General features: G+C 40.4%; 8 protein-coding genes and 2 long non-coding RNA genes across 34 annotated transcripts; 5 read left to right on the top strand and 5 right to left on the bottom strand.

Moving 5' to 3' along the window:
* The first annotated feature begins 7,604 nt into the window (after positions 1-7,604).
* ZNF131 (zinc finger protein 131) lies at positions 7,605-27,347 on the top strand. 9 transcript variants are annotated; one of them, XM_072031221.1, is made up of 8 exons: positions 8,398-9,297; positions 9,670-9,754; positions 11,052-11,190; positions 12,627-12,728; positions 13,317-13,461; positions 17,641-18,329; positions 22,510-22,640; positions 25,128-27,347. In XM_072031221.1, exons 2-8 carry the CDS (start codon positions 9,731-9,733, stop codon positions 25,776-25,778), a joined length of 1,881 nt encoding a protein of 626 aa, XP_071887322.1. In that variant the 5' UTR covers positions 8,398-9,297; positions 9,670-9,730; the 3' UTR covers positions 25,779-27,347. The 9 variants fall into 9 exon arrangements, with proteins under 9 accessions (XP_038026079.1, XP_038026081.1, XP_071887322.1 ...); XM_038170154.2 differs by lacking the exon at positions 8,398-9,297 and having other exon boundaries at positions 9,330-9,754; positions 17,641-18,004; positions 18,107-18,329; XM_038170151.2 differs by lacking the exons at positions 8,398-9,297; positions 9,670-9,754 and adding an exon at positions 7,605-7,743.
* Positions 27,348-27,502: 155 nt separating this feature from the next.
* On the top strand, positions 27,503-58,264 carry NIM1K (NIM1 serine/threonine protein kinase). 8 transcript variants are annotated; one of them, XM_072031229.1, is made up of 5 exons: positions 27,503-29,303; positions 47,227-47,602; positions 53,512-53,596; positions 54,433-54,701; positions 57,404-58,264. In XM_072031229.1, exons 3-5 carry the CDS (start codon positions 53,527-53,529, stop codon positions 58,151-58,153), a joined length of 1,089 nt encoding a protein of 362 aa, XP_071887330.1. In that variant the 5' UTR covers positions 27,503-29,303; positions 47,227-47,602; positions 53,512-53,526; the 3' UTR covers positions 58,154-58,264. The 8 variants fall into 8 exon arrangements, with proteins under 8 accessions (XP_071887330.1, XP_071887324.1, XP_071887327.1 ...); XM_072031224.1 differs by lacking the exons at positions 27,503-29,303; positions 53,512-53,596 and adding exons at positions 39,591-40,391; positions 41,537-41,632 and having other exon boundaries at positions 47,227-48,425; XM_072031223.1 differs by lacking the exon at positions 53,512-53,596 and having other exon boundaries at positions 47,227-48,425.
* Positions 58,265-59,827: 1,563 nt separating this feature from the next.
* HMGCS1 (3-hydroxy-3-methylglutaryl-CoA synthase 1) lies at positions 59,828-69,589 on the bottom strand. Of its 2 annotated transcripts, none has more exons than XM_038170156.2 (10): positions 69,438-69,589; positions 66,262-66,719; positions 65,806-65,931; positions 65,139-65,303; positions 64,280-64,448; positions 63,979-64,149; positions 63,158-63,264; positions 62,689-62,814; positions 62,003-62,166; positions 59,828-61,599 (listed from the first exon to the last, which is right to left on the bottom strand). In XM_038170156.2, the coding sequence occupies exons 2-10, from the start codon at positions 66,707-66,709 to the stop codon at positions 61,507-61,509; spliced, it is 1,569 nt and encodes a 522-aa protein (XP_038026084.1). In that variant the 5' UTR covers positions 66,710-66,719; positions 69,438-69,589; the 3' UTR covers positions 59,828-61,506. The 2 variants fall into 2 exon arrangements, with proteins under 2 accessions (XP_038026084.1, XP_027302819.3); XM_027447018.3 differs by lacking the exon at positions 69,438-69,589 and adding an exon at positions 67,530-67,578.
* A 142-nt stretch (positions 69,590-69,731) lies between these two features.
* On the top strand, positions 69,732-95,098 carry LOC119714512 (uncharacterized). Its single transcript, XR_011805817.1, has 5 exons — positions 69,732-71,737; positions 72,651-73,039; positions 77,378-77,541; positions 82,852-82,971; positions 84,432-95,098. It is a non-coding gene; the product is annotated as an uncharacterized lncRNA (long non-coding RNA).
* On the bottom strand, positions 74,062-84,498 carry CCL28 (C-C motif chemokine ligand 28). Its single transcript, XM_038171096.2, has 3 exons — positions 84,359-84,498; positions 76,661-76,787; positions 74,062-75,846 (listed from the first exon to the last, which is right to left on the bottom strand). Exons 1-3 carry the CDS (start codon positions 84,420-84,422, stop codon positions 75,690-75,692), a joined length of 348 nt encoding a protein of 115 aa, XP_038027024.1. The 5' UTR covers positions 84,423-84,498; the 3' UTR covers positions 74,062-75,689.
* Positions 95,099-97,711: 2,613 nt separating the features above from the next.
* TMEM267 (transmembrane protein 267) lies at positions 97,712-108,864 on the bottom strand. Its single transcript, XM_027447022.3, has 4 exons — positions 108,712-108,864; positions 106,904-107,049; positions 104,396-104,783; positions 97,712-98,919 (listed from the first exon to the last, which is right to left on the bottom strand). Exons 3-4 carry the CDS (start codon positions 104,705-104,707, stop codon positions 98,584-98,586), a joined length of 648 nt encoding a protein of 215 aa, XP_027302823.3. The 5' UTR covers positions 104,708-104,783; positions 106,904-107,049; positions 108,712-108,864; the 3' UTR covers positions 97,712-98,583.
* A 1,936-nt stretch (positions 108,865-110,800) lies between these two features.
* CZH5orf34 (chromosome Z C5orf34 homolog) lies at positions 110,801-126,320 on the bottom strand. 3 transcript variants are annotated; one of them, XM_038171104.2, is made up of 15 exons: positions 126,030-126,320; positions 125,363-125,492; positions 123,897-123,965; positions 123,401-123,515; positions 122,485-122,574; positions 118,681-119,327; positions 117,955-118,056; positions 116,472-116,595; positions 115,775-115,866; positions 115,487-115,556; positions 115,038-115,208; positions 113,917-114,005; positions 113,074-113,166; positions 112,246-112,286; positions 110,801-111,470 (listed from the first exon to the last, which is right to left on the bottom strand). In XM_038171104.2, the coding sequence occupies exons 6-15, from the start codon at positions 119,259-119,261 to the stop codon at positions 111,277-111,279; spliced, it is 1,557 nt and encodes a 518-aa protein (XP_038027032.2). In that variant the 5' UTR covers positions 119,262-119,327; positions 122,485-122,574; positions 123,401-123,515; positions 123,897-123,965; positions 125,363-125,492; positions 126,030-126,320; the 3' UTR covers positions 110,801-111,276. The 3 variants fall into 3 exon arrangements, with proteins under 3 accessions (XP_038027032.2, XP_038027030.2, XP_027302755.3); XM_038171102.2 differs by having other exon boundaries at positions 123,897-123,968; XM_027446954.3 differs by lacking the exons at positions 123,401-123,515; positions 123,897-123,965; positions 125,363-125,492; positions 126,030-126,320 and adding an exon at positions 122,733-123,368.
* Positions 126,321-126,445: 125 nt separating this feature from the next.
* PAIP1 (poly(A) binding protein interacting protein 1) lies at positions 126,446-150,708 on the bottom strand. Of its 3 annotated transcripts, XM_072031231.1 has the most exons (12): positions 150,692-150,708; positions 149,526-149,630; positions 146,390-146,571; positions 141,403-141,591; positions 139,065-139,177; positions 137,197-137,308; positions 135,796-135,921; positions 132,111-132,217; positions 131,021-131,138; positions 130,777-130,831; positions 129,973-130,066; positions 126,446-127,855 (listed from the first exon to the last, which is right to left on the bottom strand). In XM_072031231.1, the coding sequence occupies exons 2-12, from the start codon at positions 149,554-149,556 to the stop codon at positions 127,762-127,764; spliced, it is 1,221 nt and encodes a 406-aa protein (XP_071887332.1). In that variant the 5' UTR covers positions 149,557-149,630; positions 150,692-150,708; the 3' UTR covers positions 126,446-127,761. The 3 variants fall into 3 exon arrangements, with proteins under 3 accessions (XP_071887332.1, XP_027302756.3, XP_027302758.3); XM_027446955.3 differs by lacking the exons at positions 149,526-149,630; positions 150,692-150,708 and adding an exon at positions 147,512-147,849; XM_027446957.3 differs by lacking the exons at positions 149,526-149,630; positions 150,692-150,708 and adding an exon at positions 147,521-147,846.
* Positions 128,464-129,692, top strand: LOC140000682 (uncharacterized). Its single transcript, XR_011805818.1, has 3 exons — positions 128,464-128,672; positions 128,752-128,844; positions 128,948-129,692. It is a non-coding gene; the product is annotated as an uncharacterized lncRNA (long non-coding RNA).
* Positions 150,709-150,760: 52 nt separating the features above from the next.
* Positions 150,761-193,401, top strand: NNT (nicotinamide nucleotide transhydrogenase). Of its 5 annotated transcripts, none has more exons than XM_038171099.2 (22): positions 150,761-150,926; positions 151,712-151,909; positions 158,745-158,974; positions 160,171-160,388; positions 161,087-161,174; positions 161,905-161,993; positions 163,546-163,733; positions 163,950-164,083; positions 166,295-166,486; positions 167,639-167,792; positions 168,229-168,390; positions 169,172-169,282; positions 170,067-170,212; positions 171,224-171,419; positions 172,818-173,051; positions 174,964-175,124; positions 175,643-175,822; positions 179,626-179,785; positions 180,797-180,878; positions 189,649-189,767; positions 190,720-190,835; positions 191,187-193,401. In XM_038171099.2, exons 1-22 carry the CDS (start codon positions 150,776-150,778, stop codon positions 191,334-191,336), a joined length of 3,459 nt encoding a protein of 1,152 aa, XP_038027027.2. In that variant the 5' UTR covers positions 150,761-150,775; the 3' UTR covers positions 191,337-193,401. The 5 variants fall into 5 exon arrangements, with proteins under 5 accessions (XP_038027027.2, XP_038027028.1, XP_038027026.2 ...); XM_038171100.2 differs by having other exon boundaries at positions 150,812-150,926; positions 151,715-151,909; XM_038171098.2 differs by having other exon boundaries at positions 150,857-150,883; positions 151,715-151,909.
* Positions 193,402-267,951: the final 74,550 nt, after the last annotated feature.

Below are 267,951 nucleotides of genomic sequence, written 5' to 3' on the forward strand. Positions count from 1 at the left end.
TTTGCATCCCACACTCAGAATGTAATGAGAATGCTGCATAGAAGTGTTAAATGCCAATTCATTTAATAGACTGGAATAGCTTCATAAATTCATATAAAATGGTGAGAGAAAAAAAAAAAAATCAGATAGTAATACTACCACCGGCTTTAGATTTGCATGTATTTCCTATTATCATAGAATCACAGAATGGTTTCCAGTTCCAACCCCCTGCCATGGGCAGGGACACCTCCCACCAGACCAGGTTGCCCAAAGCCCCATCCAGCCTGGCCTTGAACACCTCCAGGGATGTGGCATCCACAACTATTCTCTTGAAGATTTCACATTTGTTCTGAAAATTATAAGTGCCATACACTTATCTGTGCATATTTTGGATGAAACTTGTATATAACTAAAGTCCCCAAATTTGTGACATTACGGTCCTATAATTTACTTCTCACAGGTTTAGTTCTTGAATCTAACCATGAAGGCAAAGTAAAATTCTGCCTACAGAATGTTATTTCTGTAGTATATTGGCAATGGGTCTCCTGCAAATATTGGGGGCTATTACACCTTACAAACATTTTATCCCTACATTGACAGTCTTACTATTTTTCCTATGGCTTTGGTTTCCTACGTTTTGGGCTGTTGTGGGAAGAGTTAGAAAAAGAGAACTGCAATGGCATTCCAGCATAAAGGCCACAGTATGCAGCACAGCACAGAGGAAATAACATGGTGTTTGAAAGGAAGAGAAGGGAGAGTATCAAAGAAGATACAATGACATCTTGCCTGAGGACACCACCTTTGGAAGTACCTGCACAAGCAATCAGACTATGCCACACCACTCAGAATCAAAAAGACATAAAAAAAATCTGCCTTGCAAAATTCACTAGCAGCCCCTCTGGGTTGCTTCAGTGGAATTGTCTCTATTTCAAATGTTCACACGCGCTTGGATTAACTTTTTGACTTGTCTAAGAATTCACACTGAACAGGCTTCATATCGTACATCTAACTACAGGCAGCAACAACATTACTCACTTTTGAGTCTCCTCACTATCCAGTTCCAAAATCATTGGCTCAACTTGTGGAACTTGAAAAGTAACCGAGTCCTTGATCTGACTAGAAGTAGTCATCGCAGCATGCCTCAACATCTCTCCAGTCAGTAGAGGTTTGCATGGCTGTTCGTTTGTGGCCCCAGATCTGTAAGGACTCTTGCAGCACTACAAGGAGAGATGTGTCCCAATTTTATTTTGTTAAATCCTCATCTCTAGCTGCCCTTAGCTGATGTTCAGGTTTTCGGATTGCTTTCTCCTTTTTCTGGCTGTCTCTTGGCAGCAAGACTTGTTCAGAAATACTAATCTCATACCCCTGATATTATTTACTAGCTATTATTTAAATATGAGGCACATAACAGTCTCAAAGGTAGTTTTACAGGGATTAAAGTTAAAGAGGTGATTGTATTCCCAGTAGAGCCCAGAATCAGTGTTTCTTGGTGTAACAGTTTAGCAGCTCCCACACCCATCTTTGACCAATGGTTTAATCCAGCCTTCTAGACTGTAAGCTGCATTTCTCTGAACATTTGCTTGTCAGCAACAAAAAAAAAAAAAAAAAAAAAAAAAAAGGCAGAAAAACAAAGCAGGGTTTTGTGCTGATCCTGCATCACAGTCTTTGCCAGACTTCCTGTAAGAACTCATGAAGAGGAAACAAAATAAGAATGTGAAGTGAAAAACACTTGCTGCACTTTAAAAATCCTGTAGATTTTTAATGTAGACCATTCTCTCCAACACAGCTAGAAGGCATTCAGAAGGAGAGGCAGACCAGAAAGCTAAATGCATAAGTGATCCTATGACTGCAATAATAGTAATAATTAACAATAAATGATTTTTAGTTGCATTCCCTTTTTCATTGCAACGAGTTCGTGATGTCTTGCTTGCAAATGCTTTAGGTTAATGATGAAATTTCTGTTGATTGTTTAACACAGATCTGTGCTTGAGGTAAGTTACAAAATACCTGCTTAAGGGATCAGGCAGGATTTCAGACATCTAGTTCTCCTGAAACTGAATATAGGGCTTCAGTCTCCACCATTCAGGCAAATCATTGTGGCACTGCTCAAGGCTTGCAGTGTGGATCGTACATGAAGCTGATATTAGGAACTAAAATGACAGAATGGGTGCTTTTTCAGCAGCACATGTAGTTTGGTGTCTGCTCCATCTGTGCGCCTGCAAATGGAGTACTTAAGCTGCTGTTGTAGATGGCACAGTTACAGTCAACGTGACACGTAGCACACATGGTCTCGCATGGATGGGTGGAATGCTGTGCTAGAAAGAAAAACGTTATTGAAGATTCTCCCCTCGATACCAGGAAGAATTATTTCTAGGTTGTCTGCTTTCTCATTTTTTACTGCACTGAGTATTATCCATCTTAATTGCATGTGGGATGTTGCCCTGATTGCCTTCAAGTTCCACAGTAAATTCTCATCTATGGTTAACAATTGATGAACATATCAGTCAGACTTTATTTCTCCTCAGCAATAACATGGTCCAGAGGTCTACAGTTTTATAGGAAGATGATGTGGCCTGAAAGGAGAAGTAAACTAAAACTGTTAATATTCCTGCATGTATAATACAGGGAAGAGCAGAACTGAAAGTGGACTAGGTCAGAAAATTTTCTGCCAGTTTAGCTTTTATCCTTTGCAAACTCTTTAGATTTCCATGGATCATTAAATAGTACGAGATGTTTCACTTCCTGATGTTCACTGTTGCTTAACAAATAAACACAAAACAAAACCACTTTTTGCAATTCAGGTTATGGAAGATTTCCTTGTGAAAATCTGGGTTACACGTGAAGACGTAGTATATACAAAATATCCTTATAAACAATGTGTTTGTATGTTATTTCTACTCATGGTGCACTTACACAAAAATGGATTACATTTTCTTAAAGAACAAACACAGGTAACACTTTAAATTTTTTTTAAAAAAACATTTTTCTATAGAGGTTTCCCAGCCAAACACTGACAGCCAACGCTGTTGAATTTATATGCTGTGATGAAAGGAAAAAATCAGAAAGTACTTAACATCTACTGTTACTTAAGCATTAAACCACTATACAATCCTTGTAGGAATGCTTCTCATAATTCTGCAAAAGTCAAGTCACCATGGTTTATGGATCTGATAAACCCCATTCTTAGATTTGTTCTTTCTTCCAGAAATTCAAAATAATTTAAAAGAAAATATTAAGATTAAAAGAACTCAATGATCCTCTCTCGCAGCATTCACCAGACACTGTTCTCCCTGATTTCACTAGTCCGCTAACTTTCCTGAGGTTACAAAAGTATGAAACTTACAGGCAGTAGACCAGATTTGGCATGGAGCTTGTAAGGCGGCAGACATAAATGCACATCCTGTCCTAGCTGTGCATTTCCTCTGAAAACATAAAGATAACAAAGGAACAAGCCAATATCCTTGTGTCACAGATGCACGGCTTAAGGATTTTTAGTATCAGTTCACAATTCAGCATGTTACGGTTTTTAAGTATTACATTTTACAATTATCGCTATAATTTTGACTTTCATTAGTTCCTTACATCTTCCCTTTGCTCTTGAGACACTAATGGAGTGAGAAGAATTATCAGAAGAGCCCTTTATCATTCTGTCTGAGGCACAGCCCATATTTATTTTCCTTTACAATATTCAGTCGCTGGTATTGTCTCACTATGCATACTTATCAGAGAGGTTCTACAGACATGTTTTTCTCTTGCGTAACAGCATACATCTGCCTTGCTCTAGGCATGACATTAAAGCCCCTTTATGCACAGAACAAGACATTGTGCAATGGAAACATGCTGAGTCTTCTAACGTAGAAAAGATTTCTTACACGTGATTGCTATCATTACAGGACTAAGCAGTTATTTCATAAGGCTTTTTAAATATAAGAGAACAGAAAAGGCCACATTAGAGCTATCTGAACTCCTTCTCTCCCTGGATGAATCATTTGGTCATGATCAGGACATTGTGGTAATATATCTGGGTGTGTATGAATGCACTAAGCAATTTTCACAAACATTTGAGGAGCCAGACAGGGCTCTCCGGCATGCTGAGTATAGGTCAGGCTGCTGGGTAGACAGCTTTGGACTAGATAATCTAATGGTCCCTTCTGGCCTTTATTTATAATCTGAATCAACTGCTGCTGGAAAATAGTTATTTACTTAATCTGGCACATCAGCACACCTTCTGAATTCTTGGTCTCACCATCTGCAGTTTATTAATTCCTTTATTTCTTCAGACAAGAGGGTTTTTTAATTAAATAATGAAAGTACATGATTCAGACTTCTACCTTAAAAAAGGAAAATGTATGATTCACATTTTTCTATAATTAGTTTAGTATTCATTTTTCTCTGTTTGCTACTTTACAGATCTCCCTGGGAAAGGCTGCCAACACTCAGTCTGGCTGAATGTCCTCTGCCTTCTTCAAGACTGCTGTTAAAAGTCCTGAGCTGGAGAACATCTGTGCTTCAGTATGATGCCCAAACTCAGTGGAAAGTTGTGTCCAGAAGGCTTATCAGGCTATCTTAATGAACACAGATTTTTCCAGAGTGTCAATGAGTCAAGGAAGAAAAAAAAAAAAAAAGAGAGATTTTTTAGTCATAGAAATGGCTAATACAGATTGAACTAGGCACATGGATAAAGATCATTCTCATGTTTGTTTAACACGCTATAAACCTTTATTTTATTTTGTTTTATTTTTTGAGATTTACAACTTGTCACCCAACACTATGGAGGACAGACAGATTCTTTACAGATCCTTGGCAGAATGAGAACAGGCCACACAGTTCTGGTTATAATTAGAGATTTACATTACAGAAGAAATAAATTGACAATCAGCATAGCTTGTTGTCTACATTTTCTAGCACTTAGCAAAGCCTGCAGTTGCACAGAGTTTCTAGAACTCTCAGTTACGGAGTCACCTTTTTTCTCAGTCACCTGGCCAGACCCTCTGCAGACCGGGTCAAATCCTTTCTTTTCTGTTCACAGTACAGTCATAACCTAGACTTGGGGCTTTACCTAAAAGAACGTGTCACTCACTCAGTCCTGGGAGAAAGAAGACGATGGTGGAGACATCCCTGGCCACTAGGGGATCACGGGTTGTGCCATGCAGCTGTGGTTCCAGTCAAAGTTCCACTTAGGGCTTGCTGCTGCCTGAATTTTACAGGTGGTGCTCCCCGTGCTGTTACACTTCCCTGTGCCAGGACGGGTGTCACCATCTCCAGGCAACCCTGCAGCTGCATACTGATGTGCTTAGCCACGCTGACAGAGGGTGTCCCCACACAGACAGGAGAGAGAAGGCGGCAAGAGCACACATTAACATACATAGCTCTCCAAAATCCTAGAGGTATGCTAGGCAAGCACCACACACACCTCTAAGAGAGAAAAATGAGAATCTGGAAAGTTACAGCTTGGTCAGTCTAATTTCATATTTGAAAAGATATTAGATATATATATATATAAATTGATCATTCAAAAGCTTCCATGTAATCTGACAGAACAATTAAAAGGGTGAAGCCATAGGAAAAAAGTAGGAAAGAAACACTGCAGAACATGCTTTGGAAAAAAAAGCAAATGGTCAAGAAAAAAAAAAAAAAAAAAAAAAAAAAAAAAAAAAAAAAGCATCAACCTTGTCTGGACAGGCAGAAGGTACTGAAAAAATAAATGATTTTTAATTACTGTGTAGTGGTTTGGTCCTATAGTAGTAATTTCAGCAATATTTTAAGTTCAAACTATTGAAGATACAGTACTTCAATCAAAATTAGTTTTAAAGTTGTTCAAAGTGAAGGTGTAAATGCATGAGGCATCAGCTTTCCTAACGTACTCCCATATACCAGAAAAGAATGGCTGTGTCATTCTTCTAGAAATGAAATTTCTTCTAGACTGAAAACAATAGTCCGAACAGACCTAACAACACAAGAAAAAATATATATTATTATATTAGCAAATCCATTGGGCAATAGCATGAGGAAATAAAAGGAACATAAATTTTACTTCAAAGTTATTTGTATTGCATTACAAACCACCAGTATCGATAAAACTCAAACTTGTTCTGTATAATTGCATTATAAAACACTGCACAGGCACCTAGGAGTTTATATATTTAAAAAAAAAGAGAGAGAGAGAGAGAGACTATAAAACTAAATTTGAACTTGACAGAATGGCTATTACTTACACTTTGTTTGATGTGGTAAGATTTCTATGCTGAACAGATGTGGTAACTTCATAAGCATTTACCCTTTTAGTGGAGGATGAATATGGTGAAGCAAATTGCATAGATTTGGCACTAGGGAAAAGTGCAGGAGAAGGTCATAAAACAAATTCATTCACGGGAATAACGTGGGCAAGCCCATAAGAACATTCAGCCATTACAGCTATGATTGACATAAAGGCTTTCATAGGGATGTCAAAGTGTCTGTTTGGACATCCTAAATGCGAGTGGTGTTTTATGTGGAGGAATACATTTTCACCTGCTGGCAGCACACAAAATCTGGCTGGTTTCAGATGCCGCTGGTGATGACGTCCTACAGGAGAACTCGGGGCCTCACGGTGCCCACATTCAGCTGTGGCAGCAGAGGGGATGCTCGCTGCCAGCAACACTCCCTTGCCTTCCCTCCCAGGGCGCAGTCCAGAGCCTGTGCATGAACGTAGGGATAACAAGGGCATGCAGCAGCTCTGCTGGCTGTGCGGGATGCTGCTCAGCCACTTCCCCTGTGCTCAGGGTAGCGGCATTGTGGCGGCCACACGGTGTTACAGTGTTGGAGCTGGCACCAGCAAAAGCATGGCTTAGACCTGCTTTCCATGCTGCCTTCACCACTCAGTTTAAATGACACAGGAAAACCTGTGTGCTGCTCCTGCCCTCGGTGTGGCAGTGGGCTCAGTGAGACTCGTGCCAGTGGGGATGGAGGTGAGACGGCCCCGTCCCTGGCTTGTGGGATGCTATGGTGGGCAGCACGGGGTCACCTACACCGTGACATGAAGTGCTGTGTGCCAGGGAGTGTGTTGGCAGTGCTGTGGCACCCCAGGGTGCTCCATGGCAGAGGACAGCGCTGCAGCCCCTCTGCTGGGGTGGCAGCGTGGGGGGCTCATTGTGGGGCTGATGGCACTTGGGGGGGGACGGATGGCTGCCTCGTCACCCAATTTAATTGCGCTTTCCCTTCATGAGGAGCAGCTGAGGGAGCTGGGGGTGTTCAGTCTGGGGAAGAGGAGGCTCAGGGCAGCCCCCATTGCTCTCTGCAGTGGGCTGAGGGGCAGGTGCGGGGAGCTGGGGGCCGGCCTCTTTTTGCAGAGAACTAGTGGTGGGAGCAGAGGGAAGGGGCTCAAGCTGCACTGGGGAGGTTCAGGTTGGAAACAGGAGACATTTATTCTCAGAAGGAGCAGCCAGGCGTTGGGACGGGCTGCACAGGGCAGCGGTGGCGTCCCCGTCCCTGGGGGTGCTGAGGGAGGGGCGCGTGAGGCAGGCGGTGCGTGATGGCGGCTCCCCGCCCCGGAACTACATCTCCCAGCATGCACCGCGCCGCGCCCCGCCCAGCCTCCCCTCCCCCTCCCGCCGCCCAGCCGCGCGCCCCGCTGTGTGAAAGGTGACGGTGGCGTCACTTCCGCCGCGCAGTGCAGGCCGGGAATGCGAGTCGCGATTGGCCGGCGCCCGCCCCGCTTAGCAGCGTGCCGGGCAGCAGGAAGCGGCGGCGGCGGCGCGGGCGCGGCGGGGCGGAGCGCTGCAGGCGGTGAGTACCGGCCCGCGCCGCCTCCCCACCCCGCGGGGCCCCCGCCGCCGCCGGGCCGCGACCCGGCCGGCCGGCCGTTAAAAGGGGATCGATTTAATGCGCGCTTTGATGACGTAACGACGGGTAACCAGGCGGCGGCGCCCACACCGCGCCGCCCGGCCCCGCGCCGGCCCCGCTCCCCTCCCGGGGCCGCCCCGCGCCGTGCCCGTGCCCGCGGGCGGCCGCCCGGGGCTGTGGCGGGGCCGGCGGGCGCGGCGGGCGGCGGGCGCTGGGTAGGCCTTCCGGCTTCTCCCGCTCCTGGGACTCGGCGCGCGCTGATTGGCTCTCCTCGGCGGGGGGCGGGCCGTGCCGCCGCGCCGCTATTGGCTGGGGTGGCTTTGAGTGGCGGCGGTGCCCGCCAATGGGAGGGAGGCGGTCTGGGCGGGGAAGGGGCCGCGATGGCGGCGGTGCCTGAGAAGGCGGGGGGGAAGGGGGAAGGGGGGAGGGGCCGCGCCTGAGGGAGCCGCCCGAGGCGGGGGGCGGGGGTGGGGGCAGGCCGCGGCATGTGGGGAAAATGGGGAAAAATGGGGAAAAAAAGGGGGAAAAAGGGGACGGGGGGAGCGGGAGTGCGGTGATAAAAGCGGGGCGGGGGTGTGAGGGCTGCGGGGGTGTGAGGCGTGAGCGGGGAACGGGGTTAGCTCGGTACCGAGCCCTACAGCAACAACAAAAAAGGGAAAAAAACTGTCGTAAAAAATGTGTAGGAAACAGAAGCAGCCGGGTTTCCGCCACCTGGTGCATAAGCATCGCGTGGGGCCACTGCTGCCTGCCTCCTCTGACTTGTTTTGCCTGGGGGTAGGGTCGTCAGGGTTGGGAAGCCCTCACAGGTCACCCTGCCACCAACAGCACCCACCGAGCCGTGTCCCCAGGCACCGCGCCCAGCCTCTCCTGAGCACCCCCAGGGACGGGGACTCCACCACCTCCCTGGGCAACCCGTCCCAGTGCCTGACTGCTCTTTCTGAGCAGAAATGTCTCCTCATTTCCAACCTGAACCTCCCCTGGTGCAGCTAGAGGCCGTTCCCTCTAGTCCTATTTATCCACTAGTTATCTGTGAGAAGAGGCCGACCCCCAGCTCCCCACACCTTTCTTTCAGGGAGCTGTACCTCCTGTACCTCCCACCTCTTGCTCCATGGTATTTGTCACCTCAGTGAACGTATACAGGGCTTTGAACACACAGAGTTACAATCGTCTTTTTTTGCAATATATTGCTGAGGTCTGTGGTAGTTCAGGACAACAGATTTACATAAGTCGTATGTTTTTCGTGTTTGTTTGTTTTAGTGTTCTGAGAAAGACTCAATTTTTTAAAACAAACTTTTAGGTTTGGTAGGAGGGTATGATATCATGATATTTGAGGGTCAAAAGTTGGTTTGCCTTAACTTTTAAGGAATTACGTCTTTAACTGCAAGTCATCCATCCTTGAATGATTTCTCAAAAACAAGCAAGAAGAATTCAACAGTGACGTAATGGCTGTCAGCTTCCCATGTGGGGCTTTACATTGAATACCAGATGACAGGAAAGGTGGGAGCTGCTTGTCATCCGTCTTAGGCTCATTACAGATGAAGTGAGGTGGAGGCAGCACCTTCCACTTTGCTTTCTCGGCAGGCTGACCTTCTCTGTTCCCTTCAAGAGCCTGATACGAGTTTCAGTGTCCCCTTTAAAAAGCACTGCTAGCAAGCAGAACTAGACTTCCATAAGCATTCACTTTTGTCCCTCTTTCTCTTTCACTTTCTGTCATCTTTTTGGTATGGTTTCTGAGATGCAAGGAAGAGTGTCCTTTGCTTAAAATACAAATGTGACAAATTTATTTGCTTGATATGTTAGTCATAACAAAATAACGCCTGCTTTCATCATAACTGGGTAATTAATTTCCTCTCTCCTGTTGAACCCCAGAATACCAGAATGCACTGTTGGAAGGAAAGCCGACCCTAGGGAGCCACACGGTGGCGTTCGCATGCCTGGCGGCATCCGATCAGAGGTAGCTGGTGCACACAAGGATAGGTTTGCAGTCTGGACTTAACAATTCCAATCAACCAAATCTGCACTGGAAGTCAGGGAGCACCTCCTGTTTAGTTTCTTCCAGCACTCTAAAGATACCTGCTTCCTTGTCACACCAAAAATTTCCACCTCTGTATTCAGAGATCCTAACTGCTCTTCTAACTTTCTTCCTTCTGTCCCTGCTGAGCATAACAATACAGTGAAAGGTATTTCCCAAATTCCTTTGAAGCTCATTCAAGTCTAACCACTGTCTTCTCTCAGATACCACGGGTATTTCAAAGTGAGTTAGACTGTGAAATTGAACTTTCTGTGCTAACATTGCTTTGAAATGTCTTTACTTTTTTCTGAGGCATTCTCAGCATGAGAGCCATGTGAACGTGGGAGTTGAAGAGGAGGGCTGCTGCACAGACCTGAAGTCGTTTTGCCTAGAGATAATTCGTGATATGCTTTCATTGAAGCGCTTGGACTCTCTCCAGTGGTTCTTTTGCATAAGAAGCAGACTAGCATCTGCTGCCTCGTCTCCACAGGCACAGTGTTTTGCTTAACCTCTTCAGGTCTGATAACCTCCTCAACTCCCACTCACGGCTACATTTATTGTATCAGTAGGGGAGGAAGGGCCATTATATTACAAGCCCACGTGTCTCATTGGAAAGGCTGGCAGCGGATATTTCGCCATGCAGGGGGAGAAGTGTAAGTAGGCTGGGTGAATAAGAAGCTTCTTGTGCTTGGGTGTGGCAACACTTTAAATACAAGGCAGCTCTGTGTACACAGAAGCTGTAAAGCGCTGCCTTACTGCATCCTTTCTTAAAGGAAGTAAACATCTTGTGTTCAGTAGATACCAACTGTGCCTTACTTAAATAAGGATTTTTTGAGAACGGTTCTTCCACCAAGTGGATCGGTAGAACTGCAGGAAGTGGCTGTGTAAAGATTCTGGTGTTATGCCAAGGAGATGCTGTTAACTAGTTAGCCGTACAGATGTTACGTCCCTGCATTATTTGCTTTGAGGGAGGTGGGTCCTCGTTAAATATGTAGAATAAAGAGATACACTGTTCAGTTGTACTTTGTTAAACATAAATAAGGCCATACTCTACTTCATTAACCCTATTGTTTTCTACCTTTTAGCTAAAATCAGACAAACATGTTACCAGTTTGGTGTTTCTGTTGGCTTTGTAATCCCTGAATATGTGCCAATTAGTTCACATTTGTGTACTAACCTGACTGTGCGTAGCATTTACTGAGCGGTGCAGTGTTATTATTCTGCTACACATCTCTTGCAGACTAGTCCTTCTGCCATGGAAGCCGAAGAAACGATGGAATGTATCCAGGAATTCCCAGAGCACTATAAAGTTATTTTGGACAGACTGAACGAACAACGTGAGCAGGACCAGTTCACAGACATCACTCTGATTGTGGATGGTATGTATAGGCCTATGGACCAGATAGTATACAAAAAATTATGAAAGCTGTGCTGGGAAGCTCTTGGGTTGGTCTTGGCTCAGCTGTCAAAGGGGCCTGTTTACAAATTCTCGGTTCAGTACTGGTCTGTGAGTTGCACGCAGACTTTCTTTTAAAGTCTTGGGGTGAACAGCATCTCCAGCAGTGATTAGTAATCATGCTTCTGTTTTTCCAAACAAGTGGCTAAATATTTTCAGATATTATCCTACTCTGCAACTGCTGTGCTATATTTAATGTCACCCAAAATATTTCCAAAACATTTTAAAGATGCTTTTTTGACTAAATCCGACTGTTTTGACTAAATCCGACTGCAGAGAACTTGTACAAATATGGTTTAAAAAAAAAAGCTTGAAATAAGATTGCCTCCTTGCTTCTCTAGTATCTGCATATTATTTTTAATATATTCTTAAAATAGGGAAGAATAATTCGCTTTTCTTTTCCTCTGTGTCTTAGAGTTGTAAATATTAGTCTAAAAGGAAGATGGAGATATAAGTGCTTAGAAAAGATGGTGTCTGGTAGATACCCAAGATTGCTTCTAATCTGAAACATGTCTTAGAATGGATGAGCACTTTGGAGAAGATAGGCAGTGTCCAGTAGAATGGACTCGACTAAAGGAGTGCTGCTTGACCCTTAAAAAGATAGCCAGAACTCACTCGAAGAAAAGGGATTGTGTAGAGCCTGGATTAGAAAAAAGGAATGGAGAAGAGATTACTGTTGTGGAATCACTGTTATTTCACTGGCACTTCTTGCACAGAACTTAGCCTGAATGTTTGCTCCTGCTCTAGTATTACCATATCTATTTGTATTACCAAGTGTTATTGTTGGGCTCCAAGCTTTTTGGTGCAGCTGCATAGTTCTAATCTACATTGCTTCTCTTATCCTGATCTCATGGGGCCTTATAAATGTGTATATGCCTGCACCAAGGAGAAGACAACACAGTGATGGGGACTACAGAGTCTGGAAAAGAGAATGATCACATCAGAACTGCGTCTGTTCTGCAGGGGTGTTTAAGCTAGCTGAAATGGTGATAAAATAGATCCGTACATAGGAATGCCAAAAAGCACAGAGAATTTGGATGAAATCTGAGAGCTGCGCCTAAGACATTCATGAAAAAAGTTTGCACAAGGACTTGCCACAAATTAAGTATCTGAAAAGAGAAACAAGCTGAAGTGAGCAAGTTCTCTGACTTTGATTTGCCTTCAGCAAGGGTCGCATTAGATGTGGAAGGCTAGCTGCAGCAGCATCTCATGTTACATGGAGACACGTTAAGTGACTGTATTCTGCTAGAGTAGATTTGTAGACTAGGTTTTACCGCTGTTCTCTCTTGTGCATCTGCTCTCATTCTGCAGTAAGTAAGGAAGGTGTCATCCTAAACTAAAATTTATCTATTTTCACAGGTCACCATTTCAAAGCTCATAAGGCTGTTCTTGCTGCCTGTAGCCAGTTCTTCTACAAATTCTTCCAAGATTTCACTCAGGAGCCCTTGGTGGAGATTGAAGGTAATCTGGTTCATGCAGATAAAAACTTTCAGAGCTGTGTGCTGGAACTGGAAATGGATGTGGTGTCCTTGGTGCAGGCTGAATCGTAGAATCATTAAGGTTGGAAAAGACCTCCAAGATCACCTGGTCCAACCATCACACTCCTACCTTAGCTGGGATGCAAGAACAGATAGACACAGAGTAATACTTGCCTGTAAGCCAGGAGCAATTTCCTGGAACAATCATCTGCTGGTCAGAGGTCTTTTGAGAAAGAGAGATGCTCTAAATATGCTTTAAATATGTACTTTTTTATTGTACTTTAAATGCTAAATAAATATATAAATTGTACTTTAAATATGTACTTTTTACTATTCCACACAAACAGCTTTTAGTCCCTCTTATCTTTCCTTTACTTTTACCTTTGTTATGGCATGATTCCGTAGTTGTTTCCATGTTTCTATAGCAGACTTGTTATTCCGACATGAGCTTTTCAAGGGTGTTGTCTTCATGAAACTGGCAGCTAAAGTATCGTGAGCAGGCCAAGTGTGCAAGATTCATCAGATTGAGGCACTAAGGCATTGTTAACTTGCTTTTCTTGCTTCCAAACAGGTGTAAGTAACATGGCATTTCGTCACCTAATAGAATTCACCTATACAGCAAAACTAATGGTGCAAGGTGAGGAAGAAGCAAATGATGTTTGGAAAGCAGCTGAGTATCTACAGATGCTAGAAGCAATCAAAGCACTTGAAATCAGGTAAACACATAAGCCTCTTTTTCTTCCCAACACTGAAATGTAGTCTTAAGAATCATTTTAGTAGAGCTGTCTGCTGGTATTTTGCAGTGCTGCTCTTATCCTGGAACTTTGGAAACTTGTTTGGGGCAATATACTTTTCAATTACATGATAGGGGTCAGAGTAACAAAGGCTGCAAAAGGAATGTCTCATTCTTTGGGCTGGAGCTCAGTAGCATTGTAGGGCTGTGTCTTTGTGGAACTAGTACCAGGTCTTCGGGCTATTTGACCCCATCTGATTGAGAGTCATGTGTGCAGTGATTTAGGTAATTAGATCATGCTATAAGTTTGTGTTAGTATTTTGATTTCACTCAGCTTCCTGCTGTTTCTGAGAGAATGGGTAGCGATCTTAAAGCTCCCTGATGCAAAACTAACCTATCAAAATTCTTGAGTAAATATAGTTGGTGTAATCAGTTTTATGCTGGATAAATACTTAATTGAATGTTGCTGTGGCACATCTTAACCAGTCTGATAACTGTGCTTCATTACAAAACTACAACCTGAGAAAAGCAGGTGATGTTCCCACCCTGCTGTTTTCTTCCCTGTCATTCCCTTTCACAAAGTGCTGTCATGTTATCATTCCTTCCGGATGCTCAGCTGTTTCAGCATGAAGCAGGGGGAGGGGTCTCATTGTTATCATGGCTTTCTCTTCTAAACTGACTGAAAGGTCCTTGCATCAGGGATAAGGTTCCTCTTTATCTTCCCATAAACAGTGTTGTCCAAGGGGAATGCATCAGCCCAGAGTTCCCCTAGAAGCCAGCTAGCATTTTTTTTTTTTTTAAAAAAAAAAAAAAAAAGAAAAGCTGGGGGGACACACAAAAAACTCCATGGTACACTAGAAACTTGGTTTCCAATATCAACATTGATTTTTTCAAAAGAACTTACCCAATTCTTATTCTGGGGATTGGCAGCAGAGCAAAAAAAAACACAATTTTTTAAAAGAAGAGATAAGAGGTTGCATTTCTGGTCCTGTTCTTCAACCCCACCAACACTTTTGGTTTGACATTTTTGAGGTTAGCATAATACCATCAGGATAACTTTTCTTCTGTCCAGGAAAAAAAAGCAGACCTTTTTGTCTGCCTGACAAAGTTGAAAAGGAACTTGAAATTGAAGAAGTTTGTTCTAAATGGTATCTGTTTCAGTCAGTGTACACCAGTGGAACTGCTGAACCAGGATTTGGATCAGCCCATCAAAGTAAACTGCCCAGCATGCACGCATTTCCCAGTGTTGCATTATGTTGTGCAGTTTTTTGGTTATCCAACGCCAGTAAACTAATTCTTATGATACAAAGAAAAAAATGTTTAACATATGCAAGCTAGTCTATTCTTAGTTGTTTCCATTGTTAATATATTGAAAGGCTGTTTTTATTACTGATTTTTTGTTTGTTTACATTGCCTTTTTTTTTTTTGTTTTCTTGACAAAAACAAACAAGCTTAAGTACCACTATTAGTCTGTTCTCCTCAACGGTAGGAGTGGGAGGAATTATAATACAGTGCCACAGTTTAAGCTTTAACTTAATCTTTCAGGTTAAGCTTCAGAAACTTCAGCCAAAGTAGAAATAAACGGTAATCGAGCAAGCCCCTTGCCCGATCGATATTTATTAATATCACAGAGATGGACATCACATAACCATCTAGACTAGAAAGAAAACAACCAGCTGTTATTCATTAAAGTACAGTTGTGTTTAAAGTGCTGTAAGTGTGTATTCAAGTTCAGACTTTCACACCAGCTGCTCAAGGATGATAGTCTCCTCTTTGCTGAGCATATTATTCTTTTGCTACGTGATCCTGGAGCTCTTTGCAGTAATGTGCAAAGTAACTTAACAACTTCTAAATTTCAGAAATCTAGAGTAAATGAAGCTATAAGTTTAGCTGTTCTGTCTTCCTGTATCTGAACATTGTAAGATGTAATTTGATAAGCTCTATCCTGCATTGTCATTAGCTGCATATTTCTGACATATGACATGCGGATGCTGAAGGAAACCTCACCTCACCTATTACTAAAAAATCCATGTTATAAATGAAGTCTCAACTCAATCTGAATTTAGTAATATTTATACAAGGCAGGTAAACAGTGCTGGGTGCGCAGGGAGTCTACACTCTACCAACACACACACACAAGCATCAAACTTTCTAAATATACAAAACATTGCTTTTACATACTAAACCTGAGTACACCTATACATGTGTATGCCTCTACATATGTACAATCAGAACAAACAATCTTTTAAGTCTACCACTATTAATGTCCACGTCTGGGGGAGCATAGTTGGAGTTGGTAATGCTGGTTGAAGTGCTCCCATATCTTCCATGACTTATAACCGTCCCCATTTTGCGTTCCTATTCTTGATTACAAGCACGACAGAATTTCAGGGCTAGTCGTGGGAGCAATATGTCTTGCTTTAAGTTGTTAAGCAACTCGGCCTTCAGGCCATATGTATCCTGTTCTTCCCGGATCGAAGGAAAACATTTCCGTCTCCTTTGCAAGGCCCATAGGGCCTGGGTCAAAAGACACGTCCAGGTCACCAGGGGGCGGAACAGCAAAGGCCTTCGATGGCTGCAGCAGCAGAGGGGCTGCTGGTGCAGCAGCAGGATCGGTGGCTGAACCCGCAGCTCTCTCACTGCCTGGCAACCCACACGTGTCTGACTGTGGCCCCACAGGGCTCTGTAAGGCCCCAGAGACTGCTCCCAGGTGCTGAGCAATCCCACTGCAACCTTGTCGTTTTTAGTTGCAGAGTCCCACACCTTGACCTCAATTTGGTCCCATGTTTCAGGATCATAATCTGTCCGATTGTTAATAAAGGGAATAAGCTGCAAGGTTACCAGGACAGTCCTTGTTCCTAAGGACGTGTGATTCCCCATAATGCGCAACTGCTTACCAGCGAGGGGCAGTTGTTTGCACAGGTCTGCTTCTCTCAGCTCGAGCTTCGTCCCATCTCCGGTGCAACTTTCTGTGCGAGCTTCTCTGAGCGGTTAGCTGAGTCTGGCCGAACCTATCTTCATGAGGCAATCAATGTGCCTGTTCCTGTCCTGGTCCCTGTTCTGCTAGCCTGTTCCTTTTCATTCCTTCTTTCTGCTTCTTTATTGATGACATAACTTCATTGTATCATGTTGCCTTTTTCATCTCAAGGACAGGCTCCCCTCTTACACCCGTCTCCCCACAGCAGTCCTTTTCCAACAACTTTCCATTGGTCAAACAACCTTGCATATAACAGCAACAGCAAACCCCCAGCAACTTCCATGCCTTAAGGGCTGCAGAACATGCAACCCCAGACTGCATGGCTCCTGAATCACCCTTCTTTTTGCCCTCTAAACTATTTTACATTCCTGATGGCCTCATCGTTTAGTCTGATGTTATCACCAACCATGGGCCTTGCCAACCCCCATGGCCACACTCCCTCATCTCCCCCTTCTTTATTAATATCAACCATCTTCTTGACACGAATTACTACTCCATGGATCACAATGGGATGCTATCCCTGACATCTCAGAGGAAGGAGGTTGTGTGTGTGTAGTGCAGGGGTAAGAGAAACCGAGCTGGGAGGGGGGGTTGTGTAAGACCAGAAAATTAAATTAGAGTACTCTTTCCACATCCAAGTGAGTATTTGTTGTAATTGTTGTTGTTTGTTGTTTTTTTTAGCCTGTGTGCTTTCCTGAAGTACTAGCTGTTATGATAATCATTGCGTAAGGTCACACCTACAGTGGTTTCTAGGAACCTAAGTCAGTCACCAGAGCTTAAGCAGTGAATAGCATAGGAAGGACTTGAATATTATTTCTGAGTAGGCAGGCAGAAGAACTCTGCCCTTTGTGAAAGTTCTCAAGTGCAGAATTTCAAAAGTTGCTCAGATAAACCTGTGCCATTAGGCTAACTGGTCATTTTATTGATGCGTTGTGTATTGCTCAAAGCAGAGCTATTTAAAACATTTTAGTTGCCCGATGTGAAAGTCTCCATAGCTCCAAACTTGCGGTTTTACAGGACTAATGAGTATAGAGTAAGGACAAATTATCTTCTAAAATGCACGCAGGTTATATGCATTGAGTTTCTTAAAAACAGCTAGAACGTGTTTAATGCAGAAGCTCAGTATCAGGCAGGATTTGTTACGTGTTTGTGAATCTTAACCTTGTTTATGCAAATGCTTTACAGGAACAAAGAAAACTCATCACCCTTAGAATCAAATCAAACCCAAGCTAAAAATAAACCAAAAAAGTGGAAGATAGCTGAAACTTCGAATGTTATCACAGAAACACTGCCATCTGCAGAATCAGATCCAGTTGAAATTGAGGTTGAGATTACTGAAGGGACAATTGAAATGGAAGATGATAGCGTCGAGACGCTTGAAGAAGTAGCTTCTGCAGAGCAATCCATAAAGTACATACAGACAACGGCTACAACAGATGAATCTGCTTTGGCTCTTTTGGCAGATATCACCAGCAAGTATCGTCAGGGAGAGCAAAAATGCCAGATCAAAGACGAAGATGACAGTGCAACTGATCCCTCATGCAAACAGGTAGAAGGTATTGAAATTGTGGAACTTCAGCTGTCACACGTGAACAATTTATTCCACTGTGAGAAATGTAACCGTTCGTTTAAATTGTTTTACCATTTTAAGGAACACATGAAAACACACTCTACTGAGAGTTACAAGTGTGACATATGCAATAAAAGGTACCTACGAGAGAGTGCTTTGAAACAGCACGTCACCTGTTACCACCTCGATGAAGGTGGTGCCAGCAAGAAGCAAAGACCTGGCAAAAAAATACATATATGCCAGTACTGTGATAAACAATTTGACCACTTTGGACATTTTAAAGAGCATCTCCGGAAGCACACAGGTAAGAGCGCCGCTATAGTCACGTACTTGTGTCTTTGGCCATTTTGGGGTTTTGAATGTTTGTGGGAAGTAGAGGTTATGCTGAAGAGAACACACAAGTGCTAGAAATACTTAGCTTCTAGTTACAGCTAAAATCAAAGAATCATAGAATTGTGTTGATGATTCTATACTGATTTTTTTTCCTATTGGTATAAACTGTGAGGTATTGAGTTGTTTGGTTTTTTTTAAGTGGTTAAAAATATGCTCCCAGGACTGGAAAACCTTAATGAAGCTTCTCTTGAGTGTATTAAACATTGTTCTAAGAATTATTTCATAAGGCATGCTTACTTCAAATGTACCAAACTGAGTAGCTACTTTTATTTTCACAATTCTCCTGGTTAAAATTTTCTGTTGTAATAAGATCTGAACTGTGAGCTTGTCAGTGTGAAATAGCCTCTTATGACAGTTTCATCCTTGGTCTTGACATCTGTGATTCAGTTTTGTTTGCATGTTAAGTAACACAGCAAAACATTTCTACTGGCTATAGTAGACTTCCATTACTGTAAAATCTGCCTTTTTGACATCTGGATAGCATCTTTTGAGTACAAAATTGCTTGTGCCTCCTTCGGTCTTCCTTTATAATATGAGAAGTCTGTACTATCTGTACAGATACTGAGCATTTTGTAGATGACTTTATATATAAACTATATATGAATAATTATATTAATTATCATACCTACAAAGTATTTATATGTAAGGACCATATAAAATATGGTCTGATATCCAAGTGGTTTTGTTTAATATGTCAGTCATGAGGCATCAGTAAGATTTAATGCAGAGGAGCAGCCCCTGTCTTTTTATCTTGTTAAAGCCTTTTAATTGGAACCTCTCTGTACCAGGGACAGGTGTGTATTGATGTATGAATGACACTACCCAGCCTACTCCAAATAGCCCCTTCAGAGTTGCATTTGTAAAAAGCCTTTATCAAATCCTTATTGGATTAAAGTAGGGAGTGTTTGCTTTGGCATAGCTAAGACAGCTACAAACTACGTCAGGAAAGTATTTTCAGAGAGAAGTTTTTGGTAGATTATTTTGTTTACTCTGCTATCTTCATGTGGGAGTTGCTGTTGTGACAGAATTTGGGACACAAAGTAACAGCATATCACAGGAGACCCAGAGGACCGTATCAATATGTATTGATACAAGCAGTACTCGTGGAATTTAATTACTTCTGGTTTCCCATTTTGAAAGTCTGAAGCTTAAAATCAAACATGATACTACCAGATAACTGTGCTTTCCTAAGGTCAGTGGAAAAACTCCCACTGAGCCAAAGACTTTCTAAATTCTTAATTCTAAACATTAGATGAATACTAAAATAAAATTAAGAGCCCATGGAGAAAATGTACGACAAACGATCTCGTCCTGCTGCTGTTTAATTACAACACCAGCAATAACATTAAAGTAGCAAGTGCAAAAGAAATTCATGTCATGCATCTCTGAAAATATTAACAAAGTCGTCTCTAGAATTTATAAAAAGGGAGATTTTTTGATGTGATGTAATGATTCTGTTTTTTTGTTTTTCTTGCATGATAATGAGATTTTAATTACTAGTTGGAAGTAACTCACAGGACAAATTCTGCAAGACTGTAATTAATATATGCCCACTGAATTTAATACATGTAACTCTAGTCTTGCACAGGAAGAGCCGCTTCCTCATACTGCAGTCAATCTTAAAAGGAAGCTACTGCTCTCGATATTCTTGTCTAACCTTGGTTTTTTGTTTTGTTTGTTTTTGCCAAGTTTATATTGCCTACCAGAAAGAGATGCTGAACAGCTTTGATTTCCCACGATTTCCCTGGGAATTTTGACTGCTAAATATTTCTCAAAGATAGGCTTTTTATGGAGGCTGCATGTGCTCACATGAGTGAAGATGGAAATTAAGGAGTTTTGTGCTCCAAGCAGCCATGATGTCTGGAAATCCTGTAATTAACATAATTTGTATACAGATTATACAGACTTCTTAAGAAAAAATTAATCATGGTCTTTGACATTCTGTGGTAAATTTAAAATATGCTTTACAGGAGGCTCACTTTAAACTACAAATAACATCTTCCATAGAAGTTAACAAATGGACTCCGTTTGCATACCTTGAATATATAATTGTGGAGTTCATTTGATAAATACCTGTTTTTGGTGCACTTGTGGGTGGGGGGGAACTACTGTTTCTCTCTAAACATATTTTAATAATGATGTGGTAGCTTTATGTTCAGGGATGAATTTCTTACAGATATATATGTATTATGTGTATGTATTTCTTATATACAGGGATGGGATTTCTTATATATTAGGCAAATAGAAATCACAGTGTTAGTTGTTAGAAATTCCTTTGGGTTAAAAATGTTTATTTGGGGCCTTTGAGTTAAAAACATTTATTTTGGGCCGTCTCTTTCCCGACAGTTCCTGTCCTGAGTTACTTAAGATTGGCAAAGGAAATTTCATTCTTTCTAATACACTGAAAAAAGACGATGATCAGATCCAGAGGAGAAAAAAAAAAAACTCTTCATAAAATCACAGTTAGACGGGGCTAAGCTCACAGCTGGATGGCAGCAGGCTGTCATCTCTCACAGAGGAGCTCCTGTGTCTCTGGGGGTAGCTGGGCTGGCAGGATGGTGCATGTGCTTTCTTTCCATCTCCCCTGAGCTGTGCAGCCTGGGTCACTGTGCTGATTTGTGCAGTGCACGGAGTCACACTTCTTTTGGCTCTTGGATATTGCCACCACTGTCATTGAATTGTCACTGTCAGATGCTTTTGTCACTATGTGTGGAAGATTACTGAAGAATTTGAGTAAGAGAAGAATAAATCTGTCCTTGACTGGGGGGGTGGCTGACACCAAGTAACTATTTAAATGTGGCCGTATGGCAGGGCTGGTGAAGTTTTGTGCTGTGAGTTCTGTGCTCCTTTATCTTCTTTGCTATACAATAGTCTCCAAAAACATAGCCTTTGGTAATCATTAAGGGGAATATTCACACTTTTTTTTTTTTTCTTGTAGACTTTGAGTGTGGAAGCAAGAATTATAGGCTACTTGTGGATTTCTGTTGAAAACCGAGTTAGGCGCTTCTGAATATCTTTATTTCTGAAAACATGGGTTTATTGACTTTCCATCCTAGTCAGTAACTACTGCTTCCTGAAAATGTAGGCTTTAAATCTTAATCCAGATAGAAAAAACTCTTACATTATTCACTGAAACATCTCAGCCTCTTTTGGTGTTCATTAAGCAGTTTGTTTCAATAGTTAGGTTGTTGCCAGTACCTTCACAGATTAATTATCAGACAGTCAGAAGAAACATGCTGTTCTGAGGTTTTTTTTTTTGTATTTTCATTTCCTTGAATTTCATTGTGTTTATGCATGATGAAATTAGTAAACAGACACCAGTTTTTCTTTGTTCTGCTTGATGTCAGTAATAGCAGTATACTACTTCGGATAAAAAGAGAAAACAGAGCCTGTTTTCATCCTCCCCTGCTTGCTGTCCTTAGCTGGCTTCCCAGTGGAAAGCGCTCCTCTTTTTGGTACCAGGTTTGAAATGAAGTGACCGAACAGAAAGGAATTTTTGTCTTGCTTGTGCCCATCTATGCCATGTCCCTCTTTGCTTTCTCTTCACTGTTTTTCATTTTCGGTTTGATTTGGTTTCTGCTTTTTGTTAAATGCTGATACACTGTTACTTCATAGTTAATCTGTGCCATCTTTTTTCTGGAGCTTAGTTTTAGCTCTTCAGCATAAGCTGTTACTGTTCTTGAAAATAAAACGTATTTTTTTAAATACTTCCTTTATTGTGTGACTTCGTATAATTTCTGATGTTGAGTCTTTGAATATTACCAGGTGAAAAGACAGGAATAGCTGCTATTTCATTAAGATATTTTGACAGGTTAGTGATCTAACTTGCATAAAAACCTAAACAGACTTTAATTAGCACCAGCAGTTATGTCAGATTGTCTCTTTCTGAATGAGAATTATGATTCCACGTTAAGACTTTGCCCTTTTATTTACATAAATGAAGTGTACACAGAGTGTCTTTCTCTTCTTCTGTAGAATAATCAAGTTGGCCAAGCCTTTACAGCGTGTCTATCAGCAAGAGGGGAAGAAGGGAGAGCTGACAGAAAACTGTTTGATTTTATGCTGTTATAAATCCCTGTCTGTCTTAATAGGTGAAAAACCCTTCGAATGTCCAAACTGCCATGAACGTTTTGCTAGGAATAGCACGCTCAAATGTCACTTGGCGGCCTGTCAGTCTGGAGCTGGAGCTAAAAAGGGAAGAAAGAAGCTGTATGAATGTCAGGTGGGTAATGGAAGTCGCAGAGTCGGAGGCCAGGTGCCTCCTTCCCGTGCTGCGGGAGTCTGGGAGTACTAAGCAGGAAAGGCAGCAAGAGTGGGCTCACGCCTCCAAGAACCACTTAAACAAATATGAGGATCGCATTCAACCACAGCACTCAGTTAAATTTTTATATTTCAGTAGTTCCATTTAAAATGTGGAATTACTGGTATGGATTTTCATAATACTTTGTTAATCTTTCTGCTTCCTTTTCAAGGTTCTTGATGCACTGACCTAGGCCTATCCTGCTTGTGAACATGCTTCACTAAAGTCCAAAATACAAAGTACTATTTTATTTCCTATTTTATTATTCTGCTGTTTGGTACCCAGTATGTTGACTTTGTCTGTAAAGTCATTCCATATTATGATGACAATCTGTAATGTCTTTTAAGCAAATATAAATGCTGTAAATAGATAATATATGTAACTGGGATTCAAAAAGGTTTTCAGAATTTTACATGACTCTTAAAAGTCAGCTTTTAAAGGCTAGAAACATGAAAACTGAGGTTGGCTGTAGCAGTTTATTTGTTGTTTTGCTGCTCCAGTCTCAATTAAGAACACATTTCTTCCCCCTACCACACCCACTACCCTTAAGACTCTCACCCTATTTAATTTACTCTGGTTTTAAGTTAATTTGGGTTGTATAGTAAAGAAAACTTCTGGACGTGGGCTTTATTTCTTCTGAAAGAGAGAGATCTCATTCATAGAAAGCAGCGAATGCTGCAGGAGATGAATAGATGAATTTTGTGTGTCACATCATTGAATTGGAAGTTTGACTGTTGCCATTGTATTATTCAGCTTTTATCCTAGTCTGAAATTAACTCTTGTGAGTGTACCTATAAATTAAAGATAAGACAGCTTTGATCATGAGAGTTACTGGGTAACGCAGTCGTACCTAGTAGCCTCAGGCTGAACATGCTGTTTTGTTGTGACCCTTTGGTTTAACCAATTTTGACCAATTTCACTGTGTTGTAGCTTTCTGTTTATTAATTGATACCATGTCCTCTCACAGATGTTGTGAATATGGATTAGTAGCTGAATGTGGGTTCAGCCCACAGCAATTACAGTAATTCCTGGAGAAGTTTTTCTTGAATTCTTCCCTGTTTAGAATTAAGTTTGAATAGTGTTCAGTGCATAAAATCTCGGCTCCCTGAAGAAAGGGAAAAAAAAAATTTGCACTTGCTTGATGACTGTTTTTGTTACTTTTGAGTGTATGTCTAGAGGACTAAATTAGGCTGTCAGTAATTATGTGCCTGGACATTACTAATCGTTATTATCTTTATATATCACAAAGTAAGTTTAAGTGCTTATTTATAAGGTTAGTATTTTGAATGTGTGCTGTCCAACTTTCTCTCTTACTAAAGCATGAGCCTGGTGAGAAGAAAGCCTGGTAATAACAACACAAACCCATTTTTAACAGACTTCAACAGCTGTTTTTTCAGGTCCATTTTACAGACCTGTTCCTTGAGTTAATCCCTGTCAGATAATCCATTATCCTTCTGTGCTGTTGCCAAAAAATAAAGAGATGGAATGTTTTCTTTCTAAAATACTTGCCAGCAGTGAAGGAGTGTTGAAACATGTTCTTTGTTTCTTTTTGCCAGTGTGAACACTTGCATGGCCAAAGACTCCAGACCCTGTTTCTGTAGTCCAAGTGTGACTCTGCCCTACTTTCCCCCGCAGGCACATTTCTACACGCAATTTCTACAGTGTCCTTGTGTATTGCTCTCGGGCTACACACCTCAGTACCAGCTGAAGGGAATAAAGTGTGTTCTAGTATTCTGTGAATATATTGTGTCTGCAGTCTTCGCAGTACTTTTAGCTGGACAAGTCTAACAGAGATGGAGCTCTAAGACATTTTCATACACTGATATTTATTTATTTATTTATTTATTTATTTATTTTGAAAAGGCACAATGGCAGAGTTTAGTCTTGCCAGTGAAACCTCATAATTCTAATGAATTATGAGGTTTATGAATTATGAATTATGAATTATGATGAATTATGAAAGGTGATGAGGAAAAGTAGGCTAGTAGTGCTGCATCTAGAACTTCAGTAACAGAACAGTTTGTATTACACTTTCATCATGCTGTATTATTACACAAATAGCTTCCCACCCCAAATTCTAGCAACAGACACAGAACTACTGGTGCCTGCTTCTGAATGTGAATTTCACGTAAGTTTGAAATGAGAAATCTTTCAAATGTTGTACTGGCTCATAAATTCAGTAGCTATGCTGTATATGCACAACTCAAACTGTCACACTTTCTCAAGTAATATTAGGTGCTCTGTTCATCTGGAACTGACTTCTCAGCTTTTACCTCTAACATATATGTGTGTGTGTTTTAAATCTACATAGCAAGAAGCTACGCTGTGTGAAGCCATGGACTGGAATAGGCAGCATGCTCTGTCATATTTCTGTTGGCACTGTTTAACATGCTCTGTCTTTTGTTTCAGGTTTGTAACAGCGTGTTTAACAGCTGGGATCAATTTAAAGATCACTTGGTGATACACACTGGTGAAAAACCCAACCACTGTACCCTGTGTGATTTGTGGTTTATGCAAGGTGGTGAGCTGAGAAGGCATCTCAAAGAGATGCACAATATTTCAGAACTAATGACAGAAGAGGTTCTTCCAGTGGAAGCTGAACCGGTAACATCAATGACTATAATAGAACAAGTGGAACAAGTCCATGTCCTACCAGTAATTCAGGTCCAAGTGGATCCTGCACAGGTGACTGTGGAACAGATGCACCAGGATCTCATACAGGATAATCAAGTGAAAGGCGCACAGTTGGATGAACTACAAGAACAGGTGCAAATTAGTTACTTGGAGGTTGAGCACATTCAGACTGACCATGGTGCTGAAGTTCATGTGGAGCAGTTGCACGTTGAGCATGTAAATCAAATACAGATGGAAGAAGTACAAGCAGAACTTATAGATGGAACAGACCTTGAACAAGTAGAATACGAAAGTGTTGATCAAGGAGAAGCAGAAGAAAAAGAACCTAGTCACGTAGATGATGCAGATAAGGGGGATCATGAACAAGCTGAAGACTTAAAAGCTCAACAATTAGTGGACATGAAGACTGAAAAGGTGGATGATTAGGTCAATTAACCGCGTGCAGGTTTAAGAGTGAAATACCAAATTATTTTTGTTAACTTTTACATTGTTTTTTGAACTGTCAGTGGTCATCTTTCCAATATGCTGTCCTTGGCAAGCTGGACAAGTGGACCAAAGTTAGCTTTCTTCATATACAACTACACTTCTGTCATATGTGAAGAATAACTGTCATTCATCTAATACCATGGAACAGGAACTACCGCAGAAATGGACAGCTTTGTGATGATTTTAATAATGAATAGCTTGTCTTGCTGTTATACCATCCCTGGGTATATGTAAGAGTAACTTCACCTCTTTTCCTCTTCAGTAGAAGCAAACTCTTGTTACAGATTTGCAGGGTGTCTGTGGCAGAAGAGTTAGTAAAATCTGGTGGGTTCTAGTATAAGTGACCACTCGGATACCTGTGAATTTTCTGGGCAGACTGCCATCCAAACGCAGTACTGTATCCAACAGCAGTCCCTGCATTTCTTTAATGCGAGAAGCTTTACATCAAGCTGGAACTTCTGAACGTTCAGTCTGGGGGAAAGCTGTTTTTGCTGGAGGTCTGAGAGCACAAAAATCCTGTGCCTTTTCAACAGTGACTGGTTAAATTTCCACAAAGCTTCTAAAGTGTTCAAGAACCTAGTTCAGTAAAAAGGCAATGTAGGTAATGTTATAGTGCTTTATATTTTTGCTTAAAATTGTCAGCTACTGATTTTTTTGCATTAAATTTAGAATGGGGGGGGTGCTGAGGGAGGAAACAGATTCCACTTAGTGGCAATAAGACGCTCTAAAATGAACATCTTAAAATGGAAAAGCTTGATAGAATCTGTGGTAAACATGAGCTGGAAGAAAGCTACCAGCAGATTCTTCTTTTATAAATCTTCATTTTTGAAAATGAATTTGTTTAAACAAGTATAGAAAAGAGTTGTCTATATGGTATCAGGTTCCTGGTTATGGGGATTTTTTTGAAATGGAATTCTGACACTTGACACAAAGATGTTGTGCTAAAAATAAAAGTAAAAGCCATAGGTATGAGTGCTAAGCTGCGGATTGAAAAGTAGGAGTGTAAACATTTTAATCAATATTAGACAATAAAATAATACCAACCATGAAATGTTGCATTATTTGCTTCACCCAGTAAACAAGAAACAATTTAGTGACTGGCAATTACAGTGCCAGATCCCGGTGATAAGAATCAATCCCATTTTAATAAGTTTAATAGCTCATTACTATGAAGTCAAGTTTGTTTAGAAAATACTGGTCTGGCTCTGTGTTCAGCCATACTAAGGACTTCTGATTCCCAGTTATTGCCTTGTTCCATGCTTCTGAAAAACTTTTTAAAGCCTTAACTGAATGGAGGAATTATTGCAAGGAAGTTCCCTAATGCACTTAGTAATCCCGTAGATCTTAGTTAAAACCAAGTTTTCTATTCAGTCGTCTCCAAAGGCGGAATTATTTCCTCAAGCTTGTGCTTTTCAGTCTCATTCAAAATTATTCATGTGTTTCATCGTACTTCTTGAGAAACTGTTGCAAAACAAACACAAATTTCAATTAAAATTTCAAACAATTTGATTAATGTAACTTGCATTCTTTTTTAATGATGTGTTTTGTTTCCTGAGTTGCAAATAGTATCTTCTGTGCTAAGGGAAGGATGTGGCACAATGCTAATCATGCAAGTGGAAATCGGCTATTGTATTTATACTTGGCTTTTTGATAACATGCAGGGGACAGGCCTGCTTGCTTTGCTGCATATCTGTTTGTTTTAGGTATCTGTAAAGTTGTGCATATGGACACAATACCTGTATCTGTGGAATTAAAGGAACTGTCTGTCTGCATGTCTTAACAAAACTAAAGATATTAGGTGGTACTGGCAACAGGGCTGTAGCTTAGCAAGCACTTTTGTTTGGTTGTTTGGTTGGTTTTTTGTTTGGTTGTTTTTTAATTTGTTTTGTTTTATCTCCCATTTTCAACAATGGCTTGTGAGTTAGTAGAGCAAGGATGCTCAGTTGTGCCCAGTGCTGCCTTCATCCAGAGTGCTGCTGAGCCCAGGTGGGAGCGTGGCAGGGGTAGGAGCAATCCTGCAGGTCCACCTTCAGGGGAGGAAGGAGAGGGATGCTGTTTTACTCTTTCTCTATGCAGGACAAAACCAGTCATAGATCCTAACTGGTATTTGTAGCTATGGAGTTCCTCTCCCAGGTGTTTGGCAAGGCAAAGGTTGCCTTGCAATGCCTAAGGGTGTGAGCTGAGGCCATGCTGCATCAAGGGCATGGATTTGAGGCTGAGGACAGCCTCAGGAGCAGAGTGAAAGTTTTTTTTTCAGTAACTCCATTGGAAAGCATTCCCCCTTGTAGACCTATAGTTGTTAGAGGGAAGATTTGGGGAGCCGGAAGTTCTGGCTGCTCTCTGTAATGGCCACTTTGCTACAGTCTATCTACAGAACTGTGGAACTTGCTGCCTGCAGTCTGCAGCCTGTCTTGGCTTGCAGAGTGAACAGCTGAGTTTCTGTAGAATTAAATTAATGGAATAAACCAATGGGGGGGTCTAGGCAGTGAGAAATGGAAAAGGAAATGAACAGGAATGTGTGTGGTGTGTTTGGACAGACTGTGAACTTTAAATGCAGACTCAGGTTAGAGGTAATCTTCCAGATTTATATGTAATATGCATGAAAAGCCAAAAACTGTTTCTGAAATTAGGGTGGGGAGAGGAAAAGGGGGCTGATTGATATTTTGAGAGCTGCTGAATTATTATCTGGAAGAAAGGATTAGTTGTTTAGGACAACCACTTTCCTTGAGCTGAAGAAAGCTCATCACTAATACTGTGCTCCAGGAGAAGCGCAGCTGTAACTGGGTGATAAATAGTTGCCTGCAACATGGAGTTAATTTGTTGTTGTTTCTAACAAGTTTGTCCTTAAACTAGTGCTTTGCTGAAAATAGTTTTAAAAATTAAAGCAACCTGTTAAATGAAGTGCAAATATTTTGTACCTACGGAGGTACCATTTCTCTTGTAGTGGTTATTTTCTCAAGCGGTCGCCAGTTCAGGCAGCTCTAACAGAAGACGGAGCCTTTTTTTCCGATTCACCAGCTCAACCCAACGCAGTTTAGTGGCTTGGGGACAACGCTGGGACTCTGCCTGTGCTCACACCGTGACGGGGCTTTTACACGCGGCGAGGAATGCCTGTGCAGCTCCGCGTTACGTTTTGCCAGCCAGGTTTTCTCATTTGTTAAAGGCTCCTTGTCATCCATAAAACGCTTGAGCCCGTTTCCACGTCCTTCAAATGAAGGCTGGCCGCCTCCTGTGAGGAAGAAATCTGTCCCACCGGGAGACCCGAAGCCGCCCCCTCCACCTCCGGGGGTGCCCCTCACGCACCGGGGGCTGCCAGCCGGACACCCAGCCCCCGCCGCCCCTCCTCTCGCCGAGGTGAAGCTGTCACCCGACGGAGGCACCGGACAGAGCCTGCCCGTCCCCCCCGGACCGGCGGGGTGCCGAGGGAGCAGCCCCTGCCCGCCCCGAGGCCCGGAGCTGTCCAAGGTTTGGGCCGCCCGAGGGAGGCGGGTAAATGGCGGGCCGCCTGACGGCAGAAAATGGCGGGCGCGCTGAGGCGGGCAGCGGGGATGGCCCCGACCCCCTCAGGCGGGGAGGCTCGGGGAGCCTCTCCCGGCCGCTGGAGCCGCCTGAGGGGAAACCTGGTCCCTGCTGGGGCTGCGGGAGGAGCCGGGCGGCGGAAAGGGGTTGTTCCTGCCGGGGAAGCTAGGGGCTGCCCGGCAGGGCGTGCGGCGGGGTCTGCGGCTGGGGGCGTTGTTTGGTGGAGGGGCCGGCACAAGGGGTGACGGACATCAATCAGCATGTGTCACGGGAAGTTTGTGCCTTCAGGGCTCTCCCCATTCAGGTCTTGCACCTTTCAGGACGTAGGCTGGTGTTGAAGCTGGCTCCTGACGAGCAGAGTTCCTGAAATCAGAGGTGTCTGTGTGTTAGAGCATGTTTAGATTGACCCCTCCCCTCTGCCCTCCCCCCCCCCCGGTAAGAAGGAAAATACAATAAAATGAAAAAGAATACTCATTTTCAGGGAGAGAAAAGAGTGTGTGTATGTAAAGTAATAATAATAAAGTAAATTAAAAGCAAGATTAGACTTCTGTTGCAAAGTGTCCTATGCTAAATACATGTACATAATCGTGTATTGTCGGTCCCTGTTACACCCCTGCTTCTAACATTACCAGAGAGAAGGAAAATTAGTTTTCTATTTTCTTCTTCTCGCCATTTTTGTGAAGCATTTTCTCTTGCTCTGGGTAACTTCTTTTCAAATGTTTTCTCAGTCTAAAATAGTTCCACAGGCTGAGCAATCCTATTGCTGTAAGTGAGAGAGAATAATTTTCTTCAGTTTATTTGTTTCTGACCACTTAAATATTATCATCCTTCTTCTGGAGCCTTTATTCAACTGATATCTCCTTTCTTATCTGTGGTATCGCATGCTACAAATATACCTGAATGTGCTCATTTTTGCTATTCTTACAGTTGCTTTTGGGGGATCTTTTGAGACTGTTGTTTTAAAAAGTGCAAGTTCTAGGGTGTTTTTAAAAACATTCTCTGGTTGTGAGGTCCTTAGCTTAGTCTTATGAAAATGTTCCAAGTGATGTTGTAAATTAACACAGCTGATCTCCACACAAGTCCTGCACTCCTGCAAGTACAAATCATTTATTGTAACACATTTTGATATAGTCATCCTGTTTTGAAGAAAAAAAAAAAAAAAAGCACTGGAAAATAACTGGTTCATAGTGCAGCAGCATTACAATGAACTCATAAACTAGCACTTTGCTGAAAAGGACTTTTCTCTGCATCCTGTAGGTCAAACTTCTCAGGAGGATGCTCTTTGCAGTGCGTGCATTGTGAGTTCCCACTCTGTGAGGTTCAGGGCACTGACCTGAGCAGATACTGCATTGTGTCAGCTGTGGTGCTTTGTTTATGGAAAGTATGAATGACAGATGGTTGTAAGATATATGTTCAAAATGTGCTCTTTGGCATGGATTTGGATTTTTTTGTTTGTTTGTTTGCTTGCTTTTTTTGGAGACAAACTTACACTGGGGTGGGGAAGATGACAAAAGAGAGCACATGAATCTGAACTGTACTGACAAGCAATGGGATTAGCTGTGTGGAAACACACACACAACTTTTGCATGGGCAGTCCTGGCCCCAGGCACTATTCCAGAGCCCCAGGAATTGGGAGTGCTTGCTTCTCTTCCTAATTTTTACTGTGTGGCAGGCAAGAAACTCCATCCTTTGAACCTCTCAGCTGGCAATGGCAAAATCTCCATGCTGGCTCCTCTGTGTGTTTGGGAAAAGCTAGTCCTTTGTGAGTAGGTAGCACTCTGCACTGTGTTGCTTTAGGACACTAACTGCAGATGTTAATCAGCTCAGCCTCTGACTGCTCCTTTAAAATAGGTAAATGGCTTTTATTTTCCTTTTTTTTTTTTTTTTTTCCTTGTATTTTATTATGATTACACAGAAAAAATAATTCTGCAAGCAGGCAGTTCACCTCCTGACTTTCTTTCCTGAAGCATAATACCAAAGACTTTTCTCTCCGCAGCAGGGAAGGTATTGAGAAAGATAACTTTGAAATAGGCATCTTTGAGTTTCTTGCTACGCTTTAAGCATGAGAGGAACTCTACCTGAGGTGGGAAGCATGGGATAATAGTCACTTTATTATGTTGATAACATAAATACATACTTGTGTACTCAGTACCCTTACAAATTAATTGAAAAACACTAATCTGTTTTAAGATATTATACATTCCAGATAACATCTGAGGACATTTCACTGCTTCCAGAAGTCATTCATAATCTGAGCCTCTCTTTCCTTGTGGTTGTGAATTGGTATTTTAAGCTGCAGAGAGAGTTAGAGATTATACCTATCTAGATCTCTGCAATAAAATAACTGTAAGTATGTCTGTGCTCGTGATAAATCTTGTTAATGCTGCATGGAGACAGATCTGCTCAGAGAGGATTAGGGGGATACATTTTCTACTGGTTGTCGTGACAACCTTTAAATCCATGCAGCTGTACAGTGGTGTGCTAATCCATGCAGTTTAATCCAGTTTCCAAATTAGATCATCAATACTGAGCTGCTAGATAACAGCTGGTTTAAATGCTCTTCATTACCTTCTAGCGTAATGTCCGGAGTCAAGGTGATGCACATCCAGTCTTCTAGGAAAGACACAGAGTTAAACCATGGAACAATTTGTTGCTGTAATAGAAGTATCTGCTTGGCTTAGCTTCCCAAACTCAGGATCTGTCAGAGATTTCTAATAAATTATCGTTCTAAATTACGATGTCGTTCATGATTTAGCAAGCAGATGAATAGTTTAAGGACTCTTTAATCCCTCTTTAAGATAAATCAGTTATTATGCTCTGCAACAATAAGAGGCAATGCTGTCACAAATCTTAAAACATTTGTTGTGAAATGAGAAAGTATTTAATCTGGAAGGAAGTGAAAAAATGTGAGTATTGCCTGCAAAGCAGGACGTGCTTGGAAACTGAGCTGGCGCTAAAGAATTCAGAACTACTCCTTGTTTGGGCTGATTCTCGGTTACATATGCCTCTTTTTTATTTTTGAAGTTATTGCATTATTACTGCCATGGTTTTTCCAACAGTTCACTGTGATGTGCTTGTGACCTTCAGTGTCTGTGACAGCTTTCACAAAGTCAAGGTACCCAGGCCCAGTTTTACGTGCAGGGTGGCTTCTTAGAGACACTGCATGTATGTAAAATGCCAGCCCTCTCTTCCAAAATAGGGCCATATTTAGTACAGTTGTCTGTACGGCGTAGTTGAAAGAATGTTTTTATTTTTTCTGAATCTGGCAGAAGTTAATGCTCTGGTGCTTATCCTATCACCCCACCTCCCATCAAAAAGTCCCTCCCCAGCTTTCCTATAGGCCCCTGTAGGCACTGGAAGGCCACTGTGAGGTCTCCCCAGAGCCTCCTCTTCTCCAGGCTGAACAACCCCAGCTCTCTCAGCTTTTCTTCACAGGAGAGGTGCTCCAGCCTTCTGATCATCCTCGTGGCTTCCTCTGTGTTCTAGGTGGGTCTCACAAGAACGGAGCAGAGGGGGAGAATCACCTCCCTTGCCCTGCTGGCCGTGATGCTTTTGGTGCAGTGCCAAGCCCCCGAGGATCTCCACCCGGACACTGAGCCATAACCACAACCCTTTGAGGGCATAATCTAGCTTCAGCTTTCTACTTCTTTGCAAGTTAGAAAACATAAGGTTATTTCTTATGTATTAGTGTTATTTCTACCCTTCTGGATGATGGTAGGCTGCTAAATGTCACAGCAGACCTGGAGGTCTGAGTTTATAATCACAGGTCAGCTTTATTGTAACATATTTGGAAATACCTATTCTTCAGGCAACTATCTATCACCCAGTTACAGCTGAGCCTCTCTTGGAGCACTGTATTAGCTGATGATTGAGGTAATTTCAGTATTTCAGAAGTGATCGCATTCTTTGTTTACATGTGTGCACAAACACATTTTTCTTCTTTATAATTTGTATTTGACGTTTGGAAATATAGAAACATACACTAGTGGCAGTGATTGCCCCTGCCCCAACTTACAGCACAGAGGCAAGCGGTGGGTGTGAATTAGGGAAGAGCACTGATTAGAGCTTTTTCTTAAATTCTGGACGTAGGTGCAGTGGGGATGATCAGCCACGCCACGTGTCCGGCCTTCTGTGCAGGGGAGAGTTCCCAGGACTGATGGTAAAGCAGCGAGGGGTTCACCAACAGCTTGCCATTTATTTCCTGGTCCATAGCGTGTTTGTGCGTAGGTGCACTGCATGTCTGCACCACACCGAACGCAGGCATTGCCGACCCCTGCGGCTGTATGTTTGGCATCCTCCTGCTTGGCAGGAGCCACCTGCAGCACAGGCTCCCTTTATCTGTGCCACTGCACGCAGCAAGGGGAGAGCACAGCTGCCCTCCTGTCCTTAAGGACTGTGTTATCTTATCACCAGAGCTGTATTTAGGCAGGTGTCATCCAGAGGCTGGGGATGCACACGGAGAGCTCCCCTTAGGCTGGCACAGTAGTGATGTCCTGAAAAACGCTCGGATTCTGGCAGGATCAGATTTGAAAGGAAATCAAAGGACAGCATTTCAGAAGCAGCGCTAATAAGTGTCTGCTCTTCTGCAGTATATAAATGACTGCTTTTTATCTTAATTTGAAGTGTAATCAGCTCCATTTGGTGGAGGTTGCTCCTGAAAGCAGTTTAGTTGTAATTAATGCTGGCAGATCCTTGCATCAGTAATGAAGATTTTGCAAAAGTATTTTATTTCAAGGCCCTTCTTGTATATTTTTCTTTGATTCCCCCTCCCTCCCCTCCATGTTCTCTGCTGTCCCAGACCCCTTTTGGCTGGTTGATGCTGCTTGAAGCAGCTGATGTCTTGCTAAGTGTAAAAAAAGAGCTGCAGGATCCCCATCACAATCAAAGAGCCGGAGCATCAGTAAGAGCCGGGCTTGGCTGGTTTCCCAGACGCAGCTTATATCGTCCATCCTCTTTGGTGTTCTTGGTCTCTTGTGACCCAGGATTTGATGACCTCCTGAGGACGTGTTTGGCAGAAAAATGAAAGGTCTGGAGTTCAAACCTAGCCCTACGCTTCACATGAAAGCACAGCCACCAAGTGATACGTGCTGAATACACGTGGGAATGTGGACTGGAGTTTACCAAAACTTTCCAGTCTCAGAGGTCAAAAGAAACACATGGTAACTGAGGTTTAATTCTTACTAAATATCACATTTTCTCATCTGGGTGTCTTGCAGAGAGCTATTCCCATAAACCTGATGCTGAGAAACCTTTTTGTGACTCTCCTTCACGTGAGGGGGTGTTAGTCTGGTGCATGCACGATATCGCAGAAACACCATACAGGACTGCATTGCAATGAGTGAATTGTCCTGACCCATCCCCACAGCTACTTGCTTTAATTGCAGTTGTGGTTTTCAGGGCACGCCTGTGGGATAGCCGTGTAGTTACAGTGCTCTGCTGTGCGATGGCAAGGCTGGACCTGAGACCCTTCCTCAGGGCTCACCACGGGGTTTTGAACACGCGCAGCCAAAGTCTGAGCAGGTGCTCCAGGAGCAGAGCTTCCTCACAGTAGTTCTTTCAATCTGCTTTCTGTAGGTTTTGTTCATCTAAAAGCATACGAAAGCTGTTTTTGTCCTGATGTGGATTACCTTCTCTAAAGAAAAGGAATTGTTTTTGTCAGCTCCACCTAACAGACGTCTGAGGAGGTACGGGACATTTGCAAAGAAGCGCCTGTCATGGGACATTGCCTCTTCCACCACTCATAGGGAAAAATATTGCTATCAGCAAAGGCTAAAAGGGGAGCAAGTGCATCACTAACTCACAAGAAGAATGTGGCTTCCTTGATAATGTGTTGTTTCAGAAATTGCTTCCTTTAGAGGAAGGGATTCAAGGCTATAGAACAGGGAAAAGAAAAGCGAGTGAGAGCCCCTGAAGTCACACGCTGGTGTCTGACCTGAACAGCTTTTGTTTCACTGGTGCCCATTACTGAGCCTGCGTTTTTCTGATGTGTGTGTACACCCACTGAAAGTGGCTTTCTTCTGTCTCTTTTACTGTTACCCTTCAGGATACCTTAGAGACAAGCAAAACTATCAGAAAATGTAAGGAGGAACACTGAGAAAGCCAGAACTACTTCTGGAGGAAGTACTCAGCGCGTGTGTCCATGCTCTGAAGGCTGGCAGACTCAGCGGCTGCCGTGATGTTGTGACTGGCAGTCTGTCTGCACACCATGCACACGGAATGGCATCTGACTGCTACAGCCTGAGAAAGGAAACCAGTCCCTTGCTCGTATCAGAGTCATTTTCTACCAGAGACCTGAGCTTTACCTGGTAAATACATACACAACACTTAGTTGCAATGCAGTTCTGCGTACATCTAATCCTTCAGAAGTCCTGTTTGAAGACTCCCTAAATTTGGCAGCTTTTGCACTGAGAGCTTGTTTTTTGTTTTGCTGCCTGCTGGTCCTCTCAGCAGTATATGCAACATGGTGTATCTATGGGATGTCAGTGCTTTGAACATAGGACGTCTGCCAAGGCCTCCTGAATTTTAAATCTGATTTGTACTCTGACCCTGTTTGTATTTGTAGGTAAGCTTTATGTCTGCCAGCGTATGTTTCCTATGTGTTAAATAAGAGTGTGTTGTGCTACGTTGGGGATTGATAAATACATTTCAGTACAGAATGGATATGGAGATGCTCAAAGGGAGTCTATGTTTTATCTGAACCCTGGAATGCAACCACTAGGTGACCTGGAGAAACTGTTCAAGGAAGGATGAAAACATATCTCTGTTTCCATTATTTTTCTCTCTTCATTTGGTATTTCAGAAATTGGAAGTAAAATCTAAGCTACTATGAAACAATAATCGAAATAAAACCTTCCTGGAATTGGAAATCTCATATGGGCTGAAGGAAAAGAACTCAGCTTCATTTGGCCATGTTAGAAGACCTGGCATAAAGGTTTCGAGTCAGTATTAGTAGTATTATAGGACTTCTCAAATAACACTCAGAATTATTTCTTAAATTTAGGAGTGTAACTGAAGAAGTTCAGAATTAGCAAATGTATTGCCAGACCTCCTTTAATTGACGAAGAACTGTATGTTTATATTAAAATGGAAAAAGTGAACAAATCCCACTTTCATCAGAAATGAGACTCGATCCTCTGCATCTCAGCTGTAATGTTTCAGGTCCATTTCCCACAGCTTATGAAACTTTTCAGTCTTCTCTCTGTGTGTCTTGGGCACATGCTAACTCACTAAAGCCACAGGCTCAACCTGTTTACTTCTCCAGAGTGAACTTTACATGCCAACAGCAACTTAATGCCATTTTTTTGGTTGTTTGTTTGTTCTGTTGTAATGGAAAAATACGAAAAGCACCAAGCTTTGAAGGAATGTCAGGAGCAGTAAGCAGAAATGTGACATTGCCTAGAGTGAATAGTGGGTTAGGTCTATGTGCACATCTAATTAGTTTATGAGCAAGAGTTGAGCACGATGTGGTAGGACAGGTTGTCTTTTTGCTTTGGTTTTAATTTAACTGTGCCTGGAAAGTATGTATGCGTCTAATTCTGTAGCATGTTTAAGCAAAATCTGGGAGCTCTGGAGAGTGCAGGGCGGCAGGATATGGGCCTGAAGCTGGCTTTGAGATGGGAGCAGCCTTTCAGAATAATGGTCCTCTCACTTTTGGTGCTAGTACTGTCGTGATCAGTGTGGTGAATGATGTGTTTTGGTGTTCTGAGAGGCCAGAGGTACTGCCAGGTTTAAAAAATGAGAAACAAAAATGGACAGAATTATTTCTGGAGCCAGTAAATGGTGATGGGAAGCTGTTTGCTCATGCCAGGCCCATGACTGAGAGGTTATGAGAACAATCTCTTTGCATTTCTGTTTTGTGCCATCAGAAAAGGCCGTTCTGTCTCAAGGTGGTGTTGACTGTTCACGTGCGATGTGTTACCAGGCAAAATTAAATGCCGTGTTACGTCTACCCTGAGCAGCTCACTGCAGGAGTGCTTCCAACACACCCCCTTCAAGGTTCAGTCAAGCACTGGCTGTGACTTTGCCCTTCTTCACCACACATTTTTGCAATGATCCAGGTGGCGGAAGGGTGAGAGCTGTCCAGGGCTGGTGTGTCCATCAGGTGAGGCCCTGACCAGGCCCGGGCCACTGTCCTGACCAGCGCCAAGCCACGAGGCCCAATATAAGGGGTGATGGCCTTCTGGGCTGCCCACTGCCAGGCTTTGGGGTGACGCTGAGCATTTCTCATCCTGTTTTGCCTGGCTGGCCTCGCCTCATCGGCTGGCTGGGTCAGTGGAGGCTGGATGGACTGAGCTCTCCTATCTCTTGTTTACGCTTCCCTCCATCTGCAAAGCAGTTTCAGAAAGCCTAATGGGTTTGTTTGACTCCGTATGGTTTAATGAGAGGTCATCTGAACTGCAGGCGATGCTCTGAGTGCTGCCTTTAGCACTGGGGAAAAGTATCATTATAAATTTAAGGTCAGCTTTTTTTACTCAGTATGTTTTCCTGTGAGCATGCAGTTCCATGCGCATCTCATTTAAACGGCAGTCTCATTCCTAAGTGCCTTGACAAAAATCCCATCCCATAGATTTTATTTACTTCCTGGTTTAGTTATGATAAATTGCAGAAGCAATTATCACCACTGAAGTAGTAGACTCTTACAATATTCTGACTTCGTACATTTTCTTTTCCTTTTTTTTTTTTTTTTTAAAGCAGTTATTAGCAGCTAGTTCCACTAGCTTTTCTGTTGTTGTTTTTCCCCCCCTTACAGTGTAAAATGAAACTAGAGGTTTTTCCACTTCCATTGAGTTGTGCTACTCTCAAGCAGCTGACTTTTTTCTGTGTTGGTAGAAGGTTGCTCTGAAGGGACAGAGCATTAAGCAAATCCAGGACAGTGGGCAGTGAATGAAATGCTGGAGGCGCGATATTATGGTCTATATAAAAACAGATTGCTCTCTCGTAATTTCAGTAAAATAGGAATAGTTTATAAATTCCTTGGAATCTATATGATTGTGCCCCTACTGCCGGATTCATTTCTGGATACTTACCTGCAATTTTCCTGTGAATTTCTGCAGGGAGGAAATTGAAGTAAGGTAAGGAATTGGAGTGTCTTACCTGTAGTTTTTTTCGTAAATCTGGTATTTAGGATCATGCATTGTGAATGGTGGTTTTGAATCTGTAAATGTCAGGTAAGAGTCTGCACTGGGGGAATGAGTGTTTGCAGGGAAGAATATGGTTTAAAGCTGTTCTAAAGTTAGTTGTGTTCTACTTTTGCATATCTTGGCTTTTGTTTGTTTGTTTATTTATCAGTGACCCTCTGCTTCTTGAAACCATGGAGCATAATTTGTATCTGTGTAATACCTCAGAATTGGAATTATTCCTAATTTTTATTTTTGCAAGCTTGTCAAAATCTTGTCCCCAAACTTGCATGTAGAATATGTTTTTTGTTTGTTTGTTTGTTTGTTTGTTTAATGCGTCATCTTTTGTAACTTTTGGAGATGTTTTATAGTCCTCTGTGTGGTAAATTTTATGATCTTTTGTATGGTAGTTCAAACGCCACATGGTATATATTTAGCAATTCCAGAAATCTTTGGAACAACAGTTTCTTTGCCAGTGCATCTAATTAGAAAAAAAAAAAAAAAAATGGTTTCCTAATTGGAAAAGTAAAATAAATAAATAAATAAATAAATAAATAAATAAATAAATAAATAAATAAATTGGAAATTTGAAAGAACTGTTTTCCTAATGCTGCTGACCAGTCGGATTTGAGCTACTCTTTCTTATGGGACCAAGTTGACACAAGTCTTCAGTTTGACAAATACAGTAATAATCTGTGTTCCAACACAGATATGCAGCAAATCTCAATGAGGTTAGCTAATTAAATTAAATATAGCAAAATGTATAATGTTAATGTTGTCTCTTTCAAGTCAGGAAAGCTTTTGCTATTGAAATGTATTATGAAAGGCAGGACGGTGTTAGGTATTCAGGAGGTAGCAACTTTTTTGCATGTCTCTGACTGGATCAGTGGCGAGCTGTGAATTCCTTGGGCATCTGAGGTGTTCCCCTTCTGCGGAACCCCTCCCAGTCAGAGGGGTTTTGGTCTGTGCCTGCCCGTGTACCTCTGCTGTCCTGGCAGCAGGACAGGGCAGCTGCTGCAAGGTGTCGGGTACAGGCTGCTCTGCCCATGTTGCTGCGTTTGGAAATGTTGCTGTAAGAGGCAATGTTATAAACTTCTCAGGGCTCCAAAACCAGGGAAACTTAAATGCAAAACTAAACCAAAGCTTATTTTAGCCAGATGTGGGGATGCAAGTCTAAGCATTTAGTTGCAACACTGCAACAAGAAGGATAAAAATTTTATTCTTGCAAAAGAATAAAATGTAGAGCCATGTTCCATCTTGCTTGGATTAACGTCCCTTGCTTAGGATCCTTAATGTGCGTCACAGCAGAAAGAACAGTTCACTTGGCAGTAGGATGTTCTTAAGATGCTGCTGACTGTAACAAGACTGTTTTCTGACGATCCCAGTTTCAGAAACACCTATGCTGATTTCACTTCTAATTGTACTTCAGTGCAGGGCATTCACTAGCAGGAGACACCTCTTTGATACTGAGAGGCTAGCACCTTAAACCTGTAAGGTGTCAGGTAAGATCAAAACAGTTCCTGCTAAGCTTCTTGCTGGGTTGTGAATGCTTATGCTGCACTGGGCACTTTCCAGAAGTTAGCTGCAGCTTCAGCATGGTAGAGTCTAGTGAGCCTGTGGCTGTACCCCTCATGGCTGTGCTCCTGCAGGGTTCAGGGAGGGCATACAGAAGGCAATAGAGTACATAAAAATTAGATAAAAAGTACAGATATGTGTCTTCCTATGTAGATTTTTTTTTTTCTCACCAAATGTTCTGAAAGTCCTCAGCACTGCTGTCACTTGGAGACCTTTCAAACTGGCAAGGACAGAGCAGTTGCAAAGATGCTTTCAGGGAACCTTCTCCAGCATTGGTAACACCAAGCAGACAGTCTTCATGGCAGTGCCCCATTTCTCCTCGACATCTGCCACTGACTGCTACGTGAGTACTGTGCATGTACATCTACACCTTCCTTTAGTCAAGTTCAGTCATACAATTACTGCAACGCACCAGCTTGTTAATGCTGATTCAGGGTGCATCCCCTCAGTGTCTCAGACTTTGAAAAAATGGAAATGTCAGATAGTACGGAATTTGTCTTTCCATGTAGCTCCTTGGAAAACGAGCCACTGCTTATCTTCTGCCCAGATTCATTTAAAATTTACTTTCTGCATACTCAATCTTTTACTAATAAGTACTTTTGGGGAGTACATATATAGAGATGTAACTAAACTTGATGATTTTAAAAGAGGTAATGAGTTATTTGCAGTTGTTAGGGCCCATCTAATGTATACCTGGTGAATAATGAAAGAAAACTGTGGTAGACAATATAAAATAGAGCACTGTCTATTTTCACCCATATGGAAACGCATTCCGTGTTTCTCTTTCCTGCAAGTAGCTGCAGTACCACTTTATTGCAGGCCATCTGCTTAGCAGTGCGTATCTGCATAAAGATGCCACCATTTTCTTGCAGTAAGACTGCTTTCTTTTGTGATTTCAGTGGCACACAAAGAATTGTCTGCTTCTTACTTCTGTTTGCCATAGCTTTCTTTTACCAGAGAATTAATTTTCTTCACTGCAAGCATACAAGTCAAATTCATTTTTAGTGATGTAATTGAAATAGATTTAAATTTTGTCCTGCTGTTTAAAAGGCCGATAAAGACTTCTGTTGCATTTGTTGCCTCACAAACACGTTGGAAGCCTTTTTTATTTTGGAAGAACATTTCCATGAGCAATTTACATTGTACCTCAGGGAAGGAAGTGAAAGAGACTGGCCAGGTTAAATTTTATTTCAAAATACAGTCAGACTTCAAATTAATTCCTCCCATGTATTTCAAAGGTCTGGGAAATCAATGGGTTCTACTAATAATTTCCTTTTTTGTCTTTGTTTTTAATGCAAGTTTATTTGCAACTCAAAGATTAATTAATTCTGTCTCTAGCTGTTTATCATGCAATGCAGCAGAAGGATAAAAGGGTTTTTTTCCTTTTTTCCCCATGTTTTAGCTTCTACTTCACAGGCCTTCATGTATTAGCTTAGTACAGTTCTTGTTGCGTTGACCATGGTGCATTTATTCTCGTTTTGCTGGCAGCCACACACCAGCTCCACAGGAACCAGGGGGCTGCCTCCCAGCCTGGGGGCTCCGTGCCCAAATCTTGCTTGCTGCCCTGCTCAGGGAAGCAGACAGGTGAGTTGGCAATACCCATCATGATGCTGGTGGACACCCCTCAGCTGCCCGTGTGGATGTTACGGGGCACAGCGTCTGTCTGATGCTCCCCTTAGTGAGACACAGCATCTGTGTCTCACTTTAAGGGTCTGTCCTATAAGGAGCATGGTTTCAACCCAAAGATGAGATTTTCAGCCTTTCTGAGGAGCTTGGCAGGCACTCAATCAAGCATAAGGTGCCTACAACATTTTGGGGGAATGGGGAGAGCAGGGGAGGGTGGAGAGAGGCTGGTTGCAGAGGTTGCAGGGGCCTGCAGACGTATCTCTGCCTGCAGGATTGAGCACGCCTGTGGAAACAGATGGGTTTTAAAGCAATTGTGTAACAAATGCTTATGTTGTCCTTAAACTGGCTTATTTCATAAAATGAATCCTCGTGTGAACCAGGAGAAGATTGTTCTGTTCCATTTTCATCACCACAGGTTTTCCTTTTTCCCAGTGGGAAATAAAACTAGGATCCTGTCTTCGGCTGCTCTTTTACTGAAATGCTGGCTGTCCTCTGATGGACGCCTTCCCCCACGTGGCGCAGCATTAGCCTCCCTTCTCAGGGCTGTGAGCCCCTCAGGGAGGCTTTGCCCGCTGTGGTCCTCTCACAGCTCATTTCTGCTTGTTTGTGACAAGGGCCAGAGAGGCTGGATTTGCTGCTCAGGCACTCAGTGTCTCTCACACCGGGTGGTCTGAATCCTGGCCAGGCGGGGGGACTCAGCACCACGTGTGGGCCCCCTGGCTCTGGCTGCAGGGGCAGTGTTAGTCTGAGGCCTGGTTTTGGTAGTGGTAACTGGAGAAGTAAATAAAATTTCAAAGTCTCTTCCAATTTGTTCTGGCAGTGAGCTGCTGTGTCTGAGGGATCATTTCCGTGCTGTACTTTCTGTTCTTACCTTGGCTTTTTTCTCGCTTTAGACAAAGGTGTTCTGAAGTGTCTGTACCTGCTGCAGCAATGCCAGATCAGAGCACAGCAACGTCAGCTGAACTAGATTTCACTACTCTGGCCTTTTGGCAGGAACATTGAGTAATGCCCTTGCTCCCCTGTCTGTAGCACAGGCAGATGGTGGCTCCACATCCCTCCAGCCCCTCAAACCCTGCTTTGGGCATGCAGGGCTCAGGCTGGTTAAACTTATAACAGGTTGCAAAGTGCATTGTCTTCTGCTCTTTGTCACAATTAAAGGGGAAGGTGTGGGTAGAGTTGCTGTGTTCCTAGGTGTTTGTTTTATTTTATTCTTTTTATAGCAGGATTTCTGGTTTGCTTGGCTTAGCATAAACACACGGAACAGACAGGCACTTTGTTGAGGTGAAGGAGTCAGTTGCAGGACAAGCATTTATCATCTTTTCTGCTTCCTCTGTCAGTGCTGCAGCCGTCAAGCTGGGTTTTACAGAGAAGGCACTGAAGATGCCTGTGTTCTGTTTCATCAATTACTCTGCAGTAGGATAAATAATAGTCCTTGTTCTTTAATTTTGTTGTTAGCCTTCCCTTTCACTTTGCCATCTTCAAGGCATTTTTGTGTCTGGTGCCCCTAAGACATGCAGAGATAGACATGCAGATTGCTTTGCCTTTGTGCTGGTGCAGCCTGCCAGGGTGGCTGGGAGTTGCCCGGTGTATGCAGATTGTAGCAGCGCTGCCCGGCTGAAGGAGCTGCAGGTGCCTGCTCGCCGTGTGCTGCTTCAGACTGCTGGAGGCTCTGCTTAAAAGTAGTCACTCATATCGTGGTACCCCAGTGCTCTGTCACAACCTAAACCACACTGAAAGAGGTCATGGAGCGCTGTGCCTCACTGCAATGCACCTCACGGTCATTGTCTTAAAATGTGGAGGTGTTTATCTCACATTAGAGAAATAGGCTTTCAATTAAGTGAAAAAGAAAATGAAGCTTATGCACATTCTGCTGTGAATGTTTATATTTTATATTGCCTGCCTATTGGCTGCTGTGTGTGGTAATCTTCCATGAGAGGAAAAACAAGGTCATGCTTTAGGTAAGGGTACTTGTAAGGTTAAAAGATATGTTGTTGTTCATGTCTATTTTTTCATGGAACAATAATTGCCAAGCTGAGTGCTTCGCTAAAAAACAGTAGTGCCTGTAATTCTAGTATGCACTGAAATCAGTGGCACGTGGACCTGGACAGAAAGAGAGCTGTTTTCTGGAGGCTCTCCACAGTCAGTATTGAGCACTGTTAGCACTTCTTCCTGCCTCAGCTGGGACTGTACGAATCCGAGTTCAGTCTGTAGCCGTGCTATGTTGTGTGTCCTGAGTATTTTTTGCTACCCATACACAGCTCCGAGGTGTGCATTTCATATGGTCACTCTGTTTGCTGGTGTTCACAGAAATAACACTGACGGTGCTGCTTATTCAACTCCCCCAAAAATGTGCTTAGGACAAACCTTGAACAAACACTGATTTCCTCTGGCCACAGCAGCCCTGCGCTGAACCAATATGAGTTGAGCTGAGGTACAGAAGTGGAGCTGCAGCTTCCCCTGTATAAATGAACACGCTGTGTGGCTGCACAGGAGGGCTTTTGTGTTGTGTTTGGTCTGTAACACAGGTCTTGTCAACCTTCCTGCAGGGCTCTCTCGTCTTTTACGGAAGGTAGGTCTTCTGAACATACGAGTGTCTCAGATTGCTGGTATTTTCTTGCAGTAACTGAACTCTCAAAGATATAGTAAAAGAGAAGGATCAGTATTTTCTTACTTAAAAAAAAGCCCTGCTACTTTAAATTCAGTTCAGTTCCAGGGTTGGCTTGCAGTATGTAGAATGTGCAAAGGAGACGAGCTGTGCTTCAGGGGAAGTCGAACAAATCGAGCTAATCCCCTGCCCTAAGAAAATACCTCCAAAATCTCGCTGTCCTCAAAGCAGTAAGCAGAGGGGCTGAAAAGGGAACTCTAGTGAATGTATTACAATCTCCAGTGGCATCCTCGTATAAAAATCAAACTGTTACTCTCAGGACTCGAGCAGTAGGAGACCATCCTATGTGCCTTCTTTCACATTCATTGAAATAGGAGCTGCAGCTGTTTAAGTATACAAATCTGGATTTTTATTGCTTTTGCAAAAGACAGGCGTAATAAAAGAGAGCAAGTTGCAAAGTGCGGTGCTGGTAGCTCTGTTCTAGCTGCTGGTACTCTTCCATGTGTCCCATTCAAAGCTCCTTAAAAACAGGTCACTTTTATTTGCCTGGTGAGGTAGGACTTCAGGATCTGTATCTCCACGGATCTTTTTTGTTTTATTCTTTTCCCTTTCATTCCAAATTTCCTTATGTCTGTGATGCAGGATTTAAAGTGAGCCTTCAGCTGAAGTCTGAGGGCATTTAGCACGTCTTAGAATAGCACCAGAACATCAGTACCTGGAAATATTTGAGTTACAAGGTCAAACAAGCAGTGTTGGGACATGTTTTAAAGGCTTGATAAGTCTTATTCACTATTCACTTATTCACTTATTGTGTTGCTTTTCCTAGAGTGTTGTTCACTTTGGTTGTTTGTTTTCTTTTTGCTTGTTTTACTTTTTGAGTAATGAATAATTTGGGCAGATATATAATGAGGTTTTACAGCCATACTGGAGACAAAAAAGTTGAATAATTGTCCTTAATTTTATTTGAGTGACTTCTGATTTCCTAGTTTATTTCTCCTTACCAGGAACTGCTGTTTTCTTTTACAGACAGTGTCCTTTTCTATGGTGTCAGGGTGGATTTTTACTGGTTTGGGTCACAGGAAGGAACCTAGGCCAGAAATAGATGGCATATATTCTGCCAACTCGAGGAATACCGAAATAGCTCATCTTAAAAGACGGGGGAAACCCAGCCAGTTGGCTACGTGCCAGGAGATTGCCAGGCTGATAGTGGGACGCCTGGAAGGGAGATCGATGATGGGCAGTGCTCTAAAATGGAGCACGCTGGGCCCCGGCAAGAATTTGGCAGGGGCAGGTTCTGGAAGAACCACGTGATAATGCCTTAATGCAGTTTGCCCTTCTCTTAACACCCCGTCTCACAAGGTCCTGGCATTCCCTGGCGGTGTTTCTGCTGCTCTGGTACTGAACTTTCACGTAGGCCGTGCTGGCTGCCTTCTCTTTGCCCTTGCTAAGTGCATTTGGGAGGGATGGTGTGGGCCTGAAATCCTTCCTGAGCACTCAGCCCTTGCCATACAGCCAGTTAGTTGCAAAGGCCCTGACGATTTTTGCAGAACGCGGTCTTTAGTGGCGTGACTTCTAATGCTGAATAGGCTGACATTCATGAGACTCAGCTCTCCAGAGTATCCTTCTTCAGACTTCCTAAAATTTCAGTCACTGTGGTATGCATTCGACTAGTTGTTTCCAGAAGCCTTGCTCTGACAGAGTACTGTCCACAATTACAACAGTGAAACGTGGTTGAGGTTCAACAAACAAGTTTTTTGTTACCTAAAATTGTCTCAAATTGTGAAACGGAACAGGTTGGAACAGAAAACAGCTGTAGGCCGGAATTCAGGTGATCTGACAAGAAGCTGTCCTTTCCCCAGATGGAAAAGGAGAACAAATACATACTGTGTTTCTTCCCTGGTGCCAGATAACAAAGTCCGAGGCCAGCTGTGGTGATACAGGAGGCTGGGTGGATGGGAGATCCCCGGTGCTTCGTTCAGTTTCCTCTGTCTCTGCTTTACTGCAGAGACACTTTTACTTTTTATCTTTGAAAAAGAGTAAGAGGAGTCCGAAGGCACATCACAAAACACACACTTCTTGCTCTGCTGCAGTTGTGAGCTCTGCCAGGGGTAAGCGTGTTGCGGGGCCAGGCAGGCAGCAAGCAGCAGCCTGTGCCTCGGGGAGGAGAGGGACAGAGATGTGGAGCCCTCGGGTGCTCTGAAGGCGAGGAGCAGCCCGGAGGCTCTTTGTCCGTGCAGCCAGAGCACGGGAAGGTGAGGGGACACGACGTGCATGCATTTCAGGGCGGCAAGCTCGAAGCAGAGACACTCTTTCCAGTCTTCGCCGCAGAGTGCTGCGTAACAGGAGCAGGTGAATGCTTTCTTGCTGCTCTAGGTCCCATTTAATGACAGATGTTGTCAGCTTCCTTTTTCTCTTCCTTTCCCTTCTGTGGTGCCTTGGGCCTCTCCTCCTCCTGTTGGGGTTTGGAGACCAGCTCCACCTGGCACTGTCGCAGATCCTCTTTCATCGTGGTGCCGTAGGTGCTCCACACGTGGAATTACTGGTGCAATGCTCCCTCCGAGCCCCATCAATCCTTGTACGACAGCAGTGGGGTGTCTCCTGTGCCCATCGCTCATGCTATGCTGCAGGCTGGGAGCAGGAGAGGCGAGCTTTGCCACTGCTGGCAGTGCTGCAGAGCCGTCAGGCCCAGCTCCCCACCCCAGAAGGACGTGTTTGCATGATTAGCAATTGCTGATCAACTCCTATTTTTCAAGGGTAAAGGAGAAAAAAATGCTGTACCGTTTTAAAGATAAGTGGTGGCTTGTGCATTCAGGGTAAGGGCATCTTTACGTGTGCTGCCAAACAAATTGAGTTAAACTGGTAAAATGATGCACGGTGTGCTGTCGTTCAGTGAGGTGCATGGCTGTTATGTAAAGGTTTTAATGACTTTCTTCATCTGTCTGCTTAGGAACACCATGCGTCTGGCAAAAATTTGAGAAGGCTCAAGGCGTTAAAGAAAGCTCATCTAAATAAAGGCGGGTTAAAGTGACATTGCAGTTACCTAATCCTGTATTGTCCTGCCATGTGACTCCGGTGATACTGAGGCGCAGCGTTTCTTTTGCCTGGTGCACAGATTATGCTTCTCCTGTCATCTTCCAAGATCAGTTGCTTTGTTAAACCAGCGATGGGAAGGAAACAGAGGAGCAACAGACTATTTACAGCAAGGCTTCGAGGCAGTCATTTCCAAGGCACAGTGACAAGCTCGCAGGCTGAAGAATGAATCAAAATAAAACCCTGCGTTCAGCTTTTGGACTGGTACCAGAGTCAAGAGCTACGCTCTTAAGGTCAGCTATTCAAAATGAACTGGAAGCATCTGGGTTTATTCAGGGCAGTTAAACAGCTATTTGTTTGACCTTTTTCTATCAAGTTAGTTTTCAAAACAGTGAGCTAAAGCCTGAAAATTTGTGTCAAATATTTTGCATTTGTGTCAAAGGTACTATATAGAACGTGAGCAACTCACCACTGTTGTGCACAAAGCTTACAGTTTTAATTGCAAAGCCTCTTTTACCTTGTAGATGGAGATCCTGACACGGTAAATCTGTTAGTGGGAGATGGACATAAATAGCTTCAATTTTTGTCCACAGTTTTGGACAAAATTGCAACATGTAAATACAGATGATTTGTTTTTAAGGTAATTTCCAGACTCGCCTTTGGACTTCTGATAAGCAGCTTTTTTTTTTTTTTTTTTTTTTTTTCCTTCTGTTTGTCACTGTGTCTACTACATGTTGGATTGTATATTCATGAGAATTATTTCACTTCATTAAACTGCTTATTGGGGCGTTTTGTTAAATGGGGAAGTGATCACCCTACAGACTATGACAACAGGATATGTGAATGGAGGAGGTCTTGGGAAACACCGCTATGCCAGGTGGAATCGTGAGGACAGCGGAGAGGACTACGGGCGTGAGGGGTGCTGTGGAGGAGACGAAGAGGGCAGCCAGCAGAGGCTGACCCCATTTGAGAAACTGATGCAGGATATGTCCCAGAATGAAAAAGTGGTGAAAGAATTAACCTTGGGAAAGAGAATTGGCTTCTATCGAGTCAGAGGAGAAATAGGAAGTGGGAATTTCTCGCAGGTGAAACTTGGAATTCATTCCCTGACCAAAGGTAGGCACCGCTGTGTGGGTCGTGGTTTCGGTGCGCCCTAGTTCTGTGTGTACACAGATGGGCCTTTTCGGGAAGAAGATGCTGCCTGAACCTTAAATACACATGCAGGTTGTACGTGCCTTTTTGGTTGTGTGGCTGTGTAAGCAGGCACAGGGGTGAACGCTTAGCTTGGAGCAGCCTTTATCCATGACAGGCAGCCAGAAACATTTTATCAGGGTGGCAAAGTTGTCTGTGCACTCGGGGGAGTTATCCTCAGTGTTGCACCTCCTTCCTGCAAACACTCCTCCTGCTGTCAGCCCGGCCCAGCTCAGGGCTGCCCACAGCCCCACTGAGCAAGGCTTCCTTTGTTTCACAGCAAATTTTACTGGCATGGCTGAGGCTTTCACTCAGTAACAGTAGTTTTGGTGAGAAGTGTTGTTTCTGCTGACTTTTGCAGGTAGTGCATTCATATAGGAAGCTGGGACAGGGTATGTAGGTGTGGGCTGAGCAGACGCAGGAGGACAAGTTTTGCTACAGCCAAACCTGGATAGAAAGCTGTGTTGAACTGCCAATTATTTTTCTTTTTATAAGTACAGAAATGCACTGCATAAGCTGCTTCTTGGGGGAGCTAGAAAAGGTAGGTAGCTGCAGCAAACATTTCAGTTACAGGTATAACTCAGAACTTGTCTTCAGCTACCTGGCTTATTCTGCAGTCTGTGACAATATTAGAAACTGTTCTTGTTTTCCCCATGTACATTAATATCTTCTGTTCTGTCTTTCCTTTTCAATTCAATTGTTTCTCCTTCCCTGCATCACCTTAAGGCTGAGAGATCTAGGTATTCCCCAAAGCCCTCATTCCTTGTTATCAGTTGCTATTTTTGCTGACCACCTCCTTCAGGCAAGATGCAGAGGTCTGGAAGCTCACGTTTAGCCCAGTTACAATGCTGTTGTTGCACTGGGAGCAAAGTGGACAACTGGTGGTATTTTTTCCCCAAAATTCAAGCCTGCTTAAGGCTAAGGGTTGGTTTATCTGGGTGTGGCTTTTTTTGGTTTGCTTTTTTCAGGGAGGCATCACCGCTGTACTTGGCCCATAGCGAGTTGTTTGGTTTATGCTCAGTGATTTTTTTCCTTCCTGAGAAAGCTGCTTCTGCCTGCTGCTGATGGAAATGCTGCTCCTGTACCATGCACAGGAGGAACACTGATGGAAAGATAAATTGGAGCTGGATAAACCTTTCACCTGTTGAACTTAGGTTGCTTTAGAATGTGTGTAGGGCTGACTGGAAATTTCTGAACTTCAGTGAGCAGAGTGATATTGAGCAAACTAAATATCAAAACTGAAGACATTTCTTTTTTCTCCCTTGAGAAACTTGCTTTTCACCAGAAATCTCTAAAATTATTTTTCTTTTGTTGTTAGTAGCTTTTTGGGTTATAATGTTCACTGGGCAAAGATTTAACTTTTTGATACTAAGTCTGCAATGCTCTTGAGGAAGAAGGGATGATGGGGAAATACCCTTCTTGCTCATCTCTGCCTGCGAGCTCATCTGTCACAGAATCACAGAATTTCTAGGTTGCAAGAGACCTCAAGATCATCGAGTCCAACCTCTGACCTAACGCTAACAGTCCCCACTAAACCATATCCCTAAGCTCTACATCTAAACGTCTTTTAAAGACCTCCAGGGATGGTGACTCCACCACTTCCCTGGGCAGCCTGTTCCAGTGTCTAACAACCCTTTCGGTAAAGAAGTTCTTCCTAACATCCAACCTAAAACTCCCCTTGCGCAACTTAAGCCCATTCCCCCTCGTCCTATCACAAGGGAGACTGCACGTCGGAGAACAGGCCAACCCCCACCTCGCTACAGGCTCCTTTGAGGTACCTGTAGAGAGCAATAAGGTCGCCCCTGAGCCTCCTTTTCTCCAGGCTGAACAAGCCCAGCTCCCTCAGCCGCTCCTCGTAGGACTTGCTCTCCAGGCCCCTCACCAGCTTCGTTGCCCTTCTCTGGACCTGCTCAAGCACCTCGATGTCCTTCTTGTAGTGAGGGGCCCAAAACTGAACACAGTACTCGAGGTGCAGCCTCACCAGAGCCAAGTACAGGGGGACGATCACCTCCCTAGCCCTGCTGGTCACAGTGTTTCTGATACAAGCCAGGATGCCGTTGGCCTTCTTGGCCACCTGAGCACACTGCTGGCTCATATTCAGCCGACTGTCCACCATCACTCCCAGGTCCTTCTCTGCCTGGCAGCTCTCCAACCACTCCTCTCCCAGCCTGTAGCTCTGCTTGGGGTTATTGTGCCCCAGGTGCAGGACCCGGCACTTGGCCTTGTTGAACTTCATACAGTTGACCTCAGCCCATCGGTGCAGCCTATCCAGATCCTCCTGCAGAGCCTTCCTACCCTCAAGCAGATTGACACACGCACCTAACTTGGTGTCATCTGCAAACTTACTGAGGGTGCACTCAATCCTCTCATCCAGATCATTGATGAAGATATTAAAGAGGACCGGCCCCAGCACCGAGCCCTGGGGAACGCCACTAGTGACTGGCCTCCAACTGGACTTGACTCCATTTACCACAACTCTTTAGGCCCGGCTATCCAGCCAGTTTCTAACCCAACGAAGCGTGCGCCAGTCCAAGTCCAGAGCAGCCAGTTTCTTGAGGAGAATGCTGTGGGAAATGACGACAAAAGCCTTGCTGAAGTCAAGGTAGACCACATCCACAGCCTTTCCCTCGTCCACCCAGCGCGTCACTTTGTCATAGAAGGAGATCAGGTTCGTCAAGCAGGATCTGCCTTCCATAAACCCATGCTGACTGGGCCTGATCGCCTGCTTGCCCTTCAAGTGCCGCATGATGACTCCCAAGAGGATCTGCTCCATGAGCTTCCCTGGTACTGAGGTCAAACTGACAGGCCTGTAGTTCCCCGGGTCAGCCCTCCGGCCCTTCTTGTAGATGGGTGTCACATTTGCTAGCCGCCAGTCAGCTGGGACCTTCCCCGATAGCCAGGACTGCTGATAAATGATGGATAGGGGCTTGGCCAGCTCCTCTGCCAGTTCTCTCAGTACCCTTGGGTGGATCCCATCCGGCCCCATCGACTTGCACACATCCAAGTGTCCTCACAGAATACACTGTAGGGATGGGAGACCAGGAACGTGTGCACGCACACACCCGTGCACAGGCACGCACACATGCACACCCTTTGGAAGAGGAGTTATTTTTTTCCAACAGCTGTGCACTGTTGTGTTGTTAATGAGCTGATGTGTCCGCACAGTGCTAATGAGTACAAGTCTTTTTCTTGGCTGAGATGTAAATTAAACAGGCTTCATTATTAAGCCTGCTGTTTGGGTTCCTGTGGTAGGGACAGGCATGTGTATCTGGCGGGGGAACATTCAGGTGTTCAGAAATTGTTGCAGTGGCAGGTTCCAAGCATCTTCCTCCTCCTAACAGTTCACCCCATATTGGGAAAGGAAACCATTTTGTTCTTTACTAAGATAAGCTTTTGTAGCAAGTAATTACACGTGTGCTGTTCTGTAGCCTGTGAGTTCTGTTCCAGCAGGATACCTGGAAAAGTTTCCAAGACAGGAAAAAACTGCAGGACTGTACTTGACGAAGAACCTTGTTTCTCTCACAAGGGTTGTCTTGCTTGCTTAGCAGATGTAGGAAAATCTTTTGTGCTTTTTTTTCTTTTTTTTTTGGGAGTCTTGCCCATGTTATTAACCTGAATTTTGGCAGGGATTTTCTCCAGATGCCTGCTGAGTTGCTTGTTGAGGACAGTTAGATTCCTAATCACTCTGTGATCCTTATTTCACATGTATGAGAGCACAGCTGAATGTATACAACTGAGAACACCCCAAACTTACAGCTGTTAAAAAGTTTGTCTGCTGTGAAGCAGCAATTGCAAGGGCAGGACTGGCCAGTCACCTATTTGTTTTTAAGCTATTTCAGGTCAGTTCTGTTTTTGTTTTCTTTTGCCAGCATACCATACACCACTTCTTCCTGAAATATTTTCTCAACCTTCGTTTAATCTCTGTTCTTCACTGAGATTTCAGATAGGTCTTTTCAAAACCTCAACATACCCTGCATATGATCAATCAAAATCTTTTGCTAATTAATTTCAGTATTTATTTTTTTTTATTTAAATAGTATAAGTATTTATTTTTTTTATTATTTAATTTTGGTAAATAAATTGCCTACAGAAAATGCCCTTCTGTTTGAACTGCTACCATGCAAGGGTAATAGAGGATTTGTAAACCAAGTTTGTTTTTTTGTTCTGTTTTGTTTTTCTTGTTTTTTTTTTGTTTTTTTTTGCTTGTTTGTTTTTGAGGCAGTTTAAGAAGGAAAATAAGGGGTGTTTTTTTTTTTTGGTTTTTTTTTTTTTTTACAATTGAGGCCATCTGGTTTTCTTAAATATCACGCATACCCAAATGCAATGATGTAGATTTAAATGACCTTGGTCCTGATACGTGGTGGTGTAAGAAGAGGATTCTGAAACATTTTTTGTCTTCCTTGTCACTCTTCTCTTAAAGGAACAAATAAGCAATACTGATTTATTTTTTTTCAATTTGCCCCTGTGTGCTAGAAAGCAAGGTGAAGTTCTTTTCTAAAAGATTCGATAAAAGTTACTAGTCTAAATCTGTGAATGGTCGGCTAGAAGTGCTTCTTTCCAAGAACAGACAGTTGTTTTACCTGCCCTGCTCCAGTTTAATTTTGCTGTCTTGATAAGTTACACAAAGGCACTGTAAACCTGTCCTAACCAGAGTAATCCTTCAGGTACCAACTGTGAGAGGCATGGCCCACCAGTTTAAGACAGAAACCTAAGCACAATTCTGATTGATCTGTTGGAGCTTCCCTGTTGGTACAGTGCAGCTGCGTGTGTGTATGAGTGTTTTGTGACCCTGGCTTCACTGCAGATAAGCTCCAGAAACACACAGAACTTAACCATGGCTTTGCATTACCAGGACAGCACAAGACACGTTTGCTGTCTTACAGGATCCCTGCAACTCACTCTACTTCACTGTTTTGTTTACTTTCTTAGTGTAAAGTCTATCTGTGGTGTGAATTCATGGCCCACTGTGGTATACAGACATAAAATTGTACTTTTCCTGTATTCTGTGCAGTACCAAGAACTACTCATGCATGAACACGTTGGAAAAACTGGCTCAGCTATCCTGAGAAAGACAAACCTCTGCAACACTGATTTTGGTAACTGAGAATTTGTGGGGATATGGGATAAGACATTAGGCCACCGTTCTGTAAGTCACACCAACTTAAACACATCTTTCTGTTACAAGCTTGCAGGGCTATATTCAAAGTCCTTAAATTACCTCTGAGTATTGTGTCAGCTCCGAAACAAACCACCTAAATTCAACACCTCCATTAGTCTGGAAGAATCAGGCTCTTGTGCATAACACACCTAATTCATCTGAACAGCACTGAGCTAATATCGAAAAGCGAGAGCACAGACTTTAACAACTTAGTGAGCAGCAAGCTGAGGAGGGAGACGCATCTTCCACCCAGTCTTAGGGGCTTTGCAGGATCAGTCTGTGTCGCAGGAAGGCAGCATATCCACTGGTCACTGTAACACCCAGATGAGACTTGCAGCTGCCCACTTCTTTCTAGGCAGCAGAGAGCAGCAATACCAGCTTCCCATCTCTCTGACTTGGGGCCAGACTTCTGTTCTGAAAGCTGCAATGCCTAGCTTAGGCACCTGACATAGATGATGTAATTGTGGTTATCAGACACATATTAGCTTGATAGCCATGGAACACAGCAGATGATTTGATTAGCACTTGCAGTACTCTCCCAGCCTCTAGCTATACCAGCTGTGAGTAGGATGCTGGAGAAACTTTTCCTTTCCTGTTCAGAAAGGAACATGGATGTGTGTGAAGGATGACAGGGCTTAGGAGGCTGCTGTAGCTTATCTTGTATTCATCATAGGCGAAATTTCATTGCAGTTACATAACCAAGCACTCTTGTACACAAAGAGTGTTACCATTTGCACCTGTTGGGTTAACATGGAAAAGCATTTTTCTTTTCAGAGAAAGTAGCTATCAAGATTTTGGACAAGACAAAACTAGACCAGAAGACTCAACGTTTGCTGTCTCGTGAGATATCCAACATGGAAAAACTGCACCACCCAAATATCATCAGACTGTATGAAGTGGTGGAGACGCTCTCAAAACTGCACCTGGTGATGGAGTATGCAGGAGGTGGTGAGCTTTTCACTAAAATCACTACAGAAGGGAAGCTATTAGAAACAGAGTGTAAAATAATCTTCTCCCAGATCGTCTCTGCTGTGAAGCACATGGTAAGTTGCTCTTCCACAGGCACGTTGTTCCTTACTACTTGGCAGAATTTGTGGATATACCTTTTGTTTTTCCAAGTAGTAGGTTTACTGTTACCAAGATTTCAGGCCTGTATCTCTGAACAGCAAAAAAAACAAACAAACTAGAGAAGAGCTGTCTTAAAGTTCTGTATACCCTGGAAGCCAGGAGGGACAGCTGTACCCTGAGGGACATCAGGCATGTCACTGCTAGCTGGTTAAGGGAAGGGATTGTCCTGCTGTGCTCTGTGCTGCCTCCAGAACTGCATGTGGTTTGGGACACCACAATGTAAGAAGGACAGAAAACTATTAGAAAGCGTCCAAACAAGGCCTATGGAGAAGGTGAAGGATCTGAAGGACAAGATGCTTGAGGAGTGGCTGAGGTCCCTTGGTTCGCTCAGCTCCGAGCAGAGCAGGCTGAGGAGAGGCCTCATGGCGGCCTGCAGCTCCCTCACGAGGGGAGCGGAGGGGCAGGCGCTGAGCTCTGCTCTCTGGGGACAGTGACAGGACCTGAGGGAACGGCATGGAGCTGGGACAGGGGAGGGTCAGGCTGGGGGTTAGGGAAAGGTTCGGCACCCAGAGAGTGGCGGGGCACTGGGACATGCTCCCCGGGGCAGTGGGCACGGCACCCAGCTGCTGGAGGTCAAGAAGCGTCTGGACAAAACTCTCAGGCACGTGGTCTGATTCCTGGGTAGTTCTGTGTGGAGCCAGGAGTGGGGTTTGATGATCCTTTTGGGTCCCTTCCAACTCAGGATATTCTGTGATTCTATGGAACATACCCAAGAGAACTTTCACATCCACTCCAAGTTATTGCCCCTCTTTTGACAGCTTTTGGGAGGAAAATGAAATAAGAGCATTTGGTGGGTAGAACCATGTATTAGTAACAGCATTCTCCTATGTTGCTGTAGGTACCATGTAACACAGCTCAGTTTCTTCCCTCCAGATATTTCAAAACTTAGCATCACTCTTCAGCTAGCAGAAAGCATTCCAGAGAAAGTGTGCTAGGTATTGCAAACACCCAACTTACTTATTAATGAATGTGGGAGACTGGCAATTAAGACAGTTAATTCCTGGTCCCCACTTAGGTGCAAACTGTGATCTTAAACCCCTAGGCAAGTCACTTCCTCTTGCCTAGTCTTCATTACTGCAACTGGATTTAGAATGATGCAATTTGTAGAACACAAAGCATCCTACAAGGGCAGAAGAGGGTAACGACTCCCAGTACAACCTCCTCTGAACCTTACTTAGTAACTACAGCACAAAAACACTAGAAAACTCTTCTGTATTTGAGAAGTAAACCTAAGACTTGTTAAGGTTGGCACAGGGTGCCCTCTGGTGCCTCCTCTCCTGCCACGTAATTCACTTGGGCTTTGAAAGCCAGGTCATCACAGGCAAGGGTATTTATTTCCAGGTCAGGCATCTAAAAACACGCTGCAAACTGCTTACAGAATATATAAAGAATATGTCTTTTTTTTTTTTAATGTATTTTGACAGAATTATGAGATGTTCTTTAAATGATGGATTAGCTTCAACACCTTATCCAAAGACACTGGACCTTACTTTAAAGATCACATCTATTTCTTAGCATTAAACCCAGACTACCAACTTGGCCAACCTCTTCACTCATGCACACTATCTTCTACTAAAAACATGTTAATTTTTGTTAATCCATTAAATTCAGGATACCCGTATCCCATCTCATCCCTCATAGATGAGGACTGAGGATCCCCTGGTTGTTACTAATGACAGTTTTAGAAGTGTGGGACACAGAAGGGGATATTGAAGGATTTCCCTATTGCCCCCAGATCCATGTGCACCTTCTCACCTCTAAGGGTAAAGAGCAGAAAGTGCTCAAACACTTCCATTCTTCCTAGTTATTTCAGCAATGAAGTTAAGCCCTTACCTAATCAAGACAGGTCTGTGTCCGCTCAGCAGAGCAAATTCGATTTGAGTGTTTGGCAGCTACTGGCATTTCTGAGGAAAAAAGGTACAAGTTGCAGCCTATTTACTACAGATTTCTAAAACTAGCAGACACCACTGAACTCAGTGTCCTGTAAGGGTGTGAAATATTAGAAGGCACAAGTTTGTGATCCTTTTCTCTTGCCATGACCAGTTATTCACAGGATATTGGATCACACAACAGAATTATAGCAGCTTTCTTATTTTGTCTGTTCACATTCCCCTTATGATCTTCATGAACTACAAGCTTTCTGTTCACAAGTCCGTGTGCTCAGAACAGATGCAAAAATGGCATCGTTTAAAAATAAATAGTTTTTGTTACTTACATCATTACAGAAATGTAGTAATTTCAAAAGTGTTCTGAACCCTGAAAAAAATAAAACATTTTGCTCATGAAGGTATCTATACATGCAGGGATAGCCACGATGCCATCACAAATCTACTTAATAAAAATATTTTTAAGGACAGCAATCTCTTGTTAACAAATTTCCTAAAATGACATCCTTCTTTCTATTTCCTCCAGGTACTGTGCTGCTTCCTTAGCAGTAGAGAATTGTTAGACTTAGTTAACAATTTTAGCTTTTCAATTTGCTAGTACTGCATACTTCTCACTTTGTCTGAAATAGGCAATTCTTTACCCTGTGTGGCAATTAATCAATGATAGGGGGTAGTCACTTGGGAACTTCCCTATGAACAAACTAATATTTTATTTTCTTCTTGTTCTATAGCATGAGAATAATATCATTCACCGGGACTTAAAAGCAGAAAACATTTTCTACACCAGTAACACCTGTGTTAAGGTGGGAGACTTTGGATTCAGCACCATCAGTAAAAGAGATGAAACTTTAAATACTTTCTGCGGTTCCCCTCCTTATGCTGCCCCTGAACTCTTCCGAGATGAAAACTACGTCGGTGTTTATGTCGACATCTGGGCGCTAGGAATCCTGTTGTACTTCATGATGACAGGTATCATGCCATTTCGAGCAGATACAGTGGCCAAACTGAAAAAGTGCATTCTTGAAGGGACATACAGCTTGCCTGCCTCCCTCTCAGAGCCTTGCCAGAAACTGATAAAAGGAGTCCTTCAGCCAGTACCAACAGAACGATACTCTGTCAAACTTATTATGAACAGTGAATGGATGCAGGGGATACAATACCCTAAGCCTTTACAGCCATTTAAACTGGATCCAAAGTATTTGTCTGAGATCAGTACGCTCAAAGAGGAAGAAATTGAAGTGAAAAACACTCTTAAAGATCTGGGAATCACAGAAGAACACATTCAAAATAACCGGGGAAGAGATGCGCGCAGCTCAATAACAGGTGTCTACAGAATTGTTTTACACAAAGTACAGAAGAAAAGGGCGCTTGAATGCGTCCCTATAATGTCCTGTCCGGATCCCAAAGAACAAGACTTCAAGAAAGGAATCAACTCTTACAGTGGGATAAAGTACACATCGAAGCTGTGTTCTATTTTGTAAACTGAACTGCAGGCTTTATACTCTGCACACTTAACAAAGGGTTTTATTCACTTTTCACAAGATTTGGTGTTAACATTTTTTGTAACTTTTAAGTAAACCAAATATGCCTCATCTCCTTTGTATTTCTCAGTTCAAACTTCAAGTGCTCAAATGCAGAGCTCTAATGCGCTTGGTTTTCCCTTTGCTGCAGAGACATGGTCTAGCCAGTGCAAGAACTCAGGTAAAACAGGTATGAGATAAATAGCAGGAGTGATCTTTTAATAAAGATCAAATAGTACTGCCCTTAGCATGCCTGGGAGATCTCTAAGCACACACGTTACAATTGACTTCTCAAAAAATTACCTTAGCTTGACACAACTCTACCACTGCAGACCAGAACAGTTTTCACAGAGAACAGTCAATCTGCAAACAACTATAAATTCTTAAAAAAAAAAAAAAAAAATCATCTTCTTAAAAATTATTCAGCAAATTAAACATAAAATGTAATTAGAGCTTTAAAAAAGAAAAAAATAATTATAGAAAGGACGAGGCTGTTATTGACGATGGTTCTTGATTTGTCAAATTCAGAAAGGCAAATTCAGATATGCTACTCTAACACTGCACATGTGGCTGCAATTTTCAGTGCATAACTGGTTGGGCTGCCATCTAACCTTCTGACATGTTCCAGTATTTGTATTTGTTCCAGTATTCCAGTATTTGTATGGTTCTCACAGTCTACAGCTGTTTAGAACCCAGTTGTGCTCCAATAAAGAAACAAACATAAGCATACTCCAAAACTCAAGTACTTTTAAATTCTCACTTTAGCACTGGGCATCCCAGGGTAAGCTGAGCACTGTGGATACTAAGGCGTGTTTTCACTAACTTCTACCATAGTAGTTTGGCAACAGAGGCTGGTGAAAAAATGATTTTGATATTCATGAAGTTGGAAACCTGACAATTCCTTTTTTTTTTTTTTTGAGTGTCACCACGACGTAGGTATTTCTACCTTCAGCTTTAATCAGGCATTTTAATCAGCAACATCAGCACCTCCAATGTAAATAGGTACTAGCTGCCCTCTTGAACAGGCACAACTGAAGTGCCCGTGCTGACAGGCAGAGCCTGTATGATTTTAGTTAAGACAGGTAAACCAATGCAAGGTTTGGAGAGGTACAGTTGGTGTCCTCAAATTAAAAGGCAGGATGCCTTATCTATTATTAGGACCAATGAGATGATCCGTTGACCTTGAAAAGAGTAATTAATGTAAATGAGCAACAGAATGACTCTGAAAAGCCACCCATGGAAAACTGTGCTCAACACGACCCAGGTAAGCAAAAAGCAAGAACTGATCCCCTTTCACTGTGTATGTGAGGAGGAGATAAAGCGATACCGTTGTTCCTAAGACAGTAATAATATTGGTTGTATTATATAAGCTGGGAATGAATTCCTCCACTACAAAAAGTTTCCATACAAAAGCATTTTAAGTTATCTTGAAACACAGCCCTAAAATAGTGATTTCCCACCAGCCTCGACAACCCTTTCTTTCCATTTGTGTAATGGAATGATATCAAGGAGAAAGATCCAGGAGGCCCACGCAGCTTGTGACCCCCACACTCTGGGTTTTCACAAGGTCAGCTTCCCCTTTCCTGTTAAAGATAAAACGCATCCTGAAAACCCAACAAGTCAGCACTACTCCAGCAGGTTTCAAATATCTCAAACTTTATTTTAATAAAGGATCAGCCACACAGACAGTGAGGGTCTGTGGTTAACTTTTTGCGCCAGTAGCTCAATTCTTGGCTTGTCCACTGCCAGCAATGGACTTTGTTCCATGGCAATTTTTTTTCTGGTGCCAATACAAGTTTCATGAGGGCAACCTAAACCAAAATGCTTGCAAACACTATCTTCATGCATCATTGCTCCGTAACTTTCAGCAGAACAAACAGATTAGTATCCATCAATTTATAATAAACATCTATTTCACCAAGGCTTGACTGTACAAATACAGCAAGTTACCAAATCCTACTGAGTGACAGATAATACAAACACTTTGTTACACAAAAAAAGATCATGATTTAAACAGATGAATCATTTCTTGCTACTTTATATGAGATAATGTAGCTTTGCAGAATTAGCAAAGAAATAAAATTCAACAAAACCTCATTCTGTACATTAGCTCAATTAAATATATAATACAAGCTTACAAGGCTCATGTCATAGTTCATTACCAATCTGGGCTTTAAAAAGCTACCAGAATGGAATCCCCATTAGAACTGTGTATCTACCACTTGCAAAAATGGATAGCTTGCATACTGGGGGGGAAAAAAAAAAAGAAAGAAAAGACCCCACTCCTAGGACATCACCAATAGTGAGAAGGACTTCAAAGTACAAAGCCAAATCCAAAGTTAGAAATAGTCTCTTAGAAATGTATTATATAAAGAATAGTGAGAGGCCAGAGTTCCAGACAAAATTATCCTCCTCCCTTTCTTAGTTTGCCAATTAAAACAGCTCCATAATGTCTAAAAGTTTTATTTGAAAATTCTGCTGCTTTAAATACTTGTTATAGTTAAATAATCCTGAAAAGTGCCAAATCAGTAAGTCCAAGAAATATACCTCTTTTTGTTCTTTAGAAGAACAACAGTCTACCTCCCTTGTCATTCCTCTTTCCTCCCAGGCTGATGTGATTTATAAGGCAGGTAAAAAAAAAAAAATGCACAAAGTGGGTTTTAGGTGGAACCTCATGGTAACTAACATTGTTAGTTACTGTCAGCCTTGTGGTCCTTGATCCACTATTTTGATAGGGGAGAGTGATTTTATTCCAGTGATGAACATTACTTGGTTCTGTATCTTTTCCAAAGCAATGGGGTGAGGAGGTAGACTGGGAGAAGAAAGGGAAGGTGATAAAGGGCAAGAGAAGTGCAGAATTCAGAAGACTGACTGCTTACTGTCAAGGCACTGAGAACCCTAACATTAAAAGCTTGGACTATTTTGCCACACACTTTTGCATACAAGTAGAATTTAAGTGTAGGTTTCAAGCCATTTTACATGGAAGAAGCAAGCAGAAGATTCACTTTTTTTTCCTATGTATAAAGACCTTGTAATAGACTGCAGCTACTACTCAGCAATTAAAAAAATTCAGACATGTTAAAGAATCCACAAAGCCCCTAGCAAGTCCTATTATCTCCAGTATATTAATGATTTTAGTGTCCTGAAAATACTATAAATATCAGCACACTGCATTAAGACAAATCCTTTCAAGGAGTTTGAAGGTTTTTCATCCCCAAGTAAGTACTACTGTACAATGCAACTTCAGTACTACTGTAATCCTTTCTTTCACCCTACCCTCACACCTTTTCCATTCCCCACCTCACAGAGGTATCTTAATGCTCCCCATTGGAAATGGCAACAGTAACGCCTTCAGATTCTGTTGTTGCAGGGATTCTTGGCACTTTCTTAGCAGGGCTTGGGATGTGCTAAGAAGAAGGGAAAAAAGACATTAAATACAGTTTTCTAGTTCACGTACATTCAATACTTCATGGCTAGTCCAACTCTCAAACAACATTCATGCTACACTGGACGGCTTGGTTTAAAGTCATTCATATCCGTCATGCTTCATGCAAAGAGATCATGTGAAAACAGCCAGTTTCTTCTTGTTTCATTCTTGTGCAGTTTCATTCTTGTTATGATGAAATGTACTTTTAAAAAAATCCATTACTATTTTTTTAAACTTCTGGCTTGTATGTTACATATTTTAACAAAGCACTTAAAATAATTTGTAAAATCCCTTCATCTTTTACCATACATGCACATGCTAAGACAACCACATAAACCGTTCCACCATTTACATCAAACTTTAAAAGAGCGCACAGTGTTCACCTCATGAACAATGCCTGGGTGGACAACTTCAACTCCTGCCTCCAGAGGTCCATCACCCATGATTGGGCGTCGTGCATAAGTTCTTCTGTGTTTTTCATCCACACGCACAAGGTACCATGTTCCCTCAAAGAGATCTTCTACAGAACACTGTGGAATATAGTTGGCTGCAAAAATAAAAATAAACAAACACATCCTGTTAGTTGGTTCCTGGTGAGAGTTTCATTCAACACTGGCCTTTACGTGTTGTAGTTTATAAGTACTAAGACAGGAAAACTTGCATCATTTGGTTTCATTTCATTTCAATGAATACGAGCTACAGGAAAGCACTTTACAAGCTATAAGGAAGTAGAAAGAGTTGGACATCCTCTTCATTACATAACCAAATCATTACAGCTGTGCAAATTAAGTATTTTGCTGTAGGATTAGGAATACTGGAATACCAGAGTACTGTGTTCAGCTCTAGGGCCCCCAACATACAAAGGACATGGACCAACATGGACCTATCAGAGCAAGTCCAGAGGAGGGCCGTGAAGATGATCAGGGCACAGGGCAATCTGACCTAGTGGAGGTGTCCCTGCCCATGGCAGGGGAGCTGGAATCAGATGACCTTTAAGATCCCTTCCAACCCAAACCGTTCTGCAATTCTATGATTATGGTTCTGTGATACACGCTTATGAAGCTCTTACCCAAGTGATGAGTTTCCTGTCTAATCTTCATGTTTTCAACAAAGACATCAGGTGCAATACATTTTCTTGAGTCAAGTCTTGTTTTAAGGTCAGAAAGGCTGGCAGTTATTTTGTCCAGTGCAGAACCTACAACAGAAACCCATCATGTACCATTTGCACCAGTGCCAAAAGCTGCACACTAGCATGTTAGCATAGCAAGACTATTCAAAATATTCTGCATTATAGAAGTAAAGTTTCTAGTTAGGTATGAATACTCCCATTTACTTGAGAAAAACACTTGTAGCATTTGAAAAATATTATCTATTTGCCTAAAGAGTCACTTAAAACATACCCTGGAGGTGGAACATCTTTAATGTTACTGTCATTAAGCACTGTTCTACAGATTTACTTAGGCTGATGGGTAATGTAGCAAAGCTTTTAGAGGTGAGCTGTGCAAGGGAGTTAATTAGCGTCTCTTCGTTTCACTCACCAGGAGTGGCATCCTGTGTAACTCTGATGGAATACAGAGTAGCAGCAAAACCAGAGCCATATGAGAACACACTAATTCTCTGTCCTGCAAGATGCTCTGGGGAGTACCTGCAAACCAAACAACAATCTTTTATGCTGAGAATTAAGTCAAGATGCCAGTTTTAAATAACCAGAAAGTGCAGCTAGCTTAGAAAAAGCAGACATAAGATTGTATTAACTACAACAGCACATTTAGCATGCTATGCGCATAAATTAGGGCTTTTTAAAGCAAGATTTCAAACACTGCTGTTATGAGATGATTTTCAAGGCTGCCTACGCAAAAACAAAGAGCAAAGAAATGCCCAGAATATGATCATCTAGAAGGTGGCCAATTTTCATTCCTAAGTATCCTAAAGCCTAAAATGAAACATCACATCTTGGAATGCAAAGTAACAATACAAGAGACCCAAGATGAGTGGTTTAATTTATGTTTAGCATGCTTTTTTAAGTCTCAGTGATGGGAAAAAAAAAAAAAGTTCAGTAAATACATGTATTACTTTCCTTTTATTATTATAGGGAAACAGAGAAAGCATTCTGGTTCTGTTTCCTACTATGGCAGTGTCTTTTGGGGAGGTTACGGGAGAGAAGGTTGGGAAAAGGTACACCACCTTACAAGTAAGATCCTACTTAGAAAGGCAGTAAGCAGTGTTTTAGATTAGCTTCTGACACAAACTTTGAATCCACTTGTCACTTGAACTAGCTGTGTATGCGGAATAGTTTTGTAACGTTTTATGTGCTTACATATAAAAGGCTATGAGGTTGGTTTTCCAATTTTATACTTACTGGGCTAGAAGAGAGGCAAGGCAACCGTAGACTGAAGGGGTATACATATTTCCATTCTGATTGGACACAAGTAATGAAGCTTTGGTTTTCTGATTGAAGAGCTCTGCACTAGCTTTCATAAAAGCTTTTTCTACATCTCTGTCAAAATATGTATCTTCAAGTTTTATATCCCTATTACAAAAAATAAGTAAATGCAAGAAAAAAAAAAAGTGGTCAGTAATAGGTAGAGGAAAACGAAGAATATCTTGCTTGTTTACCAAATTAAGACTATCTGAACAAGTAAGGCAGCAACTGTTCTCACCTGAAAGCTTCCAGCCCACTGAAAATGCCACTTGCTGTCTCTGGGTTCTGGTCACTGAGAAAGTCATTCAGCAGCAGTCTAGCCACACTCTTCTGCACCAGTTTACAGTAGGGAGAATGAAAGATCATGAATCCAAAGTCATTCAAGGTGAAACGTCTGTCTGTTCCTTCTGGAATTGGCAGAAAAGTTGTAACACAACTTATTACTTGTACTCACTTCAGCTATTAAAATAAAACAGGGGGATGGCAGTACTTAGTCATCATAACATGTCAGCATACAAAAGACATCTCAAGACTAACTCTTCCTGGCAAACTCATTTAAAACGCTGATAAAACTTCTGTTTAAAAATTAATTTCTTCCTGATCTTGTGCACCATCGAGCAATGTTTATTCTTCTGGCAGAAAAAGCTGTAAGCTTAACAGAAACTCAGTATTTCTACCGAGCGTTTTGAAATAAGAAATACTCTGCTTCATCTATTTAATCTTCAGATCTATCCTTCTTAATAGGGGTGAAGCAACTACTAAACATGGGAGGATAAAATATCATCACTTTGTATTTAAATATTAACCTCAATATTTTTTAAGAGCCTTGGGGGAGGGAAAAACAACACACTCTGAAGCAAGGTATTTATATTGCCGCAACAAAAGCCTGAAGAGACTACTCCTTACTGATCATCAGATATTCAGTTATAACAGTACAGAAATAACGTGTTTCTTTAGGGGGAAGAGCAAACATTTCAACCACCTCAGAAAACACAAGCACAAAAAGAGAAGCAGTACGCTAGTCTTTAGATTGGATGCTAAAACCTGAAAACACGCTGTTTGTGTAATTATACGTTCCAGTATTTGTGGCTACATACCCTTTTGCCACTGGGCGTGGATTTTGTTGCGATAGACAGTATAGCAGCGATCTAACGCACTGAGGTAGCACTGTATAGACAGCTTGCCATCAACAACTGGGTATTCGGAGACCATGTCTGGCTTATAGAAGTCATAGGCATGCTGCATGTGGGTTCCACGCAGTCCTGATGGAGAGAATTTGACAACATTGAAAATTATTTTATTCAGCTTCTGTGAATCAGTTTGAATACATCACTTCACAAATGTGGAAAGCAGCTAATATTTGGTCCCAGACAGACAGGTTTTCTTAGCACTTCAAGCCCTTCTAGGTAATGTTTCGCACAGTTCTCAACTGCCTGCAACTCAAGTACAGTAGGCTTGAGCATCACAAACACATTAACAAGTCATTTCTTCTTGAAAATAGAGTGCAGTGCTTTGTTATTCAGTTCTAGCCCACACTTTGTCAACTTTACAGGAGAATCTCCTAGTACAAAACAGATGGAAGCACCTCTAATTGGTTCTTGCTGTGTACTATAGGGGGACTTGGCCAAGGTAGCCAAAAGGAGACAACCTTCTGACATTAGTGGGGGTTAATCCAGCCCTCCAGCAACCCAGAGAAACAGGGGGCAGGCTTCAGAATGGATCGAGTATCTGGCTGAATGGTATTTGTTTTCTCACAGGACTCACCTCTCTCAAAAATCAAAGGAGCATTTGGGCCAATGAGCATAGCAACAGCACCAGCTCCCCCTGTTGGCCTGGCGTTTCCAGCGGCATACACAGCAATGTCTCCAGCGACAACAAGTGCGTAACGCCCTGTAAAAACACCAAAGTAACAATGTGAATTAGCCAAGAATCTAGATTTTGCTACACATCAGCAACTTTTGGCATTTGGTTATTCCAAACTATTTCACTTTTCTGTCAGCTACCAAATTTCGCAGGAAAAGACCAGTGATGATAATTACATGCAGAAGATGACAGCATGGATAAACTAGTGGCAAATGCCCAGCGTGTTTAAGACTTCAGAAAGAATTAATATAGTTTATCCTCTGGATTTTATACAGTTAGGCATAGACACTGTAATTATAAGAGATTAGCCAACAACAGAGAATGACGTAAATTTGCAGGAAAATACCCTGAACTTACCATCCCAAGAACTGGATTCAATCCAATTAACCGCATTAAAAAGAGCAGCAGTGCCTCCATAGCATGCATTCGTGGTGTCAATTCCTTCTACATCTGTATTACCAGATTCTTCAAAAAGTTGCATCAGGACAGTCTTTACAGATTTGGATTTATCAATTATTGTCTCCGTTCCAACTTCTAATCTCCCAATACAATCATAGGAGAGGTTGTTCCTCTCCATAAGCTTCTGAACCACAGTCAAGCTGAGGGAATTGATATCCTCACGGTCAGAGCAGAACCCCATCTTCGACTGGCCTAACCCAATGGTGTACTTGCCGGCATCCACACCATCATACTTCTCCAGCTCTGTCTGGTCAACATACTGAGAGGGAAAATATATTTCTAGTGCAACAATTCCCACATCTTTGGGCCAACAGGATTCAACGTTCACTGGAAGAGACCCAGGCATTGTGGCAGATCTTTAAGGAAAGAAAAGAAAAAAAAAAGAAAACATAAAAACAACTTGTTTATACACATCTGTTTCTAGAGACCTACTTTGTATATACTTTAGATTTATGCAGGTATACAGAAAAGGATAATTTTTAGGTATTTTATGGGTTCATTTGTAAAAGGCAAGCCTTGGAGATTTTGGTCTGAGAATACCGAGAACATCATTATCAATTGTATAACATTTTGTATTAAGTTCTTTTAACTGAAAATTCATTTTCAGCACTGGAGACAGGTACATTTAGCTTAAGCCTCAATTACTAGGTATCACTTATTTCAGCGCAGCAAAACCCATGGCAGTGCTGAGCGTTTGAGAAACGAGCCTGCCCATTACCCTATTTCCACGTGCCAGCAGAGCCGCAACCCTACACAAGCAGGCTGGGCACACCGGACCGCTTTTCAGACCGCAGCTGACCACGAACCACCCAACTCAGGAATAAACCCGGCCGACACACAGGCCAGAGCCTTCCCAACCCGCTTCTATCTTGGCGCTCCACAAGTGCCACAGCGACGCCGGGCTCCGACCTCCCCCCCCCCCACCCTGCGCCCTGCCCGCCCCAGGGGCACCCCGGGCCCTGCGCTCCTCCCCCGGGCAGCGGGGCGGGCCCTCAGCCGCCGCCGGCCGCCCCCCCGTACCCGCCTCAAGGTTACCGGGACCCCTCCCCGGTGCCGCAGAGCTGGGCAGCCGCTGCCCTCCCCTCCTTTATTTCCCCTTCTCCTCCCGTCCCGTCCCCCCCCCTCCGCTCCCGCCCCGTCCCCGCCGCCCCGCTCCCGTCCCTCACACGCAGCGGAATCCCATGGCCAGCGGCTGACGGCCAAGGCGCATGCGCAGGAGTTGGGGGGGGGGGGGGAGCGCCGTGCGCGCACCCGCTCCCGTCCCCAGCGCCGCGGGAGCGCGCACGGCGTGACCCCGGGCGGCCCCGTGCCCCGGCTGCGGGCAGCGCCACGCGTCCCGCCCGCATCCCTGCTTTATTTGTTATTTATTTGTTTTTTAATAAGAGACAGGACGCCCAGAGCGGCACCCAGGCATGCTGTGGGCTTCGTGGCTTTCTGGGGGTGCTGCTCCCAGACCCCCGAGCTGCATTTTATCCTCACGTCGGGGAGGAGAGGAGGGTGAATGAACGCCAGCAGCGCCAGCTTCCCAGGGACAAAAAGCTGCTCGGGGAGCGGCATGCCATGGCACAGGCACCCCTTCCTCCCTCTGCATGGCACAGCCAGCTGTGGGGGTGCTGACATGGTCGTGGTGACACCCCAGAGCCTGCAATGGTTAAGTTTAGGACAGAGCATCTCAGTTGGAAGGGACCTAGGAAGATGACCCAGTGCCCGGCCACGCCACAGCTAGCCAAAAGTTAGAGTGCATGCTGAGGGTGTTATCCAGGTGTCCCTGACGGGCACCGGTCACCTCCCTAGGAAGCCCATCCTAGTGCTCGGCCATCCTCATGGCAAAGAAATTGTTCCTCACGCCCATCCCGAGCCTCCCCGGCACAGCTCCGTGCCATCGCCACGCATCCCATTGCTCGTTACCAGGCAGCAGAGATTGCAGTTTTAATTAAGTTACATATGAGCACAGAAGATGAGATGATGGCATATCATGGGCTTGGCATGCCACAGCCCCAGAACAATGGCTTTTAATTGGGTGTTTATCCTGAGGACAGCTCAGTATGCCAGAGGGACTCGCATCATTGGTGAGCTCTGAGGAAAGCACTCTGCTTCAGTGCTGGCCAGTTACAGGACCTGCGGATCAGCACCAGCATTTAATTACACGCTGCTTGCCACAGTTCCCTCGCCCAAGAGCTTTTCGTGGAAGACAACTAAAGGGAGGTAATTTCTGATGTATTCTCACCAAATACGTCCGGTGTAGCAGCAGCCAGGGCTGTCAGGTTACACCGCAGTGTACAGTGCTGCTTTACACGCCCACTCTGGTCACTTAAGAAAATGGGATGTGTAGCACCTTCGGAAAGTCACTTGTTACGATGGAAATTGTCTGCCCTGAGACAAGCAGCCTTTTGTTCCCCTGGTCCAATAGTTACAGAGTGAAACGCTACCCAAAAGCACTACTTCTTTTAAAAACCGAGAGGCGGAGATGCTTCGCTGTAAGGCAACGAGGAACCTGCTTTGTTTCGCACCCCCTTGGGGGCTCCGCAGGGAATGAATGAGCAGCACCAGCCAGACACAACTTTCCCCTTGGCGTTGCCAGACGCAGAGACGCATTCTCCCACAACACCCGGCAGCGTTCACCATCCTGTACGCACAGTGCCACAGCAGCGCTGGGGTCGGAAGGGAGCCGAGACCACCTGCTGCAACCACCCCCTGCCACCACCAGCACCCACCGAGCCGTGTCCCCAGGCACCGCGTCCAGCACCCCCAGGGACGGTGACCCCGCCACCTCCCTGGGCAACCCATTTTGATGCCCGACTGCTCTTTCTGAGGATAAATGTCTCCTATTTCCAACCTGAACCTCCCCAGTGCAGCTTGAGCCCCTTCCCTCTGCTCCCATCACCGGTTACCTGTGAGAAGCGGCCGGCCCCCATCTCCCCGCGCCTTCCCCTCAGGTCCCCTCGGGCACGGCCGCTCCTGAGGTGAGTCCTGAGGTGAGGCCGTTACCGGCCGCGCGCTCCCGGTACCGGCGCCTCGCCCCGTGGCCGCGCACGGCCGCCCCCCAGCCCCACGGCCGCCCCACGGCCGCTCACCTGCGCGAGGCGATGGCTGTGGCTGTGGCTGCCGCTGCCCGGTACCCGCTGCCCGGTGCCCGCTGCCGCCCGCCCGGCCAGAGGAAACGGCGGCAGCCGGCGCGCGGCCCCTTTAAACGGCCCCGCGGCCCGGGCTCCGTCCCGCGCGCTGAGTGGCAGCTGCCGCCGGCCAATCACGAGCGCCGCCACCTCCCCGGGGCCCGCCCACCGAGAGCGCCGGGGCCGGCGGAGGAGGCGGGGGGGAATGGTGTGAGAAAGTGACGCGGCGTGGCCAGAGGGCGGCGCGCCAATGAGGACGCGGCACGGGCGGCGGCGGAGCAATGGGAGCCGAGCGCCGCGCGGGGGCAGCCAATGGGAGCGCGCGGCCGACCGCGGGTGAGAGTAGGGCGGCCGCCGGGGCCCGGCGAGGCGAGGAGGCCGCCGGTTGCCTAGCAACGGGCGGCACGGCCCGGCCCGGCCCGGCCCCGCCGCCATTTTGCGGCGTGTGGCCGGGGTCGCCTCAGGGACCCGCGCACCTCACCCGGACCCCACACACCTCACACGGGCACAGCCCCGGGGGACAGGAGGGCTCGGTGGTCCGGTCCCGGGGCTGGTTTTACAGCCAGGAGAGCCGCAGGGGTGCCCTCCCTGGGCAGCTCCTGTGGCACCTGGTGGCTGCAGCTGGCAGGGACAACGCCCCCCTCACCTCACACAGCATCAGGGCAACACGAACAGGTTATTTACGGGCTTGGGAGCTGGTGAAAGCAGTGCAAAAGGAAGGGGGAAGCTCCCATGGAAAGCCTTAGCTCCTGCCCTGCTCACTCTGATTTGAGCCTGTCATCACGCAGCGCCGTGTGTAGTCACGGGTTTGTCACGGAACTCTTCATGAAATTGGGAAATGCTACTGAGATGTTGGGAGTTTTGTTTGCAGTTGTTAACTCTGCACGCTGCTGATAAGCTTACGTCAGGCACTGTGCTAGCCAGTTCCCTGTGTAATCCTGAAACAACACAGTGACAAAATGCAAACTGAACAAGCCATGGCATGGTTACATCCTACGGGCACACCGCATCTTCCATGCCTGCAGACCAAACAGACTTCCTGATGGAAAATTTATTTTTTTTTCTGCTCCATTGGAAGAGTTGAACAACTGCCCCGGGTCTCTAAAACTTCAGTTCCTCCTTCTTTTTCACAGAATCACAGAATCACAGAACCATCTAGGTTGGAAGAGACCTCAAGATCATCGAGTCCAACCTCTGACCTAACGCTAACAGTCCCCACTAAACCATATCCCTAAGCTCTACATCTAAACGTCTTTTAAAGACTTCCAGGGATGGTGACTCCACCACCTCCCTGGGCAGCCTGTTCCAGTGCCTAACAACCCTTTCAGTAAAGAAGTTCTTCCTAACATCTAACCTAAAACTCCCCTGGCACTTTAGCCCATTCCCCCTTGTCCTGTCACCAGGCACGTGGGAGAACAGACCAACCCCCACCTCTCTACAGCCTCCTTTAAGGTATCTGTAAAGAGCAATAAGGTCGCCCCTGAGCCTCCTTTTCTCCAGGCTGAACAAGCCCAGCTCCCTCAGCCACTCCTCATAGGACTTGTTCTCCAGGCCCTTCCTACCAGAGGAAAAAATAAAGTCTCCTTCTTCCAGACTTTGAAATGGGCTCCTAATGCCAGCCCTCACCATGTGCCAGAATGGCTCCTCACGGTGTGGTACTTTGTGCTGGCGTGGAGAGCCGCACCTGCTCAGGAAGAGAGGAAGTAAGCCGTCTGGTCCTCAATTTGTTGGGGTGGAAGCGCAGGACATGGGGCTTTTACAGCCCCTTCCCTACAAGCTGGGGTCCCTGGTGTCTCCATGTGGCCAGCTGCCATGCAGCGTGTCCTCCTCAGCCAGGTAGGATGCAGCGGGGAGGGCTGTGAGGCAGGGAGCAGCAGGAAGCCTCCCCAAAACTGCAGAGCTGCCTCACAACTCGGGAGCTCTGTGGGTGCACATGACCACCTCCCTCCTGGGATGCTTCTGGCCATGGGCATGACGCCCAGCTTCGCCTTGGACCTGCCTCACTGCGGCAGCTTTCCCTGCTGACCCCAGCTGCTGACCCTGGACCTGCTTTGCTTTCCTGTTCGGGTGCCGTGAGAGTGTGCCCTTGTCAGCAAGGCCACTGCCCGGCCGGCCTTGGTGTCACGTTTGGCTGCTGGCTCGCCTGCCCTCGCCCGGCAGCCTGCCCTTGCCGCTCCCTGACAGCTCGACTGTGCTCACCTGTCTGCCTGCAGTCACATCACGCTTTCTTTTTGATAAACGTCCTATCTGCTTCCAGAATGGTAAAAGCAGATTTTATTTTTTTAATGTACCCAACAATCTATGCAAATGTAAATAGCAATCTTCTGAGTTTTTTTACATCTTCACATATCTGACCAAGGGATGATCCACATTTACTGCCTCATTTCCAGTCTTTCCACAGTCTTTCTCATTAACTTTCTATGTTGTTGAAGACAGTATGGCATAGGCATGCACGAAATCATTGCTATTAATCTGAAATAATGTGTGTGCAAAATAGTAAAATTTAAAAATACTACAAATGAATGAACCACCTGTAGCCAACAGAATTATAGCCATGTTCTCCTACTGTGCCCATATCAAAGCACATTTACAGATTACACCCTGCAGCTGATGAAGGAAAGCTAAAAGGTGAAATGTAACAGCCAGTTGCTGGATTTTCTGAATTTTAAAACAGTCTAAAGACACAATGCAGTCCTGTTTTTTTTTTCATAATCATTTGGAGTTAAGTTCAGGGACCAGGTATCTAACCTATGCTGAAAAAAGTGATGTATTTGTCTTCTAAGGATGCTCCAGATACTAATTTAAATCTACATCAACTTCAGATTACCTCCTCTTGCTGACTGTTTCAATAACTAATTTAGTAGCCCTAGTAAGGGTTTTTGAAGCCCTAGGAAGCATTTTGTAGCCTAAGATTTACTATTTCTTCTAATTAGTAGCTACAATTTCTTCTGTCATTGTTATCAAGAGCATTAGTCTTTTTCTTCAGCTTCAAGAGGCTTCAGATCCAATTTTCTTGTCACTGAGTGTAATGTCAGGGAATACTTATAGATACTGTTTGCAAGAAAGGTCTGCCTATACAGCTGTTGCAATGGAATTGACAACAATTGGTTTATGTTGATTTCTCAGAAAGATTGCAGTAAATAACAATAAATTTATTGATGGATCTTGTTCCAGATCTTAGGTAACTAAGATTATAGTCCTTTAACCGAGTCATGCTCCAGACATGGGATTGCCACCGTTTGCACCACGTCTTATGAGAGTGCATGTTGTTCCCCTTCCACGGCTGAAGAACTTAACAAATCTGCCCAGTGATATTTTCAGTGGACAGCATAACAGAGACGGCGTTTGGTGTATTTGTGTGCCAGAAGGACTGCTGCACCTCTGTAACCATGGAACTTGTAACCTGAGGAAGGGAAAAAAGGTCCACTCGCTAAAGATGCAATTACCGAAGAAACCCAGAATAATTCAGAACGACCTTGAAGCTCAGACGTTGGCGGTGAGAGGACAAACATCCTTTTCCTCCCATAAAACCCATGCATCATTTGAGCCCGTTTTGACAGAAGGTGAGTTTGAATTTGAGTCTCTCTTACCATTTCTCACTTATGCAGAAGTGAGTGGAATCTCCTAAACCAAGTGCTTTGAGAGAAACGTGTTTGCTGTCTGATGATTCTCCTTTACTTCTGGTTTCAAGTCACGGTAACAACTTTAGGACTCTGGTTTTGTCTAAATAGACCTGACAAATTCTTTGTTTCTGTTTCATAGTTCTTAGGCAATCCTATCTGTGACTGTTTTTTCTAAAGCCTCCTGGAGAGATAGAGATGATCATATTAGGCTAATATTTTAAGAGTTGATGACTCTTACAATAAATCAAACAACCAAATATTAAAGCTGTTTCTTGAAACGGAGTAAATTTATTGGAATTTTCAAGAACGTGAAATGAATCATGGGCCAAATTGGGATGGAATTCAATGGAAACTAGGCTTCTAAGTCACTAAAACACTCAGTGAGGTTTTCAGAAGCAGCTGACTGCATCTTTGGTTGCCTAAACCCATTGCTATCACTTTTTTTTTTTTTTTGAAAACAAAGTCATGTGCTGTAATAATCCCTTCTGCAAAACAAGATGTTGAGATAACAGAAAAAAAGTATTGATTTCATTTTGTTGCCAAGTACAAAATAGTAAAGGTCAAAAATAATGCTCAGGTACAGAGTGTGTGAGGTCACCTAAGTGAAGGTTTGGAAACTGGAAGAATTTTCTTTTTTATATTCAGTGTTTGTGTGTCAGAGTTCAGGGATAAATGAAGCTGTACCACAGAGGAGGTCTTCAAAGTGCTGTTTTGATACTTGATATACCAATACTGGGGAAGACATTTTTTCAGATCGACTGCTAGACTCTGGTCCTAATTCAGTTCCCAAAAGAATGCACAGGAACACAAAATCAAAACACATTTGGCAGCTGGAGATAGATGGCCTCTATCTTCTCCTAATCTTTCAATTTAATCTACTGGATCCAGGAGAAACTAATAGGAGACAACATACAGTATGAAGAGCTGGAAGACGTAAACAAAAATATCACACTCTTTTAAAGTAGGTTCAGTAAAGGCAAATATTTTAATAGCATTTGAGTTGCAGATCCGTCTGGGTCTTACAACATTGTAGTAATTCCAGTTATTAAAAACTACAAAAATACACTTTGCTGCTTTTCTGAATATGTTGAATATCCCCGATAAAATAGGCATGGAAGTTAGGGTACAGTCAGTATTGTATCAGTCTCAATATTTAGGGTACACTCCATAGGCTCAAAAGCCGCTGGCTGCATCAGTGAGAAAGCTATGAGGAGCTGAGATGCCATCACAAACCCACCTGGATGTCTGTGACTCAAGAGGGAGGCATGAAGATAAAATCCGGAATCAATAGCAGAGCACAAGGAAGAAAGTGAACAGAGCTGCTGGGAGCTAATAGCACAGTGTAATGTGTTTCAGTGTTCTTGGTGCTCTGCTAGCCTGGGCCCATGAGGTTTGGACCCTGTCTAACACACCAGACACTAATGCACTGCTGTACAAGGCAGTCAGGAGGAAGAGCTCCTGTGCATGCCCAGCCAGAATAACTGCGACTCCTGCTTGTGGCAGCCTGCTTCCGACATGGCATCGCAGCAGGCAGAGGATGGAGCTGTGCCAGTGTAAGCAGCGCACGCAGTATTCCCTAGAACCTAGAAGAAGTGTTGCCTCATCCCTGTTAGGGCACCGTTGGCTTATCAGAGATGACAATTATGTTTCTTGTTTTCCTTTATCTGCTTTGGAAGGAGTTTCTTTCATCAGCTATGTGTCTGTGGGAGTGCGCTACCTGTTCTCTAGTGGCCTTGCTACAGATGTTCCTCTTTTTCTTTAGGGAACTCAGAAGCAGCTGCTTCTACCTACTGTCATCTGCCTTGCATCCTCCCATGTCTGCGGTATAGTTAGACATAAGAATTACAAAACAAATACAGGAGATAACTCTGAGGAGCTAATTGATCAAATGCCGTGAAGAAGGGAGAAAGAAATGCAAAACATCAATCAAGACTCTTTTCTGCACGGCTTTGGACACCACATGCTGAGTCTGATGACCAGGCTTGGTTCAATGGTATTTCAGTATTTCCAGCGATAATAATCACTGACAGCAGAGAGTGTTTAGAGTAGGCAAAAGATCCATGGTTTTGGCCAACACTAACTAAACTAGGATCTGGAAAGGCATCTGTAAAATTACGTAGGAAAAAAAGAAAAAAGTCCATATTTGTGACTAGAATAGTAGAAACAAAAGAGGCAGCAGCACAAAGGTATTGTACAAAAATGATTGCAAACTGGGAAGAAACGGAGCAAAGATTGGAAGTGGGATAAATAAAACAATGAGAAGGATTGTTGGCATATTAAATAAAAATCACAGGGAGGTAGCTGTGAAAGCAGTGTTAAAAGGAGGGGGATTTAAGTATACCTATAAATCAAGGAGGTACAGCACAGCACGTGCTGCAAGACATTGTCAGGAACATCAAGTCATTTTGTTGGGAATTGGCCCAGCATCATTGTTGTATACATGTGATGATTTTTGCCACTGCTGTCTCTAGAACATAGATATTTGGAAGGCTATTTTAATACGATAATCATCCTTCATTGATGTAGTTTGGTGTCTGTTCAGAGTGCTGTATGCCACAGGTATCTTCATCATGGGACTTGCTTCATCATGTTACTGCTGCTTCTCGCTTTTTTTATTATTTTTGCTTCTTCTCTGTTTTCTCCCATGAGTTTTTTTCCCAGCAATCTTGTGCTTCTTCTTCTTCATCCATTTTTTAACTCTTTTAATCTGTGGGCTCACACAGAACTTTCTGTCTCCTATGTAGAGACTGCCAGAGCAGAAATCAGTCATCAAAGAAAAAAATTAAGAATAAATAAATAAATATCATACTTATCATTCACCTACAAAAGCATCATGAAACATGCTTAATCTTATATTCTATAGTATGTCCATTTCCTTTTGTCTGTTTTCAGATATGGTAACTTCTAGTACCAAAGGTTTACATGATTACACTGTCTTCCAAAGTCTGAAAAAACTTTCCTGCTTCAGTCACTCTGAACAGAACCACTGTACAAAACCCTACATTTCTACTGAAAAAAAAAGAAGTATGTAGATCACTTTATTATTACTATTGTGATCATCATGGAAATGGTCTAGAAATGAAAAATTTCCAGTATTACATACAAAACTTTCAGTTTAACCCAAACATTGTAATATTGTACCAGCCAAAATAATAATAATAAAAAAGTAAAATAATTGAAATTGCTTATGTGCAAAAGTAAAGCCAACTATTGAGTTTAGGCAGGGTTTGTAGGGGATCAGGAATAGTAATACAAAAATAATAAAAATAAATAAATCAGAGAACCTATGGTGCCTAAGTCCTTTTTCAATGCTGAAAATGAAGCACGTGTCAAAGTTAGTGCAGGCTGAATAAAGATCAATATTTTTATTGAAAAGGAAATTCAATTTTAGCAGCCTTAAGTTCAAACAGCACAACAATGGACGATTCTTAGATCACACACAATCTTATGTTTCAATGAATTTCTGTAAGCAAACTAAGATTCTACTTGTTAAAATGATGCCTAACACGTTTCAATTTGACAGTACCCCTCTCACAGTGAAGCACCCAAAACATTTCTTACATAACAGCTTCTAGGTGACACAGGCCATCAGCTTTCTGGATCTCAAACCTCTCCACTCTGGGGAGAATTCCTTTGGGAATTTCATCTGAAATTTTCGTGCAACAGTTAAAGGCCCCAGGAAACAAAGCTAAAAAGAGTAATAACAAAGTTAGAAATGGCTTAGACATGAAGGGACAACCCACAGCTTAACTTCACAGAGTCACATGCTGGTTGAGGTTGAGAGTGTCTTCCTGAGACCATCTGGCCCAGCTTTCCTGCTGAAGGAGCATCAGCTGGAGCAGATAGCCCAGGGCTGTGCCTAACTGAGCTCTGAGCATCTCCACAAATGGACACTCCACAACCTCTCTGGAAAACCTCTTCCAGCGTCTGACCACCCTCACAGCAAAAAATGTTTTATTGCATTCTTCCTTTTTACCCTCCTCTTTCATCCTGAGATCTTGACTATCTTGACTCAGCCTCATTATCGTTTGTCTTTGAAATTATTAATGCTATTGCTGAATTTTGTGTTGTCTTTTTCCCCTGGGGCTTGTGGGTTCATGACTGAATGTGTCTCTGCTAGGGAATGATCTGCAGATTTTTTTCTGCTTGATAAATACCATCTTTAAAAAAAAAAAAAAAAAAAAAAAGAGTAGAGGTTAAAAATCAGATGCTAACTCAAGATTTTTTTGTAACAAATAGTCACACATTGCTGTTTGTTTTTCTTCATTGCTAACACAGGTGTACACCTTCTAAAAGGGATTCCCTCCGAGAGTTCAAGTACAAGCCGAGCTATGTGGTTGAGGGATTTTTCTTGAATGTGAGAGTCTTGGGATCAAACCCATGCTTCAAAGTGAGCAGAACAAGGACTTCTCTGTCCCAGCCAATGAATCAATCTGTGTAAGGTAAGGAAGGAATCTTCCTATTTGATTTTATTTTTTTCCTGGCCATGAAAAGAGTCATGCTGTTTCTTAAGTAACCATTCAGCCTTGGAGTGAATAGATAAGAATAAGCAAGAGAATCTATTTTCAATGGTTGCTGTAAACAAGAAAATAGAAGTCTCTTTACAAAATTTCCCCTATGAAGACTGTGTGACCTGCTTCTCACAAGAATTCTCTCTGAGAGCTAGAATAACAGGGAAGGCTGGCAGAGCTGCAGCAGGGAGCTAAAGCAGCTAGCAATATAGTAAAATTCACTGAAGGCCAGTCACGCTACCTGCTGCAGCTTGCAGGAGGTTTTAGTACCCAGTGGGGTAGCTGACAGAGACCTAGGACTGCACAGTCAGAAAGGAGGGTGAAAGGCACCAGCTGCTCTGATAGTCACCTCCTTGGCAACCCAGAGAGGAGGCTATAAATAATTGTATGGTGCAGAAGGATTAATTAAGTATTGTATGTTACATGTATTATTTCCCGGATGTCCTTTTCTTTTCTCTCTTGAGAAGAGAGAAAACAGCATACTATTCATGAAGCCAATTAATTCATGTTTGCAAATGGGAATTCAACTCACAGAGCACCACTAAGTTTATTTTTTTCTAAGGGTTTATGACTGTTAGTGACTGAAGTATGAGCGTTCATTGTTGCCAGTTGGTTCCTTGCAGAAAAATTACATAGGAAAAAAAGCTCAGGGAAGGGCAATCGTATCTTGAATGTTATCTGAGGTCCAGTCCTGTGCTTCTCTGAGGTCTAGTAAACTAAAAGCATTGCAAGGCTAGCACCACCAGCCTTGGGCAGAATCACCAGATACTACAGAAGGTTTTAGGGTGAGGCAGCTGTCCTCCCTGCTTCATGGCTACCATTGTTTGCCCACATTCACTTCATGGACTTACCAGCATCATTTGCTTTGTTCCCTTGATCCGGATTGTATTGAACTGTCCTTCGCACACTTTATAACCGAAAATTAATAAATTATTTTTGATGTACTTTTATAGCTGTATAAGCTGTATAAGCATATGAGGAAAATAAATAAAAATTAACAAAATTAATTGCTAATTAAAATTTAGCAATTTTAGAATGAATTCAGTTACCTGATGCTCAGTCAGTCTTTGGACTGGAGCATTAATCCTCTCTAAATCGTGCAGCTATGCAAGAAAATATGCCTCAACATGTGAGAACACACAACAGACTCCAATGAAACTGGTGAATACACGGACAGAAAACAGACTGAAATTTTGTAGTAGAGCGTGAATGAGGTGGTGCTTATTTCCCTGTCTTACAGAAACTGAGAACCTGCTAGTAACTTTTTGTTGGAGACGTGTGCTTAGGGCGGCAGTCTTGCTTTCGTAGGCTTGTATGGCTATTGACCCTGAGGAACTCCAGTCTGCACCAACTTCACTGCTCTTCAACAAAAAAATAAGCTATCACTTTTAAATACAATGTGATTTTTTATGTTATTGTTGTTCTGTACATGAGTGTACAGTTACAATATGGCAAATAGAAATTAATTAGAATTTAATAGAAATTAAGTTTAATAGAAATTAAAGAACAGTCAGGGCAGTGAGTCAAGGAACTCCTGTATCTCCCCCAAGCCCCAGGAAAGGGACCTGTTGTTCTGGAGCACTGGGATGAGTTATCAACATAACTGTGCTCTGATCCCATAAGTGGGAAGGCACTAGGTGGTAATAAGCAAAGCTAATGAATTCAGCCCAACCCAATACCAGAAATATGTTTGGGCTTCAGCAATTAGGTCAGGCTTGTTAGTTGTTAATCAATGGTCAGCACAGTGGTTAAAAGAAAAGAACTGTGTTTCCACACAGATGTTGGCCAGGTCTTTTATTGCCCTTTGTCACTGTAAGAGATTTTTTCAGTGCTGCCCATTTCACTTGTCTCAGTGGCCCAGTGACACAATGAGAAATCCACGGCTGCTTACCAAAAACTGTTTAGACCTGTTGTGTGACACTGAGCCTCTTTAATGAGGACACTGAAGGAGCAGCTGACAGGATCAACAAGCTTAGCAATCATCTTGAGACAGGTCCACTCAGGGATCACTCTGCTGTTATTTCAGCTCTGCTGTTATTTCAGCAGGGGATATTACTCGCTTTGGTGTTTATTCCTTGGTAACACTCACCTAGGAAAGATCCACTGCTATTTAAATGTTTTGTGTCCTACTTTGGGGTAGCCTCTAATACTTCAAATCTTGTGGAAAATTCCACTGGAGCAAGTTAAGCACCCTTGCACCAGGCAAACGAGTAACTGGAAAACACCCTCACTCACCCAGCCTTCTCTCTCAAGGACGCCTAGGAAGGACCTCCTTTATGGATACATACTTTGCCACTGTGGCTTGTGGAATACACTATTACTAATCTTTTCATTATGCTGGATTTATTTAACATGCTATGGATAGCTTTACCGACTTCAGAAGTACTGGAGAGAAAGGACAGCCTTGTCTTAGCTTCCATTTCTTATTCACTACCCAGCCAAACTCAGTATGTAGAAACTTTTTTCATCATTTCTGCTTTACTTTCTTTGGTCATCATTCTCAAACCCAAGAGCCATATGACAGCAGTTTAGGAAAGCCATGCTGTCTAGAGTTCAGGCAAGAAATCTTAAAAGCAGTTACTGCTTCCTGCTCACTTTCTGGAGCAGCCATGAACATTTCTCCAGTTTTGGGCTGATTACCCTAGATCTTTCCCACTTACAAGAAATTGTAGTACCTGGTGAAGGGACCTCCTGCGGAATACAGCATCAGTAGCAGATTCTGCTACTGGTTATTCTGCTGGTCTCTGGCTGCAGTTTTTAGGCAGGCAGGGCTACATAAATGTTCCCCTGTGGGTAGACACCGGGGAGGAGAAACACAGCAGCCATTGGCTCAGCCAGGCTCTTCTGTAGGAAATTTATCACAGCAGGACAGGTCATTGTCTCATATTTTAGCTGAAGGGGACCAGGTGGAGAAAAAAAGAGGAATTACAGAATCACAGAACTGTAGGGGTTGGAAGGGACCTCAAGAGATTATCGGGTCCAACCCCCCTGCCAAAGCAGATTCCCTAGAGCAGGCTGCCCAGGTAGGCGTCCAGACGGGCCTTGAATATCTCCAGAGAAGGAGACTCCACAACCTCCCTGGGCAGCCTGTTAAGGAGATGAAGCCACACAGAAATAGGTAGTGAGTGATGGAGCCATGGCATTCCCTACCCCTGCGCCTTTTTGCTTCGTTTAACCAAGCACAACAGAAATGCTGGGCTGTAGGTGGGAACAGTGGGAAACACATTTCTGGTCCCCACCTCAAATACCTGATAGGAAGGTGTTGCACTTGCACAGACCAAGGGAGTCCTGCAAAGGTGCACACAGTTATTAACCAGAACAGGTTCTCCCAACATGCCCTGTGTTCAGACAGGCAGCTTATCTTGCATGGTGAAATCTGGGAACCTGGGGCTCTTTCCATGTCTAAACCGAAATGTGAGATCTGCTGCTAAAGTGTCTCAAATTCATCATGCGTTGATGCAGCCCTGCGCTGATTGCACAGCTTCGGCACTGCTGGGATTATCAGCAGCAGTCATTAGTGTTTCCTAATGGAATTCTTCTGTGGTTACAAAGTAGGCTTTGTACATATGCACAAAAAGCCCTTGCATTGATTAACTGGATTAATGTCTTGATTAGTCAGGCCATGATAAGTATTAAAATGCTCTAGTCTCAATACAGCCGTTCCTGTAGATAAATTTCCCACCTTAATCCAGTGCTGTTGTTTTATGACCATAAAATCCAGGCTCTGCCCTCAGAAGGAAGATTTCTCTCAGAACACCTACACTTTATACTAACTTCTGTAAGGCAGATCATTTAGTACTCGTTTGCTAATGAAGCTGCCAGAAAACGTTTCTTTCATCTAAAACAAACTTGGGGCTGATTTAAGAGTTCAGTACCTTAAAGCATGTCTTCCTAGCTTAACACAAAGCAGGTCAGTAACTATTTCATTATGAAGAAGGCTCTGATCCTGCTTGGCAAGTGAACAAAGCAGGTTGCTAGAATCCTTGGCAAACACAGTGTAGTTGTACTCTGTTAAAACACGGAGGTTGCTCAACAGCTGGCACTGAGAGGGGAACTCGGATGCTGAACTGTGCCTCATTAAACCCTTCCTTCTATTCTGATTGTAAGAGAATACACAAACCTGAAGTACAGAACTGAAAAAGAGACAAAGAAAAGATTTAGAAGGGATTCTAAGCTATATCTGCTGAAGTGGTGAAAATAATATTTAATAAAATATAAACCATAACATACAATTTTCTGGCCTAGAATAAATATTAATGAAGTCATTTAGTGATGCCTTGTCTGCTCTGCTGTGAGGACTGTTGTTAATATGGCCAGTTTCAAGCCAGGAGGGCTGACTGGAGACAGACAAATGGGTGTGCCACGCAGGCCATGATTTGTAAATATGTCTTGGTCCATCAAATCACCATCAGTTTGCAAGCTTTCTATTCCCACGCAGCATCCTTGATGCAGGATGAAAATTGGCAAGCACTATGTTTCTGGCCACATACTGGTGTGGTCAAAGAAACACTATTATCCAGTGCCTTACCAGAAGGTGAAATTCCTACTTTTCTTAGCAAATAAAAAAAACATTTAATGCCTTGCACATTGCAATGCAACAAGAAGTTGTCATATTAACATATATCTCTTACTTTTCTATGAAGAAATGCAGTTTAATGAGAAGAAACCCATCTCCCACACTGCACAGATGACCCTCATGCTGACCAGACTGGCGTTACTAGAATGACTTGACTGGACTAACTCCAGCTAACTGCATCAGGAATACCCAGACAATCTTATTTACTTGTTATTCCAACCCTGCAGCATTTAGCACTCACTTTGGATGCTTTCATTATGTAAGAATTATCAAGTTTCTGTCTAAATATCTTCGAAATTGAATATATGTGGGAGTTTTCAAAAGAGAAATGTCTTCTCAATCTGAAATTCAGATCAACCACCTTTGAAATAAGTTCCGTGTCCAACCTGCTGCTTAGCCTCTCATGACTGCCACAGCAGGTGTGACAGTGTTTGGCACTGTAAAGCCATGATGCTGAAAGCAATGAGTGGGTAGGAGAATATAGTGGTTTTTTTTGTTGTTGTTGTTTATGTGTGTGTTTTTTTTCCAAAACAAAATTGACCTTTTTTTTTTTAAATGATGTTAAGGGGAAAAAAAAAACAAACAAACAAACAAAAAAAACCACCTTCCAGCAAACCCTTCCTGCCACACTTCAAAACAGTCTTGCTCTGCTCATTTTCTGGCAGTGCCTGGCAGACACGTTCCTGCCTGCGGCTGGGTATAATTTGGCCACCAGATGGCTTACCTGGCGTCCGTTCAACAGCGACCAATCCACAGCCACGAGCAAAGGAAACTTCTGCAAATCGGTATGTAGCAGCCCAAAACTTATTCATGGCTCTGTACCGTGCCACTGAAGTGAACAGATGCATAATGGCCAGCGGAAGCCGAGTGCTGGTTCAGATGAGGGTAGGGCGTGCCCATACCCGTACAACCAGATGCAGTTCTGCCTTTTTTATTGCGGGCTCTGCTGTTTGAATGTTGTTGGTAAACGTGGAACATGTTTGTGTAAGGTAAATTAGATGATGAAGGTATTTCCCCTGCGCCAGGTAGTTCAGAGTGACAGAATGAGCGCTAAGAAAACCTTTACTTTGACCTGTGTGCGTGTGTGTACATGCCATTGCTGTTGTGCAAGACCTTGCTGACTGGCCAGATCATAAATCTAATGGAAAGGAACTCACACAGTCTTCTCAGGCCAGCAGGTGCAGTGGCCATTTTAATGGGACAAAACGTTAAGGCACATTTTGTCCATGTGTTCTCTAAATCACCAGGGAACTCAGCATTTCCCACTCCTACTGTAACCAGTGGAAAATTAGGAAAGTGCAAGTGATATTTGCAAGAAATTGCAAAGGATGAAGTTCTCCAGAATTTGAGTCATCTTCTCTGAGAACACAGCTTATTTTACAGTAGCAAATTACAAAGGAAAAGTATGAATTCAAGCACAGCACTGGCTAATCTGTTTGGAAAGTTATTTTGATGGAAATACAGGAAGAAAAGAGCAAGCATTAGGAGATCTCATGGATCTTTGAGATGCGCAGTGAATGCAAAGCAAAGCTGTGAAAACCTCTTCTCTGCGTATGAGAAATTGGTTATGTGAAGTAAGTCTTAACAAGCATTTTGAAATCTTTGCCACCAAGGACATGTGAACATAAAAGGAAAAAGAAAAAGTGATTTTCTAGCATATTGCCTCTCCAGAAGCTCAGAAAGTAGGAAATCACAGCTGAACTGGAGAGATCCCTTTAAACAAACAGTAAAATTTTATTATGTGTTCTGTCGGAAATTACTGCTTTAACGGTCTTACACCTTCAGCAATGAAAATTTCTCAGCTGCAGTGTTCCTGACAGTATTTGCTATGACAGATTACCCACACGGCTTTTCCTCGTTTAAGCCATTTTGCAGAATGACAAAGTCCCCACATCTGTTAAGGGAACACGAAGGAATGCTCAGGTGAAACTTATTCCAGGGAAACAAACTCCAGTTGTTCTACGCGGGTTAGGAGAGCCAGCTTTCAGTTTTAAAACTTTCCCATGCTACAGCACAGACCTTTAAGCTATCATCTTTGATCCCTTGCAGAGCTGCAGAGACTTAAGGAGACACAATTCTAGGTAGACACACCTTGGGATTTTTTTTTTTTCTTTTTCCTTTTACTTTTAGGCAATTAAAACATAGAAACAGATAGAGCACAGTTGTACTTACTCTCAGACGTCCGACTAACCGCGACTGTTAGGAGAGCAAGAACGGTGACTAAGTTCACATCCATTCCTCCCAGGAGCCGGGGTGCGCTGAGGGAGCCAGCAGCGAGTTACAGGAAATATCGTGTGGCCCGACCTCCCGGCTGCTGGGGAAGAACGTGATCGCAAGCCCCACCCTGGGCAGCAGCTCGAAGTCGGCTCAGTCCTGTGCAGCACAGCGGGCTTCAGCTGGCCTCCTCTTCTTACCCCTTCTTCCCTGCTTACACGGGGAAGCCTTGGACAGGTGGGAGAGGAGGCTCTGCGTATGTGGCAGCACTGAGGCCGCTCTGCCTCACCGCTGCATCCCCCGAGCCCTCCTCGCTGAGGAGGCTTTTCAAAAGTAGAAGTGCTGCTTATAGAAATGCCTCGGAAACAAACATTTGCAGGATTAAATCAGGAGGACAAAAAAAAAAACAAACACCTTTGTTATTAGATATTGCCTTTGTGTGAAAGCTAAACACGCGACCACACAGGCCAAACCCACTGCACTGTAAACAGGCTCAGCCCCACAGAGCCGCTTGCCATGCACCAGCTTTGTGTTCGAGTCTCGTGTTTTCAGCTGGTGAGAGACCCTAAACAAGGGCCGTGCTGTTCAGCATGCCTTAGCCCCCTTCCAACCTGCTGGTAGGGCAGCAGCCATGCTGTTTGTGAAAGAGACAGGAACGTTTTTTTGGCAAAAGACAGCTGGGAATGGTATACCTGGTGTATCGCCCTCCATTTTCTCATAACTCTCATTTTTGCAGCCATGTCAATAATTCTCTGTGACATTAGAGGAACACTCAATCTGAACAAATGTATGGCTCTCCATGGGAAAAAAAAAAGTAAAGTTTTGTATTTGGAGGCTGATAATATCTGTAATTCTGTGAGTGGCATCAAAGAAGGTTTTCCTGATTCATGCAGGGGAAAAACTCTGGGGAAAATAACAACTGAAATTTCCTGCTACAGATGACATAGGTCACAGGTTCACATTTTCTAATGCCTGGAAAGATTACCGTGTGGTGTCTCCCTGAGCTGAGAGAGTGCACCAGCAGCAGGTGGTTTCCATATTTTGCTACCCTCCACCACTGCCAGTGCCACGCAGGCTGTCTGCTGGGACTTTTTCTAAGACCGAACTAGAAGAATCAGCTCAAGAAGTCCATGGACTCTTCAGCCAGGCTCACCTTTGCTCTGGCTCATTACAACAGTTCTTACCATTCCTAAATTTCCAGAGCACAAGATATAAGAAATTGCTAGCCTCAGTGACTTTAATCTATGCTTGCACTGTCCCGACACCAGTTTTACAGTTCAGCCTCATAATAAATTACTATCGTGCGATCAAACTGACCGGCTGTTACAGCTTTACTTCATAGCTCTTGGTTCCTGCTTGACACTGTTATCTACCAGGATAAGAGAATAAGGCACCTGCAGAGTACTACACATTCAAATGAGGCTCTACTGTGTTAAGAGGAGAAGATAATGTGTGCCACTTCACGTATGATTTCGGGGAAGTCGTTTGTGTTGAAATCAACAAGCTGACTCATTACTGGCATTTAATTACAGTGAAAAATCTGTTAAAAAGTCTAAACTGCCACTAGCAAAGCTAAGACAGCTCGCAGCACCTTAATTAATATGAACCTAGGTAAGGACAAGACTATTAGCAGTGTTAATGTACTTTGACGTAGCACAAAGAGGAATAGGCTGAATAAAACAGGTGTTACTGAAGAACTAAAGAAATGGCTTCCGTCAGTACTAATGGGGTTTTGTCTCCTCAAAACTGGGTGCTTTGTGTCCATGAGGGTACTGACACCAAGTATTTTGCTCTGACAAAAGCTTCACACAGGCTCTCCAGATACAGTTTTAAACACCTGGTGCAGACCGCAAAATTTTCAGTCCAGCAAGAGTGTAGAGCATGCCGAGCTGGAGCAGCGATGGGGTGGGAGAAAAACCAAAGCACCCCGTGCGAGAAATGCAGAGTGTTCCCAGGTGGCTGCTCAGACACACACACATGTCCTGTGTCACACAAACTGAACAAACGCGAATACCTGCAGGCATTCATTTCCCTGCTGCTGACAAAATGCTATGGCATGCTGAATGCAACTCACTTCTGCAGTCAGATTACTCAATTTTAGCTCAAGTTTTACATCTTCTGTGCCTTCAGAGTTCACAGTGACATTTACAGCTCCAGAACAAAATGAATGCATGTTCAGTTCAATGGGAAAGTACAGCAAGGAAACGATGATTATGGCAGACCCGGAACATGATTTCCACTTTATAGAGGCTGTGTAATGTGCCAACAATTTAGAATGTTACACCTATTAGAATAGGGCAAAATGTAAACTGAGAAAATAACTCCATTTTATGACATTGAGAAATTCAAAATAAAAATAAAGCCAGGAAACAATGGCAAATATTGTGCTATGACTCCACTTAAACACACAGGCAGCCATCCAGCATACAGAGAAAGAACAAGGTAGCCAGAAATTCTTTTCCCAGAATTGCACTGACATAGTTGACAATGGCATTAGTTGCAATTACGGCTGGAGGAACGTGAAGGCTTTTATTGACATATTCACCTGGACTGAATTCAAACCTCAAATGAAAGCTCTAACCTACAGGCAGAAGAATTGCAAATGAGAAGGCAGTCATTCCTCTGCCCTGGGAAACAAAGCAAATTCTTGCTCTACTCATTTTTAAACTTCTGTCTTGAACTTGTTCTACTTTGAATACTGGAAAAGCTACGTCTGAGAGCAAAGCCTTGAATTTTTGGAGCAGAGGACTGCAACTTTCTCCATGCTAAAATGCACTGTAAGGTGTCTCACACCTTTCTTCAATTACAGAGGCACAGGCAGGAGTAGACTGCCCTTCTTTAACCCCCTGCTTGCCCTTGAACAGCTTTCTGCAGTGAAAGGTACGGCACAGGGAACAGCAGACACATGCTTCTGCCCTGCCCGTGTACCTGCACCCCAATCCGAGAAGTCCTGTGCAGCGTGCACCAGGGCACCGAGGCCTGACAGCCTCCAGTCTCTGAAGCCGGACTTCCAACAGAAGTGCTGATTACTGGCAAAGAACAAAACCTCCAATTCCGTTTGTTAAATCAGGATAAATCATGTTAAAACAACTTTGGACCATTGCTGTCTTCAGCAAGATTTAACTTGAGCCTTTGCTCTCGGCTTACTGGTAGAAGTAATGGACTTAGACTCTGTTACTTCAGTGCTTCCTATTACTCTGATGAGGCTCACAATAATCAACTTGCAGTAACTATTTTTTTTTCCTAGAAGGGCTTAAATTGTGAATGAACAGAGAACATAATTTACAATCATACTTTGGACTTCCTAGAGAGATCTCCAATTGCTTGTGTAGGTAACAAAATCCCAAACCACGATCTCTTCAGACAGCCCCTATTCTAGACCATGCCTCACACAGACAGAAGGAAAAGAGAAGCACCTCGAGGAGGCACTGGAGCACCCAGTCCCTCCCCGCAGGCCGATGTCCCTGCATGCTGCCGTGGCTCCTTCTCACTGCCCTGCTGGGGCTCAGGACCCCATGCAGGAGTTGCAGCCCCGGTGGGGGGAGATGAGGGCACTTGTCCCAGCCTCTGCCACTGCCTGGCACCTAGGGGTGAGGGCCTGAGCCTGGATCCCCTGCTCTCTTAGCGGCCTCCTGAGCAGTAGTTTATTGTAGACTGGGGTGGAAGCAGAGCTCAGTGGAATAATGCAGGCTTTTGTGCTGGGGAGCAGGCTTCAGGCTCTCCACACCAGGAAGACGAAGGTGTGGTGCCAGCTCTGTTTCCAGTGCCAAAAGTGCAGAGAAACGCCTCCTTTTTTCTACTGTCTGTTTCAATAAAATGTCCTTTACAGCTATTGCATCTGAAGCAGCTGACCCCACAGATACTCTGCAACAGCCAGGCATTTACCTGCAGGTGCCTTTACTGGATTTTAGCTCTTACTGTGGTAGCATCTCTCTTCTCCAATGGAAACAGCACGGAAAAAGCATGAGCAGAGCCCAGGATTCACCTCACAAACTTTCTTTAGGTCTGCCAGAGTCCTAAATTCAGTCCATCGTTGTCAGTGGACTGGCTTGGCTGCCAGCAGAGTGTTTACATCGCCTGGGATGTCCAAATTAAAGCCTTTCCATATCTCCAATGTGACTTTAGAAGTTGACATCCTGTTATGGTGGTTGAGACAAATGACCTATTTCACTGGAAAAATGGACAGAGGGAGAAACAGAGGATATTATTAATCTCCCAGGTCAGGGGAAAAACAAACAAAAAAAAGTGCAAAGTAAGTCCTTAGGAAGGTGTGGAAGTTGTGAAGTCCCTGTTGTAGCTAGCAGCTACAACACTTCCCCTCTCAACCTCTCTGCCCGTTACAAGCCAGTCTTACTGCAGAGGAAGACCATGTGAGAGAGGCTCTGAGAGGCCCCGCATGCACTAAGAAGAACAGACAGCGGAGGTTTTCCATGGCTGGCTGCTGCTTTATTCAGGTGACAACCTGATGCTGAGATATAAAGTGGGAAATAAGAATATTGGTATTTGTGTTTCTTGATAGAACCAATAATTCTGTGTGCTTTCCTATAAAGGTTCTTTTTTTAAAAGATTTTATTGGCTACATAGCTTAGTCATTCTCCCAAACCAAGCCCAAAATGCGAAGTTTACATCTGTTGTCCACACGCTTTTCCCAACTCTGTTTCCCAAAGGGCTTCTCATGACAAGGCTGAGTACCAAAGACCAGGTGTTCCTAAGTTTTGTTGGCATGTTTTTCATTGTAGGCCTTAACTGGCTTTTTGATGAGACAATTAGCCTGTTAATTTGGATTCCGAAATGCAAAAAACAGACTGTGGGAGGGACTGCTTGCAAACACACCATCGGTGAAAATGCTTGCTTGTAGAGACAATATCTGACCAGCGGTCTGGTTCAGCATGATGCTTTTTTTCTAACCTACTTCTCCTGAGCCTGAAGGAGCTTGAGACTGGTTTTCAGTCTACCTGGATTTCCCTAATCTACCTGCATGCCCCTATCTTTTAAACCCCAACGTTGTATGTGTAGGGGCATAACACAAATGACAAATGTTCAATGGAAAATAATCAAATCAAGTTTTAAAGAAAAGGTTGTTGCTCTTTTCCACAAACATAAATAAATACAGGTGTTCTGGTCTTACTTGTTGGCTAAAAACATGTTTATGGTCACAGGAGACTTACGCAGGGGCAAATGCAAACACAGCCACGGCACGAGGTTATACTAACAGGGGCTGAGAGGAGTGCACGACAGACGTTGCATCAAAGCGTGAGGATCAACAGACTTGCAACAATTTTACGGGGAATAAACGTGATTTTCCCTCTTTCCTAACCCAAATTCACTGACTGTTAGCATGGCTTGTGAAGTCACTATCAACCCTGAACTATGATCTCTTGCAGCCACTGGTTGTACCGGGAAATTAAATTTTGCCTTGTAAGCCATCACGCCCACGTTACATCTTCGTTACTGAGCTGGCACCAAGGATTTCGGGCTGCCTCTCGTGGTCTCCTGCCTGCCAGGTAACAGAGTCCCTCGCAGCTCTGAGGCCGTGGCGTGGTGTGCTTGGTTATGCATCCACAGGATCAAATGCACACTTTACCTATGCTCAGCGTAAGTATGGAAGCTGGAGAAGAGGAAAAAGAGCTTCACGACTTCGTTTATGCTTCTCACAGCCAGAGCTCAGACAGGAGAGGGTTGCTTTGGTGAAGGACCTTCCCTTTCTGAAGGGTGCCGGGGCCCTGATCGTGGCTCTGTGCAGAGCACGAGACAGAGTGCTGTGTTTTTACCCCAGGTCCGTGCATGAATTTCCTCACAATGCTTATCCTGCATCAGAGCTGCCAGGCAGCTTGGTGGAGATGGGGAAAACCCAGCGAGTGAGGAGCCTTCATCCAAAACACCGGCTTGCCCTGCATTTTTTGATTTGAAGTTCCCCTTCTTATAAAGGGCACAAAAAACTTTGGTGCAAAACTCTACTTAAGATTTTTATTTCTTTTTAAGAGAAATTAAGAAAAAAAATCAATTGTGTGGGGCAGGTTTGGCAGCTCTCTTTCTGGATGACCAGGTGCATGAGTTTCACAAATCCAAGAGAAATGGAAAATGCCAACATTTTGAAAAAAATATATAATTTATAATTTGCAAGTCTATTACCTGAAGCAAAACAAGACCAGGACCATTTCCTCTCTTTTCATTTACATTTTTATAGTTAAATATTACCTACAAGATGTAAAACAGACTATTTAGATTGGAGACTCCTTGGTAAGGGATTAGTTACACAACAGACGAGTGATTGAAACCTTCCTGCACTACCCAGAACAAATACATTATTAATAAGGATGTTGTTAATGATACACCTGCTTCTGCAGTTCTTACTCACTAATACCAGGAAGAGTTTTGTGTCTTGTTTGCTGGATTTGTTTTTTTTTTTTTTTTTTTTTTTTTTTTGCATTTCACTTAAAGAAACGTGGCCACCACCACCACATATTCCTCACTTACAACAAAGGTGATGCTGTTAAATGGGCACAGCGAAGCAAACCCATCTCCCAGATAACTACTTGGGGCTGCACAGGGCTGGCAGAATACAATTTGACCCCCGAATTGGAAAGACACACCATCAACTTTGCACTGAAACCTCTCCCAGGTTATGCTGACCACTGGAAGTCGGGCAAGCAAACACTGCCCCGCACTGCGTCTCTGCCCTCAGGCACCCCTGGCCGCGGGCTCCAGCCCACCCCTGGCGTAACGCCAGGGCAAGGACGGGGCCGTGCAGCGGGTACGGGCTGTGGGCTCTGCCGGGAGCCCTGCTCACCACCACAGTCCTTTTGCTCCCTCTTCTCCAATTACCCGATGGTTTCCAGCCCCTCAGACACTTGGATGGAACAACGCCGTTGTACGTTTGCACTTGGGGCAGGAAGGAGGTTTACTTTGGCAAGTGAATTTATCGCCTTAGTTCCTCATCGCTATTCCAAAGCCTGTTTGCTGGCTTTGGAAAGTGGTTTGCAATAACCTGCTCTCTTTCTGTAGTTCTAAAACCCAAACTGCTTCATCATTTCAGGCCAGCTAGCTGGACATGACTGCTATGTCTTTTTTATGAAATTCTCTGCTAGAAATTGCCAGGTTTGAAACAAGCTCCTCTGTGAGCTGTCTTTTTCTTGAAAAACTACATTTCATCCCAGCATTCCCCAATCAGCTCTACTTCTTCAGCTTTGAAGAATTTCTCTTTGAACACACTTATCTGGCCCAGCTTCCCTGTTTGGGTTTTGTTTTGTTTTGTTTCTTGTTGTTTTATATATATACATATATATATATATATATATATATATATATACACAGGCTTAATTAAGGATGTAGTGAGATTAAGCAACACTTACAAAGAGTTACACTTACTTACTTGTGAGATAAAGGTATCTGTGCTAAATGTTACCAGCAGGTGACTTGTGGAGATAGGAATAGTAGAGGGAACAAAACAAGTGTCAGGCAAGAAGTTTTGCTTTGATAAGTTGCGAAGGAATGTAACACCTAATAGCATTAAAATGTATTTCGTGCATGTCACGGGACACTTCTGTTCCCTGTTTTGATTCTGAAAGCCTAGCAGCTACCTCCTCCAGAAGGCCTGAGTAACACAACAAACCTCACAGCCACTCTCATGGCACAACAGAAAACCAGGCCAAGCAGGTGATAAACAAAGAGCTTGGTAAAACACTTTCTCCTCTGTGTACCTCTGCAAGTCATCTCCTTCTCCTTTAAGTAGGCCATTAATTTATTCCCCAAATGCCAGCAAGTATGGGTTTCTTTGGGACAGAAGGAAGCAGAAATACCAAATTCCCTTTGCAAACATGATAGGAGAGTGTTTCCAAACAACGTCTTACATACAAATTATTCTGCCACATTTTTTCAAGTCTGGATATATTTCAGAGATTTTAGTAGAAGCTGTTCTCATTACCCAAAGTAAATCTGTGCTCGTTACCTCTCTAGAAGTAATGATGGCAGTTTGCCATACTGGCTGGAATCTGAGCTGAAAACTAAAGCTTTTATCTCCATCAATAAAGTAACTTCTGCCAGGGAAACTGGCATGATATCCTTGCCTAAGGAAACGTCATTGGTGCCAGGGAAATAGCCTGTTCTCTACCTCGATCAATACTGCTGCTTTTGAGATGCTTCCCCCGCACCGTCGGTGTCAGGTGCCATCAGCAGCTCAGCAGCAGAGCGTTCAGCTGTGATCATGTAACTCACCCTCATCTCTGCACTTGAAACCTCTCACCCGTTCGTTGCTCAGGGACATGGTGTAGCACTGGGCTGCTCAGTGCTAGGGTAAAGGTCAGGTGAGGTGGTCCTGGAGGTCTTTTCCAACCCGAGTGTTTCTGCGATCCTTCACGGAGGCCCAGGGCACGTGCACTCCGTGTGGCAATGCAAGCAGGCTGACTGGAAGGGCAGTGCTTCTGCAAGCTGGAGGGGTAGAACAACTGGATGGAGAAAAAAACAGTGCAAAGCAACTCTGCCTTTGGTGTTTTGTGTTCTGGCTTTTCATCAGTGTTTTCCTGTTCAAACCACAAACAAATAAATTTCTGGCCTTTATCCTCCTCCACCGTCCTCACTTCTCACTCTCAAGTGTTGAACATAACTTTCTGGACAAGCACGCACCTGCCCTTCTGCCCACTGCTGAGACGAACGGTCACCAGGCCTACTGCAGCTTCTGTGCTGGCATCGTAGAAGAGTTAGAAGGTACCTAAAGGGGAACGTGGGATTCATCTCACCTTGCCTGCAGCAGAGCTACCTGCCTCTGCTCCCATTTCAGTCAGCTGCCACCGGGTTAGGGCAAACCGTGGCATGAGAAGTGCAACCCTGTACGGCAGTAGAAGTCTCTTGTGGGAAGAGCTCCACGGTGATCTGCGCACCACTGCACAGCCTGGCTGGCCCCACGCGGATATAAGGGCAGTCTGTGGTGGTTTGCTGTGAGATGGATCTACGTTATTGCCCAACAGATAGCTAGGATGTAAGAGCATGTTGAATTGTTCTTACTGTGGGGAAGTAATGTACAAATTATGTGCATACATTTTTATGGTATGAAGTTGTAGCAAGCATTTAGTTGCTTATTCGCATTTGATGCACAAGACATACAAAACCTCCACCCAAACATACTTGCAAATCATTCAAACTTTCACCTCAACGTGTGTCTAGAAGTAGAAAGAGACCTGTCTCTCTGAGGACTAATGAAACAAAAACAGCTAATGCTGAAAGGTTTTGCTAGCTAGAGTATTCTGTACCAGAACCCCCCAAGCCCTACCCATGAATCCACAGTAAGACCCAGGGTACAACTGAATGCTTGGTTCTATCCATTATAAAGAGTTAAACGAACAAATAGGTTATTTATTGAGGTTACACTGATGGAGCCTTATTACTTGAATCTTATGGTACTCCTTTGTCCCAGAACATTTGCATTTTTAGAGGGGTCCTGACAAGATTTCCTTCTAAGTTGTTGGCAGGAATACATGAAAAGAAGCTGGTTTTGGCTGTCAGCAATTTAAACTGAAATGTGAACGTGAAACCAGCAGCATTACAAACTTTCAGTGTCCTTGGTGGACTGAACAGTCTGCTGACGTTAATGACAAAGTGACCCTGAACATTGTGGATGCTGGAAATTCCTTATGCCATCATTATGTCTGACATCTTTGGCTTTGTTTCTGTACCACAGCTCCTGCACTAAAACTCACAGCTGCCAACTTAGGCTATCGAAAAACTTGTTACGAATGAGCAGCGAGCAGATTAAGGAAACTACCCCACGCCTCTTCAGGACTCCTTACCGAATGCTGTGCATTCTGGAGGTGAAGAATGTCTAAGATCAAAGTAAGATCAGGTTTACTTGGAAGCATGAGGAAGGCTCCAAGGAGAATGCTAACACTCCTTGGGCGAAGGAGTTGTTTCTGTATTGGATATGGCAACACAGCATAAAGCCCGACGTGGGGAGATACCCCTGCCGTAGCTGCGGTGTATAAATTCACTTCCACAGATTGCTCAATGCAAATGTTTTCAGTCATCAGTGTTTTGATTAAACACATGTTTTTACAAAATGAAATCTATTTAACACTTCTGTCAAAAGGAATATAGTAAAATTTCTTTTAATTGCTTCTCAATATTCTGAAGATTTCCTTAACATTGCTTAACATAAAAGCTTTTTTTGCTAAGTAGCAGGATGTCTGGATCTCCTATACATTCAAACACTCCTCCTTCCCTCAGGAAAATTAAATACAAATTCAGGTTACAGAAATAGAAAGTGATTATATAAGCATCAAAAGAAAGATGTGTGATACACATAAATACCAGTACAATTTACCTTTAATGTTACTCTTCTGTTATAAACAACAGAAAGCCGTTCTACAGTGCAACATTCAAATTTCAAAAAATTCAATGTAGAAAACACAGAACTGGGGGTACCAATTTAGTGTTTTGAGGAAAATCTTACTACTATTTCTCTAATGAATGCAAAGGGTACTTCACCCCGACAGCACTTCTTTGCTTCAAAGCAAGGTCTGCCTGCAGCAGGGAAACAAATCCTAACTTGTGGACTCAAATTGCCAGTTGATCAAAGCCCACACTATGCAGTGCTTACAGTACAAATTTCTACTGCTGTGAATAAATTTGCATAAGTGACAGAACTTAGATTGGCTCAAATAGTTAAACTGAAATGTACTCTTCTGCTGCATTTCATCACTTTGCTTCATTGTGAGAGGGGCTGATGGAGCAGATATATATATATGTATCTGTATTCAAAATTAACATTGTACTAACAATTCCTTAGATTAAATTTTAACCCCTTCCCTCTAAGTCTCTTTCTGGAACTTTATTTCCATTAGCAGAGGTAATGTCCATCCAATAATAAGCCACTACCAATAGGCTGACCACAAAAAATAAAATTATTTCAATTTAATTCAAACTCACCAACATTTTCTTTGGATAATGGCATCAATTATGAATAATTCACTTATCAATATTTGGTTAAAGGCAGACGATCATTAATACAATGTACTTCACTGCAGAAAAAACGGCACCTGTAGTTATGTCAAAATACAGATTACATTCTGAACTAGAATATAAATTGATAGAAAATGCATTCTTTCCTTCTGTTAAGGCCAACATGCAATTAAAATAAATTTTATCTTACTTTTTTTTTTTTTTTTTTTGGGGGGGGGGGAAGGGGGAGGCTGCGGATTCAAACATTTTTAACTTGGCAATTATGAGAACCTACTTTTTAAGACCGCAATCCATTAAAATCAGCACAACCACTTCCTTCGACTTTAAGTTGTAAGACTTGAAAATATGTGGAAATAGTTTCAATTGGTGTATGAAATGTATGAATTAACAGTAGTATTTTAGTGATATGTATTGCACATTGTGCATGAAGTTACCACCTTGAGTAAACAGTTTTTTTGTGTGTAATTCACATACTTTTATATTTCATATTAATTCAAGTGTGATGCTGCGGTAAAGCACAAATTCATTAAGACACATTTTTAGGGTTGTTTTATTTTTGCTATGCTTTTTCTACACATGGCAAATATTACTGCATAGCTGGAAAAATCAATGCAGTTGAAATGCACTGGTAAGAAAATGTTAGGAAGTTTGTTTGTAATAGGGAGGTGCATCTCCTAGGTGACGTGGGCTGAAACAAATATTTGACTTCTTTTTTTCTTTAACCTGGCTACCCACAAACTGGGCGTCACTTTACGTTAAAAAGCTGTCCACGGCCTGAGATAAAGTTGTCTAAATGTCAGGAAGAGGCACAAGATTAACGTGCCTGTCTGGAGAGGGACTGACAGAAGTCACACGTGACAGGTGCTTGCTGCTTTCCTCAATATATTCATTTCTTTGGTAGAACTGCTAGAAATGCAGAAGAGGAGTATGTGCATTTTTAAAGTACTGAAGGAGTACCCCATTATCCGATCTTTAAACACAGCTAGAAAGAGAAATGAATTCAAGTAAGAATCAAGCATCTTATGGTACAGTACCAGTCTGAAGGACTGATGGGGGATATAGTTACCAAAAATGTTAAATGAGAATCTTAAAATGAGAAAGTGTTATTTTTCCACGTTATTCCTATGCACATTTAACTCTGAAACAAATCTGGATAAAGCCCAAAACTCTATGCGTATATTATGAAACAAGAATATATAACTTTTTACAGTGACTTGTACCCACTCTTGCACAAAAGATTTTTATTACTGGCATTTCACAACCTGTAGTTTAAAACACAGAACAAACAGGCAGACTATTCTTGTTGAGGGAAGGCACAGTTTGAGATGGTGTAACATTTTCCATGCATTGCTGAGTGTGCTGCAGAGAACCTTTACAACTTTGCACAGAAGGTCCCTGGTACCCATTAAGCCAGTCAGCACAGGTCATATTTTCTTATTTTTAGTACTTTTTACTAATATGTATTTACTAACGTAAATGTAGTATAATTTAAGTAATGCTAAACATAAACACATCACCTGATCTTTGCACCCTTTGATAAAGTTCAGCACCTGATAGCCTATCTATGCTTTTCCATGGAATTACTCCCTTTTGTCAGCTATTCATCAACTGGGGAAATTAATACCCCATCTCCTTAGCAGGCAACGGAGCTCAGTGAAACAAAACCAAAAGCAACCCCTCGCCCCTCAGCCTGTACTCACAGAAGTGCTCCAGCCCCTGCTCATGCTCCTGGCCCTCCTCTGGACTAGCTCCAACAGCTCCGTGTCCTTCTTGTGCTGGGGGCCCCAGAGCTGGGTGCAGGACTCCAGGTGGGGCCTCATGAGGACAGTGAGATGGTGAATCACCTTGCTCAGCCTTCTGTCCTTACTGCTCTTGGTGCAGCCCAGGACAGGGTTGGCTTTCTGGGCTGCAAGCACACATTGCCAGCTCACGCTGAGCTTTTCTTCAACCAACACCCCCAGGTCCTTCTCCTCAGGGCTGCCCTCAATCCATCCTCTGCCCAGCCTGTATTGGTGCTTGGGATTGCCCTGGCCCAGGTGCAGGACCTTGCACTTGGCCTTATTGAACCTCATAAAGTTCCCACAACCCCACCTCTCAAGCCTGCCCAGGTCCCTCTGGATGGCATCCCTGCCCTCCAGCTTGTCGACCACACCACACAGCTTGGTGCCACCAGCAAACTCGCTGAGGTTGTACACCAAAAACTAGACAAGAACTAAACTTTTACTTTGTGACTTTTTCTGAAACTTTTTTTTTTTTCCTGAAATTTCTATTTCAGTGTAATAATAATGCATTTTATTTTGCAGTAAGGATGATGTTGCACTTCAGGAAAAATGCTATGTATGTACGGTAGTAAGACCAAACTCACATTTTAAGCAATTTTTATTTTCTTATACCTTCCAGAATCTTCTGTAAAGCTTACACATCATTGTAATTAGCAAGTTTGCCTTTAAACAGTCCTTAAATATTTACTAGAATTCCTTAGTTCCAAATTAAATATTCATAATTAATGTATTTTAAATCAAGCACTCTTGTTGACTCACATAACATTGTAATCAAACTGTCTTCTTTCCGTTGTCTAATTGTCTGCAAACTGAGTATCCAGCAACTACAGAAGAACAGAATTTAGTGTAAACACTGTATTATGGCAGTTCGTATTGAATGAGGTGCAGATTCACAGCTTCACTTTTTGAAGTAAAAAAAAGCATTTAAAAAAACAAACAAACAAACAAAAACTACTGAATACAAGAGTCCAGCAGAAAAACAAATAAATCACCTCAAAAGGCTAACTGATGTTTTTCAGAAGTGGCACACACTGCTATGCTATAATACTTAGCATCTATATAGTACTTTGTGTTTTTAAAGTGCTATACAAATGCTGTCCAGACAAAATGTAGCCAGAATACAAATCTGGAGTGAATGGTGATCAGGTGAATGGCATGATGACAGCAAAGTGTAACATAGTTACTACAGAGAGACCAAGTGCTTCATAAATTAGTTAGCTATACATGAATGATAATGACCACATATTTTTCAAGGGGAATGTATAAATATGAAATTATTAGCATTTATAGAGTAGGTTTCTGTGACCACAGCAAATCGACATGGGAGCTGTAACTGGCTCCACAGGCTTCAAATGCCTAACTTGGAATTAACAGGGAACATAAGGAAACCATATTAGTGACAAACACAGCTCATTTCAACTGCTAATACGAAAAACTTCAGACCTATCATCCTTACACATCAATGTGAATCCCGTGTTTTATAGACATTAATTCTCTAGTGCCCGTCAAATACATAATAAATGAACACAGATGAGGTAAAGATGCTGTTATTGCCACATACAGCCAATATGGCAAAGGAGGAGTTTTTCCAAATGGGCAGATCCAGAGGCCATGACGAATCCCATCACGAACATGATGAGAAGTCCAGGATATGAACAACATCCAAGGAAGAAAGCACCATGAGTCTTTAAGCCTGAAAAGGTGCATAATAAACTTTAATGTCAGAGCCACAACAGGAATCACAGTAGAACAGTGGAGAAGTGGTCTCTGGGGAAGATTCAGAGCAGCCTGCAGAAAAGAAAAATATAATTGGCAATGGCTACAATCACGACAAGCAAAAAAAAGGTTTCATGGATGTTTACAGGTGTATTACCAAGGGGCTGAGTGGAAGTGCAAAGATAAACATACCATTCCTTCCCGCTGTGGCTATTCAAAGCCAACCATACGAACACCCAGATGTGTCAGAGCTCTGTGCTGTCCTGTCAGCAGCAGGGCTGAGGGTGCTGGGACAGGCTTTTCTCTATTTTGTGACATGAATCATGCACCCTACTGAGCAGTACTAGCAGCAGGAGAGGAAGCGAGAGGGATGAGGTATGCTGTTTGTCATCTAGTCACACAGCAAACAGGAACCTGCACAGTGTGCTGCACCGATTATATATATTTAATTTCACAACAATGGGAAGGAGACCAACCATACGATACACTTGGAACATCTAATGTGCTTCATTGGCATTTACTCTCAAAAATTATACTTTTGTTAATACCTGTGAAGTCGTACTCTTCTCTGTTAAATGCTGTCAAGCCAGAAATTTCCAATTCAACAAAAAATACTGAAGTTACATATATTTCACTTGCCTAAGCTTTGCTCCATTAGATTCCCACATGCTTGTTTGTGACACTCTTAGGTCACAATGTAGTGACTAAGCTTAGTCCTGTTTAGGTGACAGGACTAAAAAGCTCACAAATAAAAAAACAACAATGATGAAATTGCAACAACTTTAGAGATATAGACCCAACTTCTTTAAGTTGCTGCAATGGGTACATTTTCAGCAAATCTGTTTTTGTTTCATACGAGCTTATTGTTCAGGGATTAAAGGTAGAAGATCTTGTGATGGTGAAACTGTCTATCACCTACCCTACAAAGACAATCAGATTTGTGTTACTGTCAGCAAGAAGCTAAAACATATATATTTTTGTAATTGCAGTACTGTCATCAGGCTTCCAAAATGCTGTTGCCCAAGTTCTGAGAGGATGTCCTGTTTTCTCTTTTACATTCTGTAACTAGATCAACATTCACATCCTTAAGTTGCCAAGCCCAAGAGAGGGAGATGTAGATCTGTTTGGCAATATAAGCTGTTACATTCTTTCTCCTACCAAATTACTCGCCCTTTAGAAATCACAATGAGATCTTAATAAATAAATAAATAAATAGTATATTCCTTTCCTGCCTTACAACATCCAAACACCCCACAAAAAGTACAACATCCCCAGGTGGATGGACTACAGGCCTGGGGGACTCTTGTCATTGAAGACACGCCTGTACCACATCCAACCCTTCACGCCACTCTTGTTTATCAGCCAAGCTGAAAGCAACGGCAGGCTGCAGAAACTTCCTCACTTAGAGCTAGTCAGTGAGACTGAGCACTGGTTCATAGACTTTATACATTTGTGTGCAAATCTGGAATACACAGAGGTACAAATTCCAACCAGCAAATTCTTTGTAGACTTCATATTTATTGCCAAAAATAATGTGGGCAAAAGGTTAGATCACATGCTGCTCGGTACACAAGTATTTGTCAGAGTAAACGTAAGGACTGCAGGTGACTATTTACCCTGAATACTCCAGAAAAAATAATGATGAAATTGTGAAAAGCGGCCCACTAGCCAAATAGTCCAAGCAACAAGCAGTGTCAGCAGGAACAAGCGGAGGAGTCTGTAGGTAGCAACCTGCAGTAATGGCAATACTGCCTTGTGCTGCACTGAAGAGCTACTTCAGTAAAGTAACCTATCATCAGATTTAATAGTTGTGATTAAGAGCATGATAATTAATTGTGTATAGCAATGTAAAAAGTACTACTGTTATAAATTAGTAACAGTGGAGTGGTTAGTTAATTAGATTTCTTAATTTATTAGTTTCTCAGCAATATGTTGCATAAGCAACAAATGCTGTAGTCTCGTAAAACAGTTACTCTCAGTCCTGCAATCTGGTAAGGGAAAATGAGACTGGGACTAACAAATAAGCAGTAAAAAGGTAGTAAGTAATAAATCATACAGGCAACAGTCTGAAATTACGACACAAAACCAAAAGTCGCATCATATTAAGCTGAGGAAAGAAAAAAATCACACATTAAAATCAGGTCTAGCTAGCCAGGCAACAACACAGCAGAAAAGTTTATGGGGATTAGGTTAGATCACAAACTAAAAAGACTGCTGGCATTGCAAGAAGACACAAAACCCATAGCAGGATTTTTATGCTGTTTAAAAAAAGACAAAATTGTATGTATTTGTAAGCAAAAAGAATTAAACAAACAACTTAGCTCAAATTTAGGCTATTTTTGTTAAAATACTGTATGTGGTTTGGGACAGGGCCCTTTAAAGACAATTTAAGCAAGAGGCAATTCAGAGGAGACCAGAAAAGTGGCAGGACATTTAGAAATCATAAATCCAGGTCCTCCAGCCTTTACTCAGTGAGTTACTTAGTTAAGAGACTTATTGTAAAGCAGAATGTCTATTCAAGTTGCAAAAATCACACTGTTACAGATCTACACCCCTGATTTAGAAACCTAAACAGGACACAGTTTACAGGTAAATATCCTTTATTAACCCAATTAACATACAGAGGAGAGTGGAGTTAGGTAGGCAAGGGACTTTGACAGGGCCTTTGGGCATCTTGCCTTCTCCTTATTTCAGCTATGTAAGTGTGGCTACTCAAGGGCTACTCTTCTGCATGCTGTGCTTGTATTCCTAATTAAAAAAAAATTAAAAAAAAAATAAAAAAAATGGAGAGAGCACAGCAACCAGACATCTTTTCCAGACAGGCATTAAAGAAAACGAGATCTAACCATCAACATCAGTAATTTAGGTTCAATACTAGAAAAATAAACATATATATATATATATATATACAGCTGCTTGGAAACTGAAAAAACACAGGAAGAAATTAACTGATATAATTCTAACAATTACCTTTGTTTGGGACACAAGGGGCAGCCTACACAAACATTCTCCATCACGGATAGTGTAAGCACATTTAACCTTGCCTCGCTGGGGGCAGCAGGGAGGCAGGTCACCTCCCAGTCCCACAACACAACGCCCGACTTTCTCAACTCGCACTGATGAAGGGCGCCATCTAGTCGTCATTGAGAAAAAATACCCATGATGAGTACCGGAAAAAGTTGCAAGAACATTTTAATGTTTTCTATAACTTTTTAGTCCCTCATTACTTGTGCTTACGATTTTAAAATAAAGAATAAATGTGAGAATAATTATGTTTAAATGCTGTACTAAAACGTCAGCATTACAGGACTCATTAAAAAAAAAAAAAAAAGGAAAGTTTGCTTATCTAGTTCTCTAATTGTATGGCATTTCCACCTGCAAAAAGTACAGGAGAGGGGAGAAGCGGGGGTACCTAGGGAAGCAACACCCCAGGCACCAGCACCTGCTGGGTGGGTACAGCTGGTGCAGAAAGCAGCTCTGCAGGGCAGGCCCCGGGTGTCCTTGTGGAAGGGAGCTGAGCAGCAGCCAGCAGCGTGCCCGTGCTGCAGAGAAGCCCAGAGGTGTCCTGGGCTGCACCAAGGAGCGCTGCCAGCAGGCAGAGTGAAGCGATTCACCCCCTCTCCTCAGCACTCATAAGGCCACCTCTGGGTATCGTGCCCAGCTCCGGGCCCCCCAGCACACGGGAGAGGTGGAGCTATGGAAAACCACATCCGATGAAGGGCCACCATGGTAACTACGGGACTGAAGGAGCCTTCCCTGCTGGAGGAAAGGCTGAGAAATCTGGGGCTGTTCTGCCTGGAGCAGAAAAGGCTGAAGGGGGCAGGTCTCACTCATCAAGGTCTAAAAATAGCTGAAGGAAGGGTGCAGAGAGGACAGAGCCAGACTCTTTCAGTGGGGCTCAGTGCCAGGATGACAAAACAGAGGCAACAGGAACAAAGTGGAGCACAGGAGGCTCCCTCTGAATGTCAGGAAGCACCTCTGTGCTGCGCAGGTGATGGAGCCTGGGCACAGGCTGCCCAGAGAGGCTGTGGACTCTCCTTCCTAAAAATTCACCTGGACAAGGACCTGGGCCCCCTGTCGGTGTCCCTGCCTGGGCAGGGGTCAGACCAGGTGGCCTCCAGAAGCACCTTCCAACCTCAGCCACCCCGTGATGCTGTGAAAACATCCTCTTTGTCAAAGAGGAATAGAACTGATCATATCAGAAGGTCCATCAAACTTACCAGTAGGAAAACATCTTTTATTTACAATAAATACTGATACTGTACACAAATAAAAAAATCTGTTTTCCCACTGGAAGTCTGATTTTTTTTACATCTCAACTATAAACAATGTTTCTTGCATGTATCTCTCTCTCGCACATATTTTTAAAGAAAAGGTAAAACATTTTGGATTGTAGTTCTTTATTGAAAGGATTGCAAAGAACAGCAATTTCCTCTCCACCTCTTTCCTTCCTCTCCTGCCTGTGTCCTAAGAATTATGCCCTCTGTCATCCGTGTGAACAGCTTAACACTAGTCTGAGCAAGCAGGAGAAGAAAGAACAGGACACCATGGAACAACTTATGCTCCGGTTGAATAAATAAAAGTTTCCCCTTCTGTACAAAGTAGCACCTACGCATACATATGCTAGCAACACCATAGCAATGCCTGGTTAGGAGCAGAGTGGCATGGCTGTAGGGGTGGGGACCATAAGCTGGTACAGCCAGAGCTTCTGGATGGAGCAAGTGTTTTGGAGAGCCTGCAGAACAGAGTGTTGTTTCAGGGAAAGCTGAGAACAGGTGGTTGGAGCACACAGGGATATATGTACGTGTGTCAGCAGGGAAGTGGGCACACGACACACCAAAACCACAGGAGAACCCCTGAGAAAAAACACCACAACCCAGTAAACTCATTGTACTGATAAATGGTGTCCTAACAGGCAGTTCTGGAAACTGCCTGTTAGGCATATATTCACATATATTCCTTAGCAGGAGCCAATTCACATTTTTCATTTTATTAACAAGTTTGACACTTGCTTGATTTCTTTTACAACCAACTATATTTAAGGACAATCTCAGATTATTTTTTCTTTTTAAAGGTGAACAGGCTATACACATATTGCTGGTTTGTGGGAGAAATGTTTATAGAGTTGACTAAAAACAAACCTCCTACTGCTCAGTATGAGTGGTTGAATGAAACAAAACATCAGCTGGATGATCTGTTTTCTAGATTTCTACTCCTTACTGTACACAGAAATGGAATAATCCACTTCATATACAAAAGCGTGCGTGGCAGCAGTTAAATGTTAATTTGGATAACCAAAGAACCATATTTGGATAACCATAGGATACCATGGAAAGAGGCTTTCAGAACTTTTTCAGAGCCTTGTAAGGGGTAGAACTTAACAGGGAATGTGGTATTTCTTCATTTTAAAATCATAACAATTGTATAAAAATATGAATTCCCGTATATCTTTTTAAAATGCATCTAATCAAAGTATCATTTTGTTGTTGTTGTTTAGGATACGGTAGATGAACAATAAAAATAAGCTGCCACCCACCTATTCACTTACCTTTAATGACAGGGAGCCAGCAAGGAAGAAGTGGTCCACATCGATGACGGAGGCAAGGAAGCCAGCCAGGGTGACTTCCGTGAAGTCGCTTTTCTTCCTGAGTCCAATCACTATCGCCCAGGACCACATTCCTAGTATACCATGCACTGCATTATCAGAGAAGGCTCGGAGCCAGTCGTTTTGCTGAATGAAGGAAAACTGCAGAAGCTTGTCTGCAACAAAGCAGAATACTCCCAAACCTAGACTAGAAATAACTGAAGCTGTGCTGAAAGTTTGGAGGAGAGCATGGGCCTTTTCAGTCTCAGACGCCATGGCAAAGACCACGTCACAGCACACAAAATGTTATCAGGATATACACTGTGCATTGTCCCACGTATCTTCAGTTGTTCTGCAAATGTCAGAAAGAACAAAGTATTGAAGAAAAAAGTCATTAGTAGAAAGCATTTGTCATCACAGCTACAAATAAGCACAAGAAAACAATGTTTGCATTTAATATTCCTATGGAAGCTTTGATTTTAATCAAGTTCATTTAGGTGACAACTCTGAATTAAAATGCTTGTCCTGTTCCAATCAGCACACACACCTTCGTAACACAGAAAGCTCTAACTCCGCTTTTTGAAATGCAGTTTCACAAAATAACTTGAGTTGTGTCTATGATAAGACACTGAGTATCTTTCAAGATTCCTCCTGGCCTTAAATTCATGATATTCATCAAATTAAATCCGTTCCGCTATAACAATAGGACAAAAAAAATCAGTTTCAAGTATCCTTGGAACTGATGCTCAAAAAATCTCAAATATGCCAGAACAGTTAAAAACAAATTTCTAATCTATATTTTCAATATCTTTCATAGTTTGTAAACATATTTATTATTGCCATGGTACACCTCTCTGAGCTATTCCTTGTTTATTCCAGGGTAAATAAGATTCACAATTAGAATAAGCATTAAGAACTCCAGAAACACCGTAATATCCTCACTGTTGACAATAAACACAAAAAGACAACACCCTTCAATCAAGCAGAGGTAACCAAAACTAACTTCTTACAGAGTGAAACTACATATGCTTTTCCTCTACCTCCTTAGCATTCCAGCAGCAAACTCTATGGATACTTCTAGGACCCCTCTATTATTTGTCACATTACCTTCAGAACAGCTCTTTCTGCAGAACTTATAAAAGAACTAATCCCAGTCATTTTAGCTTTCAAGAGCTGACCACTGTAAGTTGAAAGTAAAGGCATTGCTATAAGTATTAATAATCACTTAAAACTCCTTAAACAATATTTATGCTTACGTAATTGTTATGAAACCCACTTGCACAAGATTATTTCTGGGAATAATTACCCTGACCTTAAAAAAATGGTTGACACCTCAAAAGAAATTTCAAAAGTAATCTGAGGTCCAAAAGGACCTCACCACAGAAGCAACTACAACATACCTGGGTTATAAAGACAGAGCACTCATTTTAATGATAACACTAAATAAAAAAAGAAAAAGAAAAAAGAAACATACATGTTAAGAAACACACATATAATTGATGTATTCCCTAGCTTTGTGTTGTTAAACAGGCACCGAAAAGCAGACTTTAAAGCACAGTATCAGTTCTAACTATCCAGCTACTACAATGTTCTCTACTTCTGTGTAGCCCCATCCCTGGCAGTGCTCAAGGCCAGGCTGGATGGGGCTTTGAGCAACCTGGTCTGCTGGGAGGTGTCCCTGCCCATGGCAGGGCATTGGCACTGAGTGATCTTTAAGTGCCTTTCCAACCCAAACTGCTCTGTGGTTCTGTGATAGAGCAGTTTCAAAGCCTGCATCCTAAGACACTGCTATTTCTTTGCAATACATTAAATCTTGATAATTCCTTTCTTAGTAGTTATACCAGGTACATTTTTATTCTAAATATGCATTTTCAGAATGTATCAGACCTTCTTTATAAATGAACACTTCTAACAACATCGATTGACAGTATTTTTGAATTTTAATCATTATTAATCATAAGCCCCAGAAAATATAAAATGTTTTTTTCTAGCTTATTTACATGCCTATTTATTGTAAAATTATCCACAAGACATGACTACTGGCATTAATCTTTACAGAAAAAAAAAAAAGTCACTGAAGGATTTACTTGGAAAAGGTTAAAAAGAGAAAAGAAAGCATGAATAATACATGGTCTTTGCATACACATGAAAAGAAGTGGGTCAAGTTTAAAGCCTGTTAACCACGACTGCGCCTCTTCTGAATAAATATACAAAATATTTCCTGAAACACTGGAACTGTCATTTTTTGAGGAGTGATTTACAATATACTGCATATTTCTGAATAAATTATTTTTGAAGGAACAAATCACAATATCCTCAAAAAATGTTTCTTTTACAAAGGCACCATGACAGATTGGATTTTATTTAAAATTATCATAAAATCTGTGTTAGAATACAAAGAATACAATCTGGTGAGAACTGATGTAGCAACATAGCCTTAAAAAACACATTGATATTTGGAGCCAAACTTACCATGGAACTAGGAGAATACATTTTTTCCCATTGCAGTTGCTTTATTCCAGTAGAAAATGTGGTCTATGCCTTAGAGTTGAGTGTCTCCGCTTGCTGAATCCAGTCCAGTCCAGTGCAGGGAAGACAAAACGCAGTTTTTTCTGTGCCTAAATAAATCAAAGAAATCAATAAATTAAATAAAGTCTATGCATGGTCAGTCCAGCTAACATGCTGAAGATTTAGGGTGGGTCTACATGAAACACATGCACATGACAGTTGATATAGTACCGCTGTTTCGAGCTGTCATTGCTCATGACATTTTTGTATGGGATACAGCATTCGGTATAATCTGTCTATACTCCCCAAATTAAATTTTACAGATATATTTGATTTCTTTTATGGAAACATGAAAAAACTAATTTCAACAAATGCATAGTTGTCTTTGTAAATTACTGACGCAATAAGATATTTATATTAAAGCTGCAAATATGCATTCAGGGAAACACCTGACACTAAAATGCCTTCAATCTCCTGGCATAAGAGCAAAATAAAAATCCAATGGCTAAAAGTAGCATTTAGAAATGTTATTGCTCTCCAAAATTTTTGCTACAATTTAACAAAATACATGAATGCAAATAGGAATTAAATGTCTAAAGTTCTATCATCTGTTTTATACAAGAAGTCAAAAGATCACAGTGATCCCCTAGAGTTCCATAATCTCCTCAAGAATATCATTTAATAGCAGATATTAATCTATACGAAAAACTTCATAAAATAGTATTACCCTTTAAGACACATGCTCAAAGTGTTAACGCGTTACCTCCTGGAAAAGCAGGTATGAGCACAGAACGATCTGCGAAGGACTAATAATACAAATATTTTGTGTCTGATAATTATAATGCATTATAGGGCTCAGAGGGTTGGAGCAGGTCAAAGAGGAAAGCAGACAAAAGCTCACAAGACATCTGCAGAATTCCACCACAATGCTGAGGAATGAACCGAATTAAAAGCAACAAAGAAGGAACAAAGCAACAAAGGAGGAAACAAACAAAGAAGTGAGCAAGCAATAAAACACAAAACGAGGAATGAGCACTTTTTAATTAAATTGTTTCTTTCAGGGACCGCAAGTCAAAGTGCTCGCGAAGAGCCCTCCCAAGCTACCAACATGCATCCCTGCTCCGCCAACAGCACTTCGGAGCTGAGAGGAATTTGAGGGGAAGGAAAGAGTTGAAAGGAATAGCCCAAAAGTATGCAGCAGCTGGAGACAAACCGCAGTGCGAGACAGCGGAGGAAAATTTCATTTGTCATCCGGCATCAAAAAAAAAAAAAAAAGTACGGTTTATTTATCACCCTAATTAATTACAACTATGCCATTTGGGCCATAAACAGCTAATCCAATTTAAGACTACAGCACTGCCGTGCTGTGTAAGGGCACTGGGGCTGAGGGAGGCCGAGCACGCGGCGGGCAGACACGCCAAGCCAGGGGGCTGCCCGGAGGTGGGGGCACCCTTTTGTTTCCAGGCAGAGCAGCCACGGCTTCCCCGCAGACCTCTCCTCGGCCCTCAGGGAGCACGAATGCAGCCCCCTTTAGGGCAAAAACCCCGCAGTCAGGAGCGTGACGGACGCCAAGCTGGGAGCCGGGGCGGCTCCCGCTGCCCTCCCGGCGGCTACGCCTGACGAGCCGCCCGCAGACACCGCAGCTCCCTCCGGGGACGCCCCTCCGAAAGGCCGGCAGCTGCCCGCGGGGCCCCCTCGGCACACCGGGACCCCCCAACCCGCCTCGGGGCGGCGAGGAGCAGCCCCAGCCTCCCGCCGGCCCCGGCGCCCACCTGAGGAGCGGCGGCCGCCGGCAGCCCCCGGCGCCCCGTCCCGCCTCCGCCTCATGAGGAGAAGCGGAGGCGGGCGCCGGGCCGCCGCCGGGCCCGCGGGCATGCGCGGCCGAGGAGCAGGCTGGGAGCGCGGCGCCCTCCTCCTCCTCCTTCTCTTTCTGTTTCTCCTCTGCTAAAAATGCAGCTGCAACTCAGTCTGAACTTAGTCATATTTATAAAAGGCGATTAAACAGCGCTGAGTGCGCGGGGAGTCTGTGCTCTACCAACACGCACACACAAGCATCGAACCTTCTAAAAACACAGAACGTTGCTTTTACAGATTCATAAGAAACCCCAGTACGCCTGTACATATGTACAATCAGAAAGGTATCAATTGAAACATAAGCATGGCAAGGTTTTAAAAGGCAAGTATTTAACAAACAATCCTTTAAGTCTATTACTATTAATATCCACGAGTGGGCTCACTGTTGGGGTTGGTAATCCTGGTTGAAGTGCTCCCATATCTTCCATGACTTCACTGGTTTCTCTCAGACCATATAATGGCCTCCATTTTCCATTCCTTTTCTTGATTACTATCAGCAGAGAATTCCAGGGGTAGTCATGGGAGCAGCGAAGGCCTGCAGAGGCAGTAGTGGCGGGGGCTGATTGTGCAGAGCAGGATCGGTGGCCGAGCCCGCAGCTCCCTCACTGCCTGGCAACCCACACGTCTGACTGTAAGGCCCCAGAGATTGCTCCCCGGTGCCAAGCAATCCCACCGCAACCTTGTCGTTTTTAGTAGGTCCCACACCTTGACATCAATTTGGTCCCATATTTCAGGATCATAAACTGTCTGGTTGTTAATAAAGGAAATAAGCTGCAAGGTTACCAGGACAGTCCTTGTTCCTAAGGATGTGTGATTCCTCATAATGCGCAGCTGATTACCAGAGGGTCAGTTGTGTGTGTGGCTCCGCTTGTCTCAGCTTGAGCTTCTTCCCAGCTCCAGTGCCTGTTTCCAGCAACTTTCTGTGCGAGCCTCTTGGAGCAGTTTGCTGAGTTTGGCCGAACCTATCTTCATGAGGCGATCAGTGTGCCTGTTCCTGTCCTGGTCTCCTTTCTGCCAGCCTGTTTCTTTTCATTCCTTTTTTCATCACATCATGTTGCCTTTCCATCTTGAGGACGGGCTCCCCTCTAACACCCTTCGCCCTGCAGCAATCCTTTTCCAACAACTTTCCATTGGTCAAACAACTTTGCCTGGCAACAGCAAACCCCCAGCAACTTCCATGCCTTAACGGCTGCAGAATAAGCAACCCCAGAAGGCATGGCCTCTCCTGAATCACCCATCTTTGTGCCCTCTAAACTCTAAACTCTTTTACATTCCTGATGGTCTCATTGTTAAGAGTCTGATGTTACCACCAACCATGGGGCTTGCCGACCCCCATGGCCACACTCCCACATCTCCCCCTTCTTTATTAACATCAACCATTTTCTTGACATGAATTATTACTCCATAGATCACACTCCCTCCTCTTCTTTTGAATGTCATTAATTCTTGTCTTGGCTTCAAATTTGGCCGAGGCCAATTGAACCATAAGAAAGACTCTGTCTTCTTGAGGACATTCCACCGGGATTGTGATAAACTGCATTCAGTAATGTAATACAAGGAAGTAAGCACGGGATTGTTAGTAGTCCCAGGATCTTTTCCCTTTCCTCCAAGTGCAATTCAATATTGGGTTTCTTTCCTCTGCTTTAACTCACCCAGATTCAAAATAGTAAAATTCACTGGATTACAGTCATCACATACATCAAATTTGATTGATAAGGGCTTACTAAAATTTGTGGTGGTGAGACTTTTCCCAATTAACCTTCCTCCTTACTCCATGTATCACATCCTCTTTTTCTTCCTCCTCCTCAGCCAGCCCCGCGCTGGGGTGAAGGGAGTGGGAACTGGGGCTGCAGAGAAACCCAGAGTGGTTACTGACTGGTTTTTGAGTATTCCTGAGGAGATTGAGTAAAATAACAACAAAAACAACAAAACAAACAAACAAAAACCTAATGCTGAAAGGCTAGTGACTGACCACGCATAAAACAACAACAAAAAAAACCACAACAGTACTGACTAAAACCACGCCTTTTATTAGAAAACAATAGGTATAAATCTTGTGGGCAACTTTATTCAATATGGAGTCATTGGGGTGACTTTAATACTTAACTACTTGGTGTCAGTTTCTGGACAAAAGCATGTTTTTACCATTAAAATGCCTCCCCCCAAGTTACCCTGGTAAGTTCTAACCAAGTTGGTCACACAAACCTCTACAAAGCTACACAACTTGAACAGACATTCATACACTCAGACGTAGCAATGTCACGTCAGATCTCTCATTTACCAAGTGGTGCCCCACTATTTGGCCCCTAATTTTTGCCTATCCACATTATACAACTGTGGTATTACAATAACAAATTACAGATGTAATTTGTCTGGCAAGGCATTTAATTGCTGCCGTCTCATCCTTCATCCCTCTTATACTTCAAAGCCTCTTCAGACATAGCTGGGACAGCTCCTTGGAGGATACAATGTATTACAGATTTTCACTTCCCAGAAGCAGCAAGCAGAGATTCAATATCTTGAATTATTTTAGAGGTTTTTTCCAAAGCCTCCAAGATGCACCCTTCATTGAGTTCTTCAGTATCAGTTCTATTCTCTGTTTTTCCAACAGCAATTGTAGATGGATTGTTTTTTGCAGCTGCTGTCCTTTGTGGAACATTGCTATTATCCAATATATCTAGCATGAGTTTGTCAAGAAAAATTCAAAGCCTTCCTCCTAATAACGAGAAAAACGCTTTGCCGTATCATAATCATGATTCTGCATTACAGAGGCTCACATTTCATACCACAGTAATTACATAAAACTAAAAAATGCTAATGTTTCTAGAAAATGTCTTTAACTAAGGCTTCTATTTGCCCAATAGTTAATTTAAAGGAAACTGATGTTACATTGCAAAGTTTCATAGCGTGTATGTTTTTTCATCCTAATAAAATTAAAAGCCAGCATAAAGAGAGTTTTACACTCCCTTTAAAAAAAAAAAAAGGCACTGCATACTCTGCATACTTTGTGAGCTGGTTGGACAATCCTGAGGTAGGTGATAAATAAGACAGCATTTTACTGCAACAACATGCCAAAAGGCAATTGTACCATCCCTCTTTCAAGAACAGATTAGCAGATGGTTTTAGTGGAATTAATATATAATCTATTCATAGTATATATATTATATATAATAAATGGTGAACTTCAATACTCATTATGGGAATTCCCTATTTTGTTAATGTTTTTATTTTATTTTGTACTCTGTTCTTATTGCTAGTGCTGTTGTAAAGGAATTGAACAAGATTAATGAGAAAACAGTGACTTAAAAAGGTGCTTTAAGAATCAGGTAAAGCAGTAAAAAGCAGGTGAGAACAGAATAGAGAGCTTCTGATGTTCTGAAAATGCAGGTCTGAGTATACAGATGAACAAAAGAATATCAAAGTAAAAATCTTCACAGCTTTCAAAAGGATACAGTTAAATCTCTGTATTTTTTCAAGCTCAGCATCAGCAGACCTGTCCAAGAAAATAAAGATTTTTATCATAGTATCTAAAAAGCTTCTCAACTGTACTTTTGTACACCAGATTTTAATTTCAATTCTCAGAAATACAGAAAATTAGAAAGAGAACTCTAAGCAAAAAAAAGCATTTTTTTCATACTACTAGCCAATGGCTGCATTTGTTAATCATTTGTTTTCTAAAAATCAAGGCTCATCTCTAAAAATAGACTCTTTGCTGTATATTTATGTGTGTATATATAGATAACATTTTTGTTTCACCATCTACTCCATCTACTGCATCTGCTATAATGTGATAAGTGAATCTGTAATGAGATTCATATATCACATTTGTAATATCTGATTATGTAACTACATGATGTCACTAGACCTTTGGTCAGTAGCATTTATTAAGAAGGACAAATACATAACAGGTCCAGGTGTCATTTAAAAGTTCAAAGTACTATTTTGGACAGCTTGCCGTTCTGTTAAAAGTTGCCTTTCTTAGTTTAGTTTCTCATTTTCACTTTGCAAGATATTATTTCTATAACATTAATCTTATAGTAATATTTGGCAAGGTCACCATAATTCTATTTTTAGGTGAAGCAGAAGCAACATAAAATAAACTTCACCTAGAATTCAACTTACTGTACATTTTAAGTTCCAACAGAGAAATATGAAGTCACACAAAATAAAAGGATTTACAGTTTTCTTTTTGGATCCTTAGGAAATGCTGTCTATAAAATTCAGAGTTTATAGTCTTTTTGAGTTTTATTTTCAACATTATTTAGAATAAAAATGAGTACCAATTTTCTTCAGTTACAGAGTGTGCGGTATGTTCAGGAGTCTCTTTGCTTTCATTCAAACTTCTGCACCATTCTATTACTGTTGTGATGTATCTGTTAACATGAAAAAAAGTTATTTAGATGAGAAACACACTGTTAATTCAAGATAGAAACAAACAAACAAAAAAGGCATTAAGCAATGAATCTGGATTCAGCAAAAAACATGACTAAAAGTCTAGCCTTTTCCCTATGTTTCTTTGCCCTTTTTGGATTCACACTTTTAAAAAAGAATATCCTTCATATTTAAATCTATAGAGTCACAGAAAATTATAACAAAGCCATCTGATTTGAAATGAATAGTGTACAAATGTTATTTTTTGTGTGTGCATATCTGCTTGCTGAAATGCAGCAGAGTAAGCTTCTGATGATTTGCATAATAAGACTGCAATTAGAGCAAGCAGATTAGAGAAAGCAGTCTGTAGGCAGAGGTCAATATCTGTAATAAAGCAAAAATTGGATAAAGTGCTTTTCAGCTCTAGATGCCAGCTTTATACAGCACAAAGATATTTTTTTTGCTTACCCACTGATTTAAGTGCCAAGTTGGAGCTCTAGTTTGAGGTTGGCTGATTTTATTTTTTTTTAAAGACATTACATTTCCATAACAATTATACTGGAATGACTGAATGCAGTGATCCTGAGTCATACAGTTCCTGAATCTTAGCCAGATATGTGTTTTTTATCATTATGTATTTGGGCTTTTTTTTTTTTCCTCTGATGTATTTCCAGAAAAAAAAAAAAACATTTCTACATATAAAAGGGTTTGCTTAGAGTTCTTTACTTATAAATTATTTAAACTACTTATACCTTTCATAGATTCCAGGATGACTTATTTTTATCAGCTGCTGTACCCCATCAGGAGTAGTTAGCTTACACCAACCTACATTTTCATTTACCTTAGAAGGGAAAAAAAAATTAGTATTAATTTTCTGCTTTAAAGAAAAGAAAAAAAAAGCAAGTGAATAACATTTGCTAATTTAAAAATTAAATTATCTGTGAACACTCCACTTTAAAGTTTGTGTTTTGCTATAAGTTGCCTATATTCTGCTATCACAGATATGGGGGGAAAAAAAGGAAAACCTGGCATAGACAAACACTGTTTTTTGTGCTGTTTGAGATATTTCCAATAATGTGTAGGGATGTTTCCAAACCTGTAGTACTTTAGTTTCTTCCTACGTTTATCATTAATGAGTGTACAGATTTGAGCTGGCTCACATCATAAAGTTACAATATCTTTTAAGAGGCTAAGTATCACACTTTTATTGTTTATAGTACACATATCCTCAGGAACATCTTTTTGTGTCTAGTCACCATAGGGTAAAAGCAAAGAGATGGAAGCCAAAAGTCTCAGCAGTCAACTTTAAATTCCACTATGACATAATTTTCTCTGTATTGCCATTTTACCACCATTGCCATTTTCACCACTTTGTAGCGCAAAAGTCATCATTATCTTTTTACTTCATTATTCAGTAGATTAAAAAAAATATTAAAAAAAATATGTAATTCCATATCCACAAGGCTACTCCTGAGCAATTTTTCACTATTCAGTTGCTCAATTATAGATATTTTGAAATAACACCAGGACCACCACCACCACCTTCTTACACTGATATGAGTGACTTTTTAAAAGGATACAATTTTATTTATCTTTTAGGCATGAATTATACACTAAAGTATTTTTCCTCCTCAGTTTCTGGGTAAAATACTCACAATCCATTTTGCTGTCTTTATGTGCTGTGTAGTTCTATGCCTATTATACTAGCTTGATAGCAAGCCATGGCAGAAAACTGCTTTGAATCACGACTCTATCAAAAGAGCTCAGTTTGTATTTTATAGACAGAAAAACTCTTGATTTACTTACCCCATTAGTTTCCTAATAACACTTTTTAATGAAGAGTTTTAAGAGTAGTGTATAAGCCATAAGTTACCTGAATCTTTCTACAACCAGAGCTGAAATCCCAAACCATATTCAAGGTGATTCCATCCCTAAAAGTAGCATGGACTTTATAGTCTGAGTATACAAGAAGTCTTCCAATGCTAGGAATAACCTTTTCATCCAGCAAAACAGGCAATGTTTCCTGTCCGTCTGTCTCAGGTACCTAGAACCAAACAAGGACATAAAAAAGAGGAAATGTCACAGCTGGTTGTATCTCTCCCAAATTTTCATGTTTTTCTAGACCATAAGCAGCTCTCTTTATCATGCAATTCACTGTTTTCTGCTTCACCAATTTACCTTAACAGTCTGTGGTGATGGTTCTCAGTTATATACCTTTTCATCTTTGCTTAAGATTTTTCCCTCTAGAATTGGTCCTACTCCCTATAGCACATTCAGTCACCTTTGTAACATGGGAAGATTTATAAATCTTCAGCTACATACCATCTTCCAGCAGCAGAGATGATAGTTAGGAATTAATGATAGTTTTGTCTTGTAGCAGTACAGAAGCATTCTGAGGAAAAAAAGTATTAAATATTAAGAATTTTGTCCTTATTTAGTATCTTCTACGCAGCTGTGATCTTTGTTCTGTAAGTTACAGATGCCACCAGTGATATTATAAATTTGCTTAATTTTCATATGTAATAATAAGTATCACATGTAATTTTAATTATTGTCCTTTCACAGTTAGAGGAGTTAATATAACAACAATGAAGGAGAAAAATAAGTTACTTGGTTGCCTGAGTAATGATGGAGGATATAGAGTATGGACTTCCTGGTACATCAGGAGGAAGACTGTTTACTGAATACATCTTCTCTTCTCTCTGCAGTAAAGAGCAGAAGAAACAGTAGTTATTTATAGGTACTGTAGCATGACAAAACTATTTATAATCTTGAAAGAGATGAAATTTCTGACCTCCCAGACAACTCTAACCACATTTAAATTAATCGAGAAGATAGGTATCTCCTTTAAAAGCTAAAACAAACACACAAACAAAAAATGCAGTTGTATCCATCCCTTAAGTCTAAGACACATTCACAGTTTTCATACACTCAGCATGGACCAATAGGTTATTTTATCAGTGAGTATCGTTCATTACTGAGTAACTACATTTTACTACAAGTTAGAGGCAAGGTTCAAAAGGTGCAGCATTGATCCTTTATACTGCTTTAAAAATACAAATATCCAAATCTAAGAAGAAAACATTGAAATTAGCACACACAACTCAATAAACTTAAAAGAAAAAAAAAATAAAGTTAAGAAAGAGAAGTGGAATAACAGCGATGCTAAAAAAACTAATCACTTGAAAGCAAAGTAGAATCACATGAATAAGGGGTCTTGACTTTAGACTACATATCCAAATGTCTTAAAACACAGCTGCTAAATTGAAGGAATTCTGAACGTATTTTTAAACAGTTTTATTCCTACCTTGTTTGTTCCTTTCTGGATTGCATAATGCACGAAGTAGTTTCCCAAAAAAGCTCCTTCAGACTTGAAAAATGATTCATCACCAGGGTAAATTTCTGCAATGTTTCTTTTGCCATGGATAAATCTAAGAGAAATAAGAAGACTTTTAACAAGTATTTAAAATGCTGTATCACTAGACAGTACAGAATAAAGCACTAAACATATTTTCAACAACTCTCAAAGGAAAAACTTTATACTGTTTCACAAACAGTAGGGCACACAAATTATTTTTTGATGATTGGCATTACCAAGCTACTTTTGAAGGGTGGAGGTGGGGACAGGATTAGCATGTTCAGAAGGAGAGCCTTGTGTTGAGGTAGGTATCTCACAAAAGATGTTCAATGCCCATTCCACTGAACACAAAATATACCAATGCAAAAGAAGGAAAAGATATTATTTTCAGGGGACCAGCCCTCACAGGTGTGCACAGAAAAAAAAAAAAAAAAAAAAAAGCTGAGAAATGAATGCTTCCTAAACAACCAAAGTCTTCATTTCTGCTGAACCTGTGGTTTTTTGTTTTTGTTTCTGTCTTGTTTTGTTTTGTTTAAGATTGCCAGTCTTTTTCTTGTGATCTTGGAGCATTACGCTTATTTAATGACTCAGTTCTGCACCATGTGGTCAGATGCCTAAACTTCAGTAATGGGACTTTAAATATTACCGGGCCTTGTAAGACTAAGTATGGCTACTCACCAATAAATAAGTTTATTATTACATATTACTGAAAACACTGACAAAAATTTTGTTCAGATCAACTGAGAATCAAAAATCAACTGAGAAAAAAAAACAGCGTATGGGAGAAAGATGAAAGCTTTAGACTAATTATATTTTTATCAAAAATTTTTGAATGCTGACAGCGACTGTGACCCTTTCAAAGTTTGTATAACAGATTTGCAGAGCATACTTTACAAAATTCTTATTTAAATACAAACAAACCAAAACATACAGGCAAGCTGATTTTCCAGGAAAATCTACAGTAGAGTTTAGCTGCCTGTAACATGGGAATTACATAGGTCACCAAGACAAGCATTTCTAAACGTGAAATCTTTAGCATCAATAGAAGTGATGTGATTTGCCAAAACAACAACAAAAAAAAGGCACTATAATTGTCAATGAAGTCTGTGGAAGTTACAGTTCTCTACTTAAGTCTCTTAAGAAATCTGACCACTTCTTTAAAAGCCTTAAGTATGATTTCAAAATTGTTTTTTCAGGCATACCTGCTTTCAGACCTGGAACTACAATGTATTAGAGAATGTGAAGCAAATTTTAAGCTCTGTCTTTAAGCTCTAAGAACAAACAAATGGCAGCCATTAATAGAATCTTCCATAAAGATTGTATACAATCTCTAAAGGAATGGTAAAGGGACGAAGTAAGACATTTTATCTTGAAGTTTAATTCCCATACAAATTAAGTCCTTCAAAAATGAAATGCATGACTTCCTACATACCTATAAAAAATACCTTCGCACCATACAATTTCAATTAGCTGAGGGTATGAATACATTCCAGACTCTTGCTTCTTTTGTAGAAAAAAGTCACAGAAACTCCACCTGTATAAAATACAATAATAGCTTCAGTAAGATTGAATGTGTTTTTTTTTTTTTCTTGGCTGGTAATTACTTCTGTATCCTAAACAGAAATATTTTTCTATACCAAAACAGATGCATGCACAACTACTCAAAAGAAAATAGGCCATGTATTTCCAATGTCCTCTAGTTCCTAGGATACCTAACTAGTAACTAGTTCCTAGTTACCAAATTTATTTTCTCAAACCTACAATTATTTTTTCAACTATTTTTAGCAGGGCTGACAAAGAATATATGTCACTGTCCTACTTCAGAAGTATCATCTATTCAGAACCGAAACAAAAACAGAAACTCAAACCCCAGCATGGTGTTCTTTTTCAGTACTCTCTTTTTCATTTACATAGCATATCAGAAATGTGTTTTTTTTTTGTTTGTTTGTTTGTTTTTTCCTCTGGACTAATGAGTTTTTATTTTTTGACAGTAGGATAAAGAATGTTGGTTTCACAAATTTCATGTTTCAAGAAGTTGCTAACAAAATAGGTTATGATTTTTTACTTCTTACAGTTAGATTTCAGTTATTTTGCTAAAGGTTGAAGTTCAGAACTGTAGACATATGTTAACAACTAAGATGCAAACAGTTTAAATTACCTGTGTAAATGTGGTGCTCTGCAGCTTAGTGGCAAAGCTGTAGGCAAACGAGATACAGTTGAACATGCTTTGGGGTCTATTACAACATCTGCTCCTATAGATGTATGGTCATTTCCCTCACATGTTTTCATTTCAGTCTTAACAGTATGTAAGTTATAGCACATAAATGCCAAAGACAAAGGGTATTTCCATTCTTCTGGGTACGAGGAAACAGACCAACACTGTGTAACCCATGTGTATTCATAAGAACAGTTTGTGTAAAACATAGGAACTCTATCTCTGTCTTTTTGGTCCTTTGGTTTGGTTGGGTCTCTGTATTTTCCTTCAGCACTGCCATGTTCATTCCTTCTATTTTCTGCTTTCGTTTGTCTTGATGACGTTTCTGGAAGAGAATTTTTACTTGATTTTCCATACTGATCTTCATTTTGATAGTTGCTGTTCTTCTGAGAGGAATGTGAATATGCTGCAGATGGTTGGCTGACTTTGCATAAGAACTCCACAGTAAATTCTTGCTGCAATCCTGACAGGTGAAGGTGGGCATAACCGTCTAATGATGATATCTTCACATTGCCATTCTTCATACATCTTGTCAGGTCAGCAGTAACAAGGTCAGGCCATCTAACTTCTAAGACATCACTGAACAGAATCTAATACAAGAAAAAGGGTTGAAATGTGCTTCAAAGTAAAACTTACATGCTTGCCAGAAATTACAATGGAGGGATTGTGAGTTTTTTGAAATAATTCATGTCTTCTGCATGCTGATGTATGGCATAAAACATTAGTCTGTATTTATTTGCACACGTGAACTCAAAATATCTATCATTCAAATCATTTTCCTCCTGTTCTAACAGGATTATTTCTAGCAATATGCTTATAATTTAATACCCATTCATAAACCAGAAGGATGCATGGCCAACTGACCAGGCATAACTGCCCGCTGACAGCTATTTCAAACTTGTTAAGAAACACTGAAGAGAAAGCTCAAGATCAGGAAATGATCAATATCATTATACTGATCATATCTGTTATCAGTGGAATTCATGCAAAGTCCACATTAAAATTGTGTACACTGATATGCCATGTAGTCTGAATTCTCCTATTTATAAAATTAAGCCTGTAAAATGGCATATAATGTACCATGGCATATGCAATATGTACCATGTGCAATGGCATATGTAATATGTTCTTAAATGAAGCAGCTGATTCTCTACAAATTGCTCCAAACAAACACTGCATCTACCTCAATCCCCAGGTTATAGCTTTAACCAAAGAGGTAGTATAGCTAAGTACATATAGCTAAATAAACACATATTAGCTAAATAAATATAGATAAATTTAGAAAATGCACTAATCACATTCTGAAAGAAACAAAACAAAATAAAACAAAAAACTCAAGATAGAGAGTGTTTTTCTAGGCACCTACAAATGTTCTGCCCTAAAAGGACATGCATTTGTTTGCATTGTCATTATGCCTGATCACTGCACAGGAAATACTCTTACTGTGCTCTCATTTGGAGACTCCAGGTAAAGTACTGGATCCTACATGAACAAATAAATGCAAACCCACTTCAAATAAGACCTGAAAAACTCTCTTAGCAGAAGAGTATTCATTCAGTTTAATCAGCTTTGTCCCACCTGACTGTTTGCTGTTTCAGCTGGGACAGAGTTAATTTGTTCATTGTAGCTGGCGTGGTGCTGTGCTTTGGATTTAGGATGAGAATAATGCTGATAACACACCAATGTGTTAGTTGCTGCAGAGAGGTAATTTCACAGAGCCCAGGACATTTCAGCTCCTCGTGCAGCCCTGTCAGCAAGGGGAATCAGGGACCAGGAGCTGGAGGGGACACACAGGACAGCCAGCCCAGGCTAGCCAAAGCGGTGTCCCACATCGCCTGGCTTCATGCTGAACAATAAGACAGGGGGAGTCAGCTAGGGTGGGGGGACCAGGGACAACATGACTGCTTAGGGACTGTCTGGGCATCGGCCAGCAGGTGGCGAGCAACAGCATTATGCATGAGTTTTGCGTCTTCATTCATTCCTTTCTTTCCTATTAAGCTGTCTTTACCTCAACCCATAGGTTTTACTTTGTTTTTCACCCTGATTTTCTTTCTCATCCCACTGGAGGCAGGGACAGTGAGCAAGCAGCAGTATTGTGCTGAGCCGCCTGCCAGGTTAAACCACAGCACTGATCTTAAATCAAACCAGGATCATACTTCTGCCCAGAGTCCAATAAAAATGAAACATGGCAACACGAGTGCATTAGCAAAGTGAAAACATCTGCCAAAGGTATTTAGGGCTAACTAAAAATGAAAATTGACCATAAAGACTTGCAAAAGGACCCTAAAAATATTCAAGGGACTGCTCAGTAAGGCTGCAGATAACTATTTAGTGGAGATAAATGGTGTGATATAAATGAAGAAAAGCAATCCTAACTTTACATACAGAAGGATGGGCTCTGACCTGACTATTTCCACCAGGAATGAGATACTGGCGTAATGACTGACTGCAAACATAGTCTTTGATATCACATACTCCAAATTTCTAGGAAACGAACAAACAACATAAAAAACAAACAACAACAAAAAAAAAAAAAAAACAAAAAAAAACCACAGCAAAACATACAGCTACTGCTGAATACATTTATGATTAAATCTGCATGTTCAAAACTACGTACAGCTCTAAGCAGTCCACTTAACTGACAGGATCCCCCTTGTCAAGCCTCCTAAAGATACAGATGGTCAGCATGTCCAAACAGAGCCTAAGTGAATGGCATTGGTTTGAATTTAAGCATAAGTGAAGTAATACAGTGTAACTGTAGATGCATTTTTGTATGCAGCATCCCTGTAAAAATAGTATCATCACTGCTAGTAACAGGTCACAGACCTTATGCTAACTGTGCCTTAAGATAACTCGTTCCAGGTCCCAGAGTGGCTTGTTAGGCTCGTGACCACCTTGTTAGGAGAGCTTGCTGTGTGTACTTGGAACTTGACAGCTGGTATCTCTTGCTACACTGTACAGCTTAAGTGTGACAAACAGCAAAGGCCTTGAAAATACCAGCACTGGTGGAAAGTAGAGGGCACAGAAAAACAAGCTGATTGTAAATTACTGGTCAGCAAGGGAGTACAACATCAGAAGCTACAAAAACACCATTCTTGCTTTAAGGAAAGCAGTTGTGGCTAAACCAAGAAGAAAGGAGACCAGAAAAAAAGCCACTTACTGTGGCTTTCGAAAGTTACTCCTCAGGATCCTGAAGCAGGTAGTGCAGGTGTAAAGTATGGTTAGGAACTGTCTAGAAACTCAGCCATGAGAAGATCCTGAACCAGAAGGTGGGAGGTTACCCACTACTGCACACAGCAGAGCATCAGCTCTGTGTACATGCATAGTGTATACATGATAGGACTGTTAAGGTCTGACTGCTGTAGGTATGTACTGATAGTCAATGTTTAACAAATAAACATTAGCATGAAGCATGCTGCTAATGGAATGACAGTCCAATACAGGTGATTCATCAGTCTTTTAAAGAATATGAAATATCTGGGTTTTAGTCTTACTAAGACCGGGTGAAATCTGTACTGTTCAGCTGCTAAGGATATGCAGGACTAAGGACAAAAAACTAAGCAAGATTTAAAACTGTAATTTGAAACAGCAGTATTCCAAGTGAGATGACAAATGCGTGAACCAAACTGTGCACTGTCAGTTTTCAAGGCCTCTACTCGTACACACGCGTGTGCAATTCTGTAAGCTCACTTTGTCAGACTTCCCGGGCAGCTCAGTTTACAGAAGCGCTGTGCGTGTAACACTTACAGTCTTTCTTTCCGGGGATATAAGGCTTGAAGGTAAGTACGGCCGAGGCGAAAACTTGTTCCGGAAATGCAGAGCTCGTGCAACTTGTTCCTAATTAAAGACGAAGACAAAAGCAAACAGTGCCATCACAGGACCTCTGGAGGCGTTCGCAGACCGAGCCCCCCTCCCTTCCTTAGGAGGGCTGAGGCGATGCCCCGCTCCTCGCGGAGGCGCCTCCCAGCCCGCTCCCCTCCCCGGCCGCCACGTACCCTGTGGGCGCTGAGGACGAAGGCGACCCGTCGGCGGCAGGTCTCTGCCGGCTGCAGGGGGTGTGCGGCGGGGGGCAGCGCCTCCTCGAACAGGTACTCGGAGCCGCAAGGCGACAGCAGGAGGCGGGCGCCCCCCACGCCGCGCAGCTCCACGGAGCCGTCCCCGAGCAGCGCCATCAAGCCCCGCGCCGCCATGGCGACCGAGGGCGGGCGGCCCGCCGGGCGGGAAAAGCAGGGACGGGCCGCCCAGCTCCCTCAGCATGCACCGCCGCTTGAACTCTTTATTTATGTATTTATTTATTTATTTTTTTTAATATGGCTGTTTGGAGGTAACGGCCCCTTCGTGCGGCTCCCGCTTGCGGCCGCCACGCCCGCTGTGTTTGTGGCGGCGTTTCTGAGGCGCCGGCTTGGCGGGGGGGCTGTGAGGAAAGCGGGCAAGTAACACGAGAATGGCAACGGGTAGCTCTACAAACAGAGCTTATTGCTGCTTGAAGTCGTGGCTTTCGATAACGAGGGGAGAGAATGACGTGGGTTAAAATCCAGAAATGAAAATCAGCAGTGTGGATGCCCTGACTGCTTACTGGTAACTGTGCTACTTTAAGACAGGCATCTTTCGACACCTGTGTTTGCACCGAGGACAGCTGCCTGGGGAGCTGTTGCAGCAGTACCTGCTGGTGTTCGTCCTTGCCCTTGCCCCTTCGGCCTGTAAGCGGCTGAGTAATTCATTAATTCATTTCCTCCACATGTTAACATCTCTGGAAAGTGAGGAGGCAGGTTGCCGATCTACAACATAGCCCAAAGACAGATTACAAATAAATATTTCTCTTGTGACTGCTGTTCTACATACATATACTGAAATCTAATCCATGTAGTTACTTGTAGTGGGATCTCAGCAGCCCTAGCTGAATAAAGATTTTACAGATTAATATCCCAAAGGACAATTTATAATTTAGTTTGCCTTTTTGGAAGATACATACATTACCACCACCATCCACCTTTACAGTTTAATTAAAGCTATTTTAAATAGAATGACAGTTTGCAGTTAAAGGACAATTCATTACCAATGCCTGGTTAAAGCACTAAGTAAACGTAATTCAAGATCCTTTGCCATAAAATGGCACTCTAGATCACATGGTTCATCACGCTGTAAAAATAATTCCTTACCTTTGAAAGTGCATGTTTCTTAGATCAATATGCGACCGTGGAATTGCATATAGGGCAAATTTCCATCCTCTGCTGAAAAAGCAGTTACAGAGGGAAGGTCAGCTTCCAGTCAAGTGGCTACAGATATAAGTGTGCACCGAAATAAATCTGGTTCTGTTTTTAATTACTATTTTTCTGCACTATACTTGCCTCAAGCAAGTTTCAGAGTATATTTTTAGATTATGAATTATTTTTATCCTCTTTATTGTAAAATCTAGCAGTGTAAAGATAACTGGTTTTAAAGTAAGCAAGTATAAGACTTGATAGAGATAGAACTGGAGTAGGGCTCAGAAATGCAGATTTTAGTCCTGGTTGAGCTTTTAATTATTTGTATTCAATCATTTAAAACACAAATAATATTAGTTCTCTGCTCTATTTTTTTTTTTTTTTTTTTATTTATGGAAGATGCATATTTTTTTCCAGCAATTTCAGTGCTAAGGTAGGAACCCTAAACTTGGAAGCTAGCTGTAGAAGCAGGTCAAGTAGACTGAAGTAGAGGTGACAGAAGCAATTCAGGAATATATTTACATACACATACAGTACTGTTCTCAACTTTTGGCTGAAATTGCATTTTTCTGTACTTAAATCAACTAGCAGGAACCATGCACATAACATGGATAATTAGAACTATAATTGTGTCAAAGAGAAGCAAAGTTGCAAACTTGAACTTGCTAATTGCATAAATGAGTTCTGTGTAGAAAAGAGAGAAAGGCAGAACATTTAGAGATGAGAGAAATAAAAACAAGTATCACAATCTGGAGCACGTGTCACTAAAGCTCAGTGCCATAATGGACGCTGCTTAAAAAAAAATCCTAACTATACATAATCTGTGCTATCTGATGTAACTAAGCCAGTTACTTCTGTCTGTAGTGCTACAATTACACTTAAAACCAATATTCAAAAAACTACTGATCATGTTTTTCCTAATAAAAAAGTAGGTTAGTAGCAAAAGCTCTTAGCAGACATGAAAGGAAATTACTGAGTAAAGGTTTCTGAATACGTAACTCATTTAAAAACAAACAGCATGCAAAGTGACCCATCTTTCAGCCCAGCATGAAGTGACTAAGCAAAGTGAGATTCTCATATTAAACATTTTTAACTCACAATTGATTTGTCAAGAGTGGCAAGTATCGTGCATACTTTTCATGATGTGTGAAACTAACTGCTTAGTCGCATGCACGAACTCAAATGCAGAGTCTTTGCAGAACTAGTGTTTAAAAAGTTGGCTTAACTTCTCCCCTGAAGTTTAATTGCCCTGTTTTTCTGACTTCATGGGCTTGCCATTATGAAGAAAAAAAAATAAAAAGAAAATATCTTTTCAAAGGGTTTTTCATCAGAACAATAAATGAAAAGCACCATAGCACAGTGCACTACTAACTTGAAAATGCTAGTGTAGTTGAAATCATCCCTAAACCCCCCAGACTCACCTCTGTGATACACAGAAGAGCAGTTAAAAGTGGGAAGACAAGCTGCAAAAAGTGATTGTTACAATACAAAAGCTGCTTCATTCATTTGCTCCCTCATCTCATTCCATCCTCACTAATTTGTATTAGTCTCCTGTGAGATTTAAGACAAATAGGAAAGATCGTTAAAATGTTTAAAGCAAACAGGATCTTGTTTTTCTTAATCAATAGAGGAGAGATAAAACCATTTTCTCCTTACTGCAATGCAAGTCTACGGCTCTTACAAACATTCATGTGCACTTAGAACACCAACTTCTCCACTGTTTTGAATTAACATCCCAAAACAGAGCTTTAAATATTTTTGCTGGAAAAATAGGAAAAGCCTATTTTGCAAAACTTGATCTGAATTGTTTAAAATATACAACTCCTAATTCAAACATTTTTATACAGGATGACTTACAATATTTCTTTCTTACATCTACATCTAAGATTAACTGTCCCCAAAAGCTCACAGGATGTATCAGGAGTTGGACTTGATGTTCCTTAGGGGTCCCTCCCAACTTGGGATATTCTGTGATTCTATCATCCAGATACATCTAGAGTCAGACTGCTACTTTTGATAGAAAGACACTAAACAAGAAATGTAAAACTAAACATAAAAGGCAGAGCCCCTTGAAGACACTTAACTTACTATCATGCATGGGTGAATCCTTGTTCTGTGGTCATGCTATCGAGATTCTCCATTTTCAGCAATCTGTTTTCTACAAGATATTTACTTGTGAAGTAACGAAGAAAACTGACCTACATTTGAATTAAAAATTTTGTAAGAAAATTATGCACAACTTAAAGTCAGATACTTCACACAGACATTCTCTATCTGAAAATTATTTAATTTATACTTTTATTGTTTCTGGATTTCCATCCAGTGCTAATATAAATATTATGACTAGTATTGTCATTTTATTGATTTTGTGTGTCCAATCTATATTAAAAAATAATCTTCTCTGTATCTGTATACTTTAAAGAAAAAATGAGTGTTAGATGTAGGAAAATGAGAAGATGAATGGACCAAAACCTCTTTAAAAAAAAGGCAAAAGAATGAAAATATACCAAAGGAAACAAAGCTAGTTAAATTTTATTTTCCAAAAACTCCAACCTAAACGAATGTTTTAACATCCAGAAAACAGTCAGTGCTCACTGTATTAGCAGACACACAAGTTATTTAACCAAACGTAGTACAGTGAAATATTAACAGAATTATTTACATGCATATTTACAACATGTTCTTTACAGTAGCTACTTTTTGGGATTTTTTTTTTTTATATTTTTTTTATTTTTTATTTTGCAAGGGGGTTCTACTTAGTCTAACCAGTAACAGATAACAGGAAACAGTACAACTGAGTTTGGCAACACCAACAGCAATGGAATAATATCCTAGGGACACTAACGTGATTATATTGGGTCAAAGAAGAGTAGTTGGCTTCAGAATGTTAACATATTTGAAATATATGAATGTATTCAAACTACAAAATTAGGACAAATTATACAAAATAATTAGAATGGAAAAAGTTACAAGGGTTTCCAGAAGGTTAGACATGTTAGATACATTCAAAAATATATTGAGCACTGCACATACTTTTGAGGAGCATGGGTTAAACTATAACTATATTCAGGTAATCTTGAAGAACACAGCAAATTATTTAAAGGATCATTTTTGCATGTAGAAATTGAAAATAAGCTTATCTGAACCACATGTCTTGAAAGCACCTGACTTTCAAAATACTGCTTGCTTTTTCACAATATCAACATATCACATGTTTATTCCAGGAAAAAATGTCAAGACCTCACCCCAGTGGGTTTGGGGAGAGGAAGAAGAGAAAGAAAGAAGCCACAAAATAACCCACACGATACAAAACCTTAACAAACCAATTCTCATGATCTACAGAACAGGTAAGCCATATTTGGACCATATTCTCCTTAGCAGAAAAAAAAAAAAGATAGCTTGTATATGGCAAAAAGGATGAATAACTCCTAATGTATACTAGAACCAGCAAGCAAGCAATTAAAGTTAGATCACGTTATTCTTCCCCCTTCTCCCAAAAAGGGAAATATGGGACAGATCCCCTTTAGTTAAACTTTAATTTCCATTATGACACTTTTTAAATCAATTTTTATTGCAGCCAAAACATTGTTCATATACCTGTACATAAAATAAACTATGATATATACACAACATTTTAAGATACAGGACATAAGTTTACAATTTTTGGCAGATTCTGTTTAACAAAATGGAAATTGTGTATCTTTAGTACTTGGAGAAACTCAACTTCCTTATTTTGGTACAAATGTTACAAGTTTTATATCCCCATGTATTCTAACCATGCCTAAACTGCTTTAATAAACTAAGATTTATGTTTAACATCTCACTCTTTTCTCTCATGTTCCGATTCTAGACAGAATTTTTCATATGCTTCTTCAATTTCTGGATCCATCTCGTCATCCATGTCATCAAAATACCTACAAAAAACACAAAAATAAGATTAAGTACATACTTTATACAACAGTAAATAGGTGAAATATTGATGTAGATGAGAAATATAAAGCAGACCTTCAAAAATAGTAGCTAACTATTTACTAGAAGGGATTGAAGAGAGAAAACCAAAATCACGGCTACAAAAATAACCCAAGAATGCAAAGCACAGGCATATACAAATCACAATAATGTTTGTCACCTTTTTAGACTGTCTAATGCTCTCCAGCAGTTAAGAGTTTTTTAGATTACAGAAAAAGCAACAATGCAATGCAAAACAACTTATTTCCAAAACTTAATGATGTTTTTGCACTGTTTTTTTTTTTTTTATTTTTATTTTTTTCCTCCCCCAGAAAGCTTAATTAACATAATTTTTGGTTAGGTCATCCTAGTTCAAATACAGAATCAACTGTCTTGGTCACACATGAGTCAAAAAAATACATTATCCTATCTGTTGATATTCAGAAGAAGGCAACCTTAATTCATTCCCCTTTTGCATCTGCATTATATTACCTCCTATTACATGGCAGTCTTTTTTTTTTTTTTTTTTTTTTTAATAAAAAGAAGATCTCTTACATTTGGACCAGAGAAAAGGCTGGATCCTGCTAACAATAATCAGTACTGCACAGAGGGGAGACTACCAAAGAGTTTCAAAATAAAGCTGAGATGTGATGGGGATCACATAACAGCTTTGCTCCTTCCCACAGCTAAGTAACTTGCACATCACTTTTTTCCCTGTAGGTCCAACTGGTGTCTTCACCACTATAAATGAGGACAATGGAGTTGTAGCTAGAACATGATAGGGTATGTAATTCTAAACACCCTTATAAAGAAAGAAATAGTCATCAGCTATTGACCCTCAGTAAGTGTGCCTTTGTTTCAGGTGCCCAAATTATCTTCTGTGCCTGTGTTCCTAACAAGGGAATTAGCATAATTTATCTGCACTGTGGCCGTAATTGTTTCACACAAAACTGCAGTAAGTGCCAAAAAGAAATGTATAATTAAGGATATTATTTTTTCTTGAGCACTGTGCGTTAAATAAGCAGTTAAGATATTTATTTGTTCCTCCTTACTTGTAGGACTGTAGACTTGCAAAGGGACTCGACACAGAACCCTTTTCCCTGATGACAGCCACAAGAAATAGCTGACAGAGGATCAGAACGTATTTGGCTAAGCTTTTCTTAAGCTTTAAACAAAGGTTCCATAGTCACTTTGCAGGAAGGCTAACTCTGTCTTCCACAGGCAACTCTTCAAATACTCTTTTTTCTTTTTTTAAAATTCTGTCTTTCCATTTTGCACTTAACTTGGTCTTCTAAGCACAGCAGTTCAAATGGGTATTTTTTCCTCAATATGAGCCTGTTAATTCCTCATGACATCTCTAATTTACCTTCCACAGCTTCTGCAACTAGCCTCAGCTAGCTGCCATCTTAGTCTTTTAATTTATTAACAAAAATATTGATCCAGGCCAGTCCTGTTAGCACACACAACAACACCGAAAATACTTTTAGGTATCAAATCCTAACGTGAAAGTCCTGCTTTAAGCAGATAGATAAAAAACTCAGAGCAATTTACTTTAGACCACATTCCTCCTACTGGTTTAAATTTTAAATTCTTATAAGCCAGTGTTAGAAAATCAGACCATATTCCTATCTACTGCTTCTCCCTTTGCTATCAGTTTGCTTTTCTTGTTCTACAAAAATACTGAACAGCCATTTCATGGGGGAATGCTATTTATCCTAAGGAGAAAAATTTAGCAGCTTCCCCTTTGAAAATGTTGTGGTCACCTTTAGGTAGGATATATAGTCATCAGTGAACTGAATACAGGTTGCCTCATTTTCTGATACTCGAAGCTCTTGCTGCATTCTGCTTGCAATATTCTTCTCTACATTAAAAAAAAGTTTGTACCTGTGTGGAAATGCTGAAATTTCATTACCAGTTGAATAAAAGTTTGTTACAAACTTGTGTGATAACAATGTACACCTTAACAAACATTTAACTTCTATTGTAGGGCTAAACAAAAATTGTATTATTATGGTTTCATTTTTGTCAAGATTGGATTCTTAAGTTTGCAGAAAAAATAACTAGTATCTAAAAGAAAACATACAGATAGTCAGCTCCCGGTAAATCTGTTCCGTTTTCTTCATTATCTGGGCAGAAATCTTCTCTTTCAAGCAGCTCTTGATATTTTTCTTGGTAATCTGGCATAGTAAAAATGAGACTGAGTAGTATATATAATAGGGATAGTCCTCTAAATTAACATTGATCTATACAGTCTGAAAGTAGCCTACGTAATGAAGCCATAAAAGGCAGAAAACATAATACAGAAAAACCTAGTACTACAGTGTTTTTTCAGGACATCAACCAACCTTTAAGAATAAGAAAGATACCCATGATCCCACAGAACTGCAAAGATAGTCACAGATACCTTCATCTGAAACATCATGCCGTGTTGTGCCCAGATGATAGAAACCAAACAAAGAAACAAACCCTTCTGCTTGTTACTAAGGAACATGGTTTAGTGATGCTACTTGGTAGGCCAGGTTGACTATTGGACTTGATCTGGAAGCTTTTTTCCAGCCTAATTACGATTCTAAATTTCCAACAACTGACAAAGGACCACTTGAAGTTTTATTGGCTTGTGGGGAGGCTAGGTGCTGAGGACTATGGCACAAATTCTTCTATATGAACTGTATGAACTCAAATACATATCCTCCATTTCAAACACTTACATTCTTTAACCCTGAGTAAGGCATGCATTGCACACTTGAAAGCCAAAAATTCATATGTTATTTTGCCTTTTAAATTGCATGAGTTTCATCTATCTTACAAACAACTTAAGGTATACTTCAGAAGGGCATAAACTTAATTATATTTTTTAAAGAAGACATATATTAAGCCTATGATGTACCTGGATCAGCAGCAGTGAAAGGAATGCCATCGGAAGTGTAAAATGTTGGCTCATTCTAAGAATAAAAGTTATACAGTAAATTGTATGCATTCAGAGAAGCATCTTTTTGTAGTTTTTTTGTAGTTTTCAGCAATATGAAATACACTACAGATACGTTATCAGCAAAATATGTTTTCAGCAATATTAATGTCTACGGATCAAATTAAATTAACATTAAAGAACCATAGTGTCAGTACTTTCTTACCATAAAATAGTTCGGGTCATTGTCAGGGGTGGCGTCTGTATGTGAAGAAGTTCCATGAACTCTTCCCCAGTTACTTGATCGCAGTTCTACTAGTTTCAAAAGCATACGTTTCACGTCTCTAAAATAAAGGGAAGCAATACAGAAGTTAGAATGTTTTCCTGCTAAGCAATAAAATGGCTTCTCTTATCCTACAAATTCTAGACAGTTACATCACAGAAGAAGCCCCAAAAGGAATAAAACACTTGGTCCAGTCTGCAGGTAATTTTGAGTTACAGCCTTTTTTTCTTCAAGTCTCGATGCTCCATGGGTCAATTATGAAACACTCACTCTCCATTTCCTCCATGTTGATGTAGGTTGTCCATATGAAATAGATAACAGCTCTAGTTTTTAATCAAGATACCAAGTCTGCAGCACAACTTGAGGAACAAATCCTTTTCTTATAAAAGGATAGTAGTGGGGAATACAGGAAGAGGGGGTGATATTCAAACATCTAATTTATAGTCCTGACTTTACCTCTCTGAATCACACTGAATTTCTGTAGTCAACAAGCAAACTAATCTCTCCAATACATTAAATATCATCTTCTATTTTTCCCTGAAATAAGAGAAATTGTTTTCTTCTTCTAACGAAGTCCATGGAGAAGAGTTCAGTTTTCCTTTACTTTTTGCAACAAGTAGTAAGACCCTACCAAAACAGCATGTTCTTCAGCAAAAAAATAAATCTATTTCACCCCTACAATTACAGCAATTTAACTACCATATTTAAGATATGTTTAAGTATGATTTAAAAGTATAAACTAGGAGATATCACAGCTATTACATTTACACTTGCTCTAAGAGCCTAAACCACTTACTGGAGGTTAAGACCAAAAGGTCATTAATCACCTCCGTTGAGGCAAGAAACAAAACCAAAACAAAATAAAGAAACACCTGTAGTTGAAAAAATATTGTTTATTAGATGCAAAGTGATACTTACATCACTTTCTGTGAATGTAAGTTTTTTAGGCCGGTAAATGTGTGTTTTGGACATGTTCAGTATTCTTTATTTTTTTTTAAAGTATTCTACATGCGGAACAAATATATCTTCTCACCTGCTACAGTTTGCATCCAACACAACATTTTCAATTCGTTGGATCACTTCATTCATGTCATTCTTTCCTTTTTCTTTCCAGGCATCTTCTAAAACTGAGCCTGTTAACTAAAGACAAGGGATGAGCACTCATTTTTTTTTTTTTTATTTAAAGCAAATCATAGAAAAAATTAACAAGTTGTTACAGAAACTCTTATGTTGACAATTTGTAACATGCAAGATTGTCCAACTATATGAAGACTGAACCTGCCAATCTCCTAAATCTTGTCACTAAATAGAATAAAATTGACCTTGTTAAACAGTCTATTTAAGACTATGTACAGTAAGGTACCTCTATATCCAATGTTTATGTTACCTTCATTTATGTTACCTTCAAGTCCACAGCCAAATCCCTCCTTTCTTTCTGTCTTTAAACTAGAATTTGAAATAACTCTTCAATGATTTAGTTACACTCTGGACCAGTCATATTAGAACAAAACATGTATTTTTTTTTCTTTTTTTCCCTCCAGAGAAAACTCTCTTCTCCCCAGAGAGCTGGGTCTGTTCAGCTGGGTCTCTTCTGAGAAAAGAAGACTGAGAGGGGATCTTATCAATCTTTAAACATATCTCAAGTGTGGGAGACAGAGGGATTTGACCAACTTCTTTTCAGTGGTTTGTGGGGACAGGACAAGGGGCAATGGCCACAAAATGGAGCACAGGCAGTTCCACACCAACATGCGAAAGAACTTCTTCATGGTGAGGGTGACAGAGCACTGGGACAGACTGCCCAGGGAGGTTGTGGAGTCTCCTTCTCCAGAGGTATTTGAGTTTGGACGCCTACCTTATTTTCAAGTCTGGATACCTACCTGGGCAGCCTGCTCTAGGGAGCCTACTTTGGCAGTGGGGTTGGACCTGATGATCTCTAGGTCCCTTCCAGCCCCTACAATTCTGCGATTCTGTGATTTTCTACATGAAGTCACTGCAATGTTAATCATTACATCTCATCACCTCTCTGAAGTCAGATGGTAGAGATGGAGATTGCATGTGACAATACTGTTACCAGGGTCACATCAACACAGAAATACAGCAGCATTTTGAATCCTGCTCAAAAGAATTAAAGGCATTTGTCAGATCTTAATTGCTTTAAGTGCATGCTCTGCACTACATTTTGTATATTATGAAAAATTAAACCATACTTTTGCAGGTAATACCGCTAGTTTACCTGAGAACAACAAACAGATTAGTAATCTTTTGAAACAACTCAATCAACATAGCTATCGGACATGGTAGATAATTTCATCTGGACATATATAAGAGGAGGCAAGAATCATCTAACCAAACTAACTTGAATTTTAATACTTAAAATCTGTGAGGCCTGAAACTAATGCTGATAGCACTTTAGCAGCAGACAATCTAGAACTGCTGTGGATGAAAGACTTTTCTATAAGAACTGGCAAATAATTGCCCAAGAACTACACAGTATGAGTAATGAATTAAATCATGCAGAATTAGTTTGCTACTATAGTCAAAGTTATTAGCAATTTCTGGTCTACTCAGTGTAAGTATCACATAATCCAAAATGCTTGGAATGGCATTTTATTCCCTTATATGATGAGATGCAACAGAAAATCAAGTATCTTAGCTCTTATTTCATATTTCCAGATTTCTCAAAGGGTCCTGCCTTGATCCTAGATAACTAGATAATAGTATCAAGAAGGTTTAATATATATAAAAAAAAAACCAACAACACATTGCAGAGCAAACAGGTAAAAAGCTCTGGCATCCACCGCTATTCCAGGGAGGAGGTGGAGTAGTGCTTTAAAACACTGAAGGTATTTAAGAGACATGCAAACGTGACAATTAGCAACATGGTTTAGTGGTAGACTTTGTGTCTACTGCTTAGGGTTGCATTCATGGTTGGATGTGGTGGTCTTAAGGGCCTTTTCCAACCTAAATGGTTCTATATGAAGAAGAAAATATATCAGGAAAAATATATTACTGCAGTAGTGACACATAGAACATAAGGATCAGCTGCAGGAGTGAATGTGCTCAGTGAATACAGCCTCATACTTGCTATGAAGCAACCAGCTTAAACATTCAAAATTTGTTTCAATGTCTTCAACATTCAAACATTTGTTTTAAGGAAGATATAAAAGCTCTCTTCCCTATTCACTGTATTAAAAAGAAGCCACAAGAACTTAAGAGAAGAGTCTGAAAAACCATAGAGTGGGAGGACAGGGAAGGAACAAGGGCAAAAAACAAACCAGCAACAAAAATACTGAAACAAAATTCTGGAAAAGGAGCATATACTTTGACCTTCATTCCTAAAATAAACTGTGTTTTCCCAAGTATGAATATTACTAGGGCTTGTGAAAGCAAGCTTCTCCCTGTATATTTTTTTTTTTTTTTTTTTTTTTTTTTTAGGAAAAGTAAAAGCAATGACAAAAGAAACTTGTTTTCATTATGAAAGAGAAATACCTATTTATACTGTGGTATTGATGCAAATGATACAGTAGGAAGTGGGACAGAACCTTTTGCTGCAAAGAACTTTTGAAAATGATAGACCCTAACTTCTCAGCATCTTTCAAACCAGAAAATATACCCCAACGCTCACAATTCATTTGAGTTGGTTACTGTTTTCTCCTACAACACAAGTTGGAAAAGGAGAGCTGAAAGGATTACTTGCTCCTTTGCGTCAGTTCCACTGCTACTATATATGGCCTCACACTTTACTTCTACAGTAGTACTTTACTTTTTTGTTTATTCAAGTTTGCAATGAAAAAAGTAATTGTGTTACTAATAATGTAGTGCATAAAATCCTACAAACATTTTCTCTGTTGCAGCTTTGTCTCCCCTACCATTACCAAAAGGAAGATGGTACATCCATCATCTCAAAAAGAAATATATTGCTCTATGCATACATTTCCTTATCTATTATGGCATTTAAAAGTATTATTTTTCAGTTATCCACCTTCTCTTCCCAACTTTCAAGCATTTTTTTAGATAACCAAAATTCTTATCGTTCTGACAAGAAATACTTCCAGAAGACATGTCACCTGCACTTTGTGTTTACAGAAGCGCATCCCACTGACTTTATGCACTGCTCGTTTCTCTTTTGAGGCACTCAGTTAAAGCATTCCCAGTGCATGGAAGAATATAACAGGGACATTCAAGAATGACAGCTGCTTAACTCCAATAATGTTCGTGCTGACTAAGAAAGGAAACTACCCTCTCTCTTTTTACTTTACCAATTCTGAATTTCTAATTACCCACAATTAGAAACCTCTCTTTATCATGTTATTTAAGAACAGCTAATAACGACACACTATAGCATTGACCTATAAAAGGAACCGTGCGATGTGGCTACCTCTCTTAGCCTGGATCTCATATTTGCAACCTAGGAATCCACTGTGGTATGTGGCAGAAAGAAATAGGCTTTCATGAGATTTGCCCCCCACATCCCGCAGTCTTTTTTTTTTTTTGTTACCCCCCCCCCCCCCATTTCACTAGCAGGAATCATTATGACATGACTACATGTGATGCACTGTTTTTAGTTATCCCAGATGAAGAAAAAGCAAAATAACTTACTATTTGTGTTTGAACTATACCATGATTGACATATAATTACACAAATAAGTAGTACCAGATTGTCCCCCTCAACTACAGAACTTGATTATTTTTTTCTTCTTTCAGAACAACTGCCTCACCTTCAGCAGTTTCACTGCACATATCAAATTACTGTCCACAGGATTGGAGAAAAGTGCATTTAGTAATTCTCGAAGGCCTTCTTGAAGAATTTCTGCTCGTGTTACCTGACCCTTTGTTCCTTTAATCTGCAAAACATCAAAAAACAAAAAATCATAGAATCAGATCAGAAAACAGTTAAAAGATTCAAGTTTCAGAAATTGTCACATTTTCTCTTTTAGATACTTTATGATTTAGTTGGTGATTAACATAGTTGAACTCTTCAGATGGAAGACCATATCAAGTGCTGCAACTATTTTAGAACACAGACTGTGTAACATTCTTAGAAATCTGACAAAATTGTAACAATGCACTTCTAGCATTGTGTTTCTTTGTCAATAAATTGCTAAGAATGGCCACAAAATGCCTGGCAAATAACCCAAATTGTTTTTTCCCTCTGTTACATTAGGCACTCTCTGCAGCTGTTGAGTGGTGTGCTTCTAAAAGGCATATATACTTTAGAATTACAGAAAATGGATAGAGGATATACTTCACAAAACCAGGCAAGCTCCTCTCCTTCCATGCCCTTTAGAAAGCTTCCTTTTTATTTCAGTAAGTGAAAAGTGTATTTCAAGGCCCACTTATGTATAAACATGAAAGAGTTGGAGAATTATTTTATTTCCTCATGACATATTTTTTATAGTGTCCAAACAGATTAAAATATTTAAATAATCCAGTCAAAAAAAAATTATTCAGAAGCTGCTGTATTTGTTGAACTCACAGGTACGATTTTTTTTTGATGTACAAAAAATGTGTACACATACATCATAGATACAAAAACCTGATCCTAATACAAGATTACATGCTTCATGCATGAGCCAGACTCAATTTTAAGAAGAAATCCCATTAAAGGTCTCAATTTTTAATTGCTCATCTTAAAGATTCCCACACCTTCCTCAAGTATTTTATAATAGCTCTGGTTAGTGACTAAATATTGAATTACATGGCTTATTGATTTCGATCTGCTTCTGCAAGTTGTAACATTTCTTACATTGGTTAAGTGAAGTAATCCAATGGTTTTGCAAGCCAAAAGAAAATACTAAAAACATCATTCCAATTTTTCCAACAGAGAAAATATGTGACCAGACACAAATTTTGGAAAAGGTGGTTTACGGTTGGTTCATTTAGGGAATTCTTATAATTTTTTAAGAATATCTTTTTACATTTCTCTTTTAATGATCTTGTCTACTTTTGCTTATTTGTTTCTTTGATGCACAGCTATAATTAAAATTTTCCTCAAGGTCTTTGACTTATTCACCTCTACATTAAAAAAGCAACGCCTCAAATGATACTCCATTTCAGCATTTAGTTAAACACAACAAAAAATTAACAAAGAACCATTTGACACACAACTTTTTTCTTACCTCTAGGTTAAGATAAAGTTCAGCTAAGAACAGCACAAAGGCATGAAATTGTTTTCGAGTATCCTCATCTCCTTTTGCGGCTTCATCTCTGTTTTCAAACTCTGTTCGACACCTGAAAAATTGAAACAAAATTGTATTGTTATCATCTGTTGACATCCCAACACATACAACGTGCTACTTATTTAGTAGAATGCTAAGAACTTATGAACTGTATTAAAATTGTTAAATGCTAAATTCTGGGAAGTATGATTTGTGAAGGAAATGAGAGGGCTTTACAAGACTGTGGATGCACTAGGTGAATAAGTATGATTACAAGATTGTGTTTTCAAACACTGAGATATCTGAGATGTAAAAATACACATAGTATAACATGGGTGCAATAAGCTTAACAAAGGCAGCTAAATGTCAACAGAAATAAAGTCATAAATGATATTTTCCTTTTTCAAGGTGCTTCCCACATTGCCACAGATGCCTTTACACTTATGTGATAAATTCTTTATCCAGCAATTTTAAGCAACAGCTGTGCATTATTTAGTTACAAACCAGCATTTTAAAAAAATTGAACACATTTAATAATATAGTTTAAGATAACAGGATAGTTATGTAGTATTTTCAGTCTTCAACAATGGTGTCAAAAATATGCAGGTTTGCATATCAGTTCAAAAACAAAAGGAGAACAAGACAATCTCCCATTTATTCTCAATGCTTACGCAACAGATTAATAAGTATCTAGGAAACTGAAAAATATAAGGAGTTGAAATACCAAATTTTAAGTAAAGATGTGGGCTTAGAAAGAAAGAGTAGTTTTCAGTATTCTTATGGTTGGCCTTTTTATCCACACCCCAATTCCATCCATATTAGCAGCAAAACAAACTACCTTAATATTACAGCTTCAGGGTGCTAGAACATTATCTATTGGATTGGCTTTAAAATCAGGAATCGGGTAATCCAATATTAGCAGGGATTTCCTTCATGCTGTTTTTCAAATAAGAAGTGTAGATAACATGACAAGATAAAAAGTGATAATTTGTACTGTCGTTTGGAGGTAGAAAAGGCTCATCTGCTTTGGAACAAGTAAAAAAATAAGTATTTTCAGCTTCTCTGTAGAGTACTGTTCATGATTAACAAATTCATTTGAATCACCTTTTCAACTTATGTTTTTTTCCTAAACATATATGGACTAAGTGAATCTTTAAAAGTAAATCTGAAGCTTATAAAGCCAGAAGTCCTTAAAGGTAAAAGGATAATTTGTAAAGACTCCTGAAGTAAAACTGTACTACTCCTTCAAATGTAATGCAGTAAGATTTAAAAGGAAATATATATATTTAAAAAACACTGTATTTTTTATCATCTATGAAGCCTTAATCATTAAACTGCAAGACCTCAAAATTCTAAAATCTGTGGAAGTTTATCCTCCTGCTTTTTATGTATCTATTTCACATGTGTGAAGTCACTTAGCTGATCTAATGAACTTCCCTCTGGATCTCCAGCCAGAAAAGTAATTAAAGAAAAAAAAACACAGAATAATGAAATGTAGCATGAGTCAAAGGACAAAGATATATGTACATTTAGGATACTTTTGAAGTTGACTAGCTTTGAAATGTACCTTGTAATTTGGTATCAGCCTAACATACTGAGTTCAGAAGAGACTACAGAACCTGAACTGAGCATTATTTTCATATTAAAAAAATAAATATATGTATGTATTCCATATGCAGTATGTACCTGAGGATTTAATAACCCTAAATATAAACTTCTATTCTAAATATGTACTTCTTCTATGCTATGTAATTTAAGAGTTATACACAAAAGAGGAAGACAGGAAACCTCAGAAAGTAATACGTTTAAAGTGACATGCAGATACTGACCTTTGAAGTAATAACTGTCGGAAGTTCCCACTTTGTGGACTAATCGTTAGATGGTGAGATAGGTAGTTACACAACCGTGCTCCCATGTAGGAAAAATTTGGGACAGACGTTGCCTTCCGAAATAAAAGTGAAAATAATAAATTATTTGTACAAGTAATGATTAGGTTATCGGGAAATGTATTAAAAAGCATTTTAGAAAATGGTGTTTAACAGCAGTTGACTAGATCACTGAGGAGTAGAAGGTTAATAACTACTGTTTTTCATGTTAACTTTCATATCTCATGAACACTTTGCTACATGCATTTCGGCACACAAAAGTGTATTACTGCGATAATGTGGCTTTAAGAAAACAACTGCCATTACACCACGTGTCCTCAACTCTACTCCATTGCAGCTTATACCAAAGAGTGTCTGAAAGTCACTTACAAGTTGTTTATACAGAAGTCAATTGAGGACATTAAGATGCTTTTTCAAGGACACACTCTCTCTCAAAGAGCAGTAAGTGATTAAAATAAAATAAACAAAAAACCCATGTTCATTCAGTTTGAGCGCTATCTATACTAGAATCTATGTTTGGCAGTAGTGGATGCCCAGAGAAAGAATTCAAAATCATGACAAGGAAAAATAAATACATAAAAGGATTAGGAAGAATGGGGGAAGTAGATGGTTACTCTTTATATACAGCTTGAGATACCTGGCACCCAAAAAAAGGGAAGACTGCACAGTTTTTTTTTTCTTTCACTTTAACATTTTTCCTTCACAAGTCTAGCATCTGTAAATCTGCATAACTAGGTTAAGTTAATATCACTAAGGCAGATGCTTAAAAACACACTGTTCCTACTGCAATTAAAGTTTTATGATAAGCCAGGAGTAAGAAACACAAATACCTGAGCAGAAGCTTAAGACAGAAAAATAATAAAGCAGACTTGACTGACATTCAAATGCTATCACCTCCTAAAAAAAATAAAATCTTATGTTTTGGATACTAGGACAGCTTTTTTTTTTTTTTTTTTTTTTTAATATTGAGCTGCGTTTCACTTTCCACATAAACTGTTGTATTTCAGATTGTTTACACTTAGTGCTTCTCAGTTAAGGAAGGTACAGCCAACCCCAACACTGGACCTGTTTTAAACAGGGAGAGAGAGGAAGAGGTAACATTAAAGATTTGCATTAAATGTTGAGTCAATTTATTTAATGCATACAAAAATTTGTAAGTAGGATAAATTCCTGTTTTTTCTTTCAGTAAAGTTATACTGAATGCTGTAGTCTTTTATCACTACCCTCCATGTATCCAAATATAGGGAAAATGATGCTGCCAGACACAGTACAGGTTTGGCAGCTGTATGATATAAGAAACTGAAGACTCTACAGTCCTGTATGATAACCAACCAGACAGTCATGCTGCTTCTACATACCCCAGATTATTTCCACAATAAAAAAAAAAAAGAAAGTTCAGCAAGTACCTGCACTTAAAAGGTGAATAAAAGAGCTGTTCATATCCTTCAAGGAAGAGTTTGAAAGCAACCAACCCAGGAAAGTGACAGACATCCAGTGTAATAAATAGCAAGTGCAAGTGTGACTTTGTTCTGTGCAGCAAGCCCAAAAGACAGAAACAGCAGCTCATTTGCTTAGCAACACAGATTAAGCTGTTCTTTCCAGCGGCTCCCCCAATTAGTACAGAGTTCAGTTTAAGGTCTCTGTCCTAATTTTTCTGGCCATCAATGGGACTGGACCCAGTTACCATCAGACCAGCAAAGAAGAACAAAGCCTGTCAGTGAAGAAACATTTCCTGAAGGGAGATGTGTACAATAGGTATCTAGCTATGTTTTTTAAACGTCAAGGAGTAAAAGCCATCTAAGCATTATGAAGAATACTTTTTGTAGGAAAAAAACAGAAACATGGAACTTGGACATGGCTTAAGAGTCATCTTTCTATCTGTACTACATAAACACAGCAATTCAAGTATAACTCTTTAAATTAAGTGCTACAGTTTCAATCCTACTATATGACCTGGGAGATTCAAATACACAGCAAAGGCAACTGAGATAACTGGTGAAACTTGTCAATGAGGCAAACTTCCCACAATTGAGCTACCATTTCAATCTCTCCAGCATAATCTTTTGCTATATGTTTCAGCCTAAAGAGAAAGACAATTCACACCATTATGCTACAAATGCTATGTTACATATATGCTATAAATGCTATATTACATGTATATTATGCTACTAAATGCTATATAGATACAATTATATAACAACTAATAATACCATGCCTATTCTTGGACACTAGGTAACAAGAGTTACGCTATCCATGGTATAAGACAGAATACATAGGCTACCTGCTGATAGATGAGCTCAACAAGTTCTTGCAAAGCTTCATCAGTAGTAACCCAGCCATTCAGTGATTCAGCAAACTGTTCTATTTCAGTTTCAAAACAACCTGGCTGCTCAGTGAGTTGGTTTAGGAAGTCTTGTACATATTCTGCCAAAGTCAGATAGCCATCATATCCATCTTCATAGGAAGAATCCTACAACAGTGAAGAAGCATACCAACATTTAAGAACCTACAATGAAGTTGTTATGCTTACCAGCTCCAGAAGTAACCATACAGTTCTTAGATAGGAATAACTCCTGATGTTTTGCATGCATGCTTCACAGTGGTCTTTAGTACATGGTTCACAAAGACATTTTTAGAGAGCATAAACTTCAATGCATCAAAAAGCTGCTGTAGTCCTGTCAACTTAAGAACTAAGTCACAAACTTTTACAGAGATTAGGGTCTCCCAGACAATTATATAGATATTTTTAAAAATAAGAATTAAACAGTTTGTCAGAGTGTAAGATTAACTAACAAACTCATGAGTAAGTACATGTATACCTGTTATGAATAGAACCATTCAACTGAGATTAAAAACACTTCATACGCACACACACTGGGCTGTAGATAAACGAATCGTAGAAGGAAAAAAATTGAAATAGGAAACAAAATGTTTTGCACTTACAGAAAGTGCTAAAGTGCTCCAAAATATGCAGGAGGGAAAGAAATTACAGAAATATAACAAATAGAGTATAGTATTCCCATGCACAAAATTAAGTCAGGAAAACTGATCTTCTGAAGTTATCAAAGCATATCTTTTAGCAATGGATGAAAGATTACATGACATGAAATAACATTATTTCAGTGGTATTGCATTGATTCGCAGATATTGAGGTTAAAGTGCAGACAGTAAACATAGCCCTCCCCTTTCTTTAGGGAACAGGTAACACAATAGCACTTTATCAGTGTTTATGCTCCCAGTGATGGAAGAAAAGACAGCTAATTTTGCCCATTCAAAAGTGAATGCATGTAACACTAAAGTTCAGTACTGTTCTAGGATGATTACAGTGCAAGTACATGAGAGGAACAGCATAGGAAGCAACATACTTTGTGACATAACTAGCAATAACACACACAAATAATTCACTTTGTCACACTACCCAAGGGATTGTGAGCATCTCATATGACATTTCAGATGTCCAAGCAGGAGCCTGATTCAAGACATGAGGGTAACAGTCAGGATATCAGTGTTCTCAACTGCTTGCTATTTAACAAGAAAAGAATTTAAAATATATACACTATAATGAAACTTTGAGGTAAAGCAGTAAGACTTCCTTTCTTTAGTGGACTTGCATATATTATGTTTATCATTCTATTCTCTTTCTCCCCACCCCCCTTAGTGAGCAGATGCCCTTTACTTTCTGGCTTCAAAATGCCACAGTAGAGGAGAGACTGAAAAGCAATGTGGACCTGCAAAAGATCAAAGCCCTATACACGAACTGTGGAGAAATACAGACACATATTGCTAAAAATCAAGTACTGACATTAATTTCAGGACCTGTGAGGAACGTGTGGGGAAAAGTGCATAATTTTCAAAATTACTCAAGAGACCCCATGTCATAAGGGCATGCAACTTAAACTAATGAGGCACATGTGAAAATAACAGAAGAGAAACTAGAAAGATGTTCTTGTGATGTTTTACTCAGTAGAGTATTTGACCAATGGATGACACTGAAGACAATGTTACTTAAAATTGCACACCAGAAACAGTATAAAAACGTTTTTAAGGAAAGGGTGGCTAGTTGTTACTATACATGAGGATAAAGTCTTGAACAACTTGACACAAGTTTGCTTTGCTTTAAGCTGGCAATTGGTCTAGATGAACTTGGGAGAACCTTTCCAACCTTGAGTATTTTATAACTCTAGTCGTTTGGTGCTTAAGGAACCAGGGAGTTAATAGAGTTAATAAAGAGGCTAATAGGCCTCTTTATAACTTGCTAGTATTCTGTTCCTCTAAAAGAAATCAAACAGCCCGGAAAAAAGTACTGTACAAAGTAAAACTATTTTGTTCCACATGAACATGACATTATTGTCTAATTAGTGCAGCTTAGTCACCTACAGCCAAACTACCTACTCTGCAAACAAGCTGTTTTGAAATTCTGCAGCCAGGTTGCAGGAATAGTAATTGCTGTAGCTGGAAAAAGCATCTGCTTGTTCTGACATCCACCAGGTTGGTAATACACTCTCGTTCAGCAGAGAAAGTATCTTCTCATCCTCACTGTAAAGAATTTAGTCTCAGAAAAGAATGTCCTTGTTTTGGAAAGGGTAAATTGGTGTCCCTGTATTCATGTTCCTTCTCGCATTCTGAATTTAAGATGCTAAACTCAACACCACATTCATCTACTTATATTAAATACACAATTCCAAAGACAGCCCAAATTTCAGTAACTATGCTGGGAACAGAATAAACTGAAGGAAAAACAAGTAATTAAAATGTTAATTTGTGTTGTATACTGCTAAATTAATAATGTTCCATACTTTAAAAACTAGATTTAGTTCAGTAACTTCTAGAAATAAGTCACTTACATTTCTCATCGTCAGATTTTAAGATTTAACAGAAAATACAGCACCACGTACTGTACTAACTAATGGAAAACGAAGCAAATTCCTCCTGGTTATTTTTAAACAGTAGTTAGCGAACAAAAAGCTCTAAGTTTACACATTCATTACAAATTTATGATTCAAAGCCATGAAAGTCAACTAGAAATTTTCCATTAATTTCAATGATTTCTCAGCAGGCCAACACTGCCTAATCCCTCTCTTTTATGTTTGATAGCTATAGGACTAGACCCTGGATTACGCACAACAAAAAAGAAAGAGACACTAACTTGAAAGTTGTTGGTTTGTCTCTTTTCTACTAAGAGTCAGTTCATGAATTTAAAGCCACAAGAATGGACAGGCTAAATAAGTAGTACTGTCTGGTTTACATAAAAGAAAAAATCAGAAAGTATATAGAAAAGATTCATGAGCTGCTCTCAGGCTGTTTCAGCTACTGTGCCAAGTAACACTGTCTTATACCTGAGAAGTACTCAAAATGTTCCCACTTACGAACTTAGTTACCAATAAGGTATCATTGATTTGGTTTCTCTTCAGACTTCTTAGGAACAAGCTTTTCCTGCTTCAGATTATATATTCTCATCAAGTTTACAATGATGTTGAAAAACTAAGTACAAAGAATGCTGTATGTACGAGGCTGCATATTTTAGTTAATGTATGAGGTTAAGTGACGCTCTTAGGCTTGGCTAAATGAATAAACCAGCCACTGAGGCTGCTCAGCCTCTAACTGGAAATTATTTGAAGTAGAAGAATAAGGGTAAAAAAAAAAAAAAAAAGCTTCCAACCAAGGGAACAAAAATTTTACTACTGGAACTATGACATGTGGACATTATGCCCTTCTGACGGATGGAAGGATGTATTGTTGTCATATACCCTGTTCAAAGAACAAGTCTGACATTTCCTACTGGCAATCCAAACCTGAATCCAGTCACCAATTCTACTGCAGACGTCCAGATCTTCCTATGCTACTGACAGCTGTATACAGAGAATTCCACAGGAATTCTACATTCTACAGGAAATTCTTCAGAATTCTTCAGAATTTCCTGAAATTTCTAACAGGTCTTGGAGCATCTTGAATAGCAATTGACAGTTTTGAGTATGACCTAACTGGAGATGAACTGAATATTATATGGACACATATAGTAATTACAATAATGCACTATCATCACACAAGGAATTAATGAATTATTATTTAAAAAATAAGTGTTTGATGAATAACAAAATCACTGTGTATTTTGTAAGAAAAATGTGAGCTTTTGCATTTAAAAATTCCAGGGAACATTACAAGTGAAAGCTAAGAAATACAAAGTTGAAGAAACAGAAGTTTCTTGTAACGTGTTTTGATTCCAATTTAAAACTGGCGGTCAAAAACATCACTATTCCATGCCCAGTATACACTGATTAAATTAAGGTCCCTGCAATATACCAAATACATCCAAATAAAAGCCTAAGTTTTGCTCGCACTTTAGAGTTATTTTTATTAATAGTTGAGTCACACATATTCATAATATATTCTTACAACATAGCAACGAGGAGCTCCCACATGCTTGTGTGTTTTTGCAAAGCACCTGAAAAGCAACATTCATTGCTGGCCTCTGGAGCTTGTGATTACACACATGCAAATGTATACCATTCTAGATGGCATTTTTTAATCTTGAAACTGAAACCCAGTACTTACAGAGAACATGTAATGTACTGGGGCAATGTAATAATTATTCATTCAACACGAAGCATGTTCATGTTGGCTTTTTTTTTTTTTTTTACAGTTGTATACGGGCATGGACTTGTATTATCCAGGACAGTAATTTTATTCAGCGGGCTGGCAAAGCTGTTAACATCAGATAATATGATTTTGCTGGCAAGGAGGAAAAAAAATAAAAAACCAAACACTATACTTAAGATTCAAATCAATTATTTTTGTGTTAGTTACTCAAAATCTAGTTGTTTCAGTGTAATTATTTATTATCATTTGATTCTATTTGTAGAAGTGGAAGCATATTTGCAAAAGCTTAAGTTAAAGCTTCTCTTCCCACACGTACTTCAAAATCCTGAGAAATCAGCACAAAAATGCAGCTAAGCCTTTACTTAAAATGCACTGTAGATGTAAATGCAACAGAGTCAGTCTCCAAGAAGATTGCTTATTCAGATGTTGGTGAAGTCAACGCTTGGAGTAATCAGCAAGGAATGTGGTTATCTGTAGTGAGCAAAACTTCCCACACTAAAGGCTCTCAGAGTCACCATAATATTCACCCCACTGTCAATTAATATTCCAGCTTTATGTCTAGAGGTTATTATCTGAATCTTTTGGATTTCTTAGGTAATATCTCGAGAAAAAAATGTTAAATTGAAAATAAGTAAATTAAAATACACTAAGAAGAAAAGATGAATACTTACCACAAAGTTCTGAGTAAAGTTCATGTTGTATCCTGATGGATAAAACTCAGGTGCTTTAACCGACAGCTTTGATACTACCACAGGAGCCACAGCCACCTGAGGTTTAGCCATTTCTGGTCCAGAATCAGGAACTGAAGCTTTATCTTGTGATTCAAATGGAATTCTTGTTTGTTGCAGGTGTTCTGAAAAGTGTTTATTAACAGCCTTTCTTAGACATTGTTTAGTTGGCATGCATTCTCACAGAGCACACAAGGAATACGTATTTTTTTAACATTAATCACAGTCTATAATTTCAAACATACCTTGTATTATTATTTAGACGCCATTTTAGCTGATTATCTAAAACATTAATAGTTTTGGCTTTTGGAAACTCTAGATGCCTTTCCACATTACAGAAAGTGAACAAATGTTCATATGGAAGTGATGGAAGAGAGAAAGAGAAGAGAAAGAGGAACAGAGGAGAGAAAGGAGGAGAGAAAGAGGAGAAAGAGAGACCGCCCCCCAACACATTTTTTAAGTGAGCTAACCCGAGCAGTAAATCAATGGTTTCCTTGCTTGTTTTTCTTGAGGGTTTTTCATAATTTTAAATGCAAAAGCAAGATTTTAAAGGTCAATAAATAGCAGGCACCACTAATTTTAACACACTGCCCAAAGACACCTAGCTATTGTCCATCTAGTGCGTGATTTGCCAAAAAAAAAAATAATCAATGAAACCGTGTTTTTAAACCACGTTTTGCTCATTTTCTAAAGATAGATTACAGCCTTTACAGATTAGCTCGATTGTTTATCGAAAAAGGGACCCCGACACGTACCCGAAAAAAAAAAAAATATATATATATATAATAAAAGGCGGCCGACAAACAGGGCTCTGCGCTACCGCAGGCTTGTGTTTACGCGCTGGCAACCCTCTAGGCCGGAGCCAGGGGATCTCCAGCACGGGGAGGGCTGGGCCCAGCCGCGGCCGGATTACCACACGGACAAAACGCACCGGGAGGGAAGGGAGGGAGGGAGGGAAGGAGAAGGGGAAGGGGAAGCCGCAGGCACACACACGACCACCGCCCCCGGAGCCCAGGGGGGCAGCGGCCGGGCGGGGTGGGGGTAGGGGGGCAGCGGGGGGCCTACCTGCCTTACCTGCGCCACCGCTGCCCGGCGCTGCCGTCTTGGGAGGCCGCAGGCCCTCCTGCTGCGGGGGGCCGCCCGCTTTGGTCGGCAGCGCCTCGGCCGCCTCCGAGCCGGGGGAGCCGTCGCCCCCCGGGCAGGCCGCGCCGCCTCCGCCGCCGTCCGCCGCGCCTCCGCGGCCCCGATCCCGGCCGGCGCCGGGAGTGCGGTCGAAGTGCTCCGCCATGCTGGGGCCGGGGCGGCTCCGAGCGGTCGCGGGAGGGAGGCCGGGAGGCAGCGAGCCCGGGAGGGAGGCAGGGAAGAAGGGAGGGAGGGAGGGAGTGAAGGAGGGAGGGAGGAGGCGGCCGGGTCCCGCCTGGCCGCGGCCCCAGCCTCCACTTTCAGTTTGAGCCCTGCACGCAGCGCCCCCTGCCGCCCGCCCGCCCGCCCGCCCGTCGCCATGGCAACGCCGCCGCGGCCTCGCCCCGCCTCGGCCCGGCCCCGCAGCGCCGCCCGCTGCCTCAGGTGCGGTGCGGGGCCGGCGCCCCCCCCAAAAAAAAACAAAACAAAACAAAAAAAAAGGGGCACAAACTGCGGGCTGAACCGCGGTGTAAGTGTAATCCCATGGCTAAGCCTCCCACGAGACAATGCTACTGCATTTTTTTTTAACACCAGCCGTGTTAAAACATACGTTATCAGTGATAACATATTTTCCAGTGATAATGTATTTTCACGCGCAATCTATACACGAGGTTTCTCGTTAAATGCTCGCATACAACTTCTAAAGCCCTCCACTAACATAAACCTACTATAGGAGACTGCCCATTTTGCTAATCACCTCAAAATGATTCAACTCACACCTCCATTGGCAACTCAATTCGCCGTTTTTTGTTCTGGCAGAGTCCTGCTCTCCTTGCTTTGCGAAATCCAGAGCCCGACCTGCTTCCACACTCAGCTGAGCTCCACCTCAGCTGACCGAGCCGGTGATATTTGCGGTTTGTCTCCCAGAACAGCCTGGCCTGTGCCGACCTTTCCACCTGTTATTTCCAAAGCCCAAGCCAAACGCTTGTGTGTTGTTGGCTCAAACTCCGCTGATGACTCATGAGAGGATGAAAAATAGGCAAGCGTGTATGAAATGCTGTATGAAATTGGAACAGTCCTATATATTTTTTTTTGAAAATATGACTATTGTAATAATAAGCAGGAAAAACATTTACAAAGTTTTACGTTTTACTATTCTAAAATTACTAATAAAGGCTGTAGAATACAAAATTTAGTGCAGATTTTTTATATTCCTGTGGCATGTAATGGACTGACTCTTAGTAAGACAAAGTTGGCCAGATTATAAAGGTGACACAGTTAGAATTAATTGGGCTCATGGGAAAACTGTTCCTACGCAGCTACTGCTGAAAGTGAAGACTGGTAAACTAAATAATCTAAACTACACGACTGAAATGAGAGGAAATATAGGAGACTAATGAGTTTTCAGAAAAGTAAAAGACTTCACTTGTGTAAGCAATTATTAAAACTAAATTTGAGCAGTATTATCAAACCTTTGAAGATCACAATGTAGCTGCTAAAATAACAAAATCAATATATATATATTAAAATTAACAAAATTATATATATATATTATATATATATTAAAATAACAAAATTAATATATACATATTATTATTTCAGTCCTGGTTTTAAAGTCTATATTGTGACCTCTGGTTGCATTTATAAACCTTATCTTACCATGAGGAGAATGAAAAGCTTACATCAACACGAAAAAGGAAGCAGAGATTCTCAATCATTGGTTAAAGATGCAGACGCTCTAAGAAAATCATCAGGACATCCTGTGACCACTTTTTGAGACATTAATTTTTCAAAAAAGCATATATCTTTTTCAGTGTATATACCTATAATGAATTAAATGCCTCAGGTTATCGTTATTATGCCAGACAATTTCATCTTTGGTCATAAATGTGAGTTCTTTCTAATGAGCAAACCCTCCATGTTATTTTAATATAGTGATTGTTTGGCAACTACTTACGGTGTAGAGTGGAATGTGATCCCAGATCCATCTTGTTACTACAGATGCGCAACTGAAGTTTGCACAAGAATAGTTGTGTTTGACTGGGAGACTAATTTCTCCTTCCTAAAGTAGACATCAAAAAAAAAAAAAAAAAAACCAAAAACTATTTTCAGGTGGTTAAGTCCAAAAATCACAATTCCCAAATATTACCTGCAGTAGTCAACCCCTTTAGACAATGCCTAAAATTCTCCTTACAACATTCAGGCCTGAGTAACTGAAGTCCTGTTGGTTACTTCAGCTATTGAGAACAATCTGAAAATCTGGCATATCTAAATTAGCAAGGTATATCCTACTGGATTAAAACTTTCAACAAGTGCAGCTATGGTGGCTTATAAATATCCATCAGAGGAGTTACCTGCTTTGTCCTAAGCACGTTACCTAACAGCCTGAAACTTAATTCAGAAGCAATCCTGCACAGACCTGCAGTGCTTGGTGCTGGGAAACCACAAAATGCAACTTCATCACTATTCGGAACACAAGCATTTTTTTTTTAGGGGTGACAACATGTTTCTACCTGGGGAGAAGAAGGGAGGAGAGACTGCTGCTGTGTTTTAAAACTAAATGTGCTCTAATAATTCGAAATACAGTGTTTGCTTTGTATTCACATCAATGTATTTAACTAATATTAATACATTTAATATTAAATATATTAAACTAATACTAATATATTTAAGATTAATATAATTTGTATTAATATGTTTATTTTATATCAATACATTTATAATTTACATCGATACATTTAATTTTTATTTAATATGTTTGTATTACTGAGGTATGTTGCTGCCCCAGGTTTCCGAGCCTCAAACACCGAGGACCCAGCAGCCCGCGGGCAGAGCTCCGAGCCGAATCCTCCTCACAAACGCCTTTAAAAGCGGCTGTCTCCCGAACAACCAGCGCTCGGCATCCTCCTCTCCACCCCGGGAGCCTCACGCTCTCCTGGCCTCGCTTCACTTCCAGCCGTAATTCACCGCCTGGCACCAGGGGACGGCCTGAGGGGAGCGCTCTGCCAGCAGCCGTAAATCAGCCCCAGCGCTAATCCCGCACCTTGCAGTTACAAATTACACCAACAGCCCCCGCACCAGCACCCGAGCACCACGCTCCGGGGTCCTTTTTCCCCGATTCACCTCACCGAGGGCCTCCCCTTCCCCGCTCTCCCCTCGCACCCCCGGCCGCCAACCCTCCCCTCACAGGGGGCCGCCCCTTCCGCCATGGCGGCGGCGGCCGGGACCCCCCCCCCCCCCCGCCTTCCCCGTCCCCCTCCCGCCCCCTCCCCGCTCCGCCCCCGTCCCGGCCCCGCCGCCTCGCCTCGCCCCAAGGTCGGTCAGTGCCGCGGCGGGGCCGGCGCCGGCGGCACAGCCGGTGGGTGCGGCGGGGCCGGGGCCGGGACGGAGCCGCAGCGGGGATAAGGGGGGCTCGGGGCGCAGAGCGGGGAGCCGGCCCCGCGCCGTGGGGAGCCGCGTTGTGGTGAGGGGGGGGGGGGGGCGGTGGCGGAGCGGCTGCCGGGGAGGGAAAGGAAGGGAAAGGAAAGAAAGGACAGGACGGGGAGGGAAGGGGAGGAAGGGAGGACGGCGGCGGCGGCCGGTCCTGGCTGAGGGGCTCGGGGAGAGGAAGGGGAAGGAAGGGGAAGGGGAAGGCGGCGCGGCTCGGCCGGGCGCCATGGCCGCCGGGCGCTGTGGTGGCGGCGGGGGGCGAGCGGCCTGCCCAAGGTCAGCGGGGCGGCGGGCTATAAATAGCGGGGACGGTGCCTTGCCAGCCCCGGGCCGTGCCTCGTCGCTTTGCCCTGCTGCCTCCTTCCCCCCGCACAGGCGGGCGAGGAGCCCTCTTCCCCCGCTGGCCCCGGGGCGCCCTCACCGACCCCCTGCGGGAGCCCTGTCAGGGCCCTGGGTCGCCCCCCGGGGAGCTGCGGGGTGCTGGGGCTGCTCCTGGGGAGCCCTGGGTGCCCTCCTCTTTGTTTAATTTCCTAGCTGTGCCCGGCCGCCCCGCTCTGACAAACAACGGGCTTTGTCCTTTGGCTGCGGCGAGGAGATATGGAAAAAGCACCCGCGCCTGGCTGGTGGCAGCCGCAGGGGCTCAGGCTGCCCAGTTTACATACCTGCTGCCTGTTATCATCAGTAACTGGTGTTGCTCTGTTTCCACACGCGCAGCAGGGATTCCATACGTGGCAAGGAGTCTGCCGGGAGGTCTGGGCGAAATGACGAGCCTCCTGCGCTTTGCTGTTAGTGGGTGCTCCACTCCTGTTTTCGGCAATGTCTTACCACCTAAGGTGCATTCAGCAAAAGTGCCATGCTTGCGGATGTTTAGAACCCACCAGGCGCTCTGGTCTCAGGCAACTCCAAAGCCAGGTAAACTGATTAAACTGTTGTAAAAAATCTCTGATTTTAACAGGGAAAGATAGCTTGATTTTTTCTTTTTTTCGTTTGAATGGGCTAGGACAGTCTTATACGGTCTATTTTACAATCTTAAAAAGAGCACCTTACCTTACTTTAGTCATCTGAATTTGACAAAACTTCATAATAAACTACAATATAATAAACTTCAAAACTTCATAATAAGCTATAATAAGCTTTCAAAATAAGCCACCAATTTTATGCTAGTTTACAGAGCTTATGCAGAAGGTATTTGTCTTTGTTATGAATAACATGGATCCAAATATTCTTTACAGGTACGTGGTCAGAACTCCTGCTGACGCTTATTTTGCTTGAGGGTAGTACTTAAATCTTTTCTTAGCTAAAAGCCTGACTTCCCCCTGAATTTTGCTTTGTGTGCATGCAGTGGAAAATACTTCCCTCACAAAGAGAGTATCTGAAAGCATGACTGTATCTGGTTGTAGTTATCCTGTGTAAAAAAAAAAAAAAAAAAAGTACATGTGATGCACAGTAGATGCCATGTTAGTAGATCTTCTCAAGGTCTAGAAAAGCAGCAGTGTTTGTGAACTGAAATGTCTGAAAAAACACAGCACATAACATATAACTTAGAAACACCTTTATCATATACAATTTCTGCCGAACTGCATAAGTGGCTGGTCCGTTTTGGGGTCCTTACAAGTCAATGACACGGTGTTCAGGGATTCTGAAGAAATGTGATGGGAGAAGAGCATTGTTTGTTTATACTGACAACTTCTGATAATCTGTCATGTGACTTTTTGCCAAAGTTGCATGGAGAAATTTCTTTGAATTTCAGAATCTTCTTTTTTGAATTTATTTGACTGACAGTCCAGGGAGCTAGGTTCTGTGAAAACTGATCAGGGCATTGTTTTGATATCCCGTGATTTTTTTTTCTTTTTTTTTTTTCCCCATGTTTATTATCTGAGAGAAAGAAATAGTTGTCTGTTTTGATATTGCAAATTATCCTTTAGTTGAGCATGTTAACCTGGGATGTAGGGAACTTGGTTCAAAGTTCTTTCTCAAATATCCCAGGTAAGTGCTCTTGTTGTTTGGATTTGTAATCGCTTCTTGTGTTTGGCTTTGACTGCAAATTTGGTCATGAAACTGAAGGATCTCTTCTGTGTTTTTTTTTTTTTCAAAATCACTACGTCTGTATGTGTATATATATATATATTTTTTACTCGTTTTTATGAATTGATTTTCACAAACTTTTCTACAGGAAGGGATAAATCTTGTTAGTGTAATATGTGTAAGCATTCAGTGCTGTCCTTTCTCTCGTGGAAGTCTTTGTTTAAGGGAGAGTAGTATTTATATTCATGCGATATAATTCTCAGTATTAAACAACTATTAAGTTTCATAAGTCTTCTGGTTGATAATTAAGCTGTCCTTATGGTTCATTTTGGTAACATGAGATTTGTCATTCAGCAGAGGACAAATCAAGGATAAAGCAGTAATTGAGTGACAAATCAGTAACAGTAGTGCTGCCTTTGTATACTTAAGTGTTTTTGAATCAAAATTCAACAGTGTATAAAATAACTACATTTTATTCTTTGTTTTAGGAAATTGCTTAAAGTGATGCTTGGTGAAATCACTGTAAGATTACGAAAAACAAGTTTTTCAAAAAGACTAGCGGTGCTGTGTTTCTTCTTAAGCCTGTAGTTATTACTTCCATGATCTCACATAAGCTTTCATTTAGTCCAGGATGTTGTAAGTACAGGAATAACAGTTCCCTGCACAGTGAAGAGATTTGGAGCCAGTTGAGAAGTAAACTTGGAGGATGGATACGTTTCTTACAGCTGCTTATGTTGCTGCTGTTTTTTTCCTTTCTTAAAATCATAGGTGTTTTCATATAGGAATAAACAAGTATTCCAATAATCTGTCAACCAGTTGCCAATATCAGGTTCTTCAGAAAAAAGATGCAAAGCTTTCCTAGACCATGCTAATAGGTGCTTACAGAGTGACCAACTGAAGTTTCTTATTATGCATCCAGATGGGCTTGTCCACAGATACGTGACTTTCAACCCCTTCTACCTTGGGATTTGTAATGTCCTTTCTATTTAGATGCTTCTTTCATATTTTTTTCTAAATCTTGCAGGACTTTAAACCTATAACAGTTCATTGACAATTCATTTTAAAGCTAATCTGTATGTTATTCATAAACTGTGTACCTCTTCTCTCTTCTCATGTAAGGGCAGGGCTCAGGTGTTTGTTTAATCTTCTTTATCGTTCTTTTTTTTTTTTGCCTACATCATATTGCTGTTCTGCTGAATTTGTCCTCATCTTCAGAACAGGTGAGATGGTTTGTTTAAAGCTATTGTTAGAGTAATTTAGCAGTTAGGCAGGTTTCATATCCTGTTTTCCTGTTCTAGAAAATGTAGCTTATTTCTCCCTTCTGTTTTGTCTGAGTCAGTTGGTGATATCCTACTTTGCTACAAGGTACTTCATGAAATCAGGTTAAGGAGATTAAAAAAAAAAAAGAAAGTATTTTTCTCATGTTTTCTGCATAAAATATTCTGGGTTTTCTTGATAGCTTTAATTTAGGATCTTCTTTAAATACCCAGTTTGTGAATGGAAGCTAAGTGGAAAAGATTGCTTTTATAATACTTCTTAATTGTTTGATTTCTGAAGCTTGGAGATCTAGATTACCTGCATGTATTGTGTTTACCCAAAGTTCAAGACTGTGCTTTCCACTTTTCTTCTTACACTGTGGAGATTGTTTTAAGGGGGGTGAGAAAGCATAATAATGAGTGTCTTACTTAAAATGTCAGTATTCTCATTTTTTCTAAATTCTAATTTACATATGTTTAATGCTAATATTCTAAGGCCTGTGAAATTTAATGATTCTACGTTTGATAGTGGCAAAATCCTTTTTGTGTTGATTCTTTATATCAGAAAAGTACTGGGTATCTCTTACTGGATGAACAGCACATTTGAAGTCTTCATGTGACTCAAAGTGGTCAAGGTATGTGTAAATTGGTCTGTGTTTGAGGTCTGTTTTTGAGAAATGTTCTTGATGTCATAAAGCAGTAAGTTACTAAGACATAGTCAAGGCACTTCGTAAAGAGATTATCCAATGTGGGGGCCTAAAAATGCAACTTGGAAGCTTCACTCATTCAATTTTAAACCCAAGACAAGTTAGCAGATGTGCTTTCTCAAGTTAAAAACTAAATCAGGGTCCCGGTTTTATAACTGAAACTGCTGGATTCAACGAACCAAATCTGTGTTAATGGTTTAGCTTCCTTCAAACCTAGTTCTTGTCATACCCTCTCTTGAAGTTTCAATTATAGATCTTTGCTTTGAAATTGTAGACATCTGCTCCATTTTTGTGTTCAGTGATATGATAGCTCAGGGTAGTGTCCTTAAAAAGCGTCTTTTAACTGGTCTGGGTAAAGGCTGGCAAACTGACACCTGTTTGCTTCACTTTTCACTTGAGTTCTGGTTGCTAGACATTTGGCAGTGGGACAGAGGAGAAAAGGGGATAGATCAATGAGAGTTGTTGAATGTCCTTCTTGATTTCCCAAAGCACTGGAAGAGGACATAGTCCTCAGTGTTGGTCTCCAATCATTCTGCGTAGTAGAGGAGGTACAAATGCTTTCTATATTAAAAAAAAAAAACAAAAAAACAAAAAAACAAAACAACAACAACAAAAAAACTTCACATTTTTATTGCATGCAACACAATAATGTGAAAGAAGGAAATGAGAAAACACATTTGGCACACAGTACGTATTCATGTCCTGTCCTTTGTAGCTGTTAGCTCTTCTGCTTTGGCACTCCACACAAAAGCAAGTGAACAAAAATAAGTCAAAGTGTCATTTTTCATAAAAAAATAAAAATAAAAATTGGGCCTTCGTGGATAGAACTATATACTGGGAAGTAAGCTTTCATCGAGTGCTGTGCACTTTTAAATTTTCAGCCATCCTTTTATTTCCTGTATGTGCTCTAGTTCATTTCTTTCTCTCTCTGTATTTGTCCACTGCAAAAAACTTCCAAAAGGAGAATGCAAATGTGTAGCACCCTAGTTTTTATTTTCTCAGTGCTTCTTGAAAAGCTTTTTGCCTCTAGTCCTGGAGATACTTCTTTCTTGAAATTATGGCTCATCTCTCACTCTAACAAATCTCAGTCATTTTGGTTTCATTTCTGCTTTTAAAAGACAACAGAGTTCATTTGCATTGAGTTGATTTCGTGAAAGTCATAAACGGGGCTTCATTGTGCAGTACTGAGAAGAAATAAGGGGAAAGTTCCCTTCAAATGATAATGTAATCTGCATGACTGACAGAAAGTTACCATAGTTTTCAAATATCTAGTGATGCTGTGATTAGGATGCCCTTAGTTGCACAGTGCTGTTTAGATGTGTGTGCTGATGAAGCAAATCTTTGCCAGGCAATGTTGTCTTTGTGAGTCTGTTGTTCTAGGTGAGCATTCTCGTACTTCGTATTACTTTTCCTTTATAGCATTTTTTTTTTTAAATTGATTTTTGCCTTAAAAATTTTTAAACATTCTCCAACATAATAAATAACAAAACACTTGTCTTACAGTTTTATTAGAGAAATTTAAAGAGAAAGCTAAAATAAAAAGTAATAATAATAAGTAGTTCTTTCATTATCTTTCATGCTGCCTTCTTATTGGTAGTAATTTATTTTTTTTCTAATGGATGACAAGTACAGGTAAATATTTAAGTACCAGCTCTTAGCAACTCTTTCTATTGTATTTTCAATCAAATTGAAAGTATCTTGAGAGTTGTTAATCTAAAATTTTCAGATGTTCAGCTTTATGCACAGTTCAGTCCCAGTTTTATTTCATAGATAGGCTTAGATTTTAAAAATATCAAAATAATTAATTTCCGTAAAGGTCTCATGGTATGATACGACTTTATTTTTGTTTTACTTGTTTCTATTGCAGTCAAACAAAAAGTGAAAAGGAGGCCGTCCAAAAATGTGCAACACATTCCTAGTCTTGCACAGTTTTTATAGCAAAATGCAGAGTATTGGTGGCCAATTAAAAAGCAGACTTGCAATTTAAAATAAGCCTATCACTCTTTTTTTTCTTTGCTTTTTTATTGTTGTTTGTTTGCTTGACCTTTAATATGAGTGACTGCTTAAGAGGCTCACGCTATTTTTCAAGAACATGTATGCAGTGTAGGCCTTTCATGTAAATGTCAGAATCCAGATTTAAATTCTGCATACACATGAGTGAAAGATGTTGCAGAACTGGGCCTGTGTGCATGCTGTCTAGTGTAACTGGGGCAACGTGGCAGTGTGATATGTGATTATTCTGCCTGAGACTGTATTCATAAATGTATTTAAACACTTGGCTGGATCAGAGTTTAACTACCAGACTGGAGGACTACAAAGAACAAAGTTAGATGTTTGTAACTTGAAACGTTAAGTTTGAGAGAAGCCCTGATGGACTTGGGGATGTTGGCTGATGAGAAGCTCAGTGTGAGCCCATGTGCTCTTGTAGCTCAGAAAGCCAACCGAGTCCTGGGCTGCACCAAAAGCAGCGTGGCCGGCAGGTGGAGGGAGAGGATTGTGCCCCTCTGCCTCTGCCCTTGTGAGGCCCCACCTGGAGTGCTGCGTCCTGGGCTGGGGCCCCCAGCACAAGAGGGGTGTGGGGCTGTAAGAGCAGGTCCAGAAGAGAGCCATGAGGATGACCAGACGGCTGGAGCACCTCTACTGTGTAGACAGGCTGAGGGAGCTGGGGTTGTTCAGTCTGGAGAAGAGAAGGCTCTGGGGAGTCCCTACAGAGGTGTTCCAGTACCTAAAGGGGGCTACAGGAAAGCTGGGGAGGGGCTCTGTCAGGGAGTGGAGTGATGGGACAACGGGGAATAGATTTAGATTAGGTGTTGGGAAAAAGTTCTTTACTCAGAGTGTGGTGAGGCCCTGGCACAGGCTGCCCGGAGAAGCTGTGGATGCCCCATCCCTGGAGGTGCTCAAGGCCAGGCTGGATGGGGCTTTGGGCAGCCTGTTCTGGTGGGAGGTGTGGGATGTTGGAACTGGGTTATCTTTAAGGTCCCTTCTAACCCAAACCATTCTGCGATTCAAAGCTAAAACTGGCAAATTGAAGCTTCTGTGGTTTCCTGGTGTTATTTAATAGAACTTGGAAGAACTTCAGGCAAGGAGATAAAATTAAAAAGTATAAATAAACAAACCAGTAGTCTGGTATTCCATTATTCTTACACTATTTCAAAAAACTCTTAATTTTTTCATTTTCTCTAGCAACCTTTAGAGATGTACATTAATGTAATTGTGCCTTTCAATCTGCTTTTGTGGTATGTTTCATACATTCATTAGCAGTGACCTAAGACAACTGTAATATGGTTTTGATAGACATTTAGAACTGATGTTTATTTAAAACATAGTTCTGCTACTAAAACTCATATCTGTATTTCTTCATAGTAAAGTTAAAGTGACTAGAGAGGAATTTAAATTCATCTTATACCAGATTGAATGTGTTATCACCAGAATACCTTATATTGTATATTTGTTGTTCTGATTTATACAACCAGAGTTGTATGAAATCAGATGTGTATGAACTGCAGTAAACCCTTGTTAGTGCTTGTGTGGATGATTGTGCTTCTCTGCTGACACCTGAGAGAACGGGCATGTAGAAAGGTGGCATAATTTGAAGAAATGTAAACTGCACTGCTAGAAACAGTAATTCTTCCATTTCCCTGAAGAGAATTATTAAATGTGACATGTGCATGACTCTGTACAACACTGGGGAGCATCGTTAATATAAATTCAATAATCTTTAGTGCAACTAATGCTATCTTATCTTACCGCCTCCTACAGGAATTCCTTATAAACAGCTGACTGTAGGTGTCCCCAAGGAGATATTTGAGAATGAGAAGAGAGTGGCTCTATCACCGGCTGGAGTTCAAGCCTTGATTAAGCAAGGCTTCAATGTTGTGGTGGAATCTGGTGCTGGAGAAGCCTCCAAATTTTCTGATGACAATTACAGAGAAGTTGGAGCAAAGATCCAGGGGACCAAGGAAGTCCTGGCTTCTGATTTGGTTGTCAAAGTAATTGCTTTATTTATATATTTGTCTTACATTCTATTTGTATTCTATTTGACCACATAGGTCAATTTTTTCCAGTAGTCAACTGGAAGTTCAGTAATAAGTTCCTTCTTTTTTTTTTTTTGTTGTTTCATTCTAAGTTCTGCTTTAATTTAGTCTTTTTATTTATAGCTCATGTGTGCAGCTATAGTACTTAACTAGTAAACAACAGCATTGAAAAATTTGAGGATAATGTCTTGTCAAATTTTTAAGTACCTTGGAGGATTTGTTTTCGAGAGAAAGGTAGACTAGTTCAGGACACTAATCAGACAAGATCCATAAGAAACGTCTAATCTAAGATTAGCAACACATAACTCCAAGTTATTCTTCAGGGAATGTTGCTTGGAATTTGGAAGGTGCAGGTTTCTAAGTTTTCTCAATCAGACATCCAAAAATTGTGCAGCAACAGTGTGTTTCAAAAGTACTTGTAATTAGAGTAATTGGAGTTGATCAGGCAAGACTGCTAAAAGTGAAGTTGCTTGATATCTATTAGGTTATGCTGTGCCCTGAAGGGAAAAAAACGTGCCGCCTTCTTGATGTTGAGGCTTCCTTTAAATGTGTTTTTTTTTTTTTTCCCTCAAGTTATTCTGTTAGGGTTGAATACAAGTTTCTGTGAGTTAGTTTGTGAACAACCATTTTTAGTTGGTTTGTTTATAAAAAAAAAAAATAAATTGAAAAATTAAATATAGATCAAGATGGGTATTTGCTGGGGTTCATGCTTGTAATGCCCTGTTTGTGGTAGTGCATTGCAAAATTGGTTGGTGATTCCTGTAGAGTTAGATAACCTGTTGAATTTAACTTGCACCTATGTTCAGTACTCATTTTGTTTGCAGATGGCTGTTTTTGAGACGGCTGTCTGTCATGAAAGCCATCTGTCATGAAAGCCAGTAACTGCTGGTTAGAAGCTGTGAGATATTCCTGAAAGTGTGACTGTTACTGCTCTGTCAGCCACCTACATGGAGCTAATTCTAATACATGGAACGCATCTAATAAATGCAGTTACTCAGTTGAGTTGTGCAAACAGCCTTTGATATGCTTCCTTCCTTGTGTATTTTGTGGGTGGAAACGAACAGACTACAAGCCGTAGAAAGGAAGTGGAGTGTACACTGACTTATTTCCACTGATTAATTTGGAAACTTCTTTCTTTTTTCTTTCTTCAGGTGAGGGCTCCTATACATAACCCGGCTCTAGGTGTACATGAAGCAGACCTTTTCAAGACATCGGCTACCCTGATTAGTTTTATCTACCCAGCACAAAATCCAGACCTCCTGAAAAAACTTGCAGAAAAAAAAACTACTGTCCTGGCTATGGATCAGGTTCCACGGGTCACCATTGCTCAGGGATATGATGCACTTAGCTCCATGGCCAACATTGCTGGGTATGAAACTTACTATGCAATTATGTTTCTTATTAATAAAAAGTAACCTGCATTTTCAGACAGCTGCTGTGATGTTAACTTGGTGTCCAGTCACCCATTCCAGGAAGGCCATGAAAGCAGATGGGCAAAAGAAATAAAGTTGAGCACCTTGCCCTAAGCCATATAAATCTGAAGAGTTAGCTGTCCTTTTTTTTTTTTTTTCCTGAATGTGTGCTTGTTTAAGTGAGCTCTCTACAAAATTACTCTGGGTTTTGCAAATGCGTGTACATGGTTCCTTCCCTAATGAACCTTGGGTTGTAGCCTTTGAAAGTAGCATCACAGAAAAACAGTTAGCTTTTGGCAAGTTATGTATTATTCATTATTATTCATTGAAAATTTTATTTGAGATAGTGAATAGTTGCGGACATCCAGTATTCTGCAGTCCAAAAGTCCTCTCTGAAAATGCATTGCATCATTTTTTTCTTTTTTTTCCTTTTTTTTAAATATTTTTTTTATTATTATGTGTTTTATTTATTATATATTATTAATAAACATGAGCAAAGATGGAAAGACTGTTAAACTTGGGCCCAAGTGTAAAACAGTAAACCTGTTTCATCCCATGTATGCTCTAGTCAAATGTGCATCTTTTTGATGGCTGTCATGAGTGGCATTGTGCTGAGCCAGGGAAAATACTGACTGTTTTCTTCCTTGCTTGACAGCTACAAGGCTGTTGTACTGGCAGCAAATCACTTTGGTCGGTTTTTCACGGGTCAGATCACAGCTGCTGGTAAAGTTCCTCCGGCCAAGGTAAGTGCAATTAAACAGATAACTGTGCCAGGGGAATATGTGAGTTCCTGATCACAGTTAACCACTGCTGAAAACTGTGTTCAAGGCTTTTTTCCCTTCTTTGGGGCTAGTTCTGTAGACTGCAGAAATATGCATTAATATTCCTATATGGATTTTTGTTGACTACCCGTAGTGTTTTCTGGGGGGAAGAATAAAGTAAATGGAGTTTTAAGTTTGCTTAGCTTTAAACTTCAGACTAGATATACATGGATGCTTTTATTTATTTATTTATTTATTTTATATATATATACTTTTTTCTGGGGGAAAGGAGGAAGGCAAGGAAGCAGTTAGGAAAAGTCAGAGATGCTGGAATTTCTGATGTGTTGAAGGCTGTGCTTGAAGGGGTTGCTTCGCTTAAAGGAATTGCATGCAGTTAGATTAGGATGAAGAGAAATGAAAGTAAAGATTAAAAAAAAAAAAAGAGAAATTAAGGGGAAAACCCATATCTGCTTCCATAAACTATTAGCTGCAGATGAGTTGGCTCTTAGATAAATGAAGTTGAGAGCTTTTAAACTATTACTTTTATAGGGCAATTTCAGTCATTCTGGGTTCTGTGTCCTATGTTAACTCACTTAAATGACTGTTTATGATGAGGTTTATCTGCTATTGTGAAAGTGGTACAACATTGCTGTTTATCTAATCAGCTCTACTTTTAGCTTATGCTCAAAGCAGGATAATGGTGTTGTTCTAGGTCTTGATCATTGGAGGAGGAGTTGCTGGCCTGGCTTCTGCAGGAGCAGCGAAATCGATGGGTGCAGTGGTTCGTGGATTTGATACAAGGTGGGTGTGTGAAAAAAGAAATAGCAATCTGAAATGGTTTTCGGCTAAGGTTGTTCGCAGCAGTAGTCCTGTGAAAACACTTTCTGCACTGAATCACAATTACCTTCTTACCTTTTTTTCCTGCCTAATATCTTCATTTTTTATTCCCCAAAACATTGAAACTTTACAAAGATCTTACTAAATCATTCATAATTATATGCATATAAAAAATCACTTTATGAAAATGATAAAGGTGGGGCCTTTGTCCAGAATTGCATCTGTCTGTTTTTTTGGGTTGCAGGGAAGAAGAGTAAAGAAAGACTCTCTTTGCTCTCATTTATAGCTTGCTTTGATCCAGGTTCATAGCTGCATACTGTCATTCCCCTCTACTCTCCTGATCCCAGAGGGAACCTCTCCAGGAACTTTTTTGAGGCAAACTTCTTTCAGCCTGCTGAAGGAAAGAAAGAGATCAAGTTATTTTGTTTATGAAACTCAAGGTGAAGGAGCAGGAACTGCATCTGAAGCTGCTTTAGGTGCTGATTTCTTGGGGGATCTCTTTTATGTTCAGAAGTATTATTTTGTCCAGTGGCCGTTTTTACAGTAATAGACTGGGAAAATTAAAGACTAGCATTCTTATTGATACAGAGAATGCAAATGTGATTAATTTTTTTTTCAGTTAAGTGGACTTATATTTGTCCATAATTGATACTATATCTACATTAAATTACTTGCTTGTGTTTGTTTTTATGCAGAAGTAGCATCTAGTGCTGTATCTGACATGAAAGAATAAAAACGAATATGCTCCAGATTTATGATGTGCATTATTAAAAAAACTTTCACTCTAGTTTGTTAGAAAAACTGCATGTCATAAAAAGAACAAAATCTGTTTAAAGCATTTCAAAATTTTATTTTAATTCCAATTTTAAGCATCCTGTATATTTTAATCTCATTGTGTGAGAATTTTTGTGGTAAATCGTCTGCATGTTGTGAATCTTCACCTCACTGGGATTATGTTATTTACTGTGATATAATATGATGCAATGTAAATTACAGTTTTACCGTTAAAAACATAATAGTGTACAAATAACTGTTTAAAAACAATTCTCTCTGTGAAAGCCAGACTTACTGGTATTTCACGTTTCACAGATTAAAGACAGGGCCACAAGCTATGGTGTTTATTAGTCACCTACCTTAGTCATCTAAGTTAGGGCTCTAGACTTACCTAGTCAAGGCAACAGAACTGGGTGAGCAGATGTAGTCAAAACAGCTAAGTTCCCAGCTCTGCTGCTTCCTGGAGCAACTCCACTGACTGTACAGGAATCCCGCCTGTAATGCTGCCTACATTCCTTATCCGAAGCTCATCATTAGGGACCTAAAATTACTTACGCAAACATTTCTTTCACTAGACACAGAAAATTGAGGACTTCAGTCCTAGTCTCCTTAGTACTAGGATAAGCTCTGGATTTCATGTCTGAAGACTGCTACTAAAAAGATCATAAAATTCATGGTGGATCGAGCTACTTCTGAAAATGCAGTGTTTTCCTTCCCCCACCCCTCAATTTTCTCTCTCTAGAGCTGCAGCTCTGGAACAGTTCAAGTCTCTTGGTGCAGAGCCTTTGGAAGTAGACATAAAGGAAGCTGGAGAGGGCCAAGGTGGTTATGCTAAAGAAATGTCCAAAGAATTTATTGAAGCTGAAATGAAACTCTTTGCCAAACAGTGCCAAGACGTTGATATTATCATCACTACAGCACTTATTCCAGGTATGTTTTACACAAAATATGCTAGTTTTTCTTACTGCTTGATTAAGTTTGCATGTTTTGGCGCCGTGTCTGCTGTTGAAACGGAAGTGTTAGATGCTTTCTGTGTATGTACCTCTTTCCTCATAAACATCTGTCTTTAAAGTGACCTTTTTTCTCCACAAACTGTCTGCAGAAAAAAAGCTGTATTTTTTAACTTGCTTTGTCCTGTCTTGACAGGTAAAAGAGCACCTGTCTTGTTTAAGAAAGATATGATTGAATCGATGAAGGAAGGTTCAGTTGTTGTGGATTTAGCTGCGGAAGCAGGAGGAAACATTGAGACTACAAAGCCTGGAGAATTGTATGTTCATAAGGTAAGCATTTTGGTCTGCACATTGTTCTCAGTTTGAATGAATTCACATTCACACTTAATTTGAAGATAGGATTTTATAAATCGTATGCTGAAAACGAGTAGCCATTTTGTCTGTTTGGACTAAAATAATCCTTTAGACTTGGATTTGGTTGCAAGTCATCTCTTTGTATAATAATTTGAAGATTTTTAAAGAAACAAATACCTTTTTGTAGTATTAGTTAGGCTGGTAAGTAAGGAAGCATTTCTTAGACTTCCAGTTCAGTGATTTGTTTCTGCTGAGCTGAGTGTGGTCTGAGTTTCTTGGTCTACCTAAAGAGACATCAGTAGCAAGAGATTCTTTGACTTGCTCATCACCTCCCACAACTGGAGGTTATAATCCATGTCACAGGTACAACTAAATAGGTTCAGACTGTATCAGTGTGTACTTTAGTGCAGTCTCTGGCTTAGCTCAATGCAGCCTAAGCTTCAAAAGGGTGTCATCTTGATATGTCATCAGCCTCGCCAACATGACTGTATCTCCCCTAGAGTATCCAAACCACTCGTTAACCAAACTAGAAGTAGCATTAGATTATGCAATTTTGACCTGTGCCAGACTAACTGCTTTGGTTTTGCTCCAGTTTTTATTGACTCTGTTGAGTGCTTGTTTTCATTTCATAGGTTTTATTTTTAGTACATGTGAGAAATCTATTAGTGGTTACTGAAATCTGTTCAAAGTAGCAGATTTCCCAGGTTGTTATTTGGTAACATACATGTGGAGTCCTGTGTCCAGCTCTGTGGTCTCCAGCACAAGAAGGACATGAACCTAGTAGAATGAGTTCAGAGGCCATGAGGATGGTCAGAGAGCTCAAGCACCTCTGTTGTGAAGACAGGCTGAAGGAGTTGGGGTTCTTCGGTTTGGAGAAGAGGAGGCTCCGGGGAGACCTTGTAGTGGTCTTCCAGTACCTAAAGGGGGCCTACAGAAAAGCTGGGGGGGGACTTTTTGTCAGGGAGTGGAGTGATGGGACAAGGAGTGATGGTTTTAAACTAAAGAAGTGTAGATTTAGACTGGATGTTAGGAAGAAATTCTTACTTAGAGTGGTGAGGCACTGGAACAGGTTGCTCACAGAAGCTGTGGATGCCCCATTACTGGAAGTGTTCAAGGCCAGGCTGGATGGGGCTTTGAGCAACGTGGTCTGGTGGGAGGTGTTTCTGCTGATGGCAGTGGGGTTGGAATTAGGTTATCTTTAAGGTTGTTTCCAACCCAGACCATTCTCTGATTCTGTGAATGAAAGGGCATAATGCCAGTAGTACTGTACTCTAGGGAAGCCTCTAGAACATACTGCTACCATGGTTGTTATTAATATAAACAGGGCTGTACACATATATTGCGAGTCATACATTTTATTTGTGGTTTTCAAGACTTTTGGTGTCTCTGTTTAAAAACTGAACTTAGAGTATGTAGAACAGAAATAAACAAATACTTGTTTGAAGAATTTATGTGGAGTGCTTTTAGTCAGAGGCATATTAGCCCTGCGTATAGTGTACTGGAACTGAGCTGTGGAAAAGAGCAGCAGTGCAGAACTACTAGCAGTGTCCTACAGCATTACATCAAGAAGCTGGAGCTCCTAGAAGTATGCACAGTTCTTAGCTGTAAGCTGCAGGAGCAGTGTTTTAACATGAATCTGCTAGAGCATGAGGGGTGTATGCCAGCCTCAATTTCCAACATCTTCTGAAAGCTCAAGAGCCTGACAGCCAGGTGTACTCACACTTGTTCTGTGAGCAGTGTGGATATATTGTGTTATATTTCTACATAAGTGTGAACCTGAGCATACTTCTTGGACAGCTAGCTAGTTCTGAGGAAGCTCCTTTTACTCATCTGTGGTATAGAAAATTGCCCTCAGGAAGGATTGAGAAGGTGCCAAGCACTGAGCAGGATAATCTCTTACCTGGTTGCTTTAAGAGAAGCTAGGTTCTTAAAGAACAGTAGCATTTGGAGAAGTTAATCTCTTGTACCAGTATGACCTGGTCATATTGGCTTGTTGCTAATAACATTTAATGTGCTTTGATCGTGTTGAATTTTCTAACTGTTGTAAGTAACCCCTGTTAGAGAGTAGGTAACAGAGAAAAATGAAACTGTTCGGATACATATTTCCAGAAGGATGTATTGGAGGAGATGCTGCTTTTTCAGAACACCGAAAGACTGGTCCTTATATTTTACTTGAATCTTTTTCAGGGTGTTACACACATTGGCTACACAGACCTGCCTAGCAGAATGGCTACTCAGGCCAGTACTCTATATTCCAATAACATTATCAAACTACTAAAGGCTATTAGTCCTGACAAAGAGAACTTCTACTTTGATCCAAAAGATCAGTTTGATTACGGCACTCTGGATCATGTAATTAGAGGAACTGTAGTAATGAAGGTAAGTCAATAAATATTCCCTTTTTAACTTGTGGGTACATATTTTCACGTTTATTATTGCTGTCTCCTTAAAATGTATTCAAAGATAACTGCATGCTGACATACTTCAGAGGTGCTTTGGTGGATGTTGTGGGCAATTGTGTCTGTATTCAATTGAAAATTCCTCTGTCCTTTTTTTTGAAGGGAAACCTTTTTGGTTCTGTCTTCTTACCATGGTTAAACAAATACCTATGTCTATTGTTGAAAAAGAGAAAAATACTAAATTTTCATGTTGTTTTCCATGTGATAAAAAGTAGTTATTTAAAACAGTTTAGAAATACTACTAAAGGCCCATAAAAACATTCCTCCTTTCCTCCTTTATTACTGCTATTTTTTTTAATACATAAATACATGTTTCTGTTTATATAAGAGTAACTTCAGAAAAAAAAATAGGGGAACTAGAATATGCAGGATAGTTTAAGTTCTACTAAGAAATAATAAAATACAAGCTTTGGGCATGGGCCAGTATGGGCTTTCCTTGTGCAATGATAGTATGCAGAACGCTTCCATTTTTATTAGGTAGGTAACAAGAGGTACTAATTTTTGTTGAGTTTTGTTGGATAATGTTACCAAGATGTTTTAATGCTTTTAAAGATCTACTCTGGAGGAGGCTTATGTTGACTTCAGGTCTATAGACCATTGAGTAGGTCTGTACCGTCTTCAGGTCCAGTAAGTACTCCTTCAGAGATCTGGGAGCACAAAAAAAAGTGAGACACGTGCCTGGAACCTTTCTGAGGTCTGGGCAGACTGATTACAGTTCTGATCTGTAGTAGAACTTGCTTTTTCCAAGCCCCCATTTTATTTTGAAAAAGTGTTTTCCATTTAAGAGAACTCCCCTCCTTGTCTTGGGTCCTGCTTTCAAGCCAGGTGCTGTGCTTTTACCTGGTGCACTTGGACCCTAGCATTAAATCGTGTCTGATAAATGTGCGAACCAGCGTGGTTAATTTAGTCAGGATGTACTACTATTCCTTCAGCCTTGTAAACTTCTGATGCATAAAATGGAAGATGCTTTAGGGTGTTAAGACTTTACTGAGTTACAGGATTAAAAATAGTGTGCTCTTCTAACTCTAAAGCATCTGCTACGTTAGGGATAATTGTAAGTATCTCTTGTCAGGATGGCAAGGTGATTTTCCCAGCACCACCACCAAATAACATTCCTCAAGGAGCTCCTGTGAAGCAGAAGACTGTAGCAGAGCTGGAAGCGGAAAAAGCAGCTACTATTACACCTTTTAGAAAAACTATGACTAGTGCTTCTGTATACACAGCAGGTAGGCAATTTCTGGAGTTGGAGAATCAGTGTAGACTGCTCCTCATTTAATTAGTATTTTTAAGTGACTCCTCATTTTACTTATGGAATTTAATAACTAGCTCAGAGACCAGGCTGATGTATCCTAGCACAAAATCAGTGCTCTGTAATTGCTTTTGAGAGGAGAATAACATTTTAGAAATCTAAGCAAAAGTATTAACATTTCAAACAGTGCTGACTCATGCGGTGTGTATGTATATGTGTTTTGTCTTTCTTTTTAAAATATCAGTAAAACATTTAAATTGTTGAAGCACTTTTGCTAGGAATTGTCTATACTTTGCAGCGGAATCAACAATCTTCAATCTTTAATGTATTATGTGAGACTTAAATACCACTAAGTTTGAATAGTTTCCTGCATTTAAAAGTTGTAAAATAATTTTCCTCTGCTTTTCTTCTAGGCTTGGCTAGCATGTTAGGACTGGGCATTGTAGCTCCTAATAATGCTTTCACGCAAATGGTGACGACATTTGGCCTAGCTGGAATAGTGGGGTACCATACAGTATGGGGTGTGACTCCTGCTCTTCACTCTCCACTTATGTCAGTGACTAATGCTATCTCAGGTAAGTAACAGTCATACAGCTGCTTGTTCTCTTCTTGAAGGAGGCACAGCTCCTTTTATGTGAGCTTTAGACAAATGTCTGTTGATTTGTCTTTTAAAATGGCAAAGAGCATCTCTACTTTCATCAGTTGCAAGGATAACTTATTTCCAAGAGTGTTTTTTCAAACGAAAGGCAAATGTGGTGCTGTGTAATTTTTTTTTTATCTTTTTAACAAACTTCCCGTTCTTAAACTGTTTGATTTGAAGTTTGTTTCGCTCGGGAGTGCTGCAGTCTCTTCAGTCATACAACACACTTTTTCTCCCTTGTGTCCAAAGTATTGACCTGAATATAACTCGTCTTTCATGTTTCTTGCTTTTCTTTTTTTATTTCCTCTCCTCAAAATACGTTCTTTGGAGGTGTGTGGGGAGGGAAATTCTAATAGTGATCTGTAAGATTGATAACATTATAAAAATTTTAGATAAGGAGAGGAAGAGAGGCTGTCTGTGCCTTTGTGACAGGCTACAAGCCTGATCTTTTTTGACCACTAAAAGCAGTTTCTTTATTGAACCAGTGTTCAAAGGCTGACTCTGTGCTTGAAGTACTGTACATTAAAACTACATTTGTGTACTAATTGTTTTCTTTCGAAACATGTTTGTATTAGTGAAAAAGATCAAGATTTTTTGATGAAAAGATCAAAATTTCACTTGACTGGTATCAGTTTCACAGCTAGAGGAAAGCTTTCTTTAGATACAGGACCTTTTAAGGTTCAGTAACATTTTTTTTTTTTTCTTTTTTTAAACAGGACTAACAGCAGTTGGTGGGCTGGTATTGATGGGTGGAAACTATCTCCCTGAAAATGCTCCTCAAAGTCTAGCAGTGCTTTCAGCCTTTATCTCTTCAGTCAATATTGCGGGTATGAATGTTAGCCTTTTTTTAAGGATAACTTAAAGTACTTTTGTAATTCTTTTATTTCTTTTAGATCTTTAAGTGAATATAGACTTGAGAAATATTATTCTGGGAATAATGTCTAAGAACATCCATAAAGGGGAAAAAAAATAAAATTTCATGGTAGCTAGTGTTTCTGGCTTGTATACCATGTGGAGTAACCTCTTTTTTTTTAAGGAAGCATTTAAATGTGTATTTTTCGTTTACGGTATTCTTTGTGTGATGACTATATGCAATATATTTTCCTGTATGCCTTCAGATGGTATTGCATTTAGCCTTGAATTCCTTTTTCCACTTGCAAAATATACCACTGGAATATAATGAAATTCTGTTTGCTTGATCTTTAGAAGTCCCAGCTTCATAATGAAAAGATATGAAGATAAAGCGTGTGACTTAAAAAAAAACAAAACAAAAAAAACCACCTTTTTTGCTAGAATAGAAAGGGAAAAGAGCAGAATCATAAACCAGACTGTACTTTATAGTCAGCAGGCAGTATAGAGTAAGAGCAAGTCCTCCAGGCTTTCAAACTCATCTTTTTATGAATTCCCTCCAAAGGTTAAAAAAAGAAAGCAACATCTCACCCTGATTCTAGCTTTGTGGTCTTCCAGCTAACTAGCTTTCCAGAAGGTTTGTTGGTGTCAGTTACTAGCTTTGTGTGGTAATAATAGTTTAGCGAAATATCTTTTGTAGCTTAGCACATGCTTAATTTCAGACTTTATTTTTGTAAACTTGTTGCTTTCTTTTTTGGCTAGGTGGGTTTCTAGTTACACAGAGAATGCTGGATATGTTCAAACGTCCCACTGATCCTCCTGAGTACAACTACTTGTACCTGCTTCCTGGTGCTGTATTTGTAGGAGGTTATGGAGCTGCTCTCAATGGTGGCTATAGTATTGAACAGGTAAGAAGACAAACCTTGTGGCACTCAGCCCACTATTCACCATGTGGTGTGCTTCTTTACTGCTTATTCTATTGAGGTGTAAATAGCAAATCAGCTACCATGTTTTCATCAGATTTGTATTCCCACAAGGCCAAGTTAAAGTTGATTAACTTTAAGCTTGCAGTCATACCCCAAATACTGAATCTATGTTAAAAGGTTCATTTTTTTTTTAAACTCAAGAACCCGCAGATACTTTGTTATTTATTGGATAGTTTTTCTAAGTTATACTTTAAATGTTATAGTGACTGTAGAAATCAGTCTTTGGTTTAAATGTTTCTAAAAGTTCAACTTGGAATGACAATTAAAGGAAGTATGATGTCTGTAAGGAATGAAATTTCAGCGCAGAGGGATATGCAGAGATAGTACCTATAGAATCTTTTATGGTAGGCTTTTGTTTGCATTTGTTTCAATAATAAAAATAAATCAATTTGTATTTTCTTTTATGCTTGGAAGAAAAAAGTAAATTCAAGCATGGTTTTATTCTGGGTGCTTGTAATACGCTGCATTTTTTTACTTATTTAGACAGGTTACGTGTAGCTCAGTTCATTTAAGTTTGCTTATTCTTTACAAAAGCAGGAGTTCAGGGGCACTGAGCAAATTCTGAAAGCATTCCTATGACGAATGGGACAGTTCAGCTGTAGAGTAGTACTGAAGAAAAACTTGCTTCTGAACTGATGAGGAAAATTGGATTGACTTGAGTTTAATATTCATGGTGAAGATAAACTAAGCTCATAAAATGGGGAAAAAGTTTCAGTAAAGATCACATTTTAAATGGTCAAAATCACATCTCTTACAACAATTTCTCACAGTCATGCCTTTGATTTTTACTTCAATTAAGAGCAACTCACCTGGTGACTTACACATATTCTGGAGAAAACCGTATTGTGTAATAATCAGAAAGCTTTTGACATCAGCTTTGCACTACATGCCTCTACTTCATATATTCTTATCCATGCTTTTCTTGTTTTAAAGATGATGTATCTGGGCTCAGGCTTATGCTGTGTTGGTGCCCTGGCTGGTCTGTCCACGCAAGGAACAGCTCGTCTTGGAAATGCTTTGGGTATGATTGGTGTTGCAGGAGGCTTAGCAGCAACTCTTGGAGGCCTTAAACCTTCACCTGAATTGTTGGCTCAGATGTCAGGTGCAATGGCACTCGGTGGTACCATAGGTATGTGTATTATACTATAAACTAATGAATATATGTTCCGTGCATGCATTTAGGCAAGCTGTAGATACAAAACATTGTACAGGTCACAGATGAATTGATGTACTGTGGTGGTTTCACACCAATGGCTAGATATACTCCACCACTCTGATCTCTCGCTTCCCCTCCACAAAAGAACAGGGGAGCAAATACAATGAAAAAAGGCTCAAAGGTTGAGATAAGCAGAAGGAGATCACTCACCAGTTATTGTTGCAGGCAGAATAGACTCAGTATAGGGAGACTTATGTAATTTATTGCTTATTACTAACAGACTAGAGCACTGAGAAAATAGAAGCAAGCTAGAAACACCTTTGCCCCCTGTTCACCCTTTTCTACTTCCTCCCTCTGAGTGGTGCAGGGGAATGGGGCCTGCGGTTGTTCCTTAACACTTTGTTTCTGCCACTTCTTCATGGTCCCTCTCTGCCCCTGCTCCCCATGGATTCCCTCCCATGGATGCCGTCCTTCCTGAACTGAGCCTGTGGGGGCTGCCCACAGGCAGCAGCTCTTCAAGCACTGCTCCCACACAGCTCCATACCATGGGGTCCATCTGTTGGGGCAGACTGCTCCACCACAGGTCCCCCCCAAAGGCGGGGGTGTCCGCAGGGTTATTTCTCCCTACATTTTCACACTTCTCTCTCATAGCTGCATTTTTTTCCTATTTTCCTTTCTCAAATCTGCTCTCCCAGAGATGCAACCAGCATCACTCTCTGGCTCAGCTCTGGACAGTAGCTGGGTCCTTTTTGGAGCCGACTGGAGCTGGCTCTTACCTAACAAGGGGCAGCTGCTGGGCTCTGCTCAGAGGCCATCTGTGCGGTCCCTCTGCTACTAAAACTTGGTCAATAGACTAATTTATGGCTTGCTTATATTATTTTGCAAGTATGTGAATGAAAAATTACAAGTCCCAGGGCATTTATTATTAATGCATCGAGATATGATAAAGAATAGGGATACTGCTGGAAAAGCAGGAGTACACCTATGTTGTGGAATCTGGACATAAAGAAGCAGATGAACTTGCCCAAGTTCATACTTACTTGCCAAGTTCAGCTGCTTACTGAATGCTACCAAATTCCCTTCTTCAAATTGTGCTTTATTCACAAAAAAATGTTGAATTTCTTAATGTTTAATTAGGCTTATCAGAACAAAAAGTACTTTAGTCATCTCCCTAATTTGTATCATGTCCTTATGGCACATTTGCAGCCTTCTGCTACTCTGCAATTTCTAATGTAGAACATATTTTTCCATTAGAGCAGGTGTGTATTTGCATGTATGCATTGCATGGTGAACCATGGTGTATCAATTTCTAGCTGTATAGATTAGATACGTTTTTGTAAGTCTTCCCTTCTGTCTTCAACTCTTTAATAGGTTTGACAATTGCTAAACGCATCCAGATTACAGATCTGCCTCAGCTAGTGGCCGCTTTCCATAGCTTGGTTGGTTTGGCTGCTGTGCTCACCTGTGTAGCAGAATACATGATAGAGTATCCTCACTTCGCTACTGATCCAGCTGCAAACCTCACCAAGATTGTGGCATACCTTGGCACATACATTGGAGGAGTGACTTTCAGTGGCTCTCTTATTGCTTATGGAAAGCTGCAAGGTGAGATCTTTTTTGTTCAGAACTAAGTATTAAAGGCTTGCCTACCTCTCCCCCTTGCCCCCTCTGCCAGGGTTTAGCTCTGCCTGTAGACTGCTATGTAATTGGAAAGAAACCTTGTGTTTTGCATCAGGTGAAATTTTATATATTTAATTCTTGTGGCTGTACTGTTTTCTAATTAATTCTAGTCCTGCTTGTGTACAACTTTATTTATGAAAGGTTTGTCTTCAGTGCTTGGACATATCTGACTTGGTAATTAATAATGGTAATAAGCTTCTCTCAATTCATCTGATCTAGAAGTAAGTGTTGCCATAGAGTTATTGAGACACTGTACCTGACATTTTATTTATTTTATTTAAGTCTTACGATTGCAACTTCATCTTCCTGCACAGATACTTTAATTGAAACCCTTGTGTTGCTGGACTTTGTGAGCGCTAGTAATATTTGTGAAGTTTTGTTCTTAGCATCATTCAGGCTTCATTAGGTAGATAGTTTTGCAGTGTCAGTTAAGACTGTCTTGCTTTAAACCATCTGATTTACTATTTACCTACCACACAAATTCCATACTCCATGCCTTTTAATGTTTTAGTAAATGTGCGTAAACACATGCTAACTCTTGATTCTTAGGCACCTGAAGGTTTCATTTTACAAAAATACATATTACATGTATTTTTCATTATGTAAGCATGCAGCTTTTGAGAGACAGATAGTGTCTGTTCTAATAACTTCCAGAAAAGAGAAGAGCTTCCTATTATTAATCCTGTTATAGCCTTGCAGTAGTTCCTTTGGGAAACATCTGTTTACTTTCTTCAGTGTTTCAGACCACCATTGAAGGAGGAAGCATGACATTGATGGAAAGCTGTCTTCTCTAATAATCTTTTGAAGGATTTGTCAGTAGTATGTATTTCTGCTAAGCAGTACTCAATTTATTCTTGATTTTCTTCCACTTCTCCATCTTTGCCCTCACCTCCACGCTCCCCAGTGATATGTGTGCACATCCTTGGTGAGCTTCACTGCCTATTTTAGCCCATGTTTTTTTCCCCTTCCATTTTCAGATCAGCATCATAATGATAAGCCTTTCTACACCATCCTACTGAAATAGAGGTAGTAGGTCACAGCCTTTGTCTTCAAGTCCTGAGACTAGCAGTTCATTCTTTCCCCTGAATTCTCATAAATTTAAATGAGACACTTGGCATCTAATTATGTAAATCAAAATTAATGGACAAACTTGTATTATTTTGACTCTTTGCTTTGTTATTTAAAACAAACAAACAAAAAAACCCAACCCCCTAAGGTGAAAATAAGGATGTTTGTCTTTTTAAGCTGAATCACAGAACCTTTTTTTCTAGTAAAGCCTCTGCCAACGTAGGAAGCTATGGGAATTCTGTGTGACTGAGGTGAAATTAAAGCATTTCTAAATTAAAGCATTTCTAGCAGGAGTATTTTTATGTTTGGGGTTTATCTGTGTAGTCATGTTTTTGTAAGCACACATATTTTGAGAGTCTGATAATACCTGTACTAAGAAGTTCTAGCTAGAGACTTCCTACTACAGAGCTTCACAATAGCATGTGAAGTCTTGGGGCCAGAATGTAAGTTGAAAAATCAAAACCAACCAAACAACATAATGAAGGCTTTTTTGAGAGAAAAGGATATTTAGATTAGGTAAGTTATTCTGAAGCACTGAAGAAAGATTGGTAAATAAAATGAGCTTAAACAGGAATATTTGAGAATCTAGAATACACCTGAATGCATTATAATACTGAGTCAGTACAAGGTCTCAGTTTCTACTAACTTTTGTCTTTTCTCCCCTTCCCCCTCCCTCCTTTTTTCTTTTGTTGAGGTATTCAGTCTTCGGGGCTAGAGACAGATTGTCCTACATGTATGTTTCAATTTCTGAACATGCATTTGATTGCAGGTATCCTGAATTCTGCACCACTGCTTTTGCCTGGTCGACATGCATTGAATGCAGGGTTGCTGGCTGCCAGCATTGGTGGAATGGTTCCATACATGATCGATCCTAGTTATACTACAGGAATTACTTGCCTAGGTTCAGTGTCAGCTCTCTCAGCCATAATGGTAAGTTGGGTAATTACAGAAGGCAAAACAAATAACAAGCTTGTTTTTCATCTTCTCAAGTCTACTCTTAACAATTACATTTTACCATTCTGAGTCACTATCATCCTACACAGTGCCTATATGTTGACTTTTCAGTAGCAAGTTGAATTAACTTTCCTAAATCTAGCTGTAAAACAGAAATGTTCTGAAGAACTGACATTGATATATCTAATTACTTTTTGCAGCTATGACTTAATGGAGCCTTTCCATTTAAAAGACTTTTGGAAAGTTAATTCCTAAAAAAAGCCATGGAACTGGTCAGTTGATTTTATGTGTAGAAATATGTAAATAAACACAGATCAGGACAATGGAGTGCCTTCCTTTCCTCCTCCTTGATGTCTCCTACATAAAAAATACTTGGATTCTTTATTAAGTAACTTCGTATTTATTTTTTTAATGCTTCAGGCAGACTGTCCTTTCTGCATGTTCTTTTTCGTCATAGCTTATACTGGAAGTATGCATTGTCTTTCCTTTTCCAGGGTGTCACTTTAACAGCAGCCATTGGAGGTGCTGACATGCCTGTAGTTATTACTGTCCTGAACAGTTATTCTGGATGGGCCTTGTGTGCTGAGGGCTTCCTACTGAACAACAACTTGCTGACTATTGTTGGTGCACTCATTGGCTCCTCTGGGGCCATCCTCTCTTACATCATGTGTGTGGTAAGTGAGCAGAAATTGTGCTTGTTTTCCAAGTACTGGAAAACCTTATTCAGAATGTTTGCTAGAAAGATTTGCAATCGGAAGACCAGACTTCAAAGTACTAGAAGCTAGAATTTTTAATTGAAGCTCCTGGACTAGATGTAAGTCATACGTCTTAATTTGGAGAGACCCACTTCAGAACTATGGAAAGCCTTTGCATTGGACTTGCACATTTGGGGTTTGAATCTTAAATAGGTATGATTGCTCGTGCTCAACTGTCTTTTTAGTTATGTTACTTTGCAGTGTTGTTAAACTTTAGTTTAAATTATCAGCAGGAGGAGATACTTTACACAGTGACTTCCTTTTTTAAAAAAAAGTTTGATTTGGTTAGAGAGTAAATTTTTTTTTTTTTTGGAGTGTGGGACGGAGTGCTTGAATAGTTTCTTCAGAAAATAGTTACTGTGAAGTACCACAGGGTGGCAGCAACCTTGCATAAGTTGATTGCTGATACTAATGTGTGTGTCAGAGCAACCTTGGGCTTTAACTCTTTGTGTAATCATACTGTGCTAGTATTAATAGACTTTTTTGGGGGATCATTTACTAAAAAGTCCTCTTTGTTTTCCTTTCTCTCTTCTTTGTACTTTCCATGACAGAGACTTAAAAAAACAAAACAAAAAACCAAACAAAAACCAAAAGCTGTTCACCTAAATTGGTGATATATATACAATCAGCAAGTTAGGCTGTATTAGTAGAAAGATGATGCTTATAAGGCAACAGAGTTGTGAAAAGTATATTCTCTAAGATCAGATCCTTTAGGTTTGGTGAAAATACGATCTATTGGATATATATTTCCCCACAGTCATAGTCGCTCTATAGCTTAATTTTTCTCTTACTGCCTCTTTTCTGTCTTTTACTGGTAGCTCCTTTCAGTACTTGGAATTTTGAGATACTTGCTGATGTTGTTTGGGGTTAATGTAGGTAAATAAGAAGCCTAGGAATTTAATTAACAAAACAGTTACGCAGTGACAGAGGGGTTTTTCCTCTGTATTTCTTAACATTCAGGAAGCTTAGTTTTTCAGATAATACTAAAGAAGTCTTGTGCTGCTTCACGTAAGCTTAGACAATTAAAGTTGATCAGCCAGTAAAATTAAAATTAGTTTGTATAACTTCTGTACAATACACAGAATAACTTGTTTCTCTCCCAGCATTTTTCTTTTGTGCTTTGCTTCCTTTAATGGAAATCATTACTTCTAAAGCCTTGTTATAATCAAGGGATTCATTATCATTGCCTTCTTCAAGCTGGCTTTCAGGAAGAAAAATTGCTTCTGAGTTCCAGTGGTTCCAACAGAGGTCTGTTCTTCAGGGTGTTGTAACCTGTGCTAATGAAGCAGTGGAGTTTCTCCCTACCTTTTTTTAACCTCCAATATGACTTCCACACAAAAGAGGATATGTATTGAAACTCATCTAGTGCAGACGTGCAGGTATTTGTGGAAACAATGGCTGAAAGCTTCCTTTTACGTTTCCAATTGCCTTTTTGTGATAAAACTGTAGCTTAATTATCCAAAACCTATCCAGATAATCCCTTACAGCTTTTACAGGGGTTAATAAAACTGGCCAACATGTATTCAGATAATCCCTTAAAATTTTTCACTCATATTTTACTGACTGATTTTTCCAACCATTCTCCTTTTGTGCCTATTATTAGGGTGAGTTAGGGACAACGAATTTAACTTTCAAACAAAAAAGCAAAGGCCTGTACTGTTCACTCATCTTGTGGATTTTGGTTCTTTCAAAGCACTAATGCAACATGCCTTTTTACAGAACATTTGATTGTATTAACACTTCTTTCTCCCTGTTTTTTTCAGAGTGAATACTTGATGATTGCAATTGTAGTATTAGAATCAGTATGCTTAGGGATGGGGAAGATGCTTCAGGTAGGAGAGGAACCATTAGCCGAGGTGATGAAACAGAGCAAGAAAAGGCACAGACTGTGTTAGTCTTACAGATTGGATGCTGCCTCCTCACATGTACTAGCTGTGCTGTTTATGTGGGCACAGTGAGCATGTAAGGGCTCAGGGATCAAGGGCTTGGTTTTACCTGGGCTGGAAGTGTCAGGCAGCATCACCTGTATATGTATATGCAGCAGAAAGGGTTTTCTTCTGGTAATTGGGTTATCTTTGAATAACAGCAGTGATAAAGCCTGCTCTCTATTTGTATATGTTTGTGGCAGCAAAGAGGGTGAAGGAGGCTGTGGAAGACAGCATACTGTCCTGGTGCTGGGTAGGTCCTAGCTGCTTTGGTTAATTTTATTTAATGAGGTCTTCACTCATTTTGAAGCCTTTTGTGGCTGTAGTTCTGAAGCCGGGCAAGGGTGCTACAATCTCATGCATGCTTTGTGTGGTTTCTCAGATTTCTAATACTTGAACATTTTTATTTTTTTTTACTTCGTCTTGGTCTTACTGTTGTCTTTTGGTTTAAATAAGACTTGAAAGCGCTTAGCTTCTTGTAGACTTACAGTGTGCAACGTCTAAAAATGTATTCTTCTGCCTAGACTGTTTACCAGATACAACTGCTATAACTTGTCTCTTCTCCCATTTTAAAGTTTAGTGTTTTGGTACACATCAAAGGCAGTGTGTTCTTAAAGGATAAAACTACTGCAGTCTGTACAAAAATGCAGATTTCACAAAACTTGTGTTTAGGCCCTACAGTGTGCCATCCTTACAGTATCTGTATCAGAATAAACAAAAGTTCTTCTAACATCTTTGCTGTGCTTATTTGCTAGATGCTGAATTTCACAGTTGCACATCTTCTCAGGCTATAGGAAAAAACCATGGAGTTGCATGATATTAAATATCAGTGGAAAATGGACTTGGAAGCATACTTTTGTGTGGGTGTTTTCTTTCACTTGTATGTGTGTCTCTCCAGATCCATTCTTAAAATCTGCTGTGATTTATGAGCTAGCACAGCAGGTGAATGACACACATGTTTAATTAAAAAAGAAATTTATGCCTGTTCCTTCCCTGCTTCTGAAGTTTTGTTTATTGCAATTACAAGTTTTGCCTACTTCCAGATATTGCTTTGGGACCATGCTCACAAGGAGACATGCCAGTGAAAGCATTTAGCCAGTGGCTTTTCCTGGCTGTGTATCTACAGAGCCGAATTTTCAGGATGTGTTCTTCTCTTAAAGCTCCTAGTTTAAGATCTCTTGTTCCCCCTTGGTACTCTGCCAGTAAGTTAATGGCCCCCTTTAGTTCATTCAAATTTGTTTTCAATTAGCATTTGGTTAGTTTTGTGTGGCTGCTTAGCTTTGTCCTGTTCTTTTCTGTTGTGATCCTGTAGGAGCTTTGCTTCTGTACTACCTGTAAGAGCCATGTGGTTTCCGTGCAGTAGTTCTGTGCTTACATCTTGAATTGCTCAAGAATTAGAGAAATACTTTGCAAAAATTATATGTATGTATATAAAATTTCTGTCATCAAATATGTATTTTTATACCTTCATTTTAATCACAGAAAGAGACCAATATTTGATGAAGCTGTCTTTTGTGTGTTTTGTGTTGTTCTTTGCCTTGGGAAAATGCTGTTTATCTGTCACTATCTGTGTAGTATTACGTGTTAGAAGCTATTGTTTGGCTATTATCGTTGTAATCTGTGTCTCTGTTTCAAGGAGCCTGTTGTAAGAACTTTGAGTAGTCAGCAGGCAAAACCAACAGATAAAGACTATTGTTAGGAAGGGTTTTAATACTTCTAGACGTTTCCTTTGTGGATGTCTCCTCTGCTTTATTTTTCCATTTCATCTTATCTGATCAAAAACCTCTTGTCTTTCAGGCTATGAACCGTTCCCTTGCAAATGTGATTCTAGGGGGCTATGGCACCACATCAACAGCTGGTGGGAAGCCCATGGAAATTACTGGAACCCACACAGAAATCAATGTGGACAATGCAATTGAAATGATAAAGGAAGCTAATAGCATTATTATTACTCCAGGTAAGACACTCTTGACTTACAGAGCAAGATGTTGAGAGGATGTATTACTAAAACAAACAAACAACCCAAACCAAAAAACTGCAGTGTTGTCTGGAGTTGTGAGAGATGCTTTTGTTCCCAGGTTAGTCATCATTCTTCTGTGTAATCATGTGTATGTCACTTCACTTTTCTGTGTGCGCATCTCTTCCCACTTTGTCCTATTTATGTAGTTTTTAAATTCATAAGGACAGAGGATGTCTTTAAACTGTGCTTACAGTTAATTTTGTGTACAGTTGTGATGTAAGTTTCCAAGGTACCATTGGTACCAGAAAGAAAATTAATAATAAGCTATCATTTACATTATTGAGAGTATTTGTGCTTATTAAATACTTGCTTAATTCTGCATTGTTTTTGTTGGAAAACCTGCAGGAAAACATCTAAATCTAAGATAGTATTCAACAAATACTGGAATTCACATAGGAAAAAACCTGAAAACCAAAACCATGAGTTCTGTTAAACTTATGTGTTGGCCATAGGTTCATACGGTTCAATAGTATATTTCCTGTTAGGAGAGATCAGATGAAGAGTGGTTGAAGATGTTCTCTTCAACTGAATGGCACTGTTGTGTTAAATCATGGAAATCATATTTTTTGCAACGGAATGGGAAGAATGCAAGAAACAAAGTTGTCCTTTTCTGATAGAGCAGGGAACACATTTCAGAGAAAGCAAAACAACTTACTTTGTAATTTGGCTGGTCAAACTACTATACTATTAGTGGTCAGGAGACCAAAAAGATGAGGTGAATTACATTCCTAGGGAGTGGTAGCCTGATCAGTATGTGAGTATCTGAGATACATGCATTCACATATGTTTGTGTATAAATATACAAATTTAATTATATATTAACTAAAACATATATTTTTTATAATATATAAGTAGACAGCTGCTGTTTGTGTGGAAGGTATGCTTGCTCCCTATTCTATCTACACTGAAATAGGAAAACAGCTTAAAACATTGGAATTCTTCCTTCAGGTTATGGTTTGTGTGCAGCAAAAGCTCAGTACCCTATAGCTGATCTTGTGAAGATGTTGAGAGAACAAGGGAAAAATGTCAGGTAAGTACTTTCTGTGATGAAAAGCATTATAGTTCTTTTCATTCCATTAAAATCCTCAGCAAGTGTGTGTTTTGGTTAATTTTTCTTTCAGCAATCATTCTTATGCTGGGCTCTATATTAGGAAATAATTTCCTAAGGGAATTCATCCCTCTGCTTGTGAAACTGTTGGGGAATAGCTGAAGGGCTGCAGTGGGAATAGTGGAGGATCCTCAGAAAGAAATGTGGGTCTTCTGCAGTATGGAGACAGTGGTTTTGCTTGTGTCAGTCTTATGTGAAGTGGAAGAGTAGATCGGGTACAGTGGCCTGTGCACCAAGAATACTGGATTTATTTCTTTCGTTGGATAAATGACTTGTGTTAATGGTAGCAATGCTTACAATTACTCAGCAGCAGTAGTAAATAAATAGCGACAGTAAAATCCAATTCTGATGGGCATGTTTAGATAGATGCCCTTCTTAAATTAAAAAAAAAAAAGTGTCTTCTGTACTCTTCTACTAACACTTTCTGTGCTCTGGGGTAGCTAAAGATGGTCAGTGCATACCGTTAAAAAGTGTCTTGCAGATGCTTAAAGCCCTGTGTTTGGACAAAAACGTGCTGCAGACAGTCCCTCAGTTACACATAGATATCTATGAGGATTCTGGAGGAATCTGGAGCAATCCATGTGTTCTTACATTTGCAGCAGGACTTCCATAAGATATGCTGTCTGATTTTTCCCTTTGCATGCTTCAAAGCATGCAAATGCAATGCAGTGCAAAAGCATGCAATGTGTCTCTTCTCACACCACAATTCTAAGGTTTCTACAGACTCACTTGTTCACAAGGCAGCCAATTAAACCAGGAAGGTGTATAAACTTCTATCACTATTTTAATGTAACCTGAACCTTCACAGAATTGCAGAATGGTTTGAGTCATAGACCTCTGGAGATTATCTAGTTCAACCAATACACTTGTTAAAGGCAGAGTCAGCTTAGGTTGCAGATTGCTTAGTATCTTGTCCAGTTGTGTTTGAGTGTTCAGTCTCCAGGGCTGGAGACTTAACAGCCTGTCTGGGAAAGAGTAAAACAATTTGTTTTTCTGAGGTTTAAATGGAATTCCTTGTATTTCAGTTCTTGACCATTGCCTCTTGTCCTTTCACTGGATAACAAAACCAGATTCTCCTTAGTGGTATCTTTGCTCTTCTCTATTAGGTGCTTACACAGTGATATCACCCTGAGCCTTTTCTTCTCCAGGTTAAAAGATCCCAGCTCTCTCAGCCCTTCTCCCATGACAGATACTGTAATCCCTTAAGCATCTTAGACTTAGTTTTTTGGGTTCCTGTTAAGTTTTTGCAATTGCAAGTGACACTGTAATTAGAGTCCATTGAGTATTGCATGGAAGGATTACTGGAGAAGCACGTGGCCACTACCAGATTTTATTTATTTTACTTCATTCTGCTGCACTGCTGAGAGAGAAATCTTAGGTGCTAGTAATCTTAGAAATCTTAGGTGCTAGCCTCAAGTCCTTTTCTCCCTCAATTTTTTTTTTTTTTTGTAGACCTTAGAGGTATTGAAAATACTGAGAAGCTAGCATCGTTTCTCCCTTCTTAATTGTTTGGGAAAGTATTTTCTAATTATGGTAACATAATATCTTAAAATTAGTCAAGGGTCAGCTTTCGTTTGAAACAAGATATTTGGACAGATGCTGGTTAGCCATACTCATTCTCTGCATTCCACGTGTTTATTTCATTTAGATGGTGACTCTCCTCTGGAATCTATACTCCAGCAATTAGTGGGATTTTTCGGTTTTGTTTTTCTTCTTTCACTATTTTTTCAAACTCATTGAAAAGCTGCGTATAGGTCTTTGCAGTATTTTACAGCATGCATTGTGCTGTTGTACGTTTTAGCAACAGATATTTGTTAGTGTGTATCCAGTGTTGCAATTCTGCATATTAAATTGCTTTACTGAGGTATTTTTGCTTGGATATGTGAAAAGTGAGATGCATGCTCATGTATCTACTTCCTGGAGCAGCTATCTTCACTCCTTATTTTTCCATGTTTAGCAAAAAGCTGAATGTGTGTCCAAATTGCATTAAAATTTTTGAAGACCTGTTAATTGTGCAACAAAAGAACCTAGATGAACCTTCTTGTCTGATGTGATGACAGTGTCATATGCTTTTGGCTTTCCTTTTAGAGCTTCTGTGTGGGGGAGCTCTTTTTTTTTTTTTTTTTTTTTATAAGATTGTTGGTTTTGCCTTTTTATGGTGGCTTTGCAGGGGAGAAACATGAATGAATCCTTGAAATAACTGGCTTATACTTGACATGAGTTAATTTCAGGAAGGGATCACTGCAGTGGTTACCTAGCATTTTAATGAAATAAATCTGTATTTACAGTTTGTGGTAATTTAGGCCTTTCATCACTTTGCGGAGCTCCCACGGTGTTCATTGAGTACAGCTGCTGTCCCTCTGGTTTCAGTAGGGCTGGAGCGCCTCGGGACCCTAAGTACACTCACCATCCAGATGTAGTGACACTCTCACACATCCACTGTGGAAGAGTGCCAGCATGGACATACGATTGTCATCAATTTGTAATGCCCATACTGTGCCAAGAAAAATTGCATCTGTCATATGGTCTTTTTTCCTTCATGGCTCATGACTGATCCAGAGACACTGTTGTTTTAAATAACTATGCTTATAGCCCTAGCATTCTCAGTGAAGAGCACAGATTGTATAAAATGATGTGTAACCTTTTATGACTAGGGCTTGAATTCACAATTACAGGAGAGTTTGAAACTTTAGACTGCTTTAGTTATTAAATTGCTGACATAGCTAACATCACATCATCACTTACTTGAGATGGTATTGCAAGTAGATTACATCTTTAATGCATTAGTAGGATCACATACAAAACTGGATATTGCTGAGCCTCAATTATAGTGTTACCTAGTTATGGATGGCCAAAACAACAAAACGTTTTATAGTCTAAATCTCACAGTCTCCAGAATTCATTGGACTTGGGGGAAAAAGTGCTTGTTTTATGACTAGTTTTGTTTCTGCAAAGTTACAAGTGAGTAAATTGTGGGAAGTTCTGATGTTCACAAACTTCTTCAACTACATGCTGTGTTGATTCTAGGCCCATAGTTGTGAAATTCTGATTTCTTTTATATAATTGTATAATAATTACATATATAGAGTATATAATTCTTCTGTAGTATTTTAGTACAGTTAAAAATTGTATACATTCTCGTATGTAGATGGGTAATTGACAAGTTTCATGTCCATACCAAAATGCTGAGCTTCTGCCATAGCATCTCTTTCCTAAGACCTTTTCAGTCAGTGTGTTTTAATTTCCTGCATAGTACTATTGAGAAGAAAATTCAATTCCAGGCTGAAAGGACTTCTAAAATTATGCTTTGTATGAACTTTAAAAAACTAATAATTAAGGCATGATGGTTTTCTTTTCCCTCTCATAGTTGGGGAAAATACAGATCACTTCTTTAACACCCTTTTAGATTAGATGTTAAAATGCTGTATGTTTTTAAACCTAATTTGTATAGGTAGATGTCTTGCAGGACTTTCATTTGTCTTCTGGTGCTGGAGAATCTGATTATTTTTAAACACATGGAAACATTTACGGGTTTCTTACATATTTGAAAATGTGACAGGATGGATTTAGTGTTGGATCTGTGTTTTTGAATTCTTTTTACCTCTGGCTGAGCTCTAATCAAATGTATTTAAGGTTCTGGTTTTTTATTTAGTGGTGCTAAGTGTTTGTGATAGAATATGTGGATGGGTACCTCTTACATGTGTCTTTGTAACTTAATGAATAAAATCAATTTACTAAAATTACTTATTTCAATTTAAAAACATTGCTTTTTGTAATGCAAGAAAATCTGCTGGAATTGTAAAGCATAAGCAGTTAAGATGCTGTCCTAATCAACCTTCAGACATTGTATAACTCAGGTGTACATGAGAGAGAGATTACTGTCAAATTGCTGAATGGCAGCATTGTCCGTGTTAACGCAAGTTTCTAGGAAACTGAAGTATGCTCACTAGGAAGAAACGTAAGTGGGTATGCATACATCGGTTCTCTGTTTCTTGTAGTCAAATTAACTGGGTGAGCTCTGAGTCATTAATGCTGCAGATGGAGGGACAAATGATGTCTCACAGATCTGTTAGCTCAAGTGCTGTATCAGTATAGCTAGAAAGAATGATAAAACCTTGCAGTACCTGATCTGCTTCTGCAAAGATGCAACTTGGCTGCGTGATTCTCAGGGTGTATTCTTGGTATGTCAGCGGTCAACGCGTCAGCTCAGGTCTGGGTGACTTTCTTATGTCAGTTTGTGATGCTTTTTCAGACTTCCCTACTGTTGGGTTCTTGGGAGGTCTGTTGCACTGAACCAGGTCCACGCCATGGATCTTGCCCCTGCTGTGATAAACTCTCTCACTGGAGTGGTTGGAAATACAGAGCCAGTACCAGCCTTCATTTAATATGTTAATTAAAGTAATTCAATTTAGCTAACCTGATTCCAGCAGAGCCATTGAGCTTTGTCCCTTTCAAGTACTGTTTCTGGGGTCATCTGTTGCGTGAGGCGTGTAATCAGACCTGAGCTATGTGCTTTGTGTATAATGTGTGATCGGAGCATTATATTGTGATACTTAGAAGCCGTGAGGCACTGCAGGTGATAGTACGTCAGGATTTAAGCTGCGTGCTGTCTGAATGGTGCAGTCCTCTGTTCATCTAGATTTTGTTTGTTGCCTCCTGTTACCTTGAATAACAGATTGTCTGTACTAGAAATAAAGGAATCCTGTGTCAAAGGATAAGTAAAGTGAATGAATGGCTGATGGTGGGCGGTGAGAGAGGATGAGGCATAACTCTTGGGCAAATTATTCTCTGTATATACAGCTTCTAAAATGTTGACCAAGCTAAATCAGGCACCAGCCAGATGTTACATACTTTAATCACTCTGTCTGGCTTTGGCATAATGGCAGGAATCCTTTTTTATGTGATGAAGTGATCTTGAAACACTTTTGCATTGGGTTAGGTATGTTAGCTCTTCCAGTATTAATTACAAGAATGTTATCTAGCCAGTTGTAATAAAGAGAGATGCTGACTTCAACTGTAGAAAATGGGATTTCCATCTTGAGTTTTTCAGTAATTTCAGTGCAATAGTGATGAATTTAAATGCTTTCTGTGCTAAAAAGAGCTGTCCCAGATATGCTGTATGTGTGTGAGAGGTTTTAGATCTTTAGTCTAAATTTAAAAGAAAATGTTGCTTTCTGTTACTTTGAAGCTTTTCTTGTATGTCCTCATTTTTTCATTGTGCTGTGTTGTCTTTCTTGAAGCTAAAAAGCTATCTGAAAGAGGCTGAAAAAAAGCTGTATATTCTTGCCTGGTACCCATACTGTTAGGTGTGAAGTCTGTCAGTAGCACAGAGGTGTGTGCTAACTTCAGTGTATCTGACAACTGGCACGATAAGCAGGTCCCATGTTATACAGTCTGAGTCAGGGCTGAGATAGAAAATTCCTGGTAGGCCTGTGTTTCCATGAACTACCAGAAAAAAGTTTCAAGTCAGCCACAACATGATTTTGCATCTTTATTTTGGGTAAAGTACGTGTAGACCAAAAACTTAATGCCAGATAAACAGAAAATCAAGAGTGTGAGATTCTGCTCTGATTACAAGAAAAAACAGCTAGGGGAGTTTTTATGTGACTTTATATTAAAAGCATATTAAAGAAACTTAGCAATTTTTCCACTTCAAAACATTTTCCTTACAACATACCTCTTTTTTAAAGTCATTCATGTTTTAAATTTTTAAATACGAATGCGATTCATATTTTGAACATCTGGGAGAGCACATGTGACAAATTGTTTCTGCTGTAGAGCACGTAGCTTTGAAGAACTGCTGCTGCTTTGAGTCAGGAGCAAGATACGTGGCTTTTGTTGGGCATGTTGTTGAGCCATCAAGGATTTTAGCTATCTCTTTTTTCATGCTTACCTGAATTCTGCTTTCAGTTGGACTAGCTAATTTTACTCCAGCTGTGTGTATATCTTGGGAAATTACAGAAGTCTTTAGATAAGCATATATTTTAGTGATTCTTTTTGACACGCTTGCACGTCGATTTTCAAGAGGTACTGGCTGTTCCTGTCATATTTGGTTAACAGGCTCTCAGAAACAGATTTCTGGGAGTAATTTCAATATTTGTCCAAAAAGCTTTTGTATGAGCAGCTTTTTCAAACTTTCTGAATACACAGTGTGTGGTTTCAAACAGTCTGTCAGAAGATTTTAACTGCTGATCGTTCATGCCATAACTCTTCCTGAATGAAGATCATTTGTCCCTTTCTTTTCTCGTTTTTCTCTGCCTGTTGCCAGGAATGGTGAAGTCAAAGGTGAAATTGATTCTCTTGGCAGCTTAAATTTTGGCTTTCCAGCTCATGAAATAAGATTGTATATGTATATAATACTTAATAGAAACCTCACGAGTATTTTGTTTTGTGTATTGCCAAAGCAGCTTTGGTCACAAAGAAGCTCAAATCATTTTATTAGAAACAAAAGAGAATTTTGTTGGAAAATCTGTTTTCATTGCCAGAGGAGTGATGGTTTTTCTAGAGTATACTTCAGAATAAAAGTTCTCCTAGGGTACTAAAAGTGTTTGAATTTGGTACAGTTTAGGACTAGCTGCATGTCTTACGCATGGCTTATATTACTGACAGATTGGTGTGAAACAAACTGTTAATGTTTTGTCCTGTGTATTTGCAGTGCTTTCTCTGATTCTAGGTATTATCCTTTGCATCAGGATCTCAAACACTTGCTAGCTGAATACACTCTGTTCTATTAATTTATTTGAAATGTTCCTTTTAAAGCTGACTTTTAAAGCTGACTCTTTGACCTGGAGCTTAAAGCTGCAGTGTATCTAGCATTATGTGGATTAATCATATGTCCTTAATTTTGTTTCTGGATTTTCAGTTGTCTCATCTTTGCATTGTGTTAATGCTGTGTTGCTGATGGAGCATTCAGTTGCCCTTTTAAGGATGTATTTGTACTCTGACTTGTGGACCCTCAGTCATGTGGTATCCACTTCCATCTCTGTGGAGTTGAAAATAGAAATATGTGGCAATCCCTCAGACATGGCAAGCTGATTTATCAGTCTTTCATTTCTTTCTGAGGAATTCTGTCTGAAGTCCTTTTATTGCATTCCTGACTCACTTGGATTTCTGTTCTGAAATTTTTCTTTAGAAATCCAAGATTTTACAGTTTTCTCCTGGGTGTTTTCTGTCTATTCCAGAATACATGCATGCTTCTGTATTAAACATTTAGCTTCATCTATATACAACGTTCATCCCAGACATTTCTGCTGTGCTTGAGTCAGCATTATGCTTGATTGCTCTGGAACTGGAAAGGTAGAAAGTGCAGATCGTGTCTACTGTCACACACTTAGTTTATTTAGGGACAGTAGATGAGTAGAAGTATACACTCTGCCCACAAGAAATAGATTTGCTTCTAACAAAAACATCTGTGGGATTTGCAGCTTAACCAGTGTAACATCTCTGTTCTGAGTTTTGTCAGTTTAGTAGTCTTACATGCTTTAACGTCCCCCCTGCCGCTCTGTGCATCTGTCTGATTATTTAGTAACTCACAAGCAATGTGTTTCCTATATATTGGTTTTAAGCTGTTCAGAAAACATTTCTCAAATCGTTATGCTTAAGCTGGTAGAGCTGCTTAACTTCTTGTTTCCCCTCCTTTTTTTTTTCCCTTCCCAAGATGAATCATGAGAAGAAAGTGGCATGTTACCCGAATTCAGCAAAGTGTTGTCTTGTGCATGGAGTCCCTGTTAAGTTTCCTGTTGGACTGCAGCATTAGGCTACTGGTCATTAGGCATGCTCTAGAGATATCTGATTCAGTAAGTCATTTGCCAAGGACATTTCTAGGTGTAGGAGTGCTCTTATTTCAGGAAGACTGCACAGTCTTTCAGACTCTTCATTAAGGCTTGTTTGGCTTGTTTGGCATTTTGGCTTGTTCACTTTGTGATGCTTTCACTTTTAAGTAATGTAAGGGACATGCAAACAATGTCAAGGGTTGTTTTTGCACAAAGCAGGGTTCATAAAGAATCACAGAGGTCAGTCACAAGTTTTTAAATATGGTACATCTTGGAAGGTGGATGTGAATGCTTGTTATGTGAGCTCAGGCTGGTGGCTGTAGCTAATAAATGGTAAAATAGATCTATTACTTTCAAAAGTAATTGAAGAAAACCCACCAAGTTTGTTTTTATAAGCTGCTGCTGGGTGGAAGATTAACATTCTTGTTCCATCCTGCAGTGATGTCTTTCCCAGCATTTGTGACCACTAGTTGCTTCTGCGTTGTTGCTAGAAGTGTGTGTGGCATTGTTAGTGCAGCAGGCTCTCCAAAGCTGCTTTTCTTGCAGGTGCAATGAATTTCTTAGAGTCTTATGACAGAAGGGTTGAAAATGATCTCCTAGCCTCTTCAGATTTACTGGAAACTCAGCAGATTCTTTTGCATATCTGTTGTGGAAGTTACATTTTTCATTCTCCTGAAAAGGAATCAACAGCTGTCCAGGTGAAGACTCAAATCAGTGGGCCTTGTTCCTACTCCCACCCATTTAGTTCCCTGCTATCCTTGAAAACTAGTATTTTTAAGGTTTAACCGTTTCCTTTTATTAATTCACATGTACTTGCACTCGAAGAACTTCTTGGCCTTTGAAGTCAAAGGTGGCAATTTAATTATGTAAAACAGAGTGGTCACTACTTACTAATAGAACTGGACTTACTTTTCTTTTAGGTTTGGTATTCACCCTGTGGCTGGCCGTATGCCTGGCCAGCTGAATGTACTCCTAGCAGAAGCTGGTGTTCCCTATGATATTGTTCTGGAAATGGACGAGATCAATGAAGACTTCCCAGGTTACCGTGCAAGATAGGAGCTTCTAATAGATTTCATTTGTTCTTGCCAATTTTCATTTGATTGTTTTTATGTTGCACAAAGATCTTAAAAATAGAAAAAAGTCACTAAGTGAGCAGAGGTCTTTCGTTTGCAACCTGTCTGGTTTCACAGCTGGTGGCAAGTAAGTGTAGAGGAATACAAGGAATAGCCTGTCTCAAAAGCAGAAAACTGAGTACCGACAGGTAAAGCAAAGATCAGTGTTGAATGGAGGAGTACAGAAAAAGAGTAGGCATTGAAGGGGGAGGGATAAATAGGCTCGTGGAACTTATATCCTCCAGAACTAAGAGAATAGTTTTATTTTGTTTTTCTTGCTTGTAGACGTGAGAAAATGCTAAGTCTTTTTTTTTTTTCTTTTTTATTATTTATTCCCCTCTGTGTTACTGCTCCATACAGGAAAACTACAGCTACCTTTTTAGGTCAGATGCTGTGGATGATTTGATCCTGTCATATCTTGCAAGCCAGAATAGTGATGCATAGAAAATTTGATGTATTAAAGCTTTAATTAAAAATCAGGAAGTCGCTGGTAAAAGATTTTTCAGAAGAACATTTAAAGGAAAAGCCAGGCACAAAGAAACCTGAAAGTGCTGGTACTATGTATGTATGAAGTCACATTGAAGGATTTAACTTTGCGTGGCAGAATCATCTAATGAACTTGTTGGAGTGGGTTTCTGGATTCTTACAGGCTTGCTGGGGGTAGTTGGTAGCACACTTGGACTCTCACATGTAACTTGCCTGATTAAGTTTGTAAAATATTTGTGAATGGAGTCCTCGTAAATGTTTTTAGAATACTTACCACAGTGGGTTCTTCTGCCTCTAAAGATCAGATTTGTCACAAACATGTACGCCAGTGCCTCAGTGCTCAGGTTTCATGTAATTTTTTTTCTCATTTTTGTTTTCCTTCTCTTGCTGCAGATACTGACTTGGTCCTTGTAATTGGTGCGAATGATACAGTTAATTCAGCAGCTCAGGAAGATCCAAACTCGATCATAGCTGGAATGCCAGTTCTTGAGGTCTGGAAGTCCAAACAGGTGAGATTAACTGGATTGTGTCAGCATCTACCTACCTATAAGAGAGTAAGCTTCTCCTATAAACCATATTTTTAAAAGCAAACAAGATCTTCTTCATATTCCATTTTCCATGAGAAGCTTTTCTAACAGATGTTCAACAAAACAGTCAATAGTCTGCAAATATGATGCAGTGCTCATAATTCTATAATTGCTGGTGAGTGCTTTAGTGAGACTGATGACTGCAGTCAAAAAAAACCTGATGAATGTACTTTACTCACAAATGTGACTGAAGTAAAATGGTTTTGTCTTCTGTATTTGAGCAAGGGTGATGTCTGTATTTTCCTGAATCAAACATGAGCTCTTTATATGCAGGTCATTGTAATGAAGCGGTCTTTGGGAGTCGGTTATGCAGCTGTGGACAATCCGATCTTCTACAAACCCAATACTGCCATGTTGTTGGGAGATGCTAAGAAGACTTGTGATGCCCTGCAGGCCAAAGTCAGGGAATCATATCACAGCTAAATACTGATTTATGTTCAACTCATAATTGCAACTACAGTTTTGTCACAGAGGTCATGGAAAACGAGTTAGAAGAATTTCTTACTGTCAAAATTCAGTCAGCATTTGCAGAACACAGCATTGACTCCTAGGAGATGTAGTTGAGTCAGGGATTTAGGTTGTTATGAAAGAATAGGCACATTAGCTCTTCACACTAAACCTCCTATGAGACAATGCATTAGAATATGAAAGTCTGCTTTTTAAGGTTAGCATTGAGTTGTTGGAAGCAGGAAGTAATTACTCTTTGTCATCTTTAAATGGTTATTGGCTTCCTCTTTCCAACTGTCTATACTTCTGTCATGGAAATTCACTAAAAATTACTGTGCCAAAATTGTATTCTGTCTTATCATCAAAGCTGTTCTTTGGCCAGTATGAACAAAAATAACTATTTATTTCATCAAAATAGAAAGCAAAATTACAAACAGCTGTGAACAGATACAAATGAGCGCTTGCATGATTTGAGACTCTAAACATAATACTATATTAAATCTCTATAAAAAATGGAACTCTTCCTTTTGGGGATATATGGATGCTGTGGATGAGGAACGTTTTAGGAAAATTACTTTCCTTTAAAATACAGTTCCACATTTTCGTAGTGTCCACTTATGTAAAATGAAACATGGGATTTCAGGGACCTACCAAGTGATCTTCAAGCCTGACAAGGAAATGTACACCTGTACTGCTTAACCGTTTTCAGCAGCTGCTAGATTATCCATCTTTTCCAGTTGTTGCATTTTTAAATTTTATATAAAAAAGGTCCAGTTCTGCACAGAACATGCTGCATAGATGTTCTGTTCACAGAATCTGGACCACAGTGTTTCAGTTTTTATTCACTTAAGACTTTTCAATGTATTTGCTACTTTAAATTTTAGTGATGCTTTCTTAATCAACATTTTTGTGATGCTGGAAAAGGCACTTTTGAACATATTTAAGATGCTGGAGTTTATTAGAATTTTTCTAAATAAGCTATTGTTTGGACAGCACAGAAACATACCAAACTTAAAATCCAATGTTTTGATTATTTGACTTCTCCCTAATCCAATTGAAAGCACTGTTTAAATTCCCACAATAAGTTCAGCAAAGAATTAAATTATGACATAGATTGCTCTTTTATTTTTATTATGTTAAGTGTACTTGAGTGGAACTCAAATATTTGCCTAATAAAACAAATTTATCATGTTTGCATAATGATGTAGCAACTGTCCGTGGTGACAAAGGTTGTAAACAAATAGTTGTACTTGTGTTAAAAAGCATTAATATCTGGGAAAGTCAAACTGCTATCAAGTGAGTCTTGAAATTAATCCATCTTGACTGACAGAACAAATGTTATTTTTTTTATTACACCATGTATTGAGACTTCATATAAAATATAGTATTTCCACGTAGCTACCTCTGTTTTTATGTGAAGATCACTTAAAATGCAGACTTTGAACAGGTAATGCATTAGAAATGTAACAGAATATGAAAGCTACCCTTTTTGCAAATCTCCTGTATATAATTTGAAAACAAAAATTACCACATAAGCATTAATGTGTTGTATACTGCAGGAAAATACTTGAAATTAATTTGTAATTTAAAACATCGTGGCAGCTGTGTATAAAGGTAGCATGAATGACCACTTTAATTTCATTGTATTCAACTTTTCTTTTAGGTCTGCAAAAAAGAAAAAAAAAGTGAAATGTGAGAAAGGGGAGAGTTAAGAAATGATCCCCTCTCTCCCTCACAACTAGGTAAAAAAGGGATTTGAAGGGATTTAATATCCTAAAGCATTAATTTTTGTTTCGTCAGACTTCGGGTATCTAACTGTAGTATGCAACATGTCTTTGCTTTTAAGTACTTAATATGAGACTTAGATTTTCATTAAAAAAAAAAACAAAAACAAAAAACGGTGGGGAGACTTTTTTTTTTCCTTTGATGACAAAATGTACAGTTGGATCAGAGGTACCAGTGTTATCTTTAAAACTGTGCTTTACCATGGAACACCAGGTAATTGTTGAAGTGCTAATAAAAAGTCAGTTATTTTTCTTTATTGATAACTGTCTCTTTTCTCACCTGTTGCGTTTCCTGATTACGCAAGTAATCTGAGGTTCTTTCTGAGAGTTAGAATATCCACCCAACAATGTTGAGATTGAAGTGTATAGTGAAAAGGAATAATAGTGAAACGTGCTTTTGCCTTCTTTTTTAAAATTTGGATTTTTCTTGAAATATGTCTGAGGTATGAATGACATCATCTGGCCTTAGAAACTTGTCTGTAACCTATTCTAGTAAGAAGAGGCTTAGACAACTCTAGAAGAGGCTTAGACAACTTTAGGCAACACATTGACATCAACTGCTCTATTGCCTTAAAGAAAACCTGAAAAACTGGCTTGGCTGAGTGCCTCATTTTCCATTGGCTGAAGTGCAAGATGAATCTAATACAATTCAATTCTTATTTCTACAAGATGGTCAAGCTGGTTGTTGTGGTGATTTAAGCATCTACCTTCAAAGTGAGTGATAAATGGATAATGTTAGCCATCTGATAGTCTGTTTAGCTGTATAGTTACAGTGATCTGACATGTAGCTCTCATGCTTTCTTCAAGCTTTGGTCAAGCTAAGACTTGAGGCCTTTGAGGCTGTGGTCTAGGGTTGATTCATGAGATAATCTATCCCCTTGATTGAGTAGCCCACCTAGGGAGCACGTACCCACACTGTAGATTTGCAGTCTGACAAATAATAAAGCTATGACCTGTGTCCTTTCCTTAATCTGACTGCTAGTTTGAAGATTTTACTCTACCCTCTGTCTGCAGGTCCTTATTATTACCTAAGATGTATTTACTGTAGCCTGAACCAAACACAGTATGAAAACCTGTTTTGATCAGATCATGGCAAAGCACTGAGCAAGAACAAAAGGAGATCATGAAGGGCACTAATTTCTGTTTACCTGGCAGAACTTTTCCAGTTTATAGTGTCTGTCATGGCTGTGAGACACCTTGGATGTTTGTTTTTAATAGAAATCGTTGCATTATTGAAGTTTCAGAGGAATTTAGATTGGAAGGATCCTCTAGCGATAATTTGGTCCAACCCTCTTCTCAAAACAGATCCAGTTTTAGATAAGATTGCTCCAGGCTTTGATCTGAAGATCACACGGGCCTCTGGAGATTCCACAGCCTGTTTCCCTGTTCCAGCATTTTCTTCTTTATTGTGTTTATTACTTAGCCTAATCCTTTTACTGTTCCCCTCTGAGAACGGTTTTTCCCCACCCTCCTGTTGAAAACAACACAAACATTCTCTCCTCATCCTTCTGACAAATTTTTTTTCTTTTCTTTTTTTTTTTTTTTTTTTTTTTTTGTGTGTGATTCTCCTTGTATGTCATGTGCATGATGGTTTGTGGTTTGACTCAGTGCAGTTTGTCAGTAGTTTCTTGTACTGGCCATGCTAATCCAGATGCAGTTTCACAAGGACGAAGTACAGGGAAACAACCACTTCTTTCACCTCCTGGTTGTATGCTTATCAGTCTGAAGCCCAATATGCAGTTGGCCTTTGCTCCAAGGTTGTGCTGCAGATTCATGTTTGACTTGTTCAGTGGGACAATCTCATCCTTTTTTGCAGAGCTGTTTTTGAGCTAGGCAGACCCCAGCCCACACTGTCGTATGGGGCTATTCTGTCCTGAATAACACACTTTGGATTTGCCTTTGAACATAATGAGCTTCCATGTAATTCATTTCTACATCTTGCTGAAGTCCCTCTGGCAGTTGTGCACTCCAGTATATCATTTATTCCGGCAATTTGCTAAAATCTGTGAGCTTGCTGAGAGTGCTTTCCTTCCCAGTGTTCAGGTCGGTAATAAAAGTGTTAAGAGTATTGACTTCAGCACTGATCCCTTTGTGAGATAGTTATACCTCACCCGTTGCTGGACTTTGCTCTGCAGTCCAAGCCATTTGAGTCTGGTGGACCAGCCACTTTTCCACTTGGTCAATATTCTACCTATGCAAATTATATGACACTAATGAACCTGGATACTGTGGGAAACCTTGTTAAAGACCTTGCTAAAATAAAGCTCTTGTTTTGGTCTGGAATTTTAGAATCATTTAGGTTGGAAGAGACTAAGATTATTGAGTCCAATCATTAACCAAGCACTGCTAAGTCCACCCCTAACCTGTGTCCCTAAACACAACATCTACACGTCTTTTGAATACCTCCACGGATGGTGTCTCAAGCACTTCCCTTGGCACCCTGTTCCAATGCCTCACAACCCTTTCATTGAAGATGTTTTTCCTAATGTTAAACCTAAACCTTCACTGGCATAACTTGAGGCCACTTCCTCTCATCCTGTTGCTTGTTGCCTGGGAGAAGCGACCCCCATCCCACTATAACTTTTGAGATAGTTGCAGAGAGACAAGGTCTCCCCTGAGCCTCCCCTTCTCCAGGCTAAACAACTCCAGCTCCCTCAGCTGCTCCCCATAAGACTTGTTCTCTAGACTCTTCACCAGCTCCATGGTCCTTCTCTGGACACACTCCAGCACCTCGATGTCCTTATTGTAGTGAGGGGCCCAAAACTAAACACGGTACTCGAGGTGCGGCCTCCTTAGAGCCAAGCATGGGGACAATCACTTCCCTAGAGCTGCTGGCCATGCTGTTTCTGACCCAAGCCAGGATGCAGTTGGCCTTCTTGGCCACCTGAGCACACTGCTGGCTCACATTTAGCCAGCCATTGACCAATACCCCCAGATGCTTTTTCACTGGTCAGCTCCTCTCCCAGTCTGTAGCATTGTGTGGGGTTACTGCGCTGGCATTAATCCTGTTGATCCTCAATACATTTGGCCTTGGCCAATCAGTCCAGCCCATCCAGATCCCTCTCTAGAGCCTTCCTAACCTCGAGCAGATCAACACTCGTGCCTGACTTGGTGTCATGTGTAAACTTGCCAAGTGTACACTTGCTTCCCCTGTCCAGATAATTGATAAAGAAGAATTGAAGAGCGTCTTTGGGCCTAACCACCCAGCCAGTTTTTTACCCAGTGAAGCATATGCCCATCCAAGCCATAAGCAGCCAGTTTCTCCACAACATGCTGTAGGAAGCAGTATAAAAAGTTTTTACCAAAGTCTAGGTAGATATTCACAGACTTTTCCTCATCCACTAAGAGGGTCACCAATAAGGTAGAAGGGGATCAGGACAGTTGAGCAGGGCCTGCTCAAAAAAACCATGCTGACTGGATCAGATCACCTGGTTGTGCTGTGTGATGGCACTCAGGATGATCTGCTCCACGAGCTTCCCTGGCACTGAAGTCAGACTGACAGGCCTGTGGTTTCCTGGATCCTCCTTCTGCCCTTCTTATAGATGGGCGTCACATTTGCTAGCTGCCAGTTGACTGGGACCTCCCCGGGTAGCCAGGACTGCTGATAAATGATGGAAAGCGGCTTGGTGAGCACTTCCACCAGCTCCATCAGTACCCTTGAGTTGATGCCATTGACCCAGTTGGGCTTTATCCCTTCTAATTTTCTCCCTGCATAGCCTCATGATATCTTTGTAGTCCTCCTGAGTGGCCTGCCTACAATAATGAGTAATATGTACCCTATTGTGTCAGTTCCTTAAAGAAAGTGGGTGATAATGGTCCATTCAAAAAGGGAGATTGGAACCTGAACCTACTTTTTAATTTTGGTTGAATCAGAAATTGGCTTTTGGAGTCAGTTGCCATTTTATTCACTTGATATGCTTTGGTTTCTGTTGCAGAGTGGTCTTGGAACACACAAACTTGGATTCTTTTGAAACTAAACCAGAAAATACATTAGAGCCACAAATAAATATCCAGTCTGCAAGACCACATTAGGGGTAGTCCACAATGAAACACCCTCATATATACAGGTGTGGATTTCTTATCCTTATCACCAAGTGCTTTGTTTGCTAGGTGTGTTTATATTGCACCAAAATAATTTCTAAGGTAGACTGCAAGATGTCCAGAGCATAAGAGAGAGATTATATAGTGTAATTCACTTCCTTCTCTTGTAATTATATGTAGCAATAAAAAAAAAAAAAATAATAAAATAGCTTTTTGCTCTAAAGACACCTGTATGCTTTTTTGTAAACCTCCAAATTCTGCAGGAAAACTTTACAGGGAGGAATCTGAATACTGGGAAATCTGGAATCTGGGCACTCTGGTCTTTACCTAAGATGTGCAGCTCAAATACTCATTTAGTGAGACTTGCAATTAGTATTGTTCCAACAATATCACTAGTGTGGGGTGGCTTAAAAAAAATCTGTTAAAAAAAGAAATGAAATTATATTAAAAAAAATGATTTGCATAATCCAACTGCTGTGTAGCTATCTAGGGGATATAATATTACACCAGCTACACTGGACTAACATGATACATGGTTCTTTCTGAAAGCAACAAGCACACTTTCATAAATGGGGTTAGTAATACTTGACGCTCCAAATTCCCCAAAGATGATGTTTGAAGTAACAAAAACAGACCTAAAATATTAAAGTATTATTTGCAAAATTAACACGTTAACTTGCAGCCATTATTTCAGTCATCATTATGACTTCTAAAATAGGAGCCTTTTCTCCAGTTTTATAAAGATAATAAGAAATGTTAGCTGAACACAGTATTCAAGGTGCAGACTCCCCAGAGCCAAGTTGATGAGAAGAGAGTGAGGGAAAAAAAAGTGTTAGAGGAAACATCACTATTTTGCTTTCTCTAGTTTCTTTTTCGCTGGAGATAGATTCCCCTGGGAAAGATCGTACCCTTCATCCGAATATAGGCAGGCATATGAAGTGTAATGATAATAGGTAAATTTTATTTTTTCTCTGTACACTGTAAGAGTGCATGTAGCCCTTGTACTTAACTTTGAAACACGGCATGCTGCAACCCAATTTTCTGCACAGCTTTACTCACCTGCTAAGGAAATGTCTCTGAATTCTACATTGCTAGTTTTTATATTCATACCTCTTGGCACTTTTTAGAACTCCCTAGGTTGTACTTCTGCAAAGCAGTTTTAGATGGTCAAGGATAGAGAAAATAATTTTTAAACCTTGTTTGCCAGCTACAGATGGTTTGGAATGTAATATGAACAGGGGGTAAAAAATATATATTTGTTATAGGTTTTGAAAATGGGGTCAAAGTTGACAAGACAAATTAGGGAAGGTTTTGACAAATTTTATGTCAGAGCTGTAGTCATACTGCAAAGATCAGACCTTTTCTTCATATGCGAACACAAGCTTGAAAATAAAATTATACATGATAACACTTCTGTTAGATGTGCAGAATATACTTACTAACAGTGATGTTTTACAATTAGGCATCAGACCAGGAAAAGCCCTCGTGTGTCTCTTGACCTTCTTTTCGTGTCTCTTGCTGACAAAACCCATGAAACTGGTTATTATCCAGACCTTTTCCCATTAAACGAAGGAATCAGTAAAAGAACTGGAGGATAGAAGGGGGCTTCACACCCAGTAAGAATTGTCTTCTGAAAGAAGATTGTGGTTGAACTTTAACACAGCATGAAATTAAGTTATTCTGTTACATGGTCAGTCTAACCCATAATTTAAAAAATTCCTAGCAGAATGGAAACTAACAGCTAGTGAACATAAAAAGCTCAAGCAGATGTTAAAACTGTCTCGTGCAGTAATAACTAGCAGTTGCCTATTCTCCCTATTAAAATATTACAGATGTGAGTAGGAAGAACCATTTGGTTTTCTGATTTTACATTTGCAGAAGCTCGTTGTTGTCATAGGCCATAGTATAATGAATTTAAGCTTTTAAATGTTTTATGGTAGATTTGTTAATGTGTGGACACAACACAGGAAGTTGACCCTTCTCTAATTTATAGACATATCAACAATCCTTATTTGTCATCAACATGCTGTCCCCAAAGGTACCCACTCAATGCTAGCTTAATGAAGGATAAGGTACAAGGTGATCTAATTACACCTGAATTTTAAAACCAGAGGATTGTGATCCACATAATGCAAAATAAAAGTATTGCTATAATTTTTGCATTGTGCTGGGAAGTTTTCTTCATCATAGATGGGATTTTTCTTTGTTTCTGGTACTGTTCTTAGTCTTACAATTAGTCTTACATGAATTCAGAACTTACCTATCCTTCTTTTGAAGAAGTAATGTATGGCTTTAATTCCATTAAGTGGGACTTCTCTGCCTGTGCTGCTTGCTGTTCAGAGGATGGCACAGGACAGAGCTACAGCTGCAGCAGTGAGTGAACATAGAGGCTGCGATTTGTAACCACCTACATTAAGTGATCAGATGGTACAGATATCCAGACAGGTTATTTGCTGCCTCTCTGGCCTCATTGCTTAACATTTTCTGATTCTGTGATTGCAGAATGGAACTCTGTCTTGGTTTGAGAAGAGGTTTAGGGGAAAGGTCTTTGTGAACCTGGCAGGAGATGAATTCTTAATGTAACAGTGAGTTTTTTATTTTTTAGACTTTCAGAGGTATCATAAGCCACTCTTTCTACTTGGACAATTAGATTCATGAGCAATATGTTAAAGTTACCCATGAAGCTGCTGAATGCTGTATGTAGATCTCAGAACCATGTTTTTTCTGCAGGGCAATGGAGCAAGTGTGGGGATCAGTTACTTTTTTTTACCTGCTTGTTCCTTTTTGTGTGAAATCATTATGGCATCTGATATTTGCAAGAGTCTAGAGTGATCTAATTTCTGTTATCCTTTGAAGGAGGTGGTCACCTTTGCATTTTTGGTGGAGCTGATCCTATAGGAAACCCATTAGTAGACCCATTTTACTGTCCTCTTTTACTATGTTTAATCTGTAAAACACAAGCAGCTTCAGCTACCTCAACTGTAGACTAACTATTGCAGTTGCTCCTAAACTCTGTTGCTCCATCTAACGTGTCCTTTCAAACATAAAACTGCTCACCCGAGCCTTTATAGATGTAATTCCTTTATGTTCATTATTGTTCATTTATGATCATGTTCAGATCTGAGTGAATATGGCTGAATGGAGATGATATGAGTGAGAAACTGCAGTTTTAGTCTGAAAACACAGAATCACAGAATCTCTAGGTTGGAAGAGACCTCAAGATCATCGAGTCCAACCTCTAACCTAACACTAACAGTACCCACTAAACCATATCCCTAAGTTCTACATCTAAACGTCTTTTGAAGACTTCCAGGGATGGTGACTCCACCACCTCCCTGGGCAGCCCATTCCAGTGCCTAACAACCCTTTCAGTAAAGAAATTCTTCCTAACATCTAACCTAAAACTCCCCTGGCGTAACTTTAGCCCATTCCCCCTCGTCCTGTCACCAGGCACATGGGAGAACAGGCCAACCCCCACCTCGCTACAGCCTCCTTTAATGTACTTATACAGAGCAATAAGGTCACCCCTGAGCCTCCTCTTCTCCAGGCTGAACAAGCCCAGCTCCTTCAGCCGCTCCTCATAGGACTTGCTCTCCAGGCCCCTCACCAGCTTCGTCGCCCTTCTTTGGACCCGCTCAAGCACCTCGATGTCCTTCTTGTAGCGAGGGCCCCAAAACTGAACCCAAAACTGAACACAGTACTGAACACACCCATATTTACTTTTGGATTACTGTCATACTCATTTTAGACACATGTTGTAATTCCTCAGATTAAGCCAGAATTATTAAAATCGATTTTATTAAATGGTTGAACAAAATATCACTCGGATGAAGCTGAGGTAATGGTGAAGACCAGAACATGGTTCAAAGAGCTCAGCGTAAGAAATAATAAAAAATTTGAGGTAAGAAGACTCACACTGGTGGTCCTGAAGATGTGCTGAATTGGTCTCTCTGATGAACTGCAGTGTACCCCTGTGGATAAGAAGAAGGCATCTGAAGTTTTATATTCTCAGCTGATGACAGGAGCAGTGAGGATATTTTCAAGAGGAGTGAGCTTGGCTTTTTTAATGATCACTTCTCTGGCATTTTATTCAGGGGCCAGCCTTGTGGCTTTGGACTGAACAGTTAAATTTCTGTGGTTGAATGGGTGTGATATCGTTCCATTTCAGAAAGTGTACAATAGCTTACAGATAGCAACCATCTTTTAAGTTAAAGTAAGTGGTGGTCTTAGCAACACATTGTTCCTGTGAGCGCATTCTTTCCAAAATAATTGCTTTTAAAACTGTCAGCTCTTAAAAAGAAAAAAGCTGGTTATTTTACCAAGCAGAACCTGGAACACGTCATCTCTAGACTTCTTCCGTGTTTGTTTTGTGTTCTGCTAGGCTGTATCCCACCATTAGTTTTCAATAAACTTGCATCAAATCCTTCCGTGAATGAGTTTTCACTGCAAATAGCTGTAAAGGAATGTTAGCCTCCTGTCCATTCTAATTCAGAAGCTCAAGTATTTGTAAGATATGTCTTTGAGATGTTTTGTTACAATTGTTCCCACATGCAATGCTTCTATTTAAAAAAAAAGGCATTTTGCTGAGGTGCAGAAGTCAGTATTTGAGCCTTACCTTTCAAACACTTTTTTTTTTTTTTTTTTTTTTTAAATCTTCAAAATGTACTGATTTGACTTTCAGCCAGACTTACCTAATAATATATTAGGTTAGGACAGGGAAGTAGCTCAGGTTTTGATCAGTTTGACACTAAGTTTACCATACCTGAAGACTTATGTTCTTTGCAGGAAATACCAAAGCATTTTGCCAGAGTGTAAATTCATTAATATTTTTCCATTTCCAAGCAGAGATAGAATCAGCTGCCTTTTGTCTGCTTAGCTCCAAAAATTGCTTCCCACATGGCTTTTACTTTTAAGAATAGCTGCAGTTGGTTTGGGAATTACTCTGATAAACTTGCAGTGTAACTTTTATTGAGTTCATTTTGTGGATGAATTATCCCAAATTACTTTTAGTTATTTTCTTAATTGTTTGCATTTTGTGTTGCAGGAGTTGGCCAAGATTAACAGGAATGGAAACATGAAAAAAAAAAGAATTACTGTGGTTTGCAGGGATTAAATTGTTTTGAATACAAAGATAATAGGAATGGGACACAAATAGGAGCTGGGCATTTAAAAGCTTTTTGGTTGTTGTTTATCTGATTTTTTTTTATATATAGTAAGAAGCCATCAAAATAAAGGCACAAGACATTTTATGCAGCTTGTATCTGATGTTGTATACACCAATATCAATGCTCTTAATAAGAACTATTAATAATTTATGTCAGTATTCACAAGCTGTCAAAATGTGGAGGTATTTACAGGAATGAATAACACTTTTTTTTTTTTTTTAATGAAAAAAATCACATTTTCTCATTAAAGTTTTCTGATAAATAAACCATTATCCTCTTACTGGATTGTGTTTCTTGTGAAGATAAATTTAGTTTTGGCTCAAAATAGGGGATAGTTTAAAAGCAAGCCTCTTGAAGAACCATATGATTCAGAGCTTTATATTCCAGGAGCAGTTTAATACTTTGAGAAGGAGAGTCCTAGTTTGCCTCATGACTGCCCGGTGAAGTTAACACCTCCATTTTGCAAGAGGAGTTAAGATCTTTGCCATCCCAAGCATCACATGAGTGTTGATGTATAATATGAGTTGTCACAAACTCCCTCATGTCTTTTAAAGCTAATATTTTGGCATCATTTATTAAAATCCTGTAGCATTAAATCCTATTGAGGCCCAAGCAGTGGTACTAAGGCTCTATTTGTACATGCATTTGTGTATATAAATATGAATTAAAAAAAAATGGGTTTCAGCTAATAGTTATTCTACAAACACATTTTTGCTCAAACGTCTACAATGTATATGTACACTCCTGCTTTGCTGCACATTTAGAGATTGTTTTTTGGAGAGGTTGTTCCAGAAATGTCAAAATTAGATCTCTGGCTTAGCATGTGTTCTCATTACCACTGGGAAATAATCCTTATGTAGACTGTGTAATGGAATTGCTATGACACAGTCATAGAAAAGGATCTTTCCTTCTTGGGGATTTGGTCGTTGCTATTGTTTGGTGGCTTGTTGTTGTCAAAACAGACTAAAAATGAAAGGGAGAGTTGACATCTTTTATTAGGCAATTGATGTAGCTGAGAGAAGAATAGACACGTTTTTCAGACCTCATTTTCTTCTTCTAGTCGGAAATGGCCTTGTCCTCAGCTTTCAATGGTGTGTCAGCCTGCAAACTTGTCTGGTTCTTTTACCAGCTATATTGTTTCATCTTGCATTATTTCTTCTTACAAAACTTGTTTTCCATGCTGTGTCAGGCCTTGTGTATGTACCTTGTAACATTTCTTAATGATAGAGAATCTAAAATATTAAATATTAATGTAGTATTAGAACTTCATGGATTTTTCCCCCTCTGGAGTTTATTCTTATATGATCCCATATTTATCTTTTTCTCTGTCAGCAGTGTTTTTACTTTCTCACTTTAAATCCTAAAATCTTGAAAATCATTAGATAAGAATTTAAGATAAAATGTATGTTACTATTAGTGCAGAAAAACGGAAACATCTTACATTTAAGTGTCAGCTACAGAAAATACTTAAGTTGTGCATACATGGTGAACAGGTGCAGACAATATTTCAAATCAGAAAAGAAAGGCAAAGTATTTTTTTTTGTATTTTAAAAACAAATACTATATATTTTTAATGTATTTGAGACCAGAGTCCTTGGTTTGACTATTTTATCACTGATTTATTTCAAATTAACTAAAATGTTCCAGCCTTTTACAAAACTACATTGTTCTACATAGTTTATAGCTTAGCATAGTTTTTCTCTTATTGCTTAACTGGTTTCCTGTTTGTGTCTTTCTCATTGTAACTAAACCAATATAAAATAAAATAAATGCTTGCTATCCCAAAGCTGTTTGATAATCATATAATATATTGATTCTAACAGTTATCATATGGCACAGATGGTCAGTGGCTGCCTTTTGATGGGACCTTCACTTATTTTCTGTGCTGTGTTCCTTTCCTTTGTGTTCTGATATCAATTTTAAGAACAGCAGGTATGTTAAAGCCCAGTTGCTGTGTCTGAGCCTTATTCTTGAAACTGTCATAGATCTCCCATTTTGGGATTATTCCAGTGTTTCCAGGTTGGAAAGCTGGGCTTCTGGTCCAGTCTTGCATGATGGATAAATTTTGACCATGTGGTGTTATTTTGAGAAGTGTTCTGTAAAAAAAGTATTAAGGTGATAAATTTGTGTAGAATTTTGAATTTTAATTTAAATCAGCTGGTTGACTTGTTATTGGCACTTGGAGTAAGCATAGGAAGCAAGGGAGAAAAATTCAGATGCTGGAACAAACACCTCGCCCAAAAATTAGTCGAGTTGAATAGTAATTGACAGCATCGGCCACTAGATGTCACTTGTTCCACATAAATACATATACGAAGTTGATCTGGTGTCAAAAACTTGTGTGTATACAGAAATGCTGCCTAGGTGAGCACAGGATGAGGAACTTTTATTTCTCTGCTTTGTGCTTTTTCATCTGCAAATTAGGAGTGACTATTTTGTAGTGACACTGACTTTTGCTTATGTTATCCTGTAATGCTTAAGTGGGGTTTAGAGGTTGGCTTTTCTTGTAATGTATAACCATGAGACAGGCACCAGGAAGGTGTCAATTCTGCCACTACCATGCTGATCTCCATCCCCACTGTAGTGTTAGGATTGACTTGCACCATGAGTTTGAATCAACAGAAGTATGGTTGCTTTCACAAGCAGCACTTTTGATCTTCTGTGCATTTACAGACATGTCTTAGAGATGAAAATGTGGGCATTGACAAAAATGTATCAAAGGCAGAAAAGAAAAGATTCCCCCCCACTCCCCCCCCCCAAAAAAAAAAAAAAAAGAGAAAAATTCAAAGAAAAGAGCAACCCCCAAAAGGATTTTGCCCCCAAAAGTATGATTTTCTTGAATTCGCGACCATTGACTAAAGAATATCTGGTTAAGGCATGTCAAATCTTGAAAAAATGTATGGACAACACCTACACTGGTTAAATTCCAATTGTCCTTCTGCGATCAACATACGCAGTTACACTTTTCTGTCCTAACTACGGCATCTGACAACATTATCAAAACCCAGAATGAAGGAACAAGAGTCTCCTCTTGACTAAGGCACAGAGAACTGTATTAAGTCTTTCTCATTTATGACTAAATGTATATCTGCAGGTAACTTTCTGCCAGAGCACACTGTCCCATTGCTTCTTTTCTGTTCCTGGCTAAATTTTCATCATTCTAGAAAATATGTAAAATAATAAAATGAAAATAGTGTTCTAAATATATTGATAATACATAAAAATACATAAAATAACTGCATAAGTGAACAATACAATTTTTCTCTCTCTATATATATATCAAACATCCCCTAGTTAATGCGCTTAATATAATAGTTATATTTACCATATGCTGTGGGGGTAATTTTTTTTCGTTTGTTGGTTTGTTTTTCAGTTCTGTCATTTCTTAAAACTCTATGGTAAAGTTTTCAGCCCCAGTTTTCACTATGGTATATAGCATTAATTTCCAAACAGGAAGGGCTGCCTCTGTCTGGTTATTGTAAAACAACATAAGATACCAATGGAGACAACTGAGCCTGCTTAGTCTTGATTACATACAATTCAAACAGTGTATAAGACAAACCTTTGCTAATTTTGTTTTAATAGTTAAACAGATTGGCCAAATTTGGTAAATGATGCCCTAAGGGACTGACTGTTCTACAGGTTATAGGAGCTAAAGCAGTTTGTCTTGGGAAGCGTAACTGCTTTCTGGCGTTGAATATTTTACTTAAAAATATGAATGCAGCTTTTGTAATCACACACATGATGAATGGAGAAATGCAAAGAAATAAAAATTCATCATTATTGTTATGCCCTTTGTGTAAGATTAATAAAATCCCCCCCCCCCCACTCCAAGTCTTCTCTTCTCCAGGCTCAACAGTTCCATCTCTCTCAGCCTCTCCTCACAGGAGAGGCGCTCCAATCCCTTTTTCATCTTGGTCGTCCTATGTTGGACTCTTTCCAGTATGTCCATCTCTCTTGTACTGGGGAGCACAGAACTGAACACAGAACTCCAAGTATGGCCTCACCAATGCTCAGTAGATTGAAAGGGTTGCCTCTCTTGATGTGTTTGCCTTATGCAGCCAATACCATTAGCCTTCTTAGCAGCAAGGCCACATTGTTAACTCATGTTCAACGTGGTGTCCACCAGGCCCCCCAGGCCTGTTTCTGAAGAACTGCTTTACAGATAGGTGGCTCACAGCATATCTTGGTTCCTGGGGCTGTTCCTCCTCAGGTGAAAGACCTTTCACTTCTTGTTGAATTCCATGAGATTCTTGTCAGCCCACCTCTCTAACCTGTCAAGGTCCACCAGGATGGCTGTGCAGCCCTCTGTTGAGTCAGCCACTCCCCACTCCCCCCCCATTTGGTGTTATCCACAGATTTACTAAGGGTACCCTCTACCTTGTTGTCCAGATCATTAATGAAGATGTTAAGCAGGACTGTACCCATTACTGAACCCTTGGGTACTCTTCTCATTGCTGTCCTTCAGCTCGACTTTTCCCCACTGACCACTATCCTCTGGGCCCAGCCATTCACTCAATTTTTGATCCACCTCACTGTCTGCTCCTCCAGCCCATACTTCAACAGTTTCTCTGTGAGGATCTTAGGGGAGACAGTGTCAAAGGCTTTACTGAAGTCCAGAAAGACAAAACCCATTGCTCTCTCCTTCATTCATTTGGCTGGTCATTTCATTATATAAAAGCCTGGAAATGGTTTACCTACCAGTCACTGAGGTGAGGCTAAGAGTCCTTTAGTTCCCCATGTTTTCCATCTTACCTTTTTTGAAGATAGGAATGACACTTGGTATCCTCCAGTCTTCAGGCACTTCTCCCAGCTGCCACTGTCAAGCAAAGATTATAGAGAGAGGCCTCTCAGTTGCATCTACGAGATTTCTCAGGACTCAGGGATGCATCCCATCAGGGCCTGTGGACTTTTGCACTTCCAGTTTGTTCAAGTATTCCCTGACCTGATCCTCCTTCACCAACGACATATCTTCCTTGCTCCAGCCATTCTGTTTGTCCTCTGGGACATGGGATTTCTGAAGGCCAGTCTTAGTGGTAAAGACCAAGAAAAAGAATTCCTATGGGTCTTTTTGTGTTAGCAGCGAATCAATCTCTAAATTGCAGATAAGTAGACATGAACGCTTTAGTCTTAGGCTGCTTTCTTACCTAGAATTCTACCAGCTTCTACCAAAGCAGCTCTTCTTCTTCAAAGCAGTTCTTCAGCCAGGAGGGCCAACCGTGTCCTGGGGTGCATCAAGCACGGCATCGCTAGTAGGTCAAGGGAGGTGACTGTACTGCTCTACTCTGTGCTGGTGCGGCCCCACCTCGAGTACTGCGTGCAGTTTTGGGCACCACAGTATAAAAAGGACATGAAACTGTTGGAGAGTGTCCAGAGGAGGGCTACGAAGATGGTGAAAGGCCTGGAGGGGAAGACGTACGAGGAACGGCTGAGGGCACTGGGCCTGTTCAGCCTGGAGAAGAGGAGGCTGAGGGGAGACCTCATCGCAGTCTACAACTTCCTCGTAAGGGGGTGTCGAGAGGCAGGAGACCTTTTCTCCATTAACACCAGCGACAGGACCCACGGGAACGGGGTTAAGCTGAGGCAGGGGAAATTTAGGCTTGACATCAGGAGGGGGTTCTTCACAGAGAGGGTGGTTGCACACTGGAACAGGCTCCCCGGGGAAGTGGTCACTGCACTGAGCCTGTCTGAATTTAAGAAGAGATTGGACTGTGCACTTAGTCACATGGGCTGAACTTTTGGGTAGACCTGTGCGGTGTCAAGAGTTGGACTTGATGATCCTTAAGGGTCCCTTCCAACTCAGGATATTCTATGATTCTATGATTCTAACAAATCTCATAGAATGTCTCCCATGTTTGATATATACAATTAAAAACATAGTTCAAAGAAACATTTGCTAGATTTAAATTCAAGATATGTAAAGTCACAAAGACTACAGAGACCCATCTGTGTAATGGTAATGAAATTATAGCATATTCTTATGGCAGAAGTATATTAATCATACAAGAGCTCAGTGTTGTAAATTTTACGGCATTCTGGTTGCACACACTCTAAGTGATGAAATGAAACAGTACCTACTAGAGTTTCTCTTCATGCAAACATTTCAAACAAGCTGAGGTAAAATGAATAATGTATGCATTAGTGTTCTGCAGGGTGATATATTCATTAATTCTTTTAAAGTATATGATGGACCTACTTGGGAATCATGAAAAAATACAAGTAGTTCCAACTTGCTGAGTGTCAAAATCCATTAAAGAATGGATTTTGATAAGAAATGACAAATGAGAGAAAGTCATTTCAGTTTTGTTTTGTTCATTCCTTTGAAAACTTGTGTGCCTGTATACTTTAAGCTGCTGTTAGGATAAAAATGCAAATCTTTTTTTCCTAATAATGTAACACTCCTGCCATTGACAACTCACAAAATAAGTACAGAGAAAAAAACTAGGTGAAATAGTGTAGATAGAAGTACTTTTTTTTTTTTCCAAAGAAAATAGGCAAGAAGATTTGACTTTTTCACTGAGTGAAGCAGCTGAGTGACTTGTGGTGTAACAGTGAATACATATGTCCTGTGATAAAACTCTGGGTTCTTTGTTCTGACGCATTTGTGATTAAACTGGAAAAAATCTGCATCTGTAGTCAGAGCATTTGCGGTTGGAGTCCTACTATCAAAGTTGGTGAGATGACTGTAGCTTAGGGTAAAAGGGCGTCTTTCTGCTTGAGTTGGGCTGTTCTCTTCTCCCCAGCTGTCCAGTGAGGCAGGTTTTAGCATCGGCTATGTGCAGTTTGTCTTAATGATCCTTTTCCAGCAGGAAACATTGACTCTAGACTCTACAGAGCTGGTCCAGCTCAGAGCTTCAGCTTGGCACTAATTTAGGATGTTAACATGGCCAACGTGCTACTGCATACAGATGAAGAGTTCATGGCTCAATGACATGTAACACTGGATTTGCATGCAGCATCTCCAAAAGCACAGACCTCCCATGGTTTGAGATCAAGAGGGATTTCTGTCAGGGTAGCTGCAATGGTCTGGAGAGGTTTCATTCCTCCCTAGGTCAGCCAATAGGGAATGACCCATTTGCACGCAATTTGCGAAAGGCAGGCATTCCATCTAGTGAATCTGCGTAATAGACACTCAAATGAATACATTTCAATAGGCAAAGTCATGTGTAGTGTTTTTTGCAATTAGAAAATATTTATATGACTAATCTCTTAGGAAAATGGGGAAAAACTATCAATTTTCCCACACTGAGAATTCTAGAATGTGACCTCAATAGGAGAGTTACCTTTGCCAACAGATTTCTTTTCATGTGCAATGCTCTTTGGTTTGACATTTGAAACTTGTGCTGATCAGTAAACCAAACAAAACCACTGAGGTCAAAAGGTAGAATTAAAAATCTAAATCTATCTTTTTGTTAACATTATTTTTTTACTTTATTTTTTTAAGGAACAGGTATGTGTATCCGTATAGAAGGTAAAGAGATGTTTTTTTTTTTTTTTTTTTTCCTTTCAAAAAGTTACTTATTCGCTTGAAGTTTTACAGAAGAAAAAGTTATTTACATACTGGGCAAATATGTTCTGTGTATCTGCCAAGACAATTCTTGCACCATAATAATTCCTTCTGAAGAAACAAATGTCCCCTTTCACATTACAGCTCTGCACAGTTTACATGAATTTTTCCAGGAGTTCACTTTAGAAAAACTGCAGTAACACTTGCATGTTTTTCTTTTCCCTCATGTGCAAGCTGTGACCTTTTTATCATGGTCCCCTGCTTACACAAGCCAAAGCACTATTAGGTGATAACCTGTAGGTGTTGTGAAAAGTATTCAGCTAAACAGGAGCAGTGCAAGTTTTGTCAGAGAGAACAAAATTTCACCACATCAGTGTTAGAAGGGCAGACAAGAGCAGGAATTAGGAACTTAGGCTTGATGTGAATGTAGGACTATCTGATCTATGAAACACATCTAGCCTTAACTTATTTCTCTGCTTTTGGATAGCTGTCTAACAATGTTGAGAGGCATAGTACATTAAAAGCAAATCTTCTAATATTTGTTGTACCAAGAATTCTCTTACAACCTGCCACTGAATTCGTTAGCCATAATCTTTAAACCCCAACAATGGAAATAAATAAATAAATAAATAATTATTATTAATAATAATAGTAATAATAATAATAATAATAAAAATAAAATATAGCTTCTTCTAAACAGGGCTTATAATAACAGTTCTATAAGTCTTTTAGCTTGCTGGCATACCCAGCAGTTACCAGGAAGATCTGGAGGTAAGGGTGCATTCAGAATTATGGAACATCCTCTGCCATTACAGCCAAAAGCATTGCTAAATCTCTTACAATAGCTGATACAGAGTCTTTCTGCTGTTTTCCTTTGTTCAGAGGTGTAGATCTAGCAACAGGGAACCAAAATCAAAAGCCAAATCTGAAGTAACCTCACTTGACTTCTACCTAGTACTATAAGCATTTGCCTTTTGATATAAAAATGAGCCTTTATTCTCTTTATTAATGTGAAAATCAATACTTATCTTCTTATGAAGGCCTTCAGCATGGCCTGAGTGAAGCTTCACTCCCCTGGGATACCAGTCCACTGGGAATTCTTCCAGGATGCTTAACACTAGGGTCCCAGTGAAAGCACTGGATTCTTCCAGAAATACAGTTGTACAGATGCTCTGTTTTAAAACAAAATGAGCAGAACAATATGAGCAAATAGTCTGCATAAAATAGCCCACTCTGTGCTCAGAACACAGTTTCTGGAAGTAAAGCTTATAAGATATGAGGAGACACCTGCCTCAGAGAACTAAACTATGTCTCCAAAGAGTTCCCTAAGCCATGGGCTTCTATAACATACATTTTTTTTTTTTTTTTTTGCTCTGTTTTGTTTTTAATTAATCTTGAATATTTAACAAAATTCTAGAAAAGGGGGTGGAGAACTTGGGAGTTGAGAGGAAGGAATTGGATCTTCTCCTCTGGTGAGTGTGGTGCTGTAATCACATTTACTGCTTCTGCTGACCGCATCTGGAGATGTCCTCAATTGATTCTACCCAATAAGCAACTATAAGGCTAACCCTGAGAAAAGGTAAAGAAAGCCTCTCAAGGGTTTTGGCTAGAGAAACACCAATCTAGAACTGGAAATCTAACTTTTTAAGTACTTTCTATCTATGCAGGTGCCTGTAACTATAAATCCATCTGGAGGTAAGCTGGATTTAGTGCCTTGGAGATCTAAGCCTTAGCCATTTACCCAGTGTAACTCAGTGTGTGTTGCAGCTGTGAAGAGGGCTTCCACAGGAGGTATCCTCCATGGGTCTCTCGCACTAGGACCCTATATCTCTGCAGCTGCACTTCTTTTAATACCTTGCTGTGCAGAGCTGCAGGCAGGAGATCTGTTTACCACTGCTGCCTGCCTAGAGGGCCAGTGTTCATTTCCTGCCAGAGGAACAGAGCCCTCCTGCCAATGATGATGGTTGCAGTAGGTGCTGAAGGCACTTTCTGGTGCTGCAGAACATGACCAAGGAAAGCACCTCAGGCCTCCTGTTACTCATCCTTTCAGCAGGCAGAGCTCCCCGGCCCATGACAAGTGGTCACAATAAAGCTGTTATTGCTGGAATAACATCACACAGGTGCATTGTCTCCACCAAGAATTCTCAATAAAGAACAAGAGCATTTCTTAAACTCATAACTGTACAGATACTCCCAATTCCAAATCTTTAAAATACTTTACATATCACTAGGATTAAGCATTATTTGCTTTGACTCACCCATGCCTTAGAGGTTATCAGATACAGATTTGCTCTTCCTCTTGACAGTACCTTTTTTATTGAAAAACTATCTTTTCTTGCAAATGAGTTCCTCTTCTATTGGAAATGATGTAACATATAATTCACAAAAGACTTGTGGCATTATTTATTGACATGAGATGTCATTCCCAAAAGACTTTTATAAGTGTAAGATGTGGGGAGAGTAATATAGTACTGCTAAACAGCATTTTCTAAACACCATTTGTATCTTTCTTATGTTGGCCTACATTTTAGAAGCAAGCTAAAACTAAACATAAATTAAATGTATAACACAGGATTTATAAAATAAGTTCAAACTGAGATGTTTTCTGTAACAAATGTGTCATTTTATAGACTTTTTTTTTTTTTTACTGGAGAAGAGTTTGATTAATATTTCATATTTTGTAATACTGTTGATGTATTTGTTATGATTGGTGATAGGAAAAGTAGATAGACACTTGGATAGCAGAAATAGAAGATATATTGTTTTTATTACCAATTGTAACTTAAGTGTTAGGACAACACTTTTATTTTCCTTTAAAGAGATATTGGTTACAGGTTGTAAGTGCTGTAATGAAAACTAATATCTCTATGGCATGTGAATAATATAAAGACAAAACATTAAAAATGACAATTACGTACATATATATATATATATATATTGTTCCTTGCATTTTTCTTTGCTTAGGCAGTAAGAGCAGACTAGTGTGTCAGTTTTTTAAATGTCTGTTTGATTTCACATATTAGCTTTTATAGAGTGAGACATTTCTTAGAAATGCAATGACATTAGGGGCCCCTTAAAATATGAACAGCTCTTCTCACTGAGACAGTTTAAAATCATCTTAAAAAATGTATTAACTTTACATTTTGTTTAAAAAGGTTTTATTAAGTCCAGAATTTAGACCTAAATTATCCAGACACTGTCCCTTTAAGAAAATGTCAGCATATAGTAAGTGCTCTGGATATGCTTTAAATTTTATTATTGTAGAGGGTTTTTTTTTTGCGTGTGTTTGAGTGTGTGAGTGTGTGTGTGTATGTGAAGGGGGAGGCAGGGGGATGTTGGACAATTCAGAGCAAGGGGGAAGAAAACCTAACAAATTCTTGGGTACTGTCCAATGCCTGAGCTAAGCCATGAACTCCATATTTGGCTTGAAAAAAGGAATTTTCTCCTCAACAGCTGTCCCTGGAGTCAATATAAACTGTTCTAAAATATTTAGTTACCAGCAGAGAGATACTACAGCAGACACTAAAACAAACTGCCGTGAAGCACTGACCATTGTAAGGGAGCCCTGATTCATAGACAGTACTGTACATTGCATAACAGTGCAGCTCGTCGTTGCCCTATGTGTTGTGTGTCACGGTGTGTTACATAACAGGAGGACTTCCCACGCATGCAAGTAGTTCTCCCAGGAGTAATGACATGGAGATCAATAAAACTATTTGTATGGAAGGGAGGCAGACCCAGGCATGATAATAGAGACTGGTTTGCCTTTCATTTATTCCATAGAAGACTTTTAAAAATAATATGGAGCTTACCTCTTTGCCTCTCTTTGTACGTTTTAAAGACTTAGTGCTCTAATAAATGATGATTTGGAAACAATACTTCCTGACAGTGGAAGAAAGCCAAAAACCCCTTAAAACTTAACTGGAACATTAGAAATAAAAGTACCCTTTCAGTAAAATTTTACCATTTTGAATGAACTATGTATTCACTCAGTCTCAAAACACTCCTTAAAATGAAGCCCTAAGAAAGACATTACTTTTCTTCTTTCGTTTATGAATTGTCATAAAAGCAAGACTAAAAAGTTCATTGTAAAATGCTGCCTTCCTCCTCAGTTGCTGAACTGAAATCCTACAGTATTCCAGTGTATGCAGCTGAATAAAGAGCTGAGGCTGAGATTACCTGCTCTAGTGTTGTATATTTACATTTCTGCAAAAGCAGCAACCTTACTGTATATTTAAACAATGTATTAAGGAGAGTGCATGCAAATAAAGGATGTCAGGTAGATATAAAGCAGGACTAGCTGGCTGGGGTAAGGGGGCCGTGGAGCTGTGTCTTCTCTTATGGAACATTGTGCAGCCTGCTAAGAGCCCTGTATACCCGGTTATGATCAGGGATGACGACCATTGCTGAAGTCTGAAGCATTGACATAGGAGGTTTGGATGAGATTTCTGCAAAGAAAGCCCTACCAGGATCATCACAGATCCTTACGGCGTTTCTTTCTTCAAGGCAGTTTGAAAGAATGCAATACACATGTACATACATACATATACATACACATATATATAAATTTGTACTGAAATGTGACAATTGGCAAGAGTCGTCTTGCAACTTAAGCAAAAGCTTAAGCCTGTGTGGAGGCTGAATGTGATTCAATGGCAAGAGGTTGGAATTAAAGTTTTTAGCTCACAGGTATTAAATTAAGATCACTGGCAGTGAGCTCATTTGTGTTTTGAATGCTGGCTATTTCAAGTGCAGTTAACCATATTCATTTGAAATACAACCAGGAGGCTACTTACATGCTTCCTTGCAGCAGTGCAGCACAAAAAACAGCTCTGCTCTTGCAGGGGCAGCAGCTGCCACATGTGGAGAGCAGCACTAGGCTGGCGAGGCACCGGGGACATCTGGAGGGGCTCCCAGGTGCCGGCACCCCCGGTGGTGTGGGGAGAGATAGGTGGGAAATGGGCAGTGCCAGCTGCCACGTTGCAGGTTCTAGCCACCAGAAATCAGCACCAGCCGCAACTCTGCCTGGTGAGGGGTGTGTGAGGGGAGCCTGAGGCTTGTGAGGGACTGTAGGTGTTTGAGGGGATGCTGGGGCCTGCCACCCTCAGTCCTGGTCACAAGCTGCCCCCCAGCGAGTTGAAGTAGTGGTGATCACACGACAGAAAGCTGTGTCCTCCATGTCCCCTTTGGTGTCAGCAACCCCTGGCACCAGACACAGCTCCCAGGGAATGCACAGCCACCCAGGCCTAGTTTCTGCTGGTGTCCAAGGGCAGTAGTGAGAATGCCTATGAGATTTGCATCCAGGCAGAAGGATTGCTGAGCTTCAGGGGAAGTGGACAGGTAGAGGGGCATCTGGGAGCCCAAGGAGAGTGCTGGAACCACACTCTGCCTGCAGTAGAACAGAAGTGTCAGCTAGGAGTACAGCAGGTGACAAGGGGGATCCAGTAACCTCTCCCTACCAGGCAGAAGGCAGTGACTTAAGGAACAGAGGTGAATGGAGACAAGTTGGTGCTCAGGGCATCATCGGAAGCTCCTCCTTGTCTACCTTGGCTTCCCAGGTGCCCTTACAAAGCATCTGTGAGGCTCTGGAATTGGAAGGACAGGGACATGATGAGGTGGTTGATGATCCACCTGTGCCACCAAGGTCAGGTCAGCTGATCCCTTGCGTCATGACCACCTCCATGAAGAAAAAAAATGTGCTTTATTGCTGTAGGTGACTCCCTGAGGTGCACAGAAGGCCAACCAGACCTGCCTTTTAGAGAAGCTTTCTAATTCCCTGGGGCCTTGGTTAAGAACGTGTCCAGGAAACTTCCTAGCTTGATACAGCCCTCAGATGATTATCCACTCTTTCTTGTTCATATGAGTAGTGACGTAGTCATGATAAGTTCAAGGAAAATCACAGGAGACTTCAAGGCATTTGGGGGACTCATGGAGGAATGAGCACAGGTATTATTCTCCGCTATCCTTCCAATTCTAGGGAATGGTATTGAAAGAAACAGGTGGACCTAACCTGTCAATACCTGGCTCCAAGGATGGTATCACCAGTAAAATTTGGGGTTTTTCAATCACAGCATGGTCTATGTGATACCCTGCCTGCTGGAGCCTGATGAAATTCACATTTCTCAAAGGGGAAAAAGTGAAAAAGTATTTTTGCTCATGAGATAGCAGGGCTGATTTGAAAAGGTTTTAAACTTCTTCTTTTAAACTTCTTTTAAATTCCTTCAGGTGAGATAGGCAAGGTAGGCAAGGTGGAAGGGTTGTGCTCTATGTAAAGAAGTGGGTGGACTGTACAGTGAGGATATAAAAATATTAGAATGTGTCAAAAAGAGGGCAACAAATGTGTTGAAAGGTCTTGAGGGCATGACTTATGTGGAGTGGCTGAGGTTACTTGCTCAGCTTAGAGAAGGCTAAGGGGTGACCTCATTGCTGTCTACAACTTCCTCACGAAAGGGAGCAGAGAAGAAGGTCTTCATTAGGAGGTGAAGGAATGGCTTAATCAAGGGAAGTTCAGATTGGATATTAGGAAAAGTTTCTTCACTGGGAGAGTGGTCAAGCACTGGAACAAGCTCCCACGGTGCTTGGGTCATGGTCCCAGTTCTGCCAGTATTCAAGAAGCACCTGGAAAATGCTCTTTGATACATGGTTTAATTCTTAGGTTGCTCTGTGTGGAGTCAGGAGTTGGATCTTTGTGGGTCCCTTCTAACTTGACATAGTCCATGATTATTTAAACTGAAATGAAAGGAGAAGGAATGGGAAACAAGAATGGAAAGAGAATAGTAAAAAAAAAAAAAAAGAGAAAAAAGTAGATATGTAAACATATGCAATATATAAAAATGTAAATAACCATAGGTTCTAAGAAGCTGAGGATTTTTCTTTTATTATCTTTAGTATTTTCAGCATAGAGAAATTCTGAATAACAACTTAAATTACTTATTTATTATGCTCAGGAAAATGTTGGTATTAGATTTCTGTACAAAATTGCTGTCTTCCTCAGCAGAACTAACTACTGCCATAAGTTAAAAACAGTATCATCTTAAGTGTATATGTGGACACAGGAAGCAATTGTTTACATTAATTTAGTCATAAGGTTTAAGATGTACTAACTTTTAAATGAAACAAACCACTTTCTTGGGACTGTTTTCAAAAATAGTTTTCTCTAAAGCCTTGGTAGTGGTTGAGACAGATAACAGGTGCATTCTGGATACTCCTCTCTTTCCAGTAGCCAGCTGGCATGTTACTCCAGTGGGTTAGATGAGAACCTTCACTCATGTTAAGAGTAGTTAATTGAATCTCTTTTGAACACCAGTTAATTTATTCTTCACGTAGAAAGCCAGAGGTTTAATGGCCAAAGTAATTTTTTTTTTCAAGATACAGGAGTGAACAGCCAGGCATTAGTGTGCAAGTGGCCAGATAAGATGCTGAAAACAAAGGTAGGCAAATACAATGCTCCCATCTGTGCTATTAGTTATAGATTGCCTTAGCTGTCCTAGGATGAGAAACCATACAGCTTTAGGATGGGGGTAGAACTGAATTGTGTGGTCATCCCGTCAGTGGAAATCCTGCTAGAAATCAGAAAGCTCAGGTTAGAAAGCTTTAAATTCACACAATTGCCTCTCAGTGGTTATAGTCCCTAAATGAAGTCCATCCTGTGGAGGTAAGTCAACATTTTGCATGCATTGTATCAGTAAAGCACTGTTATTTGCTACCTTCTGCTTGGATGATCATGTACCCTGGAAAAATCCACGTAACATGAGAATATCCAAAATATTGACTGAAGCCTCTTCAGAGAGTGGATTTTTTTTTTTTTTTTTTTCCCAGTTTTTATTTTGTATAAACAGAATCACAGAATGGCTGAAGTTGAAAGAGGTCTCTGGAGGTCATCTGGTCCAAACCCCTGCTTAGGCAGGGCCACCTAAAACTGGTTGCCCATGATCATGTCCAAACAGCTGGCAAACAGCTATTCAATTTATTTTCTGTTGTAGTGAACCTACAGATCTCCCCATAATCCATGGAAATTACACTTACACAGCTGTTAGTATTTTTATTAAAAGTCAAAGATGATTTAAATTCAGAAGTAGTTATTGAGAAACACTATATATGTGACAAGTTGGAAGGCCACTTACGTATTCTGGATGGACTTGCATAATGTCAAATGGGTTGTTGAGACACTTGACAAATAATAAATACTAATCTTAATATCCTGATAACTTAATTTCAAAAACAATCAATGGAAGTCTGTTCTTAGAAGTTTTGAAGATAGTATTTTAATTTAAAAAGATTATTTGCTCTATGTATAATTCAACTTTTCTGTAAAAAGTTTAATTATGTGTGGCTTTGGAGTTCCACATAACTGTTGATTAGTTTCTTTATGGAACTTCTGCAATGAAAGCAGTTGTTTAAAACTGTCAGTCTACACTCTGCAGTAAATCACATCTTATTTCTGTGAATTTTACTGAATGTAGGTATACAAATAATAATTAACTCACAGCTCTCAAATGTTGCTAAGTCATCTCTGATGACATAACTGATTTTATAAAAATATTCATTAAAATATATACTTGACACTTGGGCACAGTCTGCCCTCAATATGAAAACAGGTTTATATGTAGTAATGTCATAAAATTTATGATGCCTGTAACATTTCACTTTTGTGAATGTAAAGACTTGAGTTTTAAAATGGTATATTTCTCTTGCCGTTAAAATGATCTGGAAGGAATTATTCTTTAGACCCAGAAAAATGTTTTAAAGACAGTCATTTCTCTGGTCCTACTTTATAGGATGGTTATGGAGATTTTTTAATCTCCCTCTAAGGGGGGGCAATACTACTCTCATAAGCATCAGTGCCTTAAGTTGATCTTGTTTGCCTTCATTTGGTCCAAGCTTGTGCTAAATATTTCTATCTATGTTAGTAGGATATAGAGGGCCAGGGAACTGTAACATTGCACACGTTGTCCCTGTTTGTGGCTGAAACCAACAGGCACTTTCACTGACAGGAGCTGGCCATAACTCAGAAATCATCCAGGGGGAGGGGAAGAAAGTGCATTCCAGCAGTGGATTTGGGTGGTACTACCCTGGTTACATGGGTTGATGGGGAAGGTGACATATGTGCTCTATATGTGACCAGTTGGCTTCGGGGCCAGCAAACAGTCCCTGTGAGTGAAGCATCTAGAAGGACTGAACTGAGGACTATCTGTAATTAGAGAAATTTTCTATTGGCAAGAACAATGTTTCAATACCTTCTGGAAAAAAAAAAACAAATGATACCCCAGAGAAAATGTGCACAACACTTTAGGAGAGAAATGCAACCTTATCGCTCTCTATAGGTACCTTAAAGGGGACTGTAGCAAGGTGCCTCCCATGTGCCTGGTGACAGGACGAGGGGGAATGGGCTAAAGTTGCACCAGGGGAGGTTTAGGTTGGATATTAGGAAGAACTTCTTTACCAAAAAAGTTGTTAGGCATTGGAATGGGCTGCCCAGGGAAGTGGTTGAGTCACCATCCCTAGAGGTCTTTACAAGACATTTAGATTTAGAGCTTAGCGATATGGTTTAGTGGAGGACATGTTAGTGTTAGGTCAGAGGTTGATCTTGGAGGTCTCTTTCAACCTAGATGATTCTGTGATTCTGTGTGAGTCTGTGTTCAGGATAGAGTTGCTCCTTAGTAGCCTGTTGTCTCCCTGCTCAGTTCAAATTCTTCTTTTTGAGAAACTACATTATATCTTTTCCTTGCTCTTCTAGATCTTATTTCAGCACTGACATGAGTTGGAGCTGTTTCTTTGCAGATGGTAGAGACTTAAAATACCCCAGCATATTACCCCGCAGTCTTCCCATAACTGTAGGTGGACCGACAGCTCCATTTATCTTTCCAGCAGATGTATGGTCTCTTCAGTAGCTCATCCTATTGAAAAACATGGTTTCTCACCTACTTTTCATCTTTTTCATAGTAAGGAGGGAACAAAACATTCCACAAATCCTATGACAGCAGTATTGTAGCCAGAAAAATAATGTATAACCATGAATTTATTCCATACATGTATTTAAGGTGAATTCTAAGATTCTTTCCCCTGGGCTTGATTTTATACTAACGTGTGCCAAAATCAGGTCCTGCAGCACATTCTACTGATGAATTCTGTCTCCTAGAGAGGTGGGTCCCCAGGGCACCGATTATTTGAGTTAATATATTTGGCATCCAATACAACCATCTGAAATTCATAATCTCTAGGACTAAGAGGTCAAAAAACATTTGGAAACAACTGACAAAGGCATTTTCTTGTTGTTATTGTTTCTAGGATTAACATGGAGACATTTGTCTTCTTGCAAACTTTAGTTTGAAGTGTTCTGCGATTACATCTCTAGTCCAAATCTTCCTATGAAGAAAGTAATATCAATTGACTAGAACTTAAAATGGAGACTGTGTATGCCTATATCAACTTCTTTTGGAGTCTTGCCAAATCTCACAAGCTAAGTAGGGTGGGGCATGTTAGAAAACCTCTGAGAATTTGTAGTTGAACCAACTGGCAATCTGTATGTCAATTTAGTCAGAGTTTTCCTGCCTTGCTCTCAGTTTTCAGTGTGGCTTCTTGTTTCTCAGTATGAGTGAGGGAGTGTATGACTACGCATCTGAGTACAGCCACAAGAGTTTTGGGGTACTCAGTCTTGTGGCAGAATGCTTTGGCCAATGTTGCCCTTGTCCTTACCTCGGCATCATGACATTGCAAAAATTGTGTAAACTAGTTGTGAGGATCCCAACGTTATGTGCCTGTGACTATCCTAAGCTATCCTGTCTAGAGGTGTGGTTGTGTCTCTCTGAGTTACACATATTCTGCTTTCAGGAACCTGCACGTGAACATAGGGAACATAAGCGTGCTTATCTCCCTCTTGTCTGCACTCCTACAGGCTGCAAACACAGCCTATGCCACTTCAGAAACCCCTTTGGGACAGAACCTAAGAGTGATCATTTATGTCCACAGGATCTGCAAAGCTGTCGATCTTTCCAAATCTGTTGCTTCGTGCCTTTTTTCCCACTGATTAAAAATAACAGGTCCTTGTGTCAGATAGAAGCTCGGAGAAAAAATGCATGGATGATATTCTAGGATACCATTGCAAGAAACGTCAGTTTATTTTTCTTTTATTACGTGGCAAGTCTAAGATTTCAGATGTCCTTTATTCATTTCCTGGCTTTTAAGCGTTTCACTTTGTAAATGATGTGACAAGTAAGTACACTGTCATTTAGCAATATTCACTGTTTTTACATAAAACTCATTTTTCCTGTTAATAAAAACATCACTTTGGACAAATTAGATAACATGGAAGGTCTGGTTAATTCTTGTATTACTATATATTACCCAACAAATGATGTCTATCTATAACACAAGTAGATAAAAATTAAGTATATTTCAAAGTGTTTTCTTGTTTTTTGAAATGATTTTTTTTTTTTTTTCCACTGCCAATATGGCCTAAATTTTGTTAAATGAAAGTTTTGAGTCTGTCTGTGTTTGTGTTTTCCCAGGCTGTTTTAATGCCTGAGGGAATAATTTATAGGGCTGTAATTTTGTGGGTTACTGTGTTATGACCACTTATAAATGGCTCCTTAGGGCACTAAAAGGGCCAAGAAAATGTAAATACAAACACAAAACAGAAACAAATACCTGCAACATGAAGAAAACTACAAGGAGAGAGGCCATATGGCCTAACAGTTCAACTCTACTTAATGGCTCCATTCAGTTCCTATTGAAGTAAAAGCATGTTTTACTGCTGACTGTAGTGAAAGAAAAAATAAATGTTAAAGCCTCACCTGTAACATGACAATCACCTAACTCTGTGTTTAATAATATCTACACTCTTTTTTTTTTGGTTGTTTGTTGGGCTGCAATTTTTTACTACCAAATATAACTCCCGTTCCTGCTTCCCTCCAAATTTAATAATGAATATTTTGAAATACTCATGTAGCTTTAGGCTTGGCCTATCAATAAGTTTTTATGACATTTTTTGTTGCAGGAGTGAAAGGAAACTATTGGCTGGGACACCTGATGGGAGGCAGGCACTGCGGGTTCTGGTCAGTTTTACTGAGGACAAATATGTGCTTCCATGGGGAAGAATTGGAGCTTTGCTGGGCTGATCCACTCTGTGGAAGCACATCCTATTGGCAAGAGCATGTGAGCATCCATCACAGGCAAAACTTCTCCATTCTGGGAATTTTTATGTATTTTATATTGAATAGACTTATGATCACTGATTTGGGTATTGTGAAAAAAAGAGTACATAAAAAATTAAATAAGCAGTTGTGCCAAACACCCTTCCCTCCCTCTTTCCCAGGCTCCACTTCCCCTACATTTGCTTCAGGTTAAACTGAGTCTGTCGCTGTTACTCGAGTCAGGTGAGAGGTGACCTGGGAGGTTTGGTGTTGTGTGCATAACTCTTTTTTCTTCTCCTCTCCTTGCTTATTGATTTTGTTCTCCAGCACTTTGCTTCTTACTACTTTTCTTCTGCTACTCTTTGTTTCTCATTCATTTTCTCTGCTGTTTTTTGCTTCTTCAGGTTTTCTTGCCACTCTTTTCTGTTCCTCCTAGGGGTGTTGCCTGTAGGCTGCAGTCACTCAGGGGTGTCCCTGTTCTACTCTGGGTCTCCTGTGAGCCACAACCTCTCAGAAGGTGTCCCTGCAGGCCAAAGTCCACCAAAACTGCTCCTGCCTGGCTGCGGGTCATCTGTGGGCAGCAGTCCCTTGGAGTACTGTAGGCTATTTAGAATACATACGTGAGCTTCTTGCTCTGCATCATCCCTTGTGAAGGTTATTTTTCTCCACTGTGAAAATTTCTGGCGTGCTTCTAATTCATCTGGTGTTACTTTCCTGAAAGTATTGTAAAAGGTATTCCTTTGCTCCTCACTTCCCCATTGTTAGAAATGAGTACACCGTAATACGTGCACTGTACATACATACTCTACAAACTGAGAGGTACTCTGAGACATGTGGACAAATATCTGGTTTTGAAGAGGTGTCTTTTCCTTTATTGTCTGATAGATTTTGCAGAAAACTACCCGCAAAGGTATTATGGCCCAAATCATGGGCAGTAATCCTGCAGAGGACTAGCTTACTGGCTTGGTACAGATTAAAGTTGCACAAGTCACATTCTGTGATGTAATGGTTTACATGTAGGATAGGGGTTTTCTATTAGTAGTCTGTGAAAAACAGCTAATGAAATCAAGGCGTTGCTCAGCTTATGTTTGTTATACTGGTGTCCCACCTTTCCTGAAGAAATGTGGAAGATCCAGAAACAGAAAAAGCCCCAAATCACTGTTTCGGGCCATTCTTTCTTACGTTAAATCTGTCATGACTTTTACTAATAAATTGATTGGAATTAGGACAAGAGGCTGTATGAGAATATTTAATATGGCTGAGACAAACAATCCTACCTTTTTCCCACTATGAGGAAGCTTTTACTAAATGGTAACAAAATGAAAAGGAGTGATGTAATCAGGAAGCTTTTTAAGCTGCACTGATGGTTTGCAGAAGGGTAGGTGCCATACGAACAATACTGCATAAACTTCAAAACTTCCTGGCAGGGAAGTCAGTTCTGAATGAAAAATCTTTGCCAAATGCACCCTGTCATGTTTTCCATCAGTAGAGCTGGATATTTGTGTATAATTCCTGTGGGATTGGAGGATGGTAATGTATACACACAGAAAAAGTTCAATTTCAAGTAGCTGCTAACATCCAGTAAACAATATGTTCCAAATTCCTTTCAAGGCTCCTAGCACACTGATTTTTTTTTTTTTCCTAAGCACTGCTGTTCACAGTGGTGTTCAAGACTATTGGTGAGAAACCTTCATAACTATAAAAAGAATTGGACACAAATCATTTCATACTGAATCTCCAAAAGATTGCATGCCTTCCTCCTAGTCACAGTCCTCTATTTCCACTGCAGCCATCAGCAATCAGCAAAAAGGATTGCAGGATCCTTCAAAGCTGTGTGTGTCTCTACAGTTTCCCTGTTTGATACCAGATGGCCTGCCTACAGCGTATTTTTTTTTCACCAGAGAACAGGGAGGTTCTAGACCCTTCTGGTGTGGGACTTTATTACCAAGGCAGGAAATACAGACAAAGCTGTTGGTACCGAAAAGGCTCTGAGTGGCAGAGACACTGAGAAGTGTTTGGGATGCACCTGTGGGTTCACTGACATTTTTACAAGGAAGTAAAAGCCCTTCTCAGGATTCTTCCAAAGCATCACATGCATTTATTTGTTTATACGCATACTCGTAATAAACAGAACATTTGCTCAGCCACATGGCAGCATTGCAATCCCTATCATCAACACTGAGGTTACAACAGAAAATTCCTCTGTATTTAACCCTCAGTTTCCTTCTTCACACAGTGGGAGCTGTAAACATCAACCACTACAGCTTGTCCAAACACAAGGAATTCCCTTTTAGCTTAAAAGCCTGAAGTGTGCAACGATGCACGCATGCAGCCCTTGCTGTTCTCAACAGCCTCTCAGACAACCTCTTGTGGGCTTGTCGCTAATGCCATCAGGAGAAGGAAGCTGCTCGGGCTTGATTTAGACAGAAGGAGACATGATGTGGTATACTTGAGAGCTGGAATATTTATATGCAAGGGCTTGTGCAGTGCTTACGGATATTCAATAAACAGATCCCAAAAATTACAAGGATGTCTCCAAAATCATGACTCGGCAAGTCATAAAACATCTAATTATTTGTCTTTTGCCTTTCAGATTTCAGACATGAGGGATGTACATCCATAAACCAGAAACTTCATAGGGTACCCAGGCCAGCCATCCTGTGGCTTCATTTTGACTACACTGGGACAGTGCTCTAGGATGCCTTTGGCATCAAGGGGTAGAAGGAAATGTCTGTGGAGGCCTGTAGAGGGAGATCCTGTCTGCCTAAGTTTTAGGGTTTGAATGCAAGTTGAGTGCTTCAGGTAGGTATGGGATGCTCCTGCCTGAAAACATAAAACTATGTTTCTTCAGGAACAGGGATTTTAAGAAAAACATAATGTACTGGAATATCCTTGGTTAAATTTTTAGAGCTCACAACACTAGGAGTCAGCAGGAGGAAAACAACAATATGGTTTTCTTTGGATTACTTAGGTGCAATAAAAGCCTACAACTGCAGATCTCAGTCTTCTTCTCAGTCTAGAAAAGAAGAAAAAATAAATAAGCATCGATCTACATTTACAGACCTCAAAGTTCATTCACTTCTGTTACAACTCATGTGAAAATTTCCTCCCTTAGCTTTATGCTCTGTTAGCTAAACTCAACCTCTTTCACACACACATTCACAATCACAAGTACTTCAGTGATGTCCTCCTTCATTCTGACTTTGTGCAGGAGTTCAAACACAGAATTACAAAGTGGGAACCAAACTGAGTGATGTTCCACTATGCTGGAAAAGAACATATTTTGAAATTTACTGGCAAAAAATGGATTTCTGTTCTAATTGATGCTATGCATTGGGTTGCCATGTCCTTAATTAGCTGTGAACTGAAAGAAAGAGAAAATTCCCCATTTATAAAATTGGAATCATTATGACCTGTGAGCAGGGAGGTTCTTCATATTGGTACTTTAACTGTTGTGCAAGCAGTGTAGGTACTATTGAGAGAGTAACAAAAGTGCCTAAAACCATTTCCATTATGGTGATTTTGCATCAAGGAGAAGCAGTTTTAATAGGTGTGACAATAATTCATATTTCAACAGAGCCTGTTATCTAAGCCAGGAGATTTATAAATATTAATCAATCTTCACAAAATTATTGTGAGGTTAGTATACTAAATATAACAATAACAAGTTTAAAAGAAAGATTATTTAAAATGTTAAGCAACTTGCCAAGAATGGTAACTGACCTGGGAATACAGCTTTTCAGTTAATGCTCTAAGCCATTAGGCTTCACTAGATTACAGTTCAGTGGAACTGTAAATGAACTCAGAGCAGTCCCAATGCATACGGAAACGATGTCAGCAAATTGCAAGGCAGCAAGTCAGCCACACTGGAACTTACAGAGAATTTGATGCTGGAGCAGTTGGATTCAATAATGCAACTAATTATACTTGTGGCATTATATGAGAGGGCTCTCTGGCATAGACATAAATGACATGTTTGTTTTGAGAGTAGGAGAATCCCATCTTGGGAAAGTCGGCTGAGTATTCAGGCTTGACTTTGAAGCCTTTGATGAGAGAAGCATGTCTAGTCTAATCTCTGAGTGACAGGTTCATAAACGCACTCACTGCAGTTGATACACTAATGGCCATATTATGCTCTGCTGATTTTCTTTGCTGTGTTCATTCAATTTCTTTAGAGACATCCAGAGATGAAAGAGAAAAATGCACAGTATGTTGTAAAGACCAAAAAGAGTTTTTGTTTGCAAACTCTCTTGTTATCAAGCAAAGCATTAGAAATGTACAGCAGCCTGTGTAACTTAAAGAGGCCGTGTAGCTTGAAAGAATACAAGCCTTTTAGATGAAAACTTGTCAGTGTCCATATGGGAGGTAAATGTAGATTAGTGAAGATACGATGTCACCGAGAACTGCAGGCTTCTGTCTTTGCTCACATTGCTGGTCACATCTGTGGAAATCATTTGCTATCAATTATGACTACCTTTCCTGCTTTATGTCATAATGTGACTTCTAAGTAGAAGAACAACTAGCTTCACTTCTTCCTAGGGAGTTCTCCCAGAGCAGAAGAAGTCAACAAGTCTCCAGCAAGTGTAGTCTGATGGTGAAAACAAAGGTTGAGCAACCTGGTCTAGTGGAAGGTGTCCCTGCCCATGGCAGAGGGGTTGATGAATCTGCAGTATCCCTTCCTACCCAAGCCATTCTGTGACTCTGCTTCTATGACTATATGATGCTGTTTCTCATACTGGTAGCTGCCAGAGCTGTACTGAAGCTCTAGGCAGCTGGGAAAAAAAAACAACACACAACAGAGCAGTCTGAGAGCTGTGTAAATGTAAAGCAGTACTTTTGATTGACGTTCTTTAAGTGACAGCCACTGATATTCTGTGCATTCAACAGGGTAGAAAACTCTGTCTCTGTAGCCTTTACCAACAGCTGGTACAGAACATCACCAAGACCATCATACAAAAATCTCTGGAATCTTTGCTTATTCTGCTTCCAAATCAAGTCCTTTCACAAAGGTAGTTTCATTTGATGCCCCACTGGAAAATTACCTCTCTTTGCTTTAAAATCTATGAGTTTAATTCTTGGTATATGTTTTTCTCATATAAGCAAAAAAGTGAAACTGTTTCACATTCATAAGTGAGATGTTCTTGCCAGTTTTATAGACATAAGCCCATTAATCTTTCAATTAATCTGCTCTAAAAAAGAGTCCTTTGAAGCTTGGGTTGCATGAAAATTATATAGTCTGTGTAGCCATATTTTCTCCTGTACAGATGTCCTCTCTGCTGTCAAAAACTTAACTGCATTAGTTCAGGGCTATGTTATGGTGTGGGAAAGAGGTCACTGAGCTCAGATACTTGGGTTTATCCCCAGCAGTGCCATGCCTGTTTGATGGCCTATGGAAAATGACCTTCCAGTACAGTACATCCAAATACACCCTGCCCTTTCCCCAGTCACAGCTTATGCTCTTGGGCTAGACAGTGTCTCCCCCATACTGGAAAAAAAATGGGAGTTTATTTTGATTAGGCATGAAGAGTCATTCAAATGATGACCAGTAAAGTTCATTTGTATATATTGGTATTGAAACGTAAGACAATGTGTACAAATCTACTTTATACTCAAAGCTCCCCTCTCTCCCTCTGTGCTCCTCTTTTTTCTTTCTCTCCCCTACAGTGTAAGAGGGACCAAAAGGCTATGAATAGCAGCTGTGCTCTCCCCTGTGACCTCGGTGGGAACTAAAATTCTGAAAATACAGCTTACAGCTAATAATGGGTTTGGAAGCTGACTCCTGTTACTGAAAACACACTTCTCCTCCCCACCCCCTCCCCCAGTTTGGACATATCTGTTAACTGCCCAAGGGAGCTGCATTCTTCTTTGATTTGAGTGTCTGGAAAACCTTCACCTTACTGTACTGCTGCACGACTCTGAGATTTGCAGCCGTTTTTTTTTTTTTTTTTTTTTTTTTTTTTACACTGTTGTGTCTGCAAAGGTTCATCAAATATTTGCTGTTTGCCGTCTATTCTAACTGTCCCCATAAGTACCATCTGGCAAATACACTCGGTTATAAATCTAAAGGATTATAACAGCACCATAAAATTGCCTTCATCTTACTGGGTCAGAGCAGTAGATAAGTCGTGATGATTTTTACATGTATATCCTATTGGACAAATATAGTCTTTGGGATTTTGGTGCATACAAAAGGTCCAGACACAGGCAGAAAAAAATGCAGTTAATATCTGTGTGATCTCTTTGTGCTGCTTCATCCACCTATTTAGGTGATTATATGCATGGAGTGGTCCTAATGATGTGTAAGTCTTCGATGCAGACTGTCCTTACATGCACTCTATATGTCTTGATGATCTGCCTTCAGATCTTTCCTAATAGCCAAACATTTGGTCCATTTCTTCATACTCTTAGGAAGTCAGCTGGATAACAAACAGCTTGCGTTGCATGATGCTCCTGCCCCCTCAGTGAACTTGACGCCTCAGCCAAGTGACATTTTGTTTCCAGTCAGTGTGGAATGACCAAAGCTGGACAAAGGACACCACACAGTTTTGTTCTTGTCCTCTGATTGCTGGGTCAGTAGATACTGGGATTGCAATGAGGCTGATGTACGTCATATGCAGGGCCTCAGAGACCTTCCTTGCAACCTAAGGAATGGATCTTCCTAATGGACTTAAAAGATCCTTTCAATCGTCAAAGCTGTTTTGTGGCTGGGGTATGAGAAACTAGAATAGCTTTCCCAGAGCTCTGATTATCCCAAGCAATTCTTCTTCTAGCTGGTATAACAGAAAAGCTTTAGTAATTCAATGTAATTTGCATCATACTCATAAATCAACATAGTATGTTACAAAGTAGAGTAAGACTGTTTCTGGCCCACACTGCTTTTCTCAGGCAGATGCCTCATTGCTGTAGCTCAGTTCATAAATGAAAATAATGCAACACCTTCCTCCCATGATATAATTTATAAAAATTGCATCAAAATTGCATCAAAAAATCAAAACATTCAGCCAAGACAGATGTGCAGTTTTAAAGATCGATAGTAACGGTAGATGGAACTCTGAAAAAAAAAAGAGAGCAAGAAATAGTATTCAAAAGGAAGATACATTTTAGTAATATGTATTTGCTTTATAGGAGACTGGGCTAGAAAACAGAAAGACAAAAATCCTAAATCCTGCAGCACAGCTCTTTCTAAGTTCACAAACGTAAAAGCTCTAATTACAAGGTCTACAATGTTCTTAACACATTATGTTATCAGACTATAATGTGTATAAACAACGTAGAAAATAAGGTAATAGAAAAGTTTCAGATGGTTCTTTCGTTCATACATGACAAGGTAATGAGTTTGCTTACAAAACAGGTGATGCACAATTTGTTTTAATAAATCAATGTCCAGCTTTTGTGATCTGTTTTTCTAACTGAAGTAAGAAGTATGTCTAATTCTGCCAAGTAGAACCATGAATAAGAGGGAGCATGAGAATGTTTAATTAGTTTTAGAACTTAATTAGACTTGAAATTAAGCCAATGAGAAGATAATTAAGAGTAATAAGAGCACAACACTGTGCCAGAGAAAACTTTAGTAGCATGAAAGAAAAGTTGACAAGATGGAATACCATATTTGAAGGCATAAACAGAAGATACACATGTAGAATGAAGCAATAGTTAGTATCAAGAGGACTTGCATAACCATCAGTGCATGCTGTCTCTCGTAGTCTTAACAGAATGCACACTTGTGTGCCAGAGCCTGCCATTGACATGAATGGAAACTGAGACTCAGTCCTTCGAGGAAGCTGACTATGCAGAATCTAAAGCCTAGAAGGCCCAGTGAATCAGAGTACCAGGAAAAGTAATGCAGAGCGCGGAATAGATACAGCCATGGACTTTAACGTTAAATGCAGAGGAGGAACGGTACAATGACATAGTGAAGTAGAGAGTGGAAAAGATAAGGAAAGCAGTACTGGAAAATGCAATAACTAATATGAGTTTAAGATAATAGAGTATCAAGGAGAGTGGATAGTACATGAGGGACCAGAAATCAGGGAAGAAAGGAGAAGGGCCTCTAAGAGCAGCCGGAATAAATTTCCTGCCAGAGAAGTTAGAAATAGCTAACATCTCATCTAAAGCTGTGTCCCTGCTAGAAAAGAATGCAGCACTAATAAATAATCTGGCAAACTATAGATCTTTTAAAATATTATGTAAAAAGGCTCTTGAACATTAAATAGGATAGCATAAATGTTAGGCTGTATGTGCATTAAGAAATGGAAATTAACTCCCTTTCAATGAAGACCTAGCTTGAAGGCAGAATGCTGTGGGGAAGCCCTTTACCCCCTATGATAATAGTCATCCCATGACCAAATAGTTTTGTTCCAACCTCTAGGTTTTGGGTACTGGGCAGTTTAGCTCTATGCTTCAGGAATCTGAGGCACTATCATAATTCTTGGGCAGTCACCTCCATCTGTATAGACAGGTTTGGTCTTCCAGAGATGTTGCTCACAAGAGGCATTCCCAGCACCATGCTGTACGGATGCACTTCCAGAGAGCCTACCTGGTGGTGGAGCTCTTGTTTCTAGTCTTTAGGGATAAAGTAGGCTGCAGGCGAGGAACTTGTGCTTAGCCAAGCCACAATCACTTTTACTCTGGAAAACACTAGACAGTTACAAAACAACATCCTGTACGTACCCTCCTCCCCCGCTTAGTGTGATCTCATCTCTCCTGGGAGTCCTGGTTTGGACAACATCTTTCCTGCCTTTTCATCAGGCATGTGGTAGTGGTTTGGCCTTTTTACTCACACAATCAACTTTTATCATGGTCTCTGTCATTCTTTTGTTCACATACTTCAACTGGGAGCAGTCTAGTTTGCATACTCCCCACCTTCCCCTGGCTTTTTTACACAATCTGTCAAAGCAGTGACCTTACTGGCAGAAAACTTTTTTTTCTTTTTTCTTCTGATAAAGAAAGATTGTCACACACCAATGGATCTTGACTGGTTTCTCATTGTTAATCCCTTTTCAGATCTCCATATAACAGCATGAGTGTTGTCTATATTCAGAAGAGAGTGAGCTTGAGGTTCAGTTGTTCAGTGCAAAGCTAGGACTGGAGTAAAAGTCAAAAGGGCAATTCCTAAAGGAGGAATTATTCCCAGGATAACACGGACAAATCCCAAGTCCAGTTCTTGTCTGTATGTTAAAAGAGGAAGAACAAGGTCATTGCAGTATTGGTATAGCCTAAAGTTTTGTCCTCACAACTCACCTGTTCTACCTTTTCCACACCACAAAACCAATAGTCACACATTAGCAGCTCCCAGATGTATTTACAAACTGCGCAAATCAACTATTAACCCACTTCACACTGTTCAGGTCCTTTCCAAGTCGTTGAAGAGGCTGATGAGGTTTTCATGTTCACCAAAACCTACACTTTTGTTTGCAGTGACTATATTGTAATCTTTCTCTCTATTGAGCTTTTTCATCTCATTGTTTGACTTCTTATCTTTCAGGATGTTCATTTTGTAGCTGACTGAAAATCTCTTGGATTGTCTTGGGTCAGATCATAGTGAAGATGAATTTGCATCGCAGTAAAACACTGCTACTATGTTTGGCTTCAGCTGAGATCCTTGCTGGCTGTTTGAGCAGAGAGGCCAAGGATTTAATTTATCCAGGGACTGAATTTTTTTGTTACCTCTCCCATGATTTGGTCTCTACTCAGTGGACGACTCTATCCAGTGCTAAGTCTGGCATTGTTTTCAAACAGCATAGCACTTAGAGCGAGAAAGGGGGGAAAAAAACACTTAAATGTTGTTACTATTTTTACTTGTAAACACTCCCATGGGAGTAATTTACTGTGACGATCCAAACATGCTGTTTTGCAGTAGTATTTTAGAAGTCTACTGCAGAATTGGTAAATAGAAGAGTAAATTTTCCAAACAGAAGAATGGACCAAGGTTGGAAATCTAGTATGAGTTGGTGCACATGAAGCTGATGGAGAGAATGTCAGGTGAATGTTTGCTCCTTAGTATTGATTTACTTATTACCTATTGCTGTGCTTTCATAGAAGATGTTGTATAGATCTACATGATTCCATTGGGAAAAAAAATCCAGATAATATTTTGCCTTTTATTTTTATTTTTTACCTTAATAGGGAGTATTGCCTGTTAGGACATAGGAATTATTTGAGTACTGTCCTGCTACACAGCTTTTTTTTTTTTTTTTTTTTTTTTTTCCACACAGCTGATGAAAAGGCTCCAGTAATGTTGGTCATGTCTGGTAGAAAAAAAAAAAAAAAGTACTTAATTCATATTTGGGGAGCTATTCATATTTTTATATGCTAATGCTTGTGGGTTTTTTTCTCCCCATCTTTCCAAACAAGCTCTGGAGTCTTCTTTTAGCTACACGCCACATTACAGATATTTGAGATTAAAGTGACTGCAGTGGAAATAACAGCCGATACCGGGGAAAGAGCATTATAAATCATTCCTGTCTCTAAATCAGTTTTGTCTCAGACATATTTTTGTCTCTATTAAATTGATTCTCGTGTCATTCATGACTAGCCCCCGAGTTTGGTAATTTTCCACGGTGAAAGCTAAGATGGATAACTTTTTAATAGCTGTAAGAAAACAAAAATGATTCCATTGCACACATCTGGATGAACTGAAATCCAGCTTTCCAGGCAATCCATTCTCTCTACTGCTATTTTGAGAAATAATCATGCTGTCTTATTTAGGATTATTTTAAATACTCTGGGCTTATTTGCAAGAAATATTATTTCATGATTTATAACTCTTGCAATCTTATTGACTTATATGGAGAGCTAGACAGTGTCAAACCCATTGCCATTCTCAAAGGTATGTAAATAGCAGCTGTCAGTACAAACAAGACTGCAAAGGACCTTCCTTTGGAGGACATGCATGAAGTCTAGCTGTTTGCTTACTGCTAGAAGGAAAGTGGCTAATGTGTTCTCTGCAGGCACTGATCCAAAGACAGTCTGTTATGGCAAGGCATCTCTTTGTCAGAGCACTTGGGGGGATGCTTGATACAGGAGTGGATTTGCTGTTTTTACAGAGTATAAACTCATGCCTGGAGTAACCCCACTGAAGCCTGTGGAGCTATCTTGGGAAGCTGAGTTCTTTCTGCCATATGTAAAGTCTGTATTTGTGGGGTATGTAGATAGTAGAGAGTTGGAAGCCAGAGGATCACAGGCTGCTTGTGTGGTAACCATAAAAGATATAATTCTATGATATACAATATTGGACCCAATTTCCGACTAGAAAGCACAACTGGATTACTTCATTAGAAAATATAGCCAGCTGGCTCAATATTTGGTCTTATAGAATCTCTTGTAAGATTATTGTTTCAGTCTGAGCTGAAGTGCATATTTTTAATTAACCAGATAGGAGATGGGAACATTGCGTAAGTGATAGTATCAAACCATGGCAGTACTGTGTAGGGGAGTAGAGATAACACTGATTTCTTACCAAGGAAGGCATCTGTGAAACAGATCTGGTGGAGTCAGAAAGCATGGAAGATGCTCGAGAAGGCAGTGAAAGCTGGCTTTTATTCACAGCTCCTTTGGCAGGAGCATTTTTCTGAGGGAAAGCAGATAATTTAGTTTTCTTTTTCTTTTTTCTTTCTCTTTTTTCTATTTTTTTTTTCTTATTTAAAGCAAATTCCCCACTTGGCAAAAAAAAAAAAAAAAGGAAAAAAAGGAAAAAGACTAGATATTCAGAGGAGACATAAAACAAGGAAAAGAAAAATACATATTCATGTAACTATCAAATTATTTTAGTTAGCCATTTGATGTTCATAGTTGCATAGTTGTCAAAAAATCAAAAAATCACCATAAAAATGTTAGCTCCCAGTGTTTGTATATTTGTAATACATTGTGTAGTGCACAGTATTGGTAGATGTGTTTATATCTTGCTCCCAGTTAAAGGGGATGGGCCAACTCTTGCATGGGCAGAAATTGCTGTAAAAAAGAGAACAGCTGCCCTTGGAAGGTAATCTGCGAGCCTGCGTGTGAGACTTCAAAGTTACTATGCTTTGTCTCATCTGCTTTTTCATATGTTGCCAGGATTTGCTTTCCTTTTCCAAAGCACTCTGCTTGGCAAGTCTTCTGTTTTGATTTCGGCAGGGCATTTCTTCCTAATGGTTCTGCCAATACCCACGCATGCACTGTTCGCTACTATTCCTACTGTTGTCCATGGAAGTTCCAGACAGATTAAAGGCAAAGCATAAATTAGGAAGAAAATCATGTGTAGAGATTTTACATGTGTCAGCTTTACCGCAAGCTAGATACAAGCTAGTACTCAGATGCAGACATCTGTGGCAACATTCTTCTGACAGGGCAAAGGATTGCTAGAGTAATCCCCCCTCTACATCTCTGCTATTGCTGGACATGAAAACGCCCTGTAACTTTACAGACCAACCAGCTGTCAAGTAAAGACGTGAAGATGAAAGTACAGATTTTGTTGAATTTTTCCATTTTGTGATCTCTCTCAAAAGAATTTGCTTTCAAACCTCATGTTTGTCTTCTACCATTTGCAAGGTCCAGTCATTGTTATTACTGATTTATCTGTAGTTGGAAGGAAGCCAGTGAATTTCCCACTTCTTTCTAGTTCTGCTGTTGTAAGCACGCCTCCTAGGGAATGTTTGTTCTTCCTCACTGTATATGTTTCATTCTTTTACTTTATCATTTACTGGGTGCACTACTTTCCACAACATGGAGAAATGCTCATACTATATAGCTTCATCATTCTTTTGGAATTTCAGAATCTGGCTGTATTATCTGATTTCTCCACACCTGTAATTTTCCATAATTTCTTTTGCTTTATTGATTTGTTTTCATTTTTCTTGCATATAATGATCTCTATGTTCTACACTCTATGAGTAGGATGATTTACAAAAGTCTCCAGAGACTTTTCTCTTCTACATCCCTGAGCAACCTCTTCTCAAAAAATTTTAGTGTGTTTTGGATGACAGGATTGTTAAGAAGGAAAGAAGGTGTAAGGTTGTCAAGAAGAAAAGATGTAGACATCACTGTGGAACAGGAGGAGGAAAAGAAGAAAAAAATGAGGGGTTTATAAATAATTTGAAAAGAGAAGTAAATCAAAACACTGTTTAAAAGTAGACTGGTAGCTGAGGACAGAGCTTTGTGGGGAGCTAAGGGCTTACTCCAATAAATATTGGCAAAACATTCCAATGTCATTCAAAATTAGATTTAGGGTCTAAACTCAAACATTCACAGACAGTCATGATCTGCAGAGTACATACCTAGCTCTGTGTAGTTTTCTGTTCAAACTGTTACTCCTGTAAATTATTCATACCAAAGTAAAATCCTCTATTCACTTCAGCTGTCCTGTATGGTTGAATACGGGGCGTGTGAGATCAGACCCATGTCAGTACAACTGTTTCCTAGTTGAACTTCTGTCAAGGAATTTTGTAACCAGTTATGGGATTAAAGGAGGCCTGAGGCTGCTTTTCAGTCTTCAGTGTTGACTTAGGAACAGGATCAGGCTAAGGCGGTAGGGTAAAGCTACAGCTTTAATGACCTTTTAGACAATTTTTGTGATAGCTTTTTTAAAGTTTTAGGTTCCTGTTTTTATGACAGGCTCTCTAGCATCCTTTCTGCTGTACATTGCTTTTAAGTCAGAATTCACAGAGCTGCTACTGCTCCTGACTTCTGTAGAGCAATGGAGTAGTGATGCTAAAGGCAGACTGTTCCCAGAGATATGCAGAGCTTCTAGAGGGAGCTGGGAGTGGGGAAGTTGAACAAAATTCATAGAGGAGTTGAAGAAGAGGAAAAATAAGAAATAAGTTCCTGCAATAATTACTAGGCTCTCAGTTGAAATGCAGCCTGTGTTGTTGAAATCTAAAATTGTTGCTGCGAATGCAAAAGAGAATGTTATAAGGTTATGCTAGTCACATATAGTACTCTCTATTGAGAGGCTAAATCAGGGATTAAGCCTTGTGTTGCCAGATCAGTTAAAAATGTCATTGTGATGTCGCTTTTCTGTTCTGTGGATAACAAAGAGATTCTAAACTTCATAACTGTAAAGTGAGGTCTTTTAATGAATATTAGGTATCTGTGTTGCAAAATAGCTTAAGATCATACAGAGTCTTGACAACTGTACCATTCATTGGCTTAGAAGAAGAAAATGAGGTGTGAGCTCTTCATTTCTGTCTGAAATAGCATCATCACCAAGATACGCCATGGCTGCAATGTAAGCATCTCTCAATGGGATTTAAAGGCGTGGTACAAAGAGTTTAATAAACTATTGCAGGATAACTGGAAGGAATGAGTTTGCCTGATCCAAAATGTAATTAGAAAGCAGAATTAATACCAGCAATGGTGACCCTGTCATTATAAGAAAATATAATTGTGTAGATGATGACTTTGCTTTTATCATCTCTCTTGAGTGATAGCGCTAAAAAAGCACTATGTCACTAAATTAAAGCATGCTCTTGGTGGACTTAGCGTCACAGCTCTGCTCAGCCTTGAGAAAAGAAGACTGAGAGGTGATCTTATTAATGTTTAGAAATACCTTAATTGTGGGAGACAGGGATTTGGCCAACTTCTTTTTAGTGGTTTGTGGGGACAGGAGAAGGGGCAATGGTCACAAAATGGAGCACAGGAAGTTCCACACCAACATGCAAAAGAACTTCATGGTTCCCATGGAGGGAACACTGGAACAGGCTGCCCAGGGAGGTAGTGGAGTCTCCTTCTCTGCAGATATTCAAGGCCCATCTGGGTGCCTGCCTGGGGAACCTTCTCTAGGGAACCTGCTTCGGTAACAGGGTTGGACCTGATGATCTTTGTAGGTCCCTTCCAACCCCTTCAATTCTGTGATTCTGTGATTCTGTGAATCGTCCAGAGCCAAGCATCTTTGGAATTCATCAGTAACTTTGGATTTCTCCATCATGTCCTTAATGTGGGTCAAAAAATTCTATGTTGTACTTTTTCTTGGGATCTATTCAGGACCTGCACTCAGATTTGTTGCATTACCCATGTTAAATTAAATTTACCAGATTATAAATGAGTGCTATTATCACAACCTGCCTGAACTGAATTACCTTATGAAATATGAATATATCAAACACAAGGCTATCGAGATATATGTGTAATTCTTCAATGGTAATCATCTTTCATTTTCCATTCTACTTATTAGCAGAAGCTCTCTCCAAAAGTAAGCAAGTAACAGAGCTGCAATTTAGAATGTTTGCCTCAATACCAATAAAAGTCCTGATCTGCTGCTGCATGTGCAACCTGTAAATATCAGTTAGGTATGTGTTCACCATCTGTTCTCTTACCCTCACAGTAAATAACCACTGTTACAGAATTTAAATAAAAAATGTGCTGAGAAATTTCTGTGCTCATTACCAGACAGAGTGCAGTGCAGCTCATCACACTGTTTCTAAATAGGTGTTCATCATTTACCATCTGGGAATATTACAAGCAAGTAACAAAACAGGTGTGCATGCACATGAGGCATCTGAGAACATTTTAAAATCTCAACAGTATTTCTACTTATGATAGACTTTCTGTAGTATTTTAAACAACCAGTTGGTAACTGTTTGGTAATTTTGCCAATACCTGAAAGAAAAGGAGCAGCCTTTCTATGGGTTGAACAGGGACTCAGTTCAGGCTTGGTCAGCTCAGTCTCAGAGCCATGTAGTTTACACCGGGTGCATTTAGTGGTTTGTTGTAGGTAGTTGCTTTGTTACTGCCATCCTAATATGACTTCAGTATCTCATTTGTATAGTCCTGCCAGTAACTAGATATCTAACCTTATACTGGACAGGAAAGAAATTATTTCCTTTAACCCATTTTCAGTTTTCCAGTATTTTTGATTTTTGGCCAGTTTGAAATGTTAGTAATATGGAATTGAAAATGAATTGTTGAGATTATAAAATGATTGTGCTTGCAATGCTTCAGCATTTTTAGTGAATTAGCCTCAGTGTTTACAAGATACTTTCACAGTTAAACCTACAAAACTCTAAAGTGAATTGTACCATTTGTACATTTATCTGAGGAGGGAAATGTTTTTGCAAGATTCTTACTATGACTTTCTTTGAAATTGTTAGAGCCTTTTATTTACCAAATAGTGTACATTGTCAAAAGTAAACTTCCCCTGTGCTCTAAATTTTGGCCCAGTAAATATTTCAGAAGTGTTGAAAACAGGGTTTTAATTAGCAACTTTATCAGTTAAGCCAGTCACTCATCTCAGTGCTTATCTGATACCATCTCCTTGCAGGCACTTGGAAACATCAGAAATAGGTTGACTTGTCAGCGGGACAGTTGAGAGGACCTCTGCGGCAGGGAGGTAAAAGAAGACCACAGAAACTGATGGTATTAAGTGGAATTTGATACAAATCTGAAAGGGATTACCTGACCAAGGTAACCTAGGACAGGAGTGGATTTCTCTCATATTTCTCACTGATCTTCTACGGCACGTCACCCACAGGAACACAGAGGAAGTCAGTGGTTCCTTGCAGTGTGAGAGTAGGGCCCAAAGTGCTTGACGTCCTTCACTGTTGAGGTGCCGAGTTGAAAATAAAACAGTGCTGATGCTGTTATTGCAAGAAGAGTCAGCTCAAGACAGTGTGAGGCTCTCATTCAAACTGTCCATAAAGCTCTTCTGCTGTCTTCGGCAATGAAGATTTCATACGCAATCTTCTCTCCCCACTTGCCTCTATTTTTTCTGTTTTTTTTTTTTTTTTCTTTAGGGGAAAGAGAATGTGTATATATATGAGTGTAGCTTGGAAGGGGAGGGGCACGATGTTGGTCTTGGGAAGAATGGACAGAAATTCATACATGCTTGCCTATAAAGGGAAAGGAGATGACTAATGGATGAAAACCTTCTGGAGGATGGCAGAAACAGAGGAAACCCATGCCGATTTGTCTCAGTGATGAAAAGGGAAGACATCATGTTTCCATGGGGTGAGCCTGTCATCACAGGCCTTTTCTAGCAGGAAGCGGCTTGTGCTTCAGTTCACACAGCACTCAATCATTAGCAGTATTCACCATGCAAGTACTTCAGTCTTTGCCCAGAGGGCTCTGTGACCAATCAGACAGGGCTTATTTTCTGGTTTTAGAAGCCCTTGTTCGTCCTCTAAAAAATAAATAAAAAATACCCAAGGACTTAGGGGAAAATTAAAAACTGTGATGAACCAAAAGGACTTAGGTGATCTGCTTCAGGACTGTCTGCTCAGTATAAACATGGAAAAAAAATCAGAAAATAAACATTGAAACATACCCCAAATTTCAAAGAATGAAGTCTCTTTAAAAAAACATCTGTTGGACTCTCATTTTATTCACCTTACTTCATTTGCATTTACAAAGTGGTCTGTAACACTTTTTAGACTTTCACATGACATCATTTGTGGTTCAGAATTCTTACTCACCTCATTTTTCCCCTAAACAAGCATGTACCATTCATGTAGTTTTAAAACTGTCTTGTCAGCAAAAAATCTGTAGCTCTCACCAATGCAAGGGAAGTCTGATATTAAAAACATGCATCGCTTTCCTATCTTAAGATGAACCCATTAGCATGTGGCTGAAGAGTAAGTCTGAGAGAGAAATCGCGTTAAGAGGATGACTACCTGGTGCCAAGAAGATATTTTATGCTTGCTCAAGCGGTTCTGATGAGTTGATAGCTGAAATGTTTATGCTTTTATTCACATAGATAGCATACTAAAGACGTCTATTTTAAACAACAGATAATCCAAGTAGTGCATTTAGTTTGTGATGTAATTGTGGCTGGTGTTGTAGGGCTTGTAGGGTTTGCTCCCACTCTTATTATTGACTTCTAGCTGGGCTCTGCAAAGCTAGGCCTTTGTCTTCTTTCCAAGCTGAAAACAAAGGCAGAAGACATTCTGGCTGTAAATTCTGTGTTCAATCTCCCAGTACAGAATACAAGTGCAAATCACTGTAATGATTTTCTCTCCACTGCTAATGTGTAAAGTCAAGAAAAGTCCTGCTCACAAATAGAAAGTCTGTGTCTCTGGAATGTCAGTGTGTGACACCATGATATACAAGATATAGTGAAGCCAAGTTCCAAATGGTTTAATTTGATGCAAGAATTTAGATGCCACCAACAGCTTCACTCTTGGGGATTCTTCACACCTCTTTTCTTAATCTTTCTTGTGTTCTGTCACCTCCTTCAAACTGCCACACTTGCTACCTTTGATTGCTAATTTTGCTCAACAGCACTTTTCTTAGTTTTCTCATTCTTTCTTTAAGATTAAGAATAGTATTGCTACTATATTAACCTTCAAAAAAAAAAAAAAAATATTTTTTTTCCCCTTGCCTGGACCATTTAATATTCCCAGCATTAGATCTTGGCTGCCTATTGAGACCAGTGATTTATGTGCCCCGTTGTACATTCTGAGTCTTTTTCTCCACTTTATTGTAATCCCACAATATGTGAGGAAGAGACATTTTACCATACGGCCTATATAAAAAAGCAGCCTAGATACCTCTTGCAGCTTCTGGGCATTTTCACCTTTCTGTTGGGGTGTATTTATTTTTATACAGCTTCTCACACACTCAGAAGGTGCATTAAACCAGAGTAATCAAAATAAAACAAGCAGAAAAGGAACAATAAAATATTTATTTGACATCTGTTTATCCTATACTTAACCACTTTCTTCCTTTTTTACAAATCCTCTCCCCCTAGTAACAGTAGTTAGTAGGCCATTATAATAATTTCTAGATGTGTATTACTGTCCAGACTATTCCAAAAACAGAAGAGGCTTTTCCAGCAACTTGTATTTATTCCAGTTGGGTTTATCCCTAGCTGGGCTAGCCTGTCATTGATGAGCTTTCCATGCAAACAAATTCCCAGTGTCTTTGTAGAAAAGCTGGTTGAACAATTACACTTTTTAACCTTTCAATCTTTTCCTCCAAAAGAGTGATACTTTACGAAAGCCACCTGGTACCTTTTGTGATAGGTTATATAGCTAGTGGTATGATTCAGCAGTACACAGGCAATCCAGAAGGATCCTGGAATGCATTGACGATAGCTTCTTTCTACAAGTGATAGCGGGGCCTATGAGGAGAGGTGCTGTACTGGTGCTGTATCTCTTCACTGACATGAAGATGCTTGTGGAGAATTTGAAACTCAAGGGCAGCCTTGGCTGCCTGTACTGGGTTTACATGGCAAGGATCTGGTAGTGGGGGGCTGCAGAGCCTCTATGAGCAGAGCCCAGCAGCTGCCCCATGTCAGATCAGAGCCAGCTCCAGCTGGCTCCAAAAGGGACACGCTGCTGGTCAGAGCCAAGCCAGTGAGCAATGCTGGTTGGGCGTCTGTGAGAGCAGATTGAAGAAAGGGGAAAAAACCTGCTGCACAACAGCAGCTGGGAGAGCAAAGAGTGAGAGCCAGCCCTGCAGACCCTCAGGTGAGTGCAGCAGGAGGGCAGGAGGTGCTGCAGGCAGGCAGCAGCAGTTCCCCTGTGGCCTGTGGAGAGGCCCCTGGTGGAGCAGGCTGTCCCCCTGCAGCCCATGGGTCCCACATGGAGCAGATCTCCACGCTTCAGCCCCCCCATGGGTGGTGGAGCCCCCAGTGGAGCAGGTGGATGTGGCCTGGAGGAGGCTGTGGCCCATGGAGAGCCCCCGCAGGAGCAGGCCCCGGGCCGGAGCTGCAGCCCGTGGAGAGGAGCCCATGCAGGAGCAGGGGGTCTGGGGGGAGCTGCCGCCCGCCTGTGGGGGACCCGTGCTGGAGCAGTTTGCTCCTGGGGGATGGACGAATGGACCCTGTAGGATGGAGCTGTGTGGGAGCAGGTCTTGAAGAGCTGCTGTCTGTGGGCAGCCCCCACAGGCTCAGCTGTGGAAGGACAACATCCTGTGGGAGGGACCCCATGGGGAGCAGGGGCAGAGAGGGACCGTGAAGGAGAGGCGGAGACAAAGCGTCATGGACTGGCTGCAGCCCTCATTCCCTGTTCGCTGCACTGCTCAGGGGGAGGAGGTGGAAGAGGGTGGTTGGGGGGGAAGGTGTTTTCATTTTGCTTTTAGTTTCTCACTGCTCTAGTCTGTTCGCAATAGGTAATAAATTATATTAATCTCCCTATGTTGAGTCTGTTTTGCCCATGATGATAATTGTTGAGTGAACTCCCTGTTCTCATAACAACTCTTGTGCCCCTTTCATCATATTTACTCCTTCTTTTGCATTGAAGAGGAGGGGGAGTGAGAGACTGGTTGTGGTGGAGTTCAGCTGCCCAGCTGGGTATAACCACCACACTGCTGCGACCATGAAATAGTGTAGTTTAGGATCCTGAGGACAGTGAGGAGAGAGCACAGCAAGGTCTCTACCATGGACTTTGGGTGAGCAGAGTTTGGCCTCTTAAGGGATCTGCTTGGTAGAGTACCATAGGGCAAAGCCCTGGAGGGAAGAGGGACCCAGGAAATCTGGTTAGAATTCAAGGATCACCTCCTCCCAGCTCAGGAGCAATGCACCCCTACAAAGAGGAAGTCAGGCAAAAATGTCAGGAAGCCTGCATGGATGAACAAGATGCTCGTGACACACAGGAAAACTACAGAGGGTGGAAGCAAGGACAGATATCTTGAGAGGAATACAAAGAAATTGTGCAAGATGACAGAGATGAGGTTAGGAAACTAAAGCTCTGTTAGAATTAAATTTGGCGAGGGATATCAAGAGCAACAAGAAAAGATTCTATAGGCACACCAGTGATTAAAAGGAAGACTAGGGAAATTGTGGGCCCTCTCTGGAAGGAAATGGAAGACCTGGTCACCTGGGATATAGTGAAGGCTGAGGTACTCAATAATTCTTTTGCTTCAGTTTTTGTGGGCAAGAGCTCTAGCCACAGTGCCTAAGTCCCTGAAAGCAAAGGCTTGGATAGACTAGGATAGACAAAAGCTTGAAGACTAGGATAATGAAGGCGCATTGTAGGAGAATCATAGAATTATTAAAGTTGGAAAAGACCTTCAAAATCTTTGAAGATCTTTGGGTGGGTAATGGACTGAGAGCAGCCCTGAGGAGAATGACCTGAGTGTGGACGAGAAGCTCAACATGAGCCAGTTGCACTTGTAGCCCAGAAAACTAACCATGCCATTTTTGATGGCATCAAAAGAAGTGTGGCCAGCAGGTTGAGGGAGGTGATTCTCCCCCTTTGCTCTGCTCTTGTGAGGCCCAGCCTGGAGTCCTGAATTCAGTTCTGGGGCCCGCAACACAAGCACGACATGGACCTCATTAAAGTGAGTCCAGAAGAGTGCCACAAGAATGATCAAAGGGCTGGAGCACCTCTCTCATGAGGACAGGCTGAGGGAGATGGGATTGTTCAGCCTGGAGAAGAGGATGATCCAGGTAGACCTTTCAGTAGCTAAAAGGGGGTCTGTCTACAGGAAAGCTGGGGAGGGAGTCTGTCGGGGAGTGTAGTGATAGGACAAGGGGGAATGGATTTAAACTAAAAAAAGGTAGATTTAGATACAAGGAAGAAATTCTTTCCTATGAGAGTGGTGAGGCACTGGAACAGGTTGCCCAGAGAAGCTGTAGATGCCCCATCCCTGGAAGTGTTCAGGGCCAGGCTGGATGGGGCTTAGAGTAACCTGGTGTAGTGGAAGGTGTCCCGGCCCATGGCAGTAGGGGTTGGAACTAGACGATTCTTCCAACCCAAACTATCATTCTATGATTCTAAGATGTCTCCTCAGTTTGTAACACTTATGTCTGTTCTTTGCTGTATTTGTCAAGGGCTGCACAGCAGTGACTACTATGTGCCATGTCTGTTTGGGATTGCTCTTGACACCCTAGAGTTGCTCATCAATTCTTGCTCTGTGTCTTTTCTTGTTTGATGTCTCCAGTGACTTGGGGCCATAGCTATTCTTTTATTCCATCCCATTCAAAGTCCTGTTAGAATTGTATGAACAGGTAACAAATTCTTTACAGAGTGTCTTATTCACTTCCAATCCCATTGTTCTTCCTAGAATATCATGATCCAGGCCTTCTCATGAAGTCTCCCACCAAGAACCTTAAGACAGCTATGTAACTGAATATATTAGGTACAGCTTGGTATTTACTCAGTCTTTGTTCATGGACTCTATCTCCCTCTTTTCTTTACAATTCTTCATTGCAACTGATGGTGCTTTTCTATTCCAGACATGCTCACAAGCTAGGACAGTCTGTCAAGGAAATCTTAGAAAATTTTATGACCAAGGGATTTAAACTGGACCAAGTACTAGGGTTTCTCTGATAGACGCATTGCTGCTGGTGTACTACAGATTAAACAAAACTGTCCTTGGTGTAATTCAAAGGTGTCATTCACAATATTCTAGTAACAGCCTCTCTCATAGTTGTTTTCATATGAGTAACGATGGAAGCACTATACAGAAATGAGACCTTAGTTCTAATTCTATTTCCTTCTTTGTGTCCATGAACATAATCAACAGATGTGTTCTCTTTGTGCAAATGTTTTTCATGCCATTTTACTCTTTCATTGGTTTACTACAGGCTAGGTGAAGTTTTAGAGATATATCCAGTGAGTATGAGGCAATACATCTGCAAGTTAGCTTACTGAATGACTGGACAGAGTTACAGACTGGTTATTCCTTAAAGTCTGCACTTTAATAAAATTTCTTCTGCAAATTGTATAGAGTAGAAAGTACAAACACAGTAGGCAGAAAACGTTACAAGAATCCAAACATGGGTGGTGGCACATTCATGGCTTTGTTGAAAAGGGAAGAAGTTACAAGGGGGAGAGGAAGTATCATGAGATCACCAGCGTTATAAGAAGATATATGCTAGCAGTCATATTGCACAGTCTGAGCAGGGAAAGGGAAAGAAGTCACTCTGTTCCCTGTCCATCGCATTCATGAAAATATTTGTCTAAACTCTTCTTAAATAATCCCATACCACAACTTCCCTAGGCAAGTGATTGACAGTGGTGAGAACTAGAAGGTTTATCCTAATGCCTTCTCACATATCTCTTGTGGCATTCCTTCTCCTATTGACCTTCTTAGGAACAGCATAGATGCCAGATGACTGTTACCCTGTCTTCCACAAGTTTTCCCTTATCTAACCTAAACAGTCCCAGGGTCTTTTGATCATGTCTTTCAAGTCATGTTTTTTGGACTTCTTTATCATGGTAGGCCTCTTTTGTGTTTTTTCTTCATCTGGTCCCTCTGCAAGTGATTCAATTAGTATTTTACCTCTGTGAAAGGCCTCTGTCTTTTGCAGGCTATACTGCTGTTTAAATGCCTCCAGCTGGAATTGGTCTTTTCTTAACATGATATTTTTGGCTCATGCAGCTTGTGTTCTGCTACCTGTTGCTCACTTTCCTGTATTTTTTAAGTGGATAATCCCTCCTCAAGATCACTGTCAATCAGTTGTACTGTTTTTTATACTGTTTCTCCAAGTTGCCAAGATCATATTGAATTCGACCTCATCCCTCAAGCTCAATGTTAACTGTAAATTTGAAAAACAGTTTCTTTCATTCTCCAGGTAAAAAATGAAGTCACTGAATTACAGTATCAGCCCCAGGACAGACTCCTTCATAATACTCAATGCATCTGTTAGCTTTTGGATAGCAGCTCCCTATGTGTATTTTTCTTGCTGGTTATGCTCCCACATAGTAGTCACTTTTTTTTCAGGCTAGGCCTCATCAAACGGTGATCTGCAACCAGGTCAGATCTGGTATGATTTATCAGATCAGGCAATGCATTTTGAAAACTGGACTGTGTGTATCTCACTGGAAATGAAGATGGCAGATGACAGTTTCCCATCACATTCTGACCATCCCAGAGCACCTTTGGAATAAGTGTCAACAGACTTACTCAAGTCATGACAGACAATTCCTCTGCTTTTGCTCCCATCACAGAAGAAAAATAGGAGAGATCTTTTTTACTGGCTCATCTTGGCTATTGGTTATCTTCTTCCTCATTCCAGGTTCTTGCAGACTATTTCCTTTATTCTAGGTTTGTGCATTTATTTATTTTTTTTCCCCTGGAAAGTGAAGTTAACTTCACTAAACTAGAATGAATTTACCTTCACTAGACTAACTTTCTAGTCTAGTCTAACCAGAATGTTAGACTAATCTAACATCTGATCCCCTCTTTTTTTTCCCTATATTTTAAAGACAGACAGCATGTTTCCCATTTCTGTAAGCTCATTGATCCCTGGAGGTTTTGATTATTAGAAACTGTAATGAGTGCTTCAGACAGGTCTTCAAGTATTCTGGTATTAATTCTGATAGTAAATGTGACTGAGCCTTTTAGAGGCATCTGAAACAAACACACAAAAGCATTACATGCTACGATCTACAGCATATTAAGTAACTTCTGTCTTCCTCATTAAGTAATAAGCTAACATTTATTCTCATTGTCCTTGGGCTCCTAATGGATTTGTAGAACCAATGTAGAACCAAATTAATCTTGGCTAACATGAGTTCTTAAAACTTTGTGTAAATGTGGAACATTACAGAATCACAGAATCACAGAATTTCTAGGTTGGAAGAGACCTCAAGATCATCGAGTCCAACCTCTGACCTAACACTAACAGTCCCCACTAAACCATATCCCTAAGCTCTACATCTAAACGTCTTTTGAAGACTTCCAGGGATGGTGACTCCACCACCTCCCTGGGCAGCCTGTTCCAGTGCCTAACTACCCTTTCAGTAAAGAAGTTCTTCCTAACATCTAACCTAAAACTCCCCTGGCGCAACTTAAGCCCATTCCCCCTCGTCCTGTCACCAGGCACGTGGGAGAACAGGCCAACCCCCACCTCTCTACAGCCTCCTTTAAGGTATCTGTAGAGAGCGATAAGGTCGCCCCTGAACCTCCTTTTCTCCAGGCTGAACAAGCCCAGCTCCCTCAGCCGCTCCTCGTAGGACTTGTTCTCCAGGCCCCTCACCAGCTTCGTCGCCCTTCTTTGGACCCGCTCAAGCACCTCCATGTCCTTCTTGTAGCGAGGGACCCAAAACTGAACACAGTACTCGAGGTGCGGCCTCACCAGAGCCGAGTACAGGGGGACGATCACCTCCCTAGCCCTGCTGGTCACGCTGTTTCTGATACAAGCCAGGATGCTGTTGGCCTTCTTGGCCACCTGAGCACACTGCTGGCTCATATTCAGCCGACTGTCCACCATCACTCCCAGGTCCTTCTCTGCCTGGCAGCTCTCCAACCACTCATCTCCCAGCCTGTAGCTCTGCTTGGGGTTATTGCACCCCAGGCGGAGGACCCGGCACTTGGCCTTGTTGAACTTCATGCAGTTGACCTCAGCCCATCGGTGCAGCCTATCCAGATCCTCCTGCAGAGCCTTCCTACCCTCGAGCAGATCGACACATGCGCATCGTTTGGTGTCATCTGCAAACTTACTGAGGGTGCACTCAATGCCCTCGTCCAGATCATTGATGAAGATATTAAAGAGGACCGGCCCCAGCACCGAGCCCTGGGGGACGCCACTAGTGACTGGCCTCCAACTGGACTTGACTCCATTTACCACGACTCTTTGGGCCCATTGTGGTTGTATCTGCCTCTGACACAACATTTACTCATGTGTCTCTCCCAGACATACAGCACTGCAAGTGGAATTATTTAGGGTTTCATCAAGATGTGATTAATTCTTCTGGGCTTTCCTGTCTAACCACATAGAGGTTATTACCCACGTACCCTTCCTCAAAAGCCATCTACATACAATCTTTTTATGGAATAAGAAAAAAAGAGAGCAGAGTCTCATTGTACTTTTTATTTTTCTTCTTAGAAATACAAGATACTTGATAATTTATTTCTAAGTACTTTTCATCTGCAAATACTGCTCCATGGTTCCAAGTCCTGAGGGCTTGTGACCAGCTCAATTTGGGGATACAGAGAAGCGAAGCATCATGGAAGATCTTTCATAGTGGTGCTTAAAGTAATTTGCTGTGGGATGGTACCTCTGTAACAAAAAAAAGGTCACTGCTTAGGATTCAACATCTTCATTTTCTTTGCTGTAGAAATTCTTGACATCTACTCTCTACTTCTTACCTTTGTCCCATCTGTGTTTTAAATGAATTCTTCCAGAAGAGACCAGGGAAAAACATGACTATAAAGCTGCAGATGTAAAAAGTGAAAGATGCTGTCACATTTTCTTAACAAATAGGTTACTATGGAATGACTTGTAAACTAGAGGCTATGTGATATTCATTTATATAAAGACAATGTGTGGCAAATGCCACAAAGCCATGGTATATAATATGATGGTACATATTATAATAATATGTAATAATGTGATATATGGTACATCAATATACACCAATATGTGATAATGGTACATCACTCATTTTGCTGCTGGAAACTGCAGCAGATAAAACTATGATGTGGATTGAAATCCTCCACAGAGCAAATTTAACTTGAAAACTTGAAGTCATCTTGAAAGACCTGGCTCATGATTAACAGCTCAAAAAAACAGAGCTGATCATTACTGTGAAACAAATACTTAAGGCGGCTCAGTCAATTCTATATATATTTCAAATTGCTAGGCCTCCTGGGATGTTTAAAATGAGATGGAAGAGAACATTGTCAGACTGCCATCTGAAAAATACATATATCCTCTCCCTACAGGGAACCCTTACAATACAATTATTATCTTTTCCCACTGAATGTTGAATTTGGACTGTTTAGGACTCATCTCTTTGGGGAGTGATAATCATTGCAGAACTCCAGTCTCCTCTTCCAAAGTAGTTATGCCTTGATTTGTCCAATCAAGAATGCCAGCATTTTCAGATACTTTCCACATTTTTCTGTTGTTTTTCACAAAAGCAGGTTTTTATTTATTTATTTATTTATATTCACTGGATTAAATGTGTTACTGTATTACTATACTTTCAACGCTCACCTGGTTGTTGCTTTTATCATTAGCCATGAGGGAAAAGAAAAGAGCCCTACACATTTTCTGTGTCTGGCTCATACAAGAAATAATAATAACAAAAAAACCATCTACTTCAATTCTTACACAGCTCATATCAGATTCTAGGAATGGAACTCCAGTTCCCTTTCCTTATCACCCAAATTCGGTGCAAAACAAGACAACTAAATTACCATTACAGAGGATACTTAGGAAGTCCTACAGATACCAGACTACCATGTCATGGCAGCTTCTTTCTATTTGATAAATATATAAACCCACAGTCTACTTTGTGATTTACTGTCTTTCATTCCTATTCCAGCACAAGTTTAGTATTCCTTCTCTTCCTTCACGGAACTACCTGAGACACTGTTATGAATCACATATCTTAACATTTAAAACAGGCTTTCAACTGATTGTGATTAAGAGTCAGGTAACAATGTGCAGAATTTTTGTGCAGTTCAGATAAACTGCCTATATGTACATGTATTTGAGTAATGGATTTTACTGGGAAAACTGTTTAGGGGTGTATGCAGAAAAAACTTGTGATAGAAATTCTTGAGTTCCTTTCTAAGCAGAGAATAGATCAGGGAACGAGACCAACATGTGTTTTGAGTGGGTATTATCTGTATTTCTAAGCACATGATACTCTTGGTCACTCACACATCTGATCACAACTCAGTAGCATAGCTCAAATCTCAGATATACAGAAACACTTGAACTAAACAAGTATCTCAATTCAGTGAATATCAAGTAAATTTAGTGAAAATTGTCTATTTACAATGTGTTATATGTAGAGGAGCTTAAAACTCACAGAATTTCTCATTCATAGCAAATTAATCACTCAGTATGAGATGTGGTCTTCTTCCAGACAGAAAGAGCACTGGTTTTGGTAAGGCAAAGACACTGAACTGCACATTTTTAATTATTACATCTATCTCCCTCTTTCTAAAATATTTCCTGTGAAGTGCTGTATGCATACTATAGAGAACACCCCTCTGAAACGTGTATTTATCAAGTTCCTATTCTCACTTTATTTGTAAATATTTACGTACAATTTCTAAATAAGTGTAAAAGGGTAGCATGGAGTTGATTCATTGGTCTTTCTGTTATAATAGAATAAAATCCTCCCTGGACATATTAAGGTTTAGAAAAAGGCTCATACTTAATTTATGGGAAAGCAGTGCCAATTTAAGACCTCTTCCAAGGTGCACGGAAGTTAAATAGAAAGACAAAGTAAGCTTGGATCAGACCCATATTCCTTAAATGGCCTCTCTAACTTTATGGCAATCCTTAAGATTAATTATAATGGCTGTGTTTACGTTGATGGGCTGGAGCAACCCAAAGGTTGAACGGGAGACTAAGTTCACTGCCTGTCTGTCATATTATTTGCCATTTGGAGCAAACCCAGGAAGACTTCAGGAAGATTTGTATCTGTGAATGAATTCAATAAGTCTATGGAGAAGTCTAGCAGGTGAATGAGAAAGCCAAACCCCTCCAGAAAATGAATACTGTAGTTAACAAAAATAAAAATGTGTGTGTGGAGGTATTCTAATCACTTAAGGCCTGCTTCAGAATCCACGGAAAAACATTTATTTATTTATTTATTTATTTTTAGTTCATTATGCTTGGTAAGTATACTGCTTTATCTAATTAGTGTAGTTTCAACTATGAAGCTAGGTTTCAGAGAAGTTAGCTAGTGTTTTTCATGTATCCAGCCGCATCTGATGTTGATCATAAAAAGTACCCAATAAACGGGAGGACAGTTTTCTCTGCAGCAGTGCATTGGTGAACCTTTTTGGGTCAAAGGGATCTTCAGTACTACTAGTGAATATTTCCAACTGTTTACAATTCATTCATCCATAATTTTCTTTTGAGTGGTAAATGCAGTACACATGTGGCACAGATACTGCCCCCCAAACCATCCTCCCAGCCAGGGAAAGCAGTAAGGGGGCTATACATTCCAGCCACAGGCGATGGGATCATGCTGGCTCTCTGGCTGACAATTGCAGAACAGAAGCTACCTTATGACTTCTGTGTGCACACAACTTTGACTTGTATCTGCAAATGCTTCTTGTCTGTGAACATGAAAAGTCCATAGTGAATGATGTGATGTGAAACATGCTGTATGTATGGGTACCCAGACCCCAAACTCAGTTTCTGTGGCTGTGACAGGCTCTTGGGAGACAAGTCAAAAAATAGAATTTGAAAATAGATTTCTCAGTATTCTTACTTTAAATGTAAAACAGATCCTTGATATTGCTCTAACAGCTTTCCACTTTGTTTTATCTGGAGCTGAGGGACCAGTTTTCTTAGCACAAACCCGTATAATGCTGTACTGGCCCGTGTAATGGGCAGCTAACAGAGACAAGTATCAGTTCTTTTAGACTTGACTAGCTTCCTACTTGAGTGGCAAGCAGGAATATGAATTGTGAAGGCAAGCAAGAGACTGTGCTTGCATATCTGACCCTCCTTCACTGAACCAATATATAGATATGCCCATATAGTAATTACTTTCCCACATCAAGTCTCCTGTCTTGCCTGCTTAGAGGCATAAAGCATGCTAATGTGAAGAGAGCCTTGGCTCCCCTCTGGAGTTGTAAAACAGCCTATGTAGCTATTTTATGAGCAAGTCACTCGGCACCTAATTCACAAATGTGAAAAAATTATATAAGTTGAGAGAATGGAGAAAGCTTTTAGGAAGGGAAAACAGCAAAGAAAGATCACATAACAGCCTAAATATGTGACACATCCTCAGATAAAACTGTAGCTACAGCCAACTGCTGCTGGCGTCTGTCAGGAGTAGGTGCCATGACTAGCAAATATACTTCCTCTGCTTGGTATCTGGGTAGTGCTGACTGTTGAAACCAGAAGTGCTCAAGCAGACTAAGAGGAATAGGTCAGTAAGGCCAAAGAAATAACATTTTGTTGTTCAGAAGTATGATTATTTGTGCTTATTTTCCATATAAAAGTAAATAAAAGATCCCCTCCCCTCCCCTCCCCTCCCCTCCCCTCCCCTCCCCTCCCCTTCTCCCTTTCCCTTTTCCCTTCCCCTTTTCTTTTTCCCCCTTCCCCTTCCCCTTTCACTTCCCCTTCCCCTTTTAGTCTTTCTGTCTTATTCCTCGTCCATCTTTCTGTCTTTCTGTCTTTCTGTCTTTCCCTCTTTACCTCTTTCCTCCTTTTCCCCTTTAGCCTTTCCTGTTTTTCCCTTTTTCCCTTTCCCCTTTCCTTTTTTTTTTTTTTTCTTTTTGTAATGTAGGTTAATCTAGTAGGAAAATGTCTGACTATTAAACAAATGTCATCTTGATGTTACATTTAAACAAATATGTTCCAAAATTATTGTCAGTTTTATTATGAATGAAGGCTATTTTGAGTAGTTCCTGCCCTAAGCTATCAGGTAAATTTTAAAACAATTACTGAGCAATGATTATGACTGCTAGCAAATTTTTAATTACTATTCTTTTTATATAAGCACAATAAAATATAAATAATTTTGAGAAAAGCTTTAAACTGCAAAATTAGTGTTAGTTATACTATTTGCTTTATTGAACTACAAATTTTATCCAACAATATAAGCCTGTGGAAACTCATTGAAGTTTTTGTTGTTATTGTTAAGTAGCTGGAGATAGACCCTAGACATGGATGAAACCCTGTTCGTCCAATAATCTCCAAGTACTGTTAAATGAATCTGCACCTCCAAATCAAGTCTTTTTGATGCAAATGGTAACCTTCACATGTTACAGGTTAATAAAATGACACAACTATAGAAAAAAGTGGTCTGTTGAAAATCATAAAGCATGTGACTGGCAAGGAACTGACATTCTAGCTCTAGCTCATTCTAGGCTTTGATATGTAACGCACCATATATTTTTATCCAAAATCCAGAGCTCAAAGCTCAGGCTCTTATTGTTATTGTTATTAAAATTATTTTAAATGCAGTGGGATTTTGTATGGATTTATTACTGCTGAGATCCCTATTTCCGTTTTGCTGGGCAGTGTGTACCTAAAAAAAATACAATCTCTGTGCTCAAAGGAGACATAATAAAGATATGCTGTGTCTTTTTCTGTGCAGTTCAAGGTCATTACTCTGATCTTTTTACTTTTTAAACCTTAAAAGCATACCATTTTGAACTGAATGATGATCATATGGGTAAAGTGTCACAACACGCACATGTTATATTTGCAAGGTGCTTTATCGAGGAATAATCCTCTTACATTTTTCCTCCAGTGCCAGGACACCATAGCATACAAGCAATGCACTATGAGTATATCTTTTTCTGGGCTCCCTTCATTCTTTTGTTTAACAAAGAGTGGTTTCCATCATTTACAAGGTAAACTATAAAAACTCCCTTCTAATGCTGCCTGATGTAGTACTGAAAAGTGAGCTGCAATATTTAGCAGAGGGCTCTTGCTTTGTACATTTACATCACTAAATCTCAAAGCACTAGTAGTATTTGTACAAGGAGGAAAAAAAAAAGTAGTAGCTGACAACTCAAAGACATACCTTATCTGAATAGTGTTATTGTGAGAATAGAGTTGTGAACAAAAGATGGAAATTACAGAAAGAGGAATCGGATATCACAGGTTTAGAATAAGAATGGTTAATAGACTATGAGGCAAAAGACCCAAAGCCTGAGTGACAGCTCAAAGACAAGATGGGATTTCATACGTTTTCTAAACATTGCTTCTGTGCTTCCTTCAAAGAAAATTTCAAATCCCAGCTGGCTTCCCTAATTAAAGAAAGGTCAGTGTTCTATACATAGGAAATCTGTGTGTGTAAGTAGGTAGGGGCTGGATCATATTTACTTTTTTTCTGACTATGATCAGATCTAATTAAAAGTTTGTGAGTCTTTGGGGATGTAAATGTATATTAGTTTGAAAATGAATAGTTTCAAATTAAGTATTGAAGATATTGGAGGGTAAGGCAGGGAGAGTAGGGAGAAAGAAGAAGGAAAAAAAGTAAATATGCTTGGAAATTGGTTGAGGTCTTGCAAAGTGGTGATATAGTGATTCTTTTCTGACACTATAGTCCAAAATGGGTGCTCTGAAACACATTTCCTTCTGTCACTTCCTCTCAGGATTTGCGTTGACTTTGAGTCACTATTCATTTCACGGTCTCTTATATCTCAGTTATCTCTTAAAGAGCAATGTATTTTTTATAGGACTTTTTTTTTAAATCTCTCAACTTGTCTTTTAATTACTATTAATTTTACTATTTATTCAGGCTTGCACTATATCACAGTAAAGTTATGGCTGTCAGGATATGGAATGTGAGGAAGCAAGAAGATGTACAAAACTGTATGAGCAACATATACAGGTTTTGCACCCAATGTACTGTATGCTCATAATGACAGTATCCATGGCAAAACTAGTGGAATGGATGAAATCAGTTTTTGCATCATAGTATTTTGTAGCACCATGTCAACTTTGTCCTCCTATGAGACTCAGAATATTTAAAAAAAATGTATCTGAAAATATTTTCAGACTTATATGAAAAAGCAGACACTAAGGCAGTGAGAAACTTAAAGAGACAATATGCATTTTCAAATGTAAAGACAGGAAATGAGGAAATGACTGAGATGGAAATATTCAAATAGTCATTTCAAGATGTCACGTTCTGGTATAATTAGTGTTGTGTAAACTAGTTAAAAAGTGGTGGAACAAAATGATATGGAGGAACAGAGGCATCTATGAGACAACAAATATATGAAGTGGCTTAAATCTAATGTAGGTACTGATAAATGGAAAATGAAATTGTCTAAAGTGAAGAAAGACATAGCTACCATTTTTTTTTTTTTGTTGAAACCAGCATGTCAAAATTGGAAGCGATGTACCTCATATGCTGTCATCTGGTGAAATGTAAGTAGAGAAAATATTGGGAGGACTTTTGTGAAAGTGTCAGTGAGAAGACAGAGGTATGTGGGTGAAAATATGCTGAGGGACAGCTTAGATTCAGAAAGACCAAACGGGAAGTAATTCAAAGTTAAGGGTGAAGCAAAAATCATGAATGGTTGAAGCAAATGCTTGGCTATCACAACCAATATTAATGTAAAGGGTACATTAAGAGAAAGTAGGGCAATGTATTTGAAAAGGGGAAAGTAAGTAATGAAGGCAAGGAGCTGAGGAAGGCTGCCTCATATCTATAAACTGTTCCTCTATTTTCAGACCTGATCTGAAAATATTTTCCTTAGTTATTTTTATTTCTCTCTCTCCTTAGCTATTTGCAAAATTTGAAGTTGTTTTATTTATCTTACAATGCATTTGGTGTGATAGTACATATGGAACATGTTATCTGAAAAAAGATATAACACAGGGCCAAATTCAGCAACAATATAAGCAGGTGCAGCTCAATTTGAGGTCTACAGTATTCACACTCATTATGTCAAGACTGGATTTGGTCCAGAACATATCTGTTAAAGTCTATGCCTCCTTCTTGTGGACCCATACTTCATGCATCACTATTGTAATACATTTCTGTTTTTACAGTGATTATACAAATTTCTGCTTCATTTTAGCAAAAGCTTGAGGGTAGCAAATAAACCATGCAGTCTAATAAAATCCAACTTTCAGGCGAACCCTCTTGTATATAAAATTGAAGAGTACAAAGTGCCAAGGGCTTGTATTAGTACCATCCATTTTGTTAGCATTTTTCCAATTTATCTTGCGTTACGAACCCTCAGAGTACTATGTCTATTGTAAATATTTAAGCATTACTGTTGACATAAAGATAATACTGACAAATTGAGTTAACATTTCTGCTGAGGATTACTGACCATGTGTAGTGCAGAACAACTTTAACACCCACACCAAGCCTTGAGCTCATGCCAAACTGTGTTTAGTCTACAATACGGCAGTGTCCCTCAAATGAATTTTTAGCTTTGATTTACACAAAACATGAAACAACCTTTCTTGGATCAATTAATTGTTTGACTTTCCTAATACATTTCCATTTTAACTAGATTATGTCTGTATCAAAGGACGTGTAATGGGTGCAAGATGTTAGTGCTCTCATGTGGGTGGGTGTCTGTGTGCACACGTACATGGTGCCATTGCTCTTGCTCCAAGTTAGTATCTTCAATGTTTTGAATATTGGCACACAGTGTAGATGGTTTTTCATATCTGCCTGCACTTGCAATAACACCTGGGTGTGCACAGTTAAAAACACAGAGAGGCTTTTTATGTGTTTCTTTTTCTCCCAAGTAGAAAGCTTCCGTGAACCTTTTCTCTTCTGACAAAGCGCATACAGGGCAGGAGTAAAGGATCAGGGCAGGAGAAGCCTGAAATTGTTTACTCTAAAAGTGTAGTGTTCTATACTGTAATTTGCAATTTGTGCTTGGCACCAAAACTCTCCCAAAATTGCAAGAAATTTTTGTTCTTTTCTGTGCATGTTCTATTGGTATCCTAAACATCATCAACATATTTTTGATTTGGAAAGGGTTATAAGACCTTTGTATATATCTTTGATTTACACAAAATTTTAAGCCAAATCAATTTTCAGCTTTGGAATAGTTAAGGATGGTGCATGTTAAACTTTCTCTCCTTGAAGACTTAGCTGGGAACATTATGAGATACATTCTTTCTTACGTATAGCATGAGTAAATACCAAGTGCTGTTTATGTAATTCTAGATTGTGGAAACACTAAATGAACTGGTGTGGGTCAGGATGCCACGTTGCAATTTCGTTACACAGCATCATTCTTACTTGCCTCAGTATCAAATTCCACACATTGCTTCATTATGTTCATGCAAGATTTCCAAAATGTGTTTTATTATGAGGCAACTAAAACAGTCCTTTTCACATGATTTCCTTTTTTCAACTGACAGACAATATTTTCCACACTTACAATGTCTCCAATTATTGTGCTCATATTGGTTACTCCTAATAGCTAAAACATGTTTTATGGAGGGAGGTTAAAACAATTTTTCTAGCTTAATAGGTGGGGAGATCAAGGCACCAAGTAATGAACTGGCCTTCCCTACACTGCTTGAATAATTGGATAGTGGCCTAACAAGGACACATATCTTCTCCAACTCCTAGCTTATAATACTAAGCCCAGGGAGAATTACATCCTAGGACATGAAAGCAGGAGAAACCTGAAAACACTGTATTTTCTTGAGTAACGAAAGCAAATTGAGATTTTGAAGGTATGGACACTGGTAAACATGTTATCTGAGTTGCTCATCCTAGTCAAAACAATGCAGCCGTCTCTTAAAACTAAGCTGAAAGAGTCAACCAAACCCCTGTCACATTTATACATGGGGGTTCTTTTCATTCATACTTGCAGGCAGCCTTAAAGCTTGAATTGAAATATTGTTGTCCACTGCTCTAGTGATACAAGTGCTTGTAGTCTATAACAATAATACTCAAGGCTTAATGTAAGCTTCAAGGTTATAATTCATATGCCAGTCCAGAAGGCAAAAGGAGCTGAGACAGAGTCAGTATACAAAGACCAGCTACAGCATTTACAGATAGCTCAAGTGCTTTAAATGTATTTCTGTTGATGTATTGCATCTCCAGTATCAACAGAGATTTCACAACTTTTGACTTTAATTTGCCCCTCCATCCGATTCTCCTGTTACCTTCTGGGAATCCCAGACCTTCTTTCAAGAAAGGTCTGAGGTGTTAGATGGGTCTTAAGATGGGACTATGAGGACAAATGACATTTTCTTTAATGCTTGAAGCAAGCTGGATGTCTCTGGCATAGAAAGAAGCAGTCCTGATAGAGATCGTTTTACTTTAACATGATAATGACAGCATAATGATGGTGGTATTAAATCACCAACTGTTTTGTTAGAGCTACAGTTATAAGTGAGTTGGCCTGGAACTCTGTTTGCAAGAGCAATGTGTTTTTCTACATTATAGCAAAGCAATATAGGAATATAAGAATAAAAGAACATCCTGCCCATCAGAAGTAAAAACACAGAATTTAGGCATTTTACATCCTACCTAAATCTCTACCCATGGAACTATTATAGCGTGTGAGTTCTTTACAACCTTTCCATGTATCTATACCAAATACAATCCTTTAAGGCTGGTTAATAAAGAACAAATAGAGGACAAACTAGAAGAAATGATATCATTAGTCAGAAAGATTAATGTTGTGCTAAGATCTAACTGCCAGCTACTAACATAAAGTATTAAAAATAATCCTAGTCTAAGAGACCTTTATAGTTTCTTTATTTCAACCCTCTGTTGTTTCAGCCAATTGTCTTCTCTTCCATATCCTTCTCTTCCTTTGCAATTGCATTGCCTCCCTACCACCCATCCCTTGAAAAAAAACAAAATGCCCTTCCTTTTTTTCATTGCCTGAGTGGAATAAGCTTCTAACCACTCACACATGACTCAGTTTGCAGGCAAACCAAGATAAAACAACCAGCAGTTGTGTATAAAGCAGCGGGCAATTTCTTTGTAAGAATCTCCTCTTTTACATCCTTCACCCTTGTGATGCTGTTGAATGGTAAATATACGAGACCCCACCAAGTCATCTGACATGATCCAGAATGGCATCAAGAAGATTGTCCGGTGGACTAATTCACCTGCTTACAGTGGAAAATCAGACCAGGTGAAAACCTGTGTTTGGACTTTTGAGTAAAGAATCTTGTAATACAGACACAGCTTCTTTGTTTTTATATTAAGTTTTTCCTTTGTGTTTGGCTATAAATTAGAATATAAGGGGGATTTTCTCTTTCAACTTGAGTCTTTGCATGGATCTCCTGTTAAAGATCTTCCCTTGCAGTAATGATAGCTTCCTATTTAACAAGAACTGGACTTCCTACTTCTTTCTGAAATTGCTGCTTAAAACTCCAGAGAGCTTTTTCTAGCTAGGAATCCTGGGGATATTTTTATTGCTAGAGAAAGTCTTTCAGAGGTGTTTGCATCATGAAATCTTAAGATGGTACAAGATTAAACATATTTTCAGTTATGTCATCCTCTCCCACAGGTCTCAGAAAAAGGTTGGATAGGAAAGCCTGCATATTTGACAATGTCCTTTATGCTGAGAGGCAAAACCAAAGGTTATGTCTTCTGGAAAAATTCTGTGTTAGTAAGAAGCATCTTTAATGACCTTTACTGTGACCAAGGACTATTGTGAGTCTAAACTGGTACTTGAACTGTTGACTGAAGAGAGGAAATAATGAGTTTGGTATCAACACTTATGAGTAATATTTAAGTGCCTAGGAGGACTGAGAGCATAAGTGAGACAATTTTGCAGCAGAAAGTGGAGAGACTGGAAAAAAATCCTTTAGTTAGGAAAAAGCATAAACTACTTAAAACTGTGGAAGATAACCTGAAACAGTTATGCAGTCAGGGGGAGGAAGCTAGAGTGGGTGTTGGTCCAGATTTAGCTAGCTGTGTAATATAAATTTTACTTCTCCACTGAATTTTTGTCTTGTCTTTTGCTGCCTAAATGCCACAAAGCATATGAAGGAGGCACTGAGCTGAGTCTCAATTGTTCACAGGTGTGGGAGAGCAAGTTACCTGTTGCTGCTTTACAGAGGCTTACAAAAGCATATAATAAACAGAGGACAGCAAGCTCCTTTATGGCGTTCACAGGTTGTCTTATTACTCAGTTTCTAGTTATCATACAAAAATACTATGCATCAAAACATGCTGGTGGAATAGGGCTGTGTACAGACTCATATTAAAAAACAGAGAGGTAATGGTTCCTCTGACAGTACCAAGCTATGATTACATAGCACTTGAAATATGATCTGGGCAATGCACCACCCCAAATGATGCTGGCAGCATGGTACTCACCGGCAGGGGAAATTCAGTGTTAATGAGTTCTGCCATGGAAATGGAGCACATGAATTTCTTTTTCTGAGGAATTAGACATTTTAAATATGACTGAATTCTTGAAAGGAAGAGAAACTGTGCATATATAAAGATGGATGCACCAGCAGTACAGATGAATTATTTTCAATGGCTTAGTAATAGGAGAGTTAGCTAAGAACAGTAGGAGAGAATTTGGAGAAGGAAACTTCCTGGCCATAAGAGCTATTAACAGTGGAATAATCCCCCTGGGGAGGAGCAGTGACTTTGTCCCATGGAACTTGAAAAGCCAGATCAGATAAAATGCTGGTAGAAATACAAAAGGGGTTATGCTCCTGCATTGAAAGGCAGTTAGAACAGAGGAGCCTGTAGGTTATTATTTGCAGGTCCTATGATAACTATGAAGATTGATAGCTCTCCTCTGCCCCCACAGAATGGCACCTTGCTGCTTCTTTTGGACATTGGGATAAAACTGACCCGTTCTGCATTGGAGGAAGGCTCAAATAAGTGTACACAGTCACTCAACCCAGATTAATTCCCAACTGTACATTTGCTGGTGGTGATTTTTTTTTTTTTTTTTAAGCCTGAAGCAGACTTCTGCTTTCCCCTGCATTGTCAGCCTCTGCTTAACTAGATGGGCTATGCATTTCAGAGGTTTACAGCCTGGCTTCAAACTCTTGAAGCTTTTTGACTATACTTTTTTGTCATACTTTCAAAGAAATGCTGGCTTTCAGGCAGCTTCCTCAAATAATTCAACAAATTCTGGATTTCACTATGCCATTCTGAGAACTGAGTGGTTATAAATCAGGGCAAACTTGCGAGAATACTTTGAGACTCAGCAGGGGTAAAAAAGATTTTACAATAAATGAAGCATCTCATTTGATTTAAAGCACTGACAATTAAGCTTTTCCAATTTTGCAAAACTTACTAGCAAATATATAGTCAATAAAGTTTGCTGAGCCAGAGGAGAAATTTTATACAGATCTGGCTTTTCTGTGTTTTCAGTGAGGCATGGTTGTTCTCCATAACCTCTGTTTTTTAGAGAGACAACCTTTATTCTTTAGGGTGGTGTTCCAAGAGAATGGACCTGAGGTTTCCTCATACTTGATTGACAAATATATCAGCCACCAGCTGCATGAACTGTTTAATTAAAGCAATGTGGCATATTGTTTAACTAACCCAATAAGAGTGACTTATTCTGATAAGTGACTACCACAGTTGGGAGCAAAGGAACACTTGCATCCTTAGAAAGCTCCCGTTTCTGGTGCAGAAAGATTCCACCTGAAAACTCAGAGTGGCACCTCACAGGCATTACCGGCAAGTAATCTACCTTCAGGAAAAGTAAGTTCTCTTCAGAGATTCTCTTTTATTGTGATTCTTGGATGAGAGAGCTCCTTTAGGCATGTTTCCACTGAAAATGAGACATTCATGCATGCACAATATTTTCAGAGCATCCAAGTGTTTTAAATGTACTTTCATGCTGCAACAAAAAGGAATTTCCAGGACCTCGTCTTATTGTTTATATACATTGTAAAATGAATGAAAAATGAAACTTTAAAATGGCTCAAGTAGAAGCAGTAAACATTGTCACTATCATTTCTCCATTGCACACAGTGAATTGCCCCCTCTTCTCCGCCCCCCCTCCGATTTGTAAAATTGTTCTAATAGGCTAAGTATACTCTTTCCAGTTTCAGAATAACTGAAGAAAGAAGCTGTTAGGGTGAGGGGAAATACTTTCTTTGTCATTTGGGAGAACAGAAATCATAGCTCTTTATCATAAAAAAAAGAGGAAAATGAAACCTTCCTTTCATCTTAGTGTAACTAGGAGTTCCCTGCTTCTTCTGTAGATGAATAGAAGATTAAGCCAATGCCAGAAACAAAAGCAAAAATGGAAGGGCTAGGTTACAGTCTTTGGAAACACAAAAGCCAGTTTAACCTACTTTTCATAGCTTATATGAGATCTCCATGACTCAAATTTTCTGCCTCCTGTTGCCTCCTTATTTATGTGAAAATAAGCACTGGGGAAAATAAAGTTTTGGAGGCCTAGAGCCAAACATAATCAGTGGAATCCAAGAGAATAAAATTAGCAAGAATGCTGCAGGCTAAAAGTCCCAGAATTCAAACCTAGAATGTGCCTGTCAGCACTGTGTGCTCTCACCCTTTTGTTTTCAGAGGTGTGAGTCGCTAGGGATGGAAGGAGGAAGATTTTGGCAAGCAAATACCTACAGCAAGAATTAAAAATGAGAAATATGCTTAGTGTTGCAGGCTGCCAAACAAGTTGTTGCTTTTCCTTTTTGGACCAGTTTTGGTGCCAGGGAGTCTCCTTTCTGTTTGGGAAGCCATTGTGTGGTTCCAGGTTGAGGGGCATGGAGGAGCCTCTGTCAGTCTTCTCCCTTCCATGCTTCAAAGTCTAGGACATTATTGCATGTGACATACCAACAATAAGCAATAGGAAGATATGTGGCTGTACAGGCTACTTCCAGGAATTGCTGAATCCCCCAGTGTCTTGAATTAAAGAAGTGCTAACATTTCAGAACAAAAGAAGCAGCTTTGACCAACCAATTGCCTGAGATGTGACCCTTGGGACTGTAGATGTCCTAGCTGTAATTTATTTAATTTGCTCTAATCTGTGTGCTTTGTAAATAAAACAAATGCATAGAGTGCTATAAAGGCACTGTAAGCCCCAACAACTTCAAAAAAGACCCACACATAATTAAGCTGCACACGGAGCAGGGTCCTGAAGAGGGAGGGATTGTGACTTTTGAGATTTATGACTAGCAGGAAGTACTCTGGGATGAAACCATACAGTTGCTTGTGTGAAGCCAGGAAACATGTGCCTTGTGCATGTAGTGGTGCTGTGGGCCGCAACAGTGGGGGAGAGGAGCACAGCTCCAAGCAGCACGCATGGGCAGGAACCACAATTTGGAAAAGGCAAGCAGGTGGGAAGTGTCAGTCACACTGACCCTGGTCCTGCCAGCTGTGGGCCCACAGAGCTGCAGAGCCCTGCAGATTTTACCAGCAAGTTTTGGAAACTTTGGGTTGGGATAGATACCAATAGGGGTGAGCTAAAAGCTTCAAGGCTTGTCAAAGCAAATGTGGACATCATCTACCAGCCTAACAGGCAGGTGTGGGTCTTATCAAAGAATTAAAGCTAACTAGAAGGAGTCAAAATACTGCCTGGGAAAAAGTAAAGGGAAAGTAACACCTGGGAAGTACAGAGGGAGTGAGAAAGTCCACCAGGAAGGGTTGAGGAAAAGCAGACAGCATGATCAAAAATCAATGAAATTAGGAAAATGGGGAAAGAAGAAATAGTGGAAAAGTGTTTGAAAAAAAACAGCAAGTGTTCACCAAAGTGTTCATTTTTGAATAGGTAAGAATTCATGTATGTTACAAATATTTTATGTCCTTTATTTCCTGTTCCAATAACCACAGGAAATGAGTGATTCAGAAGCAGCAAATATGGACCAGGAACTTTGCAGGTCTGAAGCAAGGTGATGTCTTTTTACCCTTAAAAGATTTTGTAGCTTCTGACCCTTTCTGAATGGAGGCTTGTGGGTTTTAGGCAGAATACTAGAAAAGGCAGAATACTAGAAAAATGCCTTGAAGACAGGCAAGTAAAACGAATGCAACATGAAAAATACTTAAAAATCACCAGAGGTGTTTTAGTGCTAAATAATTTATTTTATAAAAGCCATTTCTACAAAGACCTATGTCTTAGTTAAATGAAGTTAAACTTCATTTGCTCCTCCATTTCTTTGTTTGCTTCTTTGTTTCTTCCTTGACTATAAGATAAAGTTGAAATGAAACCACTACAATCTACATGTAAAACAAGGACTTCCTCCTTTAGGGTTGTCTGGGATGGACTGGAATCTTACTTCTGCCTACATATAGCCACTTATCTCAAAGAATCCATAAAGCAAATACAAATGGAAAACAACAGACAAACTAGGTGTCATGGTTATGTATTCACTAGCAAATACAGACACCTTTTGTTTGGAAATGGGTAGGAATGAAGATTATAGACTTTTAAGTCCGCAGAACTGAAAAATGTGTCTACTCACATGCTTCTGTAAATGAACTCACTTCCATGGCACTTTGCTAATCACTGTGGGTTATGTACTCATCTCTCTGTTACAGTCACAGAGGATGTTGGTAAATTTTTGGCTCAAACCAGTAAGTTATGTTTTTCAGTGTGGAGACCACGTATTCAGACATTTGAGGATCAGGAGAAGACTTGTCAGAAGGCCAGTCTGGCCTACTCCATGATACTACTTCTACTTTAGATTTGGACTGAGACATCTGGAGATTCTGGAAGTTGTAATAGAGTCCTTGGTCCAATGGTCCTGCTGTCCATCCTGTTGTCCTTCCCATTGTGGTCATATTGTCCTACAGGGTTTGTCTGTCCTCAAAGACAAGTATTTTACTTGTTGATCCAAAGTATAAGAAAGTATTGCAGCACTAATCTATAATAATCAGCAGAGCAAAATACAGATACAGTTTATGTTATTTCCCTCTGTTAGTTATCTCTGTTAATAGCACAAAGATTTTCCCCTTGCAAACAATAGTCCACAAAGATGATACCAGCAGACTAAGGAAAAAGATAAAAATAAAATAAAAAAAAAAATAATGAAAATGATGCAGATATTGATTCTGAATCCTTGTGTATGTTGTCCATATAAAGCAGTTAAATGTAGAAATTGAATAAAAGCAGAAAATAAGCATAACTGTAATCTCTTGTTTTATAGTGTAATGGCCAGCATTTTTGTATGTGCTTCTCCCTCAAAAATTGAATTCAGTTACACATTCCTTTACAATGAACATCATAACCACTCTGAAATGTTTCACCTTCCATTCTGCTATTTCTTTTACCCCCTTGCTGTAATTCCCATTTCCCGGTATCTCCGTCTCTGTGTTCTTTTTCTTTTTCTCTCTCTCTCCCTTTTTTTTTTTCTTTTTTTTTTTAATTTTTATTTTTCTGAGATCTAATAGTCTTTCTATTTATGAACACAGCTGTGTAAATACATATTGTCAACTGCAGGCAGGGGGTCAGTTAGCCAAAGTAATATAACTGATTGAGTAACCAAATTTGAAAATACATAAACATATCATCTAAAAGAAACTAATTTTTGCGTGAGAAGAAATCCAGTGTTATAAGAATATTACTTTGTGTTCTCTATTATATATTGCCTTTTATTGGCATGACATATATTACTGCTATAAAAATAAGTGTAGGTGTGGCTTCTTAGACTTTAACATCACATTTGCTCAGAATCAAAAGATTTTTTTTTTTTTTTCTATTGCCAATCCTTCACAGTCAAGCTGGAATCTAAAAGACAGGATGCCTTGTATATCCTTGCCAATCATAATTGTTCTGTGTTTGCAAATTAGGTGACAGTGCTGTTGCTGATGCACAAGGATGGCCTGAGTCCAGCTCCCTGTTCCACACTGTAATTGGCTTTGCAGTGCTAACAGAAGTGAAACATTCCTTTTGTCAGAAAAAGCAGGAGCTACTTCTCAAAGACACACAAGGAGCGGACAGATTTTGAAGGAATGTGACATTTCTACAGAGTTGTTTTTTTTTGGAGCATAAAACTCCCACTTTAAAAGAAACCAAGGAAAAAGTTCAGAACAACTTTGCCCTAAAGGACACATTATATGGGGACTTAGCCCCTTTGCCACCTCTTTTCTTTTTTTTTTTTTTTTAACCACAAACAAATCAAATTCTTTCACTTGAGAGAGGTCTGTTGGAGTGTATTGCCTCTCCCTGAAGCATAAGCTTTTATAGGAAAGACAAAGAATTTTCTCCAAAATGATTTACAGAACTATTTCTTCATGTTTATAATTCAACCTCACCTCCAACACATGGGGAGAGAGTAGGGAAGGTGGTGGCCTCAGGCAGGCATGTGGTGCCACACCAGCAACACACATCAGGAGGCACTACCTGGGAAAGGTGGGGGAAGTACTGAGATTTTCACCTTCAGATTACTGACAAGAGTGGAAAATAGAAGCCATGGTGGCTGCCTCACTTTGTTCACCAGGAGGTGTCTGCCAGAGGACAGGGACGCATTGGTGTTAACCTCCCCTCCCCAATATTTAGCATTGGTGTGGCCTCATATTGAATTTAGTGTACAGTTCTAGGCTCCACAATATAAGCAGGTTTTAAAGTCCTTGAAGGCATCCAGAGGAGGGTAGCAAAGGTGGTAACAGGGCTGGAATGTGTGTTCTGTGAGGAGAGGCTGAGGACACTTGGGTTGTCAAGCCTGGAGAAAAGGAGGCTCAGAGATGGCCTCATTGTTCCCTGCAACTTCTTGAGGAGGGGAAGTGGAGAGGGAGGTGCTGGTCTCTCCTCCATAGGAACTGATCACAGGATGCATGGGAATGGCACAAAGCTGTGAGAGGGGAGGTTCAGACTAGACACGAGGAAAAAATTATTTACTGTGAAGGTGGTCAAACATTGGAAGGGGCTTCCTAGGGAAGTAGTTGGTGCCCCATGCCTGACTGTGTTCAGTGGGCATTTGGATAATGTCCTCATTAACATCCTTTAACTTTTGGTTAGTCCTGAAGTATTCACTGGAGTGGCCTTCCAACTGGTTCCTACCAACTCAACTATCCTAAATTCTACAAGTGGGCGAGCTGTTTAATTTTGTCAGTAATTTAAGTCAGTTTGAACACTGGAGATAATCTGGGTTTCTGACCAAGTACTTAAAAATGAAGTCTATCATTCAAATTGCCTGTAACAGTAGTCCCAACCAGATTAATCACAAACCAAAGTAGGAATGGCCTGAGGTTTATAACCATCCTGCAAAATGTGGATGTCTTTACTGAACAATGAAAGTCACTATATTATGCTAACATATGTGGAAAAGTGACAATCTCAGGATAGAATAAGAAAAATATTGGAATGCAAAGAACATATACTGAACAAAGTACAGCTGTATAAGTTGTTGTCTTATATAGCTTGTTACATATGTGAAACTGTGTTCCTTGTTTGGGCATGTTACTAGTTTACATTGTACTTGAGCTTACACTTTAATATATTGGGTTTATAAAGAAATATTTAGAGATCAAAAGGATGGGCAGTGAGTGACAGCCTGATTCTGCTCTCCTGTGTATTTATATTGCAAACTATTGCAATGAAGCACAGACAGTTCACTAGTGTAAAAAAATGTGTTTGGTAGGAAAATTAAGCGTTCCAGTGTTCACACTGATATTTGCAAAACAAGCACTTATACTTTTTGCGTAGTTCCCTCCCACATGCTAGTTTGTTTCTTCTTTTGCAGAACTACAATGGAAAATGCAGGAAATTTTCTGATTACAAAATCAAATGTAGTACCCTAAATGTTGTACTATACATAAGTAGGAACAGGAATGGGTTATGTTCAAATGACTAGTGGGAGGTGTCCCTGCCCATGGTAGGGGGGTTGTAACTAGATGATCTTTAAGGTCCTTTCCAACCCAAACCATTCTATGATTCTATTAGAAAGGCTTGATAGTAAAAATCTTAAGGACTTCCCAGTGGAATGGATGAACATTTAGGAGTTATTAGTCAGTGCTTGCTAAGTTCTGCAGAGACATTACAGCCTCTCAGTAGAGGTAACTCCCATCATGTCTCAATGTGGAACAATCTGTCATATTCTTTATTTTTTTTCTATACTTCAATGACAACTGTAATTGCAATTAATTTATTGTACAAAATGTGCTATTTGGGGACAGGTTTGGTTCCATTCTGGGTCCTGTGTGCAAACTCTTCATTTCTTTGCAATGATTCCAAAATCCTCTCACCCCACCCTTACTTGGATGAAGTAATGGCTGTTCAGATGTCCTCAGTGGGCAGAATAAATCTGGGCTGCATAAATTCAAAACGATGACTTTTGTCTGTGTTTACAGAAACATCTGAAGGGACAATTGGAAGAAAAGACTGAAGTGCTACTGCTGAAGTGGAGGCTGTGAGAGTTAGGGAGGGAGGGAGGTTGTTATTACTTCTGCTGGGTTCAGAGCTCTGTCCTTTTTACTACAGTGCAGCTAGGCTATAGTGCAATTGAATGTGTCTGTCCTCCTAGGAAAGCGTAAGACCTCATTCCTTAGCACCCTTGAGCATCAGGTGTCATGAAGAAAAAGGCTCCTTCAATGTCTCTGTGTACGAAGGAAGTTTGCTTTTGAAAATTGTTGTACACTTCTTCGATGTGTACTTAAACAAACCAACAAACAAGCAAAAAACAACAGGGAGTTTGCAACTGTGAGAGGCAAGGCCTATATGTAATTTGAAACAAACATCTTGTCACTTGAAACTTTCTACGCTTTTAGTTTACCACAGGATGCTACAAGAAGTTTCCTTCAGTGACTAGGAGCACATCCAAGACACAGCCAGGCCTTAGCAGGTGTT

The sequence above is a fragment of the Anas platyrhynchos genome, chromosome Z (assembly GCF_047663525.1).
Source record: "Anas platyrhynchos isolate ZD024472 breed Pekin duck chromosome Z, IASCAAS_PekinDuck_T2T, whole genome shotgun sequence".
Taxonomy (NCBI): domain Eukaryota; kingdom Metazoa; phylum Chordata; class Aves; order Anseriformes; family Anatidae; genus Anas; species Anas platyrhynchos.

Excerpts from the sequence above, each read along its gene's own strand:
- ZNF131 (XM_072031221.1), top strand. The coding sequence starts at position 9,731 with ATGCCTGGCGGCATCCGATCAGAG. Across the intron at positions 9,755-11,051 it reads CTGGCGGCATCCGATCAGAG|ACTAGTCCTTCTGCCATGGA; the intron begins GTAGCTGGTGCA and ends CATCTCTTGCAG. Across the intron at positions 22,641-25,127 it reads AGAAGCTGTATGAATGTCAG|GTTTGTAACAGCGTGTTTAA; the intron begins GTGGGTAATGGA and ends CTTTTGTTTCAG.
- NIM1K (XM_072031223.1), top strand. The coding sequence starts at position 48,134 with ATGACAACAGGATATGTGAATGGAGGAGGTCTTGGGAAACACCGCTAT. Across the intron at positions 48,426-54,432 it reads AATTCATTCCCTGACCAAAG|AGAAAGTAGCTATCAAGATT; the intron begins GTAGGCACCGCT and ends TTTTCTTTTCAG. Across the intron at positions 54,702-57,403 it reads TCTCTGCTGTGAAGCACATG|CATGAGAATAATATCATTCA; the intron begins GTAAGTTGCTCT and ends CTTGTTCTATAG.
- HMGCS1 (XM_027447018.3), bottom strand. The coding sequence starts at position 67,573 with ATGCGCCTTGGCCGTCAGCCGCTGGCCATGGGATTCCGCTGCGT. Across the intron at positions 63,265-63,978 it reads CTTGCCTCTCTTCTAGCCCA|GTACTCCCCAGAGCATCTTG; the intron begins GTAAGTATAAAA and ends TTTGGTTTGCAG. Across the intron at positions 61,600-62,002 it reads ACCCAGGCATTGTTCATGAG|CACATCCCAAGCCCTGCTAA; the intron begins GTGAACACTGTG and ends CCTTCTTCTTAG.
- CCL28 (XM_038171096.2), bottom strand. The coding sequence starts at position 84,422 with ATGGATGTGAACTTAGTCACCGTTCTTGCTCTCCTAACAGTCGCGGTT. Across the intron at positions 76,788-84,358 it reads GGTTAGTCGGACGTCTGAGA|CTTTGTTTCCTGGGGCCTTT; the intron begins GTAAGTACAACT and ends TACTCTTTTTAG. Across the intron at positions 75,847-76,660 it reads TGTCACCTAGAAGCTGTTAT|TCTCTACATAGGAGACAGAA; the intron begins GTAAGAAATGTT and ends CTGCTCTGGCAG.
- TMEM267 (XM_027447022.3), bottom strand. The coding sequence starts at position 104,707 with ATGGCGTCTGAGACTGAAAAGGCCCATGCTCTCCTCCAAACTTTCAGC. Across the intron at positions 98,920-104,395 it reads CTGGCTCCCTGTCATTAAAG|GCTGCTCTGAATCTTCCCCA; the intron begins GTAAGTGAATAG and ends TCTTTTCTGCAG.
- CZH5orf34 (XM_027446954.3), bottom strand. The coding sequence starts at position 122,927 with ATGGCGGCGCGGGGCTTGATGGCGCTGCTCGGGGACGGCTCCGTGGAG. Across the intron at positions 116,596-117,954 it reads TGCGAAGGTATTTTTTATAG|ATTTATCCATGGCAAAAGAA; the intron begins GTATGTAGGAAG and ends TATTTCTCTTAG. Across the intron at positions 115,867-116,471 it reads TCCAGAAAGGAACAAACAAG|AGAGAAGAGAAGATGTATTC; the intron begins GTAGGAATAAAA and ends TCTTTACTGCAG.
- PAIP1 (XM_027446955.3), bottom strand. The coding sequence starts at position 147,734 with ATGGCGGAGCACTTCGACCGCACTCCCGGCGCCGGCCGGGATCGGGGC. Across the intron at positions 137,309-139,064 it reads CGACAGTTATTACTTCAAAG|GTGTCGAACAGAGTTTGAAA; the intron begins GTCAGTATCTGC and ends TCAATTTTTCAG. Across the intron at positions 132,218-135,795 it reads GTGCAGTGAAACTGCTGAAG|TTAACAGGCTCAGTTTTAGA; the intron begins GTGAGGCAGTTG and ends CCTTGTCTTTAG.
- NNT (XM_038171099.2), top strand. The coding sequence starts at position 150,776 with ATGGCGGCGGCGGCCGGGACCCCCCCCCCCCCCCGCCTTCCCCGTCCC. Across the intron at positions 166,487-167,638 it reads GAGGAACTGTAGTAATGAAG|GATGGCAAGGTGATTTTCCC; the intron begins GTAAGTCAATAA and ends ATCTCTTGTCAG. Across the intron at positions 173,052-174,963 it reads TGCTTATGGAAAGCTGCAAG|GTATCCTGAATTCTGCACCA; the intron begins GTGAGATCTTTT and ends ATTTGATTGCAG.